The sequence below is a fragment of the Danio aesculapii genome, chromosome 5 (genome assembly GCF_903798145.1).
Source record: "Danio aesculapii chromosome 5, fDanAes4.1, whole genome shotgun sequence".
NCBI classification, from domain to species: Eukaryota; Metazoa; Chordata; class Actinopteri; order Cypriniformes; family Danionidae; genus Danio; species Danio aesculapii.
This window is the reverse complement of record NC_079439.1, coordinates 42397318-42664662: the sequence shown is the minus strand read 5'-3', so window position 1 is coordinate 42664662 and position 267345 is coordinate 42397318. Positions and strand designations below refer to the sequence as shown.

Here is a 267345-nt window from a genome sequence, read left to right as displayed (position 1 = left end):
TCATGTTAAACACTAAGTACTAAAAATACAAATTTGCGGTTGATTTTACCTTAATGGGATAGTTCATCCACAGATGAAAATTCTGTCATCATTTACTCACCCATAACTTATTCCAATGCTGTTTGACCTTATTGTGTTGAGCACACAAGTAGATATTTTGAAGATGGCTGGAAACCTGTAACCAGTAGTACAAATGCTATTTGTTTCTTCTCCCATGGAAGTCAAAGTTTACAGGTTTTCAGCTTTCTTCAAAATATTGTCTTTAGTTTTCGAAAAAGTAAAAAGTTTTGGAATCACTTAAGAGAGAGTAAATAGTGAGTAAATGTTCATTTTTGGGTGCTCTATCTCTTTAACGCCATTTGAGATCTTGACTTTTTGTTTTCGCAAAATCATTTAAGAATTTGATCTCAAACTGTGGTCCTTGGTGAGTCATAATATGCAAGTCAACAACTATCAAGACTGTGAGAGTCAACAAACCTCTGTTACAGGAAGCTTGTGCTCCTTACTGTCATGGATGCACTCCGTGGATTAAAGGTAGTGATCTTTTAAATGATGTTCAGTTTCTTGTTTATGCTGATCGCTTCACCCCACAACACTCCAATGTTATGTATAAATACTCACCGGCCACTATATTAGGTACACCTGTCCAACTGCTCGTTAACGCAAATTTCTAATTAGCCAATCACATGGCAGCAACTCAATGCATGTAGACATGGTCAAGATGATCTGCTGCAGTTCAAACCGAGCATCAGAATAGGGAAGAAAGGTGCCTTTGAACGTGGCATGGTTGTTAGTGCCAGTCGGGCTGGTTTGAGTATTTCAGAAACTGCTGATCTACTGGGATTTTCACGCACAATCATCTCAGAAAATAGTCAGAAAAAAAAAATATTCAGTGAGTGGCTACAAATCGCACAGGCCTACCAAAATTGGACAATAGAAGATTAGAAAAACGTTGCTTGGTCTGATGAGTCTCGATTTCTGTTGCGACATTCAGATGGTAGCGTTAGAATTTGGCGTTAAAAACATGAAAGCATGGATCCATCCTGCCTTGTATCAATCGTTCAGGCTGGTGGTGGTGGTGTAATGGTGTGGGGGATATTTTCTTGGCACACTTTGGGCCCATTAGTACCAATTGAGCATCGTGTCAACGCCACAGCCTACCTGAGTGTTGTTGCTGACCATGTCCATCCCTTTATGACCACAGAGTACTCATCTTCTGATGGCTACTTCCAGCAGGATAACGTGCCATGTCATCTCAGGCTGGTTTCTTGAACATGACAATGAGTTCACTGTCTTAAAATGGCCTTCACATTCACCAGATCTCAATCCAATAGAGCATTTTTGGGATGTGGTGGAAAGGGAGATTCGCAATATGGATGTGCAGCCGACAAATCTTCAACAACTGCATGATACTATCATGTCAATATTTCCAGTATCTTGTTGAATCTATGCCATGAAGGATTAAGGCAGTTCTGAAGTCAAAAGTGGGTCCAAACCCGGTACTAGTAGGGTGTACCTAATAAAGTGACCGGTGATTGTATGCCTGTGTATGGTTTTTTATGGTTCACCATTGCCTTGAACTCACCAGTGACCACAATTTCAGCTAAAAATCTTTAATGTTAAAAAATGTATTTTAAAAAGTCATCTACATTTTGCACAGTAAAAACGCTTTTAATGAGTAAATTAAAACCTTTTTTTAGGCCAACTGTGCTTTTAATTTTTGATCAGCCTGAGATTGCTGTCCACTCGAAAGGCAAATTGAACAACAAGTGTTCATTGAGCGATACGATATACACAACAACAAGACGGCCTTCAGTCTCATTATGTTCATATTAACTCATAATGAGATTGTGTGGAAACGGCAGATGGTCCTGAATTCCAAATAACAGCTGCTCAGAATTATATATTAGTAATTCATTTCCACAGTAAGACAAGAGGGGGGAAAACAAAGAGCGAGCAGTGGACTCGGCTGGACAAAGGTCAAAATCGCGCACTGCAAACGCAGGCAATTAAACTAATGATGCCAGGGGTGTGTGCAGCATTAAGCAGCTAAAATGGAGTAAAGATCGCTTCATTAAGACTCAAGAACCTGATGTAATTAGGAGTACGGCCAAGATTAGTGTCTGTCAATGGGTTTGCCTGGGATTTGCGGGTAATAGAGTTATCATTGGGGCTCAAGGAGTGTTACATTACACTTCGGAATAAACAAAAACAAATTAGCGGCGTCGTCCAATAATGGGTTATCTTGTCAGGGCCTGACAGAAATCCATGCCCTATAACACAGTGTTAATTTTATGCATCACTGACAAGCACCTCCACAATCAATGGAGGTACTATAAAGTCAGGGAGACCATCAATTCAAGTTCAGGACAGGTAGACGAGCGCTTTTGTGTGCTAAACCGATGTGTATTGGAACTAAAAGTATTGTTCATTAAATTCATGAGCTTTACTTTCAAAAACTTTTGTGATCGCCGACGTATTAAATGTCTCAATCCATATAATAATTACAGCATCAATCTGAAATAATTAGCATTGGACTACCTGAAACACTTACTAACTATATATCTTGTTTTAATTAAAGTTGTATTAAATTAAAGCTATAGAAACATTTCAATGGAAATTCAACAAAGATAGATATAAAACCAATAAGATCTTTAACGGTTCAGTAGTTTTGGCACATTACTCCAAATTATTGAATTCAGGTGTAAAAAAATCACTCAGACTGCTTCTACATACATTTCTATAAGAATGATCACTCTTGGGCGATGCAGTGGCGCAGTAGGTAGTGCTGTCGCCTCACAGCAAGAAGGTCGCTGGTTCGAGCCTCGACTGGGTCAGTTGGTGTTTCTGTGTGGAGTTTGCATGTTCTTCCTGCATTCACGTGGGTTTCCTCTGGGTGCTCCTGTTTCCCCCACAGTCTAAAGACATGCGGTACAGGTGAATTGGGTAAGCTAAATTGTGCGTAGTGTATGAGTGTGTGTGGATGTTTCCCAGATGGGTTGCAGCTGGAAGGGCATTCGCTGCATAAAACAAATGCTGGTTAAATTGGCGATTCATTCCACTGTGGCAACCCCAGATTAATAAAGGGACTAAGCCGACAAGAAAATGAATGAATGAATGATCACTCTCAGCAGCTCAGTTAAAGCATAGTACCTAGATGCATGAAAGTTCCTCAACACTTAATATTGTACGAACAACTGTTAGAAGTATTATAACAAAGCGGAAGCAATTAGGAACAACGGCAACTCAAACACAACATGATAGGCCACATAAAGTCACAGAGTGGTGTCAGCAGATGCTGAGGTGCACAGTGAACACAAGTCACAAACTTTCTGCAGAGTCAATGGCTACAACTTCATGTAGCCTACAGATTAACTCAAGAACAGGCATAGAGAGCTTCATATAATGGTTTTCCAAAGCTGAACAGCTTCATCCATGACACATAAAAAAAAGTGTAAAGTTTGGCTGAAAGAGATTATGGTGTGGTTCAGGTTAGGGCTGTGAGTGACTAGTGATGCCCAGTGAGAGACTAAATTTTGAATGATCAAGATTACACTGTAAAAATTATAATAATAATATTTCTTTACATTTTAATAGCACTTTTCTGGACACTCAAAGCGCTTTACACATTTTTGGGAGGAATCTCTTCACCCACCACCAGTGTGCAGCATCCACTTGGATGGTGCGACGGCAGCCATATTGCACCAGGCCGCAAACCACACACCAGCTGATTGGTGGTAAGGACGCAAACCCCTACTCTTTTTTTGAAGGACATCCTGGATTTTTTAACAATTACAGAGTCAGGACCTCGGTTTAACGTCTCATCCGAAAGATGGCGCACACTGACAGTATAGCGTCCCCTTCACTATACTGGGGCGTTAGGACCCACAAAGGCTGCAGGTTGAGTGCCCCTTGCTGGCCTCACTAACACCACTTCCGGCAGCAACCTAGCTTTCCCATGTGGGCTCCCATCTAGGTACTGAAAGGGCACAGCCCTGTTTAGCTTCAGTGGGCGACCATGTGAGAGCTGCAGAGAGCTAGCTGCCAGCAAAAAATATTGGAAAAATATGTAATTTAACTGTTAAAAATAAAGGGAAATGTCTAAATTTTACAGTAAATTGCCGTATTTTTTGTCAAACACCATTATTTTGAAGTTTTAACATCTACACAACATAACTTTGCATTGTGGATGAGAAAGTCACATGATGAATCAATGTTTATTATAAACAGTTTTTTCCACAAGCAGAGAAACACACGAATTTATAGAAGGTGCTCAGTGTCATTCACACAACTGCTAAACATCATCATGGGAACACACATAAAATGTAGATAATTCAATAAACAAACACACGTATTGCTTATATCAAATATGTAATCCAGAGAACCCAAAATAACTTTGAAGTGGTCTAAAATTTCTAGTGCTGTTCATTTCTTGTTAGTTGTTATAGTCATCGTTAGGAATGATTTCTGTTTTGACTGGGCTATAAGCTGTTAGCTGAGGTGGACTTTATTGATGTTTTTGATTATGATCAAAGTTTCAGACCAGACACATTACTATATTAAAGATATTTATTCATTCATTCATTTTCTTTCCAGCTTAGTCTCTTTATTAATCTGGGGTAGCCACAGCGGAATGAACCGCCAACTTATCCAGCATATGTTTTATGCAGCAAATGCCCTTCCAGCTACAACCCATCACTGGGAAACATCCATACACACTCATTCACTACGGACAATTTAGCCTACCCAATTCACCTATACCACATGTCTTTGGACTTGTGGGGGAAACCGGAGCACCGGAGTGAACACGGGGAGAACATGCAAACTCCACACAGAAACGCCAACTGACCCAGCTGAGGCTCGAACCAGTGACCTTTTTACTGTGAGGCAAACGTGCTACTCATTGTGCAGCCCTATATTAAAGATATATAATTCTCAAACCTTTTTGAACATAAAATAGGTCCAACATCGTCATTTAAAACTGCGTGAGTCAAACAGACATCCCCATTTAAAATGTGCAGTTACAGCAACAGACAACTAAACTGCAGTGTGTGTTTAATAAAAACATTATCATACTTTATTGTGGATGCTAAAAAAATTAAGAATAGTTATTTAGGTCACAGTTTACAATAAGGTATCATTAGTTAATGATAGGTAATGCATTTAAATAATTAATACTGATTAATACTGTTAACTAATACTGTAATAAGCCGTATAACAGTAAAATATTCATGTAATGTTACTATATTTCATATAAAAATTCAAGGGCCGGCATGGTGGCTCAGTGCTTAGTACTGTCGCCTCACAGCAAGAAGGTCGCTGGTTTGAGTCTCGGCTGAACCAGTTGGCATTTCTGTGTGGAGTTTGCATGTTCTCCCCGTGTTGGTGTAGGTTTCCTCTTGGTGCTCCGGTTTCCCCCACAGTCCAAAAACATGCGCTATAGGGCTTAAATTGGCCGTAGTGTATGACTGTGTATGGATGTTTGCCATTACTGGGTTGCAGCTGAAAGGGCGTTCGCTGTGTAAAACATATGCTGGATAAAATGGCGGTTCGTTCCACTGTGGCGACCCCGGATGAATAAAGAGACTAAGCTGAAGGAAAATAAATGAATACTGTAAAACTGTAATAATAATATTGCTCGTTGTTTGTTCATGTTAGTAAATACATAAAGTAATATTAACCAATGCATAGTTATTGTAAAGTGTTACCATTATCTGTATAGGGTATTTACTGTTTTTTCATGCAGACGTCCCTCTACTGACAGGCATTAAAGTGCTCATGTGTCCAAGGGGTCAGATTACTCTGCCTGAAGGGCTCATCTGCCTGCTTATTACCTGTTGTCTCATTTCATTTTAGCGTCGGCTGTTCCACCAAGAAATAACCTCAGTTTAATTATGGATATGATGATTTGTCATTCACACACAATGTTTATTATCAGGTGTAATTAACAATGATCTCCATGAAGTCTGCCTTATTATGAAATGTCAAAACTCAGCCGTCTAAGCAAAAAAAAAAGCCAGAACAATATGTTTTTGGTCTCTTTCCCTCATTTTACACCTTTATTTGCTGACCGATGACCCACTGATAAGCGAAACAACAACAAAGATGTGTTTTTTATGCTCTGCTGTGCTGGTGGCCATTGATTTGGTGGTGAACTTTAACCTCAGGATCAGATCCCACAGCAGAATCAGCTCACGGCTGTCAGAGATGATTAGCTCAGCTGATCTAACGCACAGGATTTGAGCTGTCAATACCAATTAGCAAGCACAGCATATAGCAGCGATGGTATCACATCTAGAATACTGATTAATTTCAATGCACATTATTTATATACATTGTGATTTCATAGAACAAAAAATGACTTGTATCATGTCTACACTGGAAGTCAGACGCACAACAAGACTAACGACTATTAAACCATTATTTCTACACTGGATTCCAGTCACAAATATCTGACAGTAAACAATAAACTATTTTCTTTTCTACCAATTTGGCCATTACTACAAATAAGGCCTTCTTGAGACATTTTATTTATTCCCCAAAACACAATCTGGTACTGTAAACATACTGTAACATTGACAAACAACATTTTTCTAAAAACGTTTTACAGACTACTCAGGTAGCAAAGAATTCTGGCCCAGATTTGGCATAAATCTGGCACAGCAGGCATTTATCTGGCACTGGCATACAGCATGTGGGCCAAACTTGGCCCTGGTTTGGCAGAGGTGGCACCGTCTTTAAGGTGGCAAACAATACTCGGGCCAAAAGTAAAATGTAGTATTTGGCCCAGATGTTAATACTTGATATGTGGGCCATGTAAGTTTGGCCTGTCCCGACCCACATTTAAAATACATTTTATTATTTTAAAATAAAGAAAAAAAATTCTACCAATTAGGTCACTTTGAGAAAAAAGCTCACTCATAGCAAGCCTAAAGTGCAATGATTTATGGGTTCAGTTAAGGGTTACTAACTCGGCTGAGACTTGGCCCAGATATGGTCCGTGATTGGCCCTTGTCTGGAAGCCAGATATGGTCCAGTCATGTGCCGTAATTCACTGCGGCATGTGGGCCAAGCAAAAGCTGATTGTGTGGGCCAAAGCTGGGTTAGAGATATTTTGCTATGTGGGTAGTAAAGGACATGGAGTTGAATTAAACTGGGGTCAACATGAGCACCATAGGGATACAGTATATATTGGCGGGCTAACCACAAGGCTATTGCTGCCAACATCAACTTCTCGTCCATACCACAAATAACAGGGCTGGAGCATTAGACCCTTTTCACAAGACAGTGATGACGCATTTCAGCAGTCTTCAGCATCTTAGTCAGTGGCAGAAAGAGTACTGAAAAATCATCCTCAAGTAAAAGTACCATTACTTGTTTAAAAATGTAGTGCAAGTTAAGTAAAAGTATCTGTTGTAAATATTACTTAAAGTATGAGTAAAAAGACCTTTCAAAAGTAGTGAGTAGTGAGTATTACCATTGGAAAAGCGGATGCATTTATCTGTAATTTATGGATGGGTGTAAACGTAACATTCTGTAGTGCATTTAGTTATTGCCCAGCAGGCACACAATGTCATAAGACGTTAATATTAGGTTAGATTTAGGTTGTAAGGTCAGGTGACCAAAATTCAATGTCTAGCCAGTGTCTAAGGACAACATTATTTTGATCTCCAATAACATCGCCAAATGGCGTTGATATTTGGTTGATTTTAGGTTGTGTTGGAAAGTGACCAAAATTCAATGTCGAGCCAACATCCTAAACCAACATGGTATTGATGTTAAATACTGACTTCTATTGGTCAGGTATGGCAACTAAAATGCAACATCTGATAGACGTCACAGTGGTAACGTCCACACAACATCAGGCTGTTAGACGTTGATATTTGAGGATTTTAGGTTGGATGTTGAACATTGACGTCAGCCTGACGTTCTGACGTCAATCCGATTTTTATTTACAAACAAAATGCAATGTCCCCACGACGTTGGGTTAAAATGTCAATCGGACGTCTTGTGCCTGCTGGGGGTTTAAGGCCATTTCGGTCATCATACAGTAAACATCCATCATCTTCCCCTCAGTGACATGCATTTAAACAGTTTCTGGGTCAATGCGTGTAAACATTTTGGACATCTTCTTGGACACTTTTATGTTAACTTTTATGTTATATTAAATCGCCCATATCTTGGGGTAGCTCATTATAATGTGATTTACCTCTTCACTTCTGTGTCTGATTTGATTGGACAGGAAACACAGGACTGACTTTTCTAATCTTCATAGACAAGAAAAAATATAGTGCCTGCAGGTTGAAGGAAAGTAGTGGAGTAAAAGTACCAATACTGCACTAAAAATGTTCTCAAGGGAAAGTAAAAGTACACATTTATAAAACTACTTAGTAAATTACAATTCTTGAGAAGTACTACTCAATTACTGTCATTTGAGTATTTGTCATTTGTTACTTTACACCACTGCTTACAGTCCACTTGAACCAGATGTTGTGAAGACTTTTATTTTAGTATGTTGTTCTTTCAACTGAAAAAGACTATTGAGTAGGGGGTGGGCTTTTTGCCCATCATTTCCTTATAGCAACATAATGGCAATGTGGTAAATATTGTCAATTTTGATTTCACACAGACTTCAAATGCTAAAACAACATTTTTTACAAGACTTGTACAGTTATAAATGCTTTGGATTATATCATCTTTGCATCAAATTACAAAATAAAAGGTTAACGCTTGTGCAAGTGTTTATAATGCAATTTCTAGATGAAGGACAGAAAATGTGTTTCTTCTGGCTGCTCTAAACAGTCTAACAAATTTTGAAAATAGTATTGTGGAGTTTCTCTTATGTTATTTCAGCAAGTCGGCATTTATATATTTATACAGAGTATATATATATATATATATATATATATATATATATATATATATATATACACACACAGTTAAAGTCAGAATTATTAACCCCCTTAGATTTTTTTTCTTCAAGGAAATTTTCACAGTATGTCTGATAATATTTTTTCTTCTGGAGGAAGTCTTATTTGTTTTATTTCGGCTAGAATAAAAGCAGTTTAAAAAATTTTAAATCCATTTTAAGCTCAAAATTTTTAGCTCCTTTAAGCTAATTATTTTTTCAATAGTCTACAGAACAAACCATCACTATACAACAACTTGCCTAATTACCCTAACCTGCCTAGTTAACCTAATTAACCTAGTTAAGCCTTTAAATGTCACTTTAAGCTGTATAGAAGTGTCTTGAAAAATATCTAGTAAAATATTATTTACTGTCATCATGGCAAAGATAAAATAAATCAGTTATTAAAACTATTATGTTTAGAAATGTGTTGAAGAAATCTTCTCTCCGTTAAACAGAAATTGGGGAAAAATATAAACAGGGGGGCTAATAATTCTGACTTCAACTGTATAAATAATCATTCTTTCATTTTCCTTCAGCTTAGTCCCTTATTTATCAGGGGTTGCCACAGTTGAACGAACCTCCAACTATTCCAGCATATGTTTTATGCAGCACCCATACACTCTTGAATTCACACACACGCTCATACACTATGGCCAATTTAGTTCATCCAGTTCACCGATAGTGCATGTCTTTGAACCCGGAGCACCCGGAGGAAACCCACACGAACACAGAACATATCTATACTCCCATTCACTGTTCTCTGAGTTTACCCAATATGACAACTTAAGTACATTTTTTGTTCTCTAAAACTAACTGATTATTTTGTAAAAAAAAAAAAAAAGCCTGAATATGCTGCCTCAATATGAATTTTGAAGAAATGTATAAAATGTCTACACTGAGCATGCAAAACCAGCAGTTTACATTTACATGATGTATTGCTTTAATTGGAAAATATTCAACCGTATAATCCTAAAACATGCATATTTATGATATCTGCCCTTAAGTTACTACTATGAAACTTAGGACTAAATTATGGACAAAGATGCCCCTTTAAGGAGACACAGTTGTACCCCTAAAGATACAATTTCTGTACCAATGTCTGAGACATTTAGAGTTTTGAGATTTTTGTATTTTATGTAGATTATTTTGCCTACTGCATTTAACTGAGATATATAGTTTAAATTATTCAACATTTTTTTCAAAGATTAAAAATGACATTAGTATTAATTAGCATTGGTTTGGGACTGCATTATGATTCATAACTAGAGTCTTTTAAAGGGATAGTTCACCCAAAAATAATTTATTGTGTCATCATTTACTCTTCCTTGACTTTTTCCAAACCAATTTGTATCTGTTATAAAAAGAAGATATTCTGAAGAATGTTGTCAGCAAATCAAATCACTACTTGCTTTAAATATGCCACACATGATTTGTTTTATACATTTGTAGTCTATTATTATTAGCCCCCCTTTTAATTATATTTTTTTAAATATTTCCCAAATTATGTTTAACCGAGCAAGGAAAATTTCACAGTATGTCTGATAGTATTTTTTCTGCTGGAGAAAGTCTTATTTGTTTTATTTTTATTTTAAAAGCTTTTTAAAATTAAAATTTTAAAATTAAAAGTTTTTAATTTTTGAAAAAAATTTTAAGGTCAAAATTATTAGCCCCTTGAAGCTATTTTTTTAGTCTACAGAACAAACTATCATTATACAATTACTTGCCTAATTACCCCAACCTGCCTAGTTAACCTAATTAACCTAGTTAAGCCTTTAAATGTCACTTTAAGCTGTATAGAAGTGTCTTGAAAAGTATCTAGTCAAATATTATTTACTGTTATTATGGCAAAGATAAAATAAATCAGTTATTAGAGATGACTTATTAAAACTATTATGTTTAGAAATGTGTTGGAAAAATCTTCTCTCCGTTAAACAGAAATTGCGGGAAAATATAAACAGGGGGCTAATAATTCTTCAACTGTATGTATATAAATATATATTAGCCTTTTACATATGAGTAGCATTATACCTTAAAGACAGAACGTTCCAGGGAGAGTGGTATTTTGTATCAGTATTTTGCTGATCCTGGATCAAATGGCTTTTGTCTTTCAGCAGGTTTGCTTCAGGGTGTGGTGAGATGAAGTCAGCAATGAAATTTATTGGGCTCCTCAAGGGCTCAAAGGGAGTGTCACTTCAAAAGCAACCTGAGAAGAACTATCCATTACCTGTGATAGACTAAATGCTTCCACCTTCCAGCAAAAACTTCATTAATAAAATAGTAACAACAAAATAAATGTATTAACAATAAAAAAATACCTATTTCGGATTGCATTTGTCTGCTTATCAGATCAGTTCTTTTTCAGATTTGTTTGTAAAACTTAATATCTTTGAGTCCAGGCTCTCTTTAATTAATTTTAATACATACCCATTCGAAACAGTGACGAACAAACAACCAAATTCAATTAAACAGACCTAAACAGATGCTTTTTCCTCATCCGACAGACCTTTTCAGCTTGGAGGACACTGATGGGATCTCTATCTATTTGTTTGTTGACATGGTGAGAATGGAGGAATGAAAGATAGTGGGGGAAGGGTCATGCATTCCTCTTATTAAGTAGGGGTTCGTCAGGCACTAATGCATTGTGATGGGATTATTTTCCTCAGGCAGTTATCTAGGTCACGCTTCATGACCAGCTTCATAAAATGACCCATGTGATGGTCAGGAACGTACTTCAAAAGCCATCAAAAATATTCTCATGTGAAAAGAAATGCTAGTTCTGCCACAAAACCACAGGTTGCCATAGGGATAAAAGCTATGGAAACTGGATATGTAGTCGATACGCAAATCATGTATTGATTACCATAGGCCTACAGATAATGGTCTATAATGGATTTAACTGACCAAACATTAACTCTGCCGACTAGCTTTATTAAAGTAAAACACTAGGTAGTATTTTTCCTAATCGTACTCCGTGGTCTGCTGTTCGTTTTTTCAATTAAATAAACCAAGGCAACGTTGATACATTCAGTTCATCGTCGATTTGCAGCTCAGCAATTTACCAAAACACTTCAGGGTTTACTGAGAAAGCCAGTCGCTGTTTAGAGTAGCTCAAACATTACCTTGAAACAAAAAGGAAAAATCTGTTGATGGTGTCAATGTGAGTATTTGTATGTGTAGGTCTGCTTTCCATTTTGCGTCATCAGGATTGTCACGCTTCACATCAGGAGCCAGTGACTATCACGCAGTTTCTGGATGCCAAATCAACAGAGATCCATCACTGAATAGCCTACTGGGCAATGTCGTTTTTGTCCGTCTGTTTGTCGTGAGACTAGGTGTTCGAATTCAACCAACCTAGCGCTGCACCTGCCTTTGTGAAGATAATATGAAACATTTAGAATGCAAATTCACCAAAACACACAAAGCAGAGCCAAAGCTATGTAGCACAATGATGAATGTGTTCCCACTAACATGCTGACATGCCAACAAACACAGCTGGCCCACGCTAGCCTTTTGCTTATTTTTCTGCTTTGCCTTACAAATGGAGTCCTGTGCAACATTGCTGTAGTACAAAAGAGTCTATTTAATGGTGGTTTTATTGCCAGTGCAGTGGGTTGACGTCAACAGAATGCATAATATCGCTCATTTAATAGACCCACAATAGTAAAGTGGATCATTCTGGTCCTGATTAGTCAACATAGCGTTCCATTCATAATGCGGACATCCAATCACTGCACAGCTCTTTATTTTTGTCCACTGCAAAGCATACAATAATTAAATAGCGCCTATTTTGCATTTTAAAAGGTCATATTTAGGTTTGGGGGGCCACCTACAACAGGCTGTTATGCATTTGAGGTCAAAAAACACTTCCATTGTCTTATAATATGTATTTATTTTTACCTAATTATCCCAACGACTCCCATATGATTTGTTCAGCGATTAATTTGTTCCCAAACCCCTTCTTTGCATAATCTGCGCTGATTGGTCCCATGACCCAGTCTGGTCGACTGGGTTCAGCACGAGACAGAGAGAAACCCACCATGGCTATGAAGTAGCACACAGAGTATGAAAGAGGCCAATGCAGGAATGCAATAAAGCATCGCAGTTAAACACCAGCATATTACTCTACTCTTAACGCCAACCCCAATTAATAACAATGACACACAATCATTATTAAACTATTGAACTATTTAGAAAATTGACCGAGCCGCGCGTCTGAGGAACAGCTGATGGTGGCCATACCAAAGGCTAACAGCAGAGGATCGCGAGTTCAGAAACGTATTTAAATCAGTAAAGCAAGAAGCACGCGTCACATTTTCAACGTGGATTTGGACGCAATATGTGAATAGCCAATTAAAGATTTAACCTGAGAGATACAGTACAAGCACTGCTCAATTATAGATAAGTGATTGCAAGCCGTGTGGACCGATTACAAGTTATAACACATAGTTAAATATATATTTTGCAAACTGCACAAAACGAGGCAACAATTTTAATCACATTTACATGTTATGATCTGGAGGAGGAAGAAACTGGTCCATATGAACTGTAACATTTACTGACAAAGTCCCAGTCAAAGTCTGACAAAGCCCCATATATAATAGTCTCTGCTGCTCCTTCCCTTAATAGAAAATGGCGAATCCCACGTTGCAGCGTGGGTTACTGTATCAAAAACTAGAAAAATGACAGGAACAAACACATCACTAGGTTGGCTTTACTGTGGTATTGTAAAAATTAACTTTAAACTTTTATTCCCCGAAGCCGAATCTCCATTGGTCAGTGATTGTCATCTTTAATCATGATCAATCCTGTGATCCCCGCGCTCCGCGTGTGTCTGAAGGGAAAGGCGCGTTCACATTTTACCAGATCCAGCACTACATATTTGGTGATGTACCATATCAACGTCGTCGCATTCAACCAAAAGATCCGAACCCAACACGATTAATTTATTCAACATTTGGTCGACTATTTTGTTAAAGAATTAATAGTTTTAATCAAGGTGCACTTTCAGATTTAAAGGGCACATAGGTTACCCCTTTTTTCATATTTAAGATAAGTCTTTTGTGTCCCCAGAATGTGTCTGTAAAGTTTCAGCTCAAAACACCCATCAGATTATTTATTATAGCTGTTTGAAGTGTCTATATTAGAGCTGGGAAAAAGGTTTTGCTGTTTTTTTTGTACTGGGCCTTTAAGGTTAGTCCTCCCCGCCCACCGTTCCCACGTGCCTGTCAGCAATCGCCGCCCTCGGCTGCCTCAGGAAGCAGATCTCACATAACGTGTGTGAGAAATACTACAGTAAGAACTTTAACAATCAGTATTTGATGCATTTTTTTGTGGATTTGCAACAATGTGTCACACACAATGTCATTACAAAGTTCACGCACACACACACACACACACACACACACACACACACACACACACAGCTCAGACACACACACACACACACACACACAGCTCAGACACGAAGACGCACACACACACAGACAGACAGAGAGAGAGAGAGAGAGAGAGAGCGCATTAAGCTTTGCATGATTGCAAGATTTTTATGTGACATGATACTGGTAATATGCACTGCTGTATGGATATCTGTTATGTTAATGTACAAAATAAACCTGATTTAACGTCCACAAACCGCGATTGAAGCATTTTCTTTTATAATTGTTCTGACACGCAGCTGTGGTGATAAAGCAAAGCTGAAGTAAATCGCTGTAATTCATACATGCTCTGTTTTAAAACATTTTAAACTTGTGAAACTCACTCTTGATCACATTTGATGATGATTGATGATCCTAGCGAACTGAACACACCTATTATTCTCGGCTGCTTTGCGCTCGTCCTGTCTTGATTATATGATTATACACGTGACTACCAGACATGTTAATGCGCGCAGCTGTCAATCAATATTGGTGGGCGGGGGGACCGCACTCCTACGTAAAGTTGCGGTCGATCTGAAAACAGCTCCAATTGGTCCACCGTTTTTTATGTTGTTAAAATTTGAAAAAAAAGGACTGGGTGTGTTTATTTCACCCAATATGACAGTTTATACACTATACTTACACACATTTCTGTCTAAACAGCTTGTAAAGTAGATTTTTTCACCATAGGTGCCCTTTAAACCTCAGCTGGATGTTTTCACTGCATGGAAGGTCATTTTCAAAAACCCATAATAGGGGTTCTTTAAAATGATCTTAAAATGATATTACTGGGTAGGTGTTTATTTACACTACAAACAGTAACTGGGACACAAGATGGCTCTGTTTGTATTTGTAAACATTTTCGAACAATCTGCTAATTGCTGTGTTTGACTGACCGGTCAGAGGGAGCTGAGAACAACTACACTTAAAGAATCATGAGCTGCATATAGATACTCTGCTAATAGAGTTTGTCATAGACTCAAGCGTCTTATATCATTGGTTTTCTTGGCACAAGTCGAACAACATAGCTGTCAATCTGCTATCAATATGTTTTTTAATGAAATTTTCTGCATCATTTTGAATTTTTTACACATACTTATGCAAACTATTCCTACCTTTTTTGCCTAACCAGGACGAAACCATTGCAGAAATAGATTCTCTGGAGTCTACATAGAAAAAAATATCAAAACAAATTTCAGAGCACAAATCGTTCAAAGTTGGTGGGGACACTTTCTCTGGTTTTAACAGGATAAGATATTTTTAAATAATTGAAATTCCAAACTCGAAAGTTGAAAAGAGTTCAGTCAGGTCATGTGTGAAATCACATAAACAACTGTAGCTCTACAACGTGTAGTCTGATTGTCTTGGAGCATGCAGAGACTTTGTCCAGTGTATCACCACTATCTCTGAGAGCATTAGGAATCTCAAAAAAGCATGGCACCCATCATTTCCCTACGGAATTGAAGCACCTAGCAGACAAGGGTATCTTGTTATCAGCACGAGGACTTTATGATTGTTTATGAGCGTCAAAAGTGGCTGATCTGTTCGGCAAAATATTTAATTGCGTGTCACTGCATCTCAAATGACTAAAACGATATAACTAAAGAAATCTCCACTGTGCTGAGCGAAAGCGCTTCTGAACAGCGCATCATCGATGATGTAAGCGTGCTCGGGGCCGAATGTCATGTGAGTGCGGGCTGTCAGGGGAGACGGAAGGGGGGACAAGCGTGCTTCGGCCCGGTTCAAGGCAACAGTACATAGTGTGAGTATGCCCTTAATTGTAAGCTTGACAAGTAATTTTGGAGAATTTGTTGTTAACCCATTCAAACAGAATGCCCAAGCATCCTGCCCAAGAGCCATTTCAAATATGGCTGCTGAGTGAAATGACTTTGGTAGTATCCTGCTCTACTTTCAGTTTTTGGCCAAGTGTATCCACAATTTTCAGTTTTGTTACAGAATTTTCAATTTAGCACATCCCTAAAATCTCCACAACATTTTATAAAACACAATTTAAAGTTTATTTTGAGAAATATGACACCAGATTACCTGTAATGTATTGACACAGTGCCACCTAGTGCTTAATTGGACATGAGGCTTCATCTCTTCAACACTTTATAGTATCATTCAGAATAAATTTGGAATTTTGACAACGATGACCTGAGGTTACCTGCACCATTTTGGCACAGTGCCACTTAGTGATTTAGAGATAAGAAAAATAGCCATTTTTGTGTATAAAGATCTTATAACACTTTAAAATCACCATAAAATGAAAATTGAGATTGTCCTTTCCGCCCTATTGTGATGTACATCCATAATACGGTTTTTGAAATGAGAAAATGGATCGTTTAAAGATGGCATTGCTAATAAAATAGAGGAAAATTTGAATGCCAATTTGCACTCAGTTCTGGAGGATTACTGTCCACCAGAATCCCCATCGGCATCCTCTGGTGTAGAATGTTTTCAGATGCAAGATAAAGACAAGTACTAGGCTGGGCAGAAATGAGATGTTCCCTGATAGCCCCTCCCTAAAGGCATTCCATGTGACCAGAAGTGAAGAAAAGCCATTCAAGGAGGGAGGGAAGCTTATAGTATTTGATAAAAGTTTATGACGGCAAATGAATTTTTACAAAATAATGAAGTACATGGTATAACGCATTTAATAAGTAACTGCTGCTTGCATGATGTTGTTATTTATGCAGAAGGCAAAGGAGACGTTTTTTTAAACTCTTGACATAGAGAAATTGACTTGGGACTTAATTCATCATGACTGCAATATAAATATTTATTCAATCATTTATTTTCAGATGCCCTTCCAGCCGCAATTCAGCAGTGAGAAACACCCATATACTCGAATTCACACACATACGCTACAGAAAATTTAGCTTAACCAATTCATCTATAGCGCATGTCTTTGTACTGTGGGGGGAAACCGGAGCACCTGGAGGAAACCCACGCCAACATGGGGAGAACATGCAAACTCCACACAGAAATGCCAACTGACCCAGCCAGGACTCATACCAGCGACCTTCTTGCTGTGAGGCGAGAGCCCCTTGATTATTTACATGAAATATAACATTACATGAATACTATATGAAATAGAAATCATTATCAAAGCGTATTTTGGTCAATAAAGATATAAATTTGAATATGGATGTTTTCCCAAACAAGTCAGTGTTGCTTTAATAAAATGATTAATACTTTTAAGGGATAATGTGAATCATTGCTAAAGGCATTTCACTTTGACTGTTATCACAATATAGTACTCCCACACAATGCTTAAATTAAGCACACCTCAAACCGTTAAAGTTTGTAATGGTAAAATAATTTACCGATGTTTTGGAAGTTTATAATCCATGAAGTCTACGCAATGTTTGTTTTGTTCAAAGTTTGTTTTGGTTATGTTTAAGCTTAACTGGCAGGATAAACAGATGTCTGAAAGGTATTAAGACACCCTTAATGCATCTGTTGTTAAACATAAGACACTTATCCATCTTATTGAGATGCAGTAATTCCTCAAGCAAGGTCTAAAATTTGTCTGATCTTGCCATAATGTATAGGTAATTTCATTCAAGCGTATTTATATACAGTTGACGTCAGAATTGTCAGCCCCCCTGTATTATTATCCCCCCTGTTTATTTTTTCCCCCGATTTCTGTTTTACGGGGAGATTTTTTTCAACACATTTCTAAACATAATAGCTTTTAATAACTCATCTCTAATAACTGATTTATTTTCTCTTTGCCATGATGACAGTAAATAATATTTGACTAGATATTTTTCAAGACACTTCTATACAGCTTAAAGTGACATTTAAAGACTTAACTAGGTTAATTAGGTTAACTAGGCAGGTTAGGGTAATTAGGCAAGTTAGTGTAAAACGATGGTTTGTTTGGTAGACTATCGAAAAAAAAATTAGCTAAAAGGGGCTAATAATTTTGACCTTAAAATTAAAAACTGCTTTTATTTTAGCCAAAAAAAAAAAAAAAAAGACTTTATCCAGAAGAAAAAATATTATCAGACATACTGTGAAAATTTCCTTGCTCTGTTAAACATCATTTGGGAAATATTTAAAAAAAGAAAAGAACTCAAAGGGGGGCTAATAATTCTGACTTCAAATATATATATCTGTGCCACCCTTTGTGCTTTACTTCAAAGTTTAATAAACATTTAGTACATTATAAATTTGGAAGGCATCTGATTAACCCATCACATAGAGAAAGGTCTTAGCGCACTGTAAAATAGTCCTGGTTGCCTTAACATTTTAAGCCGAATCAAATTAACCTTATGAGTCCATTGAAATTATATTGTGTTAAACTGACTTAAAACAGCATGCGTAACTTATAAAATTAAGTTGGAATATGAATAACTTAGTTTAATAAGCTACAATTAACTAAAAACATATGCTGTCATAACTAATTGATCATATAATTTTTTTACAGTGGGGTTACACTGATTTAAGGGCTTAAAATCAACTTTATCTTTTTCTAATCAATTACTGTGATATATTGGCACACTATCTGAGAGTATGAGGTAAACGTATTAAAGGTGTTATGCCTGAACTTGACTCCAAATTACAATTTACTGTTAGCCGTTGCCCACAGCATGTGGTGTACTTGACAGAATGACCAGAGCAACATTGGGCTCTTCGATTTTCCGTTTGAATAACAATGCTCTGAGAGACAGGTATTTGAAATGGAGGGTCCCAACAGACAAGCACTAAGCGGACTAACAAGCCACTCCAGCGCTCTGAAGCTCCACACGCTTCCACCGCACCTTTAACGGGACCAACTTTGATTTCAGCAGTAATTGGGGTCTTGTCTCTGTCTAGTACTGCCAATAACACGAGCTGGGGTTAATAAGAAGGCTAAGGTGTTTGCGCGCCTGCATGTGTGTTTTTCCTATGGCAGGTCTTTATGTGTCTGTATGTGTGAGTGTTTTCGTATATGGCAGGTTGCTCAAGTGGGAAAGGCTGGGTAATTAGATGCCATGGGCGCTTTACCTAGGTCACGGACTTCAGCACCCTTCGGCCTCTTCAATCACAAATATATAGGCGATAACCTTGTATTTGTCAAACAGCTTAGAGCAGAGTCATACACGCTGTCCATAAATCACGATTTAGATTTCTGATTTACTTCTAACTGAACACTTGTGCACGCCAGAGTGTCATTAGATGAACAAGGTAATGTGGAGAATTGTTTGGCTCCACAAACCGTTCACTGAGGCGTATGATTTATTATTAAAGGATCATTGTTGTATTTATGGTTTTCAGTTGGCCAACTATTTATTTTTCAAACTCATTTATATTAAATACAAAAATGGTTATATGTTTGAGCCGTCCTTAGATGGTAAAAACTGGAAATGAGCAAAACAGGCTTAATTGAAAGTTTAACAAAATGTAACTGAATTTGATCAGTATAGAGGTTAGAATCAGAATTGATTTAGTGGTAATGAGATATTAATAATAATAATTCCTTACATTTATATAGCACTTTTCTGGACACTATGCACTTTACACATTTTTGGTGAGATTGAGATTTTGGAATTTCCTTATCCACGAGTAGTGTGCAGCATCCACCTGGACACCAGGCATAAAACTGTATGACAACGTTTCAGATGACTGTTCTAGAGCCTACAGCTAATCAATCTGTCAGATTCTGGAGAGCATTACAGATCTAAAGAAAAATATATATGATAAATGATCTTAAATAAAACAAATACATTTATAGAGATGGTATATAAGTATATAATTTCACTCACATGGGTAATGGAGGCCACGTGAATGGTTTGTGAGCACAATTAAGTGCACACAGCATCCCATATCATCTGATAATTGTAAGAACTAATTCCAAAAAGCAACTGACTATGTAAAGTTACATAAAACAAAACAAAAATACGATGTATATGCTTAGTTCAGCGGCTAATCAGCCGGAATCAGCTGAGGTGAAGTGACGGCGACCAGCGAGACCTAGCTAACACTCAAGTGGCCACGCCCTTAATTATGCAGACTTAATATAACTTAATATAAATGAAATGGATGAAAAAATTCACCTCCCTCACAGTTGTCATGAAGGGTAATATTAGTTATATGAACCAAAATCGTTCTTAGTACCAGGCTATAAACACCTTTTCTTCTGCTGTAAATTTGTCAATTTTAACAGTGGGCTCAATAGAAATTTGCTCTATTATGGAGCCAGAACTAGGTGAATTTCGATCAACTGCTGTTTCAGTTACTTCCGTATTAGCTTCACGAGGGAGAGCGCGAGGTTGCCGGTTGGTTAAACCCCTACTGTTTTTCGAAAGACATCCTGGGATTTTTAACGACCACAGAGAGACAGGACCTCAGTTTAACGTCTCATCCGAAAGAGGGCACTCACTGAGCAGTATAGGGTCCCCTTCACTATACTGGGGCATTAGCACCCACAAAGACCACAGATTAAGCACCCCCTGCTGGTCTCACTAACACCAATTCCAGAAGCAACCTAGTTTTCCCATGAGGTCTCCCATCCAGGTACTGATCGGGCACAGCCCTGCTTAGCTTCAGTGGGCGACCACATAATAGTTGCAGTGATATATTGTATACAAGATATACTATCTATATATTGTTAGTTTCCCTTTATAGTGTGGATTTATTTTTATTCTGTTATTAACGTTTTAGTCTTTTTGTTGTGTTTTTGTTTGTATTGTTTATTTTTGTTATTTCTATTTTTAGTAGGTTTTATTTGAGTTTTAGCTAGAACATCATGTTAAAAGATTATTCACCTTCACCCAAAAATAAATTCCATCATCACTTACTCACATTCCACTTTTTTCCTGATCTGTTTAAGTTTCTTTCTTCAGTTGAGTAAGAAGATGCACAGAAGAAGATGTTTTGAAGAATGTTGGAAACTGGTGGCCATTGACTTCCATAGCATTTTTTTCTATTGTGAAAGTCAGTGGCTATACCAGCTAATGTCATTCATCAAACTCTCTGTTGGTTCAATAGAAAAAGAGAGGTTTGAAACCACTTGAGAGTGTGTAGATTGTGAGTAAATTTACTTTGTTTTGGGAATAATGCATTTAAAATATATATAAATAAGATATATTAGCAATGTCACAGCTAGGCCTGGTTCTCGACACTCACAGTCACCACAATCACCTTGCTCACAATCACCTGAATTCTGATTTCTGATTCTGGCTGGCCTTGTTACTTTACGAAAGACTACACTCTCCCTATGATCAGTGTTATTTACTCTATTCAAGTTTACGTACCTCTCTCGTCTCCTATGATCTACAGTGTTTGTGTCTCTCCTTCCTAGTGTGGTTACTCCTGGTCCGTCCTCTGGTTGTCATTAATTTCCCCGTGTTCATCTACCTGTGTGTCTGGCTTCCATATTTCCTCTGGTCCCTCCGATTTATCTGGTCATTCCAAATCAACCCTGCAATAGATCTCTGTTGAGCTTTGTTTACATTCTGCCATCCTGACAATAAACTGTTATCCTAATACATCTCTGGTTGAGTCTCCTTTTGTGACAGGCAACTTGCTGAAATAAAAATATTTGTTTTTATTCAACATTCTATTTCAGGTCAAGTTTATTTTAATTGTATGGGTTTAAATTTAGTTGGTATAATAATCCAAGGGGAAACTGATGATCACAAATGTTTTGAAAACTATTAATATTGTCAATACACTGGAATGCTATAATTATACGTAATACTTACATTACACATCCACTGGCTGGATCATACTGTCACAGACAGATTTAGAATGTCTGCAAAACATCGGATTGCAGTCAAAACTGTGGAGGTTGCAGTCACCAATGTGGAGGTCACAAACTCAAGCAGTCGCAGATGCAACATTTTCATATTTATCTTGTAGAATGAGCACCACAGTGATCCAGGCAGTATAACAGTCCTGTAGTGTGAAAGGTAAATGAAAATAAATATTTTTATTATTATTATTATTATTATATTTGAGATGTCATTTTTTAGTTGACATTTTGTAATGTGTGTTAATCACAAATTATTAGCCTGTCAAATTTAAATTATTTCAAAAATATTTCCCAACTGCTGTTTAACGGAGAGATTTAATTTATTTATTTATTTATTTTTACAACTTTCAATAATAATAACTTCTAATCTGTTAATCAGAATCCAAAATGTAAGCATTGGGTTAAACAGGTCTGATCAGGAATGAAAACCTCAGAGATAATCAGAACCTGGTTATGGTAGATTAGCTCTGAGCTCCATCTGCTGGACAATAGACTGCAACTGTCATCCTGAAAAACCTGCATGCTCAGTAGCCCAGTCAAAAAGACCAATCCTGTATATGTTTGTAAATATTTCACAAATAAACAAAACAAACCAAAAAACAAAGACCAATCCTTGTGAAATTCATATTCTTAAACATGATCATACCTAATATTTAAATACCTACTATCTAATTATGCACAATGTAGAGCAGAACTAAATTGATATGTTCTCACCATTTATGAACACTTAATTATGAGACAAAATTAATTTTCCATCATTTCACACCATTCCTTAATGTTTCTCAAAGTTTTGACTCCAAAACTCTACACTGTTTACAACATTTTAATGTCTTTCAGTTGTTAATTTCCATCATCTACAAAGACAATAGAAACAGTTGTTGACGTGTGGATTATAAAAGTGTTTTTATGATCATTAATTTTACATTTTTAATGTTGGCTTTGTCAAATTATAAAGCATTTTAGGTTCTCGAGGCCCCCTTGGAGCGACACAGTGGCGCTTGTGGGTAGCACTGTCACCTTACAGCAAGAAGGTCACAAATTCGAGCCCAGGCTGGGTCAGTTGGCATTTCTGTGTGGAGTTTTCATGTTCTCCCCGTGTTGATGTGGGTTTCCTCCAGGTGCTCTGGTGTTCCCCACAGTCCAAAGACATGCGGTATAATGGTGTGTGTATGGGTGTTTCCGATAAAAAAAATATATGCGTTTGTGTGGGTGTGAATGCCAGTGTGTATGGGTGTTTCCGCTGTGTAAAACATATGCTGGATAATTGGGCGGTTCATTCCTCTGTGGCAACCTCTTGTTAATAAAGAGACTAAAAGCTGAAAAAAAAGAATGAATGAGCCCCCTTTAGAATTTTGCTGCCCCCTGGTGGAGAACCACTAGCATAAACTAAATGGTCAAACTCCATTTGGCCACAGCTCTGCATAGTTTAGCGCCTCCAACCACCTCTCTAGTAGCCTTGAATACCTTGATTAGTTGGATAAGCTGTGTTTGATTAGAGTTGGAGCAAAACTGTGCAGATCTGCGAGCGACTCGAAGAATCGAGTTTGAGATCTATCTATGCTGTACAGCTTTTTTACTTCATCTCGTTTGCCTTGGTGCTAAAATGTTTGTTGGGATTATATTGGAGCTTACACGAGGACATATACTCAGAAAAACTGTTTCAAGACATTTCCAGTGGCGAAGGAGAGCGCAGAAATTACATGATGCAAAAAAAATCGCTTCCAATTTATGAGCAATATTTAGGATTAGTTTTCTATTGCAGGTGACACTGTCACCCAAAAAGCCTGATTAACAAACATTGCATTAAACAAAATGTGTATAAATAATTTCAATTGATTAAAAGGCTTTTACTTTTCGATGGCTGAATCTCCTCCGTGTCGAAAAACAATTATTACTTCGTTCACAGCGAACAATTCTGTGATTGTTTACTGAATAACGGACGCTACTCCCGAAATTTGGGTACGTTGATGGGAAAAGCAGATAAGAGAACCTCAGAAGAAAAAAATGCACAAATGAACGACGTGACCCCTTTAACCAGACCGTGTCACGTGACTCGACATCTCCGGACTGGCCAGGATGAGCGCAGCCAGAAAATGGCGGATATTGAGGAGTTACGGGTAGGCGAAAGTGCAATGATAGCTGGCTACTTCTTTGCGTCTTTCATATGCTGAAGGCATTTTGCAGTTGACGCTATGTTATGCTATTATGCCCGTCCGTTTGCTTTTCATGCGTTAGGTTTTTCATAGTTAAAAGAGAAACGCGAAATCACTCCGTTAGACGGGTTGTGTTTAGCCTGTTAGCCACCAACCCGCTACTCGTTTAGCTTTCGAGATGCTACACAAACATTGAAGATCAGCCACAAAATGCAACTGCTTTTATTGCCACCCTTCACTGCATGAAAGCGCTTTATTATAATGCCTGACTGAACTTGACGACTGTTCGCTTCAGGTAAAAAGTTTTTACGTTCTTCACTACTCGAATTGTTTTGGCTGGTCTTTTGTTAGCTAGCGTCCGACAGCAACTGACATTGTTTACATGTACACACAGGTGTTGTTTGATTTATTAGGAGTGTTTGCAAGGGTGAAATATGTTTAATCCAGCGTGTCCAAAGTCTCTTTGTGCGAGTAAATGAAATGGGACGTGCGTTTTGGTATAAGAATTACTAAGTAAACAATAAAAAATATACAACTGAGAATGTTGTTTACACGCTCTAAATTGTCGGCAGCCAACAAAACAAACTTTGTTTGCAATTTTTGAAACAATTTTTGTTTCGTATTTTCCTCAAGATAAGCACTTTAGTGGTGCGATGCATATATCTCCTTTCTGAAATTATATATATTCAGCACCAACCAGCGTTAGCCATGCCATAACAACGATATACTGTGTGTACTGGATACGTTAATGTTAGACACTTGCTGTTATATCTGTCATCACATGACTGACTGATTCATGCTGACCTGTGAAGTGTGCACATTTGTCCAGATTTACTGTAAGTCAAGTTTCCCGCCAGAAGTTCTGTTGATTTCTCTTGAGCTCAACGTGAACATCTGTGTTTTGTTCTTTGTCATGCTCTCGATGTTCATCTAATGGGTCTTGGAATTATTCTCAACATTTTAGATGCATTTCGGTCATTTGTTAAGGATTATTAAAGAAAAAAGGATTAACACGTAAGAACAATCAAGCATGGACCGTGTAAGGAAGGGTCAGTTGAGATTTTCTTATTTCTCTGGGGTTTCTGGAAGGGGGTGTTTTTGGGTGGGTTGTCACTTCACTTCACACACAATTCTTTAATTAATCTGGTTACTAATTAAATGACACTTTTTGGTTTAAAATCTGTCATAACAATGTTCCACAAGCTTATGCCATGTTGATTTTGATGCAGTGGTTTTTGTCTTGTTATAATTGTAAAACAAAAGTTGTAAAAGTACACAAAATGGCATAGAGGGTGGTTATACCTACTAACCTATGGCAAATGTATTCTTACTAATGTGTGGTGTTTCTTTTTTGCCTTGTCTGGATTTATTTTTCAGAATATGGTATCAAGTTTCCGTGTCTCAGAGCTCCAGGTACTGTTAGGTTTTGCTGGAAGGAATAAGAGCGGTCGCAAGCATGAACTTTTGCTGAGGGCTCTGCATCTACTGAGGAGTGGTTGTAGTTCTGCAGTGCAGATCAAAATCAAAGAACTGTATCGGCGGAGATATCCAAGGACATTTGAAGGCCTTCAAGATTTGGCGGCTCTGAAGTCAAGCATTAAATCCTACTTTCATCTGGACAGCAGTGCCACGGTTGTGAACTCAGATCTTCCTCTGCCAACCGGCCAGTCAGACGTCCTTCAGGAGCACCAGGAGAGCTGTGATTCACCTGTGTTTCATGAGTCAAAGCCCATGATGAACATGCAGCAGCCCACGCCACTAATGGCCCCCGTCCACCCCGATGTGCAGATGAAGTCCTTACCATTTTATGATGTTTTAGATGTCTTGATCAAACCATCAAGTCTAGGTAATTTTTTATGAGCTTTGTGAAATAAACAAGAACACCAAATAAAAAAAACAATCAATTCATTTACATTTTACCTTTAAAGTATAGCAGCAGACTTTAGTTTCAGTGATTTTTGCGATCATTGAAAAGTTTAGGGTCAGTGAGTTTTTTTTTTTTTTTAATACATTAAAAGTGATTGTAATTACGTTTACAATTAAGTGAGAAAATCACATTTTAAACAATTCTGTTCTTTTGAACAACTTAAAAAAACTCCACAAATATTAGCACAAGCTGATTTTAACATTAATGATAGTAAATAATACATACATATAAACTGATGCTTTTTTTTGCATCAAATCTGCTTATTTTTCTTATGAGACCGAAGTCCGCAGTAATGATGCTGAAAATTTAGCTTTGCAATTATGAGAATCAATTACATTTTTATAATGCACTGACTGCCCAGCTAAAAAAGTAAGTTAAGGAGTTGATGATTGCATCTTTTTCATGATTAAGACATTAGCATTATTGCAATATTGAGTCCAGTTGTGAATAATAAATCCTAAATGAATTGATCATTACTTGCATGAATCTGAAGATCTTTGTGATGTGCTGGATTATACTGGACAGAGTGGTTCTTCTCAGCGTCAGATAATAACCTGAAAGTGCCCTTTAACTTAGATTATGGCATATGTTCATTGTGGCTTTGTATTGACCACATTGCACAGTGTTTATTTCCGTCAAGAGTTGCATTATTTTTGGACAAAATCTTGTATGATAATGGGAGCATCTCCACTTTCGGACCATTGGTGTCCACTTTCTACTCACACAGTAGATCCACTCTGCATTTTATTTGTATTTTCTTGCTTAAATTCAGTAAGAGATTGTTTTTTCTTGCCAGGTGTTCAGTGTAGATTCAAAAATAATTGTGTAGGTTTTTTCTGTAATTTACAACTGTATTTGTTCTTTAATTTAAGACTGTACTGATTTGTATTTAAAGGTGCCCATGCTGTTCAGAGGTTTCATAATGAAAAGTACTTCATATTTGCTTTGACTCCACAACAAGTGAGGGAGGTTTGCATTTCTCGGTAAGAACTAAATTAATTTGTGTGATGTCAATAATGTGACTTCAGTCTTTTACAAATAGTTTGAATTGGATTTAAGGATCATTATCTTCTTCATAGGGATTTTCTTCCTGGTGGAAGAAGAGACTACATGGTTCAAATTCAACTTAGGTAAGAGTCATTTCAGTGTGCTGCTTTTTTAACTGTTTATCAAAATCAGCCACATGCACAAAGGTGTTGTCATCATAATGCCCATTATAAATTCCTGAAGTTGTTTTGTGTTTGGATTTTCAGGTTTTGTTTAGCTGAGACCAGCTGCCCACAAGAAGACAATTATCCAAACGGCCTGTGCATCAAAGTCAATGGGAAGCTGTTTCCCCTCCCTGTATGTAATACAGTTGTAATTAAGCTTGATTAAACTCACATGTTTAATGTTTTCCAAACCTAAATAGTTCTTGTAACTATGAATTGTTAGAAGAACACGAAAGCCCTTTGCAATTAGACTTATTTTGGTCCACATTTATCAGACTATTTTTTTTTATGGGACACACTGAATGTGTTGTTATTGTTGTTGAACACCTAGACGTAGTGCAACCTGATAGATGTCTTGGGAATTTTAAAGGACTTTAAATAAACCTATTTTTGTATTTAGTCAATATACAAACTGAATCTGAGAATATGGTGCCCTTTTACAAGGTCACTGAGAGATATTCAACAAATGAAGCCTTTTAATTGCATAAAAGTGTTATAATTCTCCCTCAGAATGGAAGATATTATCTGTGTTGGATGTATAAGTGTATGTTATATCCAGTGTTAATCAACACAGTTGTGCTGTTTTGTGATTTGAAAGATTGATAATTAGTTTTTGCAATATAAAGTTTATATTATAAATATATCAGAATATTTATTCAAAGTCATTTAAATATTAAAAACGGCATTTTAAATAATTGCTGATCTCATGATTATCACACAGGGCTATGCACCACCGCCTAAGAACGGTGTGGAGCAAAAAAGACCCGGCCGACCGCTGAACATCACGTCGCTGGTCAGATTGTCCTCCGCAGTACCCAACCAGATAGTAGTAACATGGGCTCCTGAAATTGGGAAGGTTTGTATAGGACTGTCCCTTCTGTTATTTCATCCACTGCTTTAGCCAGATCTGTTTGCTCAGCATTTGTTTGTACTTTCTCTGTTTTCTGCAGACATACTCCATGTCTGTTTACCTGGTCCGGCAGCTGACCTCCCCACTGTTATTGCAGAGATTAAGAATGAAGGGAATCAGAAACCCTGACCACTCCAGAGCATTGAGTAAGATCGCATTTCTCACCTTTGAGAAATTCTAAAAATAAAATCCAAGTTTGAATAGAAATATGACCATAATAATAAGTGTGGTGTTCGTTTATTTACGTTACTCCTCTATATACTTATACATCTATTCGATTAGTAATTATTCAAATTAAAGAATGAAATGACTTACTAAATCACCTCCTTTTTACACTTAAAACAGTTAAAGAAAAACTGACAGCAGACCCTGACAGTGAAATCGCCACAACTAGTTTACGAGTCTCACTCATGTGCCCTGTAAGTTCTGTATATAATTGATTTATTTTAAGCCTGCTGTTAAAAAATGTTACTTATTAATAAATCTTGTTTTATAGCTTGGAAAGATGCGCCTTACGGTACCCTGCCGAGCTGTCACCTGTTCTCATCTGCAGTGCTTTGATGCTGCTCTGTATTTACAAATGAATGAGAAAAAGCCCACCTGGATCTGTCCTGTCTGTGACAAAAAAGCCACATATGAGAGTCTGATTATAGATGGGTGAGATTTACTTTCGCTGCAGGTCGAATCACTCAAAATTCTTCAATTATTTGACCGTAATATTCATTTGTGTAACTTTTCCACTTGTCAGGCTCTTTATGGAAATACTCAATGACTGCACGGATGTTGATGAAATTCAGTTTCAGGAAGATGGGACTTGGTGTCCAATGAGACCAAAGAAGGAGACTTTGAAATTATCATCTCCATGCATCTCAAAAATTGATTGTATGTTTTATTGCTGTGTAAAAAGTGTGTCACCTCTGTTTGTGTTTAAGGTTTATTTGGTTTAAAAATATAGTTTCGTGTTATTTATGCATCTAAAAGTGGTTCATGACTTCTTAGGTTCTGTTCCAGTTCGACAAAGTGCAGTGGTGTCAGTCCCAGAAACCAGCAATCCAAAAAAAGCAGATGTAATCGATCTCACACTAGAGAGCTCGTCTGATGATGAAGAGGATGATCCTCCTCTGAAGAAGCGCTGTATATACATGTCAAAGGCTGAGGAGATGCACAGCAAAGGGTTTGTTTGCATTGATTTACTAAAATCAAATCAAATGACCAGACTACAATCTGATCAAATGTTTCTTTTACCGATATCTTAATTGGATATTTCACCCTAAAATGAAAGCATGGTTTACGAAAGTCAGTGGTTACCTGTTTCCACGATTTTTCAAAATAACTTATTTTGTGTTCAACAGAAAAGCGAAACTCTTAACAGGTTTGTGACAAAGTGAAGGGTGAGTGAATGATTACAGAATTTTCAGTTTTGGGTGAACTATCCCTTTAAGTGTTGGAGTTTTGTGGTTACATTTTGGAGAAGCCCAGAACTTTACACTAACTGCAAATTATTCATTGTGGTGGTGGGAAAACCTGAAATGCTAGCAAATGTTAAATAAATGTGATTTTATTGACCATTACAAGTCCTGTGAACAGTGTTGGGGGCAACGCATTATAAGTAACTTGAGTTACGTAATAATATTACTTTCTAACTAACGAGTAAAGTAACGCATTACTTTTAAAAATTAAGTAATAATATTTGAGTTACTTTTTAAAAAATGTAATGCGAGTTACTTTTTAGTTTAATTCGCTTTTAAAAAATAAATTGCTGAATTAAAATGAAGGTAGTCACAATGAATCCTGCACTCAATGAGAGAATGCAGGAACAGGCAGAAATGAAGATGACATTGCCTTACATTTCTGCAATGGCAGTATTCTCATTATTTTGAACACAATGAAAAAAGGAAAAGAGGAGTGTTTGAATGGACAGTGATTTTAATTTTAAAAAGACAAAAGTAGCAAACGCATTGCTTTAGGCTTTCATTAATCTGTAAATACTGCATGTAGAGCTTTGGGTCAGCAAGTTCTCAGAAGATAGCATTATCCTACATTAACTTTTTAATGTGTTTTATGAAGGTAAATGTAGGTTATACACTGTGTTGTTAATTGCAGAGCTCCTCTATTTAAAAAAAGAAGAAGAAAAAAAACCCTGCAAGTTCTGAAAGAGATCAAACCTCATCCAGGTCAGAAAAAAGTAACTTAAAAGTAATATTATGCATTACTTACCGTAAAAAAGTAAAGCAACTAGTTACTTTTTTGGGAAGTAACTCAATATTGTAATGCATTACTTTCTAAAGTAACTTTCCCCAACACTGACTGAACATATCAAATCTTTAAAAATGAAAGTATAGAATGTTCTGTTGTACTCTTAAGAGCCAGAATGACTAAAAGGACAGATGCAGCAGCTCATTTTCATAATGATCAGCACAGTGCAAATTAGCCTGCAAACAGAGCCAATGATAATCAGTCGTGAGTAATCCACTGACATTATGGATGCAAATTGTATCATTTTATGGATGTAAAATAGCATTGCAATTACCACACTTCAGCAAGCCTTAATAATTTGGTCGATTAATGTAATTGCTTACTTTACATAAATTTGCATTTAAAGGGGAAGGGGAAGTCTTTTTTATTAGTCCTATCAGCAGTATTTTTAGCACTACTTTAGCTGGTTTTCAGTTTATTAGTTGTTTGTTTTTTATTCTTTCTATTTTAGGGTTTTGACTTACCAGCCATCAACTGTTCGGGTGCCAAACGTCCAGACGCTGGACACCTCATACCTGACCTCCTCAATAGCGGACTACTCCGTTCCATTCCACCATTCATCCTTATCCTCTATTCCCACAGATATGCAGAGTACGCAATTATCCAAATTATCAAATACGCTTTTGTTTATGCTTTAGGTTCAACATGAATACTAACTTTAATCCCATTATACACCTCTTTCCCAAAGGTCTTGACTTATTTTCTCTGATTCAAGGGGATCCCCAGGTATGTTCTTAAAAAGCAATGCTGAGATTACATGCATTAGGACTTCACAGCTTTTTACCACTTGTTTTCTTTATGGTCTCTTCAGCAGCATTTCAGAGGGCCCATATTTTTAGACAGCCTCTCCAGCAGCCTTCAGAGTGCCACCACCAGCGCCAGTCTGGTTTCCTCATCGGCTCAGTACGAGACAGCAACCCACAGCAGCAGCTCGAGTCATGAGACGGGCGTAATCACTGGAGGATCTTCAGGTCTATCAGACATTATATCACTAGACTGAATGCTAGTGCAGCGTGATCGGCCAGTCACCAAACGAACTGCACTCAAGGCAAGTAAACCAAGCTAAGAACAATTCTACCTTTGAATATGGACCTCAAGAATCTTGTTTTACAAGGACTGCCATGAAGCTCTCGGAATGATGTGGCTTGGTCAGCAACAATGCTGTTTTTAGATTTCAAACCTGAATCAAGCGGTTATCTCCTGAATTGGGAAAACTGAGTTACACAATGACTTGGAGCGAGCAGAGCAAAATAAATTGCGTAAATGAGTGGACTGGAAAGCTCAGACACATTGAAAAGCTGCACTCTAGTCTCCGTCGCTCTTGTGTTGCGTCGACGGTTCTGCAGTTGAAACGGAAACAGGTTTTCAGCGGCAGCTCATTTTATGTTTCGTCTATTTCAGCAGTGCAATTATTTTTTTACAATAAAAAGCAATAAAAATGTTTGTTGTATTTTACGAGGTTCACTTGTCTGATATTACGGCTTTTTAACGTTTTTCATTTGTTTGTGGTTATTGTTTCCAGAGCCATCAGATTTGGAATCTAATTTTTTTATGAAAGTTGTTTTTGATACCTCGACACATCTAACATATTCACATTAGAAACTGTCATTTGTAGCTGACGTTTGTCTAATTTTATGGATTTTGGATGGGAAACAACTTGCAGCTACATGTGTAATAAAATCGAAGCAACAAAATCCTTCAATGTTTTGATATAGGAAATGAATAACACGATGCAAGCATATGTTTTGTCTTCAGTATCAGACTTTATTGCTAATGGCAATTTACCTAATAGACATGAGTTGATCTTATTGGATTGTGAACTGTACAGCAAACTGAAGGCATGTGAGTGGTTGTTTATTTCTTTTAGTTCCCCCATGTCATGTAGTAAAGATGCTCATATGATGGATGTAAAAAAAAACAACAACTAAAAATGTGCAGCAAATGTTGATACAGTGCTTTTATTGTCCTTTCCGATCAGGGCTGAAGTTTTTTTTTATGCGCATAGCTCTCCACTAATGATGGCACAGGCAGATCTGTTTAGACTCTTGAGTTCTTTGCCACAGTTCAAGATGATACATATACATCCTAAGACATGTAAACCAATACACAGTGATTAGAGCGCTATTTCATGTTCATCTGGAAAAATATATTTTAAAGTTGGCTTAGTAAGTCCAGATTGCTGTGTTGTATTGGCTTGAATTTATGGACACATCCACTTGTTTAACGTGCTCAGATTCTGTTTGCTGCTGATTTATTTATGTGCAGCTTTGAATATTTAAATTAAGCTCTATTGATAGATTTTTCTGTGTAAACATTATGCCGTACACTTCAGAGTCATCACGTTAACATTGTAAGGTTAATAGTTTAATTCACCATGTACAATCTGAAGGATTTTATAGTTTGTCCAAGAAGTTGTCCAGCGCTGGGATGCCTTCCTTCAGACCTTTGCGTTTACGGGTATCGGCCACAATTTGGCTTGGTTTGCTGTTTACGTCATAGGGGTCACCTGGCAAAATCTGCCAATGGTCGAACACGCACTGAGGGAAAGCCTGTCCGCCAGTGTTAGACCTCAGGTCTGCTGTGAAACCTGTACAGAAGCAAAGGCAAGGCACAAATGATAAATTTCAACAATATATTAATTCAAGTATGTCTAACGTTTGCCATTTCTCAAATATATGTGTGAATGCATTAATAATCCTTTTTATTGTTGTATACAGAAATGACCTTCTGCTGTTATTTTGATATAAAGCAAAGCTTGAAGCTGCTGTCATATGGGAAGAATTAACTCACCAAATGATTCATTTACAGGTAGATATGCCTTCACAACAAATATAGGTGTCCCGGCCACTTGAGACTCCTCAAACACATGGCCTCTTTTCCTGTTCAGAACACCATAGATGCCACCAACTACCTGCTCTGGGCACTGGTGAAGAAAAGAAACAAAATATTGTTGGCATCAAAAATGCACTCCTATTTTTCTGTTTGCTGGATCTGACATGTATACCTGAATCTCCACCAGGTAAATGGGTTCCATGAGCCTGGGCTGTGCTGTGAGCACTGAGGCATAGAGAACTCTGCGGGCTGTGGGAATGATCTGACCACCTCCTCTGTGGATGGCATCAGCATGGAGAGTCACATCATGAATGTCAAACCGGACTGCCCGCATGTTCTCTTCACAGAGTGCACCCTATTAAAGTAACGCAGTATAGTACCTCATTATCATGATCTAAACCATAGGAATGTTTAAGCAAAGAAAGAAACAGGCAACCTGGAATACTCACTTCTTTGGTTGCCCACTGGAAACCCGCCACTACGCTGTCCTTTATCTCATTCAGATACTGAACTCCTTTTGTAATATCCACAAGGATGTTAGGTCCTGTGCCATCTGGTCCGAAGCACCAAATCTTACGGGCCTCGGCCACTTCCCATTCGTATTTCTCAGCCAGGTAGCGAGCTCTCAGTTTGAGCTCCTGCCGAGCGCTCACATCACCCTTGTCGATATCCTCGGCCAAGCCATCTGACAAGGGCCGAGATTTCATGTACAGACGATTGTGCTTGTTGGGAGACTTGGACAAGCAAACCTGGTCTGATTCATCACTGACAGTTTCACGGTAGGACACCACTGGGTCTGATTTCTGCAATAAAATTCGGCTGTTAGTGTTGAAAAACAAAGTAAAACATATCTTTATAATGGTCTGTATTGCTTGCCATCCAAACTCTACCTTCAGAGGGATGCAGGCATGATCCTCCTCAAGGTCTTTTAGGCAAATCTCAAGATGAAGTTCACCAGCACCTGCCACAATGTGCTCACCAGACTCTTCAATGATACACTAGCAGAAATGGGAAACTGTTATTGGAAAGGTTGAATTTTGCTTATACAGTTTTATTACTCCGCTCAGATATTCACCTGAACCATGGGATCAGACTTAGCCAGGCGTTTGAGACCCTCCACTAACTTTGGCAGATCAGCTGGGTTCTTGGCCTCCACAGCAACTCTCACCACAGGACTAACGCTGAACTTCATAACACGCATGTTGTGAGAATTTTCAAAAGTGGTAATGGTGCCAGTCTTGACAAGAAACTGGTCAACCCCAACTAAACCAACGATGTTCCCACATGGCACATCTTCAATGGGCTCTACATAGCGACCCATCATCAGGATTGTTCTGCGGAGGACACAGTGAGAACATTGTGATCACGATCATCTGATCAACACACTGAGAATCATAGAAGATAAATTACATCTCTTATTGACCACAGCCGACCTTTGGATTGGCTTTAAATACAAGTCCTCCTTCTTCCCTGGTGTGAAGTTGGGACCCATAATGCGCACCTTCTGTCCTGTAGAAACTATGCCAGAGAAGACACGACCAAAGGCGTAGAATCTACCTTTGTCTGTGGTTGGAACCATCTTGGAGATGTACATCATAAGAGGAGCTTTAGGATCACAGTTCTTTATACCTGGAAAGTCAATGGAAGAATGTGAAAAAGATGACAAAGATGTCTCCAGCAGGGTTTGGCAAGTCGTTTAAAGAAATTATTAATTACAAATTACATAATTTAAAGTGTATTTAAATTACTTTTCTAATTACTTTATCTAAAATGTCATTGAATAGCTGGAAATCACTGTCACAATTAATGTAAAGGCAAAAGAAACAAAACTCTTAATTTAAATATGGCTGAAACAGTGCATTTTAGTTTCATTAAAAAGTATACTTAAGTTTAACTAGTACATGTTAGTGATGGAAAAAAGTATATTCATCATTGTCTAACATAATTAAAAATGCATATTATGCAGAAACAATATTTAATGATTAAAAAAATGTTTTAAATGTCTCATTAAAACCTCAACAACTATGAAACAAGTTCAGTGGATCGCCACAGGGGATTGCCAATTTAATATGTGCATTCAAAATAAATATTCATAAAGGCTTCAAAACTTCATGAAGCAGTGCTTTAAAAACAACTGTCCCTGTCAAAGTATTAACACCATATTTTGTACATACTGTACTATATTGTCATATTTTTACTCAGTTAATTGTTTCACAAGCATGTGCAATTGCCTTTATAAATGTAACCCTTTTTATTTGAAAATTAGAATTAATCTCTGAAACGTATTCATAAAACAAACGTAATACAATGTCTCCGCTTTTCTGAATTTATTTAAACAGAACTGTTGCATTTATGTACAGTATTTAAGGCAAGTATTTTATATTAAATGACCTAAAAGCAGAAAATAATCCCTTACTTTACTTTTTCAGTGATAACTTTTTTAATTTACAGTAACTAATTAGACCCAACAGTGACTATATTTACATGGACATCAGTAATCAGATTGTTTTGCTGTAATCTGAATAAGACAATAATATGATTAAGGTGTTTACACAAGTTCCTTACATGATCCTGTTTTACATGTTATAGCACATAATTTGATTAACGTCATTGTGTCACCATGCCATTCATGTTTCCTTCAGAGTTTCATGTAATTTCAGGTGTTCCATTTTTAATTTTTCAACTTTAAATGCAGTTTGGCACTTTCACTTTCATTCGGGAACATTTCGTTCATGCCCCCATGACAAACGAGATATTGGATGTGAGTATGACCTGCTGGAAGAGGAATTTTTATATACCAAATTTGATAGTGCACGCCATATGGGTAAAAAAAACCTCTGCATTTTGCGATGCAGCGGTCTGTGGTCCTTCACTGACTCGGTAGGCACAGAGAATAGTATCAAACAGCAGTGTGTGTATAGACTAACCTGTTGCAAAATGTGCCGAAAATCCTCCACGACGGAAAGAGTTTGATTGCGGTGTTTGCATGTCTGTACTGCACTTCATTAATGTGACTAAAATCGGCATACTCGCATGTCTTAATTCCAGTTCTGTTTAGTTCGATTATGACTTTAGTCGGATTAAGGTAATCAAAAATCACTGTTTACATTGTAGACTCTTAATCAGAGTATTGTATTAATCGTATTAAAATCTGATTGTTCATGATTAAACATACTCACTGGTCTCCAGGGTTAGTTTCAAAAACTTTACAGTGCGGAGACTCACCCATGGCGGCCTCATCATCTCCTGGACCCTCGTAAAGCAGTTCACAGCGATACCTTTGGGCAGTGACGGGAGAAGGAAGATGAATGGTGATCATCTGTAGCAAAGCATCACCTGCAGGCAACCAGCGGCGCATCACAGCCTGGAAGCATCAAAACAACAACGTGTTACCAACAGAAGTCATGTCTCAGGTGTTATTGTTCTGAGTTAATGTTTTAGTTTGTTTCACCTTGAGTAGAGGTTTTCCTTCCTTTTCTTTGTCCTCTGCATCAAGCTTCACTTCAAGTTTCTCAATTAGTTTCTGGGTTTCTTCTTTTTTGAAGTTCATAATGGCGTCAAAAACCTGTGGGTTAAGTTCATATTAGAGGATAACTGTAGCATGAGATGAGTGATATCTGAAGAACTGTCTGTAAACACAAACCTTAAAGATTGGATCCAAGACGAGCTGACAGAAAGTGCGAGGAAGCTTCTTGCCATCTGCATTATTAGCCGTTTTGCTGAATTTTCCACAAGAGGGATCAAAATACCTGAAAAATATGACTTAATTTATTTGATGTTCACAGCATTTACACTGGAAATCACATGTAATTTACATTCATCCAATGCTTCAATGTTTCTTTTACAACCCTTACTTATCTCCCCACAGCTTTTTCATCATCTCCTCCACTTTTTTAGCCCGTTCTGCTGGAGGAAGATCTCCTTTTTTCTTATCTCCTTTGGCAGCAAACTTGGCCACATACATTTCTGCAAACTGCTTTAGGGTAAAAGCCCAGCCGTGGAGCCCTGACCCAAATCCTACAGTCCCGATCACAGGATCCACCTAACCTCCCCCAAGAAAATAGTGAGAAACATATAAATAAAATGTTTAATGTATAAAGTTGTCTTGTCGGTCTTAAGTTCAACTGATTTGTTACCATAATGTTTCCCATTGGTCCATGCTCCCCTTCGCCATAGGTTGAGATAATGACGTTAACATTCTCCACAATCCTCTGGAAGGTTTGGAAAAGCTCATCGGGTTCCAGCTGCAGCTCGAGGAGAGCACGGTCCATCTTGTTCATCATCAGGACAGGCTTGATGCGCTCAGCAATGGCTTGCCTCAAGACAGTCTCGGTCTGCACACACACACCTGCAGAACAAGTCAGATTTCTCCATTTTTAAATTTGCTTTATTTTTATTTATTTATTTATTAATTCCCAGGTTCTCCTGGTTGCATTTCCTGAATTTTCATTGCCAATCTTAAGCCAGTTGCAATCATTTGTTTTTTTTTTTTTTTTGTTCAATTTGGAATTTCCCCTCATTCATGTAGTGGAGTGGCAGTGTGATGAAACTACCCACTCCAGTCCCTCACAACGGGGGGATTAGAGTGAGTACTCCAGTTTGGCCCCACCCTGATCCTTAAATTTGCCTTATTAGGACACATCTTTTATCTCAAGCCCTACATTTGTATAGTTGAGACAAGCACCAATATACTTGAAGCAACATTTTTTTTTATTTATTATGGTATAGTTCTCTTGTCATATACAATCATAAAACAATCCAATGTACAGTCATTCATCAGCTAAAGACTAAAGTGAATGGTGAAATTAACAAAAATCATTCAATACACTGTCTCCAAAAAATCCAAAAGTGGATTCCAGATATGCCAGGAATCATCAGATCTCTGATGTAAGTCACTCCTTTTATGTATTATTTGAAGTTTTTCAAAGTTTGAAACATCTTGTCAATGCAAATGTTCATAAAAATTTGCTATGACAGGTAAACGCCAACAATCGTGTATTGGTTAATGGTGATAATATATTAGTTACATGAGCACAAGGGCTCAAGCTTCATTTCTACTGCTCAGTCTGTAGAGAACATTCAGGAACAAAAACATCAACCCCGGAGAGCTGATTATATAGAAATAGAAATTTAATTCTATAAATAAATAAGAATTTCTTGGTCATTTATGGGTGGGAATTTCTTCAATGTACACTACCTGACAAAAGTCTTGTCGCCTATCCAAGTTTTAGGAACAGCAAATAATAACTTGACTTCTAGTTGATCATTTGGTATCAGAAGTGGTTTATATGAAAGTCAAAGGCCTCTAGATTACACTTATTTTACCAAAATAAAATATAATCATGCCTTGATTTTTAATGATTTAATTAGGACAGTAAGGTCTGACTTTGATTAGACAAAAGTCTTGTCACTTAACAGAAATAATGTCCAGTATAGAATATAAAGTCATGGTGCAGTGGAAAAAGAATTTATATTTTGTATGGCTCCCATGAGCTTGGAGGACTGCATCCATACATCTCTGCAATGACTCAAATAACTTATTAATAAAGTCATCTGGAATGGCAAAGAAAGTGTTCTTGCAGGACTCCCAGAGTTCATCAAGATTATTTTTTGGATTCATCTTCGATGCCTCTCATTTTACCCCAGACATTCTCAATAATGTTCATATCTGATGACTGGGCTGGCCAATCCTGGAGCACCTTGGCCTTCTTTGCTTTCAGGAACATTGAGGTGGAGGCTGAACTATGAGAAGGAGCGCTATCCTGCTGAAAAATTTGCCCTGTCTTGTGAATTGTAATGTAATGGGCAGCACAAATGTTTTGATTCCTCAGGCTGTTAATGTTGCTATCCACTCTGCAGATCTCTCACACGCCCCCATACTGATTGTAACCCCAAACCATGATTTTCACCAAAATTGACTGATGTCTGTGAGAATCTTGGGTCTATGTGGATTCCAATAGGTCTTCTGCAGTATTTGTGATGATTTGGGATGCAGTTCAACAGATGATTCATCAGAAAAATCTACCTTCTGCCACTTTTCCAAATGATCAACTAAAAGTCAAGTTATTATTTGTTGCTCTTACAACTGGGATTGACGACAAGACTTTTGTCAGGTAGTGTATTACAATTTATGACCTTTTTTGCTATTTAAACTATGTCTCCAAAAGAAAACTTCAGCAACATCTGTTTGAACAGAAACATTTCTCTGTTTATCTCACTTCAATTTTGTAGTCAACATAGGTATTCCTATACAAAATGGAATGGTCGAGCAGTCAAACTGACCAATTCTTTGTTGAAAACCTGATCAATCTTTTATGCACCTTTCTGTTACGTTGTTATTGTTATTTTACTAACTGCATGCTTAAGGTGAGCCTACTCACAAGAAAACACGGTTGTAAAGAAAATGATTTATTATTCAACCAAATAGTATAGTTAATCAATATTGGCAATATCAATTTGAGCATCTGTGTATCTATATAGTATTGCCACAGAATAAATCATGATATTATGCTGAATCACTGTACTATACTATCTTTTCTACCACCCTTCATGATCAGATGCTTTCTTAATTGCTTCATTCTTAATTAAAAGTTTCTTTTCATTGAAATGTTTATATATTCATCAAACTGCATCTTTCAGCAGTGTGGGTGGAATCGGGATGTTCGATAACAGTATACCACTACTCAGGTACATCAAACTTATTGAATGAATGTTATTTATTTAACTTGATTGATAAGATTGATTTCCTAAACTGAATTTGTCCTACCTGATACACAGTCCACCACGACAAGAGCCCCATCTGTAACTCTGAGAGCTGCTGTCACCTCAGAGGAGAAGTCAACGTGTCCCGGTGAGTCGATCAGGTTGATGAGGAAGCCAGAACCATCCTTACACTGCTTAATGAAGGCTGAGTCATTCTCGCTGAGCTCATAATACAGAGAAATGGCCCTGTGAGGGGAAACGCACATGCAGATGCTTTCATTGCTTGGGATCTTTTGTCGGATAGTATTTTTTCCCTCAAAGAAATTGATAAATTTGTTTAGCAAGGATGCATCAAGTTACAGTAAAGTCTACATTAAAAGAAGAAAAATCCTTAGAAATATGCAAAAGTTTCCACAATCTTAGCTGAGATAAATAAAAACTTATGAAATAAAAATAAATTAAATCTGAAATAACATTACAATGAAATATATCAATTCAACTAACAAATCCTGAACTTTTGAAGGATTCAGAATTCAGTAAATGTACTTTTTATTGGACATTTTGGGCATGTGTATTATATCAAAAGTGAAAAAGATGTCCCTTAATATTACATTTCATTCCAGATGACATGTCATTTCTGTAGAATACCTTTTTGTGACCTGAATATGTCTTTTTAAACAGGAATACCTACGTTGACTTGATGGTGATGCATCTCTCCTGTTCATCTTTTCTGGTGTCAGTGAATCTGGTCTCTCCTGCACGTGCAGAAGCTATAATGCCAGCTTTACACACCAGGGAATCAGTGAGAGTGGATTTGCCGTGGTCCACATGGGCGATCACAGACATGTTCCTGATGTTGGACTTTTTGTCCATGATCTCCCGAATCTGGTCAACCGTGAAGTTCACCTGAGGGACGAAGGCAAGTGTTGATTGTGGAGTAAATATGAGTGTGTTTGTGTGTGCGGGACAATGATGTCAAAACAAATTATGGAAACATAAAAAACTATGTGACAGTCCAACTAAGCTCATTTTTTATATAGTTATGGACAATACTTGAGCCAAATTAAATAAATTACAAATGTCATTTTGTAAAATATTAACAAAAGAATTTTGTATTTTACAATATTTTCCAGAAAATTAGAAATGCTCATAATAACAAATGGTGATTTGAAAATCGATTATAATATTAAATATGGACTTCCTAATCTTTCTGAAGCTAAAAAAATATTGGTATTGTGTTGTCTGAAACTAAATATAAAGATGTCAAAAAACAGGGCATGTTTTTGCTATTTTAGGTAAGAAACTTTAAATGTCATCAGTAGTTAACAGAATAAAATAAAATGGATGTTTTACTTAACCACGTTTATTTGAAACTTTTCAATTGGTCACTTAATTTCTTACATATTTATAGAATTTGTGTGGCTGTACGTGTAATTTATGTGCTGTAAATATAAACCAACCTATTTTTATTTTGCACTGTATGCATTGTACTACATAATAATAATATAAAGATAATGACAACACTAAAGTAATGCAGTAAATATTTATACACTAATGCCACAGAAAACACAAAGTAGAATAATTAAAGTTTAAAAATGAATAAAAATAGGCCTATTGAAATAATATTACAACTTATTATTTCAAAATAATAATAAAATAATGTGAAGCTGAGTCAAGCATTCCCCTTTATCCATGCCCTTTCTTTTAAAACTCGGGCTAATACGTTTAACTGCCTATTTCGTTGCATTGGAATTGTACAGCTTAAGATTGCTACCATTTCTACTATGTACTATGCTTTAAACCCTAACAGTAATAGCTGACTTCAGTGCTGTTTTCTGAATGTATATGTATCATAACTCATATTTTAAGAGTGTGCAGTGAAGCACTGCGTGTGCCATGAGTGCGCACTTTCTGTACTGCAGTCTCTTCAACTCAGGCGCTGCCCAAGAGATACACTCCGCCAATGACGCGCTTCTCAGGCCTGATTAAGAAGTGCTTAGTTGTCTGATCACTCAAAAACAACAACATTGCGGCCCCTTCACTTCAATAACTCTATTTGCACCCAGCATCCCTCCACAGTCATGGCTTTCTCGGTCTCTGCGCATGAAACTTTAATACGCGCACAGAACAGCACGGTGGGCGTGAACGCGCTATTTATAACGGGGCAACGTTATTCCAGTGTGCAGCCATAACCCTAAAATAACGTGGCTTACTTTCCCTTAAAAACAAAGATCGACCTAACCGCGTGTGGTTATTCGTTACATGTATTCGCAGTACAGCTGTCACACGACGAACTTAATGAAATCGCGACTAATCCGTTATAATCTGTTTTAGGATAAAATGACGTTTATTTCAACACGTCATTCTCGCCCCCTATTCTATAACGAGGCCGTTACATTAATTAAATGTAAGACAGACCATTCAAGTTCAATGTTCACCAGAATCTTCTTAAAGCAGGTTGTCGTTACGTCATAGACAGATGAATAAAATGAGATTACATAAACGACTGAAGACGTGCGTCCTAATGTACGAGCGTGTTTTAAAATAACATGTAAGACATTTTTTACGCTGCCTGGTGAAATGACACGGTCAAATAACGTACCATTTTGGCGAATGGCTCCCAAGTGTAGGACGGCCTCGCGCTGCGGTCGCTGCTCCTCTCCGGTGGAGGACTTGGGGGGGAAAGAGAGAGAAGATGACGTCGAGTCTGAGTTTATGCTGCGACAGTCTGACGGACAGCACTGCGGAGTCATGTGGAAGAGTCATATGGACCTGCGGGACCCTATTACTGGACAGACCGGTCCCAGTGTAGGGATTAATCAAAGATTAATTAATAAATTCTTAGTAATAATAAAGATAAGTAATTGTTCTCATTTTTGTTGCATTGGCACAACATCCCAAAATCCAATATAGACATTTTTTAAAAATATATTTAAGTGCTCTTTAGACGACTTTTTTATTTTTAAACATAATAGTTTTAATAAATCATTTCTAATAACTAATTTATTTTGACTTTGCAAAGATGACAGTACATGTTTTACTTATTTTGTACGATTTTATTCATCCTAAATTGTAATTTAAAGGCTTAACTAGGTTAACTAGGCAAGTTAGGTTTTTTAAGTCATTCATTGGACAACACTGGTTTGTTCTGTAGATCGGAAAAATCTTAAGAGAGCTAATAATATTGACCTTAAACTTTAGTCTTTTTTAAAAATATTTTTATATATTTTTACTATGGTAAATATGTCAATGTTTTGGTAAATATCACTAGTGAAAAGCATTAAAGTTTCACATATAAAATTTATTTATATATATATATATATATATATATATATATATATATATATATATATATATATATATATATATATATATATATATATATATATATATATATATATATATATATATATATATATAATTAGTACACCCCATCTTGAAAAAATCTATTGTTGCATTTGAACAAAACAAATTTATTAAACAGATATATTTATTAAAATAATATTTTACTCACCAAACATATTTAGAAATTGAAAGCGAATACTAATATTAGTTGTAATGAAATATTGGAATTTTTTTTATTACATAATAATTTTATAATAATTACACAATTTTATATATTTTTGTTTGTTTTAAATTTTGCTCTTTTTAAATTTGTTTTAAATATTTTTTCCTTACATTAATTTGGGTGTACTAATTTTGGACCGTTCTCAAGGTTTTTTGTTAGATTAGTTCCAAATTTGTCTCTCCACACCACCACCAGTGTGCAGCTTCCACTTGGATGATGCGACAGCAGCCACAGGACAACGGTGCCAGTGTGCTCACCACACATTAGATATTGGTGGAGTGGAGAGACAGTGATAGAGCCAATTCGGTAGATGGGTATGATTGGGAGGCCATGATGGGTAAGGGCCGATGGAGGGAATTTGGCCAGGACACTAAGGTTATACCCCTACTCTTTACGAATAGTGGATTTTTAATGACTGCAGGACCTAGGTTTAACGCCTCATCCGAAAGACTGCCCACTGACAGTATAGTGTCCCCTTCACTATACTGGGGCAATAGGACTCACACGGACCACTGACTTCTACCATATATATATATATTATGCATAGTATATTTATATGCATTTTGTGAGCCCACATGATAAAATCTAGTAAATATTATTTTTACATATATGTAGATATTTTAACAATTACATATAATATTTAAATATTTTAGTAAACTTTTTGAAGTAATCTGTTGTGGTAATTTTATATTTGCTGTGGTAATAAAGTAACTTTAGCAATATAAATAAATTAATAAATACTGTACATAGATTTATACAGCTATATATATATATATATATATATATATATATATATATATATATATATATATATATATATACATATATATATATATATATATATATATATATATATATATATATATATATATATATATATATATATATATATATATATATTATACTATAATACATCACAGTTTACTGTATTAAAAACGAATGTAAAATATACACTATATATGTACAAATGTATACTACAGTATTTATAATGTATTTTAACAGCAAATACATACTATAGTATGGTTCAAAAACATAATAACATTGACTATAAATTACTATAGCATTTTCATGTAAGAAATGCATGTGATGACCCCAGACCTCTGAACATAGTGGACAGTTTAATGCTTCCTTCCTGTAATTTATTTGATTATAATTTTTTATATTTAAAAAAAATGTATCGAGTATTTCAAGAGTCAGAACAAAACATATTTCATAACTCAATATGACTGATATTATGTTTTTGCATCCCGAACAGCAGATGGCGCTGTATGAACTATGTGTTCAGACTCACAGGAGGGAAAGTTCGAAACAGATCTTGTGGGTTGTGGACTGCTGTCAGCTACGAAGTATTCGGGGTCTGATTTTAAGGCTTCGACATGTCTGTTATTCCCTGTTTGGCTGATCGATGGAGTGAGGAGAACAACAACATAATTCTGGCTTGGAAGGTAACGATAAGTTAAACAAGGGTGTTTTAATCGTTTACTTGAAACTGTAAGTCCTCTCACAGAAATAATCATCTACAGAATTTCCGTTTCAGCAAAATGAACTGAGCCTTCAACCAAATCAGGACGTTCGTAAACGATGCTATTCAGAAAGCCACAAACTACTGCAGAAAACTCAAGGTAACGTTAACTTACTGTAGTACAGGATTTACGGTAGGGTGCTAGTCTGCACTTCATAACCATGTTGTGTTTACACAGGAATACCAGCAGCTACTGAACAACTGAAGCTCGAACTGACCGTTTCATACAACACATGTTTATTCGCACTTGGCTTCTCTAACCCAAGCGAGATGGAGGAGAGTCTGACCCGTAGTTTATTCAGAGGTAAATAAAGCAGCGTGGATTATTGCTCATTTACATGCCGTATTGTATGTTCCTAGCTGTGCTGTTCTGTTTGTGTGTAGCCTTAGAGGCTGCTGACTGTCCGGTGTCCAGCACTGAGCCAGTGAAGCTGTGGGAGGATGTTCTGCGCACTTTTGGCTGCTCTGTGTATTTGCCATATATCCACAAGCTCCTGCTGCTCCAGTGGATGCTGTGGCTCATGCAGGGCCAGCTAGAGAGAGTGCTTACTCTTCTGACACAGACTGACAGCAAGGTGTGTTCATTAACAAATCAGTTTAAGATTCATTAGATCCTCTTTGTAAGTTTGTGAAGAAAGAAACTTGTGAAATGTAACTTTCGATGTACTATATCTCTTTTCTTTAAAAATTAAACCGGAGACATCAAATTGTAAACTGACCTTAAAAGAGGAAAATCTAAAAGAATCTGAAAATGTAAAAAAATAAACATGGTTCTGTTTTTTATGTGTTTGAGTAATTGACATGAGGCTCTAGAGAGCTATGCGAACCTCTTATGCTTTCTGTGAATATCCTTTATATATATATATATATATATATATATATATATATATATATATATATATATATATATATATATATATATATATTACAGGTGGGCATAGATCAAATTTTTTAATCTAGATTAATTTCGAAATTAATCTAGATTAAATGGCTCATTTGAATTCTGCCGAAGGCATTCAAAATATGTGTGCTACCCAAATAATAAATCTTTGAGAACGGGATTCTCGAGCCAGATGGCGCATTAGACCAGGGGCTCATCTCCTATTTTCAAAATGCATAAACTGCTTGAGAAACTGTTCTACTATGATAATTGGGGATAAAAATAAATTATGTTCAATAAGATGTACTTGCGTTTACTAACTGTTTATTCAGTTAAACATGAATGTTGAACTGTAGGCCTACATAAGCTCCAAACAGCGATTCCATACTTGCTTTTGATGTACATACATACAGAAAATGCTGCTTCTCAATGCCAAGTTCACAGAGCCCTGATGGTGTGTCAAACATTGCATGTTTACTTGGGCAACAATACTTTAATACGATTTTAATATGATTAAAACAATACTCTGATTAAGAGTCTACCATGTAAACAGAGATTTTTGATTACCTTAATGCGACTAAAGTCATAACTGAACTAAACAGAAATGGAATTAAGACATGTGGAGTGCATATATTAGTGCCATTACTGAAGTAAACACTGCAATCCAACTATTACCGTCATGTAGGACTTTTCGCCATATTTTCCGACAAGATCCAAGACACAGGCGGCTGTCAGTAAAGGACCACACACACACAAAACACACACACGCACACACCTCAAAATGCGAAAGTTTTTTTCTTTCCATTCGGCGTGCGTTATTACATTCTATAACACTCTCACCAGTCCTTGCTCCTTATTTGCGTCTAATACATCAGTTTGTCACGGCGTATGAATGGAATGTTCATGAGTTAAAGTGAAACTGCCGAACTGCAGCTAAAGTCAGGCATCCTGCTGATTTGATTCAGAAGGGCACTTGTTTGTCAGACGGCTCACTGGTCAGGTATACATCCACGCTAAAATATCAAAGTGAAAGTCATCATAGCTTGCGTAGAATAGACCCAGGTACCAACCCAACTTTGAGAATAGATTAACAGCGATATTTTTTGCGTATGTATGTATGTATGTATGTATGTATGTATGTATGTATGTATGTATGTGTGTATGTATGTGTGTATGTATGTATGTATATATATGTGTATGTATGTATGTATGTGTGTATGTATGTATGTATATATATGTGTATGTATGTATGTATGTAAGTATATATATATATATATATATATATGTATGTATGTATGTATGTATATATATATATATATATATATATATATATATATGTATGTGTGTGTGTGTGTATATAGTCAATAGGCCTGTGACAGTAATCAATATTTGGACATATCGCACAACTCATGGACATGACCTTAATATATTTTAATGCAATAAATATCGCCTGTACATAAAAACCAATGTCAGCAACCTGCGCAGCCTGTCATCTTATCCAATCTCTAATGGAGGTGTCAGTATGGTTTAAAAAAACTATAATATTTATTACTATAAATTACAATTGTATATTTTCATGTGAGTGCCTAACAACTGAAAATAGATCTGGTAGAGCACTGGTGTCAAACTCAGTTTCTGGGCGGCTGCAGCTCTGCACACTTTAGTTCCAACCCTAATTAAACACACCTGATCGTACTAATTGAGTGCTTTAGAATTGTTTGATAGAAATAAACTCTGCAGGGCTGCCGCCCTCCAGGAATGAGTTTGACACCCCTGTGGTAGAGGATGTGGCTTGTTCAGTGTCCTGCGCCTCTGTGTTTAAAAGTCTAAATTGACTTGGGTGAACATGTGCAGTATATCGTACAACAATCTGATATCGTGACAGGCTTAATTGTCAAGCAACCTCCACTTCATTTTAGTGTTTAATGTAAATACTGTTGTTTTTAAGAATGTATATTTGAGTCTTTTGTTGCTGTCATTCTTGTGTCCTCTCAGAGAGAGTGTTCAGCACCTGTGAATCTACAGACAGAAACCCGAGACCTTGCTCTGAGACTGGAAGAAGACACCTCCCTAATGGTTGCCATGGCAGCAAAGGACCTCAAGGAACTTTTGCACATCTGCACTGTGATATGCCAAGGTTCAAAATGTCTAAACTAAGATATCAAATATTTTTTATTTGTTATCAACATTAATATGACCTCAATATCAACATTAATATGACCTCAATATAAATACACAGTGCAAATAAGATTGATTAAATGATTAAAGATTGTGAGAAGCAGTGTTGCTTTTTGTTTGTAGCTGCTTTGCCTTTTGAAATGTAATAAGTATTAGAGTAGCCATTAATCCAAAATATGTTCTTTTATGCTCTTTTAGGGGTGGAACAGATGAAGACAGAGAAATATTCTGAGGCCCTTGATGTATTTCAGGAGGCTAAAGGTCTCCCGAGTCCCAGAAGTCTCTTGGCACATATCCACAGTCTTACAGGCCAGACATTTGCTAAGCTGGTAAGAAGCTCTGTTCTGCAATCCCCAAACCGATGAACCTAGAACAAAATGTTGGACCAGCAGTTCCATTATCAATTCTGGTTTAGGTCTGATTAAGTTTGTTTGTTACATTAGAATAACCTTAAAATATGCCCACACGAGGAGTTTGACTTTGGTTTGAGAAATGGAAGGACACAAAATGGTGGAATTCATTTATTTTTGCTGCTTAAAATCCCATTTGTAAATGTACATACATTAAAGGACTGTGGTGATACAAAATCCATGGAAAAATAGGTTGATTTATCAAATGTAATTTCAAACTAACCTAAAAATGGAAGTTTAAAAAACAAGTATGCCAGATCACTTGTAATATCAATGATAGAAATACAGCAAAATCTTTTTATGTAGGCTAATTATATGAACATTTGGATCAATAATGCAATAATTGTCTTTCATGCATAAATATTCACCTTTAGTTAATGTAGTTAACATTTACATGTCTGGTGCTAATTTTCTGTGCAGCACAAATTTCTAAATGATGAGACGAACATCAACAGGTGTAGACAGATTCTGTCTGACAGAAAATATGATGTCCTGACCTAATATACTGAATCAGTTAACTCTCGTTTCCTTTTTTATTAATGTTGACATTAAAGACATCTGTTTCTGCTTGGTGTTTTTTATTGCTGTCATCGCTCACTGAAACGATTGTTTCAACCCCTATACTTGGTCATTACAACTACTACAGAATTATTTTAAGAGCATGTATGCGAATATTGCAGACTCTCTCTGTGTCCTGCTTGTGCTCAGTCACACTCCTCCGTGGCAATAATGGTGTGCAATCATCGGAATTTTGAAAAGTGGATAGCACACGCTCCGTTGTCCCCAGTGAAAACCCCCCTGGATGTGTGGCTGGTCAGAAATTTAGCAGAAGTTTCTTCTTAAAGGGATAGTTCACCCAAAAATTTAAATGTATTTACTTACTCTCAAGTGGTTCCAAACATTTATGTGTATCTTTTTTATGTTGAACCATTGATTTTATGGTAGCCCTTGACTTCCATAGTCACAAAAACACTGTTGAAGTCATGGATTACAGGTTTCCAGCTTTCTTCATAATATCTTCTTTTGTGTTCAACAAAAGAAAGTAAATCAAACAGGTTTGTGCAAGTGAGGGGTGAGTAAATGATGACAGAATTTTCTGTTTTTGGTGAACTATCCCTTTAAGTCCTGTATGTTTCTCACCAACTATGTTTCTTATATTCTTGCAGGATCAGCCCCATTGTGCTCTTCACTATTATAGGAAGGCTTTGGAGGTAGATTTTTCTTGCCTTGGTGCACTTTATCAAAGTGCTCTGGTGTTCAGACAGCTTGGTAATCCAAAGGCAGAAATGGAGGCCTTGCATCTTCTTTACTCAGTAAGTCATTGTGCGCATAATGACCATATAAAGTTTCAAGAGTGACAACCACATTAAAATACATGAATCCTCTGAATGATCATTATGTGGATGAAGAGAACACAAACCACTCCAGAAACGACTTTGATGCAGTGCTAATTAAAGTGGGTGCTTGATATCCAGTGTTTTTGACTATGTAATAGTACCTCAGCTAAAGATCAACAGTTTTAACCAAAGTGCTTGGTTTATGAATCAAATCATTTTGTAAAGTTTAATGGGCTGCTATTAAATGCACAATATGTAAAATTTATTTGAATTTAAATACCCCAAAAACACTAGAAGAGTGTTATATATTTAGTTGACTTGTGTATGTACATTATTTCACATTTTTAAACAATATTCAATTCCAGAAAATGACCATCAATTTTTTTTTCTGTTTGGTTTTATAGAAACACCAAAGACACTTGAATATGTTGTGTGCTTTATTAGACCCAGGGTTCCCACAGGTCATGAAGTTTCATGGAATTTTAATGGTCTATAGAAACTGAAAGTCATATATGAAGATTCATGCACATATTTTCATTAGCTACTTCTATCAATAATGACAAAACATTACTTGTCCTTTTTTTGTGTCAAGACTAAGTTTGAACAACTAAATGTAGAACGTAATAGGGCTCAGCTGACACTAGTTATGTTTCCATCCATAAATGCGAATGAACTTTATGCGCAAAACTGGATTATCACATAAAAGACGTGCGAATAAAGCAGCGTTTCCATCCAACGAGTCAAAGCGAACAAAACCATCACTTCCTGATTTTATCTGGTGCTAAATATAAACAGTAAACACGTAATTTGCTGCAGTAGGAGAAGCTGCGTCAGTCTTTTCTTCATCTAATAAATGACTTGTGCCTCAGAAGGCAATCCAGTGGCATTTGAAGGTGTCAGACGCGGAGCACTGATGCTCTTGATTCTGGAGGTCATTAATAATATAATAACACTAATACTTAAATGGTAAGGTGTTTTAGAATGAACAAAATAACAGTTCAGATGGTTTACAGTGTGCTCAGCCTGCTGGTTTGTCCATTCACACACATTTTTATCATCACATGATCTCTTATCACAAAATTACATGACCTTTTTTTATGCGCATACTGAAATTTGTGCAGTAAAAGTGTTTCCATCGTAGTTTATCCGCATCTTTTCTTATCAAATAAAAAGTTTATCCTACTCAGTTATGCGCATAAGTTTTTTATGCGCATTTTCAAAATGTATGTGCATCATGTTGTTTCCATCAACCGTTTTTTTTTGCGCATATCCAAAATGCGCATAAATAATTGGATGGAAACATAGCTATTGACACGCTTTGAAAAACGCTGATTTCATTTAAAGCAGTAAAAGGATTTTTATGTTCTTTCATAATTTTCCAGTGAAAGCATTTCCTGCATGCTTTGTAGTGTTAATTTAAAATGTCTTTGTGTAATAATACTGATCTGCTGCTTTGTTTATAGGCAGTCCAGCTACAGTCTGAGAAAGGTTTGTCCAGTTTTTCACTGGTCTCTCCGGCTATGTTGCTTGGTGGTGAACAGATGAGCTTCATTAGCAGAGTTCCTTCCCCCTCTTTGATTCTGCACACATTGGCTAACACATGTGTCCTCAATGGCAGGCAAGTCATCCCATTACAGGCACAAATGCTTGACTACATCAACAAATACGAATACAAACATTTTACATTGAAAATACAAAGTTTAGCAGAAGAGATACTTAAACAAAAAAGCAGTCTGCTGGAGATTATGTGGCTCAAATGAAGCGAATCATTCACATATTTTCTGGAAATGTTTAAAAATTCAGGCATTTTGGCAAAAAAAAAGTATAAATGTTTAGAGAATACATTCCATATCCCCATCGATTTTTCTTTCTCAACTCTATACTTAGGCCTTAAACATCCTATGTATGAAAAATCGGACAAAAAAGTGCTGAAAATTTACCTGATAGCTTGTAAAAAAGCCATAACCAAAAAATGGTTACAGCTTGAAATAGCTTGACTGGTTTGACATAATTTATGAAATCTATAAGATGGAGAGGCTAACAATGAACTGTCGTTTACAGACTGAGGAGTTTAATAAAACATGGAGAAAATGGGTAGAATATATTCTTCCATTAAGTTCAGATTTATTATAGAATCAATAGTCATAAAGATGTGATTTTTATTTTGTGTATTATTTTAGTAATGATAGAAAACATAACACAAAGATTGTAAGAAGAACAATACCTATTTAAAAAATAAACAAATAAATAGATATTTTACATTTAAGACCATAAAAGTACCATCCTGACAGTTTTATATGTACATAGTTTAGGTAAAAAAAAAAGAAAGAAAGAAAAGGTTAGACTGGATGCCACAATATGGTTTTAAAAAGTACACAATTGAATTGAAACTGGAAAGCAACAAATTAATTTTATCTGTTTTTTATTTGATGATTTACAAAACAATTATAAGTGTATTGTGTTTCTTGTTTCTTATAATGTGCAAGGGAATTTTTTTTGTATTTTATAATTTCATTTATTTCAGCAATTTTGAAAATCCGATGTTTGGTTGTTTTGTGAATACATTGTGGAAAACCCTATACTGTACATCCGTATGTAAATTTGGAAACTGCAATTAAAAAACTAAATGGGAAAAAAAGAAAATCCAAAGTTTATTTAGTTATTTGCAGAATGCTACTCATATTAGGCGTATTGTTGTCAATCAGTATTTCAGATGGTGTTGAGTGCTATCTTGATCTGTTGGCATCATTGCAGTCAGATGGAAAAAGTCTTGTAAGTACTGCATTTTTTTTAAGCATCAGATTCAGATGTAATGTATATAGTGATGTGATACAACTAGACCTGTCACAATAACTTTGGGTGTGTGATAAATATTAGAAGATTTTGGTAATAAACATAATTATGTATTCATTTGGAACATATTTATTTCACTGATCATAAAAAGATAATGTAACGTCACGGTGGCTCAGTGGGTAGCACGATCGCCTCTCAGCAAGAAGGTCGCTGGTTTGAGCCCCGGCTGGGTCAGTTGGAATTTCTGTGTGGCGTTTGCATGTTCTCCTAGTGATCGCGTGCATTTTCCCCAGGTGCTGTGCTTTCCGCCACAGTCCAAAGACATGCGCTATAGGTGAATTGAATAAGCTAAATTGGCCGTTGTGTATGTGTGTGGATGCTAGAGTGTGTTTGGGTGTTTTTCAGTGTTGGGTTGTGGCTGGAAGGGCATCCGCTGCGTAAAGCATATGTTGGATAAGTTGGCCCTTGAATGAATGAAAAAGATAATGTTAGGAAAAAATGTGTAATTTAATTCCTGTCAATATGTTAACCTGGACCACGAAGTCTTGTTGTAAAGATATATTTTGCCAATGCCAGTTTAGAATTGTCTTTTTTTTAATGCCAAACATTATTAGAAACCATATTTTAATCAGTAATGTGCGTTGAGAAGTATGGAGGAGCAGAAGTTCTGGTTAGAAATAAAACGAAGAATCAAATTATCAATTTAATAATTAAAGCATTAAAAAGTGTATAAATAAACCACCATTTAAATGGACAAATAAATGGACATAAATAAATGTGTTTATTTAAATTGTTTTTTAATTGTCATTTAATAAAGCAATTAAACAATTCATTTATAAGTCTTTTTTAAATATACCCAAAAAAATGTTTTTTTTTCAATAAATGTTTATTTAATTAATGTTTTAAAATGCTGATTAATCAATCAATAAAAACGTATATTTATAGATTCATTTAAATGCACAATTTAAATAGTTTTTTAAAAAGGTATTTGACAAATCCTTTTCTCTCTCTATTTGCCACTTGCTTTTCTTTTCCTTTTGCTACATGCTTTACTCGAGTTGAAAATAAATTGAGTTTAAAAATGCCATTGGGCAGTCCACACATGGGAGCAACTTTCGCCTCAAGCCGAGCTAAACCGTTTCTTGCTTGTAAATGAAATGTGCACTGTCATTGGACAGAGACAAAACCATAGATCATTTTAGCGGAAGTTTAAAGATCAGCGAAACAACTCAAACGTCAGGGCATTTTGTCATTATATATCACAGCCCCACACTGTCTGATGATGAAAAATTAACTCCTGGTCCTCCATAGAGAAGCACTTGTGGTAAAGGTGTGAAATCAGGAACCCTCAAGATTACAGATATTCAGACAGTTGTGTCTAGGCATGGGACGATACCGTTTTCAAGGTATACCGCGGTTTGGAAAAGTCAAGGTTTTAAAACAGTCAAAATGTTCTGTAATACCGTTCCTAAGGTATGTGTAAGATTTTTTTTATTTACATTTTTTTTGTTTTTTTAGTAGGACAGTATCTTTAGCAGAAAAAATATCCAAATGTGCTGTTTTAAATTGTACAGAAATCTGTTTTTGAAACAAATGAAGACAGCAGAAGTCAATGTTTCAATTGAATTATTTAGCCTGACATCTTTACTGCTCCAAAATATTATAAATCTTTCAAAAAATAAAATATATTGTTTTCAAAGGGGAAAAAAGTTGTTGTTTTTTTACCCAGACATTTAAAAAGAAGATATTTTAGAGCAGTGAGCACAATACTGTGATGCCGTGATATTTTTATCCAAGGTTATTATACTGTCAGAATCTTATACCAGCCCTTGCCTAGTTGTGTTCCAGCCAAAAATTGTTCTGTCCTAACAAACCATACATTAATGTAAAGCTTATCTATTTAACTTTGAGCTGATGTATACATCTCCATTTAAAAAAGACACTTATGACTTGCTTTGTTGTCTAGTGTCACATATTAACCCAATTCAGTTAATGCTAATCTAAGAACAAATCGCAGGCGGAGAACAAATGTAATGACACACACTCACACACACAATCAAAAATCTTTTAAGTTTCCATATAGTGGTTTTATTGTGATTTATACTGATTTGATTTTTATGTCTAAAATATACAATTAAATGAAAAACTTTTAAACTAAAAAGGAGAAATCAGCTGCAGAAGCTTTATTGGAAACTTTTAAATAATTTTATTGGATTGTTTTTGCCATTTTTACACTTTCACTGAAGCTGTGGGGTACTTTTGCACTAATTTATCCAAACATCATCAGCAAAAGGAGGTCTTCTTGTAACCTGTGTACCGTCTCTATCTGCTGTGTTTTTTTGGGGAGCTCTGCCTCTGCCACAGAGAGCAGATGATTGGCTGAAATTTTGGTCACAATCCTTCTTATATGTAATGAGAATGTGACATACAAAACTACAAATTATAAATATTCAGAAATAGTGTGGTAAGTCAATATAGTAATTATTGCAACTGACTCCGAAAGATCTGTTTGTGTTTCAGGTACCTACAGAAAATGGCACTTGTTTTCCCAGAATCCCAATGGTCTACCTTGAAGCAGGATTTGCTTTATTAAAAGCTCAAAGGTATAGCGATGCTCTAGTGGTCTGCGAGGAGGTCATCACAAGCACTCTGGACTTCATTCCCGAGAGGCTGCTTCTTGATGCTGCTGAAAAACAACATTTAGCTGACAGTGATGCTGTACTTGAAAACATGGACTTTGTGTTGTGGGCTGGTTCTGCCCGGCTCCTTCAAGCACAAGCTTACTGGAAACTGAAGGACACCAAAGAGGCTATTACACATTTTACAAGGTACAGTATAATAATATGAGCTAGCTGTCTCACCTAGTGTTTTTCTTATGCTCTCTTGTTCTTTCCATTCAGAGCGATCAATCAGCTGGTGAAAGTGTTTGTGAAACAGAAAGGCAAGTAATCTTTTGTCTTCTAGGCTGACATTTAGGCACTGTTTACATCTGGCACTAAGTCGATCCAATTACAAGTAGACAACGGGGGGAGAAAGTTTTGAGATTGTCCACTTTCAGCCCCATCCAGAGGTGGTTGAAAATGCATGAGATAGGATTGCTCTTGTAATGTAGAAAACAATTGAACAGTTGCTAAATGCTGCCTTCTCTCTGCCTGTTGAGCTCTTTCATAAACCGAGCAGCATATGCTGTTAAAGCACACTGGAGAGACAGATTTAAACTTTTTATAGTGTCACTATGATCTGATTACAAATAAATAGTGTATTTAAGAAAATATATATGAAAATAGTAGTTATAGAAGCAAACATGGATACAAACATGCAGCAAAAAGTCTGGTGCATTAAGACAGGAGTAGTGTGTCCTACTGGTGGTTGATCAAGCCTGCTCACCTGCGTGGAGCACACTCATGCATCATACCATTATGTGATGCATTGTATTTATGCTTTACTAAAAAGATAAGTCTTTAATCCAGTTTTGAGCTGAGGCAGTGTGTCTGAGCCTCGGACATTATCAGGAAGGCTATTCCAGAGTTTAGGAGCCATAAATGAGAAGGCTTGACCTCCTTTAGTAGACTTGTGTAGCGTAAAACCTTAGTAAAATGTGTAAAGTAGAATGTTCTCTTATCAGTCTGATTTAATATGTTTAAACAAGCCTAATGGTTAGGGAGTTTGAATGGAAAGGTTGTAGGTTCGATTCCTAGTCCTAGCAGCAATTGAAGTTGGGGGAGTGAATGAACTGTATTCTCTATCTTCGATACCCAGCTGTGGTGCCCTTGTGAACCTAACCCTTCATTGATCCATGGGAGCTGAAAGCAATAGCTGTCCACTGCTTCGTGTGTGCATCCATGCGTTCATGCTCTCACTTCTCACACTTGTGTGTGCACTTGGTGAGCAGAGAATTTTTAACATGGGTAACCCACTTCACATTTTTTACTGTAATTTTGAGGTTTTCTATAGGCTGTGGCTGCTTATTTCTTTGGCTTGACCAGTTCCTGGGGGTGGCACAGTGGCTCAGTGATTAGCATTATCGCCTCACAGCTAGAAGGTTGTTGGTTTGAGTCTCGACTGAGCCAGTTGGTGTTTCTGTGTGGAGTTTGTATGTTCTCCCCGTGTTCATGTTGATTTCCTCTGGGTGCTCTGGTTTCCCCCACAGTACAAAAAAGTATTAAAATGAAAATGCAGTGCAGGTGAATTTGAAGAACTAATTTGGCCGTAGTGTGTATGAGTGTGTGTGTAAATGTGAGAATGTTTGGGTGTTTCCTGGGTTGCTGTTGGAAAGGCATAAGCTGCTTAAAATATATGCCAGAGTTGTTGCTGGTTCATTCTGCTGTGTCGACCCTTGATAGATCAGGCACTAAGCTAATAGAAAATGAATGATCAATTCCTGATCCTTGCATAATAATTTTATTCAAAGACACTCAATAAATTTTTTTTTATGTTTTATATATATATATATATATATATATATATATATATATATATAACAGGAATGAATAGGGAGCAGAAAGAGAGGGGAGGGATCAGCAAAGGACTTTGAACGGGGACTCAAACTCTGGTCACCTTGAGCACCTGCTATATGTGAGCACACTTAACCACTAGGCTATTGGCACTGACAAAGAATCACAGTATATTTTCATTATTAATAAAGTCTGTTTAATTGATCTGCTACATTTAATACTTTTTTATACAGTGTGGAAATTGTGCTAGCTTTCACAGTTTTAGATTGATAAATCAGAGAAATGGCAGGTGTGAACAGTAATGTGGCTCTTTTGTCTACATGTGTTTTCGTAGATCTGATCACATCTTAATACCAGGTGTGAACAGATCCAATCTCTATCATCTAGTACTAGGATGTTAGAGAAAAAGCACACTTGCTGATTGATTATTTTTATCCTGAAGTCATCATTGGGTTTCTATTAATCACTATTATTTCTGTTCTATTAATTTTCATTCTGTTTAATCTTCTCAATCTTTTAGACTGGAAAGAAAACCATCTTGGAAACTCTACAGTGATGGTTGAAAAAGTGTCGACTCTGGAAACAGCAAAAGGACAAGCACTAGCTGGTAGAGGACTCTGCTTTCTGGAAAGAGGTCAGCTGAAGGAGGCTCTGAGAGATCTTCATCTCGGTCTGCAGATGTCTCCAGGTAGTCAGATGATGTGCTGTCATTACAGTCTGTGGGACTTGTTTGTTGTGCCTAGTTGGCTATGTTGCACAGTCCTTCTCAAATTTACATGTGGAATTGAATTTCACTAGGCTGCAAGAACACAGAGATGTGGCTCGCTGAGATCTTGTGGAGGCTTGAACGCAGAGAGGAAGCATCGGCACACTGGAGAGAAGCGCACAGTACTTCAGACAGACCCAAGTCAATGTAAGATATCTGACTATCAGTATCATTCTTGTGCAATGTTATATGTCACAGATATCTTTTGTGATATTAATTGTCATATTACATGAAATTCACACATCATTGGAATCTGATTGTAAGGGTATAATCAGTTATTAGCAATCTCTTGATTTACGTTTCAGAAACCTTCCGCTGTTTTTGCAAGCATGGGCAGAAGAAACCGCTTTTGACTTCAGTGACTTGAATAAGAAAATGGAGGAATACATTCAAGCCAAAAACGCAAAGACATAGGCAGATGCCAGAGAGGATGCTCTTCACTATTCCTGCTAAAATGCACATTGACACTTTTTTGCTGCATCCAAATGAACTGTTTTAATAGTGTACATTCTGTTTAGATGTAGCCTTGCAATATACCAGTAGTCCAGCTACTGTAGCTGAAGTGTCCTCCCTGGTAATATTAGAGAGACGTATTAATAAAAAAAGCAAGATTTCATGCTGCCACACAGATGCTGTTGCCATTTCATTCAGTCGTTACCTGTGAGGTTACATTACACTTGTTAGGATGAATGGCGTACAAGCTCGAGAGGATGCATCTATACTCCTTTGTATGTTTTGATGCTCTAATTCTTTGTATCATTTTTACTTGCAGAATAAGAAATTAAAGAACTTAAAGTCTCTGATTAGCATTTTTCTTTTGAAATTGATATGAAGCTTTGGTATTTTAGAGCATAATCTCAAAGAATTAAAATGGTTTGAAAGCTAAAACATTACATTTTAATGTCTGCTTTAAATAAGATTCACAGAAATGATTTTATAGACATACGAGCATTTAAAATAGGAGTAAAGTGTCGACTTGAATGTTTGAAATAAAGTTTGTGAAAATAAAATCTCAAAATACAGATGAAATAATGTGCCATCTTCATTCAGTGTAGCATTTTTTTTTTTTTTTTGTAGAAATAAATAAAAGTTAAAAACCCTGTCTGACCTGTACTGAATAAAATATCTGAAGGAATAAGTGATCATGGTAAACGTATTAGAATTTAATTGACTAAAAACATATTAGTAAAAATCGGTAAAAGTGGTTTGAAATATATTGGAAACTATATGATGGCAGGATTACAATGGATGTGTGATTTCTGAAAGTACTGTGATCATTTTATTGACTAATTCTTTTAAATTTAGATTTGCCTATTATAATTATTATATCTGACCGTTATATATATATATATATATATATATATATATATATATATATATATATATATATATATATATATATATATATGTATATATAAATATATATATATAAATAATTGTAAAAAAAATTATTATTGCTATTATTTTACTTTACCACTGAAAAAAAACGGCTTTACAAAAACATAACAGTTAGCTAATGTAGCCAACATTTTTATTGTGACAGTAATATAAGAAAGCCCTTCTCCAGATTTTCTCTGCATTACAGTTCATTTAAATTATTATTACGCAACATATTTTGGGAAACATATTTGGCGCTTCGTGTCTGTTGAGATTACCTAACTTTGGAAACACGGCCTTTTGGGCAATAGACTTGATGGCGTTTTGACACTTCTGCTCAACCGAGCAACAATTTAATCAGACCCTACGGAGCCAATCAAAAATGGACAATTCACAACGCAGCAGAAAATAAACCAATCGCAATAAACCGTCGAAGCCACCCGGACCAATATTATTTTAGCTCCTCCGCGATTGGCCAATCAGTCAGCGCAGGAAATCGCGACGTGTGCTCTGGTTGGCTCGTCATTCAATGGGCGAGGAAACTTTTTTCCCCGCAGAGTTGATGTTAGCAAGCTAATCCAGTGCAGAGGTAAAGAAAAAAAGCTAGTGTGAAGGTTGGAATCGGTCACTCAAGAGAGCTACTCATTTCCATCAACTATTTATATCTTTTTGCGGGAGAAGCAATATGGCTTCGGGTGGAGAGTAAGTACAATTTTAACGATGTGATATTTAGTGTGACGATAGTTGTTTTGTTTTCTGTTGAGTGGCAGTTAGCCCTGATGCTAAAAGACGAACGTTATCATGAACGGTGGTCGGTAAAAAAGAGCGAGTCTACCTGCCACAGGTTTATCATCCGATTGCACATGACAACTGATGGACCTAGTCGTTTTAAGATATTGACGTTCTCGTCGCTCGTTAAAACTTTTGCCGGAGTTTTAAAGAGACCAATTACCGTTCGTATGATCAGGTGTGTTTAGCATCTCGGCTAACTGGACTGAGTCATCTCCGCATATGATGAAGGCTTTCGGCCCACCGGCATCACCGGCGAATGTTCGGGAAAACAATCTTAACACAATTAAAAGACCGTTAATCCGCGTAATGATAAGTAAATACCTTTAAAACCCAATGGCAGCGAAACCGTCAATATTAAGGAACTTAAAGCTTCAAACCGGCTTTGTGTTAACGCATAACGTACAGCAGCGGGTCATAAATCCCGTGATTTGGGTATTTCGACCCTCATACCGAAAACTCTTTCTAAGGCGTGACATTTAAAACGTTAGTTGGTAAATGCACCAGACTGTAGCGCTTCTAGAGTCGCTAAAATGCTAGTATTACAGCGGTTTGAGTTTCACATGTCACATAAGCAGCATTTGCTGTGTCATTGGCCACTGGAGATGGCTAACTGCTGCTAGCGCTCACAGAACACTCTCTGTCTAGATTACAAACTATACATCCATCTACCCGAATAAAATTACATTTAAACCCGTTAACGTGACAACATCTAGAATCTCTGTAAGGGTTTTGGGTTTATAACGTTAGTTCAGTAGCCTGTAAAGATGTATACGGTGAGCTGTCTGTTAGCTAAGAAAGATGTTAGCCTATTTACACACGCGCTGTTGACCACAACCTATTGACGTCTGGCAACCGTTTTAGTTTCCTTTGTCCACAGTCTTTTCAGAGAGAAAAACGCTTTTTTTTAAAACCATGTACTACTTAAAAATGTATTCTGAGGGATCCTCTACGCTAAGGCCTTGCTTGCGACCACATCTCGGCCTAAATCTAGCAGATCATTTCAGCTTTCACTCCGGTGTTTTGTGGAAAGCTCTAGACTGTAGAGTAACTTGAGCTTGACAAACGTACACATGGGCAGAAGAGCACTTCTATCCATCGACTCTAATCCTTTCAGGACAGACACGATCATTTGTAATGTTTTCTCTCTACGTGATGCAAATGTCTTTCACTTTCGATGTAATTGATAGTGAAAGAAAATACCAGCTGTATCTCTGAAACCCCCCTGAGAAGTGTCAAACATGATTAAAAGCACAGTTTATCCGAAAAGTATTGTCGTATATTAAACTTGCTATTTGTATTCATTGTATGGTAAAAGTGTAAAGTAAATTGTCATGCTGTCAAAATTCCAACAAACTTCCAAGGACGACATTAAATTTAAGACAAAAAATGTCAAACTCTAACGAACCCTTCCCCTCCTTTAGCTATTAATTTTATTGAAGTACATACGGAGTATTCTGGAGTAACAAAATGCGACTTGGCTAATTTGAAAACTTTTCTCAGTTTGGGTTCAACATAAAGCAGTATTTAAAAACAACTCTGCTTTAAAACATTTTGTTTCTCTACACAGATCCAAAAACGATGATCTTTCCACTGCCATTCTGAAGCAGAAGAACAGGCCAAATAGGTTGATTGTTGATGAATCTATCAATGAAGACAACAGTGTTGTGTCTCTCTCTCAGGTACAGTTTTGGATTTCAAATGTATGAAAAAGGACACCAGTCCTTGTCTAAATGAATGTTTTTTTAACTTTATTAGCCAGTACTGTGAAAAGAAATGTGTTACTAGCCATTTGTCTTTGATTCATTGATGCTTAACCATGACAATAGAAAACATGAATAATAATAATGATATCGAGGTAAACCTTGTGTCTTATAGCTGGACGTCAGTGCACTGTTGGCTATTGTGAAGTTTATAGGTTAGGGTAATTATACACATTGAATGTCGTTTTCTCTCCTCTTTCAGGCAAAGATGGATGAGCTGCAGCTCTTTAGGGGTGACACAGTGCTGCTCAAGGGTAAGAAGAGAAGGGAGACTGTTTGCATCGTCCTGTCTGATGACACCTGCTCTGATGAGAAGGTTCGCATGAACAGGGTGGTCCGAAACAACCTCAGGGTGCGCCTTGGTGATGTAATCAGGTAATTTAGCTAATTATGCTCTGTGTTTGAAGAGTATCTTAAGTTTATTATTCTGATTTAAAATATTCTGGGTATTGGTTCAAGGTTGTTAGACTGACAGGGCTAATAATATTAGGTATTTTGAATAGCTGTACCGATCATGTATTTATTTATTTATTTTTATTTATTTTTTTTAATATATAATAGTATTCAGCCTTGTCCAGATGTCAAGTATGGAAAACGCATTCATGTTCTGCCAATTGATGACACTGTGGAGGGCATTACTGGCAACCTGTTTGAGGTCTATCTCAAGCCTTACTTCCTGGAGGCTTACAGGCCAATCCGTAAAGGTAAATAATGAGATGTTTTGTTTTTTTCACTTTAGGCTTACCTTTTGAGCTTTTTATAAATGTGTTATGTTTGCTACCTTCACAAATTAAGGTTATGCAACTAAAAGAAAATGTATTTAATGCTTTTAGCACACAAATTAAACAAGACTTTAACTTAAGAAAATAACATTCTTTTCTAATCCGCAAAGGATCCTGAGAAATATTTATTTCCAGTAATACATTAAGTAGCACGATATAGATAGCATTGTTAAATGTTTCAGCATCAAATCATTATATTAGCACTATTTCTGTAATGTTATGTAACGCCGAAGATTGGTGGAATGGCTGATGTAAATTTAAGCTTTATCATCATAGTTATAAATTAATTAAAAACGAAAAGGTTATTTTAGGTTGTAACATTACACAATGCTGCTTTATCCACTGTGTTTGACCTTCTGAATTCAGCCTTCTTGAGCGTTATATGCTTTTTACCACACATTTTGGATGGTGGTTTTTAACAAAATATGTATACTCCATTTTCTCCTTTTGTATGTTTTGAAATATCTGCTGATTTAAAGCAGAACTACTAAATTGTAATGCTTGGCATGAAGCGTAATTTGTCACTTGGTAGATTTGTATTCAGATATTTCAGGCATGTGAACTTGTTTGGTCAGCTGCATGTTTAGGGCCTGGTTAGGCTTTATGGTTTGTCAAAAAGAAAGCTGGCATTAACTTTTCTGTATTATTAGTATTTGTTCTGCTTTATTTTCACAGGTGATATTTTCCTTGTCAGAGGAGGCATGCGTGCCGTGGAGTTCAAAGTGGTGGAGACCGACCCCAGCCCTTACTGTATTGTGGCCCCAGACACAGTGATCCACTGTGAAGGAGAACCCATCAAAAGAGAGGTGAGTAAATTGACAAATGATTCCCGCTCTGTCATGGCTTGAAAGGGACTGCATGTGTGAAGGATGGATGCCGTGTGCATGATTGTATTCATTGTCTTGTTTGCAGGATGAGGAAGAGTCTCTGAATGAGGTGGGTTATGATGACATTGGAGGGGTGAGAAAACAGCTCGCCCAAATCAAAGAAATGGTGGAGCTTCCTCTGAGACACCCAGCTCTCTTCAAGGCTATTGGAGTGAAGGTAATTATCTGCAATCTGAAACTCGAACACATGAAATTGTTAGTTTGTAGTCTGAAGATGAAATCATCTCTTGTTCGCACAGCCTCCCCGTGGCATCCTGCTGTACGGACCTCCTGGAACTGGAAAGACCCTCATTGCTCGTGCTGTGGCAAATGAAACTGGAGCATTCTTCTTCCTCATCAATGGTGCGGATGACACCACCAATTCAAATGAATTTTAATGGCTCTTGATACTTGTGTGTTGATGTAATACTTTTTAATGTTCCCAGGCCCCGAGATAATGAGTAAACTGGCAGGTGAATCTGAGAGCAATTTGCGCAAAGCTTTTGAGGAAGCAGAGAAGAACGCACCAGCCATCATCTTTATTGATGAACTCGATGCTATTGCTCCCAAAAGAGAGAAGGTAAGGCTTTCCAGTACTCATTACTGTTCTCTATAACAACTTGCAGTATGGTAGTATTTAAAGGTTTTATTCATTTTGAATGTTTCAAATTTCAGATCTTATCTTTAACTAACTGAAATAGGATTTCAAACTTCAAAACTGAAAATTAAAGCTAACTTCTAGGGATACTATGATCAGGATATTTGCAGCTGATACAGAGTACCGATTCCTTGTCATGGTGATTGGTCGATACAGAGTACCGATTCTGATGCTTCAAGCTTTATAATGCATTAAGCACATTTTCCCATCTAAGTGTGATGCCCAAGTGCAGATTTCTCCTTACCTAAGTGAATAAATGAAGGCTGTTGCATATAATCCCTTAAATGTGTGTCTTAAAACTATTTACTGTGGACATGTCATGGTCAGAAGCAGCTTAAATAACAGAAAATAAGAAATAAAACAGATAAAAAAAAAAAAACTGGTAAGAAAAAGGACTAAGAAAGCAATTTAGAATTTTTTTTTGTCATGTTTTAGTAAACCATATTGTCAAAAACAGACTTTTCAGTAGGGGAGATCATTCTGCTAGCATCACAGCAGATCAAAACACTGGATATGCATTGGCTGCAACAAAGAAATCATCTCTTGCACGAGTCGTGCCAATAAACTGTAAAAACAGAGCCACCCCCCCACCCCACACACACATTTACCTCCTTGCATGTGGTAGGGCTGCTGATAAGCACACGTATGTATTCCTCTGCGTGTAAACCTGTAAACAAGCACATGTGGTCGGTTCATGAGATCGGCCAGATTTGGTAAGTACCGATAGAGTCATGAAATGTGATTATCGGGCCAATTGATCGGAGCATTCCTACTAAATAGATAAACTAGCTCAACGTGATTAGAACTACATTTTTAACTTTTGAAAAGTAAATTAGCCAAATGGGGAAAAAAAAACACTTGCCTACTCCTTCATAGAGCCTACTCATTCAATTTAATAAATATTTTATGAGTTACTGTAAATTTCTCCTCCCGTCCTGTCTTTCATCTCAGGGTGCTTTTAAGCTTTTTCATATTTTCTTTGCTTTACATCTGAACACTGTTGTTTATGCCAAAAATAAACCCATTTAAAATAATTCTGATCATTCGAAATGCTTGTCAGATTACACACAAATAGATCTGCTTTATTACCCTACTGCAGAGCAGTCTCTGATCGGGTTGTTTGACTATAACTGTTCTCTGGTTTCTCAGACTCACGGTGAGGTGGAGAGGCGCATTGTGTCTCAGCTGCTCACTCTAATGGACGGACTCAAGCAAAGAGCTCATGTTATCGTTATGGCGGCTACTAACAGACCCAACAGCATTGACCCAGCTCTCAGGCGATTCGGTGAGACCACTTTGTTCTATAAAGAGACTTGAACATTTACAGTTGCTATTCAGTTGATTTGAGTGAATGCACTTTAGAACAGCAAAAATGTAGATTTTTCTTGATTTCAGGGCGCTTTGACAGAGAGGTGGACATCGGCATTCCAGATGCAACCGGAAGACTTGAGATTCTTCAGATCCACACTAAAAACATGAAGCTTGCTGATGATGTTGATCTGGAGCAGGTGTGTTTGAAAGGATGTCAGAACGTTCAGTGCTCAGGGATGTTTCACTTTCAGTTAAACTGGGTCTCTTTAATCAGCCACTCACAGAAGCATCAGGGCCATTTAAATCTGTCACCTCAGAGTTTTGAGCCAAGTGGATTTTAAAATTTAAACACCCCCCCCCCCATATTAAACCTTTTTTTGTTTATCATATTTGCAGTTCATTTGCTGCTATTTTTTTTTTCTCTTCATCTTTTGTGTAAAGAGCCATTCATACTGCCAGAGACTTTTATTGTTGCTTCTTTCCAGTGGATGATGGTTTGGACACTAGTGGGCGTTCCCATTACCGGTTGCCTAGTTACATTTTGTAAAACATTTAGGGGGAGTTGGTACAGAAAGTGTTTGATGTCAACAAGGAACCAACGCATAAATTTAGCCACACATGCGCCCAAACTCTTGTCTGTCTTGGTTCACTAAACAATTCGGGCACAAATCAACCCAGCAAGAACCAGTGAGTACTTCTGGTGTAGGAGCAGCGGCTGAATGATGTACCATCACCCTACTTTAGCAGAATAATCATGTGACTTCACTCCCATTGGTAATCGCGTGTGAATGTCGCTTCACATTTGTGTACGGTAGAGCATTTCTGAACTTGTCACGCATCTCTCGTTGCTTCCCATGACCACATCCTACCACCAATGGTCACTGTCACTTGTTACTGGAAGTCGCCAGCTCTCATTTGAAATGAATGGGATTGTGCCACTTAATTTTTGTGCTGGTAAACTACAAAAACACGATTTTGTGAAAATGGGGATGGGATGTGCATGCCTATAGGATGTTTGGCCTATAGGTATGTGCACGTCCTTGACGGCCAAATCAGCAGTGGCATACTACAGCTTTGTGTATATATTTACAAAGCGACATTGCAAACTGCTGGCCTGCCATGCATAGTACATCTTTTAGTTGTTTTGTTGATATGTAAATGATTATTATTATATTTGACAATGTTCTTAGAAGGATCTGCTTAAAGGAGGAACTTTGATTTTTACTACATTTGTCATGTAAATTTATCCTTGGTCAACTTTAATAACTCTGATTTGGGGTGCCATCATTTTGGATAGTACCACCTAAAATATGAATGTATAGCTAACACTTTCTATTATTATTAATATTATTTTAATTAACTGTGTATAAATGTTCAATATTTGTGTACAGGTGGCTAATGAGACCCATGGTCATGTTGGTGCTGATCTGGCTGCCCTTTGCTCAGAGGCTGCCTTGCAAGCCATCCGTAAGAAAATGGACCTTATTGATTTGGAGGATGAGACCATTGACGCAGAGGTTATGAACTCCTTGGCTGTAACAATGGATGACTTTAGGGTAAGGGTGTCTATCTCAATTCTGACCATTAAAATATGAGAAAGTTGCACTGAGACACTTTATCGCTCACTTCCTAACAGTGGGCTCTTAGCCAGAGCAACCCATCTGCCCTCAGAGAGACTGTTGTGGAGGTGCCCAACATCACCTGGGAGGACATTGGTGGCCTTGATGACGTCAAGAGAGAGCTGCAGGAGCTGGTGCAGGTACTGAGCAGGATTTATTATTATTATTTTTTGTACAATGTGCACACAGCTGCGTTTACACCTTTGTTTTTTTTTTTTTCCCTCCCATTATCTTGTTTAGTACCCAGTGGAGCATCCAGACAAATTCCTCAAGTTTGGCATGACCCCATCCAAGGGTGTGCTGTTCTATGGACCACCAGGTTGTGGTAAAACCCTGCTGGCCAAGGCCATCGCCAATGAGTGCCAGGCCAACTTCATCTCAATCAAGGGCCCAGAACTGCTCACTATGTGGTTTGGAGAATCAGAGGCTAATGTCCGTGAAATCTTTGACAAGGTATGTCATAATATGTGTTATACCAGGCGGCTTTTAACTCTTTAAGATTCTGAATATGGTATGAAATAGTTTTTCAAAAGTTTCAAAAATGTCTAAATATTTAGTTTGTTAGCTTCTGTAAAGATGTGTAAATGAAAGAATTTCTGCAATTTGTCTTTGTGGTTCTCCAGGCTCGTCAGGCTGCTCCTTGTGTGCTCTTCTTTGATGAATTGGACTCCATTGCTAAGGCTCGTGGTGGAAACGTTGGTGACGGTGGCGGCGCAGCTGACAGAGTCATTAACCAGATCCTCACAGAAATGGATGGAATGTCCAGCAAGAAGAACGTCTTCATCATTGGGGCCACCAACAGACCAGACATCATTGACCCTGCCATCCTCAGGCCTGGACGATTGGACCAACTCATCTACATCCCACTGCCTGACGAGAAGTCTCGCATTGCCATTCTCAAAGCTAACCTCAGGAAGTCTCCCATCTCAAAGGTGATGTTGGATTGTTTGTTTTTGGGGTGGGCTTGATTTATTTGTCACTTAATTACATCATATTAAAATGTTTCGTCCTCTTATTTTTATTTATTTATTTTTTCCTCCCCCATGTAGGATGTGGACCTGGACTTCTTGGCCAAGATGACCAATGGCTTTTCAGGTGCTGACTTAACTGAGATCTGCCAGAGAGCCTGTAAACTGGCCATCCGTGAGTCCATTGAGAATGAGATCAGACGGGAACGTGAGAGGCAGACTAACCCTTCTGCAATGGTGAGCTTTTATGTGGTCTATTGCAGATAGATAGATAGATAGATAGATAGATAGATAGATAGATAGATAGATATTATTATTTTTGATTGAGCAAATTTCATAGTGCACTATGATGTTACTGTGACACTACAGTGTTTTGAATATCATCAAGGTTGCAGAGCTTTAACTGCCATGGATATTTAGATTTTCTAACATGACTATTGTGTATATTTAGGAGGTGGAAGAGGATGACCCAGTGCCTGAGATCAGGAAGGACCATTTCGAGGAGGCCATGCGCTTTGCTCGCCGATCCGTCAGTGATAATGACATCCGCAAATATGAGATGTTCGCACAGACCCTGCAACAAAGCAGAGGCTTTGGCAGTTTCAGGTGAGATCATAAATAGGGTTTAGTGACCGCTTTTGTGTTATGAAGGAAAATGTTTTGTTCTAGATCAAGGGTGTCCAAACTCTGTCCTGGAGGGCCAGTGTACCGCTGAGTTTAGCTCCAACTTGCTTCAACACTTGCCAAGAAGTTTTTAATATATCTAGTAAGAGCTTGATTAGCTGCTTCAAGTGTTTGATTATGGTTGGAGCTAAACTCTCTAGGACAGTTGGACACCATTGTTCTAGATTAGGGGTGCCCAAACTGGGGCTCCATCCGAAACTGCCTACTACTCGGTAGGTACTGAATTTGAATTTAACCGTGCTACTCTGCCGATAGGAAAGTACGTTATATACAGTATGAATGTGAGAAGTATGAATGGAATTCGGATGTACTACATCCATGTACCGCCATTTTGTCAAGGTCACGTGACCCACCTGCGTCAGTTGCGTCGCTTCTATCCCATTCATGAATTTTCTCGCGGGGCACCATGGAATAGTGCACCATGGGATAGGGAAGCGCACTTTAAAATCTCGCCGGAAGTAGTAAGTCATCCGGGTACTTCCCGCATACTGATTTTCAAATTCTATGATTTCGGACATACTACTCGGCTCGCATACTGATTTTAGCGTACTGTATAGTATGGAAGTATGCGATTTCGGATGCAGCCTTGGTCCAGGAGGACTGAGTTTGGACACCCTTGTTCAAGATGGACAAGGCTTTTGATAGGTGTTCTGTTTGTTTCTAAGATTTCCATTGTTCCATATGGTTTGTTTTACAGATTCCCATCCAGTAACCAAGGAGGAAGTGGACCAAGTCAGGGCTCATCTGGCGGTGGAGGCGGCAACGTCTTCAATGAGGACAACGATGATGATCTTTACGGATAAATGTGACAACGTTGCTGACCCTCACAGGCCACTCTTCATACAGGCCGCCATGTACAAAAGACAAAAAATAAAAAATTCCACATTTTTAGGACTGTGCTTTTTTTGTTTCTTATTATTTTCCGCTTCTCATGTCCATTCCCCCTGTTTTTTATTCGCCTCGTTCCCTTCCCGTCCACCCCCTTTTGTTGATAGAGAAAAGCATGTAGCTGCTTGTGTTTTGCTCTGGTTTGTGAAAGGATGATTTCTGAGAACTTTGATCTTAACATTCTGTGGGTGGGGGTGAATTTCAGTGAAAACCATACACAATAGTGATTTCATTAACTTTTCACAAGCTATACGAGCAGCTTTAGTGGTGGGGTTTATTGCTAGGCTGTTGGAAGGATTAAAAAAATACAAAAAAGAAAAAAATAATTGCTAATGACTTCATTTTTTTATGAATGTAGCATATAATGTATTACAAGTTTGAAAAATGTTAAATAAAATTCACGAAATGGACCTGCTGGTGTGAATGTCATTCTTTTTTTTATTTAAAAGGAATTGCACATACATTGCCTCCTGTTTTCTTTTGTGAGTTTTATATTTATTCATGCAAATACAACACATGTTTTGCCAGTTGCAAAAAAAAAAAGTATGGAGTCTCTATTGTAATGGCACAAATTATGGCTCAATTTTCAATATGGCTCATTGAAGGGAAAATGAGGGTGTTTTGCATCTCTCCAAATCTTCTGTCCGTCTTTCTGTGGGATTGCAATAAGATTTTTTTTAAGTCACAAACATTTCAATGGAGTAATAACTTTTTTTGTTTAGTAATGAATTACTCACTATTACAGTTGGAATGATAAACCTCTCATTCCTGTTGAAGGATTCTAAAAGCCTCATGTCTTCATCAGATAGTTTAAAATCAAACACCTGTGTGCAAAAGTGAGCCATTAATATATTAAATAATCATGATGCCAAATTCTTGTCACTTAACCAGTCACAAAGCACATACTCAAATCACACAAATGAGATTACATTACAGGGAAGGCTATTCTGTGAATATCGACCAACATCTCTTGGAGCATTTAATTTTAGGACAAATGAATCTATTACTAGATCCTCATTACTGTTTCTGTCCTCCAGGTGTCTCTGTGTGTCCTCTTGTATTGGCATTCTCAGTAGGTTGTAATTACTGGCCTTGCTTAAAAGGGATCTCCCAAAATGGAAAATTCTGTTGTTTACTCTTACTTTTTTTCAAACATTTATGAGTTTTTTTTTTTTTTTTGTTCTTCTTCTGTTAAACACAAAATAAGATATTTTAAAGATATTTCCCACTGTGGAAGTCAATGGTGGTGTCAGCTTTCCTCAAAATATCTTGTTTAACAGCAAATAAACACAAAAATCTTTGGAACCACTATAGGGAGCGTAAATAGGCCTGTATTATAATTGTTGAACTATCCTTTTAACACATCCAGGAATCATTAGCAGTGAGCAGTGGGGAGAGACTCATCAATCAGTGTTCAATAACCTGTAGAGGCACTGGAAATGAGCTGCGAGAGCTCAGGTGGATCTACATGAGCTGAAATGGTAAGTTATCATGATGAATATGAATGTTTTAAAAGCTGGAGGAAGTTTTTCTGAAGTTCTGTCTTTCCGTTGTTTGAGTCTGGTCTAGGCGGTTAAACAAAGAAGGTTTGAAAAAAGTCACACGACGCGAGCTCGTTGGCGCCATTTCAACGGTAGTTGAGCTTGACCTTCACGTCTTGTGGGCTTGATAGAGGACCGAGATGGTTGTTGACATGAGGTTCAGGTAAGGTTAGTGATGTCTGTAACTTTTGAACGTTTAAGATTGTGCTGGTGTTTCTGCTGGATTTATTGTGTTAATCATCATTTATCCGACTACCGTACTTTGGCCTATGCTGAATGTTTCACTGAGATTAGATGGACTGTTGGCAAGTTTACAGTTAAGGTGGGGTCATATTAATTGTAGGCTTAAGTGTAAATATTTAGTTTAAATCGTAGTCTATATTGTAAACAATTTAAAGACGAATCACGTGGCAGCACACGAGTCATTTTCAAAGAGGCAGCTTGTGTATATGGCCACAGTTCATATACATAAACACAAGCTGCATCTGTTGCACTCACTTAATTTTTTATTAATTCCTAAGCAGTCACTTTGATAACTTGTGCGAATGATGGAAGCCCGAAGAAAGCGTTGAAAGTGGCCAAATGTGACAGACCTTTTAAAATAACAAAACTTTATGCAAATATCAAGCCATAAAAAAGGGTTTGCTTCGAATTTTTAACATTTTTTTGACCGAATTTCCCCATAAGCTAGAGTTTTCTAAAGCTGCATCAAATCCAGTCACATCTTTAGTCTTATACATACATGACGTCTGCAGTTTAAGATGAGGAAGGAACTTGGACAGGGAAGAATCCAACTTACTTCAATGTTCTGTTTGATCCTTGATGGAGTGACACTTTTAGGGATGCAAACAACGCCTCTCTGAATGTGCCATCTGGGAGACAAAAACAAATCCAGAAGTTCATAATCAACATGTACTCAAGGATACATTAATAATAATATTTAAACTTTAAAGGTAAATGTGGGTCTATTCTTGGATGTGTACACAGATCTCACCTTATGATGACCTGCGCTGGGGTCTTGTTATAGCATTTGGCCATTCCAACCACCCTTGGATCATCCAGAAGTAAAGCTTCTTCAGGTGTAACCCATGGACGATCAGGAGAACCCAGAGGACTGTAGGCTGTTACTGTCAGCTTTCGACTCCAGCAGTGAGACACCAGCTCAGCCTGCACCAGGTATGGATGGCACTCCACCTGTAAATGATAAAGAAATATTTATTTATAAATTACTCATTTAAAAAATAGATGACGTAAAATGGCTAGAAAGAAATTAAAGAGATTTGCATGCAATATAACCACATAGATTAAGTCCGTATGCATGCCTTTCAAATGCTTTTTAATAACTGTCCATGGCAAATTAAAACAAGGGCAGTCCAGTCACTGTCTGCTTCATACCTGATTGACCACTGGCTTGTGTTTGGCAATGCTGAGAATGTCATCGATCTGTTTGGCGTTGAAGTTTGACAAGCCAATGGCTTTTGCCAGCCCTTGGTCAACCAACTTCTCCATGGCTGCCCAAGTGTCTCTGTAGTGAGTGTCATCATACTGAATAGTACCATCAGGATGCCTGGGCATCAGCTCATCCCCTCTCCTGGAAGCGTTGAAAACACTAGAGTTCACTAGAGTTGTCCATTTGTAAACGGATCATCAAAAACACATTAATTACTAGGTGCAAACAGTGTCCATATAAACCATTTATGTGATGAATGTGCTTTAAGATTAAATAATGCCCACCTTTTCCCCCTTAAATAACCAGTATAAGCTTATTAGCAATATTATATGTATATTCTTGAACCACAATAATACTCAAAGGCTTGGGGTTATTTAAATTAAAACATACTTTTATTTAACGAGGTGTATTCAGCTGACCAACAGTTACTGTAAATATTAAACTTTTTAAAAATATTCTAAACATTGAACTTGAGAAGTTGTATCACAAAACAATAAGCAATAGCTGTTTTCAGCATTGATAATAGTCAATATTTTCTCTGTACAAGTCAGCATATGCATATTTCTGAGCAGACGCATGTTTCTGATGAATCATGCTACACTAAAACTCAGCTTTAAATAATAGTAAATTACCAGTAAAAATTATTTATATATTATTACTATCATTATTAGCTATTAACTATTATTTAAAGCTATATACTAATATATATATATATATATATATATATATATATATATATATATATATATATATATATATATATATATATATATATAAATCTTGATTAATTTCACTGTAATCTTGGAATTAATCTAGATTAAAATGGCTCATTTGAATTCTGCTGAAGGCATTCAGAATATGTGTGCTACCCAAATCATTACGCCATCTTAATGCGAGCGCTTTAACGGACAGATACATGCACATTTGTGTCAGAGCGCGGTGTTTAGTGATTAATTATATTAACCCTTATTTGTGTAATTAACAAACAAGTTGGGAATCAAACAACATGTGAAAGAGAAACCATATGAGAGTCGCACTACTCTTAAAGTGACAGCGCTCTATAATCCTGCTGCCGACTGTTTTTATTATTTATCAAACAACAAAAGGACAAAATCACACACTGCTCTTGACTGAAGGACTTTTGTAGCTGTAGTAGTTTGTAGACTTTTCTTACAGCGAAGATGCTTAAAGCACAGTTTGTTTCATATTTTTATTCTATTGTATTTTATTTCCCCCCTTCCTTATTTACAGGGAGGAAAATAACTGTGCATATATACAGTTAAAGTCAGAATTATTAGCCCTCCTGAATTATTAGCGACCCTTTCCACCCAATTTCTGTTTAACGTAGAGAAGATTTTTCTCAACCCATTTTTAAACATAACAGATTTAATAACTCATTTCTAATAACTGATTTATTTCATCTTTGTTATGATGACAGTAAATAATATTTGACTAGATATTTTTCAAGATACTAGTATTCAGTTTAAAGTGACATTCAAAGGCTTAATAAGGGTAATTAGGCAAGTCATTGAATTACAGTAGTTTCTTCTGCAGACGATCAAAAAATATTGCTTAAGGGAGCTAATAATATTGACCTTAAAATAGGTTTCAAAATATTAAAAACTGCTTTTATTCTAGCCGAAATAAAACAAATAAGCCTTTCTCCAGAAGAAAAAATATTATAGGAAATACTGTGAAAAATTCCTGTTAAACATCATTTGGGAAATATATGCATGTATGTGTATATATATATATATATATATATATATATATATATATATATATATATATATATATATATATATATATATATATATATATATATATATATATATATATACACACACACTCCTTATTTGCGTCTAATACCCCAGTTTGCCACAGGGACATGAATGAAATGTTCATGTGTGAAGGTGAAACTGGCAAACTGCAGTTAAAGTCACCCAAAATTACAGGAAACTCTTACATGAATTACGTCACGTAAACACCCTAATTATGTTATTATCTATTAAGTCAAATAACTAGATTACTCATGTTTATGTGATCGTAGTCAGTAGTGTCTTCGAAGTACAGTAAGTGAAAGATCCAGAAGGGCATCCTGCTGATTTGATTCAGAAGGGCACTTTTTTCTCAGACGACTCACCGGTTGACTTTCATACACCGTCATTCATTTTAAAAAGCACCCAGTCCATTTTATTTGTATATGTTTTATTTTAACGCATAAACTCTGCAGGTACCTGATAGTTAGATGTGGAGCTTAAATTAATCAGATTCACTGTAGTGAACTGCATCCATTTCACAGAATACACACAGGTTCGAAGACTCGTTCTCGTCACCCACAGTGCAATTCAGCCAGGTATACATTCGCGCTAAAATATCAAGGTGAAAGTCATCATAGCTTGCATAGAATCGACCCAGCTCCCAACCCAACTTTGAGAATAGATTAACGGCGATTATTTTTTTAATCGCCCGATAAGAGTCTCTCGTTAATGAAGCACGTTAACGCCGATAACGACCCACCACTAATATATATATATATTGAGGGATGCAGAAGAGCATCTCTGAATGCACAACATGTCTAAACTTGAGGCAGATGAGCTACATCAGCAGAAGACCACACTGGGTGCCACTTCTGTCACCTAAGAACAGGAAACTGAGGCTACAATTCGCACAGGCTCACCAAAATTGGACAACAGAAGATTGGAAAAACGTTGCCTGGACTGAGGAGTCTCCATTTCTGCTGCGACATTTGAATGGTAGGATCAGAATTTGGTGTCAACAACAACAACAACAACCAAAATTTCTAAAGAATATTTCCAGTACCATGTTGAATCTACGCCACAAAGGATTAAGGCAGTTCTGAAGGCAAAAGGGGGTCGGTCCAACTCGGTACTAGTAAGGTGTACCTAATAAAGTGGCCTGTGAGTGTGTATGTATATGTGTATATGTATATATATGTATATATATATATATATATTAGGCATGTGACGATAACCGTTTAATATATATTATTTGTAAAAATGTTTGTGAAATTTGTAAAAGTTTATTACCCAATTACCCAATAACTAGCTCCTAAAGCACAACTCACCCAAAGGCCATTGGCCAGTGCATGAGGTAGAGGTCCAGATAACTCAGCCTCAGATCCGACAGAGAGCACCTGCAGGCCTTCTCCACGTCCGCTGGATGGTGCTTGGTGTTCCACAACTTGGAGGTCACAAAAATTTCTTCTCGTCTCAGAGACTATAGAGGCATAAAATGTGTGTGACACAAGTGTAAGATGCATTTAAGCTTATATTGGCTTTTAAGTGGTTCATACTGTACCTTTCCTTGTCCCAGTCGTTCAGTGAGAGCCTCTCCAACCTCTCGCTCGTTGCTGTAAGCTGCTGCACAGTCAATGTGTCTGTAGCCACAGTCTAAAGCTGCCAGTACAGCCTGCTTCACCTGCAGCCACACACAATCAATCCAGTTCACATGTGAAGATATGTTAACATTTCTTTAATTGTTGTACAGAGATGATCATTATTATTGTATGAGTCAGTATTTTATTTGTATCAGATGGTGTTTGGATTGTCTGTCATATAATGGGGTGGGAAGGGCTTCACACACACCTGTCCTGGAGCACTTTTCCACGTTCCTAAGCCCACCGTTGGCATCTGCTGACCCGTGGAGAGAGTGATTGTTGCTGTCATGGTTTATTAGTGCACGTTTCCTGTCCAAATGAAAAAAATAATAATAATTTACAGATGAGACAAAATACTATATTTACAGACTCAATAACACTATAGTTTAAAATTATAACAGTAACACTAATCATAATATATATATATAAAAGAGTTGCCAACTATAACAGCCATGGCACAAAGAAACAATGCTATTGGAAGCATTGATGGAAAGATTAATATTGGAGATTTACACAAAAAAATCTCGTTGGGAACTTTTTTTTGTACCAATTGATGAATGAAAGAAATTTAGCTTCAAAGAGCTTGCTTTTAATTCTGCAAATGGTAAACTCTAATGCGTTTGTTTTAAACAAAACATCAATACTTCTATGTGTGGACGCTAATATCGTTATTGTAGTTATCATTGTTGTGAATGGCGCTTTACTGTTACGGTCATTTCTGTGCTGATTACAAAAATTTGACTCACTAAAAAGTTATGCTAATAAATACATGATACTTTTTATGCCTTGAACTGACAATACAAGAACATCAGAACAAAGTTCAGGGAATCACAGCTGTCTGTGAAAAAGGTCAATAATATACAGTCATAAGAAAAAATATAATCACATACAAATACAAATAACATACCTATTATACCAAATAACAGACAGAAAGGGGAAAATTTAAATAATAATAATAATAATAAAACTATTATTAATATTAAAATAATAGCACAAAAATTACTAAATTAGACAAACAAAATTAAACAAATGAATGAAATTACAATGCCACTTAAACAAATGAGTTAAATTCTATTCTAAAATGAGCAAAGGATGGGTATTTATTTACAAATTTCTGTTTTAAATTGAAAAAATTACCACATTAGATTAAAAAAAATGATGATGTGTTCCAGGGGTTTATCTTTTGGGATATTATAATAAAAAAATAATGTCTTTTAGACTAAAGCAATTCACAGCATTGGCAGAATCGAGTACGTGAGAACTGAGTGACCAAAATAGCTTGGATGTTGGACAATCAAAAAACGTATGTACTAATGTCTCCTCTGCTTGTTTGCAGAAAGAACAAGAGCTGTGTCAATGTCCAAAAATATCGAAATACTAGAATTTACCTTGATAAATTTTACAGGAAATATTAAAATGTTAATGCAATTTTTTCCCAGGGAAAAGGTTCTATTCCAGTCTACATCCTCAACCAAGGACCTCCAGTAAAACTTTCCTCTAGAAGAAATTTTCCTTTTAAATAAAAAAAAAATGACGCACAAGCCTATTGTTACATTTCTAAACGAACAGACTAACACCTTCTGAAAGCAAAGGAGAATGAATATTCACTGATCTCTTTGGGTTAAATCTACAGTGACTTTTAACCTGGTGAACTAAACCGGGTGATATTGCTTTAACCACTTTATTAAATTCTTTAGGAGGAGCTGGGAAACTGGTATGTTACCAGTTGTTCATAGAAAGAATATTTCCAGCATCATTTAACAAGCAAAGGATACAATTATTATTACTTTGAAACCACATTTGGTCAAATAAGGATTTGTTTCTTATTGTAATATCTAGTTATTCCATAAGAAAATTGGTGGGGAGAAAAATTGTAAACATAACCAAGCTTCCAAGCAAGCAGACATTGCTGGTGAAATTTAGACAAAGCAAAATGTAGCTTAGAGGGAAGATAATTACATTCAAATACATGATGCTATTCATTCTATATTGTCATTTTTATTGTGTAAATTTTTGTAACAAAACAATTAGTGATTTAGAACAACTGATTTGCACAAACAATTAGTATGCCAGCTGGATAACTAAAAATAAAAAATAAAAAAACCATTAAACTACATTTATTCAATAAAATTTTAACTTAATAATATAACTTATTATATGCTTCTAGTTTAAAATGATCCAAATTTAAATCTTGTCATCATCAAACACAAAATAGTACTCAATACAGTACTCAAAATAACATATAGTCTACAAATAGTCTGATCATTAATCAATGCAGTGATATAGTTTTCCTCCTCCTTTCTGAATTTTTCACTCTGCTTTGAATTAAACTGATTATTTCAGTATTTTATTTGTAGATAAAAAAGAGCAACGCTAACATTTGAAAACCACAGAATAAATGATTTACTTTGCGACTTACCTCAGAAGACGCTTCAGTATGCAGAATCTGACAGACACAGAGCTTTTATACGCTAAGTTCAAAGTCTTTGTTTATTCATTCCCTCAAAAGGCTGACCAATAACCAGAAGTCATCCACAGATCTATCAGCTGAACATTTTATGATAAGAGCTTTCAGACCAACCTACTTTGACAAGTTTGCTTTTATTTTTGCATTTTCCCAAGCTAAGCAGCATTGGTGGAATTGCTGGCTGTCAGTGTGGCTTTGGGGGGAATGGAGTTAATGAAATGGCTTGGGTCAGGAAAAGGCATCTGCTTATACTGAATGTGTTCACAATGGAGCCACATATCAAAACAGTTTAGAGTGCGTCACATTCTCGCATGCTCAGGTTTAGCGCTCTCAGCTGTTACGGCCTTCCTGCTGGACAAATATAGAGCGAGCAAAATATTACTCTGTCTCACGACTGCTCCAAGTGTTGTGACCTGGCAGTGCTCAACTCGAGGTCCACTTCCCTTATGAGGTCAGGCAGACTACATGACTTTGTCACCTTACAGAGCTGAAAAAAACCCCTCAAGAACATTCTTGATTGTGGAGTCACTGGCAGCCCATAGTACCACTGGCTCACTTGTGAGGGCAATCCCGGAATAGCTGAAGAATATTGAGCATATTACATAATGTGTGTATTTTTAGAAATCACTGGAAATGTAGTAATGGAAAGTGATATATTTTTTTATTAAAAGATTTAACAGACCCAGTTTATGTTAAGTGACCTTATACGTACAGCATGTTTATTGTGTCATATTTGTTTTGCACAACACTAATAGTGCTATTTTGAGGTGAGATATGGGTAATGTTAAAGGGGTGGGCCACTATGATATCATATTTTAAACTTTAGTTGATGTGTAATGTAGCTGTGTGAACATTAACAACATCTCTGAATGTAAGACGCTCAAATTTCAATGCAAAGGGAGACATTGGATTTACATTCAGTCATTTAGCAGACGCTTTTATCCAAAGCGACTTACAAATGAGGACAAGGAAGCAATTTACACAACTATAAGAGCAGCAGTGAACAAGTGCTATAGACAAGTTTCAGGTGAGATCAGGATTTCGCTGAGTTAGCTTAGCAAACACAGCAAACCAACTTTGGGGACTACAAAAAAAAAAACATCCGGGTTAGTGAGATCATAAACACTTCAGATAACATGCATTTACGACGCGCATACACTCCGCGCAGCAAAGGGACGTGGCCAGAGGCGCTGTATTGTTATAGCCGAGAAAGCTAAAATACAGTCCAAACGCTGTTATTTCCACAGAGCTTCTTCTGTTTCTGTATTTGGGCTTCCAAAGAACACGACACAAAGAGAGAAGTGCTTACAGTTTAATCCTAAATATGCTCCAGAGAATTATAAAAAATATATAGCTAGCATTTGAGAAAGGGCAGCTTCCAGAATCTCTCCCAGTTCAGTGCTGGATTCAGCTAAAAACTCCTTTAAGAAGGAGCAGCTCCAATCATGATAGAAGAAGCTGTAGATTGTGAACCACAACCTGATTTATAACATGCACAGTTTCTAGCATTAACGGTATGTTGTAGCAAGAGCGTAAACAACGGGAAATGCATATTTAATGCATATTTATCTGTTAAACCCCTGTGAACACCTACAATCTTTAGCAGTACTGCAGTGTCTCTCTATGCAGACGCTTTCAGTGTCTCTCTATGTGACTGCTTTCCCTACATTCTACATCATAAATAACGAACTCGCAAAAGATATGAGAATGTTTTATATTACTTGGTTCAGCTGTGTCCGCTTCATTTTATGTCTAATTCAGGCTCACACTGATATGGCTACTCTGGCTGACAGTATTTACACAGTAGAGACAATGCTCGTGGATCATAGTGGAATGCAAAATTATGTGAACAGTCACTTCATATTTTGTCTTTTATTTAGCGGTTTGTGCTTCAGAGTTGTGTGATGTGACATGCTGCTCACTTACAAGTATGAAATGCAAATTTGCTGTAATTTGGCAGACCGTGCATTTAGACAGACATCTAGTCCATTCCAATGTTACACTACCCTTTAGAAGATTCAACATCTCACACAGAAAACAACATGCACAATATTTATAAGATGCACTTTAGGTTTTAGACCCAATGATAAAAAAAAATCACCAGAATTCCTTAGCATCAGTATTTGCTCGATTTACTTTTTTTAAATTCATGAATATGTATTATGTTATTTATCAGCGAGGGTCGCAAATCTCTTGAGTGCCATCAGGACGCAGTATTAGTGTGGCAACATTTCTGGAAGCACAAACAAAATTACATAAATATATTATTTAGTCAAGTGGAAGAAATGCCTAATGGCTGTTTTAAAAAGTTGAAAAGAAGAAGACGAAAAGTTCTGCCTTTCAAGGGGCATCTGAATCCAAAATATGAATGACAGTAAACTGAATATTGATGGTCATATTTGCCTCTAAATATCTGTGGTGGTTATAAACACTGTAAGTATAAAGTTTAAAAGATAGATGCCAATGTCAAACAACCCTGACAAAAATATGCAAGGGTGAAAAATAAATCAACTGTCATTTTCATGTGTCCATGGAAATCATAATGCACCAGTAACTAGTCCACTTTTTAGCTGTTTAACAGCTGGATCTCCTAAATCAATGATTCCTGTTAGAATTATTTGTAGTTTGCTCTAATTTTTATTGAAGTCTTGTAAAACATTTTTAAAGAGAAAATCATACTGTTGTCACAAAAAAGATTTAATATACTGTATTATTATTATTATTTATTTTATATTTTGAGTAAACTTTACTTCACTATTTTCAACAATAATATCTTTACTATTTTTTACTATATTTAATAAAAAACGTACCATTCCTCATTATTTTTAACATGGTGAAAACTTCAATGATGCGGTCAAAACGAGTTACCAGTTCACTGATTTACAGGAAATGATCCGTCAGTGCGAGTCTCCATTTAACATTTGGCTGATTGAAATTAATATTAAAAAACTACATTACCCATGATCCTGCAAAGAAATCTCCTCCTATCTTGTTAAGTTTTGATGTATGGAATACAGTTTCTGGGTACAAGCTGCTACTCATTTGAATTGAGTAAATATTCGTTTATGATCACTTTTATTCATATCACACATTAAAGTGAATTTTATATATGAGTAATATCACACGAGTAGCAGTGCGGTATGGCTGTATATCGGCACTGGTGGGAGGCGTGCGTTGGCACAAGGCCGCACCAGTGATGATATACAGCCATAATCACACTGTGACGATTGTCCCACCAGTGACGATATACAGCCATATCACACTGCTATGAGTGTGATATTGCATTTATACAACAGTTCGACAGCATAATCATGTATATAAACATGACGTCAGAACAGCAGAAACTGTTGCTACTTCACAAACATCATGTTAGAGCTAATATTTAAATGATTCTCTAGCATAATGTCTATAATTATGACAAAACAGGTGATTTTGCTCAAATTTTAAGATTATAAGGCTGAACAGCATGAAATGCCATCAATCTACAGAGATTTCCCAGTATTTCTCTGTTGCAATCGAGAAAAAGCCAGAGCAAAGCAAACACTACCAGTTTCTGTGGTGTAAATACAGCAATACCAAATTTGTCTCTGTCGCCATCTTGTGGTGGAACATCAACTGTCTTTGCTTTGCTCAGTATGACAGACTGATGATGCTAATGTGCTGTATCTCCAAAATTATGAATATTTAAAATAGATACTATCCTTTTAAATAAAAGGCTTAGTTGCAATCTAATCCACATACTCGCCTAAAAAAGAGTGATTCGAGAACTAGACAGAACTGTTATATAAAAAAAAATCATGGTGTACACAACAGTCTCTGGACTTGCTGCATCACAGACATCTGTATTTAAACAATTTATAAAAAAATGGATGTATATAATGGATATATATATATATATATATATATATATATATATATATATATATATATATATATATATATATATATATATATATATGTATATGTATGTATATGTATGTGTGTATATATATATATATATATATATATATATATATATATATATATATATATATATATATATATATATATATATATATATATATGTATATGTGTGTGTATGTATGTGTGTGTGTATGTATGTATGTATGTGTATGAATATGTACATACATATATATATATATATATATATATATATATATATATATATATATATATATATATATATATGCGATCGTAATGTTCGAAAGTAATACATTGCTTTATAAATGTTTATTAATAGCATTTGTTGAGTTACCCCATACAGTTTGATAGAGCGCTTGGAAACCCGGAAACCACTTTACGTGACATCACACTTAACATAACATAAGAGAATCACTATGATCAAATTGTAGTTATTTCCATTATTAAATTGAGTACATGTTTTTGCTTCAATTCAAATGTTGTAATATGATTACACCCTGTATCTTTTCTGGCTAGTTCAAAATTCTTTCACTAACAGAAGACAGAAAATAGTTGTGTGGTGCTTCTAGTGTGAGGTGGATGAGCTTTTTTCTGGATTAAATGGTGTCAGAATATTTCAGGGTCGGTTGCTGGTCTGCACATTTGCATGCACAGTATGAGCTCCATAGAAAACGAACTGGAACATCAGTGCTAATTTGTGATATCATGCAGTCAGTGGCAGATCCATTAGAGGAGTGCAGTGCAGTTAATGGAGCTGTCCTGTCTGACACAGATAATCAGAGCCGCCGAGGCACTCATAACCCATGAAAAGTTTTGCTTACTGATCACTGTGAAATTTCATTCTTTGTTGTCAGTACATCCATCAACAGGACATTCATACTGCTACTTCATGAAGAAATAATTGAATTAACTCATTCAGTTATTTTAGCTAGGGAAATCATGCTGTTTGAATATCTTGCAGGAAGTTGATTGAGTCAATTGGTGACTCAGCAGTGAATTTCAGAGGAGAGATGAAAATCATTTGTGGTGTGAGACATTTGTTAGATATATTTGCGTAATGAAAACAGTCTCCATTCATGTCACATGGACTTTACATAATAAACTAACATATTAAAGCTAAAGTTTTAGCCCCGAGAAACTTTTCTAATAATTATTTTAAAGGGGTCTTACAAGGTGACACCCTTACAGCTCATTACTCAATATGCGTCAGACTATATATATATATATATATATTATCTGGCAGTGTATTGTATGAGTGTTGAGCCAATTAATTTCCCTGTCAACTGTCAGCTAGTTACAATCTCAATGTTTAAAGCACACAAAAACACATAAATCTGCATGTCTCACCGTCTCTTGGGCATGGTCACAATGCACTGCTCTTATCAGTATATGTCTATTTTGTCATGAATTATTTAAATTTGGCATACGTTCCTTGACGAAAACTCAACTATATGGAGACATTTGCTGAAGTACAGCAACAGAAGCTAGAGACAGTAACTCCCTTTGAAGAGAGCTTTGTGCTTTGTTACATATTACAAGATTATTTTTCATGCCCAAATGGCAACTTTACACACAGAAGGAAATAAGTGCAAGTTAACAACTTCAAAAATAACTAGAATTACAACGTTAATCCAATGTTGATCTGATGTTTGAGACATGCAAACTTTGTGGGTTGGTTCAGTCTAACTGCATCTCTAGAAGCTAAAGGAGAAGCTAAATTTTCGTTTTATTTTATGAATCCAGCTTTGACATGCCATCCGTACAGCTGTCAGTGTACTATCCACAGTTCATTTAGTCTCAAACATTGTGAATGCTTATTTTGGTTTATTTCTTGTTCCTGTCAATCATTCATAAAAAAAATATAAACAGTTGAACAGACACCCTTACAAGCCAGACCCAATCTAAGTCACAGGAAACTAACACGACGTTTGTTTTCAGCATCGGTTTATCCTCCCACTGTGCAAAGGGAGCTGGATTTAATACTGTCTCGTACATAAGGACAGAAGTAATAAACATGGGACATTCAAATTCACAACAGAAGTGTCTGTCCGTTCAGAAGTCTCATGAGTACAATGCTATAACAATCCTAACATAGATCAGCACATCATAAAACAATTCGACACCAGTCATTAAAAAGGTTGTGTTGCTCCATACTTTCAGTTCATCACCAAATACAGTAATGATTAAATAAACGCCATAGTTATGTCTGAGAGATATACTGGATGGAACCCTGGAAAAGTGTTTATGTTATCATATATTATTGTTTTATATAGAAAATACTGTTACTCAAAGGCTGCCGTTACTGTAGAAAGACAGTACTTTATATTGAAAGGGAGGAGCTTTGTAGAAATCTAAACTAAAATACAAAGAACTATTGCAAATTATTCAACGTTGCACACATTTAAGTGTAAAATACAGTATTGTGAACCTGTTGTTGTAGTAAAAAGCTGTTTGATAAACAAATAATTTTCCTCATAAAAAAGTTTGAGAACTGTAGATATGCTTACTGAACAATGAAGATCTGTATTTAAAAAGTAAATAAATAAATCAGTTCTTAGTTTCAATCCTTCAACACTTCAATAAACATTAAGAAACATACGCTTTCATTCTCTTTCTTTTGCTTATATGAAGAAAAATGGCGTTTAATAATCTGAGATGGTCATGCTCCATTTTGGAGGATGTTCTCTTTTAAAGCATGGGCTGGTGGTGTGTATATTAAACAAAGACAAATCTGGATTTTTTTTTTGTCCTTTCAAGAGTTCACACTTAGCTGATGATTGATTATAAAGCGTGTTTGGCATGCTGTCCCGGGAGAGGGCCCTCAGCTCATAAGATCCTCGAGCCCGGGGCTCCCTCCCATTTGCAGTAGAGAGGGGACGTTGAGGTCATATAGGTCTTGAGAACTCTCTAACGTATTTATGGCTAATGGTAAATTTCCCTGTCAACTGTCAGCTAGTTACAATCTCAATGTTTAAAACACACAAAAACATAAATCTGCATGTTTCACTGTCTTTTGGGCATGGTCACAATGCACTGCTCTTATCTGTATATGTCCATTTTGTCAAGAATTATTTAAATTTGAGGTCATATAGGTCTTGAGAACTCTCCTGCTTATTTATGGCCAATGGTAAATTAGGGTTTGTTATGCAGAGGTCAATTCACCTATGTCGCATGTCTTTGCACGGTGGGAGGAAACTTGGGAACCCGGGAGAAACCCATGCGAGCACGGGGAGAACATATAAACTCCACACAGAAACGTCGACTGGCCATGTAAGGACTTGAACCAGTGACATTCTTGCTGTGAGGCAACAGTGCTAACCACTGGGCTGCCATGCTGTCCTATCAAGGAAAGAGAGGAGTTGGGGTGGAAGGGGGGATTCTTCAAGACGAAGATAATTGAGGTAAGAAACTGGTTATTTATAGTGAGTTATGAATCGATTGATTGGTGAATCATGTATTAGCTAATGCGGGACTAGCTGTGGTCAATCATAAGCATGTGATTCTCTCAAAATTTGTTTATAAATAAACTTCACTTAAATACCCAAGAATAATGTAATATATTGCAGTAACCACCATTCAATTTATGTTGCCTAAATCACAAATGATTTTACTTTTTCCAAGGAACACAAAAGGTATTTAGTAAAATGGTTCTTTTGTAATTCTCTGAAACCTTTTCCAGTTAGTTAAAAAAAGAAACTGCTAGCAAGGATGATTTTTCTGACCCAACTGTGAAATTTTGTGTACACATGACAAAGATGATGTAGGTCAATTTGTTTATTTATTTTTTTATCAGATACTTGTATAAAAAATAATTATCTGAAAAAACACCTGGACATTTTAGCATTAACTCATCATACGTTCCAAATTAACATCATAAGTTATGATCACAGAGAAGATGATTAGTTTTGAGTGAAATGTCCCTTTAATGATGGTTACTGCAATATATTATATTATTTTGGGGTATTTAAATGACAAAAAAATCCAGATTACTGTTTTAGTAATACCCTGGTCTTATGTAATTGCTAATGAGATAAAAGAGCTTGATGGGGCCACATTAAGGCACTCATTTTTTGTGACCTAAATCCCACCATCAAAGGTTTACTATAAATACAAGCACCCGGTACTCCAAAAACAACCAAAAAGCACCAGTAGATTGTTGAGACGGGGTCAGGGAGTGGAAATATAACAACTATTGTTACCAAATAGCTTTGCTGGTTTTAAGGAATCCTAAAAATCCTTTTCGTCTTACATACATCAACATTCAACATTATAGCTTATCGATTCTCAAAATGGAGAGAAATTTAACCTCTTACAAAATAACACAGATTCAAAGCCAGAACAAGTCCAAATCATCCACATCTTCATCATCCCAGCAAAAAATTCAACTTTCCTTCCTTTTAAAAAACACTTAAAAAAACATTTCATTTAAAAACGTTTTGCTTTCTTGTTACCTTTTATCTTCAGTGTGTTGAAAGAAGGAATAAAACCTCTTAGTAAAAATTTACATAAGGTTCCATTAGTTAATGTTAAAGTATTTTCTAATATGAACAGTATTTGTTACAGTATTTATTCATCTTTGTTAATGTTAGGTAATGAAAATATGTTCATTGTTAGTTTTTGATAATTCACAGTGCATTAACTCTGATTACACAACTGTTTGGAATACTCCATTCTGATTGGTCAGTCATGACATTCGAAGGTATGTTATTACGAGATAACAACCACTGAATGACACAGACTTGACTGGGAACTTCTGTCTGTCATGCCACTGATTTTGAATGTTTGGCCACATCTTGTGAATGAATAATATGTAAGTCCATTCAAACGGTTTCGTTTCTGTCATCTTTTGCGTTTTTGACTGTTTGGCACCATTTTGTAACTGAATAATGAGAAAGTTAGTGAATGCTCCATCAGCTCCATTAAGCTGGTTTTGTCTCTGTCAGCTTTACATTTAAAAAAGTTAATAAACTATTACAGTTCAGAATGCCACATGTTTTGTGGCAAGTAGCTGTGTAATAAGTCAACGTAACAAGCACAACTTTGAATTTTAATTATGAATTAGTAAATGTTGACCTGTACTTAATAAATGATGTACAAACATTTATTCTTAGTTCTTGTAAGCAAATACACATTAACTAACATTAACTAATGGAACCTTACTGTAAAGTGTGACCCTGGAAAATTTCTAAAAGTCTGGTCCAGGGTCAAGCCATAGACCTTGGGGTAACAAACTTTTTCAATGTCTTAAAAGAAAACAGCAATTCATGTGTTCTGAGATATTAAAAATAACTCAAAAGTGAACGTGTAACAAAATATCAAATGACCATCTAGTCCAGTGGTGTCCAAACTCGGTCCTGGAGGGCCGGTGTTTTGCAGATTTTAGCTCCAACTTGCCTCAACACAGCTGCAAGGATGTTTCTAGAAAGCTTAGTAAGAGCTTGATTAGCTAGCTTAGTTGTGTCTGACTGGGGTTGGAACTAAACTTTGCAGGACACCGGCCCTCCAGGACTGAGTTTGGACACCTCTGATCTAGTCCATATTTGTCCCTCTTTGAATTCAGCGTCTGTACTTTTGGGAGAAATATGTATGTGTGAGAATTGTAAGCATCCAGTGATCCACTGAGCTCCCTCTAAGACTGTGGAAGGTGCTGTTTGATGATCTCTCTGGACTGGGGTGGGATTCTGTCTGGGAAGCGCACCTGGAACTCCACTATCAAATCCCCGCGCTGGGATGGGTTTTTTGGGAAAGGCAGGCCTTCTCCACGCAGTCTCTTGATTGTGCCTGGTTTGATGATGTCATTGCAGGGCAATGTGATGGCTCGGTTGTCAATGGTGGGAATGTTCACTGTGCAGCCACACAACGCCTGTAAAATAAAGTGAAGTGAGTGAGTGCGGACGAGAGCTGTTGATGGCATTTCAACACTTAAGCACAAACTCTACATGGTGACATAGAGACCTAGTGTAAGATGCCACTATGATGTTACAGGCACAGAGAGCACATGTACAGTACATATAGCAATTATAAAGTCAGATAAAAGGGAAATGTGTACTTCATATATTACACTCAAATAAAATAAAAACTATCAGTAGTTTAGCACTAAAATAATGCTATAAATTAAGAAATGGCTTTCAGAAAAAAAATAAAAACAAGCTGTTACTGAAATCTTCTCCAAATCCTGAGAAGTGTACTGTCACCCACATAACAAAAAAGATCACCAGGACATCCCCTTAATTGCCTCTGTGCACTTTTCCTGTACGTCTTTATGTAGGGTACTTAAATGCCATGACACTGTGAATTCATTGGTGGGATGTACTGGGGACATTACTGGGACGTCTGCTGGAGGATGTACCATGGGTGTTTGCAGGACATTGGTGAAATGTCCAGAGGATGTACCACTGATGCTCATGTGACATTAGTCATGGATATTCATGGGACGTTCATAAAACATTGCGAGGCCCTATAGGAAACATTCTCTACAGGCCATTTTAACAGTAATAATGTCAGTCAGATAAGACAAAATTGACTGACCCAATGAATAAACAACAATAGTATACTTTAATAATACGTTTAACAACTTAAAAAAATCTTTGTTTATGTGTGTTGCATGTTATTTCTCCAGCTCTCCTGATTCAGTTGCTGTGTATACACACAGCTGTACTCAAAATAATAGCAGTGTGTTGTAAAAAGTGAGCAAAGTTTAAAATCCTTTTAATCTTTATTTCAATATGTGCAAATGTATTGGGAACATTAAACATTCTACTCTAATCAAAACATGAAGAAATAAATGGAATGGAAGAATTAAATTTATTATTTTACAGAAAGTGAATAAATCAAATATTGAGCTGTTAAAATGCTACAATTTTCTGTTAAGAAATAAAATATTGACTGTATTAGCTGAAAAATGCTTGAAGGTTTAGGTTTCATGTGAATCACTGAAATAGTATTTACTTGTAAAACCATGGTTTCTGAGATTTGCTTTACATCTGTGTTGCATCAAGTTGACCAACGTCTGGCACCTTTGAACAGGTCTGCCAGTCCAGGGCGATTACTAAACACCACAGGTCGTCTGTATATATATATATTGCGACAAGGGCTGTGTTTTTTTCTGCATGTGTGTGTTGCCTTTGTCTGGTTGTCAGTTGGTGACAAAAAACGAACCCCATTTAGAATGTGTTATGATTTAGGATTTTATATATCTATAACAGTTATATTTTATTGTCCACTGAAAATTGTAAGTTGAAATTGACAAAAATTGTGATTTGATCTTTAAATAGGCTCATATTTTCTTTTTACAATAATTAAAGTTATTCATTTTACAATTAATTAAAACCTATGTTTTTTTTTTAGCTATTTTTATTTGATTAGGGATTTCATTATAAGGAGAACCCCTCATTTTCAAAATAGAGTATGGGATGGTTTATGGTTATTTAAATTATTTTTCCCTTGTCTGAATTGTTAGTTCTAGGATTGAATTGGAATTTCTTTATTCTCCCCAAGAGGCAATTTGGTTCACAGAAATAGCCAACACGGATCATCACACAAATGAACATAAAGGGTAACAATAAACAATAAAGTTAATCATGATCAAGTAAAATGGTAATGGTTCTGATGATAATAGGTCAGGCAACTAGATTTTTCAACTGTTATAAAAATGGCAGATTAGGACTGTTATAGAGTGGACAAAATAAATGTCATTATAAAGTAGATGAAAGGCAGATACCCTCCGCTGACCAGTGGTAAACATTAATTATTAATATTTTCATTTTTCTTCGGACTAGTCCCATACTTAGTTGCCACATCGGAATGAACCACCAACTTATCCAGCATATGTTTTACGCAGCACATGCCCTTCCAGCTGCAACCCAGTACTGGGAAACTTCCATACACACTCATTCACACTCATACACTACGGCCAATTTAGCTTACTCGATTCACTTACATTGCATGTCTTTAGACTGGGGGAAACAGGAGCACCCGGAGAAAACCCACGCCAACACGGGGAGAACATGCAAACTCCACACAGAAACGGCAACGGGTCCAGCTGGGACTCGAACCAGCGACCTTCTTGTTGTGAGGCGAAGGTCCTAACCACTGAGCCACCGTTAATTATTAATATATCTCAAATTCCTTAACATATGTAAAAAACTTAGCAGATAAAACTACAACAAAAAAACAGACTTGTAAGATTTGAATTAAAAATGAATGCAGGAGCTGTAGAGTTTGTCTTGGCTTTTGCCAGTTTAGGCAATCATGAGGGGATGTCCGTGTGTGTGTGTTATGCTGCAGACGGGGTAGCTGAGTCCACAGAAAGCTAATTTTGGCCACTGCTCTCATTTCACGGGGCTAATGAAGCAACTGAAAAAATCAGCTGAGGACATAAATAATGAATCTGAAATCAGAAGTTGCCATGGATTAAAACAAAAACTGGTTTACGCAAGCAAACTAAAATTAGACCGCTTAAACAGATGGACACTTTTAAACTGTGGTAGAGACTGTTCAATACAAAATACACAAACTCTTAGTGTGTCGTTTAGGATAAAAGTGTCTGCTTAATTAAGTAAAAGTGTCTGTAAAAAAATATTTTATAACATTTATGTTTTGTTCTTATCTGCATTGCAGGCATTTAATGCTGCCTGCAAACACTATTCATGATTTGAGTGAAACCCTGGTGGCGTACTAGCTTTCTCAAAGTTATGGCATAAAATAATGAAAGACTATAACTTTTCTGATTCAAATAATAAAGCTAAACAAAGTTGCCATATTTTCCATTATGGATGCACACAAGAGATCCTTGGGAATTTAGCAAATAATAAAGAAAAACAAAGAAACTAAAGAGAGAGAGACACACACACACACACACACACACACACAGGTTGTGATGCTGAGGATGAAACCAAAGTCCCTTTAAGACAAGTCATTTCTCTCTGCAGCATCTTTGAAACGCTTCTCTGGCAGTATGCTTGGGTATTCTGTCTGAATGGGCATTCAGCAATGAAACATCAAATTCTCCAAAACGATTATATTACGTATTTGGAATCATAATAAAATGAAACAACAGCTGTCTCGTTAGTTTCATTTCTAAATGTTAGAATCAAACAAAATCAGCATATTTTGGTCTTGATGGCGAATCTCCTCCAGAAATGACAGCGACTGTTTGTTTACTAGTTTGTGGGCGTTTGAGTAGTTGCTGTCATGTGATGTGCATTTGACAGGACATACTGTACCTCGCGTTCGATTCCTACAGATTACGAAACCAGAAAACTTTGTTTTGGTATAGTTTGGTTGATTTAAAAGTCGAGATTTTAAGCTTTAAGTGGATATTCTTATGTCTGTGAAGCAAGTTTTTGCTTCTATTAAGATTCCAGTGTGTTTGTTGACCACGTGAACCATCATAAAAGCACACGTCTGGACTGAGCTTCTCCCCCGGAGAATCATCAGTCTATATTGATCGATGATTGGCTCCTGTACTATTAGGCGGAGCTTCATTTTCCATATTGACTGTTAGATTTACCCATTCAAAACTATTCTATAGTCTTTATTATACAGTATTCTATAGTCTTTGATGAAACATGCCAGAAAGATAAGCAGCCACATCAAATATAGTTGAAATTATATTTGAAATGTAATTGTCAAGCTCCCTGTCAAAGCTCTGCGTGTGCCTTGTAATTTCTGTGCAACCTTTAATCACTTCATCTTCAGTTAAATACCACTATGAGTATATTAAACAGGAAATGGATACATTTACAACTTTGAAGATTAAAGCTTAATATTCTGTAAAGAAAGGGCCTGCAGTTATCGCATGCGAGCTTGTGCTAGAAGAGCTTTTCGTGAACTTTCTATGATGTGAATACCAAGCACAAACATTGCCAGACCGCTCTGCTTAGCAGCTGCCTCAAGGGAAGAGAAAATGTGTTCGCAATGACATCAGCTCCTTCCTCCTGACAGCAGTGGTGTGGACGGGGGGAAGGGAGGCAGGGATTCATGGAAAGAAGGGAGTAGCCGATACTCTCACAAAACAGTTGACCATGAAAAGGTGCCAGGCATCTCCTCAGCTCTGGCTAGTGATGGTGTTTTCCAAACAGCAACAAGTCCAAAGCAACCCATGGTAATGTCAGAACCACTGTACAATTAAATTAAGAATGTTCCTGAACATAGACGGCTTAAAGGAGATTAAAAATAAAATGTTGTATCCCACAGCTAGGTGTAATCTGGATTTTTGCGCCAGTATGAAACTTGCAGAACTTTAGATGGCTATAGATTAATTAAAAAAGACTTAATTGGCCATAGTGTTTGTGTGTGTGTAAATGGGAGAATGTATGGATGTTTCCCAGCACTAGGTTGCAGCTGTATAATAACATATGCTGGATAAGTAGTTGGGTTATTCCGCTGTGGCGACCCCTGATGAATAAAGGGACCAACTGAAGGAAAATTAATGAACGAATAAGAAGTACTGTACATTCAAATATAGAAATAAAATGTAATTCCAAAGTATGACCGCTGGTTGTGTTTTATTAGGACTAAGTGTTTTTTAATAACCAGGTTTATTGTTAGATTATTATTATTGTAAATAAAAATTGTGATTGCTTTTTGTGGTCAAGCTAACTGTTGGAATACAATCAAATGTGTTAAAATGAATATTTTAATTCATAATTCTAGTTTATGTTATTGATTTATTTTAGATGCCTCTGAACAGAGAGTGTGAGGGACCACCAATAATCTAATGCAGGAAAGGAAATGAGAAAGATATTGAGCATTGCAGATGTCAGACTACAGATTAACACTAAAACAAAACAATACCAATATTGTTGTCTTTTTCTGCAAAATATCATTCAGTGTATGTATATGTTTGGGTAGAAATAAATATTCTTATTCTTACCTGTAAAACACCTAAAATAAAACGTAACCATGTTAAATTTTAATATAAGATTCCCACTTCCAAAAAGTCAAATAAGTAAAACCTAGAGGTTTGAAAGACTGTGGCAAAGTGTAAAACCTTAATTCCTGAATATGATCATTGATTTTAGGAAGGCTGCTAACACACAGGTGAGCACTTCCATTAAAAATCAGATTATGGAAAGTGTGCAATCATACAAATATCTTGGCACAATTATTGACTCTAAACTTTGCTTTGATGAGAATTGTGTAGCAGTGTGTAAAAAGGTGCACCAGCGATTATTTTGTTTGAAAAAGCTAAATCATTTCCATATTGACAAACACATGATGATTTTATTTTACTATGCTTTTCTTGAATCCGTTTCATCCTTTGCTTTGGTGTCATGGTTTGGGAATCTGTCAAGAACAAAAACTCACTAAATCAAATAGTAAAGTGGTCCAGTAAGCTGAATGGAGTGTCACTAGCTAATCTAGAGGCTGTGTACACCAGGCAGCTAAAGAGAATCACAAATTCAATTTTAAGTGACACTGCTCATCCTCTACACTCAGAGTTTCAGCTCCTTCCTTCTGGTTGCAGGTTTCTAGTATTAAGCTGTAGAACGAAACGATACAAAAATAGTTTTATACAAGCAGCCATTAGATATGTAAATAAGGCATAGACTAAAGCAGAGGTATTTCGGTGACCTGTCAATTTTAGATTGTTTTAAACATTAATTTGGGGGGGGGGGGGGGGGGGTGATTATTCATTTATACTTTATAAGTGTTTTTATGTTTATGTTTTATGTCTTAATGTTCATTTGTTGTTGCTACTGTGTGAGTTCCTTTGTGTGGCACTGTTGTGAGATGAGGACTCTTGACTGCAAACCAAATCTACCTTCGGGTATATATAAAGTAACCTAACCTAACCTAGTTTACTAGTATTTTCTGTACTGTGACCATTGTGAGCAAGGGATTTTATGGCTGACAGTATTTCTTGGTATAAACTATTGTTATGCTGTATGATATTTTAGTGGATTTCTTCTGTAAATGCTAAAAATGTATAATAGTTTATAACTGTATTACACTTTTTGGTGTTTAAAATCCAGTTTTTATATTTAGCCCATGAACAAAAGCACTCCAAACTACACATGGGATGATGACCGTTTTCAAGGTATATCACGGTTTGGAAAAGCCACGGTTTTAAAACTGCCAAAATTTTATGCTAAGGTAAATGTAAGATTTTTTATTTACTTTTTTTTTTATTAGTTTTTTAGGACTACAGTATCTCCAGCAAAAAAGATATCCAAAGATGGCATTTTGAATTGTAAAGAAAGTGTTTTTGTCACTAATGAAGACAGCAGAAATCAAAGATTCATTTGAAGGATTTAGCCTGACATGTTTACTGCTCCAAAATACTTTAAATGTTTTTCAAAACAAAATTTATTGTGTTCAAAGAGGAAAAAATGTTGTTTTTTACCCAGAAATTTAAAAAGAATATATTTTAGAGCAGTAATCACAACACCATGAAACCGTGACGTTTGTATCCAAGGTTATCACACCGTCAGAATCTGGCCCATGCCTACTCCAAAGGACTGACAACTGTTTTCTGCTATACTGTACATACAAGTTCAGCATGCTGTGTTGCATGTTCACCGAAGCATTCAGTAGTTTGGTGTTGATTTAAAGTGTTAGATATTAAGAAATAATCTGTTAAAAACAGCATTAGAGAATCATTAGAGAATATTTACCGCACATTGAGTGCCACTGCTGTACGGTAGTAGTTTAGAGCAATAATAGCATAAAACATGGAGCACATTTATTATTGTTTCATTAGCAGAGACGATGAGAGAATCAGTGTCTGTGCAACCTAAGAAACAGAGAAGCTTTATAGCCAAAAGACAGAAAGAAACAGCTATAAAGCACACACAAGGTAGAAATACTGGATGACAGAAAAAATCCTGAGTAGAAGTGTCTAAATTACTTCTTTTATGGGTAAATGAGTTATACCGTGGCGACGCAGTGGGTAGAGCTGTCGCCTCACAGCAAGATGGTCGCTGGTTGGAGCCTCGGCTGGGTCAGTTAGCGTTTCTGTGTGGAGTTTGCATGTTCTCTCTTTGTTCGCGTGGGTTTCCTCCGGGTGCTCCGGTTTCCCCCACAGTCCAAAGACATGCAGTACAGGTGAATTGGGAAGGCTAAGTTCTCCGTAGTGTAAGAGAGTGAGTGAGAGTGTGTGTAGATGTTTCCCAGAGATGGGTTGCGGCTGGAAGGGCATCTGCTGCATAAAAACGTGCTGGATAAGTTGGTGGGTCATCCCGCTGTGGCGACCCCGGATTAATAAAGGGACTAAGCCAAAAAGAAAATGAATGAATGAATTAGTTATACCGTTTCAAAACTGGTATCAGTGTAAAACATTGTTGATTCCACTGATCCACATCAACAGATGGCAGCACAGCATCAACACTAGAGGTGTTGGTATATAAAGTTCACAAAGAACAGCACAGGTAACATGGTAAAGTCTAGATAGGATACGCGTCCAGCCGGAAGTGCGATATGCACATCAGTATAGCAGCATTTTTATGACACTATATAAAAATAATTAATATTTTTACAGTGCTGTGATGGTTGGGTTCAGGCAGTGGCGTAGCGAATGGAGGGGGACCCTGCCTTAATTCTTGCAGGCGGGCCCATGCATTTTGCACTAAGCCACTGGGTTTAGGGTTTGGATAGGGTTAGACGTTAAAAAATACAATTTATTAGGTAATTTAATAGATAGCATAAATAATACTCGGTACAACTACTGTTTTTACGTTACTGTGACGGATGAGTTTAGGGTTGGGGTGGGCGTAGATGTTAATAAAATACAATAAATGGGAAATTTAATACATAATATAAATTATTTTCGTTAACTTCCGGCCGTAACCATATCTGATCTAGCAACAACCAGGTAACAGTTCTAAATATATATTGAATGCACCTTTTATGACAATATTTATTCTTTCATTCATGCATTTTTTTTTTGGCTTAGTCCCTTTATTAATCAGGGGTCGCCACAGCAGAATGAAACGCTAACTTTTCCAGCATGTTTTACACAGCGGATGCCCTTCCAGCCGCAACTCAACACTGGGAAACACCCATACACACTCATACACTACAGACAACTTAGATTACCCAATTTACCTATAGCACATGTCTTTGGACTGTTGGAGGAAACAGGAGCACACAGAGGAAACCCACACCAACACGAGGAGAACATGCAAACTGCAAAATGCCAACTGACTCAGCCAGTGCTCGAACCAGCGACCTTCTTGCTGTGAGGTGATTATGCTAACCACTGCGCCACGGTGCTGTCCTTCATGCTAATCTGATCAGAATAAAAAAATAAACTTTCTGATGTGAGACCACATATAGTGCAGTCTTGAATAATCCTGCATCATCACGCCACGTGGTCTGTGCTAACAGGGCTCTTTAGTACAGCCGATGAGTAATTACTAGGTAAATGGGTATGGAAATGAGCAGTAGACAGGGACCTTATAGCTGTCTTGCTCTTGAACAAACTCTGCTCATTACCAGCAGGCAATTACAGAAACTCTGAGCTCATTAAAGCAGGGCTTTGGGGTTCCACTAAGAGCATCTCTAAATGAAAAGTGATATTAAAATGAAGACAATGTTCCTCTGAGAACTGTCTAGATCTGTGCTAAATCGGTCCTATGAATGCATCCACAATAAACAGGCAGATGAAAATTCATGGGGCAAGTTGCCATCAGTATGCTTTAGATGATACCAGATGGCAAAACAGTTTGTGATGTTCACCAGGCCTTATCAAGTTTCATTCTGGGCATCTAATGAGCGAGACCTTTAAAAGTAAATCACTGCTCTGAAAACAACACAGAAGCTATTAGTAACTGTTGAAATGGACACATTTCTTTCTTGCAAATGATGTTTTAAATCCACGGTTTACACATTAAAAATGCCAAGACACAGCTAAAAGCAAAGTAACCTGTGCTGTAGAGCTGGATATCCTACAGACACACTGTTTGAAACAGCTGACAGTTCTAGCTGAGCTGTCGAGGTAAAAGCTGTCTAAGCTAGCAGAAAGACAAAGAAAGGTTTTCACTGTTAATGACAGTGGTGGTCTCAAACACACCACACTCACTCAAGACTGGCATTAGCTATTTCTGCTGATGCCAGTGTCACTACAAAGTATTAACTGACAGTGGTTTTCTGGGTCACTACACAAGCCGAAATATATGCAGTTGCTGTAGTTATTATCCTCAGTGGGTCAGCCCATGAAAATCCCATTAAATCAAGGCAACATCAATAATATATAAATGTTCCAGCTTTTGATGACTTGGGGCTGAATTTTGGGAGGTTCTTATTACATCTACGGGCAGCAGGGATGCTAAGAGCCATTGTAAACTCTTGAACTTTCATGATTAAAACACAACTATGATATACAGTTTACAGAAATCTGCGGTTGTTGTTTTTTTAACTGCTGATTATTTATTATTGACAAACAAGCAAACTATTAGTAGCAACAGTTTTATGGATGTAGGCGAATTAATATTCTCTGTTCCATGTGCAACTCGAAAAGTCACGCTTGGCTCAGTCACATGACAATTTATTAGCCCAGTTCAACTCTTCAAGGCGAGTTCAACTCACTTTCTCAAAGCAGGGACTCTGCTTTGGCGTATGACACCGCACTATGACATTCCTGTACTCTCACACTGAAGTGAGAGAGAGTAAATCAGCAATGATGTTGAGCATGAAGGTACTACACAGTCACCAAGCGCCATGTGTCCTATTCAGTCTTATAGATATGGTCGATATAGACCATGCTCAGGTATATTTACTCTCATTATATACATTAATAGGGCTGCACAATATATCGCTTCAGCACTGATATCGCAGTGTGCACATCTGCTACAGTTCAGAAGACATGAGATTTGTGGAGTCACTGCAGAGTTCAACCATAATGCAGTAATAGTTTATCATTTGCCGTCAGTTTTTTAGGCCTGTCACTGTGAACATTCAGGCACAAGAAATTGTACCGTTTGTAATAGGGCTGGGCAATTAATCGAAAAGTAACCGATTATAGGTTCTGAATGTCGATTTCGATCGAATTTTTCCAGGTTAATTTTTTCTATTACTCTCCCTACCGCGTGTGTTCACATAACCCCGCTCTGTTTACACTTCTGCGTCGAGCACAGCATAAGGTCTGGTGCAGCCTTCATGCAGTCGCATACCCCTAGCAGTGACTGATGCCGATGCTGACCTCTCAAAAAAATGTAACATGTGGCGACGATGCATATCACAAGCTCTGTGATTGGTAGGCTTGGTAGCATTGACGAATGTGGGCGGTGCAGAAAGGGCAAAAAATAATAAAAATAATCATTCATTAATTGTAATCGAGTTAAAATGTTCAATTAATCGAGATCTTGTTTTTAGGCCAAAATCACCCAGCCCTAGTTTGTAACTTTAATAAGCACTTAATTTATTGAATTATTTATACAATGAAAACCTTAGTGTTATTTTACATTTAATTATTCAATTTCTGTTGCAGAATACGGTTGGACTCCCCAGAAAACCATAAAGTACTGTTTTATGCACTTTTATCTGAGCTCTATTGTATTTATCTATGCTTTTATTTTAAATATTGTATTATGTGCACAATTCTCTCCATTACAAAATCATCACCATCAGTCTAATTTAATGAATTATTTCCAAATAAAGCTATTCAGGCTATCTGGTGGAATTGCATTCATATCGCTATATATTGCAGAAAAACGAAATTTCTCAATGTCATATTTTTTCAATATTGTGCAACCCTAATCTATACATATATAGTGCTCAACATAAATGTGTATCTCACAGATCTCTCATTTAAATGAATATATTCTATAGCAGAGGTCGCCAACCCTGTTCCTGGAGAGCTACCTTACTGCAGGATTCAGCTTCAACTCTGATCAAACAGTTTAGTATATTCCATGTCTTTGGACTGTGGGGAAAACTGGAGCACTCGGAGGAAACCCATGCAAACACGGGGAGAACATGCAAACTCCACAAAGCGACCTTCTAGCTGTGAGGTGATTATGCTACCCACTGTGCCATGTGACGCTCAGGACCCGAAGCAGCACTTGATAATTACAGACAGATCAAAGTTGCAACTAAAATCTGCATTAAGATAGCCCTCCAGGAACAGGGTTGGTGACCCCTGATCTATAGAATGCTTTACAATAAAATTAATACAATAAAAATAAATATTAATAAAAACAACATATTACTAAAACATAAATACACAGAAAAAAATCTATAGAAACAAATATAAAATTTAGTGGAAATTTTGTTGTTACAATACATACACACACACACACACACACACACACATACATATATATACACACATATATATATATATATATATATATATGAAATCTCATTTTATTTATTTATATTTATTTTTAAATATATAAAAATAAACCAAACTATTATTAAAATGGATATAACCATTTAATAAAACTGTTTTATTTAAACATACCAAAATACAATCACTATATATCTATTGATATATATATGCACATAATAATATGTTTTTTTAATGTTGCAGGGCAATAAAACCAGCAATGGTTGATGTGGTGGATAAGGCAGCTACATGTAGCATCTGTGCGGGTTAACAAGGTCACAGTACTTTTTTGGACTGTGGGGTTGATACCAAATGAAGCGCATTAATTTGCCCTGTAAGTTCATGTAAGTGAGGTCAAAGGGTGGTCCAGTGTTGAGACAGCAATAAACCTGTCTAATCTAAGTCTGGGTCTGTCTATTCTTGGGCTACAGAAGCCAACTGATAAAACAAGCCAGTCTGCTTTGACGGACAGTCAGGGACAGTCAAGGAAGAACATTTAATCAGCAATACAAAATAGCTGCTCATTTAATGAACCAAACAAAAACAGATTTAAGAACACATACCTCCTTAAGACCGATCTTGGTTGTGTAAATGATGTTGGAGCCATCCCTTCTGAAGAGTGGGTGCCCTTTGTCCTTGAGCACAAATGCAATATCAGCAGGAATGTTCTCAGGTGTCTCATCACCCTCTTTAGGGAAAGTGATCTTGGTCCCTTCCTTCCAACCTCTCTTGATGACAATGTTAAGGATCTTGTCCTCTGTCCTCATTGTCCTTCTGTCTGGGTTCAGGCGTCTGCGAGTGATTCGCATCCGCTTGGTACATCCATGGAATATCTCCTCTAGAGACACTTTGAGCTCATGCACCACTGGAGGGTCCTGTAATTTCTTCCGGCCACCATGAAGAGGCTCGTTACGATGCCTTCGACCTCCACCATGATGAAAACCATTGACACCGTTGAAACCAAAGTGGTTGAACGAACTGAAAGGATCATCATCTCCATCCATGTCAATGTCCATGTCATGGTCCCCATGGTCCGGAAAGCCATTAGTGTTTCCCCGTTGCCGACTAGAGCCAAAGAATATATCAAAAGGGTTGGAACCTCCAAAGAAAGAAGCAAATGTGGCATGTGGATCCCCATGAAAGGTATAGTGATATGTAGTCCCTTGTCCACTAGACGAGCCTGTGCCACCTGTTTTCAAACCTGAATGGAAATACACAATGGGGAACAATATATAAAGGATTTCTGCATATTATTCCAGTTAGAGACCTGCACTCCCACAAATTAACAGTAACGACTAAAAAAATAAAATAAAAACTATTTACGGACGAAGTTTAGGTCTGCATTTTTATTAGTTAATTGAGTTTATTTTTATTTATTTAGTTAAATATTGAAAATTGCCTAATTTTATTGTTTGAGAAATACATTAACTTATGTCCAGTGTTTGAATATTGCCAAAAGCAATGCACATGCGTTTCTGGTTGACCACTTTAGAAATCAGCGCTTATTATTATGTTTTTATTTAGCTGTAAATTACTAGCCTATTTCTAACTGTTTTGACTGTATTTCTGTGTTGTGAAAAGCTCATGTCCATGTTCATCTAATTAAACTAATGAATAATTAAACTAATAATAATAAACTAAGAATTGTTTATTTTTCTTTATATTCTGTATATATATATATATATATATATATATATATATATATATATATATATATATATATATATATATATATATATATATATATATATATATACACACATATATTATATATAATTATTAGTCAACCTTTGATTTTATTTTTTATTATATTTCCCAAATGACGTTTAACAGAGCAAGGACATTTTCACAGTATGTCTGGTTAAATTTCTTCTGGAGAAAGTCTTATTTGTTTTATTTTGGCTAGAATAAAAGCAGTTTTTAATTTTTTAAAACCCATTTTAAAGACAAAATTATTAGCCCCTTTAAGCTATATATTTTTTCGATAGTCTACAGAACAAACCATCATTATACAATAACTTGCCTAATTACCCTAACCTGCCTAGTTAACCTAATTAACCTAGTTAAGTCTTTAAATGTCACTTTAAGCTGTATAGAAGTGTCTTTTTACTAAATATTATCATCATTGTCATCATGGCAAAGATAAAATAAGTCAGTTATTAGAAATGAGTTATTAAAACTATTATGTTTAGAAATGTGTTGAAAAAATCTCTCCATTACAGAGAAATGGGAGAAAAAAAAAAAAGAAAAAAAAAAAAAAAAAAAAATATATATATATATATATATATATATATATATATATATATATATAATATATGTAATATATAGCAAGTTAAACACAACAGGGTTTTATGTTTACCTGCAGGCTTTTGTGGGTGGGAGTGGGACAAAACAGAGGCCTGAAAAAATAATATATATTTTAGCAGGAGTGGGACTAAATCTTGCAGGAGCAGTCGGGAGTGAGACTGAAAATCCATCCTGCAAAGGTCTCTAAATCCAGCTTCAGTGACAGTTACAGGTTATCAACCACTGTAGTGTTAAATAACAATATTACAAAATCCTTTAAAAATTATTTTAAATAACCTTTTGTTATTCACTATGAAAGACTGTTGGTGCCAGATTATAGACATCGCCATCTACAGATGTCTGGGAAAACTGGATTTTGTTCTCCAGTGACAATAAAACCTATAAGGCACATTTTATAAAAGTGTTAACCTTATGACTTTAAACTATTAGGTCTCATGTGTTAAGTATTTGAAATAGTATAAAATTACACTGTAAATCCCAATACTGTACGGTAAGGGAACTCGAACCATTTGACCATTTGAGGAAATAGACTGAACCATTTAAGTTTAAAACTTATATTTATGAGTACTGTGAACTTGCTCCATCTGATTTCATGAAACCACTTGAGCACTGTAAAACCAAATAAGTTAAGGGAACAACTATTTGAGCGACTAAATTTGAGTCACTACATTTTTTCTTCAAAGCAAGCAAGTACACTGACACTATACAGCTAGCATGCTTTAACCAGTTATTATAAATGATTACTAAATACTTTTAAGATCAATATTTTTACTGTGATACTATTGGGACATTCTATATGAAAGCATTACAGTTATTTAGAATATCCACAAAATTAATCCCTCTATAATTTGAAACTCTTGTTTGTTTGTAAATAAATGAATAATACTGAGATAGCACTGCAGACTTGACTTTACCATTGACTATATCACTATAATTGGCATCTGAGATAATAATCCTAAAGTACTGCTGGACACTTATCAAGTACTAGCCGTCTCCATGATGTAGCATGGAAAAGACTTTGTTGATTTAGTCTGCAACTGTTCACACATCAACATTCTGAGGTGTAAGACTTTCTCTCTTTCTTTTCTCCACCCCCTCTCTTTTTGGTTACAAAAAGGGCAAATTCAAACGGCTGAGAAAAGAACAGACACATTCTGCTAAACAAGCAGTCGTCTTTAGCAGATACACTCTCCAAAGCTTGCAGTCGTCCTCAGGAGATACATTCTGAGCATATACAAGCATATTTCAAGCTGATTTCATTTTGTGGTCTGGTTCTAAAAATATTTAGAAAAGAACATGTACAGTAGCTCAATTCCTGTTTGTGTGGAAGACCATAGCTTAACTGTCCTCTATGTTCTCTCAACTGTGTTTGGAGGTTTCCTGCGAAAATGCTGCTCTTCACAAAAATCAGGCAGGGTCAAGCAATCATGTCTTTTGTGCTTTTCAACCCCGTAGAAAAATATTAACACCCCCATGTTATTGTGGGTGATTGATGGCTTGTAACAAATGTACTTCATCTAACGGTCAGGACTTAAGCTGACTCATTCCAACTTCAAACCTTTAAACTGTTCAGTCTGCATTTATTAAATCATATCAGACATCTTATAAAACATGTCGTCTCTACAGTCTATGCAATTTGAATCATCTCCTGGGGCCAAAACAGCTAATGAGAGGATGGCTATTAAAGTGGGCCATTTGAGAATAACACGTCAACTATAAATTTGGTCAAAATATGAATATGAATCTCAGTGTGAAGCTGTTTTGATGCGAACCTAGTGGCTCTATTTACAAGCAATATGGAATGACAATGCATGCAAATAACTGATGCGAATTCTCTAGTCTAAAACATAAAGGAATTCCTTGCAAAAATTAGCAATAACATTATTGGAGGAGGAATTGGCAGGTGTACGCAGTGCAAAGATGCTTTATTTTGGCACCTAGCCTGGACTTGGCATATAAGTGGGATACTTAAAATCCTTTATTTCAACAAACAGTTTTTTTTTGGAACAGTGCCATGTTTATAGTCCTTGCATTTGTCAGAGAACACTCGTGCATCATCCTGCAGTGTGAGGGAGTTATTTTGATTGTTGGGGAAAAGCAGAGGTGGTAGAGCTGCACTGACAGTGTTTAAAGACAAGTGTTCCAGCCACGTGAGCCATGACAAACATCCTTTTAAGGACTGTACCGTCTGATGTAAACACAGAACTGAGCCTCGGCCCATGAAGCCTAGCTGACATTAACATCTGTAATGTTTCCTCATTAAAGATATGGTCGGACTAATGCACCATTTAGACTGTAAAAATATATGCAGGCCCTATATCACATTATTCATGCTATCACATTCACAGTTAAAATAAGTTACTGGCCAACTGACAATTAACACTTTTTCTAATAATCACCATTGCCAATTTGTACTTGCACTTGGCACCTGTCAAATGTTAATGTTACACCCGTATGTATGCAACACAAGTAAATGCAACCCATGTCAGTTTTCTGATTTGTAAAGCGCTGCATACTTCCACACTGTACATCTTTGCCACCACAAGCAGAGAGGGCTTTCATAAACTGAGTAAAATCCAGTCACTTCTAACTTTCTAAATGATTTAAATCTTTCTGAAAGCATTTACTATAGTATTGGTTTCCAAAGATCTGATAATGAGTCATAAAACTGATAAGGTGTGCAAATGTTTGATTGTGGTTCTTCTGTACATGTAACATACTCACCATCCTCTCCATACTGGTCATAGATAACTCTCTTTTTGGGATCACTCAGGACCTCGTAAGCTTCTGCTATTTCCTTAAACTTCTCTTCAGCATTGGGATCCTTGTTTTTGTCCGGATGGAATTTTAGGGCCATCTTCCTGTAGGCCTTTTTGATTTCATCCTCATTTGAGCCTGAAGGAATGCCAAGGATCTTATAGTAATCCTTCCCCATGGCTTAAATTTACAGATAGAGTCCTTCCAGAATCACCCCAAGCTCTCTGCAAAACAAAGATAAAAATAAGAAAGGTAAACAAATAATAAAACGCTCTGGTGGCGCAGTTGGTAGCGATGTCGCCTTACAGCAAGATGGTCGCTGGTTCGAGCCTAGGCTGGGTCAGTTGGCATTTCTGTGTGGAGTTTGCATGTTCTCCCCGTGTTCGCGTGGGTTTCCTCCGGGTGCTCCGGTTTCCCCCACAAGTCCAAAGACATGGTATAGGTGAACTGGGCAAGCTGTAGTGTGTATGAGAGTGAATGTGAATGAGAGTGTATGGGTGTTTCCCAGTGATGGGTTGCAGCTGGAAGGGTATCCGCTGTAAAAAACCTATGCTGGATAAGTTGGTGGTTCATTCCGCTGTGGTGACCCTTGAATACTAAATGGACTAAGCCAAAAAGAAAATGAATGAATGAATAAAACATCCTACTTCTGAAAGTGGTAAAAAGCAGAAAGCTCAAAATGTTTTAGACCTCATTTACACCTGTATTTAATGTTGTCCACTTTTAATTGGATCAACAAAATTCACCTTAACTCCAAGTGTAAAAAGGGCAACTGCAAAAACTATTTCACTAATTCGCACTGTTCAGCTCAAGTCTGTGTATGTTGCTCAATGATGAGACTAAGCTTGATGCTTGTTTTCTCTTCATCTCGAAGTGTTTTCATAAACAGAGCAGAATTATATATAAAAACATTTTGTTCAAAAAAAATATTTCACGACCAATTAAATAGTTATATATTACACTGTAAAATAGAATCTCTACCTATAAAAGTCCTGGCATGCTGACATGAAGAAAAGCAGCATTTCTGCTCATGCAATAACGCTTGTGGCGAGAGCTTCTGCTGCAATCAGTCACCCTTCACGATTTTCATTAAGACACACTCTAGACATAAATATCACACCGCAATATTATACAATCATGTATCTTATGGCGTCCAGTAAGTATTTCAGTGTTGCACGTCTTTGTGAACGGCATTGATAAACTGTATGTAAAGAAAGCACAGGAGCTCTTGATCATCTGAGCGTGTCGTTTGGGCGGCACTGCAGACACGACCGACAGAGAAACACTAACAAAGACTTTATGATCAGCACATCACATTCCCGGCAGGTTAGATTTACACGCATACATTTATAAACCGCCGAGATGCATTGAGACTGTTTGCTTATTTTAACGCATGTCCGTTAGACCGAAAACCGTCAAATAGTCTAAAATACAGCAACCCGTATATAGCTGATTTATTCGACAAATCACGAACAGATTCGCTTTAACTCACCGGTTACAATGTCTGCAGAACAATGATGCCGGTTTGCCGCATCCGAGAGGAAATCCTCATCGCTAAATCAAAACCTCTGAGGTCTCCCGGTATTCCTCTCCGGTATTTAATGATGTCATGATGACCACCAAGGAGAAGAATAACGGACGGCTGGTGGCTGAGTGAAATGTGACTGACGTCAGATAGACAAGCCTGAGCTTTTCATGAGTTTTTCGCATAAAGATAGACGCTGTATGATCAGCTGTAGGGACTACAGGCTCTCCGCAGCGTCTGGACACCAGGATGCGATTTAACAACATCCTTAAATTAGACGCGAGCGAAGATGATTTCAAAACCGGCTGTGTCTCAAAACATTTTCAGACACGCGCTTTTATAAAAGTGACAACTACCACAAATATGCTTATACCAGTTTATTATCTGACAGTAGGACAGTTATTGTATCAATATTCACTGTTAAAGTACTATCTACTGTTAAAGTAGAAACCGAAATGTATTACCTTTATAATAATTCTCGTTGCGCTATTATTGCTGTCAAATTCCGTCCGTCAAAACTAAAGCTTTTCAAAACAGAATGACCTTTAAATATCTTACAGCATATTTGACAAGTCCGTCAATCGCATTATATTGAGTTTCAGTAATATTTCTAAGGTATGGAGTTTAATAAAACAGAGCTTACCGTCTGAAAGTATCCCTCAGCTGTCTGCCGGTTAGAGCTGCATGACATTCTACTCCATTCATTTAACCACGCCTACAATTTGCATACGCTCCGCCCTGTACCCGACACGCATACTTCAAACAAGTGTCCATGTTCAGAGTCATAACTGCTTTGAAGAAGAAACCTTTTGTGTATTGGTGCTTTTAAATGATGCAATGTGTAAAATATATTTGACATTCTAGCCGATGTTTAGTTGTAACACATGCACTCAAATAAAAATGCTGGGTTGTAACCCAAATGTTGGGCCAAATAAGGACTTTTTTTACATTAAATGACATTTTTAAACTGTTGGGTTTGTCAATATCTGACCTAGCACTGGATGAATACAAGCCAGATTTTTTTTATAGTGTAGTTTATTTTGACAGCATAACAAAACCTACAGTATTTACTAATTGGCGTCTAGGCAAATATTGAGAAAAAAATGTGCAAAAATTCCATAAACATTTTGAAAATATCCAACTTTTAAACATTATAAAATTTTATTATAAAATTATAAAATAAAATTATAAAATATTTTTTTATTAACAGTTAAGTTCATTTAGTTTCGTTTTTCTCAAATTACTCCACCTTAGACTTTGGGCACATTGTCACATTTAACATTCTTTTGGGGTTTTTGAGACATAAACAAAACCCATCCACCAAGTATAACTGAAATTAGGTTTAAAAAGCAAACATTTTCCATAGTAAATGTTCTGAGTAAATAATAAAATAACCCATTTAACAGATTTATCCTCTTCAATTTAAATAGATCATTATATAAAATGTACAGCACTTATAATCCTCTCCTTACATCTACAAAGTACATGTACACTTTGTACATCAGTTATTCAAATCCAATTAAAAATATAATTATAATTAATAATAATTAAATAAAAACACACAATATCTCAAATTAAATCAAGGTTTTCCAATGATGCACGCATGTTTTATGATTTCAAAGTTGCCAACATCAGACATTTATGAAAATGCAATCAATTGGCCAATAAAGGGGCAGATGTCACTCTAAAGGACTCTCTGTCAGATACTGATACTAAGTACTAAGTATAAATCACCTAGCTACATTTGTTGAAAATTGGTTTGACATGTAAAAATGTGATCTGTCTGCTACTACAAATGACTTTTGTAATCATCTTGATTAGGCATGGGATGATAACTGTATTTAAGGTATACCGTGGTTTGTGAAAGTCTAGGCTTTAAAACCGCCAAATTTTTCTGCTATACCAGTGTTTCCCAACCCTGTTCCTGGAGGCACACCAACAGTACATATTTTGGATGTCTCCGTTATCTGACCCATTAACTTCAGGTTTTGGAGTCTCTTCTGATGTTATGATAAGTTGATTCAGGTGTGTTTGATTAGGGAGAGGTTGAAAATGTGGACTGTAGGTGTGCCTTCAAGAACAGGGTTGGGAAACACTGTGTTATACCATAGGATGCTATACCTAAGGTGTTAAAGAATTTTTATTTAATTTTTAGTTTTTTAGTACAACAGTATCTTCTGCAGAAAACTTCTCCAGATGGAATTTTAAATTGTAAAGAAATGAGTGTTTTTAAAACTAATGAAGACAGCAGAGGTCAATAATACATTTGAATTATTTAGCCTGATATGTTTACTGCTCCAAAATATTATAAATATTTCTGAAAATCAAATATATTGTGTTCAAAGAGGAAAAAGTTTTAGTTTTTTTACCCAGAAATTCAAAAAGAATATATTTTAGAGCAGTAATTGCAATACCGTGATATTTTTATCCAAGGTTATCATACCGTCAGAAACTTATACTGGCCCATGCCTAATCTTGATTGTTTAGTTTTGCTCTGTTTATCCCACTTCTCAAGATCCAGTGCTATACAATGTGGAATTAATTTGGCAAAATATAAACCCCATGAAGAGTCACACAAACTGATGTGTTAGTTTTCCCTACAATCCTTTGTTTGAAATATTTGCTTTTCTTCAGTATTTACATTTTACCGTGTTCAGAGTTGTGCTTTCAACCTTCAGTATCAAATGAAATTGTGCTTCTGAGAAGAGAAAAGTGCAACTATTATGATGAGAATGTGCTCATAGACTTGTGCACTCGTGTCTGTGTGTGCTCAATACAGCTGTCTGGTCCAGGATCAGCTCTTACATTAACACAGCAGGGAATGAGTGTGTATGTGAATGTATGCAGTCTCATTCCTCTAAGGTCACTCCACAGACTGCAGGCTTTCTACATTCAGCATCTCTTGTGTGCAGGCTCTATTCAGGAAGGCTGTTACATAAGTTTGCCTTGGATTTTCTTCTGTACTTTTGAACTGTTTAAATCTATTAGCTGCTTATCCTGCAGTTTTTTGAATGTTTCTAAAACGAGTTATTTAGTTTGAAATCAATCCATGTTACGCAATCCTCTGAGAGTCAAGCATAGATTTTGAAGGCAGGCAGCTTTTGCTTTTCATATTAGACGAGTTGTGTTATAGGCATTTCATTTTGTTAAAGGGTTAGTTCACTCAAAAATCTATACACTTGCTATTTATTCACCCTTATTTAATTCCAAAGGCATGTTCCCACAAAATATGATGACAATAACAATCAGAATCCACACTATTTGTCTGTCTATAATAAACACATTATAAATGCAGTTGTGTGCTCTGCCACTTTAAATATTCAAGCTCTTTAAAAAAGGATGGATTCCGATTGGCTGACAATGGTTATTTATATTGTCCTGCAGCTGAACCCAAAATCTCTGAATGTGATTCCAGTGATATTGTTCATCTGTGCCACTATTTGTTAGGTAAGGATCTGACTTCCAGGTGTCATTTGGGTTTAGGCACTTTAACCCATATGTCTTTTGGGTGAGATGTTAAACCGAGGTCCTGACTCTCTGTGGTCCTTAAAAATCCCATGGCACTTCTCGTAAAGAGTAAGGGTGAAACCCCGGTTTCCTGGCCAGATTCGCTCCTTCGGCCCTTACCCATCATCCCCATCCACCGAATTGGCTCTATCACTGTCTCCACTCCACCTATGTGTGGTGAGCGCACTGGCGACGTTGTGCTGTGGCTGCCGTTACATCATCCAAGTGAATGCTGCACACTGGTGGTGGTGTGGAAAGACCCTCCTCATGATTGTGAAGCTCTTTGGATGAATGGCCATACACGATAAATGCACATTGCAATACATTACATTATGTTCTGGACATGCCCAGCTTTATCCTCATTCTGGGGTTTATTATTTCCCCCTATTTCAGCTATTACTTCTATAGATATAGCACAATCACCTATTATTGGCCTGATGCCTGATCATTTTACATTATCCACTTTAACTTTGTGACCTTTCTTACTTTGCTAGACATGAAATTTGATTAAACTGGAAGAGCCCCCAGCTACCCTCGCATGTACGGCGGCTGAAAGAGGTTTTGTATTTCGTGAAACTAGAGAAGATTAGATACTCCCTTCAAAGACAAAACAGAACATTTGTTAACATTTGGAGGCCCTTTTTTATTATTTTTATCTTGTTAAAACTCTCCAGCTGGATCTAGACTGATCACCCTTGACAAGCTCTTGACATTAATAATACATCAGCTTGTAATCTTTCATTATTTGAATTGTAAAATTGAGATTGTTTCATAAATGTAGACATCTGCTCCTCATTTAGTTGTGTAATTGAGTTTTATTTGACTTTATTTTATTATTATTATCATTTATTTATTTGTAATTATTTTAAGGGTTGTTTGTTATGTTTGTAAAATGTAAAAATGGTAAATAAATCACACATAATAAAAAAATTATGATCTCATATACCTAGAAGGATTATTAAAACTAGTCATAGTTCTTGATCTTTGTGTGATTGGGCCTTTAATATCCGTCTACAGTGGGTTAGGGTTAGGGAAGTCAACAGTAAACAGAAGAGTTTATTCTTTTATAATGGATTAGATGTGTATTATTAGTGGAGTTTAGCATTAGCAGTTTTTGGGCTGAGCTCTTTATTTATCTAAAAATCAGAAAACATTTATATAAAAACAGCAAATTACAATGAAATAAAACTAATAAATACAGTGTTGTTTTACATTTGATGTCGAAAATAATGTAAATACTGTACAAACTATGCTCATTATGTCTAAATATGTAAATGAATGAATAATGTAAAACAATTTATGATTCTATTTACTAGACTATCCTATTTTCAAGTTCTATTTCACAGACACTGTAGGCTCAACAATTCTTTTGTTATTCTAACATGATCTGTTAACATGCAGATGAGTCACATTAAATGCAGTGTCATGCTGGATGCCATTTATTATATTTCTTGAGCGGTGTCATTACAAAGTCCCCACGTCTCATTTGTTTAAAGTTATCTCACATCTCTAAACAGACAGAAATAAAGTGTGAGCTGAAAGAGGTGGACTGTTGTCCATAAGTGCACCTGAATCATCAGCGCTGGAGTGTGGAGGAGAAATGTAATGATTGAGTGAATCAGAGCCTCCCACAGGTGACAACTTAAGTGCAGTGACTCTGCCATTTTACTTACAGCCATTAACTCCTTACATGCACAATCCGGAGCAAGTTAAAGAACTGCTTTGTTTTTAGAAACTGCAGGCAAAAACACAGTTTTTTCAGTCTAATGTAAGGAAAACATCCAATATACTGTATCTGTATTCTGAAGGCTTTTACAGAGAGGTATGTTCATAAATGACTAGGGGTTGTGACGAGACGCTTACTCCACGAGACGAGATGAGACACGAGATTGGGTTCATGAGGGGAGACAAAATTTTTATAATATTTTTTCACAATTTTTTAAAATAGTCTGTTTACATATAATTGAAAATATTAACAAAATATTCGCTAATATATGAATGAAAATAAATAAATAAATCACAAAATGTAAAACAATTTAGGCGCTTTAAAAAAAAGGTATTTTATTTCTATTTTAATCAATTATATGCCATAAAGGCATGCAAACACTGCAAAATATTTAGCTATAAACCATACTGACTGCCCTCGCACAAGAAATCAAACTCCTTTTCACAAATTGAGCTTAAAAAAATTTAATCTTTGTAATCTTTGATACTTAATTTTTTCATTAAAATTTCATTTTTTTATTGGACTTACTCTGAGGTCTTGGATGTGACATTGAAGTAAGGACTGATAGGAGGGAGTTGTTGTTTAATGTAATTTAATACCGCTCGCCGAATGCAGACAACATCTCCCGGACATGATAAAGGTGTGCTGGCTAATGATGATGTGACGAGTCTCAAGGAGTTAACTGTGTGTGTGTGTGTGTGTGTGTGCGCGCGCGCGCGCTTGGAGATGTGTGTATCTGTGGTACTTTACTGATTCAGTAAGCGTAGAGTATAGTGTCGAACAGCCGCTTGTGTGTATGTCCTGCCACAAATGCGGCTAAAAGTCTTTCACGATATTAATAGTTTGATTCAGGTCTTTACATGTCTGTACTGCACTTCAATATTGCGACTGAAATAGGAATAGTCCACATGTCTTAATTCCATTGTGTTTACGACGATTATGATTTTCAGCATATCTAAAGTGCTATTCCATGGCATGGTTATGAAAGCATGGTTAATGAGTGTGTGGCTGCAGTTGTAGCCTCTGTTGAACACGGCAGCCACTGAAATCCCGCTGAACACTCACCTGTCCAACTGAGTGACACGCGCAACTCCAAGGCCACCCTGGGTTGGGTTGCCAGGTGTGTGCAAAGCACCTGATTTGCAGTTCAAATCCAATCCTGCCTCCAATCTTCAGTGCTAATTTCACCCTCACGCTCCATCATAACATCACAACTCACGAGATAACTTTTCAACTTGACGAGAAATCTCGTCGCAATTTAATCTCGCAAAATCTCATCATACGAGATCTTGTCGCATCCCTAATAATTACATTGCATGGTTAAAGTTGCCAACAAAAGTTTAAGCCCTCTTGTGAAATTGTAATTAATTTAAAAACATTTTTTCAACACATTAGTTTTTATAACAAATACCTTTTTGCCATGATGACGGTACATCATATTTTACTAGTTAATTTTGCAAGATACTAGTATTCATCTTAAAGTACATTTAAAGGCTTAATTAGGTTAATTAGGAAAGACAGTGGACAACAGTTGTTTTGTTCTGTAATAATATCAATCTTAACGGGTTGTTTTTTAAAGGAGGGTTAATAATTTTGTCTTGAAATACACATTTTATTCTACAGCAAAAACTAAAAATTAAATTTTGTCTGGTTCACAATATTTTCCAAAATTTGAAGTGATGAAAAAACATACCTCAAATCCCCTCTGTAAAACCTTTAACTCTTATATGCATACCTGTCAAACCTCCCGTTTTAGCCAGAATTCTCCCGTATTTTACCATTCTATCCCACTATCATCATCAGTTGAAGTATTTTCCCATATTTTTAATCTTTCTATGAAAACTGGAAGTAGCATCAACATAGAGTTGATCCCAATTGTGATGGAATTACAAGAGCAAGAAAATGTACATCAAAATTATTTTTTAAAATGGCCGCATTCACTTCCTTTGCATTAAAGCTATGGGTGTGGTATCCTGCATTTTTTCCAACACATTTCTAAACATAGCAGTTTTAATAACTAATTTCTAATAACTGATTTATTTTCTCTTTGCCATGATGACAATAAATAATATTTGACTAGATATTTTTCAACACACTTCTATACAGCTTAAAGTGACATTTAAAGGCTAAACTAGGTTAATTAGGTTAACTAGGGAGGTTAGGGTAATTAGGCAAGTTATTGTAAAACGATGGTTTGTTCTGTAGACTATCGGGAAAAAAAGCTTAAAGTGGCTAATAATTTTGACCTTAAAATGGTTTTTAAAAATTAAAAACTGCTTTTATTCTAGCCGAAATAAAACAAATAAGACTTTCTACAGAAGAAAAAATATTATCAGACATACTGTGAACATTTCCTTGCTCTGTTAAACATAATTCGGAAATATTGAAAAAAGAAAGAAAAATTCAAAGGGGGGCTAATAATTCGGACTTTAACTGTATGTCACTTTATCCAAAGTTTAGATTTTCTTTTAAAATATTGTATGTAATCAATATGGGGGAAAAGGCAATAACTACAGATAATTATACCCTGTTCACCTGCAGTGTCTTTCCTTTACTGGTTGTAAATAGGGCTGCACAATATATCGTTTCAGCATCGATACTGCAATCTGATCATTCGCATAAGTCACATCACGAGTATACGCAATGTTGAGTCAGGATTATAATTGATCATTTTGCAAGAGTTTTTTAAAGGTCTGTGACTGTGTGAGGGTTTTAAAAGCATTCAGGCATAAGAAATAGTATCATTTGTAACTTAGAACATTCAAAAATGATTAATTTTATTGAATTGTTTATAAAAAAAAGAATATGCAGTATTCATTTACATTTGACTATTCAATTATTGTATTCGTAAATAATGTTAGAATCATTAGAAAACAATAAAATGCAGTTTATTTAATTTGTATCTTTTTCTTTTATTGAATTTCTCTATGCTTGTAGATTGTTTGTTATGTTTTACACATTCCCCTACAGAATCACCCCAATCAATCTAAAATGATCAATTATTTCCAGTTATTCAACTCATCTAGTGAAATCATTCTCATTTCGTAATATTTGTGACAGAATAAAAAAGTATCGCAATGTTAGATTTTTCCAATATCGTGCAGTGCTAGTTGTAATGGCACATGTGGGCATAACACAGATGCTGAATGAGGGAAGCTCAATCCTAATAGTTTGCTCAAGTTTCCAGTCCAGGACTTCCCTAAATGCGGCTCTACGTCAGAAACACCCCCAACCCCCACAGCTAGATGAGCGTCTCTGTGCCAGACTGTACCGTCCACCTCCTCAGCTCTCCTAAACCATTTTATAAACAAATAAATAAATAAAATCCCACTCACGCGTCTAACAGGAGGATTTCTCGTGGTGCAGGGGTGGTTAATACAAGTGTAGGCTCTCTTTTCCTAATAGCTGCTTCAATCTGGAAACATGAGCAACTCTAATGTAAAGCACATCGTTCAGTTGGTCAAACTGGAGCAAGAACACACTCTGCTCAGAGAAAAAGGCAAACTGTGGTTTAACAGCGGGTAACAGAACAAATTTCACACACAGAATGTACCTCAACATCAGACAGCATAATGGTAGCCATGACAACTGGACCAGAGCTAGACAGAACATCGATATCATATCTCCGTCTTCTGATTGCACTGACATCTGCCAATAGAGAGACTCAGAGATTATAGAGGACTGCCATAGATTATGTGCTCTGATGGAGATCTGCATTCACAAGCCATGCAGTTAATTAACTCTTAAAGCCACAGCTGCACACAAGTGTTGTACTTCATATAATTAATTAAAAAATGAATGACTTCATAATATAATACATATTACAATGTAATAAAATAAAGATACAGTTGAAGACTTAAATTATCAGCCCTCCTCTAAAATTTGTGTTCTTTTTAAATATTTTCCCAAGTGATGTTTACAAAGAAAGGAATGTTTAGTGTTTTTTTTTTGTTAACTATTAGTTTTTGCTGCAGAATGTCTTGTTTCTTTTAATTTGGCTGGAATTTAAAAAGAAAAACTGCTATGGTCAAAATTATTAGCCCCCTTAATATTTAGTTTTATTGGCTTAAGAACAGTCCATTGACAACAATTAACCTAGTGAGGCCTTTAAAGAGCCCCTATTATGCTTTATAAAAGGTCATATTTTGGTTTTGGGGTCTCCAACAACAGGCTGATATGCATGCAGGGTCAAAAAACTTTAAATTTTTAATTTTTCTACTTTTAATATACATTTATTTTTACCTAATTATCCCAGCGACTCCCATATGATTTGTTCAGCGATTCATTTGTTCCCAAACCAATCCTTTGCTTGAGGCCAATCTTTCAGTGATCATCATCTTCGTGTCATAATCAATCCCATGATCCATTGCACTCCGCTAGAGTCCGAAGGGAAAGGCGCGTTCATGTTTTACTGGATCCGGCCATTCATATTTGGTATTGTTTCGTGTCGACGTTGATACGAACAGGCAAAAAATCTAGACGGACGCCGAATCATTTAAACGACTCTGAGTCAAATCTTTTGTTAAAAAAAATCTATATTTTTAATCAAGGTGCACTTTCAGATTTAAACCTCAGCTGGATGTTTTCATTCACTTAGAGCTGTGTTACACACTGCATGGAAGGTCATTTTCAAAAACACATAACAGGGGCTCTTTAAATGCACTTTAGGTTGAATACAAATATCTTGCACAATATCTAGTAAAATATGATGTATTGTCATCAAGGCTAAAATAAAAGATATTAATCATTAGAAATTGGCTATTAAAACTATTATGTTCAAAATGTTAAAAAAAAATTCAACGTAATAAATCAAGTTCTATTTAGATATTTAGTTGCGGGACTTTTTATTTGAAAGAAATACAGGATGAGGGTTGGATAATATCTATCAGCTAGTTCAGATTCTTATTCAGAAATACAAGAAAAGTATGACTAAAACAATTTCTAAATTATCCAGAGCAATAGGTAATACTAGAGGGCTCTCAACAGACTATGTAAGATTAAAAAGGGAAAAGGAAGTAAGCATCATTTTGAATCAAGTCCATTAGGTGAAAATATGTGCTGTCCCACATACCTTAACAAGCTCAAGAACGTGGCATGAGTTTTGTTGGATGTCGATTTTTTTATTACACCAAGAATTAAATCATTAAAATTGGGGACTCCTCATCCTTGCTGGAGGAAATGTGGGGTAGAAAAGGCACATTATGTGCAAATATTCTGGCAGTGCTCAAGAATTAATAGTTTTTGGTAAACTGTACACATGATCTTCATATTCCTACTGTTGATCATTTAGTGTACTTTATCTAGGGGATATTCCTATTAAACTTTAAAACAAGGATAGATATCTATTTAAGATATTATTGGCAACAAATAAAAAAAGAAAACCAGGAAATGGTATAAAGAAGACCCACCAACTAAAGACAAATGGTTCAAAATAATAGCAGAAGTTGAGAAAATGAAAAAAGAATCACACGCATTTCAATTACAAAAACAGATCTTTGAAAAGAAATAGAGTAAATGGCTGGCCTTCTCCACAATGACTATATAATTATCCATGATTAACTTTTACATAATTCTAGAGGTTATGGATTGAGAGAATATGATTGGCAACCTTTTATTTCATATTTCATTTATTCTCTTGACTAGGTTAATGTTTATTATATATATATATATATATATATACAGTTGAAGTAAGAATTATTAGCCCCCCTGAATTATTAGCCCCCTTTTTATTTTGTTTCCCCAATTTCTGTTTAACATAGAGCAAACTTTTTTTCAGCACATTACTCAACATAATAGTTTTAATAACTCATTTCTAATAACTGATTTATTTTGATTATTAAATAATATTTGACTTGATATTTTTCAAGACACTTCTATACAGATTAAAGTAACATTTACATTTAGTCATTTATCCAAAGCGACTACATTTAAAGGCTTAACTAGGTTAATTAGGTTAACTAGGCAGGTTAGCGTAATTAGACAAGTTATTGTGTAATGATGGTTTATTCTGTAGACTATCGAAAAAAGATATAGCTTAAAGGGGCTAATAATTTTGACCTGAAAGTGGCTTTGAAGAAAAAATATTATCAGGCAAACTGAAAATTTCCTTGCTCTGTTGAACATATTTTGGGAAATATAAAAAAAAAAAGAAAAAAAAAATTTAACGGGGGCTAATCATTCTGTATATATATATATATATATATATATATATATATTATAATTATATATATATATATATAAATAATACAGCTGTGACAGAATGATTATTATTATAAATTATTATAATGTGTATAATTATAAAGCTGTGCATAATTATTTATAAATATTATAACAAAATTTTATAACAAGAGTTTGTTCTATAAAAAGATGTAAACTCTTCTATAAAAAAAATGTCTGCAAAATACAGAAGATTGATTCCTGAAATGAATGCATATCATCACTCACAGATATATGTGGGCTGCAGATTAGCATAGCGTCTCTAAGCATGATTCAGCTGAAAACATAACAAACATCCCTGCCATTATCAGATCTACAATAAGAACGCAAACACAATCCTGCCTGTTTCCTTGGTGACAAATGTACCTGAAACATGTCTGCATCAGAACTTCAGAAAGGAGCCGCTGACACAACTGGCATTAACTCTAGCACTGGTATTTTCCAGCTGTAAGTGTTCAGTGTGGGCAGCAGAATATCTCAAAACACATTCACAGAAGCAGCACATTCTGTTTCTCTGAGGCTAATGCGTCTGCTCAAATAGCAAACGCTGATGAAGACCCCCGATTTAGCTCATACATCGAATCAAGTCACCACATGCATATGCTATTACCTCCTTCAAAAGCACCACTTACTAAGTCAGTTTACTGTAGAATTAACACCAAGATATGCCGTCTCTAATATTAGCTTCGTCATCTGATAATATCTATACTGTTCCAGACTCTATAGTGTAGCGGATGTGCCATAAAAGCCAGTGGAAACTGTGAGTGGTGTTGTCATTCTCAGTCATGGCTGAGGCTCTGTTAAAACAGCTCAATGACTCACTGAGCTCCACTGCTTTTCCAACACTCGCAAACTTTCTTCCGGCACACTCAGAGGATCATCAGAAGGAATCAAGTCTAGATAAAGAGGATCGTGAATCCACATAACAGTGATTTCTCTTAATAAGGCTCGTCAGAGTTAATCATGGAAACATGGCTGCTCAAGTCGACTGATATATTAAAAGAGATCCATCACTAACAACTGGCAGTTAATCCTCATAAGTCATGGGTTTCATTAGTGCTGTATTGCAGATAGGATCTGCCGTGTAAGTGCAATGCACAGTCAGTTTTCAGCACAGGATTTATTGTTTCTATAATATACAAGGCTGTTTACTGAAGCCAATCATCTTTGATGTCTCCCATATAAAAGCTCAATGTCTACAGCTGAAGGCAAAATGATCGGCTCTCCTGTGAAACCTTTATTCTTTTTTCAAATATTTCCCATGTGATGTTTAACAGAGCAAGGAACTTCTCACAGTATTTCTCATTATGTTTTTTCTTCTGGAGAAAGTCTTATTTCTTTCTAAAAGGCAGTTTTTAACCTGTTTTTAACCTAAAAGTCTGTTTTTAACAGCAGAAAGAAAATAATTGTCCTGAAATATCTTATTTTTTATAAAAAAAATTTAAATGACCCTAATATCAAAAACATTTTATTATTTTCACGAAGGCTGTGCACATTTTGGGTACAATCATTGTCTTGGGGGTCAATTCTGACCTGCAACCACAAAACCACCACAAAAACTACAGACTCACACATGCACACTCCAGCTCTCATGGCCACCCGCCTCAAACATCATGCATTTCATTGTCTGCAATAGCATACTCGTGATTTGAGTAGATTCTTGTTTGGAGTAACTAAGTATGCCATATGTTTAAGAACAGCCCATGCATCTTAGACTCCTGTAAGAAACAGTAAGTCATCCAGATACTTTTTGCCTACTCTATTAATTACTGTGATTTGTTTTTTAATCTTTGTATATTGTGACTACTAAACTAACTTAGACTTGTCATGCGAGTCACCTTAAATACAGGTATCTGCTAAATTAATAAATGTAAAGCGGCTTCTGTCATGCTGGAATTCAGCTTTGCAGTCACATAAATATATTACATTTTGAAATACACTCACCGGCCACTTTATTAGGTACACCTGTCCAACTGCTTGTTAATGCAAATTTCTAATCACCAATCACATGGCAGCACCTGAATGCATTTAGGCATGTAGACATGGTCAAGACGATCTGCTGCAGTTCAAACCGAGCATCAGAATGGGGAAGAAAGGTGATTTAAGTGACTTTGAATGTGTCATGGTTGTTGGTGCCAGATGAGCTGGTCTGAGTATTTCAGAAACTGATGATCTACTGGGATTTTCAACGCAATCTTACGGCAATTCAAAACTTTTTTGATTTAATGGCTAATTTGTATGAATTCGTATGATCTAATTCATACAATTTAGTATGATTTGCTCATCACCCAATGACGGTTGGGTTTAGGGGCATGGTTGGGTGCCACGCCTCCTTTTTTTAATCTTACATGTTCATACAACTGAACTTTAGCACTAAACTGACAAAACGTAAAATACTTACGTTTTCTTGTGAGATCAGGCTGGGATTTTCACGCACAACCATCCCTACGGTTTACAGAGAATGGTCCAAAAAAGAGAAAATATCCAGTGAGCGGCAGTTCTGTGGGCACAAATGCCTTGTTTATGCCAGAGATCAGAGGAGAATGGCCAGACTGGTTCCAGCTGATAGAAAGGCAACGGTAACTCAAATAACCACTCATTACAACCGAGGTATGCAGAAGAGCATCTCTGATTGCACAACATGTCCAACCTTGAGGCAGATGAGCTACAGCAGCAGAAGACCACACCGGGTGCCACTTCTGTCTTCTGATGGCTACTTCCAGCAGGATAAGACACCATTTCATAAAATATGAATCATCTCAGACTGGTTTCTTGAACATGACAATGAGTTCACTGTACTCAAATGGCCTCCACAGTCACCAGAGCTCAATCCAATAGAGCACCTTTGGGATGTGGTGGAACGAGAGATTCGCATCATGGATGTGCAGCTGACAAATCTGCAACAACTGCGTGATGCTATCATGTCAAAATGGACCAAAATCCCTGAGGAATATTTCCAGTACCTTGTTGAATCTATGCCGCAAAGGATTAAGACAGTTCTGAAGGCAAAAGGGGGTCCAACCCAGTACATAATAAAGTGGCCCGTGATTGTATATTTACATAGACAGCAGCTATTTGAAACTGTAATTATATTATAAAAATTAAAATGATAAAAAATCTAACTCATCCCAAAAGTCTGAATGATAGTGTAAAATGTCCATAATAATTAAGTTGAATAACAGCTAGTTGTTGTGCAGTAATGTGTTGCGCTGTAGCTGACCTGGGGTACTGACCTTCCTAGATCAAGGACGAGTTGAGATTTTAAGTCATCATTAATATCCAAGTTGTTTTGCTGTAAGGCTGCTGAACACAGCTACAGCTCTGCTAAGGAGAAATAAATAAAGAAAGAAATATAATGTGGTATGTAATTAAATGTGGTAGACTGTGGGAGAAGCATCAGAAATCCAGCTGGCACTGCATTAGATTCAAGCTTCACAAGTTGATGGCACATGGTTAGATCACCATAAGCTGCTATCTGTTTGTATCAACATGTTTTTGAGGACAAAACATCAGTGGCTTACAGCAAACTTCAGATGTTACATGTGAACACTAGTGCCAACCTATAGGGAGCTGATGCAGAACACGCGGCGTATGCATATTTTATTCTCTTCTGTTTACTTTTGGAAATTTGTGCTGCACATTTACTATTTCCAGATCCTCCAGGGTGTCTTTCTGGCTCAGATGTGACAGAATGTAAAAGTGTCTGAACGTAAGAAAAGACACCAGCGTGCCACAGCTCAGCCTCCCATCTGCCGTCTGGTGCCCTGATAACAGTCCCTCTGTACCAGCTATTAACGAGGATGAGATCGCCATAGCAACCGCCATATCCTGGCCAGTCAATTCTTTCTTACACTTTTACAGCCTCAGAAGGGTGGACGTTCATTCACTCCAAGATAACTGTAAAGATCTGTCCACACCAACGCACAATTCATTCGTGCATTAGGAACACACTTGTTTTGCTGTCTGCAGTTTAAATACATGGGTTCTTCTTAAATGTGCAAAACTTAATAAAATTCTATTATAAAAACTCATTTTATAACTAACAGCAGCATAGCAGATGGACATGCACTGTGGTTTGATTTAATGACCAATTAAAATACTATAATCCATTGAATCTATGCTTCACTTAAAGATAGCACATAAAGAAAGCCTGGGTATACCTAGACATAGTCATACCTAGGCAAAGTTCTATGTATGGAAATGGTCATACCGTGAGCCTCAGACACCATTGTTTCCTCATTCTCATGTAAATTACACAAGTGTAAAACTCTGGTGGCTAAAATGTCAATCAGAACACAAAGCAGACTGTTGCGTGATTCACAGGGCACACCCTCAGAAATTTGGATTAGGGCTGCACAATATATTGTTTCAGCATTGATATGGCAATGTGATCATTCGAAAGTCACATTGCAAGATGCTTCTGATGTCCTGTTGACTGTATTATGATTTTAGAAGCATTCAAGTGTAAAAAAAATTCTACTACCATTTGTAACTTTAATGATGATTAGTTTTATTGAATTATTTGTATTTTTATTATTCAATTACTTCACCTGAATACTGTTATACTGTTAGAAATGATAAGACACTATTTATTGCAATTGTATCTTTTCTTTATTGTATTTATTTCATGATTTTTAAATTAGATTTTATGCAGATGTGTTCCCCTACAAAATCAAATCATTTGGTGGAATTGTATTTATATTGCAATATATATTTGCAGGATGACAAAATATCGCAATGCTCAATCTTTTCAATATCGTGCAGCCCTAATTTGGATTAACTTTAGGTCAGGTTCTGTGCCATTTGTCACCTTAAAACTATACTTATTTCAGAAAACAAGATTTTAATCCAGTCTGGAATAGCATACTTCATCAACAATTCCCATTTACACCTGTATTGAGTGCTGGCCGCAAAACTTTCACAAGGAGGTCACAGACTCGCACACATTTCATTTGATTTTAGGTATTATTGAGCTTGATTATCATTGACATGACAAATAATATGACACAGAAGAGCAAACATGGCACAAAGGGGAAAACACATTTTAAGGCAAGTCATGTTCTATACAACATTATCTCATTGTACATTTTATACAAGTGTCCAGGTTTTCCAACAGTTGTGCTTGTTTAGAAGCAGTTTTATAGTATTTGACATTAGTGCTGTTTAACGATTAATCCAGAATAATCGCATAGCAAAACAAAATGTTTACATAATATGCTTATTACTGTATATTTATTATGCATATATAAATGCACACACATGCATGCATATACTTATATATTCACATATATAAATATTTATATATAATTTTGTTAGGTACTATACAGATATATGCATATACATAGATGTGTGTATTGATATATGCATAATTATTCAAAGGACAAAAAATTATGTAAACACAAACTTATTTTGTATGCAATTAGTTGCGATTAATCATTTAACAGCACTAATTCTCATTAAACTCAACCAGATGACAATGTGGACGATAATATGCACATGATGCTAATTTAATTTTGCGATTAGATGATGGTTTATGAGGACTGGGCAGGATCTAAGCAATTACGATAACAATGTGTTATTTTGAAAACCAGTAAATGGTGTGATATGAGAATGTATAAAAGCATGCAGTAAATCCTCCAATGTGCTGATCTCAAGCCAATAAAAATAGAACCAAATATGGAAATACCATGCTGGTGATTGTACCGCAGAAATAGATTTACTCCCATTCAATTTACTTTTAATTCTAAAAATATTTCAATGCATCAAAACAAAAATAGCAGCAGTCACATTCTCATTTGCCTACATAATCTACGAAAGGAATGTGTGATGGCAAAACTGTGAACATTCTTTAAGAGAGCAATTCTGTATTTAAAATCTAAGTGCACTTATCAGGCAGAGCACACGCTGAAGCAGTTCACCTTACTTGGATCCTTTTGGCCACCTCCATACAAATAATAATAATCGTAAAAAGAAATTGCCACCACGAAGGATGAGCCTCTCAAACATTATTTCTTCACTCTGAAATGATGTCCAGTCATTATTGTTTATTTTGCACTAGCTCATAAAGGAATGTACTTTTTAAAAAGCACATCATAAAAACATTTATTTAAATCATATTTAGTATAAATATTAGTATATTTCTACTAAATTACACTGCAAAAATGCTTTTCTTACTTAGAGTAGTACAAATATCTAAAAATCCCTAAATTAAGAAGCATTTAAGACAAATAAGATAATTTCCAATGGCGAAAGTCAAATATTCTTTGATCAAAATCAATATTATTTCACTTACTCCTTTTAGATTATTTAACACTTTATAACTACACACTATGAATCATCTATTAAGCACTAGCAAATAATGAATTCATCATCTGTTAAGATTAACTCTACATTAATAGATGTTAGTAAGCAGTTTATAACTGCAGATACAGATGCTCTATTCCTGACTTATAACTACATTTATAATGTGCTTAATAATTGTACTTTCATACTTTGTTACTGATTAGTTTTTCATGACTAAATTAAGTACTGCATTATTTACAAATCATTTGTATTTAAGAGTAGTTTTTTTTAAATCATTAAGAATGAGTTAGTAAATAATTATAAACTATTCAAATCAACATATACATATTACAAATTTAGACATACATATACATATATATATATATATATATATATATATATATATATATATATATATATATATATATATATATATATATATATATATATATATATATATATATATATATATATATATATATATATACATATATATATATATACATATATATATATATATATATATATATATATACATATATATGTTGATATACACATACATACATATACACATACATACATATACACACACACACAGTATATATATACACACACATATATATATATATATATATATATATATATATATATATATATATATATATATATATATATATATATATATATATATATATATATATAAAATTATTATTATCATTCAGGCATATACTAATAGTTAATTTGAGTGTTAATAAATGCTTTATTAAGTCAACTTCTAAATGAGGACTATTTATGTTTTGTAAATCCCTTATAAATGACAATTAAAGGCTCAGTATAAAATGAACAATACATCTTTGCAATCCTGTTTAAAAAGTAAAATTACTGTAATGTTTAAACATTGTAGAACAACAGGAGTGTCAAAGCACTACATAAAGTTGGATAAAACAACAATATAATAATTTAACTATATATTATGATACAACATTTCAATGTTATTTAGCGATGTTTAAACTGTACAGTCATTTATTTTAGTTAAGTATTTTTTGATTATTTTAGTATTTTTCATTTAATACAGTTTCATTTGTGCATCTTCAAATGAATACAGTCATTTATTTTCTTTTACCTGTTTAGAATATAACTGAGCCTTTAATTGTCATTTATAAGGGATTTATAAAGTATAAATAGTCCTCACTTTAGATTAGGCCACAAAACTGGATGTGTTAAGTTAATAAAGCACTTATTAACACAGAAACTGTTAGTACATGCCTGAATAATAAGATAAATAAACTATTCAAATGAATATTTATATATCATTTACTTATGCATTCTGAATGATCTAAAACAGCACCAACTAAGCTTAAATAACTGGTTTATAAATAATGCAAAACCCAATTACTAATGAAAAAATAATAATTATTGTACTAAAGTACAATTATTAAGCACATTATAAATGTAGTTATAAGTCAGCAATAGAGCATTTGTATCTGCAGTTATGAACTGCTTACTAACGTCTATTAATGTAGAGTTAATCTTAAATAATGAATTCACTATTTGCTGATGCTTAATAGATGATTCATAGTGTGTAGTCATTATAAAGTGTCACCCAATTTATTTGAGATATTTGGGCTAGAAACAAAACAAAAACACAAAGTAAGAAAAGCATTTTTTGTAGTGTAGTGCAAGTTGAGCAGAATCTCTTTTAAGGTGTAAACACCACTCAAGAGCGATTGTGATTCGGTGGATTATCATCAGCCGTTATATCCAGCATCAAGCTCTAAAACATCCTCATATGTGCATTATAAAATCCTCACCTCTCCAAAATAAATGATGTAAATGACCACAATATTATTATGAGACCCTCAACTGTGTAAATTCTGCTCTGATATTTCTTCCCACAACAATTATAAGGTCTTAAAGCACATAAATGCTTCATCAGAGAAAACTGGACTGGTTTTGAATTAAAAAAGAAAGAAAAAAAGATCACTGCCCCAGTCTCTAAAACCATGATTTTAACACGTACCTCCCTAATCTGTCTTCTTCCAGAAAACGAAAGCTTAAATCTAACTGCATTGCTCCTCAAGAGGTCTCCATAATCGTGTTATCTGCAGTCAGAGCTGTCCTTCAGGAATCTCCCAGGTCTTCACAGCAGCGGGACGACTGACTGGACTCTTATAGTGAGCTTCTGGCTAACGGATGATGTCCAGGTAATGAAGGTCAGTGTAGAGTGCATTGACCAGCAGAGTGAGAAGAGTGTTGGCGTCTCGCAGACAGTGATTCGGGTACTTGATGAACTGACAGGCCTGGTTCACAGACACATGCAGCTCTGAATACTGCTTATTACTGGCCATCGTCTCCAGTGCAGACAAGGCCTGAAGACAGAGAGCAAACAATCAACAATAAATATTCATAAAAATACAAAACAATTAAATAAATAAATTCTAATCTGTAGAAATGACATTTCCCATTGAACAACATAAATCTAAAACTTTGTATTACCTTCATATATTCCCCTTCAACACCCTGGTTCCTTCTGTAATCATGATTTGTTGTTCTATTATCATTAGAGATGGGAAGTAACGATGTACAAATACTTCGTTACGGTACTTAAGTCGATTTTTCTGGTATCGGTACTTCACTATTTTTTTCTGACAACTTTTTACTTTTACTCCTTACATATTTACACAAATATCTGTACTTTCTACTCCTTACATTTTTAAACAAGACTCGTTACTTTTGTTTTCATGTTTGGTGTCACGGTCTATATTATTGTTTTGTCTTTGCTTTCATTGAATGCCTTTTTGATTGAGTAAATCTATTTTTTCATTGCACCTGCATGCAAATGTGCTGCTCTTTTAACCCATGTTGATCACACATGTACACAGGCTAGTTTATGAAGCTTACCACAAGAAAGGCAAGAATGACTAAAGAGGAAGAGATAGAGGAAGTCGGCCATGTAAAATGACTGAAGCTGCCCGGCTTACACCAGGTACTACTCAGCAGCGTTGAGTTGATCGGACCGCAAGTAAATTAGCCACATCCCTGTTCAAATGTCTGTCTTTTGTCCACTTCCAACCATGATTTACTATACAGGTTTCTCTGATCTTTCAATCTAATACCACAATTTATTTTTAGCATCATATGCTTTTTTGTCAATATCTAGAACTAAACAAGTTAAATCATTATAAATGCTGTATGCATTGAGATTTATTTCTTTTTATTTTCAATGAGTTCCTGTTTCCTAATACAGAATTTATACTGTTTTACTGTTGTCTTCATTTAAATGAGTAGAACAAATATTTTCCATCAAAATTATTCACACTGGGTGATTTATGAATAAAATTATAATGAAAAGCATCAGAAATTAATCACATGCAAAAAGTTTGAGGCTGTTATTGCGCCTGTTTATGTTGTTGCATAGAATAAATGTATGAACAGCATTAATGACTAGATCCATGAAAGAAAATATCCACAATACTCAGAAAGACTGAACACATGTAATATTTTGATTTTAGTTTTGAAGATGAAGCAGCTTTAGCTGAATGCCCAAAATAGTAAAACATATCAAGTATTTATTATAGCAATTAAAAGCAAATGTTTTGGACAAAATTAAGTGTTAATTGAAGACGTTTATTATTTGTAAAGATATAGGCCTCAATTTTTTCTAGAGTGGACATTAATGACAGTTGCTGTTGTTGATCTAAAAGCAGCAAAACTACATGCGGAACGCTGCGAGGTTGTGTTCGGGTGATTCACAGATTTTTGAGCAGTGTTGTTTTGCAATATTGCAGTGTGTGTGATGTTGCTTGGCTACTTTTTGCTGAAAATCAGCAATTTTTACATCAAAATCAGAAATGAATGTTATTTTGTATAAATGTATTGATTTACTGTGAGGTCTAGTTGCCAGTGTCAAACTCAAACAGGAAGTAGTAATGAATACTTTTTCTTAAGTATAATTTTGAGGGTGTACTTCTTTACTTTTACTTGGGTACAAATGTGTGGTCAGTACTTCAATTTTTACCATTTAGTCATTTTAAACATGAGTATCTGTACTTCTACTTGAGTAAAGGTGTACTTTTGCCCTCTCTGATTATCATCAAGCAGTAACTCTAATTTCTAATCTAATTTAAATGGTAATAGTAAAGATAGATAAATTTGAAAAAAAAAAGTTAAATATGTGGATTAACTGCATTTAGCCACATTAAACAATCAACATTTTTTGCTTTGCAAACTATTTTACAATAAATCTACTTTGAGGAAATCTCAATATTATAATCTACAAAAGAGAGAAGTCATCAGGAAACATATGTTTCTATACTGCGTCAGAACGTTTTATATTATGTTGCACTATATACACAATAAATTGATTTAGGCCCAATCCCAATTCTATTTTTGTACTCTATCCCCTTCCCCTTGGCCCTTAAAACCGAGTGTGAAGGAGAAGGGCTTAAAAATTGACCCCTAAGAAATGTGACAGCACTACAACACCAGCACACGTCATCACACTCTCTTGCTTCATATGAGATCAGACGATCGTGACTGCTGTAGTTATTCCAGTTGTGTTAGTTTTGATATTTATCTTCAGGAAATCACTGATATGATATCATGTTATCATAATGATGATATAATGTGGCAATAATATCGTAACTGTACTGTGCATTTACACTGTGGCCATATTCATCTATGTAAACACAAGAAAAACAACACTAACATTACAGCAGACACTGTAAAAAGCTCATTCCCTGTCACTTTTGGGACAGGGTATTGGAGTGTCATCGAGTGTCAGAATGTTATGGGACTGTTATTATTATTATTATTGTGGATTATAGATTGCGAAATTTTGTGGTTTTATTTTAATGTTTTTTTTAAGCATGACCATAAAACACAAACGCAGTAATGAATATATTAAAACATGTGCTTGTTTGTTGTAGAAATTCATAATAATGACAAAAAAAAATACTAATTTGTGCATCTCCTTACTTCCAGGTGCAGCAATCCTGCTGTTGTGGCAGGTGTATTCTGGGAAATTTTCTTACCCCTTGGTTTCAAATGTGGTCTTGAAAAATCTCTGTTCGAAGGGCTATCTACACCTTCCCCTTAGCCCTACGCTTTCAAGCTAAAGAGAATTGGGACACCCCTACCCCTTCATGGGAACGCGCAAAACGAGGGGTAGGGGTAAGGGGAAGGGCTAAGGGGTAGAATTGGAATTGGGCCTTAGTTTTTGGTCTAAAGCGGTTTGTGAATGTCTCACCTGCTGGGCTTTAGCTGAGAGCTGCAGCTCTGTCCCGGGATGAAGACGCAACTGATTCTCTGAGGGCACCTGAACCAGCAGAAAGGCTGACATGCTGCGCGCCACAACCCGAAACCTCAAACAACACAAGAGCAGACACTGTGAGGCACACTTTTCACACAATTCACCTGTCATGCATTTGAACTGAGACTAGCTGTCATCTTTTACTTGCTACCTGGATCCAAAACCAAAATGAAGCAGTTTTCCACCTGTCAAACTTTTCTCACCTGTTAGAAAGTGGTGATTTCCTCCCGAGGCCAATGGCTCCCAAGATGCCGGAGTTCAGTCTTTCCTCTCCGAGTTGAACGAGACGGTTCTGAAACGCCATTAAGGTGAGAATGAGAATGTCCAGTGAGCAGGCATCCTCTTGGTCCACTTGAATTTGCAGAAGCTCCAAGAATTTATGCCACCATAAAAACAGCTTGGCCTCATCAGCTGGACCACTGTGGGAACACACGACAGACACACTTTCAGCACAGTATAGATCTCAGAGCTAAACCTGGTTGTGTTCACAATTGAAAAAGTTCATAATTGAGTAGGATAAACTTTTTATTCAACAAAAGATGCGCATAAACACCAATGGAAACACTTTTACCAAACAAATTCCAGTATGTGTGTTAAAAAGGTCATGTGATTTTGTGATAAGAGATCATGTGATGATAAATGTGTGTGAATGCAGTGTTTCCTCTTGGATTTTTTCCAGCTGTGGCGGCAGGCCTTTTTTACAGATCTACCAACTACCTGTGGCGTTATTTCAATGACAAATGTCGTGAGCGCAGTATTAGAAGTCGAGATTGCATTTATGTAATAGCCTACGAGCTTCTTGCACGCCCCCTCAAATACAAGCCGCTTTAAGAGCGCGCAGATCTTCTTGTGCTCTCAAATAAACGCTGCTGAAGTGCGATTTAGTGCGTTTATGTAACGAGTATGTCTCCAGCATTTATTAGATTTGCTAGGAATATTTATGAATGCCTCCGGTATTAATGCGTCCTGAAATAAAGTAAAACGGCTGTACGTCGTGTTTGCTGGACTCACGCATCACGCACCTTTCACAGTCAGCCAGTCAGTCAGTTAGCACTTAACCTTTAAGGGTTAAACAAATGATGCACAGCACTACTACGGTTACAGAAAAGTTTGCGCTGTTATAATTCACTTACCTTTTTAATACATTTTGGTGCGATTATAACCCGCTATTAAAAAATCATATGTTTTAAATGAGAAGCTGTAATGTAGCCGTGGCGGGATAAATCTTGACGTGGCGGCCCGCCATGGAAGAATAAATGTAGCGGAAACCATTGAATGAATAAACCAGCAGGCTGAGCACATTGTAAAACATCTGAAATGTTGTTTTGGTTATTCTAAAGCACCTGAACCATTTCAGTATTAGTATATTATTAATTACCTCCAGAATAATCAAGAGCATCTGTGCTCCACATCTCACGCCTTCAAACATCAGCACGTGTTCATTGCGTGTCGGCATTGTCTTCTGAGACGCAAGTCAATTATTAAATAAAGAAAAGATTCACACAGCTTCTCCCTCCTCAATAAACTACATTTTTACTGCTGATATTTGGCAGCAGTTAATCAGGAAGTGACGATTTTGTTCTCTTTGACTCGTTGGATGGAAACGCTGCTTTATTCGTGTCACTTATATGCGATATTCCAGATTTGGATGGAAACATAGCTACCGATAAATGTGACGTTGTTTGATAAAAATAACACTAAAATCGTCAGTAGGAATGATTCACTATATCATTCATGCCAGTGACTTGTTTAAAACAGCTGATTCATTCAGAACTGAAGCAAAAAATTGTGAATGAGTAACATTGCAGTCTTCAGGTTTTTAATTTAAACATGTGAAGGAATACCATCCCGCTGTATATGATAAAGCATATTTTACCTGGGGAAGACCTGACTGATCCACGTATTGAGCAGCATTAAGGTTTTCTTCTCATTGAGGAGGGTTTGCTCCAGGTTCAGCCTCTGGAGGATGTAGACGTACAGCGTGAGGAAGCTGCCCAGACTAAGGCTTTCCTGAATGAAGTCCTCAACAGTCAGTTCGGGAACCTGAAGAGACACTAGGATGGGCCCCCATCCAGAGTACTGATCCACACATCCTCCTGAAAGGAACACACAGCTCTATCAGACACCAAAACTCACTGCACATATTGTAATCATGCAACTGTTTTGATCCAGGCCCTATGTTAGCATTCACAGTTCTAACATTGTGATTAGGGAGAGGAATAATTCCTAAAGGCTTACACAGACAGACCATTTAAAACCTCTGACTAAACCCAGAACCCGTATGAGCTATTATTACCGTCAGTGAAGTAGGAGAGAATACAGGCCTCGGTGGTGCGTGTCATGTGACGCACTGAAGCCAGGCATCTGCACGCAGCCGTTAGCAGAGGCAGAAGCAGAGGCCCTCGAGCCCGCTTCTCCACCCAGCAGTGCAGTTTATTGCCCAGTCCCTCTGCTGTGGAGATGCCGGCTTCATTCAGCAGAGTCAGCATCTCTGCAAACAGACTGCAGGTGGCCATGTGTCGCTGCTGGAGGTCCGTCTCTAACAGAGGGAGGAAACACATTAGGAATGGTTCAGTCAAAATAAACAGAGATATAAGTACAGCCTTGTTAATTCTGTTCTGAAATAACATGTGAATTAGCTGAGGAGCATTTAAAAACATTTAATGAGTTTAACCCCTTAGCTGCAAGTGTATCATATACCATTAAATGGCAGTTGATGATATCTGTTCTTTTGAATTGTCAAAGCAGCTTGGTAAAAAATGATAATAATGTGAAATGTATTCTGATGGATTATGTGACTATGTTTGCCATCGCAAGAATAAACTACAGTTTAAAATACACTCAACGGCCACTTTATTAGGTACACCTATCCAACTGCTTAACGCAAATTTCTTATCAGCCAATAACATGGCAGCAACACAATGCATTTAGCCATGAAGACATGGTCAAGACAATCTGCTGCAGTTCAAAGCGAGCATAACAATGGTTGTTGGTGCTAGATGGGCTGGTCTGAGTATTTCAGAAACTGCTGGTCTACTAGGATTGTCAAGCACAACCATCTCTAGGGTTTACACAGAATGGCTCGATAAAAAGAAAATATCCAGCAGCAGTTCTGGGCGTGCAAATGCCTTGTTGATGCTAGAGGTTAGAGGAGAATGGCCAGACTGGTTCAAGCTATGAAATGCAACAGTCACTCAAATAACCACTCGTTACAACCGAGGTATGCAGAAGAGCATCTCTGGATGCACAACACTCGAACCTTGAGACGGATGGGCTACAGCAGCAGAAGACCACACCAGGTGTCACTTCTGTCAGCTAAGAAAAGGAAACTGAGGCTACAATTCGCACCGGCTCACCAAAATTGGACAACAGAAGATTAGAAAAATGTTGCCTGGTCTGATGAGTCTCCATTTCTGCTGCGACATTCACATGGTAACGTCAGAATTTGGCATCAACAACATGAAAGAATGGATCCATCCTGCCTTGTATGAACAGTTCAGGCTGGTGGTGGTGGTGTAATAGTGTGGGGGATATTTTCTTGGCACACTTTGGGCCCATTAGTACCAATTAACCATCGTGTCAACGCCACAGCCTAACTGAGTATATTTGCTGACAATGTCCATCCCTTTATGACCAGTGTACCCATCTTCTGATGGCTACTTCCAGCAGGATAACGCACCATGTGATTAAGCGTGAATCATCTCAGACTGGTTTCTTGAACATGACAATAAGTTCACTGTACTCAAATGGCCTCCACAGTCACCAGATCTCATCCCATAGAGCACCTTTAAGATATGGTGGAGCGGGAGATTTGCATCATAGATGTGAAGCCGACAATCTGCAGCAACTGTGTGATGCTATCATGTCAACATGGACCAAAATCTCTAAGGAATATTTCCAGTGCCTTGTTGAATCTACGCCATAAAGGATCAAGGCAGTTCTGAAGGCAAAAGAGGGTCCAACCCGGTACTAGTAAGGTGTGCCTAATAAAGAGGCCGGTGAGTGTATATTAAAACAGTTGTTCAAAATGATAATGATATTGCACAGTATTCCTTCAAATTTAAAAAACTAATTAAAACAAAAATAAATAATGCCAAACTTAGGAAAAAACTAAATAAATGTTTTAGTCACTAATTTAATACACAATTTTGTAAACTTTGGCAAAATCTGAACCAAGAATTTACAATTTTAAATACCACATATTCTGCAGTGTTTTGGAAGACAGTTAAGAAATAAACATTTATATTTTGTGAAGTTTCTGATTAAAATCCATTAAACATTAGTATAAATCAAGTATAAATTTAATATGCAATTAATATCACTGAATATATTACAGCTAATTCAGAAATGTAAAAAAAAAAAAAAGATTTCAGCTGATGAAAATATGAGTGTTCAAACAATTCTGGCCATGTTGATCATATAAACACAGAGAGTTCTCTAGCATGCCAAAGAAAATTGATCAGGTGCACTTTAGTTTTTGTGAAAAGTAATGCGTCTAGATCTGTGTCTGAATTTTTTCATTTATTCTGCTTTCCCTACTCTTGCCCATGCCTTTGTCATCACCATGGTAACTGATGTGCTGGGCACTAAATAAACAAAATGACCTGACTTTTTCCACCCTCTAAATGACTTCACAAAACCACCAAAAGTGTGTGCAGTGTGAACACAGACTAGGTCTTGCTGAAGCAAACAGCTGCTTTTATCCCTTTAATATCCACTGCTACACACAACTACTAATTATGCTTCTGCAATAACCTTGAATCGTCTGCTGCTGACAAGAAAATGAAAATGAAATAGCAATGACACATTGTCCTCACCAGGAGGGTTGAAAATGACAATATTCTCCAGTAATTTCTCCATTTCTGTCTCCAGCGATGCCAGACTGATGTTCCCATTTTGATCTAGCGAGGTCAGGAATTGCACCATGAGGTGAAGGAAAGCTTGGCACTTTAGAGTCATGTCCTAACAGACACAAAGACGACATATGCTGTTAAATGTAGTTTGCTCATGTAAACTGCAGATGTGCATCTAACAGTGTGTCCTCTAACCTTGTGATGCAACACTTGTGTGGTCGGCTCAAATCCAGCAGCCATTCTGAGCAATCTGATGACCTGCTGTGAAGAAGTGTCGTGACTGAGAACGATGGACGCTGGGTAATGTGTGCTAACGTAGCGCATGACATTTTGATACGAAGAAAAATCCACCAGATTCCAAGGCAGAGAAGCTGACTGGTCCAGCAGACTGAGAGCAGAGGACTCCTGAAGAAATAAAGCAGGACAGATTAATCTCAGACAGGTTAACCACTCTTGATGGTTATGGTAAACAGGTGGCCACTCACAGGTTTACTGAGATCCTCCTTGGCCAGAAACACCATGAGGTGGAGTACGGAGACCACCATTGTGTGAGTTGAGGGGTTCAGCTGGGGGCTGAGAGAGTCACTCAATACACTGACCCAGTTCACCTCGCACAGCAGCTCTCCCATGAAAACAAAACAGCTCTTCGGGCTTCCCCTCTCCACCTGCAAAGCATAACATTAAAAGTCTGTGAGGAAAACAAACTGATCGGCATCCTTCTCTGTTGACATCAGTTTGACAGCTTCGGTCAAAATATCTTTAAAGGTGCTGTTTGTATGTTTTTGACTCTTCTAAAGCATAAAAATACCATAATACAGGGTTCATACAGCCATGGAAAACCTGGAAAAGTCACGGAATTTTGACATGGCATTTTCCAGACCTGGAAAAGTTTTGGAAAACCAGAAAAGCCCATAAAGTTTTGGAAAAGTCAGGGAAATTAGTTTAACAAATATCTGTGTCCTTGAATTAGGAGTGCACCATATTGGAAAAATCTGACATTAGCATATTTTGTACTTCTGTGATGTATATTGCGATGTAAATATAATTTCACCAGATGATTTAGCAGGTTTATTTGGATTGATTGGGGGGATTATGTAGAGGTGTGAATCTCTAATTATATATAAAAAATTAATTACAAGCATAGATGAATAAAATACAGTAAATATAAAAGTGAATTATAGTTTTCAGGTATTCACTATTCTGGTACAGATATTGAATAATCAACACTGCATAGTCTTTATTGTATATTATTTAATCTTTATTAAAGTTACAAAATATGTCTTGAGGCCGGATGTTTTAAACTCTGAAATATTGAAATGTTTACACAGTCACAGGCCTTAAAGGAACAGTTCGCTCAAAGTTTAAAATGGACTCACTGATTACTCACCCTTCACTTGTTTCAATAGTATAGGAGTTGTTAAATTACATTCTTTTTGTGTTCTATTTAAAAAGTGAAGTGTAGGTAATGAAAATGGTAAGTAATTTTTGGGTGATCTCCTTAAAAATGAATGCAGATGATACATTTTAATCCATTGACTAAACTCTATATTAAACTATAATCTCAATTTAACATTACATATTCTGTGATGTGACTATTGCGAATGATGCATTGCGATATCAATGCTGAAACGATATATTGTGCAGCCCTAACTTGAATATAGGTTGGTTGTCTTTACTTCTTTTCTGTCCTTAGCCAAAAATGCTTTCACAATATTAGTGCTGTTTAAGTATTATCAACATCAATTTTACATCAATATAAAAACTAATTTAAACAACATAGATTGTTGAGTGTTTTATGATATGCTGTAATAAATTTGAACATGCATTGTTTTTCTTATTATTTACCATGTATACGCAGACATTACATGAATCAATAGGTCATGAAAATTTACTTGAAAGTTCTGGAAAAGTCATGGAATTTTAGTAGTAAAAACGTGTATGAACCCTGATAATATGTTTGCAGATATTTCAGAAAGATGATAAGTGAACATTCTTGTGTATCTGAAAAATATTAATAATATCTGAAGTCAGATAATCTGCTTCGAAAATGTGTGTTACGTGCTGAAACGCTGTCTTTGTTTGTTTGGTTCTTTTAACCCGCCCAATGCCACTTTAGCCAATTATATTTCAGCTCCCTGGGTTGCCTTGGTGGAAAACAGCGTATTTCATTCATTCAGTCATGAAGGCTCTCAAAGCATACGTCCGAGACCGAAATGCAACCTCCGGTGGACAGTAGCAGACTCTGAAATGAGACCCTGATTCAGAGTTCCACATGAGGTTATTAATTAGCAAATGATATAAATATTACTAATGTGAACAATAGGTGAGCAGATTATATTGTAACCACGTGTCCTAACAAACACGCTACGTGATGAGATACGCAGTGATGAATTTGGCTGTTTGCACCAGATGAAACACGACAGAAATTAAATACGGTCATTCAGAAGCACAGAATAGTAACTCAAACTAAATGGTAAGGTTTTTAATCTAATTTATACAAATTAAACCTCTTTAACATTACATGTAGATGCTGAATCACTGATATGTGTTGGTTTTGAGTTACAGCTCTGAAGTTCAATTTCAAACGACTTATTTTATTTTCAAGATCTGAGGTGAACTATCTGCTGCTGCTTTCAGTAGTATAGCAATAAATGTCATGTAAAATGGCGTTCAAACTCCATTATTAGCATTTAACACTGAATAAAGCACATGATCATAGTCAGTTTTCTGTTGTTCAGCTGTGAGAAATAGAAGCCGCTGCATTTATTTAGAACAAGACTTAAATCAGCCTTTAGGCTCGATAGTCAGGCTCGCTCCTGTTGATGTTGGCAATCTGGCAACCTGTGCTTGTGTGTGTTTTGAACCAGGCGTGTAATACCTAGTTCAACCACTGTGTGTCAAACTAACATACTGCACCTTTAACCTCGACCCTCTATTGGTTAGCTGGCTACAAGTGAATAATGTGCAAAAGAAAGCCCTGCCACCTACTCAATATTCCACTTCAGTACATCAACATACTGAAATGAATGTCTTAGCAACTTACGGTTCACAGACTTTAAACAATTTACTGACAATTCAAATGAATAAATATTTAAATGTGCTAAAATATATTACAGTAGATGTCATTATTTTATTACAGTTTCAGGTTAGCAGGTCCCTAAAAAGTATAACCATGGGATAACCCTAAACCAAACCTTCGTCTTATAGCAAGTATTTAATCTACTAAAATACGCTAACAACATAATAACGCTTAAAATATGCTAGCATTGTGCTAAAACATGTAAAAAAAAACAAAAAAAAACAAGCTAGCATCAAATCATTCTAAATAATTTTATGTTAGAGGTATGTTACCACATGTTAGAAATATACTAAATCATTCATTCTATTAAAAATATATATATATTCAACATTTAAGTGGCTTTCTCAACAAAAAAAACAAAAAAACACCAACATATCCCAACAAACTTTATGGTCTAGATCAGAGATGCCCAAAGTAGGACCCGCGGGCCAACGTTGGCCCATGATAACCTTTGATTTGGCCCACCATAACATCTAAAAAGAGAGGGAGAATGTTGGGAAGGTGGTCGTGGCAAATGCCTTTGACAGAGATTGTTATTTTTATTTTTACGTAACTTTACGTTTCATTGTTTTATTGCTGAACCAACCAAAAAAATATATATAACTGAAATGATGTATCAATTAAATGTTGTAAATGAATCAGACTTTTAAAATGTAAAAACTGCCACTTGAAAATGAAGGCAAAGACAGGAGCATGTCAACTAGTGTCAGCATTGAACTCCATTGTGTTATAAATGGGACTGTTAATGTTTTTACTGTAATAAGTTCATAATAAATGTAAAAAATATATATATATACTGCATTCGTTAACATGATTTAAAGCAACATTTTCTAGTTATTTTTAAATATTTGGGAATAAATTAGGAAATTACCTATGACAAATTGAATGTAATATGGTGTGTATTCAGTTTGCTATATATTCGGCCCACATCCCTTAATCAAGTTTGGTTTTTGGCCCTTTATAAGAAAAGGTTTGGGCACCCCTGGTCTAGTTTGTAATAATAGTTCACAAAATTACTGTTTTTTTTTTCTATATTTTTGATCAGTAACCTTTTGATGAATATAAGAGACTTTCAAAAAAACAAATGTCCCTGCTAAACAAAAACAAAAGAAAGCATCACAGAAGTTCTATTGGTTTAAAAAATAATAATACAATTAAACCATTAACTTTCAACCATTAAAACTAATACATCTGAATGTCTTGTGTGTTTTGGAATGTACTATTTCAAGCCATTACATCCTAACAAATTCTATGATGGTTTCTATATTTGCTTTTTTAATGCAGGATTAAGAACCTCCAAGAAAGTTTGGAATAGAGTATATTAATATATATCTTTAGATCCTCAAGCAAATATTTGATTAACATGATACACTTGATTTAGAGATATTGTTAGTCTCTTACATTGAAAAATTGGTTCATTAGTGTCTGATCTGGATGCAGGTCCTTCCATGGCAAACGGCTGTACTCAGTGTGGTAGGTGTACAGCAGATACTCTGGCATTTTAGGAGAAGTGCAGGTCTCACAGTAATGCATGAGATGAAGCCACAGAGCTCCTCTTTGTCCTGGCAACAAGCGATCTGCACCAAAAATATGATAAGACAGATAACACGCATTCTGAACTAAATATTTATTTCAGCGTGTAAAAAATGTAAAATCAGTGAGAAAATGTCTGAATGACTCATCGCATTAGCATGTCGGCTTGTTCCCCCGAGTGTGTTTACCTTTGAATTTCTCATGTAAAGTCTCCGTCAAGCGTGTATATAAGCTCACTAAGCTCGCTGCAACTGCGGCGTCTGATTCAAGCCATGGAGAACAGCGAGGATGACTGTGACACACACACACACACAAGAGAGTTGTTACTCATCACTTCTGTCATCATCAGTGCTATAATAACCAAAGCACTGAGTCACATCAAAGCATACCTAATGTTGTCAGTGTCAAGCACTAAAACCCACGGCTCAAAGAGTTTGGCCATTTTTCTATGCAGGTTCTCCAGAGCTGCATTAAAGAGAATTTAAAGGTACAGAATCAAAGGTTATATATACAGTTGCTATGCATTACTGATACATTCACCACTGGTCAAAAATATGGGGTTGGTCAAATTTTTACAAATATTTCAGGAATGCATATTTATGTACCAAAAACAGTAACATTGAGGAAAAACACATGATTTGAGTATAAAGTATAAAAATGTAATTTATTCTTATAATAGCATATATCTAATCTAATACATTATTATATTCCAATCTTTAGTGTTTCACCCTCAAATCATTATAAAGCTTTCTTTCTTTTCTAAAAGAAACCTAAAAGAAAATAGTCTGAAAACAGCTGAAAACCCAGAACCACTGATTTCCAAAGAGTGGAGGAACCACGACGTCAATTTGTATTCAAGAACCCAGAAGCAAGTTAGCATTTAAAGAGTTCCAGTTCCCTCTGGGATTTCAGTTAAATCGCTTAAAGTTTGTGGTTACCACAAACTCAAGATACTTTCATGTTTTATTCTACAACATGAAACACATCGGTTACACACCACTTTAGATTTTTTTTAAATTGGTTACGCTTCTTTTAAAAGACGATTGCTATCAAGTTGCTAAGTGGACTACAGGCGATGTCGGAGACATTATATGTCATCGAGCTTCACTGTCTGAAACGCAGCCCGCTTTAAATTACAGCTTATGTTGGGCAATTGAATTTGTCTGTTATTTGGTTATATTGGTATTTTCATAAATAGTATTTTATAGTTTTTAGTATTTTTCTAATGGGGCATTCATATTGTGTGTAGCCTTCACTTAAACTTGAATTGAACTTGTAGAGATCGTCATGACACACTCATTTGTTGATCATTCATTTAATAAAGCTATTTTATGAAGATACTGCTTACCATTGTGCAGTCTGTCTCTTTCCTGCTTTCAGTAATACAAATGTGAGAATAAATTAGTATTTTTACGTGATCGTTTTACTTTAACATACATCTAATGATTTTTTTTGTCGTTTTCTTTCTATTTGAACACATTTAACTCCATCATAACTGCAATATTTATGCTCATGTTAAAAAATATATAGCATATGTGAATTTAATGGCTGCTTTTCACTGTACTTCGTAAAAAAAAAAAAAGATATTGAATGTTCTCTATCCATGGAGGGCCTTAAAGGCATTTCACTTAGGTAACTAGGCAGTATGTGTGTGATAAACTTATTTTAAAAAATGTCTTATGATAATAATAATAGGCACATTTATAAAATATACAGTACGTGTTTTAAAACTTTTAAACAACCGTAAAGCAAAACAAATGCATTTTCCACAGGAAAACCATCCAAAAGGCACGTAGGTCTACATACAGATATGTTTTTTACATATTAGTTTATAACATATAGCGTGGATTAAAATATAATAAAACAAGAGACTAATCTTTGTCAAAATAAGCTTGAAAAGTTGTCAGTAGCAGGATGGTAATGACATTACAGGCGAGTGTCCTGAAGACGCTGTAGTCCGTTTTTAGCCTAATGTTAGCTTTTCAATTCTTACATTTTCATTTAGGACCCAAAAGTGCTAAAAGATGTATTTTCATGTGAGGATTATGCTGTTGAACAAACGTGGAAGTGTAATGAACAGTGTTTGAAAAGCCTATGGGGATTTTATCGAGGGAACCAGTTTTAAGCTAGCAGCCGATTGGCCTATAAGGTGACGTCAAATACTCTTATACTGTAAGTCAATGGTTACAGATTTCCAGCTTTCTTCAAAATATCTTCTTTTGTGTTCTACAGAAGAGCAAAACTCAAACAAGTTTGTGACAAGTGAAGAATTAGAAATTGATGATGGATGAACTATCCCTTTATCCAGAATACATTTGAATATATTCTTACTGAATATCTTATTGACCTCAAACTTTCATGTATTGTACATTTAGTTGCTATGTAATAAATAGTTGCCATGTAAAAAAACTGTGTAATAAATATTTGCACCTTTGAGCAGTCTTGTACTTCCTACAGGTTCTTTGCTGCAATGGTTTAATTCCAGATCAATGATGTAGGTAATCAGATCTTCCCAAAACACCTTGACTTCCTCGATGTACGGCCCCCATTTTGAGAGGAGACCAAAGCTCCTGAAGTCCCCGTTAGACAGTCGGAGCTTCAGAAAGTACTTTGAGAGCCACTCAATTGTTTCATCAACCTAAAACAAAACAAGGTAATTACAAAACAATCTGCTTTTAATTTTTAAGAATGTGAAATTAAAATTGTGTTTAATGTTACCTGTTGTGGAGAGAGGAGCATGGAGCGGGGGGATTTGTTTGTCTTATTCTTAGTTTGAGCAGAACAGCCCAGCGCTTTCAGTGACGTTTTCCAACAGTCTGGACTGAGAAGCTGATCAGAAGAGCCTGCAGGAATCAATTGAGTTCATTTTAAGAACAAACTGTGTTTTTTAAAATGATTTCAAGCACACTAATGCTTTGAACAATGGTCCTCAGGTTTTTTTATTCACTCCTTAAATATTGCTGTCCTCATTGTGGACAGCGATATTTAAAATGGCCACCATGCAGACACAGATTAAAATAAGGGATATAAATATTTATGTTCACATTAGAAATATTTTAAAGACCTCTGCAGGGATAGCCTCTAGTGCAGGGGTGGGCAAACTCGGTCCTGGAGGGCCGGTGTCCTGCATAGTTTAGCTTCAACTCTAATCAAACACACCTGAACATGCTAATCAGTGTCTCCAAGATCACTAATTATCTATAAGCAGGTGTGTTTGATCAGAGCTGGAGCTAAACTGGGCAGGACACCGGCCCTCCAGGACCGAGTTTGCCCACCCCTGGTCTAGTGCAACTGTGCTTCAGGCGTCCAGAATTCGAATCCTGGCTTACAGACCCTTGACCAATCCAATCTCTTTTATCTTGCCAACTTCGCTTCCCGTCTACCTAATATCTTATCAAAACAAAAGCAAAAAATAAATAAAAATCTTAAAATAAACTTACACCTAAAAGATAAAACAAGTTTGTGTTTGTTATTTATAATTTGAACACTTTAAAGATTTTTTTTTTAAATCAACAATGGCAAAAATATCAATCAAATTATGCAAAAAAATAAGACATTTGCAGTTTTTTTTTGTTATTTTACATCATTTTATGTCATCTTAAAGCCCCCTTAAAAATTTGTTCAGGCCCTATTGGCTCTGAGGCCCAACTAACTAACTAATTATGACTGAAACATACCACTAACACAAGTACATATACTTTTATGGATTTATTTTATTCAAGTAAACATTTTTATTTGTTGTCTAAAGCAGAGATTGGCAAGTTTCATCCTGGAGGGCCACTGTCCTGCAGAAATTTGCCTGAACAAACTGATCAAGTTATTCAAGATCACTAGAAAGCTACAGGCAGGCATGTTTGATTAGAGTTGAAGCTAAACTCTGCAGGACAGTGGCCCTCCAGGATAGAAGTTGCCCATCCCTGTTCTAAAGCAACGGTTCTCCCTGAAAACAGCATAGGTGCATCCTAAATCACATACTTATGCACTATTCTACGCCATTTTGTAGTATAAATAGTGTAAGTAGTGCATTTACACTGAAAAATCTAAAAATAATAAGTGCACTTTAATTACCCGGATGATGCACTTATTCAACTGGTAAAATGAAGTGTGGAATGTTGGACACTTCATGCACTCAACGGCCGCTGGTTTGCTCATGTAGCTGAAGAGGAGGAGCTTTCGGTGATCATGTTGGATTATTGGATTGTTACTTTATTTTGGATTGTGGAAGCAAAATTGTCCTACGAGTGATTATACCGGCTCCCGATGGTGAATGCAGTTATACTCATAGCAGGTATTATTTGGTACTTTGGTCAAAGGTCATCAGAGCCACGGTTTGAATTTCCACTTAGTAAAAAAAAAACAGTGCTCCGACACTGGGACGACACTACATACACATACTGTGCTTTTGAGTGTGTAATTGCATAAGTACATAGTGCATAAGTGCGAAGTGTATAGTGTGCCATTTGGGACGCAGCTCATGTTTTGCATGTTTCCAAACACACCTGATTCAACTCATCAGCACTCCAGGTCCTGAAATGTTGGTGTGACACAAAGGAGACATGCAAAACATGCAGTCCCAGGGAGCTCCAGGAACATGCTTGAGAACTACTGGTCTAAAGGGTTTCATTCTGATAATTGATCACAAAACTACTCAAATAGAATTGTCTGAGTCGAAGAATGGAAAGGAAAGACATACTCTGCATGAGGAGACGGAGGAAGTCGCTGTAGTGGTCAGGAAACTGGTAGAGCAGCAGTTCAGTCCAGTGCTTGCAGAAGATGTTGAATGGCATGAGGACTTCAGGCTCGGGCTCTAGCCCACATGTGCAGAGAGCCTGATGGATGATGGTCATCAGTCGACTACGCTCAGAGAACGGAGGCTGTGTCATCGACAGCCACTGAAACAAGTCAAACTGCAAACACACAGCAGACTATTCAGTTCCACTTCCCAATGGGAAAATCAGCAAACAAAATGTACAAATCAAAAGTTGCGGCTGAAATCGCATACTATATGAGTAGATGCCACATTTGAATTTGTAAGAAAAGAAAGTTCTATGTAGTATGAATGAGTCAATTCACTAAAAACGAATCCCTAAATTCTCTCACGTGGGCTCATGGGATTATAAAGTGTCCATTGGATGCAGAAGTACATACTGTTTTTCGAATACTATGAATTTGAACATAATTCTCGACTCTCATACTGTTTTTCATATACTAAATATTGTAAGTATTTCGGACCCGCCGTCAAAGAGCCTCAGGAAGGATAAGTTGGAACCTATGAATAGAATAATATTGCAACTGGAAAACATGACACCAGTTAACCAGTTAAACTTACACCGTTGCAGGACATCAATCTAAGTCTAACACTCAAGAATGTTTTTATGGTCAAAATGTGGCCACGTTTTATGAGTCCAAACATGGAAGCAAATGATCAGACTTTGAAAATTTCCAAAACATACTTTTTTTCAGTGGATGAACATGCATGAATTAATTGTTCACCAAAATAATGGCAATGTGCGATAGCAAAATAAACACAAAAAATATAGCTGGAGTAAATACCTGTGCATTTAGAAATTCTCCGAACCGTTAACGATTTTCCGCATACAGCGGAGTATGACGGCACCACTTTATATAATTATGAAAAAAAATCTTCTCCAAACATGACTTTTAGCCTTGCAAAATAGTTTTTATCACATAATCAGAGTATATACGGGAATCAGAGCGTGAAATTCAATACCTTTTAAGGCTCTTTCCATACATTTTAAGACCTTTAGGTTTCAACCGGAAACACTCGCGAGATTTAACAGTAATGTTAATAATCTTACAGTATATTTACTAAATATTAATGTAAGAAACTAATTTAAAACTAAAACATTATTCATATACTGAATAAAAATCTATTAAATCTAGCCAGGACAGCAGGTTGGTGCCTATAGAACTGCAAAAATAATGGTGTTGCCTTGGTTGTAAACAAAGCAGCATGATGTCAAATCTAGCAGGACTTTATTGATTTCATAAAATACACAGCATCCTTATAGTCGCAGATTAAACTTTAGCATGCAACCATACACTACATAATCAAAAACTATATAAAATATAATAGCATTTAAGACTTAATACTTTTTAAGGGCCTTAATTTCTTTTCATTGATTTATCAACTTTTAATACTTTTTAAGACCCCACGAACACCCTGATAATGCTTTTAAATGCAACCTGTGTGACAGACTTTTACAACACCATTCAATAAACGCAAATGACCTTCGTGAGGAGCATGAATATGACATCACCGCTGTCGATGTGGAGGGTGTTGACCACCTCCTCATACAGAGAGACCAGTTCTGAGGGAGAGGCGTTCGGGGTAAAGTATGGCGACAACAGGTTACACAGACGTCTGTTGAGCAGGATAGTCTTCAGCATGTGTTTACACTCTGATTGGACGTCCCGAATGAAGACCTGCAGTCAAAAATGTACTTTATATGATCTGTATTAAAAGCAACAGGTAAGAGGTGAGCGTTCAAAGCATAAACAGTTATTCGCTATAATTTACTATTTAAATTAAATATTCCATGTAGAAAAAAGCTAATTAAATTAAAAATGTTGTAAAAAATTGTGAAACTGGGATTAAAATAATGCACTGAAAAGAATTTGTCCTGAACACTGGGGTAGAAGGGATACCTGGCCGAGGATCTCAATGCAGGACGTGAAGAACTGGCGGGTTGGTGGATGTCTCTGCGTGTCCTCACACACAAACGACACTATCTGATAGAAAGCCGTGATGCCCACCTTCAGTACACCAGGGGATGGATTTAGCTTGAAAACATTAACCAAGGCCCTAAAAAAGAAGATGTGACCTTTACATTGAGTGAATGGAGCTCAGATAACATAACTGAATGAGAGTGTACTGACGTGATGAAGTTCTCAGTGTGAACGGCCGCCTCAGCCAGACTCTGAGGAGGAGCTTTGATTCCATCAGCCTGCAGCTGTTTAATGTCACTCTTCAGAGACTGGATCTGATTCTGAACCGGCTCCAGTTTGTGCATACTTGAGTACTGAAACACACAATGACAGAGGTGTAGGAGGTTTTTGGAGGTAATAATACTTAATTGGTAATAATATTAATAAATAAAGAAGACGTGAACTATTTAGAGAGAGATAGAAGGAAAAACTAATTCATGACTAACAAATTTTTATATTCTCAATTTTTATTTTAACGCCATGTCTATGCCAGACACAAGCAGTAAGACTTGTGAAGAAAATGAAAACATTATAATCAGCAACTCTGTCTTCTCTGGATATGACACAATGCAAGTGACAAACCACTGACAGTAAACTCATTCTGCTTTTGATATACTAAGCCTGACACTAAAGATTTGCAACAGGCAAACATCTACTATAGACTAGCTCTTCTAGCTCTGCTGATTTCCTACCTTTTTTCCAGGAGAACCCCCCCTTTTAATATTCAAAATGCTTAACAACCTCATACTCATTGAAATAAAAACATTATAAGGATAGTTTACCCAAAATTGAAGATTCTGCCATCATTTACCTTTGACTTGTTCCAAAATAGTTTGAGGTTTTTTGCTAGCTGACTTTGCCTAGGCAATTGCCTCGCTGCCTTATCATGCAAAGGTAGCTGCTTTTCTGCACAACGGCATCTCGTAAAACTGATTTCAGACAGACGTCGAGTATAATGATTTAATCATGTAAAACCAAATAGAGGGAACTTTGGTGATAACTCACGGTATATCTTCTTGGTAGGAATGCCTTTAAAAGTGTAAAACATTAGTCAAAAAATATATATGCTCATGCTGCTTTTGAAAATCAATCAGAAAAAGAAAATTCTGGAGACAGACAGGAAGTGAAGCAGAATTTGAATTCAGACATGCCTTGATGTCTTTTCACAAACAAAAATTTTAAAGAGCTAACTAATTTCCTTTAGGGTTTTTACTATACCGCATGTCTTTGGACTGTGGGGGAAACCGGAGCACCCAGACAAAACCCAAGTGAACGCAGGGAGAATATGCAAACTCCACACAGACATGCCACTTGGGACTCCAACCAGCAATCTTCTTGCTGTGAGGTGACAGTGCTAATCACTGACGCACCCATTATAATTGAAAATAAATTTTCCATTCTTTTTTTTTTTTTGCAGTTTAGTCCCGTTGTTAATCTGGGGTCGCCACAGCGGAATAAACCACCATCTTATCCAGGATATGTTTTATGCAGCGGATGCCCTTCCAGCTGCAACCCATCAACAGGAAACACACATACAGTCAACCCAATTCACCTATACCGCATGTCTTTGGACTGTGGGGGAAACCGGAGCACCCGCAGGTAATCCACGCGAACACTAGGAGAACATGCAAACTCCACACAGAAATGTCAACTGACCCAGCCGAGGCTCCAACCAACAACCTTCTTGCTGTGAGGCGATTGTGCTACCCACTGCACCACCGTGACGCCCAGTAAATTTTCCAATAAACCAACATTTATTTGGCTCCTGAAAATGACTATAATCTACATGATATAAAAGATTTTAAAAGCACATTTCAAAACTTTTCAAAACACAGGTATTTGTTCACCTTAACAGTGATATGTGCCGGACCTTGGCAGGGCTGTCCACTTTTACCACGGCACTCCAACTGCATTGACAGCTGGTCTTCCCGGTTTATGTAGAGCTGTGGCAACACCTCCAACAGTTCATTGTCTAGAGCGACCTGCTGAGTTTCCCGGACCGTTGCCAACCTATGAAGAGCACACGATTGTGATTTACACCAACATTAAGCACATACTCTACAGAGATACAGATATAGTTTATCACTGAGCAATTTAATAGCGTCACAACAGACTTACTTAACTTACACTAAGTAAATCTGGATATCCCTTTATCAACCAATACATAATTCAAAAGGAGACAGCGCATATGACTTAAAAATAAAATACTTATGCACTCTTCTGCATAATTGTGCAGAGTAAATAGTGTAGGTAGTGCATTCGCACTGAAATGTCTAAAAAAATAAGAATAAGTGCACTTTGAAGTTGTTTTAGGAACTAATTTGCCAAAATTAGGCAAGTTTTACATTAAAACAAGCAAAATAATCTGCCAGCGGGGTAAGCAAATGAATCTTGATTTTCCTTTTGACATAAGATTATTCTGCTTACCCTATTGACAGATTTTTTTGCTTGTTTTAAGGTAAAACTCTCTTAATTTTGGCATATTACTTCTTAAAGCATGACACTATTCTTTGATGGTCTAAAAATGCTTGCTGTTTTAAGAATTCTTTGATATTTGGACAAGAAACAAGACAAAAAACCTAAGAAAGAAAAGCCTTTTTGCAGTGCAGACGATGCACTTATTCAACTGATAAACATTCATTCATTCATTTTTATCCGCTTTTCCGGGGCCGGGTTGCAGGGGCAGCAGTCTAGGGAGAGTTCTCAGAGGAGAATTCCCTCTCCCCAGACACTTCCTCCAGCTCCTCCGGGGGGGTCCTTAGGCGTTTCCAGGCCAGCCGTGAGACATAGTCCCTCCAGCCTGTCCTGGGTCTTCCCCAAGGCCTCCGGGAACACCTCCTGAACATGCCTGGAACACCTCCCTAGGTAGGCGTCCAGGAGGCATCCGAAAAAGATGCCCAAGCAAGGAAGGGTGCCTGGGGTAAGGACTTTCCTTCAACCTGGAGATGGCAAACCACCTTTTTCCGGTGCAGCACCATGGCCTCGGTAAACAATTGATAAATAGAAGAGTAAAATGTTTAACACTTCATGCAATCAAAAGATACAGCTTTGGAAGGGTAGGAGCTTTTGAGCGCTGAGGTTGGATGACTTTATTTTAGATTGTGCAAGCAACATTCTCCCACGTAATCGATTATATCACCTGAATGTTTTAAACGTCAACAGGGAAGTGGTTTGGATTTCCATTCAGTAAAAAACTTTACTGTTTCATTTGGCATGACTCTAAACTCATGCAATCCACGGTTGAGTGTATAAGTAGTGTAACATTGTACAGTGTGTCATTTGGAATGCAACTAGCAAGTGCTGATGTACTGAATCTTACTTGGCTTGATGCTGGAGCTTAGTGAGGTCTTCTTGAATTAAGGTGGTGGAGACTTTCTCATCGGACAAACTCGCAGTGGGAATATCAGGCACTGGAGCTTTCATGGGCACTGGCAGCAGCGGCCCCTGAGGAGCATCATGCTTTCTCAGGTGAGTGAGAATACGCTCCCTTGCTGCAAAACAACAGTTGAGAAACATGTTATTGGTGCCAAACGTAACATCTGTTGTGCAATGAATCATTACGAATTGCTTTGATGTTAGTTCTGAATATTAAACACCAAAAAATTTACATGTTTTTATTATTCAAAACTATAAATTGAACAAGACAAAAGTGTTTTGGTGACATAATGCAGCCCCTGAATTGCCAATGTTTTAATTCATGCATGCTTTAATTAAATATGCCTGAAGCTGTTATGAAATCAGACATCAGAAAGCGAGTTATATATCTATAGTGGGGCTCAGTACCAGCCAGAGGATTGATGAAGTCGGTAAAGATGGAGGAGCTGCTGTTCTGTGAGACTGCAGGTTCACTCTTGACCTTTGACCACAGATCGAGCACTTCCTGCAGCTCGTGCTGGACTCGCTCAATGTCCACATGCTCCATCCACACCTCCTAAAGATGGAGTCACACACGGATTTACTGTCAGTTCGTATTTCATTAGGTTTTGTGTGAAAAACATCTGAAAGTGTATATAAAATATATATAAATAAAATAAATACTTACAAAAAACTTTTCCATTTATTAATGTGTTATGTTAAAAGAAAACGTAGATGAGATCTGCAAATTGCTTATAGTTGATATACGTCATCACAGGAATAAATTAGATTTTAAAAGCATCTTACTGTCTCTATTTACAACTTTTTTGAAAAAGAAATCCACCCTGGATGAGCACATGATCTCTTTCAGAAACACTTATAATAACACTTATGCACTTAAAATAAATCGTTTAAAATAATCTTACTCTCCCCAAACTTGTGATTCTACAATTTGTTAAATATGGAGAGACTGACAAGGCTCATTTGAGAAGGTTATTTAAAATAATATTCTCCTCAGAGCCGGGAATGGACTTTTGTCCACTGTAGTGGACATTATATTTGAGTGCATTTCTCCGAGACATCAATTGTCACATTTTTACATCTACATATCATGTACAGTGCACATTCAGGGCTTTTCAAAAATACCAAATGTTAGGAAATTCACTTTGAACACTTTCTTTGTAGGAATAAGTTCATTATTCCTATAAAACATTGTGCCAATTATTACTCCCATTATTACACATCTAAACGCAAATTAGATACAGTGTACTGATACACTATATGAAATGGGAAAACCCTTGTATATCCATTTTACACAAAGCAAATTGGTACATCAACATGTTCTGGTATATCTTTCATAACAGTTTAATCTTTAAGCCAAACATTGGTGGTTAATAACAATATTACATTGTTTTTGCTCTAAACAGATCTAAAATACTAAATCCACAAAACATTCTTTCCTGAATCTCAGGAGAATGTTATTTATAAACATTACAGGATGGGATGGGATTTTAACTTTGCCATCTGAACTCAAACATTTGCAATGTGCTGGAACTCCAGCAAAGCCTTACCTGCTGGCGCTGCATAATTTTGGCCAGGCGATGGGTGTCATACTGCTTTGGCAAAGAGGGCAAGTAAATTTCCTGCTTCTGAAGGTTTTCGTCATCCAACCACAGTGCAAACACAGTGAAGAGCCTGAACAATAAGATTTGGGACATTAAATATAATGCATCTGGATGAATGATAAAAGTTCTATTTACTAATAACATCAAATCTTAAATGGTCAAGCAGTTTGATTTTTAATTTGAGTTAAAGAAACAGATGTATTAACAGCTTGCTAATAGTACTACATGTTTCATCCTGATGTTTAACTTCATCACTTAATCAGGGTTTCTGCAGGCTTCAGCAAGTTAAATTTGAGACTTTTAAAGACATTTTAAGACCACTATGAATGAAAATGTACACTCATACAGGGCTGATCGCTAAGGAGTTTTTCGAATAGCTCATAACTTTTTAAAATAAATTTAATAAACTTAATGATACAATAATAATAATAATTTAATAATAAAAAACTTTTTTAAATAAAACAAAAATGTAATATTGTGTCAAAACAGGCAAGCTCTAGTTGTATGCATACACTTTTTTTTTCAACATAACCCGTCTTTAAAGAAAAAGAAAAGAAAAATGTTTTAAATGATGTAAAAACTATAATTAATAAACTAAATGTGTGCATTGTAAGGAAAATAACTCAATCATTATGGTAAACAGAGTTAAAAATTTCATTCTTAAACAAAAAATTACAAGTTTTATTGAGATGAATTTTTGGTGATTGGTTGTGTGTTGGCCAGATTGGGTAGCTATACATGAACAAAGGAAAATTAAGACCTGTTTAAAAATAGATTTAAGATCTACAACACAATATTTCAGTAAATTTAAGACTTTTTTTTAGATTTAAGACATTATGACCTCACTTTTTAAGACCCCACGGATACCCTGCTAATTTAACAGGACCCTCAACTAAACAGTAAACAGAAGAACAGATGCAGAAAGGAGTAAACTTTAGAAATTACCGCACTATCTCAGTGTGCAGGTCAGGAGAGGTCATATACTGTGTGATGGGCGTCCCGGGAGTCAGCAGACCATCACTGGAATCCCCACTAGCGCAGGGCACTTTCAGAGCCTTGCTGGCGGCATGGTGAAAATCAGACACTTCGACCAGCCGCTGTCTGAGGCTCTTCAGCAAGGACAGATGGGCCGCACTATGGAAATAACGCCTGCCAATACAACCTTTCACCTCCAGCCTGATGGTGTCAAATATTAAAGGCTTATCATCATCATCCATAATTAAACCAAACATTGTACTCCAGATTCACAAGTAAATGACTCTAAAGAAACAAAACAAAATGTACAGTCTGCTGGTCATTAGTGCAAAGTTACCCCTCAGTGACTGATCAGGACCCTGACACAGAGCATTTATCTAGTTTCCATTCAAAAATATATATAAATTAATGATATGAGCTGAGAATAATTCCTTATGTTTAAAAAAAATGCAACAAAAGTATTCCGGACAGCTATCTTATAAAAACAAATCTATATTTTGTATGGACAAATAACCTTATAAAACTGCATCTGTAACATAGTTTAACATATAAAGACAAAAGAGAAGTAATATTAGTCAAAGAGCTGGAACATCAGCCTTATCAGAGTCATTAGCACTGTTGCACAAAAGCGTAAAATCTGGTGAAACGAACTGAGTGAAATCCTCAATGAGAAAGGAGGACAAAAGGCATGTGAGGGGGAGGAAGGAAAAAAGAAGGAAAAGTGAACAGTGTACACATCTTTACTTGACAGTACAGCATGTACTTTAAATAAAACAAGGATTGTTTAACAACTGCACTGAAGTGAATTAGAATTCCATGAAGGGTACATATAAAGTTTGGCAATCTTGCTAAGTATCAGCCATAAAGAAATCTGATATACGGCAATATATGAAAATCACATACACTGTATGTCATACAAATTAATACAAAAAAAAAAAAGTCATATATACAACATATATTATAAAATATTGCAAAAGTGCCTGTTTACATTTTTTGGTTTATTTTAAGTACACTTTAGTTTAAGTGCCAATTCCAACTATAAATTATAAACTACTGACTCATTACCTGCCAATTAAAATATTAGTTGTTTATTAGTACTTAAAAAGTAAGATTTTATTCTACATGCCTAATCCTATCCAATACCTAAACCCAACTACTACCTTACTAACCTAAAAAGCAGCTAATTAGTTATATTAGTACATTATTAATTAGTTATAATTAGTTAATTGAGCTGAAAATCTTAGTTTATGGTTTATTAATAGTGATATTCATCAACAATTTTACAATTAGAATTACAAACATGTACATGTACATTAACTACCAATTTTATAAATACAGTTTAAGTCAAAACTATTAGACCTCCTGTGAAATTATAACAATTTTTAAATGTTCCCTAGTGCTGCTTAATGTTGAAAATAACTTTTAAAAAGATTTAAACATAATAGTTTTACAGTTAACTACTTTCCAATATTTTATTAAGACTTTGAAATGATGACAGTAAATAATATTTTACTCATTAAGTCATTATTATTTAGCTTAAAGTGCAATTTAAATGTTTAACTAGGAGTTTTAGGGCAACACGGTGGCTCAGTGGTTACCACTGTCGCCTCACAGCAAGGTCACTGGTTCGAGTCCCAGCCGGGTCAGTTGGCATTTCTGTGCGGAATTTGCATGTTCACCCCATGGGTTTCCTCCGGGTGCTCTGGTTTCAGCTTCAGTCCAAAGACATGTCCTATAGGTGAATTGAATAAACAAAATTGGCTGTAGTGTATGTGTGCGAATGTGTATGGGTGTTTCCCAGAGTTGGGCTGCAGCTGGAGGGGCAAACGTTGCATAAAACATATGTTTCATGCATGAAAGTTGGCGTTCATTCTGCTGTGGTGAACCCTGATGAATAAAGGGACTAAGGCAAAGTAAAATGAATGAACTAGGAGTTTTTGATTTATTAGGTAAGTTAGGTTAAATGGGCAAGTTAAATGGACAATGGTGGATGGTTCTGTAGACAACTGAGAAAAAAAGCTTAAGTAATTAATAATATTGACCTTAAAATTGCTTTGAAAAAATTCAAAACAGTCACTGAGGAAAATATTTTAAAAAGAATAAAAATTTCACAGGAGGGGAAATAATTATGCCTTCAACTGTATGTTGATATATGGCCATATATACGGTTTCTGTATGGGCAGCTATTAAAAATCCCAAGCCAAACAGGTAACATTTATCTTATGGACAGATTGTCTCTCTGTTTAACGCACCCAAACTCTGGTCCAGGTTGACGGAGGTAAAGCTGGAAGAATTTCTGCCACACCAAAGGCAGGATTGGATGATCCGCAGGAGTGGCTAAAGCTTGTTGAGCCCAACGATAGATCATCAGCCTCTGCAGGGATGGGACAACCTGAAGCTTGAGGCGCACCTGGGCTTTCTGACAAAATGATCAATAAAGAGGCTAATGAATTTGCATGTCTGTTACATCAATATATGTAAAATTAAAAGGCACCCTTCTATTATCTTTACAGTCATACATGATTCATAGTTATATAGCTTTTTAAAATCTTTAAACTTCTTAAATACTTAATTTAAAAAGTCACCAATTAGACCTTCTAATCCAAAGATGGCTAAATTAGGGTCCACAGGCCAAAGTTGACCCTTTGTAACTTTTGATTTGGTCTGCCATCCCCACATACTGTCATTTGATCCACAGAGACATTGTAGAAGACATCGGTGCACAGATCAAGGCAAAAGCAGCTCGACTAATGTGTTAGACATTGAAATCCATATTATATAGTTATAGAGTTACAGATGGAGTTGTTTATGTTTTTATTGTAATAAAGTTATTATAAAATGTAAAAATATAAATAATGCATTAGTTAATATTATTAAAGTACTTTTGTTCCTTTTATTTTTAAATATTGTGAAATAAATGAGGAAATTACCCATAGCAAATTTAAGGTAATACAGTTTGTTACTGTATATTTACCTTTGGGATTTTGGCCCTTCATAAGAAAAAGTTTGGGCACCTCTGCTCTAACTATTATGTAGTGTGACATTGGACATGTTATGAGAGAAGAAAATATTTATCCTCTTCTTAATATTGTCTTGCAAATTGGACATATGCAAAAATAAATAAAAATTCATGTTTTTCTTCAACCACCTTGGCTCTTTAGAGGCGTAAAAACAAAAGGATGAATGCATTGTTCTGGCAAGTTAGTAAGAAACTGAAATATTTAGACAATTAAACAACAATAAAGGTATAGTTCTCCCAAAAATAAACCTAAAAGATGATATTTTGAAGATTGTTGGAAACCTGTAACCATTCATATCCATAACAGGAAGAAAAACAAACACTATGGAAGTCAATGGTTACCAGTTTCCATCTTTTTTTCCAATTATCGTGTTTTGTGTTCAACAGAAGAAAGAAAGCCAATGATGACTTTACTGACTGAGCAGAAGCAACGTGTACCTTTAAAGCCTGATCTGGTGTACACGCAGGGTTTGAAAGCAGCTCATGCTCCACACAGCGTCGCAGCTGAGAGTCTTCCTCAAACATTGTCTCCATGTTTAAGACCAACCAAGCAAACCACACCTTAAAATAAAAGCATGAAGCACGTGAAGCCTTAAATCAAGATGTACTGTAAAAGTAATAACCTGCACATACTGTACCTCTCCTGTGAGAGAACTGCCCTCAATAAAAGATGGAGTAACATTTCCTGCCACTATCCAGCCCATAATAGATGAGAGCAAACCTTTGTCTCCGTGGTAACCTAAGGCACTCTAAAAGGCAAATCCAACAAAAAACAAACATTTTTAAGACATTAGCTTTTAAGTCTGAATCAATTAAATCCATGTTTACGTCTTATTAAATAACCTTGTGCTGCTGGTAGAGGATTTTCTGGAGACATTCCTCTTGTTGGTGAAGAAATGCGGAACGGCACAAGTGGTCCAAAAGAAAGAGAACAGCTCTATCTCGATGCCAGAGGTTCTGTTCAGTCAAAACCTGAAGCCAGAACTCAAAAACAGCGACTGCACCAACGCGTCCATTCCTGGAGCTCTCCAAAACATGAGCCTGAAGCACAAGAAGATCATCATCATATGATCCTATAAAACTTTTATTGTATTTTTATCTATACACGAGTGTTTGGAAAGATTTGTTTTTTAAAAGGAGTTTATACTTACTAAGCCCAAACATTTGAATAATGTTACTTAATAGGGTATATGTACAGCTAGAGTTTCTTTCCACACTGATAGATTTCCGGTGAACGGTTAATGTTCCTTTTTCAATTTTATATGGTTCCTTTGAAAGCATCAATGTTGTAATGCAATTAAAATTTAATCAGTTAAATAGACTTCAACGTTCATTTAGTTGTTCAAGCGTAAAACAAGATGTAAAGCCGTTTACACGCACGCACCCATCAGGATCAGCAGGCGAGTGCAGAAACGCCATTGAAAATACTGGAGTAAAATAAATGTTCATATTTTAAAGACATGACGCGAGAAAATGTAATTGAATGCAGTGCTTTTTGTACATTCTGAGACCCACGTTATATCGTATATCAATGAGGCAGTGAAGATCAATGATTTTTAATGAAAATAGACGTTAAACACACTGACTTTATAATGGCATACAGTTCACCAGAAGTGCTTGTTACTGAAAAATTAAAAGTCCTTCTGCATATTTCTGCTTATATCCTATAGGCCATTTATTTTCAAACATACATTCTTACATGCTAATTTGGCGTACAACGTTGAAAATTCTGTGATTATTTATAGGCCCTTTATTAGTTAACTCAGTACAGTTAGGTAAAATTTTCTAACATCAGTTAATTTAACTTAAGTCAATGTAATGACAACTATAAAAGCATTTAATAATCTTAGGTAACATTAATTTCTTTAGTTAACACATATTAATGCGTCTAACAATCATTTTACTAAATGGAGTTAACAACTAGTAAAATTCAGTTTGATTCTCTTATTAATGTATACATATAACATATGCATTAACTAATGTTTATTAATAAGATTTTTCTGCAAATGGTTACCTATTCTAATTTCCTTATGCAATTTAACTTGTTTTCAACATTTATTTAGTCTGAACATGTACATACAGTAAAGAAATACACTCCCTTTTGTTATTATACCTGCTAAAGATTTTTATTTATTTATTTTTTTTGCAGTTAAGGTCAATATCATAATAATAATGTATATCGTGACAAAAGCTTTAGCAAATAATTAGAACAAGAAAATGTGATACTGGCAGAAGCCTATTTTGGATAAAGAAAAAAATTGAGGAACAATTGTTGTACATGGGAAAACCTACCTGGATCACACTGTTTATCAGTTTGATGTTCTCACATGTAGCGGTGCCAATCAGATGCTGGGCCACTTTCTGTGTGACCTGCTGGGTTACGCCCTGAGTGCCACTATCCAGCTGTAAAAACAGCTGGACACAGCTCAGAAACCTGATTAATATTAGAATAAATGCATAGAGGTTGATTAAATAAAAACAACACTATAATTCATTATTATCTCTTATGAACACAATTTAAAAAAATTAAAGACAGCAATTAGCCAGTTTAAGTGCTAACAATGAACTAAGCGGGCCATTAGTCGCAGCAGCCAAATCCCAGCACCACCTAAAAAAAAAAAAAATCACCTCCATATACAGTTGAAGGCAAAATTATTAGCCTTCCAGTGAAATTAGTTTTTAATAGAGCAAGGAATTTGTTCACAGTATTTCCTATATTTTTCCTTTAGGGAAAGTCTTATATCTTTTAGTTTGACAGGAATTTAATTTAAAAATTAAGGCAATTATTACACCTTTAAGGAACATATACAAATATACATATAAATAAATATATATTTTAGATTGGCTACAGAACAAATCACCACTGTTTTTCAATGACTTACCTAGTTAAACTAATCATCCCAGTTAAGCCTTTTAATTGCACTTTAAGCTGAATGCTAGTATCTTGCAAAATATCTAGTAAAATATTATGGACTTTCCTCAAGGCAAAGAAAAAAAGAAATGAGTTATTAGAAATGATTATGTTTAAATGTGGCCACGCAGTGGCACAGTAGGTAGTGCTATCACCTCACAGCCTTGGCTGGGTCAGTTGGCGTTTCTGTGTGGAGTTTGCATGTTCTCCCTGCGTTCACGTGGGTTTCCCCCAGGTGCTCCGGTTTCCCCCACAGTCCAAAGACATGCGGTACAGGTGAATTGAGTAGGCAAAATTTTCCGTAGGGTATGAGTGTGAATGAGTGTGTGTGGATGTTTCCCAGAGATGGGTTGCAGCTGGAAGGGCATCTGCTGCATAAAACATGTGCTGGATAAGTTGGCGGTTCATTCCGCTGTGGCGACCCCGCATTAATAAAGGGACTAAATGAAAATAAATGAATGAATGAATGTCTAAACGTGTTGAAAAAAATATTCCCTATGTTAAACAGCACTTGGAAATTTTTGGAAAAAGTAAAATTTTGCCTTCAACTATAACTTCACACACCTTAAACCTTCAAATTCATGGTATTTATGAATTTGCAGATGCAGAAATCTGATATCAACAGATGCACAAGGACGAAGGATGAACTATGAAATAAATACGCTGCTTTAAACATATAAGCTTTTTTTTTTAGCAGCATTTAGCATTTTCTTAAGCATAAAGTGTATTTATTATGCCATTTGTTAGTAGCTGTCACTAACCCTGCCCTTTGTATGCTGGCCTTACAGTGGTAACATGACTAAGCATGAATAGATTCACAAATGTTACTCACTGTTCATTCTTGAGCAGGTAGAACTGGCAGTTGTAGACCACAGGAAGAATGTTCTCCAGTATATGCACGGCAGCTTTCAGATGACGAGACTGAACCAGAGTCTTCAGCAGAGATATTCCTTCACTGCAAAACTTCTCCAAACTGTCAAAACACAAAACACTGAAAATGAATTCATGTTCCTGGATTTAGTTTGCTGATGATGAGTCAGCCAGTTTAAGGTGGTTACATTTCATCTGTTAGAATCAAAAGAGGATTTCTTTCAAACCTGTGCCCGATGGTGGTCATCTTGAGAGCCAGAAAACAGCCAATGGGGATGCTGGCCTTGACCGCTTTGAACACTGGGTGCATGATGGGAGAATCTGTGATCTCTGGCACACTGGGGGCGCTGGAGGATGGAAGCGGGCACCAGGCATCCTGTGGACTTTTTTCCTTGGCGTGAAGCTTTAGCCTCAAAACCAAATCCCAAGCCCACTGATTAAAGGAGGATTCTGGAGTCTGGCCAAGCCGCACCACATTAGCCAGGTAAGACACCTGCAGAGATCATTAATCGCTGTAAGTATCATATAAAAGGACGCAAATGATGCAAAATCAACTTTTGGAAGGTGTTTTGACAGAACTGTGTGTAGGTATAGTGTGTCCACTGTCATACTGGAGTGAAATAAACACAACTATTCTCTGTTTAAATTTAATGACGTTAAAATAGAATCCAAATCCCAGATGATTTTGAGGCCCATCACAACATGACGTAGGAGTGGGGTTTCCCATAGTAACATGTATAAACATGTCCACAGAACAGGATTTGCACAAAAACTGTGATTAAAAGATCTGTCTGTTGTAGAAGATTGTAGATAATTTTCACATTTCAAAACACACACGCAATCAGAACATGTGCTGATCAATAATAGTTATCATGAACAGGTGGTGTGTGATTTTTTTTGTAAGCTGATAACAGATACAGCACAGAATTCTGATGCGAAGTAGACAATATTCTTTGACAGAAATGGTTAATTATCCACTACATGGTTTCTGCTACATTCATTCTTCCATAGCGGGGCGCCACACCAAAATTCATTCCTGCCACGGCTACATTACAGCTTCTCATTTAAAACTTTAAGTTGTTACTTTTTTTTTGTAATAGTGGGTTATAATCGCACCAAAACATATAAAAATGTAAGTGAATTATAACAGAGCAAACTTTTCAGTAATCATAGTTGTGCTGTTTGTTAATTGTTTAACCCTTTAAGGGTACATGCTGTTTGACTGACTGACTGACTGACAGGGCTGCGTGACACATGAGGCCAGCAAACACGACTTCGCTTTCAGTTAAGATGAAAACAGTTTTCAGAATTGTACTTCATTTATAGATAAAGGTCTATGGTTCTGCATACAATGACTTCATCTTGCTGGAGTTTCTAGCCGTTTCACTTTACTTCAGGAAACATCAATGCCGCTCTGTAGGTCTATTGGAGACATTCATAAATACTCCTCGCAAATCGAATAAATGTTGGAGACATACTTGTTACATAGATGCACTAAATTACACTTCAGCAGCGTTTACTTGAGATTGCACAAGAAAATCTGCACTTGAGCAGCGTATATTTGAGGGTGTGCAAGAATTTTTGTGCACGAAGAGGAAATCAGTGTGCAAGCAAAGAGATTAGCGTGCTTGTATTACATGAATGTGATCTCAACTTGTAATACTGCGCTCACGACATTTGTCATTGAAATAATGCCATATGTAGTTGGAAGATCCGTGTAAAAGGCCTGCCACCGCAGCTTGAAAAAAAAAAACTCTAGAGAAAACACTGCACTATAGACTCTTTCACATGATGTCACGTGGTGTCTGGTTTCATTTCACGCAGTGTATCATTACTTCCGCCAACACAGAAATCCCCATAGAGAACTCACCCAATCAGCTGTATATTTACTACAGATGCAGTTAGATGATGACTACGACTGTTTTTTGTTGTTTGCATTTAAAGAGAGACATCTGACATCTAAAAAAAAAAAAAAAAAACTTACAGATCAACCAGATTTCAGCTTGAACCAAGAAAATGGGACTTTAAACAGAGTCTATTGCTTTGTTTTGCGTCTTTACTGCATTTGACATTGGTATTTATTTGTCAGTATTTGTCAAATAAAGATTTCCGATGTTTACACGAGTGCTGAACATTTTTTTTATGTTAGACTTATTAATTTTTGTGTCCTGAAGAATAAGAAATAAATAAAACTGTGGGTGTTTTACGATGGTTGTATACAGAGGACAGCTGATTTACAAACACATTCATATTATTCACATTCTACTGCTCGGTTCTCTGCCATTTTTTCTATATAGGTCTTTTATTTATTAACATAAAACATTTATATGTATTTAATATTCAAATTAAATGAAACAGAATAACAATGTTGTTTGTGACTCTTAATAATCAAACAAAATTATTATAAAAATTTAGAATTGCAAAAATAACACCAAGAAGACTGCATCTGAATTCAGTACTATTAGATTATGAATTTATTTGTAGCATTATTAATTAAAAAGTAGTACAGATATCAAATTAAATCCACCCAAAAGGTGGCGGTATGACATGATTAATTCATTCAAATGGAGAAACTGAACAAAACTTTAATAGATCACTAAATAATAATTGATGAAATTTTGCATTTGCATGGATTGCATTTATAGATGACGTATCAGGTACTATGAGAAGATTTAATAAAACAATTTTTTACTCATGCTGGAACCTTTACATATTACAGATAATATAAATTTATATTCAGAGCAGCATTAAAGTAAAAAAATCCTTTATTGAGAAAATAAACTTAATCAATAAGTAAAAGGTTGCAAACATATACTTTCTTGATAATCAATAGCTTATTCCTATTCTTAATAACTCAAAAATTATTTTCAAACTCAGAAAGCAGTTCAGTATTGAAAGAGAAACATTTGGACACATGCCCAATACCAATAACGGTCTTAAATCAGATCGTGCAATGTTAATTTTTTTTATTTGTAAATTTTCCAGAGAAGTCTCCCATTCATTCAAAGGTACACTGCGTTGCCGATAGGGGGAAGTGAAGTGACGTCATTGTGAAATGGGATTATTGTGATTGATTAAACTGTTGGCTATTAACTGCAAACTAGACCTTTTTACATAGGCTGAAATGGTAAAACTAAATACAAAACATGCGTCTTGATTAAAGTATAATGTGCAAAAGATTTTTTTTTTGATTTACTAAAGTAATAATGCATATTTGACATAAGACAACAAAGATATGTTTAACCAATATATATATGTCTCTTAATGTAGTTAGTTAAATCATGTTAATTTCTGCCCCTCTATTCATTTATAATCAATGTTTATTAAGAGGCAGGGTATGTCACAGTCATATGTGAAGTATACCTGCTTGATGCCTTCTGAGAGGATGCCACCATATGGTTTATCCGTTAGATATTTTTGATATGCCTCAATCACCAACAAGGCAACTTCACTGTGCAGAGGTGCAGGTAAAATTAGGCAACCATTCTGTGGATGAAAAGAAGAGTTCCTTTCAGTGCTTAAAGCAGAACACACATATTTGAGGTGATAAATTAGCGATTCAAACTCACTGGCTGAAATCCCCAGTTGAGGCCCTCTAGTATGATGCAGGCTAATCTGTTCTCCACAGCAGTCAGACTGAAGTTCATCAGCCAGTCTCTGATCAGCCCTACCTCCTCCTGAGCTGGCATCCACAAGTGCAGGGGCAACTCTTTGAACAGGTACAATGATACCTGCAGAGATAATTAGCAAATATGCAAACCAACAAACCCACATCATAACCCAAATACACTGAATGAACATTCATGTTGATGTTCTTCATCTCAGACTACTCGAGTTCTACAGAGATCATTAAAGGGATACTTCACACAAAAATGAACCTTTTCTCACTCTCAGGTGGTTTCCAAACTGACTTTCTTTGTTTTGTTGTACACAAAAGATATTTTGAAGAAAGCTGAAAACCTGTAATCATTGACTTCCATAGTATGAAAAACAAATACTATGAAAGTCAATGATTACGAGACTCTTCAAAGTAACTTAATTTGTGTTCAACAGAAGAAACTATTTGAAACAAGCAAAGGGTAAGTAAATGATAATCACACAGTGGCTCAGTGGTTAGCAATGTTGCATCACAGCAAGAAGGTTGCTGGTTTGAGCTTCGGCTGGGTCAGTTGGCGTGTTCGTGTGGGCTTCCTCCGGGTGCTCCGGTTTCCCCCCACAGACCAAAGACATGCACTATAGGTGAATTATATAAACTAAATTAGCCGTAGTATATGTGAATGAGTGTCCATTGATGTTTGCCAGTACTGGGTAGCAGCTGGAAGGGCATCCGCTGTGTAAAACATATGCTGGATAAGTTGCCGGTTCATTCTGCTGTGGCGACCCCTGATGAATGAAGCGACTAAGCCGAAGGAAATTGAATGACTGATCTATCCCTTTAATGAAATGTAACCTTTGAGCTTGTTTGGTGGACTGAAGTACATAATGTATTTGCTCACCATGCCCACTCTCTCTATGGTCTCTCTTAGTCTCTCCAGCAACACAGAGATGATGTGAGGATGGGCAGCTGCTATCGCTGCCAGCAACTCCCGCCCAACTTTAGAGAAGATCTCACGGGTGGTGACACTCACATAGGAAACCTTGAGGGAAAGATTAATCAGACATTTATTGCATATATAAATATATATATATATATATATATATATATATATATATATATATATATATATATATATATATATATATATATATATATATATATATATATATATAGTATCTTTCTGTGATCAGGTTTTTTTGAAAATTTTTTAAAACACCTCATATATCTCTAGCACTATGTTCCTGACAAACTCAGGGTCTACATCGGTGCGTCTTGGTTGAGCCATGTGCGCAAACGTTGTCAACAGGCAGATCCCATCTGAACTATTGATCTCAGACAGCCAGAGCTGAAACTTCTCCTGATGACTTGATTCTGAAACATAAACACAGCTGGGGTTTTTTTTGGTCTTACCAGGAGATACCAGCACCTGTTAAAGTGGGTGGGACACCTGATAATCATGCAAATAAATACACTGCAACAACTATGAAATTTCGCAAGGAACTTTTTGGCATCCACTAGAGGGGGCAATTTAATAAATCTCTCAACTAATTGGGTGACTGTTACTTGTTGCTAAAGTTACAGAAGATTTGCTTACAATTGATTTTAAGCAAAAACAACTGAAAAAAAATAGAAAAATTAATTTATAATACTACAATATAAGCAACAATAAAATTATTAAAAAGAAAAAAAGGTTTCTGTCTTAATCAAACTTCAGAGAGTAGAAGAACTCACATTTTGGCTAATTTATGGAAATTACCTGCATCAAAATGTTCATGTTTATTGACAGTGCAAGATGATTTTAGGGCTAGGTTAGAAGTTTCAGATTGGCATGATGTTCGTTCAGAAACATGTTTATCCATAACATTAAATTTTTTTTTCAGTTTATATCTTTAGTGCAGTATGAAGCAAGCAGATATATTTGTTCATTTTAATTTGTTTCTTCTAACTAATATTTAATATTATAGAAAAAAATAAATATGAGATATATTACAATTCTACAAGATTAGATTCTACAGGAATATAGCTGTGTCAATCTCTAAAAATGGTTTAGGGTAAAAATAGCTATTTTTGAGCAAAATATAATTTTATTAACAAATTTTAATTGATATTTTCACTTCAATAACGTTTAATGCTTTAATTTGTTCGTTTTTTGTTTGCTTATTGCCACATCATCAACTTATAGCTATTAGATGACAAGATCAATATAGATATTTTTCAATACTACAGATAGCAGTTTTGTCAATACTACAGATTTGAGTCATAAAGGTTGGGAAACGTTTTCTTGTATTTTTCCCAGGATCAGATGCATGTTTCCTCTCACCTCTGAGCCTCTGGATACAGTCCTCAGCACTCAGGCTACAGCTGAGCTTCTCCAGACCATCTGTCTCTGCACACTGCATAATGTAGAAGATCTTCCACAGCATGGAGCTGGACAACGTCCCATACGGCATCTCAGACATGAACAGCCATATGCCTAGTCTGCTCACCAACAGGGAAAAAGTTAAACAAACACAGTATGAGGAAGAAATGCACATGATAAACCACTGCTTTCAATAAAACCTTTATTGACTACAAAGGAAACAGAAAAATAGAGGGAATTGGACCAAAGATTTAGGTCAGATTTTAACTTTCTTTCCTCAGAATAATCTTATACCTCTTGGCCTTGAGCACATGTAGCACCGCCCTCAGGAAGAGATGGTCGAACTCCACCTGCAGCTTCTCCATTGAAAAGGACTGCTCCTGTACGGTGGTTCTGCTCACACCGGTCAGGCTGATGTACTGCGCCCAGTGGTCACTCACATAGCAGAGCGTCATCCTAGAATGAGAACACATGAACAAATAGTCAGTTCTGATTACATCCTTTAAAGGCCTAATCTGTAAAAGTAATTGATGCTAGATTTAATTATATTTAGTTATTATTACAGTAAATTAAAGGAGTAGCTCAGCCAAAAGTGAACATTTCCTGTATATTTACTCAGCCTCAGGCCATGTTCATTTTAGAGTGAACTATCCCTTTAAGAACCAATTACATATTTAATATTAACACATTTAACCAAACTTCAGTCATGCTACAATCAATCATGGTCTATATATTAGCTCTAAAAACTTTTGATGGCACTGAGGTACAGCATCTGGCTTCAAAAATGAAAACTAGTTAACCCTTGTGTGCTGTGGGGGATGTTTTCATTCACTCTAGGGTGATTTTGAGTCTTAATTTGGCCTAACTTTCTCTGCGTTTCATCAAATGAAGTGATTTTTGGTGAGAAATCTTGACACATATGTTGGGAAAATGCTTTGAAAATATTAAGTATAACTATATAAACTAAATTTTAATGAGATCTTTTGATTGCAAAGTCATGACACCATATAATCATGCTTTCTTGATTGTTGGTGGTTTTGCCTGTTTGAATAAGGTAAAATGTTTAATTTTCACAATTTGATCATCAGTTGCACTGCAAAAAGTTTAGTTTCTGGCTTTCATATGGAGTTATTTAGAGTATAGTGTGTGTGTGTGTGTGTGTGTGTGTGTGTGTGTGTGTGTGTGTGTGTGTGTGTATATGTATATATATATATATATATATATATATATATATATATATATATATATATATATATATATATATATATATATATATATATATATATATATATACATATATGCGCGCGTGTGAGAGACATTGATATTTCTGATAAATCAAAATAGGCAGTAAGTAAACACAGTAAGTGTATGTTTGCACACACACTATAATTTGCTGTTTCACTTCATAGAACTCCATATAAAGACCAGAAACCTTGCACATGCCTATATAAAGGGTTAATCACGTCAACTGATGATCAACAGTAAAAATTACTCATTTTAATTCTTCTCCACAGGGAAAACTACCAACAATCAAGAAGGCATGAATATATGGTGTCATGACTTTGCAATCAAAAAATGTTGTTATAATGGAAGTCAATGGGGCAAAAACGACAACTAACATTACACAAGGGTAATAATGTTGGAGACTAGGACACAAACTCTGTTTAAACCTAAATTAAAGATATCTCATTAGACAATTGTGGACTTACTGATATTAACAGTCCTACACTGCAACTAGTACAAATATATAGTTGTGTATTTCTGCCATATGCATATTAATTGTACAGCATCACCTTACATCAAAGTACGTCTTGATTGTAACGTTGAAAACATTTCCTGTACAGCTGTACATCTAATATTTAACCGAAACTGATTATCAATAGCTAGTCTGGGTTATTTAAAATGGGCATAGTATGAAATGAACACAAACCGAATCATGTGACCAATCCTCTTCACAAACTGCCGATAGCGTGCTCTGTTGTAGGTTTGCAAGCCGACTGCTAGCAGCTCAACTAGCGAAGAGGCAAACGCAAATATCTTCATCATCTTTTGACTTGTGGTGGCTTGAGGCTGATAGTCTCCTATTAGACAGAGTGACATTTAACAAGCCAATTTTTGAGAACTACCATAAAATGTCAACTTTAATATACATGTAATGATCGAAGGACTTGTAAATAATAAAGCAAATACATGCAATAAGCTTTTTGTTTTTGTCATTTGTGTTGTATGGTCAGAAATCACAAATAAGAATGCTTGAATACTATGCAATGTAGTGGCTTAACATTGCATGTCTGCGTCAGCTCGCTTTTGGGACATGAAGACAGCCTCACCTTTAGAGCAGATGCCCAGTAAATGTTTGAAGAGCTCATCAAAGGGAAACTGAGAGAACAGAGACACCAGATCATCCTCAGATAGCAGCATCCAGCTCGTTTCTGGGTCTTCGTCCTGAGGGAGTTCACAACGAGTGTTACAGCAGAGCAGACATCACATGGGAGAAGTGTGTAAATTCATAACAAGCAGCATAACACGCACAACAAAGGATCTGTTGTTGGAGACATAGCAGACAAAAAAATACGAACACTTTCGGTTTGAGATGACAATCAAAGAGTAACTAATGGCTTAAAATAGTAGGCTGTGAAATCAAATGTTGACACGATAACCAAATATGCAAACACCAAATACAATTGATAACCAAATATATAACAGATTCTGGCCAAACCACTGGCAAAAAAGCTTTTCATTTTATAAAGCAGAACAACAAAGTTCAGACAATCGATAAAGCTTAGTTTACACTTGGTATTATAAGATGCATTTTTGTCTGTTCCTAAGCAAACAATACCTCGGTGAAGTCGGCGCCCCATAAAAATAAATAATCCCAAAACTATGCCATTCGTTTGTGCTGATTTGTGCCACATAAACGAATGTTTGAGCTGGTTTGGGGTCTGAGATTTAAACAGAATTTTTTTTATTGTGTGACGTTACTTTCCACACCATGTTGCTCTAATAACTAGAGGTGTAACAGACCACAATTGGTCCATGATTCGTACAGCTCACAACCCACGGTTTCAAAACACACGTGACCCACGGATTAATACATTTTTTTTTACTGCTAAATTAATCCAGAATTTCCAACGATTGCACAGAGATCACCTCTCACTTCATTCAAATAACATGTACTGTATGAAAGCATTTAGGATTTCCTGTAAAATATAATGATGACGGAAGATGTTGTGGTGGGTTATTTGGGATGTGGTGGGGTATTTTCATTAAAGGTGTTTTTTGTCACCACTTGTTTAGCCTGCATTAATGCATTCAGTGTAAGCTGCACGATTATTCATTAATTAGATATGGATCTCAACACCCACACAACATAAATTATAAATGATAGTGATTGATTTGAATGTTTATTAATCTGAAAACACAAAAATCAAAAAAGAGATTCAGTCTTAATTCTTTTGAGTCAGTTATGAAGTTACAAACAGTCAAATAACACTGTTATTAAGTACCGGGATAACAGTTTATAGTTTAGATGTAACCACTGATGTCTTAAATTAAGATTAAAATCACCATCATCTGCATTTAAAGACGCACAAACAAGAAATTTTTAGTCAACGATTACATTATTTAACCAACCAGACATCAAAAATATGCCACTGAATAATTTTTTAAAAATGAGACATCTAGCAATGAAACATGAAGTTTTATGAGTGAATAACGGAATCATTTATTGAAAATGAGACTAAAAATAAGTATGGCTCGTACAAATTATAATGTTAGATTTATACATTTAGCTTTATCAGCAACAGTAGTAGTAACAGTCAATTTCACAGTACTAAACAATATAATACATACTAATTTTAACTCTTCTCCACAGGGAAAACTACCAACAATCAAGAAGGCATGAATATATGGTGTCATGACTTTGCAATCAAAAAATGTTGTTATATTGGAAGTCAATGTGGAAAAAACGACTACTAACATTACATATAACCATACAAAAGGGTAATAATGTTGGTGGCTAGGTTTAACCTAAATTAAAGATATACCTCGTTAGACAATTGTGGACTTACTAATTCTAACAGTGCTGCACTAGAACTAGTACAAATATATTAAAAGTTGTGTATTTTTGCCATATGCATATTATTTGTACAGCATCACCTTACATCAAAATACGTCCTGATTGTAACATTGAAAACATTTCCAGTAAAGCTGCTTTAAAACACAGCATTATAATAATTATCTAATATTTAACCTGAATATCAACAGCTGTATTGTACGTGTATTAGCAGCTGGACACAGGACATTTTAAAGCACTGATAGGGCTGAGCATTGATGTCAGTTTGATGTCAAGATGGACCTCCTCACCTCTTCTCCACCTTCATCCACTAGAGTCCAGTTCCCAGATGCAGGTCCTGTTAGGCTGTTGTTGCCCTTTGCATCACTGGGCTTCATATGTCCCAGGAAGTCTGGACGGTGCCTGCATGTCAAACACACATATTCAACAAAATAAAGAGCAAAAATCCAAATTTTCTTTGCATCCAGTTTGCACTTGTAGATGAGCATTCAGTAGACCACCGGCTCATTTTTCCAGTTAAGCTAATATTTACCTTGCTGGAGACATAAGGATAGCAAGGGCCTGCATGAAATGATACACTCCAGATGGGTTATCCAATACTTTGATCTATTAAAAGAGAGCAGATGCAATGCTATTATAAGCACGGGTGTAAAGTAATGAATTACAAACACTCAAATTACTGTGAGAAGTTTTTCTCAGGAAAAAAGTTTTTCTCAGGTATTGTAATTTACTAACTAGGTTTAAAAATGTGTACTTGTAATGTGTTATATTGGTGGTGTTTTTGCATTGTTTTCAGCCAACCTGCAGTCACTACTTTAACTTTTTTTTGTACTGTGATTGGACAAGTAAAATAAGCAGTCCTGTGATTGCCATCTAATTAAATTGCACATAGAAAAATCTCATCCGACAGACACACCTCAGGACACAGATGCTTTATAAATGCAGCAAATTTGTAATTTGTAGTCTATGAATGCTAAATAACTCATTAAAGAACATCCAAATTTTCACAGTGTGACACGCACTACTGACTATCCTTGTGCAGTTTTAAAAAGCCTTTCAATACACTCAATACTTTTAGTATTTAGAACAGATACTGTTTACTTTACTTGGCTTGTTTTACTTGATTTTTCAGCACTCTTTCTACCAATGAACATAAGACAAGTGGATATTTGATAATTATGTGCATATATACACATCATATATACACAGTGTGTGTGTGTGTGTGTATATATATATATATATATATATATATATATATATATATATATATATATATATATATATACACACACACACACTGTGTATATATGATGTGTATATATGCACATAATTATCAAATATCCACTTGTCTTATGTTCATTGGTATATATATATATATATATATATATATATATATATATATATATATATATATATATATATATATATATATATATATATATATATATATATAGTGTATATATATCCTGGTAACTAAAATACATGAAATAGTACCATATTTCAGTAACCCATTCTATATATTACACACGACTCAATATCTAATATCTATCTAGTAATTACTTTTGATTTCTTTGTATTTATGGATTACTTTGTTACTAACATCTGCTAAAAAATTTTAAGTCTACAGTACCTTAGACATAGGTTTTCTGAGAAAAATTATGACATGTTCAATATTTATTTTCGCGCTGTATACATTTTTTATGTCCCTGTTAACATTTTCTACAGGTCAATTCCAGGGCTTTGCTCCAGTACCTGTAGGAACGGCACAGCCCATTTCCCTACACCTGCCGGGCAGCAGAGCAGGTGGTTTAGGATGAACAGATGATCTCCTGTAGAACCGACCTGATGCAGCACAGACACCTAGATGGAGAAAAGCAGATCTTTTTACCAATGAAGTCTTACCTACACAGAAATCCAAGTATATTAATATTGCCAGCTTAGCATGAATTATAAAACTTTAGGTACACCATCATTAAGAATATAAAAAGATTTCATAGATGCTTATCCCTCATAATATTTAAAATATTACAAAAACTGAGGCGACTTCTACTATGTTCTTTAATCATAACCTCATGTTATTTAGACTTTGACGTTATTTGCAGTCTATTATTAGGTGTTTTAGGTGTTTTGAGATATTTACCAGCCTCTGAAGCCAGAGATGGATGTCAGCCTGAAACTGAGAATCATCTAGGACTCGTCGGGTGAAGATGAACAACACACTGATGCTTTCCTTCAGCGGCTGCAAGGACGAGGGCTGAGACTTTGGACTCACTAAGACATTCAATACAAAAATCAATAGACAGCATGACATTCAAAACCACAGGCAGAACTACTTTCATGAGCACAATCATTTTTCAGTGGTCAGTTTGACTGGACAAATATAATATAAAAGAAAGAGAGTTGTTAGTTCTGGTCAATCAGTCTTTGGATAAAAGTGTCAGCCACACAAACAAATGCTGAGCCTGATTTCAAAGGCTGCATCCTCCAGATATTACATTTATTAGGCTACATACATCATTTAGGTTGGATAACAATCACTTTTATTATGGTACCTGCACTTAAATTAGACATTATGTATGCAACAAACATGCCTTTCACAGTGTGCAGTCTTCAAAATGAAACAAGTCTAAAACTCAATGGGTACTCATATGAATAGGAGTCCTAAAATGTTTTCCCACATTTGTCAGAGATGGATGGCTTCTCAAAACAAACATTAAAGAGCTAGTTCACCCAAAATGAACATTTACACACAGTTTACTCTTCCTCAAGTGGTTATAAACCTATATGGGCTCCTTTTCTTATGTTAAATACAAAAGAAGACAATCAAAGAAAGCTGAAAACCACTGAATTCCATAGTATGAAAAACAAATACTACGGAGGTCAATGGTTACAGGTTTCCAACATTCTTCAAATAATCTTTTTTTGTGTGTGTTCAACAGAAGAAAGAACCTTAGGTTAGGACGTAAATTATGACAAAATTTGAATTTTTGGGTGAACTATCCCTTGTGAAAGTATTTTTGACAGACAAGACATGGTACTCCTTAACAAACAAACTTGACCAATAATTTGTGGCTCATGTACAGACTCGACTTATCAGTGTGAACTTGCCTGCGCTTGTATCTTGCACAGCCACATTCTTGGTGGTGGGGTTACTGCTGAGCAAGCGGTAGAGATAAGACTCCACTTGCAGACGGGACAGGATGGAGGTGTATGAGTGCAGAGCCACTGTCTGATGAAGGATTTCCGCTTTAGCAGAAAACAGGTGCTTCAGCTCAGCTAATGCGGCCTCGTTCAGTGTTACCTGCTGGTAGCAGTGGTAGCCATACACCTTACTCTGGTCTGCACATACACCCTGTAAAGCAAACAGGTGTGCTTGAGAATAAGAAAATAGACCAATGCAGTCAGTGTATTTTTATGGTGAAGTCATAACATCACTTAAACAAACATCTGGAAATAGTTATGACTCAGATAGCAAACAGGATGCAAAATTGGAAGTAGAACTAAAATTAATGGACATTACAAAAAACCTATTAAGCTCTGAATAAACCAAAATTACCACGTTTTGTATGTTTACAAGGAAATATATTTAGACAGGAAAACATTTTAGGTTTGATAAACGATATACTAATATTGGACACTGTTTTTCCTCAACTTGACTACTGTCAGATGATATTGACTTGCATCAGTAAAAAGCTCCAGTTAGTACAAAATAAAGCATTAAGAATAATCATTCTGTGTTTGTATGGTACAAATATGAAATATTAACAGCATGCATTCAGAGCTTAAATGTCAATGGATAGAAGACAAAATGGTGGCTGCAATAATGTTTTCAACATGGGAAGTTTCACATTTAAAAACTCCAATAGAGCAGCATAATCAATAGCAATCTAATGTCCATCTACATTAACATGATTCTAGATGGGTAACTTTCTTAAATGTAGTGCTTTTAGGGCAACAAAAATCATGGAATTTCTCACTACTATCATTACTTAGAATAACTAGGCAAAAATAAAACAAAAATCTGTGAATTCTGTGTTCATAAGCGGCTGATTTGTAGAAAAAAAATGTAGGAAATTAAGGTTTACTTTTTTCAGCGTATATACAGGAATCAGAGAGTGAAATTCAATACCTTTTTTAAAGGGGTGGTCCAGAATGTAATTTTAAGGCTTGGTTGTGTTTATAAGATGCAAAGCAATGTGTGCTCATGTTTCACTTGAAGGAAATCACGTTATTTTTCCAAAAATCTTACTTTGATTATATACAGCTACTCAGCTAACATGAACACGACTGTCATATTTATTAGTTCCTCTGAAAGGCCCGCCCTCAAGTGACTCTGATTGGTCATGTGTCATAATGTGCTGCGATCGCAGATCAGCTCCATGTCACGCCCGTACAAGCATGCGCTTTTTGTGCAAACAGTCAGTCAACCTTATGCCAGCTCTCTATGTGTATGTGTGTGTGAATTTTCTGTAGACGCGTGTAACACGAGAAGTGCATGTGCGCGAGACCGATGTTTCTTTTTCTTTTTCTCTGATGCTCGGATTAAGTTATTTTCTGTAATATACATTGACGCTGTTGACAGAAGAATGAAGCACAAGATGTGGGATGCGACCTGTGTGAACCCTGATTTATTTTTCTGCTGCTACACGAGTTAGGCGAGCTCTCCTGTATTTTTTTAACTCAACGTGTTACTTGACGTCTTTCACATATATTCGGAATATGCATGTGTAAGTAATATGAATCGTTCACATATATTTTGTGAGTTCATTATCTGAGATGTAGATCGCGGAAAAAGCTGCCTATAGAGAGACACGCACGCGCTGGTGAAGTGTGTGTGTGTGTGTCCGTGTTTACAGCAGTTTGACTGATAAATATGAATTTGAAGATGAATTGTTAGTGGTGCCAAACAGCATTTCCCGTTTTTTACGTCTTTGCTACAACATACCGTTAAGGCTGGACACTGTACATGTCGTGATCAATTTTCACAAATAAAAACTCACAGGCTACAGCTTCTGCTTGTTGGAGCTGCTCCTCCTTTGAGGAGATTTTAACCGAATCCAGCACTGAACTGGGAGTTTTGTCAAATCATGCTTGCTATGCATCTTATTTTTCTCTGGAACATAATTAATATTGAACTGTAAGCACTTCTGTCATTGTGTCGTGTCATTTGGAAGCCCAAACACAGAAACAGACGAAGTTCTGTGGAAATAGCAGCATTTGGATGCCATTTCAGCTCCCTCTGCTGTAACATTACAGCGCCTCTGGCCACGCCCCTTAGCTGCGCAGCGTGTGTGTGCGGTAAAAGTACGTTTGTGATCTCACTGGCCCGGAAGTATTTTTTGTAGTCTCTAAAATTTGTTAATTGTAGGCTTTGCTAAGCTAACTCAGTAAAATCCAAAGTCTCGCTTTGCATTGAACTTTGAGCATCTTACATTCAGAGATACTGTTTATGTTCACACAGCTATATTACACATCAACTAAAGTTTAAAATATGATATGATAGTGGACCACCCCTTTAAGACTCTTTTCATACATTTTAAGACCTTTTAACAACACTGGCGAAAGCTTAACTTGCAGTAAATTTTACTAAATATTAATGTAAGAAATTAATCCAAAACTAAAACATCATTCATCTACTGAATAAAAATCTATAAAATTTAGCTAATTCAGCAGGTTGGCGCCTATAAAGCTGCAGAAATTATGGTGTTGCCTTGGTTTCTGCAGTAAACAAAGCAGCTTGATGTCAAATCTAGCAGGATTTACTAAACAGCATCCTGATATTATCCTGATACAGCTGAAAATGTTATACCATTTAATGGAGCCTCTAATTTTTGTGGCTTCAGTCATTGTTGGGGTACTCTTAAATCTGGAAGCATTAACAACTTGTATCAAAATATATATCGTTATCATTCAATATGGGAAATAATTATCGAGATTGCATTTTTGCCATATCGCCCAGCCTTACTTGATTTTTACTAGTTCAGCTTTTTTATTGTTATTATTTTTTATTTCTCTAAATAACAACCCATCCTCTTGAGATCCACATGAATCCTTCCAAAGCGTTAGGTATATATGAATTATATAAAAAATCTACACTTTTATTCATTGTTTAAGTAATCTGTAGTGCATTAGTAATGCTAGCTTGACATGTCATGCCAATATAGTTCTATTGAACTGAATTGAATTGACAGACAGATAACATGACTGACCTGTAACGAAAGCCTTTCATCCTTGAAGCTCCACAGGCGATTCTGCACATTTTTGCAGTCCGAGTTGGCAGCCTGCAGTTCAGTCTGGGCTTGCGTCAACTGCTTCCGGCACCTCCAGTAGCTCAGCAGCAGCTCATACAGCTCGTGTCCTTCTTGATGAGCCAGACTCTGGAACTCTGCTTCATGCAACTCAACGTTTTCCAGCCAGGAACCGGGCTCCCACATGCGCAGCTGCTCGCTAGTGAAGGGCTTCACAGACTGGCAGGTCCTGGGCAGCTCTGGGTAAAGCCTCACTCTGGGTCTTTCCACATCCGCAACCTCCACTGGAACCAAGCTGGGCGGAGAGGACTCCTGGTTAGCCAGAGTCAAAACAGCCGGAGCTACTAGTCTCTCAGAAGCTGCAGGCATTAAAGAGTCATCTAACAGTCCATAGGAGATAGAGTATGAATCCTCTGAGAGCTGAGGCTGAGAAATGGAAGCCGGTATAGAAGGATATATAGAAGGGACACTAAATGGCTCAAGTTTAGCACTGAGGGGTTTGGGATCATTTTGGCTGGATGGAGAAAGCACTGATGCTTGGTCCAGCCGAGGTGCAGCATCTTGTGATGGCAATTCATGCTCTTTGTCTTCATGGCACGTCGATTTCTGTACTACTTTAGGCTTCTCGCATAAGAGAATTTGCTGTTGCTTATTTTCAGCTTTGTCATGATGATCTAGTGAAGTCTGAGAGGCAGCTGCGTTGAGGTCAGGAGGCACATGAGGGAGGCTGAGCGGCACATCAGTGAACTCAGGCTCATTAACTGCACTTGAAGATCCCGAGGGCTGTCTGACACTCTCTGACTGCCTCTCCTTTTTGACCTGTAAATTAAGCATTTTTATATAGAGAATTTACATTAAATGCAAACCTACAGACTGATAAGATGAGCTAATAGATGGGTTTTCACCTGTGGCTTCCCACTGGATTTGGACTTTGCCTTTTTGGGTCTCACAGCCTCCATCTCCACACATGAAACCACATGATCTTTATGAAATCACTCCATTCCTGGAGATCCACACAGGACCCTGCGACACACAAGTCATGACAATTAAAAAAAAAGAGCTGTGCAGTTTAAAGGGACAGTTCACCCAGAAATGAAGACTTATTCTGCATTATTTATGGTCTTGCCCTCATATGTCTTTTCAGCCATCTATGGCTTTTGTTTTGGTCACAAGACAAAGTGAAATCCCTCAAATTCTCAGTTACCTTTTACTTTCAAGTGGAAAGAACAGGCATTGAAACGGAAAGGTGACTGAGACTGTCAGCCCTACCAACATTCAGCAAAAGCCCTTGTTTCAGTTGACAGATGGACAGAATAACACAGACAAGCAGACAGACAGACAGACAGTTAGATAGATAGATAGATAGATAGATAGATAGATAGATAGATAGATAGATAGATAGACAGACAGACAGACAGACAGACAGACAGATAGATGGACGGAGAGATAATCAGACAGACAGACAGACAGATAGATAGATAGATAATCTGATGGATAATCTGACAGACAGACAGACAGATAGATAATCAGACAGACAGACAGTTAGATATAGATAGATAGATAGATAGATAGATAGATAGATAGATAGATAGATAGATAGATAGATAGATAGATAGATAGATAGATAGATAGATAGATAGATAGATAGATAGATAGATAGATAGATAGACAGACAGACAGACAGATAGATGGATGGAAGGATAGATAATCAGACAGACAGACAGACAGACAGACAGACAGATAGATAGATAATCTGACAGACAGACAGTTAGATAGACAGACAGACAGACAGACAGACAGACAGACAGACAGATAGATATTCTGATAGATAATCTGACAGACAGACAGACAGACAGACAAACAGACAGATAGATAGATAGATAGATAGATAGATAGATAGATAGATAGATAGATAGATAATCAGACAGACAGTTAGACAGTTAGATAGATAGATAGATAGATAGATAGATAGATAGATAGATAGATAGATAGATAGATAGATAGACAGACAGACAGACAGACAGACAGACAGATGGACGGAGAGATAGATAATCAGACAGACAGACAGATAGATAGACAAACAGTCAGATCAACAGACCGTTAAATAAACAGAAAAATATGATAAACAGACTGAAAGACATATGCTTAGATAGACAAACAAAATGATACATAAACAGACAGACAGATAGATAAAAGACTGAAAGTGACAGACAGGTGGGTAAACAGAAAGACAGACAGACATGGTTTGTTCTCTGAAAAAAAAGACATGGGTTTGCAAAACGAGAATAAGTCACACAAAACAACCATATTTATACGACACAACAATCGTCTAATTTACGTTACAGAAGAACTGATAATGAAAACAACATCGGAGAAACAGAGCGGAAATTGAAGCGGTAAGTTTCCTTTCCACAACACAAATCAGCATCGCAAACAAACGAAAAGAACGGACACATCTTAATTCATAAACTCGTTGTTAGCTCCACGAATTGGAAACGATATTCAGTTAAAAGAAACGTTACAGTAGGGAGAAGCGGCTCAAACATTACCTCTGGTAACATTTGTTTACTGATTCACATTACGCTCTCCAAACAAAGCGACCTCAAAATCATCTCATATGAAAAAAAAAAAAAACAGAACTCACCTAATTAATACAGTGCGCTACTCCTCTTATAAACAACAGCTGACAGTCAGCTATAAAGCTTTAGCGAAGCTGTCAGCTCTGGGGTTTGTTTTGTTCCTGGACGCTATCGCAATACACGAGTTACGTGTCTTTCCGCCCTTCAACGGCAAGCGGAAAGGAACAAAAGGCGAACGTTCAATGAGTCACGGTGACAACTTAGGTAAATGTTACGTTATATGTTACAAAAATGTTACAAAATAACAAACACACAAAACTGATTCTGAAAGCTCACATAGCAATTTAAAGGAAAATGTTTCCATATTTAAAACTTTAACATGTCAAGTTTGAAGGAAACATATTTAAAACATGCATATTCAGGTAAACCAGGGTTGTCAAATGCAAACTTGGTATGGGCCACACTGAGTGTTGTGAATAAAGTCAGGGGCCGTACATGCACATTTAAAAAAAATTTTTTTTTGGAGAAAATAAAAGTGTATTAACAACTGTATAACATTTCTTACACTTCATTAAACCACATTTATCAAAATAGCAAGGTTTTACATTTAATTTTAATTAGGGCAACATTTGTGTCACAGCAGCTTTTATCTCTATCAAAACATGAAGGTCTCTAACCAATACAAGGATAAAACAGTACAGTAGGCTAGCATAGAGCAGTAGTCTACTTTAAAAACAATTTCATATTCAGAAAAACGGATAAATCAAAAAGCCAACTGATATACCACACTGTAACAAGCAACAGATGGCTTCTGATATTGTATTATTAAACTTATTCTTTTAGCTTAAAAAAGGCAACCTGATCATGAAATGATCCATGCCAACTGTCGATGCCTACAACTGAACTTGTGGATTTCAGAGGAAAAAGCAATATATTTGTTAGTGGGCTATTATAGATAAATGGTAAGAAATTGTTTTATTTCCATTATTTAGCTTCAAAGGACACTTGTAATATATGAATTAATTCTGTTTCCCACCATGGTTGATATTGTCTGTCCATTTTGTGTTTTTTGCCGTTGTGCTAGTCCTAGAAATATTTCACCTTGTTTACATTTAGCGTAACGGTATGCAAACGGATAAATTAGAGAGCAGGGTGAAGCGCAACAGCAGCAACTGTGTCTCAATATTGTAATAGTCACAGACCTAATATTTAAAGCAAGCGCGGGCCACCTGAACTTCATTACCAAAACTTGTTGTTGGGCCTGATTACATTTTTAGACAGGCCGCATTTGGCCCGTGGGCCTCGTAATTGACACATGTGAGGTAAACAAACAAAAATCTCCAGAATTTTCCATTTTTTTATGTGGTCAAAAAAAGAAATCAGACAACCAACTCAACTTGCAGATTTAGATGTTTTATTAATCAATTTTATATACAAACAAGTGAAAACCGTTAACAGGCAGGCCTGAGATCATTTCTTCATGAAAGAGCGTGATCCTCAGCCCCAGAAGGAAGCGGTCTCCAGACTGCTCTTGATGTTGTTCTGGTTCTCTCTCCTCTCTTTGGTCACCAGGTTGGCTTCACCCTTCTGCAAGCGTCTTCTCTGAGCCGCTTTCTGCTGTTTGGTCAGCTGTCTCTTCACCTTCTGCCTGATCACCTCCTGCATTAGGAACCATCCAAGACATTGCTTCAATACAAAAGTCTAAGCAGTGCTAACTTATTTTCTTCCCAGGAACTTCCTGTCTATATATGCATACCAAAGAATAATCACGAATCATGCTATTGTGAATGAGGCAACAACCCTTTAACCAAATTAATGAATTCTGATGTATTGTACTCACTGGTGGAATTGTAGAGCAACTGGCCACACTTCCCATGCTCATTTCACTGGTTGTTCTTCTCCTGTGATCATTCTCAAGGCTCACTTGGTCTCTGTGGGATTGCATGAATCATTTTAATAGGATGTTTTTTATTTATATATAAATATGACACTGAAGTCTCTGTCTTAATGAGTGGCTGTGAGTGCCAGATTCATTAAAAAACAAAGCAATAGACCGACTCAAATGATTATTTGTAAAACAGATTAAATTATAAAAGAAACACTGCTAGAAAATGCACAAATATTCTACTCTGCCGTAACTTACAACCACATTCATTTGTTTAAAAAAAATTGTGTCTAAAATAGGGCTGCACGATTAATCGAAAGAAGATCACGATCTCGATTCGACCCTACACACGATCCTAATTCAGCTTTTCTACGATTCAGCCAATTATATTTTCAATGTCAGGGGAGAAGAAAAGGCAGCAGCACAAGTCATCACAGCAACATTGACACCTTCAAATGGCGTTAAAAGCGTCACATACTGTATTTATAAAGTATAATTCACCCAAAAATGTCATTTCTGTCTTCATGTAATGCTGTATTCAGGGTCGTGAAATCGCACGTGAGTTGACGCACTGTTTTACTGCCGACAACGCGGCGCGCGTGCCTGTCAAAGACGCCTACTTTAGTGAACACAACCTGCATATGCTGTGAATAGCAGGTAATAAAGTTGTAAATAACGTTCAGTTTGTTGCACAGAGCGATCGTTTGAGGCTTGTGAGGGAGGTTTTATTAGCATGTATGTGTGCTTTTCCTCACAGTGACAGCAGCCATGAGCCGCACTGGGAAATGAAAGTGAAACCTGTGCGCACATCATTTAAATGATCATAATGCATTTTAGAGTTATGATTACGACAAACATTGGATGTGTTTATTTTTCATAGCGAACACAAAGTGTTGTGCATGAAAATAAATGTTTACTGTGTCAATAAAACAACCCTAGCCTATATATAATGGAAAATAATGGTCTAATAATGTTGTCAATGACAGATGACAAGCAAATGTCTTAAACATGATAAATCAACTTCAGAAGTATGAATAGTTATGATCTGATGTCATCATTTTACTGTGAATTAACAAACGGCATATTGAAAGTCTGTTCAAGTCCACCATAATACAAAATTTAGCATTTCAAGCAACAGTAGACCAACACATAGGCCTAATATTATTATTGTTGTTTTACCATATGTTTGAGAATTAACAATAATAATAGGCTAATCATATTAACCTTTATTTTACATTTACAGAATCGTGAGAAAGAATTGTGATCTTGATTAAGCTAAAAAAATCGTGATTCACATTTTTGCCAGAATTGTGAAGCCCTAGTCTAAAATGCAACTCACTCAATATTAATTTGTTTGCTGAACCATGGTATAGAAATGATCACTTTGCAATCATGCTCAAACAGCACTTCTTGCTTGAGAATGTTTACTTTACTGAACCAAAAGGATATTTGTTTGCTTTCATACGTTTTTTTATAAGGACATTTTGACTATCTCCCTATAGGCTTCATTACACAGTGACTGACACAGTGAAGGTTTTAGGGGTTCCACTCTTTTAGCCAAATGTCAACTTCCCTGAATTATCCCTGACTTTAGTGAAAAAGCTGACCTTCTATGGTCTATAATAATAATCTTAAAAACAAGGAGCTGTTGTGCTTTCACAACATTAAAATAGCATTATGAGAGCAACAATGGTAATTTACCTCAGAGCACCCAGACTAACACTCTCTTTGAAGTGGTCATTGTGTAACTAAAGCTCTAGAATTAATAATAACTAAAAAGGTAACATAGACACATGCCAATATTCAATACATCATAATAACGAACATGTACAATATTGATATCATGGGTACTTATGGGCAAATACCATGAATTATTATTTATTATTTCAACTTTTAGAGTGCCTTTTAAGAATATTCAGATCGTTTATTAGCAGTGGTTGTTCATCACAGCAACACATGCTTGAACACTTAAGCCATTTATTTTACATTATTATGTTTATTTTACATATATTTTTATTACATTTAATATAACATTTTTGTGTTAATCTGTCCCACAATATTAACCATTTTTGTGACCATTTATGGGCCTTTTGTTTATTAACTCTGTACATGAAGGTTCCATTTGTTAACAGATAAGTAACTAAAGTAAATGTCATGACAATGTTACTTTCTTAAATATTATAATGCATCAAGGCATGATGTTTCTATTAAAGGAGTTAATAGCAAATAGAATTATTTTTCTTTTTTAATAACTTTGAGGTGTGAATAAAAATGATACACAGTAAACCTCAAACTCTGTTAACAACACAAATTATGATAATCAGATCTGAGCTTTCAAGTAAAGAAACCAGCCATCATTATTCAAATAAATACTGCAACATTACAAACTGAGAAGTTGGATGACTATATTACCGCCCATGCTAAAAACATCTTTCAGATTGGGAGCTAGTGGCTGGGAAAAGAAACTAAAAAGCCACTCTGGCAACATCCTTGCACCTTTTTTTATTTACAATCTCTTCACTGCTGCTATACGGCACTCATTTTCCCGTGTGTTGTTATTCTGACCTGAAGTGACAAGCGCGTGCTTTATGTTTGTCTGAGGTAATTAGCCAGCCAATATTACTGAAATATGTATATTCTATACAAAGTGTGAGGCAGATTGGTTAGTTCTAGTGCTTGCGGCATCTGGAAAAGTTCCGATGTTTTTCAACTAGGTGTTGTACCTGGAAAACGCACGTGTGTTACGTGCGCGCCGCTTGCACACCATGTGCACGTCCAATGGAAATGACAAACTGACACCCTAAGCTTATTGGCATTGCTTCCCGAATCCAAGGTGCACACTCAGCAGCCACATTTTAATAAAACTATAGCCTTCATACTGAAACTACATAAGTTTTTTTTTTATATCAGCGGTGTTCGGTCAATAAATACAGATATCGATTTTATCGCCCAGCCCTAGATACAACACTAAAAAAATGCACCACATTATCTCAACAATGCTTACCTGAACGGTCTGAACTCTTTGTTGCATGCAGACAGGTCAACCAAATCAGGACACTCATCCTCCACCTCATCCCTGCCCAAATCTTCCGAAATGCCAGAAACCATTTCTGTCTGAAGATCCTCTGAGGGGACGTCCTGCTCACATTGTGCTCCCTCAAGCTCCTCTGTGTTGTTCTCTTCCGATAAAGTCTCCGCACTCATTTTTAGCCCTTCCAGCTCAAGCATGGCATGTTTAAACTCCTCCATGTTGATGGTGTCTTCTGCAGCTGCCTGATGTGTGTCGTCAGTTGACTCTGGGCTTTCATCGTCTTCATCTTCATCTCCATCACCCTCAGGACCTTCAGGGTGGAGCAAACGGTCATCCTGCTGCAGCTCTTTTGTGTAGCCACTAGCTGAGATCTCCATATCCAGTAAACATGCCCTTCTGTATAGAGGAAATGTGACTTTGTTCAGCCTCTGAAGTAGGACAACATTATAGTAACGCGTGCTATTAGAAAAACATTACCTGATATCTTTGAAGGTTGGATAGAGTTCGCTTTCATAGTTGAATCTTTTTATGAAGAAATCTCGAATACACTTGACATCACGATCAAAGTACCTTTTAGGAAACAGAACATTTATTACAGTGCTGCATGTGTTCTTTATTAAATAATAATCAGTCTGATATGTGAACAGATATTCACCATTCTGCATTTAGATGTGAGGTGGAGACCATCTGAGGGAAGTCGATCATTGTGACGTGATCATGGTCGTCAAGCATTAGGTTAAATTCATTGAAGTCTCCATGGATCAGGCCATGATTGGCCAGTTTGACTATTAGCTCCATGATTTCACTGTACAGTGCAGCAGGATCTTGAATCTCTCGAACCTGACACCTGTGTGGAGAATACAGCAATATTCCATTATTATTATAAAATCATAAATGAGTGCATGTGACGAACAACCATATAAGCCCCCAAAAAAAAAATTAGATAACCACGTCACATTAATTGTATGTGTGAACTTTGTATACAAGAACAGTTACAAGATATTTTTTGCGTGACCAAAAGTCTGCATTTTAAACTGCATTGAAATAGCTTCACGCTTATGTCCACTAAGAAGAATGTAGATGCCACTTGCTGTCATGTCCACTTCGTACATTAAAAGGCAAATCCTCACAAAAAAAAAGGACTGCCGACAGGAACAAATCAAAGGGCAGAGTAAGGAAGGTTTAGAGGGATGCTGGGAAACCATATTTGAATCAAAGAGAAGAACAAAAACCAGGGAAAAATCCACCAAAAAAGGTGAGTGGAAGACCCGTATTTGTGATGTGATCACTCTCTGTGAACGCACTGAGGAGCGCTAAACAGCAAATAAAAGTTAATCAAAATAAACCACACACCCTATATAATAAAGCTGTATCAATGAATATTTACCACCAGTCCTGTGTAAACTACAGCAAACAGAGTTTGTTTGTTTATATATTTATTTAAGTAGCGAGATGGCGAAGCGCAAGAACAGTTTAAATTAGTTTTTACACAGGTGAACTGCACCCAATTTTCTAAACAAACGGGAATATTTAGCTATGATGTATGTCTGCATTGAATGTATTTATTGTTATTGCTAATAACTGATTGTTATTGCCTGTACTGTAAGGGGCGATCACACCGAACGCGCTATTACGTTCCAAAAACGCGAGGCGCACCACACAAGAAAAAAAGCACGGTGCGATTTGTGAAGTCATACAGCTCCGGATAACTCAAAACAGCAACCACTAGTCTCTCCTCCATCTTAAAAAACCTCTGTAGTAACAACACAAACATTGCCATCACCTCAACATAAACCCCGCCTCTGCTTTTATTTGATTGGAGAATGAAAAAGCCGCGATTGGACGCAGAGTTGACTGTTTTCAATGGAGCAATGGCAAAAAACGGAAGGCGCCGCAGGCGGTTAAAATGTGAGGCACACAGGGCGGCATGAGCAGCATGCGAAACGCTCGCGGTCGTTTGTAAATCATTCAAAAAAGGTGCCTCTCAATGAAAAAAAAAAAAAAAAAAAAAAAGCATGTTCGGTGTGATGGGCCCCTAAGAAGGTCTATGTACAGTATTGTACATTTTTCATTCTGTATTCTCTGTTTTTAAATAATAATAATAAACTTGAAAGTAATGCTTAATATTAACCTGAAGTTTCTATTGCTGCATTAAAACTAAGATAAAGGAATCAGATTTTTAGTGGTTTAAAGTGATATGATGAATTGGAGTTACACTGTTATTCCACACTAACTGGACGTATACTGTTCTTCCACATTTGAGAAATAGAAGTCTCAATAACTTTTTATTTTAATACTGACAAGGAAAATTCAATTCTCCTTAGAATTTGGAAGCTTCTGTTGTCTATTTTCAAGTAAAATAAAAATATATAATGTTCAATCCAAATGAAAAAAACATATAACTCAAAATTTGAAAATATGAACTAACATGGTTCTCTGTCTCAAGGCCTCAAATAATGAATAAACAATATTTCTGATTAAATGACTATTAATGATCATGCCATAAAAGTATATATTTATGTTAACAGAAGTCTATATTCTATATATCTTAAGCAAAGTGCAGGTAAACTCACAGCGGGTAACCGTTAATGAGCTCCATCACCACTGCGTGTCTGTTGTAGTCCACTGGCTTTGGAACAGGAAACCCTCGATCATATAAAGCCTGTTGAAAGACAATGAATCATAAAATAATCCTAACAACAGCCTAAATAACAAGCCAGAATTTCGATGTATTACCTTCATGTATGCAAACTCTTTCATGGCAGAGAGCCGAGACAGATACAGCCAGGACATATTGTTTCTGTGCTTGTGATAATCTCTCTTATTCTTCAAGTTTCTGAAGGACGTCCTGCCCAGTCTATGAAGTTTCAGAGCAAACTGCTGCTCCTCCGCATTAGCAACAATGTAAATATCTGAAAATAAAAGTATGTGTCTCTAACTCTGAAGTATCCTTTTAATAAAAGAATCATGTAAATGTTTCCTTTATGTAAAAAAAAAAGTGCCGACCTGACTCTTTGCCAACTCCCATCTGGTTTCCAACTGATAAAATCACATCTCTGGATGAAAGCGTCTTCAGTGCCAGGTAATCATATCCACCGTAATTCAGCCGGTAGCCCTGCACAGCTAGAGAGAAAACAGTCAGAATCTGCAAAGACGCACACACTACTGAACGATATTATCAATCCTGAAGCATTTACTTTTGCTGCGCTCATAGGCCAGAAGTTTGTGTTTGACCAGCTCTCGCAAAACCTTGTTGCATCCTCCATGTTTGAGGCTGGCAATGGACGCAATCAGACTTACTGGCACAATTTCATGATTCTTCATGCCCATTTCCACCTGCACATCACAAAATAAAAATAATATTAGTAAAAGAAAATTACACCTATACAGCAGTCAACATTTGAAGTGGATCAAAACCTTTGAAAGGTGCCCCTAACCTCTTTAACGACACCGATTGTAGTCTTTTGGCAATTTTAAAAAACCTTGATCATCTTCAAATGTTGACTACTGTACACACACACACACACACACACACACACACACACACACATATATATATATATTTGAGTATTTTTAAAGCACTGTAAAATACAAGCCTAAACAAAAACATAGAAATGGTTTCAATATTTTAGTAAAAGTTATTTCATGGCAAGATTGACATTTGCATGGAATTAATTATATATATATATATATATATATATATATATATATATATATATATATATATATATATATATATATATATATATATATATATATATATACATACAAACATACACATACATACATACAAACACACACTCTATCACCGGCCACTTAATTAAGTACAACCGTCCAACTGCTTGTTAGCGCAAATTTCTAATCAGCCAATCACATGGCAGCAACTCAATGCATTTAGGCATGTAGACATGGTCCAGACGATCTGCTGCAGTTCAAACTGAGCATCAAAATGGGGAAGAAAGGTGACTTAAGTTACTTTGAACATGGCATGGTTGTTGGTGCCAGATGGGATGGTCTGAGTATTTCAGAAACAGCTGATCTACTGGGATTTTTACGCACAACCATCTCTAGGGTTTACAGAGAATGGTCCAAAAAAGACAAAATATCCATTGAGTGGTAGTTCTGTGAGCACAAATGCCTTGATGTCAGAGGAGCATGGCCAGACTGGTTCGAGCTGATAGAAAAAACAACAGTAACTCAAATAACCACTCATTACAACTGAGGTATGTGGAAGAGCATCTCTGAACGCACAACATGTCCAACCTTGAGGCAGATGGGCTACAGTCGCAGATCACACCAGATCTCATTGCTGTCAGCTAAGAACAGAAAACTGAGGCTACAATTCACACAAGCTCACCAAAATTGGACAATAGAAGATTTGAGAAACGCTGCCTGGTCTGATGAGTTTGGATTTCTGCTGCAATATTCTGATGGTAGGAGCAGAATTTGGCGTCAACAACATGAAAGCATGGATCCATCCTACCTTGTAACGATGGTTCAGGCTGCTGGTTTAATGGTGTGGGGGATATTTTCTTGGGCCCATTAGTACAAATTGAGCATCATGTCAACGTCACAGCCTACCCGAGTATTGTTGCTGACCATGTCCATCCCTTTATGCCCACAGTGTACCCATCTTCTGATGGCTACTTCCAGCAGGATAACGCACCATGTCATAAAGCTTGAATCATCTCAGACTGGTTTCTTGAACATGACAATGAGTTCGGTGTATTCAAATGGCCTCCACAGTCACCAGATCTCAATCCAATAGAGCACCTTTGGGATGTGGTGGAATGGGAGATTCACATTATGGATGTGAAGCCGACAAATCTGCAGCAACTATGTGATGCCATCATGTCAATATGAAGCAAATATTTTTCAAAGGAATATTTCCAGTGTCTTGTCGAATCTATACGAAGGATTAAGGCAGTTTCGAAGGCAAAAGGGGGTAATTCGGAACTAGTAATGTGTACCTAATAAAGTGGCCGGTGTGTACATTTACACTGTATATAAATACATACATGTAGAGAAACGCACAAGGTGCCATGTTGTCAGACATTTATATACAACTTCAGACAAAAAAAAACAATGTTTTGACTCAAGAAAAATTACAATTTATATATAAACAGTGAACGTATAGTCTGAAACAAATCTGTATACACATTGATCAACTTACATTATAATTGACAATTTATCAAAGACAACGAAACTGCACTGATAAAACGGCCACGAGGTTGATTTTGGTGCAAAAAGACTGCGAGTTAGTCGAAAAGTTGTTGGATGAAAAGTCTAGTAAACAAATAGACGGTTTCATGAAATAGATACATACCGCTGTCAGGACCCTAAAATCATCTCTAGACAGATACCTCAGGATTACCACGTTTAATTTGCCCATACTGGCACAGCCGTTGTTTCCTGAATTTAAAGTTTTTCTTTTTTGCCAATTTTTACCAGGAGAAAATTATTTCCAGCCCTTCCACATGTTTAAACCGGAAGTGCGCAGAGTTCTGACGTCTGCATTAGTGAAGGCGACGAGCTCAGCACTTCTCCTGGCGGCCCGGAGCAGAAGTACACGCGACACCTTTCCCACACACTTGCAAAAATAGGTACATTACCAACATTTAAAAGTCAAGTACACACATTAGACCTGGGCACGTGAGAGCACAAAAATACACAGAATAGGCCAATAAAGTCACAGAATAAAACAGTCAAGGCATGTAAAGTTTTTAAAACTTTTTTTAATGTTTTTAATTTTTTTAATTCATTTATATTATCTACAAAGTAAAAGTTATTTTAACTTAACAGTTCTTATAACGGTCAAGTCTAATGGGGTTTTGCCATCAGATTAAATTAATAAATAATTTATCTGCATTGTTTTTTTCTTTGTTTTTTTGCCGAACATCATCTTTATTGGAAGTTTCTTGTGTTTAGTTTGGTTAGAAGAACCATCTCTCGTTGTTGTTGTTGTTGTTGTTGATTTACCCCATGGTCTTGAGCACAGCTTATAGCAGCAGCATTTAACAGTAACGTTAATACTGTCAATATAAGGAAGAATTATCTTTAACTTAGAAGGTGCAGACAAAACGTTCCAGTTATTTATGCACAGTTTTCTCACTCATCTGGGCTTTTTGTTATTGTTAGGACCCCGCTGCAAGAGTTCTAGTGTCACTGAAACATGTGAAAAATGATTCCTCGTTAAAACTCTTGTTTTCTTTTCTTTAAAAAAAAAAAGCCACGGTTCACCACATCTTTGCCTGTTAGTGTTTCTGAATCACTGGTGTTGGGTTGCAGTAGAGCAGCATGACTGAGGTTCTGGTGGCCTCATTTAGGGGGTGTTTGGAGAAAGAAAGGTGATGTTTGGGTTGGCTCTGCGAGGATCAGGCGACCCTCCACTCCTGTTCTCTGATCTTCATCCTCTACAGCTGCTGCTGATGGTGAGCTTGCACTGAACAAATACACAGATCGATCATTATGCATTTGATAAAACAGAAAAAAAGCCTTCAAACAAACTACAGAAATTCACAGCAGTAGTCCACAATGGCTCATATTTCTGCATGTTTTCGGGCCTGCACAAAATACAAATAACAGCATAGGAGTTTGACTCTGCATTATATTATACCTTGGAATAAAATATATATAAAAAAGATAACCACTAACGTTTTCGAAAGCACTAGGAAAGCTGTAACTAACTGAAATACATTGTATGAAGAAAGTTTTACATATATGGAAGCCTACAGGATTTTGTCTGGTGTTTTGTATGATACGTTCATCACGTTTACTGCTTAATGACCATTTTTTATTAAGATTTGCACTGACAGATATTTGGACAAAATTGGCTATTTGCAGTGTTTTTCAGCCAATGATGAACTTCCTGTAAAGCTTAATGTGACTATATTTTCAATTTCATAAGGTTCCTTTTACAGCATTGATGTTGTAATGTAATTCAAATATAATTAGTTAAATAGACTTAAGCATCCATTGGGTTGTTAAAGCATGAAAAAAGACAAAATACCATTTAAACGCAGGTGCCGTTATTAGCGGCAGGCTAGCGCAGAAACTCAGTTAAAATAAATTAACACATTTTAAAGAAAATAGCTATATTTTAACACAATATTGTATGTTGTTGCTCTTTGATTGTGATCTATAAGCTGTTAAAAGCATTATATTTAATATAATATACTTTTTCTAGTTTGAATTCAGTTCGTGAAGATGAGCTGAGGTCTTACCCGGGGTGAGTGCGGAGTAGAAGTGTGTGCCTGAGGACACTGGGATGGGGTTGAGGGTGCCCTGTGGCAGCGAAGGCTGAGGGCCTGCAGGAGCTTGAGTGGCCATCAACATCATAGTGGGGGGGTGTGAAGGATTGCCATGATGAGGGGGCACCATCCCTGACTGCATGTGGGCCTTCAAGAGACAGCACCAAAGACATTTCTTTAGTTTTTCTATCCACTGCTTTACTACTGTATGCCCCATGATATGTTGCTTGAATTATGTTTAACATATAGATGTAAACAATTAGTGAAGCGTTTATAAATAATTGGGTCCAATGACGTGTCATCATTATTATTATTCTGTCTGTGTGTCGTTTTTCTCACAATTCATACACTAAATATTAAAAGGCAGCTTAGAGTATCCCTCATTTCCATGGAGTGGTATGGTTTAGCACAGTACAGTACAAAACGGTTTGGTACACATCACCCTGATAAGGTTTGCGAAACCCTTATTGGGCAGGTGTGGTGTATGCAAGAAAATATAGATCAACATCATTCTCACTCAAGGAAGCAATCCATATGGGTCATTCATTTATCGTGTCTTTAGCACATTCAAGTAGCCCTGCCTGTCACAATAATCAATATATTGACTTATCTCACAACACATGGACATGACCTCAATCATTTTTGGTGATGCAATATATATCGCCCATACATAAAAACCAGCTATAGCAACATTATAGCTGATTGCGCAACATCTCTATCTCTATTGGAGGTGTCAGTGTCAGTATGGTTAAAAAAAAACTACAGTATTTACTATAAATAATATAGTATTTTTCATGTGGGTGTCTGTCTGACAACTGAAAATAGATCTGGTAGCAGATATCGCAGCCTGTTACTTTCTACCTTGCACTTGTCTGTTAAACTTTATTATTTTTTATTTGTTTAGGATATGCGTTTTCACATTCTAATTCTGATGTCTCATTAAATTGTTAAAATAACTAATAAAACATTCCTAAGAATAAAATACTGTGTGTTCTCTGGAGGAGTGTACTTGCATTCTGATGATATAATATTGTCATCCAGGTATTATATAATGAGTGGATGTCATGGAGAAATATATCGTAACAGGCCTACACTCATGTTCATTATTTTAAAAGGTAGATGTGCGATAAGTATCTCTTCCAAAAGAGAGACGAAGTGATGCTTTCCGTACGTTTAGATACAACATTTGACCAGTTCTGTAAACAACAGAGGACATACAGAAGATCACTTTCTTGCTTCCCAACATGTGGTTATTTGTCTCAGAAAGTGACTACTGCACTTTCATTACTAATTGTATTATTAGTGTATTGTTTCACCTGTGTATCAATTGTCTGTAAACTAATAGCGTTTAGCAGCTAGTCTAGCTCCACCCTTGGTACTCTGTTGTTGTGCCATATACCCTTACCAAAAAACTGGTATACTACTTTTTGCCACTTCTGACAGAGGAAATGAAAATAAACGAGTAGCTGTACTGTACCGCTCTGTGAAAACGTGCCATTATTAGAATTTACTGTTTGATTTCAGATGACCACAAATGACACCAAAAGCTTGAGACTTTCCACAGAAATCAGGCAAGTGATTAGCCGAGGACAAAAAAGAAGGAAGAAAAAAAAAAAGGATGTAAATAATATATATACAGTTGTAATCAGAATTATTAGCCCCCATTAATTTTTCCCCCCAATTTCTGTTTAACAGAGAGAAGATTTTTTTCAACACATTACTCAACATAATAGTTTTAATAACTCATCTCTAATAACTAATTATAATAGATAATTATTTTATCTTTGCCATGATGACAGTAAATAATATTTGACTAGATATTTTTCAAGACACTTCTATACAGCTTAACGTGACATTTAAAGGCTTAACTAGGTCAATTAGGTTAACTAGGCAGGTTTGTGTAATAAGGCAAGTAATTGTATAATGATGGTTAAAAAAAAAAAAAAAAAAAAAAAAAAAAAAAAAAAAATAATAATAATAATATATATATATATAGCTTAAAGGGGCTAAGAATTTTGACCTTAAAATGGTTTTTAAAAAATTAAAAACTGCTTTTATTCTAGCCGAAATAAAACAAATAAGACTTTCTCCAGAAGAAAAAATATTATCAGACATACTGTGATAATATCCTTGCTCTGTTAAACATCATTTGGGAAATATTAAAAAAAGAAAAAATTCAAAAGGGGGCTAATAAATCTAATTTCAACTATATGTATGTGTATATATATATATATATATATATGTGTGTGTGTGTGTGTGTGTGTGTGTATGTGTGCGTGCGTGCGTGTTTAAATAATAATAGAAATAAATCTATAATTATAATCTATAATTCAAAAAATATATAAATAAAATTCTTTATATAAATATTTGTTATTGGCCACACAATTTAAGTTTAATTTTTTGTTTTATCAGTTTAAATGTTTAGCAGTTTAATAGTCAACTAAATAGGTTTATGATTGTACCTCAATGTCTGGACAGATCCACACCGCCGCTACATAGTGCCACTAACTCGGTTAGATCCCTTGTGACTAAAGAGTATAATTTTTCATGTAATTTAGTCGACTCTTTATTCCACGTGATAAATAAACTACTAGTCAGTCAACAATTTGAACTGTAAAAATATTAAGTCCACTTAAATTGAGCAGCCTAATATGCTTTAACATTCCACCCTGAAAAATAATTCATGCATTGCTAAAAAGAGTTGATCACTTTCACTTTCCTTCAGCGTAGTCCCTTCTATTTTATAGGTTTAATCAATTATAAAATATTTTTTAGGAAGTGGTATCATCATCTAAACATTTTCATGACAATTTAAGGTGTTACATTTCAGGTGCTAAAAGCTGTAGCACTGAATGAATGAAGACATCAGGACAGATGACTTGCAGAGGATAACAAAAGTGCATCCTGGCCTTATTTATAATGTACATAGAGCGCACGTGGTCGTGACATGCAAATGTGAGCGCGTAAAAAGTGCACAGCTGCGCACGCATTTAAAGCGCATTCAAACCTTATCATCTGAAGTGATTTGTTTCAGTTTTTTTAATAGAAGTTTCCCAAATCAGAAGTGCAACCCAAAATTTGGAAAATTAAATCCTCAAAGTGTGGGAAAAGGTGGACATAATCTTGGATTCAGTACTGAAAAGCACTCACCTGCTGCACATGAGCCATATGGTTAGGGTTGTACCCATGCTGCGGGTGGATATAGACGGCCTGCTGTGCGGAGGGGAAGCTGGCCTGAGGGGACTGTGGGTTTGGGCCGGGGGTCATGGAGGGCGGGGTGGGTGCCAGAGCGGAGTACATCTGCTGCTGCTGTGGGTTGCCTAGGTGGATGGCCTGAGCTGCAGCAGCCGCTGCCGCCTGGTGCTGGGGATGCTGAACGGGGCTGGGGGCCGGGTGACTGCCTCCGTGCTGGGTACCCTGCTGCGGCTGTCCTGTCGGGGTGGCAGAGGGCTGAGGGTGCTGTGGATGAGGATGCAGGGTGGAGCTCGGGTGGGGAAACTGCTGAGGAATGGGGGTCGGTGACACTGAAACACACAAGTTCAAAAGCTTATAACGCATGATAAAACTGTCTAAAATAAATCCAATAAATGTGAGTGTTAATAAATACAAATAAACTAAAGTCACCTGTAGAAAAGGCATTCGTTGCATTTGTCACAAATTAGTGTGTACACTTTATTTATATGTATGTAGAATTATTAGGGCTGATTTTTTTTAATGCAGCACGTGTTTTTTGTTTGACCCATGCAGTCAGTAAAGGATGCAACACGAGTTGGAAATGATATAGAATGAAAACAAATGGTAAGATCATAAACATGATGATGTCTTATGGCCCTGTCTACAAGAAAAAAAGTGATCTGCTTTTACTATCATTGAGAATTAAGTTCTCACCACATTCGCTTGATACCAAAAGTTTAAAATATCACTAGGTGGTGAACCATACAGCAGACGCAGACATCTTTTCTCACCCTAACAGACCACACTACAGTAGATGGTTTGCAGAGACAAATTCATCAAGCAATAAAACACAACATAACTGCATGTTAGTAGCTAAACGGCATGTAAAAATGTCACAACACATTACTTGTTACCTCAGAAAAGCCATTAAATGTCCATAAGCTACAGAAGGGTGTTTTTGCTAAATATATATATATATATATATACACCTGAAACAATGTTCACTTAACATCATTTTTTTTGGTTATTTAAAAAAATGAAATCAAAACATTAAGTTAAATACAATTTGGGTTATTTAAAAATTAATATATAGCTGATAACAAATGTCATTATATCTTATTTAGTAAATGATGTTTTTGCTTTTATTTATTAAATAATGTATTTTCTATTTGGGCTTCTATTTGAATTTATATTCAGGCAACCAAAAACTGAAGAGTGTCTGTCTGAAGCGCTACCAGGATTTTAGAAATTTTGTGAGCCCTGTAACAGATCAACTAATTTTACATAGCGTGCGAGGCTCATTAGAAAGGCCAACATTAACTGCTGTAGAACGGAGTTATTCATAGAAAAGAAAGGCAATACATAGTAGTGACACTGTATGTGGGCTTGTTGGGCTTAGTCATTGTGCTGGGGAAGTTCTTACCATACATAGTATGCGTCTGCTCACCATACTGAGTGGTGGAAGAAGAGACTAGGCTGGGCTGAGCGTGAGCAGGAGGGGTGATCATCCTCGCACTGCCCTGAATCACTGGACTGAACACATGCTGAGCCTGAACACATTAAGCCAACATCCTATTAATGATCATCATCACTTTTCTTGTTTACAAATATCTTCTGTTCAAATCATTTCATTTATTTTGTAGGCAGATATAACAATTTAGTGCAAATAAACGGAATATTTGGAAAGCATATGATCAGGAATTTATTAACTGGAAAATATCTGCAAGATAAAAAATATTGAGTTTCTTCATATTGTGTACAGCTGCTGTCAAACAAAATAGGAATACATAAACATCTGCATCACTTGTGGACATTGTGGAGAAAATAGACCTGCATTAGAGACAGGTGAACACGTCATCTACATTTCCTCTAACATTATAGTGAAAAATGCTAATCATGGCAGTCTATCTTTAATAACAAAAATGTCTCTCAAAATATTACACAGTCAATTACTTTAAGTGATACACTTTACCCACAAAAGAACTTTAATTGCATGCAAACTATCCAAATAAGCTACAATGACGTTTTAAGCAAAGAATACAAAATTACAAAAGAATTTTATAAAAACTTCCCTCGGTTGTTTGTTTACGTTGATATACTATCTTCTTTAGCATTTCTTTATTCAATTCCTTTGTCAAATATAATAAAACAAACATCAGAGAGTAAGGTGAAATAAAAATATAGTGAAACGTAGACAGGATATAAAACTAAATTAAATTTAAGCCAAAAAGAAAAACAATTCGATCAAATCAAATCATGCAGTACTGTTTTCAGAATATTCAAAACAGGGTTCCAGATTTTATTAAATAATTCACCCCTTCTTCTCAAAGAATATGTGATCTAACAAGCAAACGTCTGAGAACCACAGTCCAATTAGCAAGTCATTATCTAATGACTTCCACTGATGCAAAATAAATTTATGCGCAAAACAGAAATATCACATAAGACGTGCAAATAAAGCAGCGTTTCTATCCAAAAGCGTTACTTCCTGATTAACTGGCGGCAAATATCAACAGTAAAAATGGAATTTACTGCTGTAGGAAAAGCTGCGTGAATCTTTTCTTTATTTAATAAATGACTTGCGCCGCAGAGGTCAATGCCGACATGCAATGAACGCGTGGTGGTGTTTAAGGGCGTGAGACGCGGAGCACAGACGCACTTGATTCTAGAGGTGATTAATAATATAATAACACTAATACTGAAACGGTTCAGGTGTTTTAGAATGACAAAAACAACAGTTCAGATGTTTTATAATGTGCTCAGCCTGCTGGTTTATTCATTCACACACATTTTTATCATCACATGATCTCTTATAACAAAATCACTGTAAAATAACTTTAATGTGCATACTGGAATTTGTTCAGTAAAAGTGTTTCCATCGTTGTTTATGCGCATAGCTTTTCTAATCGAATAAAATGTTTATCCTACTCAGTTATGCGCATATGTTTTTTATGCTCATTTTGCGCATCTTAGCGTTTCCATTAACTGTTTTTAAGTACATATCCAAAATGCGCATAAAAAGAGGTGGATGGAAACATAGAGGTGGGTAGTAATGAGTTTACTTCGTTACATTTACTTGAGTAAAATTATTGGTAACGTGTACTTAACGAGTACATTTAAATATGTGTACTTTTACTCATGTAAATTATTAGAGAAAAATCATTACTCTTACTTCACTACATTTCGTGGCGTTCCTTCGTTACTGTCAAATGATAATAAGTATGATCCATATGTTATGTGGGGTTCGTGTGGTTGAAAAGACCCACCCCTCAATGACAAAGGTCCAAAATTTGTCCCATGAGCTCATTTGTCTTATTTTGACTGCTATGCCTTTGCCATCATAAATAGTGAAATTAATCCATTGAAAAAGGCTTTAAGACCAAGCAAAATCTTATATTAAAATTTATTTAAAAACTAATTTGGCTATTTTTGTTATCCATGAATTTTCAATCTAGAAAAATTGTGAAGCTCTTTTATTATTATTATGTTTTAATTTTTTATTTTTTAAATAGCCAAATTCTGACTGAGGTAAGTTTAATGTTCTGGCCAGTTTGTTAGGCTACAGGCTTCAATAGGCTACAGTTTTTAATTTAAAACTTTAACAGACTGCTATTTTTTTCTCCGCTGTCGCCACTGGCTTGCATGTTTCGGGATCTATAGAGCTGCGCATCGTTGGATTTGCTCTTCAGTATTTGGACTCTCAGTAGTGATTATTAAACCACACTGAACTGAGCTCAACTGAACTGAACTTAAACACTACAAACTGAACTACACTGTTCCTATTTACTGTGACCTTTTATGTGAAGCTGCTTTGACACAATCTACATTGTATAAGCGCTATACAAATAAAGGTGAATTGAATTGAATTGAATAATGATTTATGATGTAATAAATTTGTATTTAAAAAAACCTTTAAAAGTATTTTTTTATTTTTTTTCATTCTAAATCTTTAGGAAATATTTTGGTACCATAAATGTGTCATTATGATGACGATCTAACAAGCTAATCCAACTAAAATAGTGCTTAAAATATCCTTAAAATACAGTGTTTAAATCTCATTCATTGTAAATGAGGCAAATAACTGCAAAAAGGTTCACATTTTGAGAAAAAGACCCCTTATACCAGTCCTGCTATTAGATTTTGAATACTCTACCCACCTCCGAACATAGCTAGTGTTAGACTTCCATTTAAAAGCAATGCACTTTTAGATATATGCAGCAACATTTCAGTAAGCGTAATAGGATGATTATGTTGGAGATTAGAGTTGGTAAAATTGCCCAATAAACATACATCTGGAACAAAAAAAAATCAATTCAATGAATCTGTAATACGCTACTGCCTACAAATACCCAAAACACTTTCTCTTTAGGACACAACCATGTAAAATGCAAAATTTCTTCTGCATTTTAACATCGTTTCACTTGAAGACGGTCAAAGGATGCTTTTATAATCACCTTATTAAAGACATGTCCAAAACTGCACTCTCCAAGTAGATACTGTATGCTGTTTGACCAGTTGTGGACATGACATTCTGTAGTCTGAATCAGTGTAACATGAGACAAATCTGCTAGAGTAAGGAAACAGACACTTTTTTGTGTTCATTTTCCATTTTTTTTTTTTTTAATCACTGTACCTGGGACTGGTAGTGGGGCATCTGCTGTACCAGAGGTTGACTAGCAAACTGCTGTGGGCTACAGGTGAAGTACTGAGCAGAGTAAGCTGGATTTGGTGCCACAATAGGTGGCCCGGCAGGTGTAGCTGAATGCATCATTGTAGACGTGCCAGGCGGGTGATGCTGGTCTGGTCTCTGCTGTGGCATGTTCTGAACTGTAAGCAGATACAGTAATATAAGGGAGAAAGACATGGGCATAATCTCATCCGATATCATTACAATCAGAAGTCAGATCATAAATGGAGAAAAAGAACATTTCCTTTTGCGTATATACCATTTCTTAAAGCAACAGCTTATGCAAAATCTAAATTTACAGTTAAAATTTGTTCAACCAATAATACAAATTCTGTCATCGTTTACTGACCCTTTATTTGTTTCAGATCTTCCTGAGACACAGAAGATATTTTGAAAAATGTAGGAAATCCTGTAAATATCTACTATGTGTGTCAACAGAAGCTTTATTAGAAACTAATAAAGGTTTGGAACCACTTGAGGCAGTGTAAATGCCTCCATTGCTAGTCCAATGCTCACCCGTTTTTGAGATAAAAAAATAAACATACAAACAAGTACAAATCAATAGCCATAGCCATGGTAATACACTGAGGCCTTGTAAAGTGAAATGATCAGTCTGTGTTGGAAATTTAACATTATTTATAATGTTATTAGCTTTAATCCACAGCCTGGGCAAACAGTTGTCACTGCGCACACAAGTGTAGAAAGCTAGAGCTTCTGGACGCTGCCATGTCTGCAAACACACTTCATACTAGTTGCCACATCTTGGACAATCCCAAGCAAGAACATTTTGGCTAAAATGTGGATTGTTTTATAATCTTTCGTCACCTCATGCGTGATTATGTGCTTATTAGAGGTGTGTGATATGAGCTAAAATTCATATCACAATATTTTCCACGGTTCAGACAATATTATTTATATATTATATTGTTATCATATCACAGTCAGTGATCGAAATAAAGGCGTTATTGAAAAATACTGTTTCTAACGGAGTTACTGTTTACAGTAACAAGTAATCAAACAAATTGCTGTTTCCCACGTTACAGTAGCATCACCATTACTGGCAATAAAATGTAGCATTATATATTTGCTGTACTTTATTTGTTGTAACTGAACATCCGAGTAGGCTGTCTCTCATCTACCTGCTATGCTGTGTGTTGCGGAGGGAGTTGGGCACATAATGTTGATGACTGGTGTGTGTGTTTGTTCGGGGGTGAGACAACCACATAACAGATTATGAATGGCTAAGAACACAGGCGATAATGTGAGTTTCGCTTTAAACGGAAGAGACATAGAAACTACATCAAAGCTAAACTAAAACTATTTTAATAGTGTTCTGACGAAAAAAAAAAAACTAGTTAATCATGCCGTATTGTGACGAACAACATTTTAATATCATCAGCTTGCCGTGCCCCGTAGGGTAAGGCGAAATTCTGAGAGAGAGTGCATAAGCGAAAGTGCTTTACTACAATTATACAAAGATGAATGAATGAACATTAGAAGGCTTGTTGAAAGACATGCACTGAAATCGATCACATCGCACATCTTATCGCTGAATCAGATTCAACAACAGAAATATGCAACTGTTAATTGAATAAAATTAAGCTAGAGTTTATACCAAACAATTATATCTAAACCTTTCACATCAGAGAGGGAAAAAAAAAACAAATTGCCGTAAAAGCTGAGTGATGAAGACACTATGCGTAAACAATACTCAGAAGTCTTTATGTTTGTTACCTCAAATTACAAACATATCTGGCAATTTTTCCCTTAAAAATAGTAAACTGACTAAAGGTGCCTCTGCGGGGTGGCGCTGTATAAATTTATAATTTATAATCTGTATATCCAGCATTTTGCATTCTGTCAAGCTGGAGTCGTTGCTCAGTGAAAAAAAATTTCAAGCAGTTCTTTATCCAATTAAAAATTAAATTTTATTTCAGTTTAATATTATTTGTTTTATTTTTCAAGTAATTTATTTTAAGCTCAAAACATAGTTAAATATAAACATTTTAGATTAAGAGTTCAACTACGAAATATTTGTTTTAACCAATGTAAAATTTTAAAGTTACTCGCACAGTAATGACCTGGCCCACACTATAGCCAGGTGCATCATGGGTAATGGTTTATTTTAGTTGAAATACATGGCTTGTTTTGTTATAAACTTTGTGCGTTTATGTTTAAGTTAGTTTCTGTGATTTAGGCCCAATATTTAATTTATTTATAAAATACTGGCCATCACCATCAACGAGGGTAGTGTGTAAAAGCACCCCGGTGGTGTGGTCCGATTAACGGCTGTTGATGTTCTGAGCTCAGAATAAAAAGGTTAACTGACAGTGCTGCATCCTCCGTGCTTATTTTGCCAGATTGTTGACAACAGAGACGCTCAGGATTGTGCAGTGTATGGGACACGAGTGTTCTCCTCACTAACGTGCTGTTAAGCGTAAAGTTATGTGCCATAAATGCTAGCACCGTGCTACCAGTTTAGATTAAACAGTTGTTAGGTTATAGTAGCTCCAGTACTTGCGCACAGCAATCATTACAATATGCTTTGTACTTCCATGTTCTTAATATTTTTTAAAGCAAAAAAATTATTTTTCTTTGGCTCAAGTGAACAAATTTGGATGTGAAACCATAACCTTTTTCATGGAAATTGTTGTTTGATTAAAGCTATATCTTCTTGTTTGGAGCAAAAAGAGAATTTAAATTAATTGACTTTCTTCAACAAGACAAATATGCTTTGTTCCAGGTTATATCAAATTGTTCTCATGAAGATAGAAAATATTAAGGCAAATTATTCATTTTCATTGGGTCAAGTGATAAAATTTAGATGTGACCCATTACCCAGTTTTTTTTATTGGATAAATTAAAGCTTTTGTTTCAGTGTAGGTATACCCCGATTTTCAGTGCATCAATGATAAATGGCAAAATAGAATTTGTAATAAATTATTTCATCAGTACAGCACAATCAATACTGTGGCACAACTTAATACTCAAGTTTATACTAGTATATTGCCCACCTCTAGCACTTACACATGCATTAGTGAGCATGAGCTTCCAGGCTCTTGATATAGTTATGTGTATGCCGAAAACTGTTTGCACAGGCTGTGGGTTAAATCTAATAATATTGTAATTTGCACAGACTGATCAATTTGCTTCATAAGACCTCGGTGTCATGGGCATTAATTTGGACTTGTTGCCACTGTATGTTTACTTTTAATCTCAAAAACAGACTTGCATTATATGAATCAATAAGGACCACAGATTAAGCAACAAATCTTCTTTAAATGTCCTACTGAAGTCACCAAAATCTTGAATAGCCTGTGAGTGAGTAAACTAACTGTAAAAATGAATTTTTTGGATGAACTAATCGCATTACTGCAAATAACATACAAAAAACAGTTTACATTGACTCTATAAAGAAGCACACAATGACTAGAGCAGAGGCAAAAACAGCCTCAAGCGACATTTGAAAGCAGCTCTAAGAAGCATTCTCACCTTTACCTGATCTGTAGGACTTGGTCTGGCTCATGGTCATATGAGGAACCTGAACATGGTACATGGCTGGAGGCTAAAGGACGAGGAGCAGAGCTTGAGATGTAGAACTACATCGGAGTTCTGAGTTTATGCTTAGATCACAGTTTTAAAAAACACTTGCTGAATGCATCTTAAGATAATCATATTCCCCTGAACACCACAATTAAATTTAGTGCTTTTCTAATCATAAAGTCAAAGATGTTTTCTGCACTTTTTATTGTTACGAATCAATATGTTCAACCCCACATTTTTAAGTTTCCCAAAAGACAGTATTTTTCAGATGTGCCAAGACAGTAACTATGGCAGATGGGGTTGTTAAAAGCAATTCAAATACACAAATCAATACATTGATTGCAAAATACTGACATAAACCCACACAATTTTCAGCCTTTTTTCAGTTCTGGTCAAGGGTTCATGCAAAAAAAGCTTCGATGCTCTTACAGAACATAAAATAAGAAATATGTTAAAACAATCGATTACTAATTTTGCTAAATAAAAATCTTAGTTAATACTGGCAAATCTTAGATGACGATAAGCTAATGTAAAATGAGTTTAACGACAACATTAAGACAAATATAATTATAATAAAAACTGGGCAAATCAAAAATTGCTGGTCAGTTAATGCAGACAAAAATCTCATACACGTTTTCAGTAGTAAAAAAAGAAGCTTAGAATTGCACAAACCTTCCAGATAATGCTTTTCTAATGGAGAGAGAGGAAAGAGGGAAAAGAAACAAAAAGAACCAATCTTTAGTGTGATTGTCATTGGCTTTTTTCCTAAAATAAGATTTGTTTTCTAGAAAATGTGCAAGTGACTAAAGATGAATCAAAATATTTTAGGAGATGCTACAAATAAAATGAAAGACTGTTGCTTTTGGGGTTTTGCATTTACTGAAATGCATCTTTCCACTCTACACCACATTATATTACACATTTATTTGGATAAGTACATGAATTAGTTTGAGAGCATGCTACAAGTCAAATCATCATGTTCTGAGCCTTAAGGTCTGCTCATGCCAAGTTCACATTTTTAGTATAGCATAATAAATATCAACCAATGCACTTTGATTAATCTTAAAACATGTAATAAGATTTATAGTTTGTGTTTGAATAAAATATCATTTTTGTTTGAATCTGTAATCTACAGATGACATTTCTTTCTGATTCAAGTGTCATTTAGGTGCTATGTCTTCAGACATGTTTATATTGATTTTTAGACAACACGTTCTAACTAAAGATGTGCTGAAAAAAATCTGTTTGGTGAAATGATCACGATTTTCAAAATGGAAAATATTGTTATTATAATATTGAGTGAAATGACAATTGTTCAGAAAAACAAATGACTTCATTTGTTCACGATTTTCAAAATTGCAAACAAATGAACTCAGTGTTTATTTAGACCAATTGTCATTTTACTCTAAATGACAATGTTTTTTATTTGAAATTAGTAAGAAATGTCATCACCTTTACAGAATAAAACAAACAAAGCCATTTTACTCAAACGCTTATTAATAAATCAAGCAAATAAAAAAAACAAGATCACAGTAGGCACAGTGATGTTAGATACATAAAAATCTAATCATATATAATTTTAACACGACTATTTAATATGACTTCTTGTAATATACTTAATGTAATAAATGCATTATAAAGCTTAAAGCATCAGAATCGGTACTCTATACTGGTCGATCCCCATGACATTTACATTTACATTTAGTCATTTAGCAGACGCTTTTATCCAAAGTGACTTACAACTGAGGACAAGGAAGCAATTTACACAACTATAAGAGCAGCAGTGAACAAGTGCTATAGACAAGTTTCAGGTGTGTAAAGTCTAAGAAGCAAAGCATTAGTAAAGTTTTTTTTTTTTTGACAAGGAATCAGTACTCGTATCAGCTGCAAAAATCTTAATTGGAGCTTCCCTAATAGTAAGTTTAATATAAACTTTGATACACTTAAGCATATGATAAATATCCCTATAAAAATAAGGAAGGAATGATCTCAAAACACAGCCTGGGGTGTGCATATTAATGATCCCATGTACAACATATCAGTCTGTGTTTTGGCTGACGAGTACCTGATGACACAGCAGCTTGTCAGATCTTTATGACATGGAACGTGACCAAAAGTACATAAAAATCTTAAGGGGGTAACTCCATGAGTCACGCATCAGTCTGCTTAGTGTTCCGATGGGCCTGCTTTTCACCAGGGTTTTACAGTCATGTAATTTACAAGAGATTGGGGAAACAATGGTGTCTGAGGCTCACGATGTGGCCATTTCCATTTACTAATCTCTTATTATTAGACTATAACTAGCTATACCCAGATTTTCAGTGCATCACTGAAAAAATAACAAAATTAGAATTTGTGAATGACCATTTCAACAGTACAGTAAAATTAATATTGTGGCATAACATAACACTCAAGTTCATACTAGTAGGCTATATGCTCACCTCTTGTTTTTTTGACCAATTGTTTTTTACTCTAAATGACGATGTTTTTTATTTGAAATTTGTTTGAAATGTTATCACATTTACAGAATAAAACAAACAAAAAAGCCATTTTACTCAATCAAGCAAATTCAGAAAAAAACAAGAATCTTCAAGTGCTCTCTTAATTTTATTATCTCGTAGCGCCATTTAAACCAGACTTGGCATGAACAATCCTTTCCTGGCCCTTCTCACAGAATTAAATTGAAATCTAATCAATCAAGTGCAGGGTTCACATGCAAATGCAGCTGACAAATGAAGGTAAAGAAGGAAGGGATGGTGGAAGAAAGAACGCAGTGACAACATCAATGATCTTGGCACATGAATGAAAACTAAAACATGTCTTTGATGTTTGGGGAAAGATGTGGGCTTCCATGCACAGAGCAAATGAGATCAGACAGAGACGGTCATACAGCAGTGCTCACCTGAACGCCAGGACTGACCGGTGTCAGCGGGTACATCTGGAACATGGTCTGGCCGTAGACCGCAGGAGGCTGCTGTACAACGATGGAAGGGCTGGGTTGACCCTGAGGCCGGGTCAGAGTCGGGGTTGTTGCTGGTTTGGGCTGAAAGAAAAAAAAAAAAAAAAAAAAAAAAAGAAAAAAAAAAAAAAAGAAAGACGGGTAAGTGAACACTCTAAAGGTATACAGAATTACCTTAGATAGAAACCTTATTACACAGTGCCCTCCACTAATATTGGTACCCTTAGTAAATATGAGCAAAGGCTGTGGAAAAATGTCTTTATTGTTTACCGTTTTAAAAAAATAGTATTAAAAAGTATGATTTTATTGAGAAAAAAATATATAAAAAAATATACAACAATCTTTTAGACAATTATTAATAATATTATGAATACATATTTAAAGGGTTAGTACCCTAAACCACACATCATGTTATTAATTACCCTCATGTCATTTAAAACCCCTGAAACCTTTGTTTGTCTTTGCAACACAAATAAAGTTATTGTAGGAGAAATCTAAGAGCTGCCTCATCCTGCATAGACAATAATTCATTGAATTTATTCAAATATTAGAAAGGTCCCAAAAATGCTTCCTCAAAACAGACCATATGCCTTCAGTGGTTTAATAGCAATATTATCAAGCTATGAGAATACTTTTGTGTGCACGATAAACAAAAATAACATTAATCAAAGTTTCTTCTTTCAGTGTCAGTAAAGGATGCAGGTTCATGTCTTTGCCATGCCTGATGAAGGATACTGACCTGACCTAGGATGCGCCTGTGTTTTGCTTTATTTTTTAGACAAAGTTGCGCACAGATATCTGGGGGTTATTCATCGCTGTACAGTGGTCATGAACGCAACAAGTGCCAGTGAAAAGAAGAAACTGTTAAAGTTGTTATTTTAATGTATGCACAAAAGTATTTTTAAAGCTTGATAATATTCTGAATGAACCACGGAAGCCATATGGTCTCTTTTGAGGATGTTTTTGAGTATATTTCTGGACTTTGAACGAGCTGAGAAACTTCTTCTATGAAGGTTAAGGAACTCTCAGATATCATCTAATATATGTTACTTTGTATTTTCAAGACAAACTAAGAAAAAAAATGCTGTGACAATTGAGGAAGCATACTGAAATGATGGCAAGGCATTTGTGTGTTAAAAAATAGTGTTGTCACGATACTGAATTTCAGTACCAATCGGTTACAGGTGACTTCAGTATTTCTCTCTAACATTTGAGCGCTGTTGAGTGCATTCTTATAGTGCTTTTACACTTGGTTCAAATGCCTGGACCGAACCCAAGTTTGATTGTCCCCCCTAGCCACCTTCTTGGCTGGTTTGTGCTCAACCGTCTTTTTTCCTTCTGAACCCCGGTACACTTGCGTCATTAAGCTGCTGTTTTGTATACAGCTGTTGCAAGGTGACGGCCACGAAAGCAAAAATCGCCAAAATCGATATGTCCACATATCATGGTCATTCTGCTTTTACTGGATCTTTTGCTTTTGTTGCCAAAACCACAATACAGAGAGCCACTTGCATCTATCTGCCACAAAAAACAAACATTAAAAATGTTCAGAACATCACGCGATGTCTGCTGAAATCGTTTTTGGTGGAGACAAGCAGACATTATCAATATTTGCACTGGGTCAGTCCCGCTTGACACCAAGGTAGGTGATACACAGACATACACACACACGAATGAACGCTATAAAACTAAAGTTTGTTGTGCAGTTGGGCGGTTCACTTCCATTGTTTGGTACGATTGCTTTCATATCAGAAGTGAACCATACTAGAGTTCACACAAACCGTACCCCAGACCAACTCTTTCAAGCGGACTCACGGGTGCACACCCAAGTTCAGAAGACAAGTTCACACTAGCTAAACGTACCGTACTTTGACATCAAACGAACCCGGGTGCGGACCAAAAGTGCTAGTATGAAAGCACCCTTAAACCCTGCTGATTTGCCATTGTGTTTACACGCTCAACAGAAATAACTGTGATTGGCCGTGAAGCTCATCAGTTACAGACACAGATATAGGGACACTGGATCGGTTTAAAGCAGCGAAGATCAGTCAACTCATCAGTGGATCCCTCATATGTCAGCTCATAAACAGACCCAGCTGATCTTCGTGGCTTTAAACAGCTCCAGTGTCTTTATCTGTGTTTGCACTCTGTAAACAGCGGTGAAGAACAGTGAACTAATGACCTTCACAGCCAATCACAGTCATTTCTGTTCAGCACATGTACACAATGACAAATCAGCACTGTTTAAGAACATGCTCAACAGTGCTTATATGTTAGCAGGAAATTTAGTAAAATTTCAGTAACGATTGATAGAGAAATTCAGTATTGTGACAACACTAGTTGAAATCAAAGCCAAAGACGGTCCAACAAAATAATAAGAGTGGAATAAAGATATATAAGAAATTCCAGTCAACTGTAAGTGTTATGAATCAGTCTGGAAGTGGATGTGTGTATATCTAGTCTAAAATCACTGTTAGAAGCATGGTTTGAGTGAGTAAATAACGGTCAAAAATCACAGCAAGAGAATTAGAAGTTTGTTGGGTCTGCAAGTCTTCAAAACTACAATTGGATGTTACCTACATTGAAACAGATTGTTTAAAGTCTAGTCTTTAAAAAACTACTAGCAAATTCAAGTTTATTTGTTTTAAATAATAATAAAAAATCTAAAGGTTTCCATGTCTACTTTGCTCATATTTACCAAGGGTGCCAATAGTAGTGAAGGGCACTGTATTTTGTCTCAGAAAAAGTATGTTCATTACTGGTAAATTTAGAGCTACCAATTACACCACTGATTTACTTACAGGGGAGCAAAAAACTCTTGGGTTGAACTCCTTGGCATTGGGATTGAGAGTTGATTTTCTCACACTCCTAAAAAGTGCACAAACAATAAACCAACATTTAATTCACAATACAACAAAACATTTAAAAAAGAAATGAATAAATGTGTTACAATTCAATTGTTTTAGCTTCACATATCTGGGTATGTATCATACCGATGAGAAAGACTACTAAAAAAGTGCCCTGCTTTACTTTTAACAAAATCAATTAATCGATTTGACAGGCAATTCTAACACTGATTCACAACGATAAGGCTACTCTTTCTCATTTGTCTTGTGCTGACTCACTCTGCTACAGGGTCGTTCTTGTCCTCCTTCTCATCCTTATCTTTTGTCACAGCATTGGCCAGAGGTGAGGTGGTCTGCACGCCCTGGGATGTCACGTCAGGCCCTCGCTTCTGCTCTGGGACAGCAGAGGAAGGAGAGAGCGAAGGGGTGCCCGATTTACTACCTGCTGAGGTGACGCTCACAGGGCTGGAGGTTTCTTCACTAATGCTGGACTCCGTAGAAGCTTTGAGTCCTGACGAATCTACTGAACTCTTCTCAGCTGCTTGATCCTTTGGCTTTTCTCCGAGGTCCCGCAGAGGTTTGGTCGCCATAGTCTCAAAACCTGGATCTGGATTTGAGCTAGGCTGCAACTACAAAAAGACGCAGCGCTAGAGTGAATGGAAGCTTCTTATGAAACAACAATGCTGATGAGACAGAACACTTACCCTAAAAGCTGCACTAAATTTCTTTAAATTATCTATTTGTTTTCTGTGATCTGAAGCCATGCTGGGAGACCCTACAATAAAAAAAGAGAAAGAATAAATTGTAAAAAGCACATTAGTAACAAAAAATAAATAAATAATCAATTTCCACAATTAATTCGATAAATAAAGCTTTTTTCAGTGCCTTTAACTGATGAATTGTTTGTAAACCTTTAAGACTCCTGTATCCGAAGAATACCTGTACATTATTTACCCATGAAGCTCCTTTTGTTTGTTTTGGATGTTATTCAAAATTGCATTTGGAAAAAGAAATGGTGATGCACTAAAGAATACACTTCCAGTAAGGTGAGGTAATTGCAATCTTCATTTTTTTTTCTCAGCGCCTCATATAGACCTTTTTTTGTTACTGCATCTTCCGGTAGGATGCTGAGAACTTCCATTTACAGCGTGTCTAAATCGGCTAATCTTGATCAGAAAATGGTTGTCAATACCGTTTTAAGTGGTTTAGGGAGTGTTTTTGTGATCCACAACTTTGATTTTAAAAGGTGCATGTTAAAGCTGTTATACTTCTGTCAGATTCGGTTCAAACGTGAGAGAAAAACAATTCTCCTAGTTCAGTGTCTACTATCAGATCAGATGCTCAAATACAGCATCAGTGTTCCCGACCTGTCAGCTGTTATACTGTGCTCAGCAGCTCTTCAATGTGCACACACATGCAATAGATCACTGCATTATAAAGCAAACCATATTACTGGCATGAAACTTAGCAGGTATGTAACGGAGCCATGCATAACTCCAAAAAATAAAAGTATGTTACTGATATTCTGCTGGCTGATTTGCATGTTGATTTTAATCGGGAGCCGTTCAGGTTTCATTTAATTTGTTTGTATTGTATAGCATTTACCACTATATGTGCTTTTCTGTCATTTCAAAATGCTACTTGTCACTTTAGCGATGACACTGCTTCATTTAAATGGCACATGATGCCGTCTGATGGTAATAGTAAATAACTCATAAAATCTTGTTTTTTATTCCTATCAGACCGCAATATTTAAATGATCAGTCCAGGAGGTGGTGCTGATCGACAACAGTATTAGTTCAAAGATGTTAAAAGTAAAATAGATTAAAACTATCGTTTTAAAGCTGTCTGAATGTGACTGTTTATGAGCATCAAGCTTATGCGACCGGAAGTTCTTAGCATCCTCCTTACGCATACATGCAAAGCATAATGGGTAATTTTGCGTTCTATGAAAAAGATTTATAGGGCTGGGCCGATATACAATATTATATCAAATCGCGGTAACATTTATGTCAATAACAATAAGCTCTAGACTTTTTCTTTACTCTATATACTGATCTAAGAGCCAGTCATAAAGCAAAAATGTGGAACAATTGGAATTTAAAAGTGTCTTGATATTGCCCTACTTTAAGGAGAGTCTGGGAAGGGCTCTTTTACTTCCTTTTTTACCGAATTCATCTTATTTCCAATTTCACTGCATGTAACAGTGTTGTGACCAAAAAAAATCATCATATTTGAGGTGTATCAAATTTTCTGCCACCGAAAATTTGGACCCTAAAATTTTGTGGCATCAGTCATTGTTGGGTTACTCTTTTCAATCTGGAAGCATTAACAACTCGTATCGAAATATGTATCGTTATCATTCAATATTGAATATAATTATCAAGATTGCATTTTTGCCATATCGACCAGCCCTAGCCTCATATCAATTCTTTTATCGTTATATATTTTTAAATCGTGTCTATTAATCTCTTACATTCAACCCAAACCATCAGATGTAAATGCTTTGCTTTTTGCACATATCTTTCAGAAGAAAAGCATGTTTCTGATATTTCGGTATTATATGATATGAATCAAATTGTCAGGCAAGTGAAAATTCATGCATCTAGTATTTAAGTTTGATTTAATGGCCAAACAGCAATATGAATTTCACTGATATTGTTTTAAATTTATTTCAGAAAAATTATATATCCCAGTAGTTATAGTTATCTCAATAATATTGTATTTCATTTTAACATGTTATTATCCCAATAATATAGTTATCCCAATAATATGGTTACATTTTCATTATATTAAAATATGACAACACTCCATCTGAAGCATGCGCCACCTACACTTGTTTTGCGGTTTGTGCATGATTTATAAGACGAACAGAAAAAAGTCATTTCTCAGTCTATCTGCATTTTCAGTGTCAGCAATTTTGCAGAAGAAAATGAATTCTTAGAAGCCAAATCCCTAATTCAAACTGACAACCTGCAGTTTCTGCTTTCTACTTGCTTTATGTCAACACAGCAAAATCGAATGCAGCACAAAAAAACAGCTTTAGCAAAAGCTTCAAAATTCAGATTAGAAGCTGCTGGCAATGGATGATAAATAGCATGACATCTCCACAGGTACACACCCTTGCCGATGGATCGAGCGTTGCCTGCAGAAGCTTCAATAGGCTTAACATTCTCCTTGTTGGCATTGGGAGAATTCTGCCTTGTCTCTAGTACTCTTGATTCTTTGGCTATAAAAGAAACACAAGCTGAAAAATTAGGCTGTTGTAAGCCATGGTACAGATGAAACAAACAGGCATTAAAATGCCTCATATGACAGTGCCCAGCAGACCCTTTGAAGATTAAAAATTATATCAGTTTCTCAGTATATATGGACAATAGATAATGGTACAGTTTTACAGGACTGTGGTAACACTTTACAATAAGGTTGTATAGGTTAATGCCATTTCATGCATTTACTAACATGAAGAAATTACATTTATTATAGTATTTGTTCATGTTTGTTAACATTTGTTCATGAAAATACAGTTGTACATTGTTAGTTCATGCTAACTCAGAGTGCATTAACTAATATTGACAAGCATAAATTTGGATGTTGATAATGCATTAACAAATAGTAAACTATGATTAATGCTGTACAAGTATTGTTCAAGTAAATGCTGTACAAGTATTGTTCATGTTAGTAAATACATTAACTAATGAAACCTTATTGTAAAGGGTGACCAGGACTGTTTTATTAAAATGTTATGCTTATTAAAGTAAGTGTTTTCAATCTAATATCTTTATGATTTGAATTCAAATATGATACAATACAAAAATAATTATAAACCTACAAAAGTTTACTAAATACAACATTGTGCATGGCCTTATTGATTTTTCTGGTTTATTGAAGATTAAATTTTTATATTTTCTCCTAACATATTTATTAGGTTCACTCATTTTTGCACAATGATCTAAAGTCATTTTGTTCCAGTTTTGGTTGTGACTCATCTAATGCAAAACCAATAAACCTGATTAGCACAAGAACCTCATTATATCCCGTAGAAAGCACCAATTTAAAATGAGTGCTTTTTTTCTGAGAAATCTCTTAGGGTGTACTCATTAATGCTGTGCACTGTACGGGAGTTGCATCCTAACCCTCTTCTATTGGAGATGCTTCCAAGTTGGTGGCCGGGTTGGCAGCTGTGGGTGACGTCGCTGTCGTTGAAGCGGTCACCGAGTCGACTGGCACTGTACCAGCCTGAGGGGAAGACAAGCAGGAGGGGCTCGGAGCTCCACCGCCAATGCTATTCTGTCGAGGAGAACGAGGTCTGTGCGCTAAGAGAAAGCGGAAAAAATGACTCAGCATTAGAGTCTTTCTGATTCAAGCTGAAATCTTGGTTGTAGTATTTTTGTTTATAGCCATATCAGCTTCTTTGTCTATTACATGAAATATACATTTGACAACAATTTCAAAAACAAAATTAATAGAAATTCAGCAATGATTCTTAAAACGTACTTTGGTTAAAAACTGTACGTTTTGAGCCGTCCATGTATATATATATATATATAGGGCTGGGTAATTTCACCTAAAATCTAAATCTCAGTTTATTGAACATTTTAACTCGATTATGATTAATGAACGATTTTAATTTAAATAGTACACTGACAAGTTTTGCACAGTAAATATGTTCACATATTACAAGTGAGAGATTTCTGAATGAAAGTTGTATTACTTGATTTTAAAATAATGAAAGGAAATTCACACTATCTATGATTATTTATTAAACATCAATGTTGAACAACTGGTATTAAAACACACATTGCCTAAAAATCAACAGTCACTCTTATTAAAAGGTGAAAATAAATAACTTGCACTTTTTGAAACAAAAGAAAAAATGAAATAATAATTTTGAGTCAATCAATCTTAAAATAATGACTTCTTTTGTTTTACAAAATCAGTATGAATGATTCATAAACTGGATAGGGGGTTTGTTTCCCAAAAGTGTTGTTAGCAAACTGCTTGGTTAAATTAGTCTGAACTGTAAAGACATGGGCTTTTACAAATTGTACTGGCCGTAAACTCAGCGAATCTTTTGTGCTGTATGCATCTCCAAAGAGGATTATCATGGGTGAAGTAATCACTAGATCAGTGCATTTATTAAACAAAACTATTGTATAACTTTGCTTATATCTTATAAAATTGCTTTATTATTTGTTTATTGTGTTTGAATTCATTTTGATGCTTGGAAAGCAGTATGGAACAGCACAGAATCCCACTCATTTGCGTTACTTGCATCACAATAAATTGTAAAACTATTACATTAAAAAAAATTCAGTTTAAAAACTGAAAGTCAAAAATAATACAAAGGTTATTTATACACAGACTGATATATTTCAAGTGTTTATTTCTTTTCATATTGATGATTATGGCTTGCTGCTAATGGAAACCCAAAATTCAGTTTCTAAGAAAATTAGAACATTCCTTAATTCAGTGTTTCCCAACCCTGTTCCTGAAGGCACACCAACAGTACACATTTTCAACCTCTCCCTAATCAACCACACCTGAATCATCTTATCATAACATCAGAAGAGACTCCAACACCTGAAGTTAATGGGTCAGAAAAGGGAGACATCCAAAATATGTACTGTTGGTGTGCCTCCAGGAACAGGGTTGGGAAACACTGCCTTAATTCATTACTTAAAGAAACATTTTTTGTTGTGCTGGTTAAAAGTCTCTTCACATTCCTATAGTACTGATTAAAGTAAATCATCGAAATGTATTTATATCTATTTTTATATTCTGGGTAAGCCATAAGACTAAAAAATTTGGTCCAATTTTTATAAAGAATTATGAAATTTCCTAATTGCTGAATGACAATCTAGGGTTATAAGGTTGCTTTTGGTCATCTATTCAGCAGGGAGGGACGTGCACTTTCAATGCTATTAATGCGTGTTAGCATTTTCACAATCTCCTACTGCACCTTTAAGACCAATAAAATAAGGATTTTTAACAGAAATTTTGGGCTACTGAAAGTATGAACATGTACAGCGCTCAATACTTTGTTGGGACTCGGAAGTACTCAAACAATGTGATGTGCCATGGAGGCAATCAGTTTGTGGCACTATAAAAGGCCTCTGACAGCGGCCTACAGCATAGTTTTCATTTTCTGAGAAACAGAATTTTAGGTTTTCATTAGCAGTAGGTCACAATTATCAAAATGAGAAAAAAAACACAGTCTGTGTGTAACGAATCTAAATAATAGGACTATATGAGTTTCACTTTTTGAATTTTTTTTTAACGAAATTCAACATTTCAATGATATCTTAATTTATTGAGATGTACAGCTTAAGTACTTTAAAGTATTCTAAAGTATTTAGATTAAGTTACTGAACCAGAGTAATCAAACTAAATATACAGATTACTTTTTAAAGTAATTTTAAAAGTAACCTTCCCAGCTATGTGAATATAAATAAATTTTAGGGGTCTAACAGTATTTGTATTCATCCTGAATCATTACAGTACAGGGGTATGGTTCGGTTCATGCACTCCCACAATGAATAGAGTCAGTCCAGATCTACAGTCACTGGAATTTAGGCAGAAAAGACAACAGCAGGGCAGCAACAGCAGTCTGAAAAGTAAGATGAAGCACCCAAAGATGGTCTGCCAAGTTGCTGTTGTCACGTCAACTCGGTACATAGAAGCTCGCAACGATTGCCCCACCTTTGAGTTCTTCTGATTGGTCCACTACTGTAGAACTGACATTAATGAACGCCGCTGTGTTTCAAAAGCTGAAAAATCTTTTTACTAAGGATTAGGGTCAGGGCGTTTCAAAAGCTGTTTTATCTCGCCACAACATCTAAAAATACGGTATGTGTGAGGTGCTACAGAAAAACCCAACTGTATAATAGTCAAGCATGTCTGTTATTTTTCATTATTATGTTTATTTTGTACTTTTTCATTAGTAGTTTTTAGCTCTGCAGGTGAGTGTGACAAAATATTTCTGCCTGTTTAAAATAAACCAAAAAAGCAAGCATTGGGTACTTGTTATTATTGCCATTGTACCAAACCAGCATCGAACCTTGACCCCAAAACCAACATAACTTGTAGCCGCAGCAATAACATTCTGTGTGATTCTTCGCTATTCAGTAAATGTCCATGCACATGGACATTTCTAATTATGTACACACCCACTGTACATATACATTTGTAATTATGTTTATCTGCACACTTCTGATTACTAATAGCATCCTGTACATATATTCATTTATTGTAAATCTCTGTTCATAGCTAATACAACCTGTATATAATGTTCATAGTACATCCATCTGTAAATATTACCATAGTTTTTCCATAACTGCACTTTATAACTTATACCTGTATCCTGCACTTGCTGCTATTGCACTGCTGGTTAGACCTAAACTGCATTTCGTTGCCTTGTACTTGTACATGTGTATTGACAATAAAGCTGAATCTAATCTAATCTAAAAGTCAGTATGATCTGAAATTTGGAGAGCAGATTTATATTCTCGGCTTACCTCCACTGACGACAGAAGACCAGGTTCCCCCAGAAGGGCTGTTGCGAGTAGGAGGGGGAGCTGAAACCTCCACCGATGCACCTTGGGACATATAATCAGATGGAGGCGGCCCACCACCCCGACAAGAGGCCACTCTATGAGGTCTAGGAGTTCGTTGTGACTTGGGAGACATTCTTGGAGGACCTGCGGTCACAAACAGAGCGTGATGAGAAAGAAACAAGCACCCTTTAGGCCAGGGGTGGGCAAACTCGGTCCTGGAGGGCCGGTGTCCTGCACAGTTTAGCTCCAACTCTGATCAAACACACCTACTTATAGATAATTAGTGATCTTGGAGACACTGATTAGCATGTTCAGGTGTATTTGATCTGAGTTTAAGCTAAACTATGCAGGACACCGGCCCTCCAGGACCGAGTTTGCCCACCCCTGCTTTAGGCCATTTCTCAGCACTGCGTTGCGTGTAGCTCTCTCCAAAAGCAGACGCTGTGTATATGACATTCAAATATTTATGTGACATTCAAATATGACAAAAAGACTGAGGGGGAAACAAGACTAGAATGACTAAAACAAATCCACTCATTGCTATCATCTAATAGCAGTTTGTGGTTTGAATATGAATTGAATAACATTTAATGTGTGCTACCAAAATATGCTGTATTTTTAATCAAATATGAGAAAGTCATTTACTACGGTCACTTCATTGTGCCTAGAGAACTGTACATGACATATTAAGGAAAAATTAATGACTTCATATGGATACGTTGTTCCTTCATAGTTAAAATGGGGATACACTTTACATTTGTGTTTTAATTTAGTTAAGCCACAGCCCTAATTTAACAAAAAACAATGAAACAAATTAATAACATGGCCAATAACATTGGCCAAACTAAAGGCAACATGAGGCAACAAAAACAGTAAATTTTGGCCTTGTTTTAACTGAAAAAGAAAGAAAAAAATAATAATGAATTAGTAAACGGCCTCTTTTTAAATAAAACTAGGTAAGAAATTAAAAACAAAATGGAATTACAACTAAAAAGGCAGTAAAAACTTGCTGTTGTCAACAAATGAAAAGAGGAAATCTCTCATTGGTCTTGGCTGAATAACTTTCATAGCTTTAATGACAAATTAATTTGTAATTAATACACTAAAGAATATGCAGTGATTATTTTTTTACATTTGACTATTTCTGCATGCTGTACTTCAATGCATCTCTTAAAAAGATGCTAAATTACATTACATTTACTATATACAACTTTTAGTTTTGTTATATGGCATTAGAAACTGATGCAGCAACCAAATTAAAATGAAAATTAGTATAATATGACCGATTATGTGAAATTTTGCCATATGTCATGCGCAGGGCTCTGTACATAAAAAAATTAATGGAATAGAATGTTAATTTTAGCCAATCCACCTTAACCCCATGTGAACTGAAGAGGCTGTGAAAGTTTTACATTGGTTACACTTACAATTAGGTTCCAATACTTAATGTTAAAGCATTTACTTACATAAACAAACAATGAACAATCCATTTATTATTTTAGTATTGAAATCATCTTTGTTATCATTGGTTTATGAATATAAAACCCTTCATTTGTAATTCTTGTTACCTCACAGTGCATTAACTAATGCTAACAGGCACAACTTTTGGAGTTTAACAACGGATTAGTAAATGTTTACCTATGATTAATAAAAGCTGTTCCTGTATTGTTCATTTTTAGTTCATGCAGATAAATACATTAACTAATGGAACCATACTGTGAGGAGAGACCTTCTCATTTTATGAATGAGAACACAATAGGTGCATCCAAAATAGCGTACTCGTGTAGGCACTATATTTGAGTACTCCCCAACCCAAAAGTATGTACTATAGAGCAGTGGTTCCCAAAGTGGGGGTCGGTACGCCGAGGGTTTGCAAGACAATGAAGGGGGGGGTCACTTGGCGATTTCCAAAAATCAAATTCATTTTAATAAACTATTAAAATGACCATATTTTATTCATAACCCACTAAAGAACAAAATAGTAGTTAATAGTAACATTGTTAACAATAATAAACATTAAAAACCATATGCAAATAAAAATCAGCCATCAGTCTGCAACCTCTGCAGTGATTATGTTTATTAAAGACACAGCATCAGATGCAGCCCATTGATTTTATGGCATCAGGTTAAACTTTCTGACACCTTTACGGCACTTACATACATTAAAAATAAATACAGACCACAACTGAACATGGAGGATGGTCTCAGAGTGGTGTTCTCCAAAATGAAACGATGAATAGACTTGGGCCTGTTGATATGTCTGCGCAGTTGTGTGCAAGGTTTATATATTTATAACCATCACAGAAATTATTGGGGTTCACGAGCCACTGGCATTGGTATTTTGGGGGACACGGGCTGAAAAGCTTGGGAACACCTGCTATAGAGTATGATTGTGAGTAGTATGAATTAAATTCATTTCAGACTTACTACATCCACCATGTTGTCATTATCCCATGATCTACCCACGCTAATTGCATGGCTTCAATTCCATTCATAAATCATCTCCTGTAGCATCATGGGATGGTAAAGTAGCCTATAACCTCATAGGTTAGTATAAAAACAAAAAAAACAGTTGCATACTGTTTTTGTCCACTGGATGCGGAAGTACTGTAGCAGGTCACTCATGTACATCTTGCCTCTTTTTAAAAAAAAATTTTTAATACTATGAATTCAGACATACTACTTAGCTCACATACTGTTTTTCACATACCGGAGGTGCTTCCCAAATTGCAGACATTTGCACTATTCTACGCCATTTGTAGTATAAATCGTGTAAGTAGTGCGTTCACACTGAATCACTTTGATTACCCGGATGATGCACTTATTCAATCATTAAAATTAAGTGTGGAACATTCGACACTTCACGCACTCAACGACCCTAGCTTTGCTCATGTAGCGGAAGAGGCGGAGCTTTCGGGCGCTCATGTTGGATTACCTTATTTTGTATTGTGAAAGCAGAATTCGCCTACGAGAGTGATTATAGCGCCTCCCAATGGTGAATGCAGTTATACTCATGACAGGTATTATTTGGTAGTTTGGTCATTTATTTAGTTGATTTGGCAACAGTCAAAAGGTTTGAATTTCCGCTTAGTAAAAAAACCATTAGTGTTCCATTTGAACGGCACTTCATACACACTGTATACTATGCTGTTGAGTATGTAAGTGCATAAGTACATAGTGTGCCATTTGGGACGCAGCTTATATATCCGGGAAGTATGCAATTTTGGATGCACCTAAAGTCAATCCAATGTCAGATGAGGACAGAAACACTTGGGCATTGTCACTGGTGCCCCACAGCAAAAACACAATGCCAACACACCGCAGAGAACGAGTGAGTGAAAAGTGCCCCAAATTCACTTCAATCATGCACATAAAGATGGATAGCATTAGAAAAACCAAACGAGAGGAGTGAGTCGTTTTATTGAACACCAGGAAAACCCCACAGCTGTTAGTGGCAGCCTTAATTCAGCCAGTTGGATTGCAAAACGTGAACCTGAGCAGTGGTGCCACAAACAAAATGGCTGCTCTTCGGTACCTTCTGAGGACAGGCGTTTTGGCATGTTGGACAAAGGCCCTGAAGTGCCATGAGCAGAGGGGTGAGACAGGGGCCGCGAGGGCCTGGATGGGGGTCTGGAGGGAGGCCGGGTGGGCGTTGCTGCCCGGGGCGGGAGAGAGTTGGTGGGGCCTGACTGGTAACGGGATGGAGGGCGAGAGGAGGGAGATGGGCAGCGCGATGGCCAAGGGTGTGCACCTGATAGAGATGAAATGAGGCGAAGTGAGAGGAAAGAAAAACTACATTTTACAGACAGAGAGAAAGGGAGGAGAAACAAATGAGTTTAACCGGAATAAATAAAAGTTTAACAGTTTGAAGAGTTGGGAAAACTTTGAAAGCCTTGTAGAATAAGGTTAGACTGGATGAATGACACTAGCGAGAGGGAAAAGTCCAGAAAAGGCAACAGAAGGTCACTGAGAAAAAAGCAGCATGAGAAGACACCAGAGAACATGAATGAAATGTAACAAAATCACACGTTAAGATTTCTTTGGTTAATTCTGAGGCAGTGAAACAGAAAACAACGGGAAACAGGACTTCAAAGAAAGAACATTTGGAAAGATCAATCAGATTCTCTTGGAACAGCAGCAGTCTTGGCCTGCATTACTCCCTTGCCCAAATCCTTTTATCATGAAAGGGCTGAAAGCCAGAGAGATGATTTGATAGATTGACTGTTAGTGAAGGAGAGAACAATGGATTAAAAGATACCAATAGAAAACCAAGGGAATAGATTTTTTTTCTTGATTGAATTTTCAATTTGAAATGGACATTTTCCTGAGTCCTGTTTTACGGAATGATATCATTAAAAGGGACACCAAGGAAAACTCTGAAACGTCTTTTAAAGACTCAACATGAGATAATCAGCACATTGTTGGACGTGCAACGCTTGTAAACATCACTAATCTTCATGTCTTTAAAACTTATTAAAAACGTTTTTTTGACCAAACTAAGGGGGATAGTTTACCCAAAAATGAACATTTTCTCACTGTTTACTCACCCTCAAGTGGTTCTAAACCTTTATAAGTTTCCTTTTTTTCTATTAAACACAAAAGAAGATATTTTGAAGCAAACTGAGAGCCTATAACCATTGACAACCATAGTATTTATTTTTCCTACTATGGAAATCAATAGTTCAAACAGGTTTTAAACAAATAAAAATGAGTAAATGATGACAGAATTTTCATTTTAGGTGAACTATCCCTTAATTCATAAACAAAAAATTAAAGTCACAAATCATCTTGTACCTCCATTGACCACACGCTGATCCATCGTGTTGTAGTCGTGAGGTCCGGATCTGGGTGCGGGTGGCCCAGGGCTACATTGAACCATTCTGGGTGAGACTTGACGACCAGCTCCCCATGACATCCCCGCTTCTCTGTTCCTCTGACTAGGAGGAATGTATTTGTTCTCCCTGTTGATGTAACCAAAGTAAGAAAGACTAATTGAGTAATACTCTTTAAACTGAATTCAGTTATGACAAAAAGAAAAATGAAAGTGGAAACTAACTAACTGAAGTCAAAGTAGTTGGAAATTTATACAGAAGTTCTAGTGCAAAGACATCCACTGTGTAATGTCAGTGACGTACATCTCATGTATGAAAAAGGGTCATACAAAAGTCACACCAAGACACATTTTTGTTGGTTTATGCTGTGAATGTGTTACCAGCTTAAAACCATTCATTCACTCAATATCCTTTGGCTTAGTCCCTTATTTAACAGTGGTCACCACAGTGGAATATAGTCATGGGACGATAACCGTTTTCTAGGTTTACCGTGGTTTACAAAAGTCAAGGTTTTAAAACCACCAAATTTTCTGTTATACTGTTCCTACGGTATTTGTAAGATTTTTTTTCTACTTTTTTGTTTGTTTTTTTGGACAACAGTATCTCCAGCAGAAAAGATATCCAAAGATGCCCTTTTAAATTTAAATTGTTTACTACTCGACTGACAGAAAAGTATGTATAAATGTGAGTAGTATGAATGGAGTTCGGACGTATTACATATTACATTTTATCATGATCACGCAACACACCCGCTTCACACACATTCATGAATTCTTGCAGTGCATCATGGGATACCGTAGCCTTCATTAGATGCACACTTCAGAATCACGGCAGAAGTACTAGGTCATCTGGATACTTCTCGCCTACTGCTTTTCGATTTCCATGAATTTGGACATGCTACACAGCTCGCAAGCTGTTTTTAGCATACTCTATAGTATGGAAATATACAATTTCGGACGCAGCCATTGTGTTCAAAGTGGAAAAAAATTTCTTGTTTTTTACCCAGACATTTAAAAAGAATATTTGTTAGATAAATAATCATAATACCTTAAAACCATGATATTTTTATCCAAGGTTATCATACCGGTAGAATCTTAGACTGGCCCATGCCTAGTAGAATGAACCGCCAACTATTTAGAATGTATTTTTATGTAGCAGAATCCTTTCCAGCCATAACCAAGTACTGGAAAACACCCATACACACTCATTCACACACTCATACACTACGGCCAATTTTGTTTACCCAATTCACCTATAGAGCATGTCCTTGGACTGTGAGGGGAAACTGGAGAACCTGGAGGAAACCCATGCAAACATGGGGAGAACATACAAACTCCACACAGAAATGCCAAATGACCCAGCCAGGGCTCCAATCAGCGGCCTTCTTGCTGTGAGACGACTGTATACCCATTGAGGCCCCGTTTACACTAATACGTTTTAGAATAAAAACTATTCAGGTCCACACTGGCGTTTCACCTAGCGTTTCTGAAAAGATCTCCGTCCCCACTACACCACTGAAAAGGCACATCATGTGACCCCCACACACTCTGGCATGCGCTGCAGCGTATGGGCACGATTGAGCTCCAGGCAGTCAGCGGATGCTTTGAGCATACCTCTCCAGGTGAGAGCAAAGCACGTCGGACAGTTCATTAAGGATCTACCACTGGATGTCATCTTACTAAAGTTGTTAAATGTAATATTTAATTCATCTTGTCTCTATTTGATGACTCTTTTGGATCTATTACTTGTTCTCAGGTAACATATTTTGGCTAAATGCGAAGATAAGTTAGGCTAATGTATTAATGTATGTAACCACGTACACTGATTCTGGACATTTAACTGATTGCTTGCATTTATTTCCTATATTGTATAAACTTATTGTATTATTGATTTCCATTATTGATTATTAAAACTGATATTCAGCAAAAACAGAGGGCATGTTTCATAATTTTTAAATGGAAACGAAAGGAGGCAGTTATGTTAAAGGCTCTGTTTTGTTATAAATATACATACAGTGAAGATGACGATCATATAAATATGTCGCTACATGACGCCTCAACATTTTTGGTGTCTGTTAAGTTGTTTATATCAAAATAAAAATAGGCAGTTCCTTATGTCATGTCTTCATTTTATTGTTAAGATTTTGAAACAACGTAGCCTGCAGGGTGATCGAATGAGGTTATAAAGTACACTGTTCCCTTTGAAGATATACTCGACGTGTCCTCGCGAGTTTGTTTTCTATATAAAACTTGCGAAGTCTGAACTTACAAGGAAAGGATGCTAGACTGAACTTTGTGCAATTAATATTGAGGAAAAAGTCTGCAGCCACAATTTCAGATGTCTCTGTTTTCCCCCCATCCACACTGACACGGAGCAGCAGTGTTTTAAAACAAAAATGGCCTCTTCAGCATTTTCAAAATGCTCCGTTTATGGGGCTCGAAAACTTTGGGGTAGTGTGGACGGAAGGCGTAACTGTAGCAAAGCTTATAAAAACTAAAAAAACTAATATGTTTAAAACTAAAACGTATTAGTGTAAAAGGGGCCTAAGCCATCGTGCCACCTCAGCTTAAATGTTGGAGAAATATCTTACACCGAAATAAAATCCTGTTAGCACAGATTTAAGTAAGTGTAAATTTGCTTAGCCATGGTAAATGTGATAGCACAAGATACTTGTCACGACTGCTCAATAAGAGTGGTAGGAGACCAAAAAAAAAAAGTTCTTTGGAACTCATTTGTAGGGGTTGGACAATGAAACGAACACTGGCCAATTTAGTGTTGGAGGTTTCATGGCTAAATATGTGGGCAATATTTATTTATTGCACATTCCACCAGTAAAAACAGAGCGTGAAGGTTTAATTGGAGTAATATCACAGTTTTGCTTAAATTATTGCAATGCACACAACATTATGTGTGACAGAGTTCAAGAGGACAATTGCTGGTGAGCATCTTGCTGGTGCATCTGTGAACAAGACAGCAAGTCTTTGTGATGCATCAAGAGCCACAGTATTAGGGTAATGTCAGCATACCATGAACAAGGACAAACCACATCCAACAGAAGTAACTGTGGATGCAAGAGGAAGCCATCTAAAAGGGACACCTGGGTGCTAACCCGGTATGTATCCAAAAAACAAAACCACAGCTGACCAACTCACTGCAGAATTAAATGTGCACCTCAACTCTCCTGTTTCCACCAAAACGGTTTACCGTAAGCTCCATGGGGTCAATATATATGGCTGGGCTGCTATAGCCAAACCTTTGGTCACTTGTGCCAATGCCAAAGTATGGCATCAGTGATTATACTTACTATGAATTGCTCTTCAGGACAAATATGTAGTCTGGAACAATCTTTTATAAGGCTTTTGAGTTAATATAAAACAAGTTTTTCGTGATTTTAGTATAATTAGCAATATGACAAAACCATCATGATTCCCTTTTGATTTATTCAATATCAAAACCCATTGTATGCAAATAAAGCTGTATAACAAATTCTGCTGTGTTAGTAACTTGAGGCTTCACCTGTTGAGGCTGTGAAGCTCCCTCTCTCCACGGACCACAGCAGTGTATTTCTCTTCTTCTGAGCGGTCGTCGTTCTCCAGTGCCACACGAGCTTTGTAGGTGGCACTGGCTTCAATCTCCTCTGCCAGCTGTGATGCACGAGCCTCACGCTTGAGGAACTCCTCAGAGTTGTCCCGCTCCAAAGGAACCCTGGGGAAAAAAAAGAAACTGAGACCAAGAAACAGTGCAAATAGTTTCTGAAGTAACTTACAGCACATATGGAGGGACTTACGTGTATGAGGACAAGCTGCTGTCATACGTGGACTTTATGCCGTATGTCTCCTCATTGTATTTAAACATCTCATCAGGATCCCATCCATTTGACTGAGGGAGACAGTTTCAAATATATGGATACAGTTTTGCATTAAACCTGCTTTACTGCACTAAAATCTCTGCAAAACACTATGTCAACCTTCACTTTTTTTCTTTTTTTTTTTAAATAATCTAATTTTACAAGAGTTGAACAGTTGGGTTTTGCTATTTTTCAATCCATTTAGGTGATTTCCGGGTCTAGCAGGAGGACTTTTAGCTTAGCTTAGATCATTGATTTAGATTAGACTGTTAGCATCTTGCTCAAAAATGATCAAAGAGCTTTGATAATATTCAAATTTAAAGTTAGACTCTTCTCTAGTTACATTGAGTACCTGCACATGCTCCCGTTGCAAGCAGATGGTCACACTGGAAGTTACCTAACTAAGAACTATTTTCAGGCACTGTGTAAGATCATGTTTTTGCTGCAGTCATGGAGAGACATTTCTTGATTATTACACCAGAATGAGAGTATAGTTCCTACATATCAGGTTAGAAAACAGAATCTTTTTTATTTTCCATCAGTCTTAATACACAATGTAACTACAGTAGAGTCAAGCTTTTATTATCTCAAATCTTTGATAATTTTTTGAGGGAGATGCTAATGGTCTAATCTGATTCAATGATTTATGCTAAGCTAAGCTAAAATTGCTCCCACCAAACCTGTTGACTGGCTGAATGGATTAAGAAAAATAGTAAAACTCAACTGATTATTTCTAGGAGAGTTGTAAAATGACTTTAATTGCTTTAAATGACTAAAAATACTGGAAATATTGTCCAGTTCCTGTATTCCATTATGTCAAGACTAATTAGTTTAACGGCTTACCAGATCAGTGTCAAGAGATTCCATACTGCCTGAGATGTGCTGCTCCCCTCCATCCCAGGGCTCCAAATCCTTCTCTTTGTGCTCTCCATTTACACGGGCACTTACTGCACTGTCTGTGAAGTTATCTTCACCACACATACCAACAAACAACAAGCAACAGCATTCATTTAATTTGCACCATGGTGATGCAAAAGAAAACAAACACTCAAGCTTTAGAAAGGGACATAAAAACATAGACATGAAGATGTCCTGGGGGCATTATGAAGTGAAAAACAGGTGATGATTTTTAAGTGCACACAAATCGTGGTGAAAAGGCAAGTCTCTTAAATATGAGCAACAATATTGTATCTGGAGTCATTGCATTACAAACTACTCAAAGGCCATGTTCTCAGAATAACAAATTAATTTGACTGTATTCCTTTTCAGTTTACTATTTGAGTTTAAGCTCTAGTACAAATACTAGTCCAAACAAGACAAAATAAATAAATGGATACTTTATAGGTTAGTTCAGCACACCACAATATTTCAACTACAAGGATGGTCCCATTTTCCACTATATGGCACATTTTCACAGGTGCAATCCAGCAATAGGAATCCATACAATTTCACATAATTGAAAAGGTTTTGTGGATTAGGTACACTCACTAGCATCCTTAAGTTAAGTGGAAACTACATTAACCTTCGCTCCTTTTGATTTTGATTGTAATTTAATAACATGCTTGTTTTGTAAAGCTGCTTGAGAACAATGATTATTGTGAACGGAGTATCGCTTTATTTTAAATGGATAGTTCATTAAAAAATGTATTTACTCACTGTTCACTCACCCTAAAGTGGAAAGTAAAATGAATAAATGAATGTATGTATTATTTATACAATGATGACCATGTTTCTTTATGCTTGCTCAATTTCTGTACTTGAATATAGTTAGACTCCCCAAAAAACCATCAAGCGCAGTTTATTTATTTACTTTTGCTTCTAATTTATTATATTTTCTGCAGATTCACTGCATAGAAAAAGACTTGATCATCCCAGTCGATCTAAATTAATCAAGTCTTTATAAATACAGCTATTTAAATCATCTGGGGAAATAATATTCATATTGCAGCAAAACAAAATATCACAATGTCGATTTTTCCAATATCATGCAGCCCTTGTTACAAGTGTCCAGCTTTTTTCAAATGATCTTCTTTGTGTTCACAAAGAGAAAAAAACTCATGTTTAAAACAATAAAGGGCGAGTAAAAAAAAATGACATTTTCGGTTAGCCTATCCCTTTTTTCAAGCATTTTTGTTCCATGTGTTCCATGTACTTATTTTAGTAACTACAATTAATTACGCATAATTACATGTAACAAATCCAAAACCAAACCCTAACCATAAAGTAAGAACATGTAGTTAGTTAGCATTACTCAGCAGTTAAATTAATAGTTGCAGTGGAACATGGACACATTTAAATAAAGGAGTAACCTAAACCTGAATTCAATTGAAATTAAGTTGAATCAATAGAAGCCGAAATATTTTCATTTAGATTCAAGCATATGCAAGAAAAAAAGAACACAAGATATTAGGGCTGCACAATATATCATTTCAGCAGCGATATCGCAATCTGATCATTTGCTATAGTCACACCGCAAGCATACGCAATGTTGAGTCTGGATTATAATTGATAATTTTGCTTTTTTGAGGCCTGTAACTGTGTGAGGGTTTTAAACGCATTCTGGCATAAGAAACTGTACCATTTATAACTTGAAAAATCAATAATGATTAATTTATTGAACTGTTTATAAAATGAAGGCTGCAATATTATTTTATACACTTGATTATTCAATTACTATAAACAATAAAAAGCTGTTTATTTAATTAGTTTCTATCTATTAATTATCGAATTTATCTATGCTTGTAGATTGTTTATTATATTTTACAACTCCCCTACAGAATCACCCCAATCTAAAACTCATAAATTCTTTCCAAATAATTATTCTCAACTAGTGAAATTGTATTTGCAATCTACATCACAGAATTGTAAAAATTGCAATGTTAGATTTTTCCAATATCGTGCCGCCCTACAAGATATTGCAAATTTGTTCCACATTTTTTGTTAAAGTTCAAACTTGATGAAATCCAAGCTGAGAAATCATAACACAAGAAGGAAAGAGACCAAGAAATTACTGGCACATCACCTTGTAGCTGAATTATAAGTATGAAAACTTTAAATATGCAGAATTGTTGAACTGCAATAAAGTGAGGAGACTGCATAATTGAAATACTGGATGCGTTATGTTTAATCAGGTTGTTGTAAAATAGCACTACAGAGTGTTATGTCATATTACAACCACTGCAGCATCCTTAGAAGTTTTCTGCATCCAAAGTCTGTGAGGTGGCTTAACACTACAAATTAAACTTGATTAAATAAACAGGAACACTAATTACAAAGTGAGGTACCTGAGAACATGACCTTGGCTGGGAAAATGAAAGGATACGAGTCAAAAAACTCTCAAGAGGAAACACAGTAATACAAAAGAATTAAGAAAGAATCGATGTATGGATTTATTACACAATCTCCAGCCTCACACCATGCACTTCAATCAGTAGTTTGTGATTTAAGTAAAAGTAGATTGTGAAAAATATAAATGTGTTTCAGACTTGAAATCCTGTTGTATGAAAAAGTAGTTCACAGAATAATTTGGCTTATTTACTAGTGTTAAACTGCTCTTGCACAGAACTGAATATCATTTATCTTAATTTCAATAAATACATTTTTACAAGGGAAAAGGAAAAAAGCATGCTTGCAGATGGAACAAAACTAAATCACAACCTGGAGAATTTATGATCGGACAAAAAATATATATATACATGTAAATAAAGCAATTTTGTGGTGTTCATAAAGTGAAACAGCCCTCTAATATAACATCATTGGGTTCATGATGTCATGACAGAATGTTAGATTAGCTACTTGCAGGCAGTTATGAGCAGTTCCAGTACTTGTGTGATGCTTGTTTGACTTCGGTTTTGGGGATGGTGAACAGCATTTCATTTTTATACAAACTGAATGATTTTTTTGTATCTGAACCAATTTACAGCAACAAAAATCTAGTAACTTTCCTCATGTGAAGTACTGTAGAACACAAAATTGGCCTGTGAAATGGGCATTTTAGGTAAAAAGTGGTTACAGCTGCTTTGCTAGGACTTATTGCAGGAACACAATAATGTAGTCAAATCAAACAATCACACAGTTGTAAATTATTTAAAGGTGCCATAGATTCATTGTTAAAATCGCTTTATGATAAACAGCAGCTATCCTTTCAATCCTACCAAAAATTTTTATGCTCATTTAGAACCACAAGAATTACTCCTAGAAGAATTACTCCAAGAATTAAAAGCCCTGTTTTAATATTAATGAGATTTGCACTGACACTCGTCACCTCACTCTCTCTCTCTCTCTCTCACACACACACACACACACACACACACACACACACACACACACAAAGTGTGCTGTACTCTGAAATACATGTGCAAAATAATTATACTTCAGTTGTCAAAAAATATTTGACTGGATGCCTTGTCAAATGACAATAGTTTCAACTGAACTGGAGAAGAGGTTCACGTTAGGAGCGAGTCAGCTATCTGTCCATAATTGCTTCTGAGTTGTGGAAGAAATATAGGCTAACTTATAATTCTACTCGAACAAAGGGACTTGCATTAAACATTTATTCAGCAGCGTAACGTGCATCATTGCAAACGTAAATGTGTGTATTGTCTTATAAGAGGAATACTCTGCAAAAATACTAGGGCTGGGCAATTAATCGAAAAGTAATTGAAATCGACATTCAGAACCCATAATCAGGTCAATTTTTTCAATTACTTTCCCTACCACGTGTGAAGTCAAATGACCCTGCGCTGTTAAGGTCGATGTATACTTCTGCGTCAAACGCATGAGTGTGGTCCAATGCAGCCTTCGCGCAGTCACATACCCGCACAGCTCTCAAAAACTGTAGTTGCACGTTTGCACTACATTGAAGATGATTGGAGGCTGCGCCAGAGTTGCCTTGAGACAGCGTATTTTCCTTTACAATAAAATTATTATTTACATTAAAATGTTTGTTTACAGAACATTCAAGAAATGTACTGTAAAATTATTATTTACAGGATATACTGTACAAGAGCCGTTTAATTTAGAAAACATAGTGCTTATTTTCTACTTTTAATATTAAAAACATTAAAATCAATTAATTTATTAATTTTGCTTCCAAAAGTGCACGTTCTTTATTTGAACTTTTTCACAAGAAAAAAAAATTGACTGTTGGTTTTAGGCAATGTGTGCTTTAATTTCAGTTGTTGATGTTCAATAAATAATCACAGATAGCAGATAATGTGTTTTTCAATTATTTTTAAAATGTACAATTTTAAAAAAATTTCCTTCAATTATTTTTAAAATCAAGTAATGCCCCCTTCATTCAGAAATCTCTCACTTATAATATGATAGCATATTTACTGTACAAAACTTAGTGAACTATGAGGGCAAAAAAATAGTTTATTAATCGTAATGGAGTTAAAATGTTCAATTAATCGAAATGTTGATTTCAGGCCAAATCACCCAGCCCTACACAATGCACACGATAAACCTAAAAATAAATAATTAAATGCAGTTCCGGGGGTGGTGAATATATTTAAAATCTGTCTTTCCCATTTTTAGCATTCTGAATGAGATGTGAAAGATTGTATTAACATTTTAACATCTCAGATAAACTTAAAAATGTAAGGAAAAAAATATGCATTGTTGTAATATTAGTAGGAAACATTGTGGCCAATCAAACGCAACCTGAAGCGTGCATATTAATAATCCTGTGTCAATCATCAGAGTCTGTATTTTGTTCAGACTGGCCCATTTTTCACCAGGATTACATGAGAATGAGGAAACAATGGTACTCACAGTATGTCATTTCTATGTATTAAGCTCTTATTATTCATTTATGATTATAGACCATTTTGAGGTTCTAAAGTATGTCCTGTTTTACTTTTTTAATTTCCATAGCTTCATATTCTTATATACATATTGATAAATGATGTTATGATATCTGTTTTAACATTGAGTTATGATTAAACTTTCTCTAATTACAGTTATAAAATAGTTTGATAACAAGCAGGAAACGTTCATGGGCCAATGGCATCACCACATTGAAATGGTCTATAGGTATATCTATATATTCAGTCTATGGCACCTTTAAAACAACTGTTCTTATCGCAATCTATGTTGGCTTGATGACGCAGTTAAAGCACATAAGAGTTTATGCCAACTGCTGCATCTGTGAGGATAATACTAAACTAACATCATATGGCTTGAGGACTGCATCAGTGTTGTGTTAGTCAAATTAGTACAATTATTTCAAGACTGACCCAGTATGACCCACTGATCAAGTAACATTAGATTACAGTAAACAACAAAAGCAATTCTGCGTGGAAAATGTCTTCAAGTCATGCATTATTCATCTACTCAAAGTATGTTACAAGGAACTAAATGATTTTGCACAAAAACACACTGGAAATAGGAAAGGATGAGTTCCATTACCTGCGTCTGATGAGACTACGTCCATTTAAGAGGAAAGAGACAGAATAAAGAAAAGGTCAGTTGGGAAAGTCATTGACCAGATTCAACTAATGCATTTTTAGCACCTACAACAGTGATAGAGACAGGCTGACGATGTTTGGGTTGTTTTAAAGAAGCAGCAAAGACATTTATAATACATAATATACAATTGAAGTCAGAATTATTAGCCCCCCTGAATTATTAGCCCCCCTGTTTATTTTTTTCCCCAAATTTCTGTTTAACGGAGAGATTTTTTTCAGCACATTTCTAAACATAATAGTTTTAATAACTCATTTCTAATAACTGATTTATTTTATCTTTGTCATGATGACAGAAATTAATATTTAACTAGATATTTTTCAGGACATTTCTATACAGCTTAAAGTGACATTTAAAGGCTTAACTGGATTAATTAGGTTAACTTAGCAAGTTAGGGTAATTAGGCAAGTCATTGTATAATGATGGTTTGTTCTGTAGACTATCAAAAATATATAGCTTAAAGGGGCTAATAATTTTGACCTTAAAATGTTTTTTTAAAAAAATAAAAAAAACTGCTTTTATTCTAACCAAAATAAAACAAATAAGAGTTTCTCCAGAAGAAAAAATATCATCAGACATACTGTGAAAATTTCTATGCTCTGTTAAACATCATTTGGGAAATATTTAAGAAAGAAAATAAAATTCAAAGGGGGGCTAATAATTCTGACTTCAACTGCATGTACACACTTTAAATTTAAAGCTAAAAGCCAATGCCATTTTCACCAAAAGGATAAAAACACTAGATTTCATGCCTTATGATGAACATACTGCTTCAAATCATTGGCATTCATGTCTGACACTGCACAGCTACCACACAGGAGTATGCTGGTATGATCATTTCTTAAGTTCATTTTGTACTGTTGATAGCAGGATGTAGTAGCATTATAAATATTTCATAACGAGTGATTTACAATGGCTTTGATCTATCAAAATGCCATCTCCTCTCCAAAAAACACACGAGAGATTCTTATCAGATGAACATCTTATTCTGCAGTAAACAAAACATAATTGCAGCCAGGTCTCCAGCAGGAACTGTCCAAAATGACGTTTATAATGGTCTGCACTTACACAGCAAGGCTCACAGTTCTGATTGTGTTACACTGCCCAAATTTACATGCACATTAGCAATTTACTTGATGCTTTTGTTTTAGCCTTTTTCCTCCAAAAGCTTACATCTTAAGAATGTCCTTCCATATGTGGTCATTAGGAATAAGTTGATATGCTTTTTCTTATCCAGCTATTCTACTTTAGCATTACTGGAGAAGGTCACATGAGTTACTGTCTTGCATTTTCCAACTTCTGCGCAACATTTTCATGAAATAAGTCATTTCAGTTTTGCTTGATGTAAACATGGATTTAAGTTAAGCCTCAGGTGTATCACAAACTTATTAGTCAGCGAGAGATTTAAGAAAATGTAAATATCACAAATTAAATCAGAATACAGATAAATGAATTAGCTTTTTAGTGTATTTGATGTAATCAATGGTGATCTCTTTGTGCATTTACAGATATAACAACACTCTTACTGTAGTTATTTATTCCTTGATGGCCAAATATTTGATATGTATCAAGTTTAGAACCAAAATGCAAGTCAAAACGCAAATATGTAATTTAATACATTTGCTTGCATGCTTGTAACCAAATGCAGTGAATACTGGCAAAACAAAATCTGAACTGGTTGACAGTGTAAATACAGACACGGTTGCATTGCATTGAGTTTAAACGGTTTTGTCGGATATAAGATCTATTTGACTAAGGCTTAGAAACAAATAGCAGAACTCCGCACCCATTCATCAGCGATAGCCTGTAATTATAAAAACTAGTCTGAATGGTTAAACACAAAATTAAATTCTGTCATCAGTTACTCACCTTTATATAAGACATTCATTCATTTTTATAACAATTAACAAATAATGAAACCTGTTAGATTTCCTGCCTCTCCATTTAAAGTCTTTTCAGCCAAGGCTTAAATGATTCATAACATATGAAAAGAGATACAGACAAGTCAAGTGATGAACTGCTTAATCCAAAAATGCTGAAGTTGTTTAATCCAAGAAACGGTGGCCCAGTAGTGTACAACGCAACGTCATTTCAAAAAAGCAAGTTCACAACACAACAAAAAATCTACCGACCACTAGGGGCAGTGTTGGCAGCAAAACACCAATTATCTCGAGGAGCCACAAGGAATAACAAATATATTATTCATAATCCATTTAGAAAAAAAAAACATCAATATTATCTTAGCATACTAGTCAATTCCCTGAACTTAAAGGAACTCACCCATATTTTACCAATCTACCCTGCTACCATCCATTTTCATTATTTTCCAGTCTCTCCCATAATTTTATATGATTATCAGGTGCTGCTTAATGATGAACAGACGCTGTTCCATAAGCAGCATTTATGTGCATTTAAGTGATCTGAGGAGCAGCTAGAATGGACACATGCTGAGCTCAGACTGCATGATTTTAGCTCAGATTTTTGGCGACAAATGCCTGAAGTCACAGGCCAATCGGTGCTCATTCACGTGAGAACAATCACACAGTGTGAACTATCAAAGATGGAATCTGAGAGAATCACCAATGAGTTGACGACGCCCGTCAGATATTAGGTATGCTAAATATCTGGAGCTGCTGACGATTCAAATCATGCCATGTGAAATGTGTTCCGACTGAAAATACCATTGGCGATAACCTACAGCCATTAAGAGAGCAGCATCCACTAGTATGGGTATCTGCAGGCCAGCCTGATGTTGGCGGAGAAGGTAAAAGGGCTTCTTTTCGGTCTATTTGGATTAAAACCTAGTGTAAATTTGGCAGGAGCATGTGTCTGTTTGACATTTCATCTGAGCAATACCACAACCGGGTCGAAACAGAAAAAAAGTGGAGGAGAAATCGCTAATTTCCTTCAAAAACCAGGTAAGCAAAATAAGCACATTTTCTACCCCTCTAAAGGCTTCCTTCTCATTATGTAATTAATGACAAATGATATACTAAGTGACCTTGCGTTGTTTCCATGTCATTTCTTACATGTGTTTGGTTGTGAGATGTAGTTTGCAGACTGAGACGAAGTTATCGCTGATTCTTCCTATTTTGAAGTGATGCAGAGTGAAAACATTTGTGATGCAACTACTTTGAGAACTCAGCATTAGGCTTGCTTAAACACAGATGTTAAGATGTCTATATTAGCGTGTTTTATATTAAACACAGCTAATCATGCCTTAAATAAGCATATATGCATTTTGCCTTAAAGTACCACCTCTGTTGTATAATGTTAATCAAACATGCTTGAAAAAGAAAGTGTTTTTTTATTTTAATAGGTTGAATTGTTTAATTAAATTGCGGCTTTTTTGTATTTTAGTTATTCCAAAATATTGAAAAGTGATGGCTGCAGAATAGAACAGTAAAAAAACAGGACATTCCAAAGAGAAGTTCAAAGGTTGACTGGTATGTTGATATAATATTTACTAAATATATTATTAACATTACCCAGCATATTAAAACGTTCAGTAAAACACATGGCTCGTTTCAGAATCAAAAACGCATACTAAGATCAGTCGCAATTACATTCAAATCGTTCAAAATGATCCATCAATTAGAGTTATAAGAGTTCCAGCTTATGAATGAGTTATGTGAATACTAATGTTCAAGAAACCTAAAATCTTATGTATTTCTTGAATTTAGGAAATACAAACAAGAGGGGAAAAAATGATAAAAGAAACAAGTAAACATGCAATAGACGATTTTAATTTATTTAAAAAATTTTTGAATGAATAGTCAACGGGATGACATTGATAAACAGAATGCATCATTTCAGATCAACAGACACTGCCTCTAGTGGTAGGCAGCATTTCCGTTGTGGTTTAATGTTGGTGTGTTATAAGCTTCTTGAAAGGGGTCTGGCTGCAGTGCAATCTGAACTGCATCCAATGCTTTTTAATGGGCTCACCTAACCCCCACCCCTCACAGTGACGTCACTAGCTCCATTGAGTGCATTGTGTCTGACATTGCATCGCTGAGAAATGCAATCTCAGCTTGCATCATTAAGGCTGCAATCCAGATACTATTGACCTTCTTTGCATTTTTAATGTCGTTGTGTTACGATCTTATGTTTGCTTTTCATTGCAATGTGCACTAATGGGCCACCATTCCAAGGGGTTCTGAAAAGACAATCGCTTTGTTCTTTTGTTCTAGTTTCTATTCACATACACACACTGATCAGCAAACACAGATGCACCAGGAAAAACCTGGTTCTTGCAAAATAAAAATCAAATGTACTATATGACACAAATGAGTAAGCCTCATCGACTCTCATGCATCAAGTTTTGTATATACATAAATGATTATTTGATTAAAGCCTAAATTAAAGCTGCAGCATGTATCTATTAAATCTGTGTTGTATCACAATGAATCCATCTTTAAAACTAAGTGGTATTCTAAATCAGTATGATGAGTCTTTAATAAACGTTTATACCGGGACTATTATAAGTCGATACTGCTGTGGAGTAGTCCAGTACCTGACTCATCATAAACAAAGAGAGAGAAGTAAGTCTGGCTTTTTTTTCCATTAACCACCAGAGCACCAAAGATTACATACCGTAGTGTTAAATCTCCTTATCGTACAAAGCAAGCATGTCTCTTTAGAACATATGGATTAAAAAGCTCCATTCATAAGGATTTATTATTAAAGGTCTGCATTTTGGTTGAATAAACTTTTAAATGGAGCCACAGAAATCTCTGAAATTTAATTAAACACCTCATGGGTTTTGAACAACATAAGGGTGAGCACATGAGGAGAGAAGGTTCATTTAGAGGGAACTAACCCTTTAACTAAGCCTAAAGCATATTTAAAATGACATTTGGATGTACTACATCTGGCATCTTGGTATAGGTTGCTTTCAATAACACAGTTCTGGTGACAAGCGAAATTCAGATGGAGGGCAGAAAGGAAAAAACTGAATGGGAGACACAGAAAAGTCCATACTTTTTTTGAGTTATACCATATTTCAAAAGAGAAAATAACCACATATGTTGGGCATTATCCTTATATTATGAAGACGGCCGAGTTTTCTAAAGCTAAAATATATTTGCTGTCATCAAGGCAGTAGATACTGTATAAGCTATAACGTTACATGGAAAAAATACTATAGTAAATACTGTAGTGTTTGGAGGCATACTCGATAATTAATTGAATTAAACTGTTGTAGTAATTATATTGTTACTGTGGTACAACACAACTGTAGTAATAAACAAATTATTCAATAGGCTTCAGTTTTCTATGATATAATTATACACAGTCACAATGCACCACAGTTTACACTATTGTTACCGAAGCGCTCCACAATAATAACCGTCTAGTTTTGTTGCAAGGGTTGCATTTCTTTTTTGTTCTGAAGATGAACTTTATCAACAACCAACATTCACTGCTGTTGCGCAAATAGACATTAACATCATGGTTGTTTATTCCACAGAATCGCCAGTAAAGACATGGATTATTGCAAAACAAGACAGAGATTTCATTGCAGCAATTACATGGCAGGGTATGCTATTCATATTCTCCTGGATTTTGCATAAGTGTGGTAGTGTTTGTATCTGATTAACATATTTATGCACATAGCAAGGCCTGTATATAATCTTTATTGGTGCCGTCAAAAGAATTATCACATTCAAAAAAAAGTATGTCCACAAGGATGTATTGAATGAATATTTATTACATGTCACCTTTTCTTCCGTTTTTCAGCCAGTTTCTTGAACTTTCCCCCCTTTATGAGCTAAAACTTTGGGAAGTCCATAAAGCTGTCTGGCATTTATTATTTTGGACGATTTAAACAATGATAAACAACAGAAAACAGAAACATTTTGATGTTCTGATAGCAATTCCTATGTAGAAGAACCACTTCCTGCCCTCCATCTGAATTTTACGCATAATCAATGACGTCATGTGAAAACTAACTATATAAAGAACCTACAAGCCTCTTTTTTGTTTCTTCACTTCCATTCATAAATCCTCTCCCATGGTTTCATGGGATGCTAAAGTGTCCATCAAAATGCACACTTCTGAATCTCAGCAGACACAGCAGGTTATCAGAGTACTTCTCCTTTGCTTTATGAATACTATGAATTCTGACATACTATTCAGCTATAACAGGAAGGTGTGCCATTTTTAGATGCCGCAAATTTGTCTGAATATTCAAAATGGCCATCATGGATTCTAAAAGTTATAGATGTTACACTGAAATAAACACATAAAAATAAAGAAGACACTGAACTGATCTTTTTAAACCCTGGAAATCATGGGAGTTATAACTACTGTGTAGTATATTATAGGATTATTTTATCTGAAATAAAGTAATAATAGTAAGATGCTCACAGAAAATGAATTGCACAAGAAAAAAAATATTCTGTTGTTTGTTCTCATTTATTGGCTAATACGATACATGGTGTAATGTTTAAAGTTTTATATAAGCCTTTGAATAAATTTAGGCACTTGTGATATTAGTGAATGGATCATCTTCCTCTGCAATTGGCAGATTACTTGCATTGGCAATTAGTATAACACCTTTTACATATACTACATCTACATTGTAACTTCACAGAGCTCAAACCTGTAAAACACTCATTAAAGTAGCAGGAATATTTATTTGACAGAAGGTCTCACCTTTCTTGGCATAGTTGAGGTCCACATCTTTGAAATGAACTACCACTACATCTGAGGACTTGAAGATGATGCTCTCTACAATATCCTCACGGCGAGGACCTGCATTAGGTTCTACACTCTTCCTGTGTGCAGCATCCAAGACAATATCACACTGCAAATGAAGAGCCCATGACAATAAAAAAATGGACATACGTCACATATGTCCATTCTACAATTACATTTTAGTCACGCTTAACGGTGACAGAAGTGCTTAACATCAGCAATACAAAGTTGTATCCTTACCTCTGGGCCATACGTTTTAAAAACCCCTTCATAGACCAGGCCATTTTTTACTTTAAGTTCACATTTGGTTCCCTGTTGAGTGGTGGACCAGAATACGAAATTTTAGTAGGAGTGTATCTGTTGTACTTTAGTAAAACTGATTTAAAAAAGAAAATAATTACAGCTGTGCATTTGTACTTACCACAACTGAGGTCAAAACATGAACCATCCTCATGTTTGCATAAACTCCATTGAAGGCCACCTAAAAAAGAACAATCAACAAGATATATATATATATATTTATATTTATATATTTATTTTATTTATTTATTTATTTTTTTAATTGGCTGAGCAGCTTTCAATGTCCTGATACAGTGCTCAGCATATATGAGTACACACACTCCTCACAAATCTATCTTTTAAATTCATATTTTTATTAGGAACCAATACAATATTATATTTGTGTGATTAGTCAGTACTGAAGCCGAATCTGGAGCTTATCTGACAACATAACTTACAATAACCGTCCAAAAACTAGTACACCCAAATTTATATGTTATACACTTCAAAAAATGCTGGGTTCCATGCAATGGAAGAACAATTTAATTAGATTAACAACTTTTTACATCTTTAAGTAGACTAAACTTAAAACATTTAACTTGTCCCCAAAAAAATCTCTAAATTTGTGTTGATTCAGCTTAATGTAAATAAGTAGTTTGAATGAGCAGCAACATTTTTTGAGTGTAGGAAATTAAATTTAAAAAAAAAAAAAAAAAAAAAAAGAGGAAAAAAAAAAATCAAGAAGCAAAAAATTGAAACATTTAGTTGAAATTTTGTAGGTTGTCACTTTGTTTTGCAATATTTTGCTTGAATTTAATTGTATTATCTTTCAATTTCTAAATATGTTTGGTGACTAAAATATTATTTTATAAATATACCTGTTTATTAAATCTGACCAAAATACCTATATTCACTGAGAAATGGAGAAAATAAAAACTTCAAAATGGGGTTACAAAATGATGCTGAGCTCTTACATATACACATAAACACATATACATATATATGGGTCTCACGGTTCGGTTAAGATTATCATGTCATCGATTCGGTTTAATTCAATATTTCGGTGCATGACAATGCATTGAAGATCTTTCCATACACAGTGTTGTATTTTGGTGGGTGGCTATAACAAGCTGTCTGTATAAATACACACACCCACACTTGGACACACAGCACCACACTGTCTCTCATTCACACACATACACAAACATAGACAGCACCAAATAAACACACACGCGCACTCACACTAACACTCTCACGCACGCGCGCGATATTGCATGAAATCTGGTCAGGTTCCGTGACAATGCACAGGTACAGCCGCGGAAAATGCATACATCCGAGTGGGGGAAAAGGGGAGTAAAAGTCACGCTAGCAGCCGAGAGGAAAAGTCACGCCAGCAGGTGAAATGGGCCACAGTGAGAGAGAGAGAGAAATGGAGTACTTTCATTCCATCAATCGCAGAGAAATAGGGGCTTCTGCTGTAAGTGCCAGTGAAAGACTTTCCAGAAAACACACACACAGTGAAATTATAAAGTAGTTGGCGCCTGTAGTGTTGTAGATAACCGCGCTCGCCTCCCTTGCGACAAAGCGCATATGAGATAAATGACGTCAGTACATAATAACCGGTTATGATTAATACTGAACCGATACCGAATTGTCCGCGTCTGCATGGCGGTGCACTGAAGAAACAATTAATTTTGACAACCCTAATATATATATATATATATATATATATATATATATACACATACATATATACACATACATATATATATATATACACATACATATATATACATATATACACACACATGTGAATCAATTTAATAAATTAACATTCTGAATAAATTGATGAAAGAAAAGCGGAAACTCACTGCAGTAGAGGGTCCTTTGGCATTGTTGCGTCCTCTGTTGGGAGGAGAGAAAACAGCATGATTGAGAAGTTTCATAACAGCTGAACTATAATCACATGCACACACAGAAAATGTTTGACATGCTGTATACGCAGTTTAAAAAGAGAAAAAAAAACGTTACACACTCTTACGAACACAAATTCAAGTAATTCCAGTGGAGTTATCGATTGCACATGTACTGGCAAATACTCAAAGCAGCAATGAAAAGGGAGTGACAAATAATCATATGCTTCATGCAATTCATTGTGCAAAGAAGCGCTTATGAAGTTCAGACAACAGACTCCAAACAGAAAATCTGCATTTTACTGAAAGTACATGACTCATATGCACTAACAGCAATATACATGCAAGTATGAGAGATTCTGAATTGTAAAGCTTTCAATGTGTTGGACAAAATTCCAACAAGATCTCTAATGTTCAGCAAAATGAGTTCAGTGCTCAAAGATTGGGTACAAACGATCAACATCTAGTCCATTAAAATACATTAGTAGGATAAAAGCTGTGAATGACAATTATTTTTCAACAGCCAGGCTGCGAATCAAATGCTGCATAACAAGCTGTGTAAGGCTTCACTGCACCACTCAACATTCCCACATTTTTGTTCCAGTCATATTTCTCTTGTTGTTTCGTGTAAACATTTTTCACCATGCAGTGCATCTATGTGATGCCAATTCTCAGCTGTTGGATTAAACGTTTCCACTGTTCATTTCTTCATTCATGACAGCTCAACACAAACCACGACAATAACATGCAAGTATCAAACCTCTACACAACATACTTACGCAAACGTCATTTAGCAAGGACAGACTTACGCATGCAACCTCTTGTTAACGTCAAGGTTGACAGTGCTGCTCTCCGACTTTCCACTCTACTAAGCGCTTGTCCTCGTGAGCGCGCGCGCCGCCCCTCATCGGAAATGCACGCGACTGACAGATAGTTCCAACATGAAGGATCAATCGAAAAGTAACGGGAAACACGCAGTTTAGCCCTAGTGGCCCTCAGTTAACGGAATGCAAGAAACACAAATAGGACGCTGAGTTCATGTCATTGTCAATAGTCAAACAGAGAGCTAACATGTGACATCTCATAATGGATGATGAATTCCCAAAACATGGATTCAGGGGCACCTCAGAAGAGTTTACAAATCAGCTGACAGGAAGATAAAAGCATAACAATTAAGTTGGGTATCTGTAGCAAACAATCCATATTTTTGGTTTGGACTGACACAAATCAGAAGCAATTGGTAAAACGAAGTAGAACAAATGTGACCTCTCGATTACTTTATGAGCAATAAACCTGAATGATGTTAATCAACAAAACACTTTAAATCCTGTTAAATTTGACAGATTACGGGCAGTGTGAGCAAATAAATGTTTGCTAGTTAGCAGGCTAACAACACTCGCTTCTATGCCCACTGTAATGTCCTGACTCTCAGATCATTTCTTTGTAAGTCACTAAAATGTCGAACACGTTCAATCCTTTAACAGATTCCGAAACGATACAAATGCATCTGTCCTGGGAAAAGCTGGCACAGCCGTATTCCACCGGCAAAGACACACAATTCATCCTGAACGTGACCAGCACCACAGCAGACAACCCGCCCCTCTCAAAATATCCACGAACATGTTGTCCGCTATCAGCTGTTATGTTATAACCGCAGTGGTTTGCGTCCATTAACCTGTGAATCCCTGTCCTGTGAACTTGGCCTATATCGGCCTACTTGCGCTCAATCCCGATCACTGCAACTCCACAACCTGCGTTTTTAAACTACGACACTAACGTAGTGCAGGCATGCCGCATTCCCGTGTAGGTTCACGCTCGTCGGTCCATCCGAATTAAAAGCCCGTTATGCAGATTGGTCACCCACCTGCCCATGTTCTGGCGTCCGACGCCTCCTCCTGCTCCCCCGGTACCGGAGGCCGCAGCGGCTCCGCTGTTGCTTCCGCCGGGTTTGCGATTACCACCGGCCTGCGGCTTCATGGACATGATGATCCCATAAACGACAGCTTGAGCAGAGTTGTCTGACTGTTTGGAAAAAAAAAACGTTTGACGCCGCGGACGAGAGCGGAAAATGCTATTTGACGTGTTAGCTGACAGTTGATCTAGTGACAGCCAACGTGTAAAACTGCTCCTCCAGTTACTCGAGTCTCCACTAACGCTGCCTGCTACTTCAGCTAGCTCTGCTGATTAATTCCTCCTAAACAGAGACAATTCAGCCCGTTTTAAAAGCGAAGCGCGGACGATCCATATGTTTTAGATGTCTACAAAAATACCAACCCGGTAATTTCGCTATTTTGTTATTTTTAGTGCGGTATTTTCAGTGTTATACACAGTTCACGCGGGGCTTCAGCACTGACCGATAGACCTAAACAGTCTGAAAAGCCACAAAAAGTGGCGGAAGGATATATACACATCCCAGGAATGTGTGTACTCCTTTTGATGGTTTTATTGATTCCGAAAAGAAATGCTCGTCAGTAATTGTTGTAAATATTCTGAGAACATAATATACTATTTAGATAATATTAGAAATGGATGAATGTTAGTTTTGAGGAAAGATGCGCATATGTCGAGCGCACTATTTTCAGAAGATGCACTGATCACTTTGTGCGTCTGTGCTTTGACGCTAGACCAGGTGACTGGTGGTAAAATATATACAGTTAAATTCTTCAAGCTCTATTTAGCCTAGTTGTTCTGATAGTTTTATTTCTTTGAGTTGATGTTTTACCCTGTAATGTAATTAATCTACTCTTTTTTACACTCTCCTTTGAGATTTTAAGTGTTTAAGTGTTATCCTCATTTAACCCTTGATCTAAATATGCATCATCTAAACAATGTTTTTTTCCATTGAATAATTTTTATCTTCATGTATGTTCTGGTTTATTTTTAGGTGATATAAAATATTCGATTAACTTGAAATTAAATGAATAGTTCATCCAAAAAAAATTTATTTACTCAATATTCACTCACCCTCATTTGATTTTAAAGAAAGCTAGAAACCTGTAACCATTGACTTCAATAGTAGAAAAAACAATGGAAGTCATGGGTTACAGGTTTCCAGCTTTATTCAAAATATATTTTGCATGTGGACTAGTTTTTACATCCCAGTACTTGGAAACTTGTCATCGTTGGGACCTAAATAATGTAAACAAGTAAATAAGTAAAATTGCTTATAAATCGTACATAATGAAGTTTTGATAATGTAAAAATGCAGATTGTTTTGTATAGGCTTGTAGCCAGGGGCGGTTCAGCTGGTTTGAAAGACCCACCCCCACTGAAAAAGTTCAGAATCTATCCCTATATGAGCTCATTTGTTCCATTTTTGACAGTATGCCATCATAAATTGTGAAAATAACTGACAGAAGAAGGCTTTAAGATAAAATAAAAATTTATTTTTCATATTTCTTTATTCAAAGTTTTTTTATTTAAAATTCTTATCTCTGTGTCACGGTGGCGCAGTGGGTAGCACGATTACCTCACAGCAAGAAGGTCCCTGGTTCGAGCCTCGGCTGGGTCAGTTGGCATTTCTGTGCGGAGTTTGCATGTTCTACCCTTGTTGACGTGGGTTTCCTCCAGGTGCTCCGGTTTCCCCCACAATCCAAATACATACGATATAGGTGAATTGAATTAACTAAATTGGCCGTAGTGTATGTGTGTGAATGAAAGAGTGTACGGGTGTTTCCCAGTGATGGGTTGCAGCTGGAAGGGCATCCGTTGCATAAAACATGTGCTTGAAAAGTTAGTGGTTCATTCCGCTGTGGCGAACCCTGATTAATAAAGGGACTAAGCCGAAAAGAAAATGAATGAATTCTTATCTCAAAGCATTCTTAATAAAAAAAACATTATTAATAAAACTGTAATAACTCACGGTCTAAATGCACATGGTAAAATAGTACATTAAGCATTTCTGACAAAATTGTAGGAAATATTTTTGTTCCATCAAAACGTGTAATTATGATGACCATCCGACAAGCTAATCCAACAATGATAGTGCTTGAAAATGTCACTAAAATGCATTATTTGAACCTCACAATTTAATATCAATAGTCTCCCATTTAATAGTCTGGCTAAGGGCCTGTGAATTTGTTTAACAAAATTCTTTTATTTAACAAGGGAGCATTAATGCTGTTCTTTTTAATTATCAAATCATTAATGACAAATGAATATGTATCAGTTTCCTTAAACAATATTAAGCAGCACAGTCAACATTGACCTCACAAGTTTCTTGTAGGCGTTTCCTCTGAAATCAGTGGCTAAATAACATAAAAAAAAATAAAATCAGAAAATCAGTTCAAATAGTCCATCATTAATTAGCTAATAATGTTTATGGCAAGATCTAAAAAATGCAATGTAGAAATTGTTTTGTGTGATCCCATTATAGACTAAAAAATCTTATGAATCCGATGCTCTCAGGGGTAACGTCTAGATAGGATTCAGCTGCGGATACGCACATTGATATAGATAGCATCATTTTTGTGATGCTGTATAACAATAGTTAATATTTTTACAGTACTGTGAAGGTTGGGTTTAGGGTTGGGTGAGATTAGACTTTAATAAAGTATTATTTACTGGGTTATTTAATAAATAGCATAAATAATACTCGGTACAACTACTGTTTTTACATTACTGTGACGGTTTTGTTTAGGGTTGGAGACGCTAAAAATACAGTTATTGGGAAATTTAATAAATAATATAAATAATTCTCGTCAACTTCTCGTCAACAACCGCTCTCAGGCTGTTGTTTACCCTCACGTGACCGTATCTTAGCAACGTGATGCGTGGGAAGTTACACAGGACACATAAACGACAACTGCGTCGTTTCGTTTGTGCGAGACATTTGTGTTTGTACGATTAAAAGTATCGTTACACGTGTATTTGCGTATTACTCAATTAAGACAGTTTTAAACAAATCTTTGGCATAGGGGTGTTTCGATTGCACGGAGACTAGACTGGCTGACTGGCTCAGAGTCTGGCTTTTGCTTTTACAACTCATAATGTCAACAGAAAACGGAAAGTCTACACCGTCAAACAGGCCAGATTCAGAAGCTGATGACATAGAGGAGCCGAAAAGCACAGTAAATATTCAGATGAAGAAAGAATCACACGATGAAGATGAAGCAGCAGGAGAGGTTGAAAAAAGAAGTGAACCACCCAGTGAACAAGAGGATACTGCTGATTCACAAGTTTACACAGCCACATCATTGCCTACCATTCCCAAAGAGACCAGAAACAAAACTCACCCGCTGGTAAAGCAATCATCTGATAAATGTATCATTTTAAATACTTGCATTAATTAGCCCAAACAACTAATGTGGATTGTTATGTCCATATTAATGTATATTCAAAAACTATAAAAAATTCAGATATCACAATGACAAACATTGCTCAGTAGATTAGAATACCTAAAAAATATTAATTTGCTCCTAAAGTTAGAAGCATTGTTTACAAATGAATTTACCTGAGGTTTACATGGTCATTCTGTATTGTGAATATTTAAAGCTAATCAACAAGATACATACTATAATGTTTTAAAAATGAATATCTAAAGAAAAAAATAGGAAGAATCAATAAATTATGAATAATAATATGACAATGTGTGAATAATATGTAATGAAATAAAAATATTTTAAAACAAATAACGTTACTCTAATTACAAGTGCTCAATTTTTGGATAATGATTATATCCGTATTAACGTTACGTGTAATCAGTTCTTTTTCAGCAACAGTGACAACACGTCACATTCTATGCACAAAAGTGTAATAATATAATAATAAGTTTCTTAAGGAGCTTACTAAAGAAAGAAAAGTCTTGTAAATTAGCATTTTCAAACTGTCAAAAAGTAAATAAGTCACTTTAATGTTATATCTACTATTCAACTTATTCTGCAATGTGGAAGTAATCTATTTTCTTATATTGTTTTAGGACTTTCAGTTTATTAGCTTTGAGGGAAATGACTAGGAATAACAAACGAGAGTAAACATTCAAGCTACTTGATCTTCAATCAAGTGCATTTATGACTGTACATAAAAATCTAAATAACATAATAAGAAAATGTCAGTTTGGAACATCAAGAGGTGTTTTTTTATGGTTAAAAATCAATGGAAGTGAATAAGAAAAAGTTTTGAGTCAAAATAGTTCCAATGGCTGCACCCGCTTTCACATAGTCAATACTCTAGTTTCTTTTTTCAACCTGTATCTAAAACTTAGTCCTTCACACTTCCAGGTCCTTGATTGGGCTTATGGCATCAACTCAACCCTACCTGTTTTCAGCCTGCAGGATAAAGACCGGCTTGTCATCATCTATGCTTGTGCTCACGTTGCTGTCATTTATGATCACACTTCTAAATCTCAGTACCTGTTACAAGTAAGAGGCTTGTATTGTTTCAAACTTAAATGACTTACAAAATTAAATGTAATGCCTAACATCATATTGCAAACATGCTGATTTTGTGCTGCTTGGTGTCTACAGGGCCACTGCAGTCCAATCACATCTCTGTGTACAAGTGAAGACAGACGTTGGCTCGTGACTGCTGACATGGGCCAAGAGAGTCTTGTTATCATATGGGATGGTTATACAGGGTAAATCTGACCCCATATTTTATTCATTATGCTTTTGTAAATCTCCCCTCACAACTGACCATAAAGACTTGATGGTCTTATGCATTGTGCAAAACAGATTTTTTTCATATCCAAGTGAAATGGATTAATAATTATAAAAAAAATGAAGTACTAAACTTTTCACTTGTTGTTAGTCAGCTTTATATGTGCTGGTAGTGAACTGAGAGAAATGGGTAGAGTTTAAGCATACTAAATGAATCGAAAATTGAGAAATAGCGTATATACATGGACGAACTGTTCACCTGTTCACATCGTTTCACCTGTTCATTAACACAAATAATGAATTAGCCAGCTACATGGATATGTTACACATGGTCAAGATGATCTGATGAAGTTCAAACTAAGGATCTGAATTTGGAGGGCTGTGACCTAAGTGAAATTAGAAAGTGGCCTGGATGTTGGTACTAGATGTACAGGTCTAAGTATTTCAGAAAGTGCTGATATCTACTGGGGTTTTCACACAGAACCTAGATTTAGATACAGAGGATGGTCCAAAAAAAGAGAAAATGCCTTGTTGATGCTAGAGGTCAAAGTAGAAAGGTCAGACTGGTTTGAGCTTATAGAGAAGCAACAGTAACTAAGACAGCCTCTTGTTTCTAAAAGAAGAGCCTTTCTGAATACACAAAATGTCAAAGCTTGAATCAGATAGACTATAGCAGCAAAAGAGCACACACTCTTGTCAACCAAAAACAGAAAACTGAGGCTACAGTTTGCATGAATTCACCAAAACTAGAAAACAGAAGATTGATAAAAGATTACCTTAACAGTCTCGATATCTGTTGTGACATTCATATTTTCAGAAATTGACATAAACAGTATGACCATGCATTGGATCAGCTGTACGGCTGCTGATGGAGCAATGATGTGAGAAAAACCTTCTTACCACATCTTAATTGATTATTGCTGTTGACCATGTCTAGTCCTTTATGACCATAGTGTGAAGGCTACTTCCAGCAGGAAAACGCAAAACTCCAATCATCTCTGGTTTCTCGAACATGACATTGAGCCCATTACACTGAAATATCCTCCACATTCTCCAGATCTCAGTACAATAGAGCACCTTTGGGATGGGTTGGAATGTGAAATTTGCTATATGGATGTGTAGTCAACAATGGTGCAGCAACTGTGTGATACTGTAATGTTTATATAGAGTAAAATTTCTGAGGAATGCATCTAAAAACTTGATGACATGATGAATTAAGGCAGTTTTAATGGCAAATTGGCTTTTACCATGGAATTAGCAAAGTGTACATGATAAATTGCCAAATAAGTATACATAACAAACATTCACAATGTACAGGGTAAAAAATAATTTCATTGCATCTTGTAGGATTCCTGTGAAGACATTGTTTGATTGTCATCCAGAGGGTGGAGTTGCTGCCTTGGCACTGTCAAAAGATTCAAAATATCTTGTGACTGTTGGTGCTGGACCAGTACAGGTCTGGTTTGCTTCTATATCATATTTTTACATACCCTATAAATGGATAAAATGAAATGTTCTTAAACGATTAGTTCAGTGTAGAAAATTATGTTAATTATTACTCACTCTCATGTTGTTACAATCCCAGAAGATATTTTATATGAAAACTCCCTCACCCTCCATATGCAGCAATGGTCCCTAGATGTTCAAAAAGGAACTAAAAACATACATTACATGACCAAAAACATTGGCAAAACCCTCCTTGTCACTCCAGTAGTTTAACTTTAATCATACTAAGTCACTTTTGTGTGGCAAAAAAATTGTAAATTCTACTTTGTTTGCTTATATCTTATCTCCTGCATCAGGTCAGGATGCGCATGTACTATGGACAGAACAATGTATTGCCATTGAAGTTAGCAGCGCAACACTCAAGCAACATGTTGCCTGTAGTAAACGGCACCCTAATCTGATGAGGATGACATTGGTGAACAAAGTTGTTTTTAGAGTTTATATGACACACAAAAGAGTTCTTGGAGTTTCTTATGATTACAGTTGAACCACTAAGTCACATGGAAGGTTTTGATAAGGATTTTGGTTCCTTTTGTGGACTTTCAATGCCACAGGACCATTGCTGTCTTTAGAGGATGAGATAGATCTCAGATTTCATAAAAATATCTTAATTTGTGAAGGACTAAAGAGCTTGAAATTATTAGGATGAGTAATTAATAACATCATTTTTTATTTTTTGAGTGACATTAAAGATATTAAATCACAGACTAATATAACTGGCAACAAATACACTTTGTTTCTATATCAGCGAGTGTGTATTTGGAACTGGACAGATGAAAGCGAAAAGCCAGCATGTCAAATTGACCTCAACCCAAAATACGGTTGCCAGGTATGCTGTAAAAGTATGAATACTGGTTATCAATCAAAATTTGATGTATCCATCATCAAATAAACTCTCAATGTTTTCCCAGAAACAAATACTTTTCAATACCTCTGACAGCACACAGCTGGTCAGCAACAGCAGCTCTCAGGTTCTCTTCTACAACTGGGTATGGATTATTTATCTGTCTATGTCTATCTGTCTTACTGATTTACAGTTGTAGTTGTATTTGCTTATAACAAGGAATTCTGTTATCAGGAAAGGGGACATCTGCAATACTCTGCACCTGAAGTTACTGATAAGGTTGGCAGAAAACACTTTTATCAGGATTAACTTTTTGTGTTGATGCTGTGATAGTATTCTGCTCTGCTTTTAGCATTGACTTCTTGCAAATCTCTCCCCATCCAGACCTTCAATGCAGTGATAGGTTCTCTGAGCCAGTCCGTCTTCCACTACGATGGCGTGCAGGCTTTTACAGCCACCTCAGATGGGAATATAATTCTCTGGGACAAGCAAACGGAGTCTGTCTCTCGTCAACCCATAGTGAGGAATGCCAATAAAACTAGTTTCTCTGCAGAAGGAAGCAATCACTGTATTGACTCTGATTGACAGGTATATACAGTATAACACATAGAGACAGTATATAGTGTGATCAGTATATATAAATCCTGATAATCTAATGGTACAATATTGCCTTTTTTACATTTGTTTTCTGTCAAGTTTTATAGTAACAGGCGATGTGAATGGACACATCAAATTCTACGATGGAAATCTCAAGCTTGTCAACTTGTACAATGAGCTTTAGCTTGGATCCCATCAGATCCATCTCCTTTTCTAAAGAAAGGCCCTCCAATAGCAGCCTGGAATATCCAAAGACTGCACGCTGGATGCCAAGCCATTTGTCATGAGGTGAGTGTGAGGGACTCTGAAAGATCTTAGATATATTATGGCAAATGTGTCATAAGAAAATAGTATTTTAAAAAGCGAATATTTTATGTGTAGAGTTAAGAATGTATACGAATGACTGTTTTGATATTTAGAAAGAAACATTCTTTCACTGAATTTAGTTTGTCTAAAGATGTTTCCAACATGTTTTTGAGACATACCTCAGGAGTAAGTGTGAAGTACATTTCAAGCCATCAGTTATAATCTAAACTGCTAATAAGAGTGCAGTACATAGACTGGATGTACCCATCCTTAAAACAAAGTACATCTATATATTAAATCTTAGTCAGAGTTGTATTGCTGTATTGTAATTTACTCACCCCCATGTTGTTCCAAACCTCTTTGACTTTCAATTGGCGAATAGAAAAATTTTATTTTGAAGAATGTTGGTAACCACCAGTTTTAGTGAACGTTGACCACCATTTGTTAAGAAAGAAAAAGTATCCAACACAAAAATACATGGATACAGTATACTAGTTTGGAATGAGGGTGAGAAAATTATTATTTCCTTTTAAAGTATTTCTCTTATGCCTTTGCATCTTTTTATATCACCCTTTTTATACTTTCTTCAGGCAGGGATAAAGAGGTGTCATTATTCAACTCTACAGGGCAATAAAACTCTTTCTCTCCTTCTATTTACAGAAATGTTGTCCTCTCTACAACTCATGCAACTGTAGTACATGTAAACACACAGACAAATGTTCCTAAGAGCCTTCTGCGGGAACATGCAGAACCTCTGCAAGCAGTTGCCTGCCATCCTAAACAACCATTGGTAGCTATGGGCAGCCACAGCGGCACCATTAAGGTATGGGATTATGAGCATAAAGAGGCCGTCTGCAGCAGAGTCTTCCTGTCCCACAAACAGATCCAGTGCATTACCTATGATCCACAAGGTGAACATTTCATTGTTGTATTAACATATTTTAGATGTCAGTTTATAATTTTTAGGTTTATTAACATATTTTAGATGTCATTTGTTTGCTGTTAATTTGCCCTTCCTCCGTCCATCCAAGATGTAGTTGACTTTTTTAATCAGTGGAACAATAAATTACACTTTAGCTAAAACTGTTGTCCTTGGTGATTTATAACATGCAAGTCCATTAACTTAAAAAAAACATCAACAGGCAAACAAAAATTACAGAGTTCCTATTAAATGAGATGATTGGTCTGTGTGAGGATTATGTGAAGGGAAGCTGACAACAGAGGTGCGGATCCAAATGCAGGGTTTATTAGGAGAATGGCCAGGCAAGCAACAGTCAACACAGGAACAAACAGATGTACAAGGGCAATCCAGAGTCGTGGTCAATACACAGGCGAATGGTCAGTAGAGGCAGGAAGCAGACAACGTAAACAAACAAACAAGGTGAGGGTCAAAACACGGCAAAGCAAGGCAAGAGAAACACGTCGTAATGTTCACAGTTACAGAAAACAAGACTCAGCATCTTGTGTGTGTGTGTCTGTGCTGCTTTAAAATTCTAGTGTAATCAGTTCTGAACAACTTCAGCTGTTTGTGTTAGTGGAAGTGGAAACTGGAACAGGTGTGAGTGTGTGGTGCATGACAGGATTTATAGTCCATATGGTGACAGAATTGTAGTCCTAAGTGAAAGTGAATTGATTCCTAGGGATCTACAAGCCTGGATTGCTGGTGATTGTGACAGAACCCACCCTCTAGTAGTGGATTCTCAGATGCTCCAAACAGGCCAGGAGGGAGGTGGAGCGGAGGTAGGAACAGGAGAAGAGATGGAGGGCCAGGTCTGTGCAGCGGAAAACCGGAACAGTTGTGAGTGTGTGGTGCATGACAGGATTTGTAGTCCATATGGTGACAGATTTGTAGAGTGAAAGTGAATGCTTCCCAGCAATCTTGCTGATGATTCTGACAGTAAGACACTGAACATTATTAAGAGCATGGGTAGTAGTTTAGTTTTGTCTGTGGTTTTGATGCTTAAAGTGTTGGTAGATGTTGCCTTTCATTTTTATGAATCACCAAGTTTAAAATAAAATCTTCCTTAATCTTTCTTTGAAAAGAAAAAGTCACCTGCATCTTGGAAGATCTTTTTGGGTCAATTATCTATCATTTCATGTTACCTGATTAAAAACATGTTTTACACTAGTAAATGTTTGAATGAAAGAGATCTTCAAATGTGTTTAAAGATATATGCATGTTTGTAAATTTGGCCTGTTCTAGGTTTTTACCTGGCAGTTGGTTTTGCTAGCGGGGCTTTGCAGATTGTTGATGCCTGTACACTTTACAATGATGGTAAAGAATGTTTACAGTTCACTCAGGACAGCATTCTCATCTAACCTTCTCTCAGGACTCACGCTATCTGGCTGCTGCGGTTAGTGAGAGTTGCTTTTTTTATTTAGTTAATTTGTACAGCACGTTTCAGCATAAATGTTTTGTGAACTGGTCACATTGTGAAATAATTTGAAATGAAGGAACTCAAATGTGACAGTTTGGGGTGAAGAAAGTAATCGATTTAAGTGAAGAAAGTAGTCGATTAAAAATAACAAACAAATAAACAATGTGAACGCAGTGGGTGTGTGTCCTGAATGAATTATTGGACTTTTAGGTCTTCTAGATATGAAATAAAAAGACAATCAATGTAAGTGTAGATCAGACTGCATGTAAAAATGAAGTGCTATACAACTTCAGCTTACTCTCTTCTTTATCAGGGCTTATTACTGCAAAATCTGCTCCTGTCGATCTGGACAAAGTGTTATATGTGTGTTTTAAACTCATGCACACGAAATACACACATTCAAGCATACACATATCTTGAAAATGCACTACTTTGTTCAAAAATTTGATAAACTGTTTAAACAAATAAAAATATTTGAAGTATTTTTGATATATTTTGTGGTGATAAAATATGAACACATGAAGATAGAATAAAAAAAAATGTTTTTGTTTAAATGCTGAGGCTTGCGTCTTTATTAAAATATAATATATGGTCATATTCATAGTAGAAAGCATTTATAGGGGCATCAAATTTAGATAAAATCATCAAAAATTCTGAAACTTTTTAATAAAACACTGGCTAGAAAAGATTTTTTTTTTTTAAAAATTGAGAACAACGACAGAGTTCCAGATTTCAGGAGCAATTTTTAAAAAATATTTCCTATTTGTAATTCTCTTATTCCAGGACACAGGAAAAAGCTGTGACGTTGTTATGTCTATGTGAAGAGGGGACTCAGGAGATATGGAAAGTACCAGGGCAGACACCACTCACATTATAAACCCATCCAGGACCTGCTGTTTGGAGTAGATTTAGATAGCAATCAGCCTCGACTGCTCTCTCTTGGCATGGATCGCAGGCTGGTGAGTACATGTGTTTCTATATTATTCATTTACATTTATTCATTTAGCAGATGCTTTTATCCAAAGTGACTTACAAATGAGGATAAAAGGAGCAGCAATATATAGATGCCATGACTAAATCTAAGTTAGTTCAGCAGTTTGTTATTCGGTTTGACTTGCTGAACTGTGTTAGACTAATAGTATCTATCTTGTCTGCTCTGAACAGGTGGAGTATGATCTGCAGAGCAGTGGTGAAAACGAGTTGTTGATTTTGAGTTGCGATCGGATCGAGCAGAGCGCTTTGCCCACATGCATGGTGTGGTATCCTCCTCTGACGCCCGAAAACTTTCTTCTTACAGCCTCCAACCTTTATAAGATGAAGCTCTTCAATGCGACCTCTAAAATGTGCAGGTTTGTAGTTTATAACAAACAGCAATCTGGCTGATTCAATTATTAGATATTAAAATTAACCAAAAGCCAAAAAGTTCTCTTTAAATGTGATTTTTATAGAAGGAAAAATTTATAGAAATTGTTACACAAGCCTAAAATTGGATAATAGAATGGGATTTCAAGGACATTTTATTAAAATGGCCTCCTTTTGATGCAAAAGGGTAATCAGTTAATTCCCTTAAGATAAGCATCTCTGTTATGACTATGGACAAAGGAACTGAAGATTCATCTAAAGTGTGTTTGTCTTCCTCCTTAAAAGAGGGGAAATGACTTCACTGGTAGTGATGACTCAATGTTTACTCAAAGATCAGTGGATTCTCACATCACTGGAAGGCCATTTATGGTGTTTACGTACAGTTGTAATATTTATTATCCAATTATGTGTCACTTTGAAGTATCCTTTGAAGGCAGCCTGGTGCTCAACCAATAAGATTCGAGAACACAAACTAAATGATGTACCATACAATAGTAGACTATTCACAAGTGTTTGTACATTTCAACGAGCATGACTGAATGTTTAAAGTTTTTTTCCACTTCTTTATGCTGTTTAAAGGATAGTCCACTCAAAAATACATATCTTTTATCATTTACTTACTCTCATGCCAGTGCAGATGTATATAACTTCATGAACACATACAACCTTTTTTTAGAAAAATAATCCAGTAATAACCGAGATGAGAATCTTCATTTCTGAAAGGAGGAACTGTTCACAGATTCCCATTAGATGTAGAGAACTAGAGATTCATTCTTAAATTTTGAAAAAAACTGATCTTAGACAATCTGCTGCACAGAAAAACACTCTCTGCGCCCTCTTATGGCTCTCCAGTGAAAAAGATGGTCATCCTACCTGCATCCAAAGATGGCGACTGTAATTCCCGCTACATGGCTTATATAACAGAAGATAAGGTATAACGATTTCCAGGCATTATTAACAAACTGTCCATTTCATAATCATGTTTCTGTTTTAAACTTATATAACCTGATCTCTAGTCTTGGTACTGATCAATTTGTGTTACCATCAGGTATTGTGCAACATTTACTACGATTTAATGATTTGAGTTTCTCTTTTAACTTCTGGTTTCTCTCCTCGTAGGTTGGCATTCAGATTCTGCCTCTGGATGGAAATCCTCACAAGTCCTTTGTAATGATCTGTCACTCAACAGGTGTCTCCACTCTTGCTTGCTCATATGACGGTAGATATGTTTTCACTGCTGGAAGAAAAGACTGCACTGTCTTTTCATGGGAGCTCAATTTGCTGTGAGTTTGGATAGCATATGTCTCATACAAAAATCAATTAACCACTCAAATGAAGTAACCATTGCAATAATTAAGCTGCAGTCATACTGGATTTTCTCCCCATAGACTTCCAATCATAGGTACGTGAATACATCAGACCAGAAACGCAAGCTTGTGCGACAAGTTTCGCAGTTCGCTGCATTGCAAAGTTCAAGTTTGGTGAACTCTGATCTGCGAAATCACATCACTTGACTGCGTGAGACGAATCGAGGCTCAAAATATGACCTCTCTGGACAGAATTTTTTAATATAAAGCAATCGCTTGCTTTTTTAAATGTCTGATCATCTTGTTTAATCCCTCCCCTTATTCTATCAAACTCTAGTGTGACCGCGGCATATTGTGCATGAACTTGAACTTGTTTAGGATCATTTTGATACCTACTTAATTTGAACTACATATAACTATGTCTTATTTTTTTCATAATTCATGCAGATCATTGGAGGCATCTGCTGTTCTAGGAGGAAAAGGCATGTTGCCCTTCTATGATCTACTGGAGGGAGGAAGAGATGGTCTGCTATTTAAGGTCTGAGATCTCATACTGTAATGTTTTTTTTTTATTATCCTATTTTCAATATGTACATACATATTTTAGCAGTGGTATTTGAAGTTTAGGCGTTTTAACCATAATTGATATTGGTCCACTGCATTTTACCTAATACATGAGTGAAAAGTGAGCGCACACACAAAAATAGACCCTGTGAGCACACAACCAGGGGTGCGTTTCCCAAACAACAACGTAACTCGTGGTTGAATTACTATAGTACGATGCATCGTTTGGGAAAAGAACGATGTAGTGAGGAGTGTTTCCCAAAACCCATAGTTTCTCTTGTCGCAGATCCATTGTTTAAACCATGTTAGTTATAACATAAAACACCCAAAATGATGCCCTAAACGCGGTGGAGTAACAACTTCTTTAGAGAACAACCCCATAATTTCTTTGTGCAAATTATATTGTTTTACATGCACACGCATTTTAAAAAAAATCCAATAGGCTATTAGTTTTGATAAAAACATGCACTCACTTTCCATATTAATAGAAATATATGTAAATGGCATATATAGGGTCTATGTTTTCTTTACAAATATTATAAATAATATTCCATAGTCTATTCTAAATTAACATAAAATCACTTATAAAGGCTAACACGTATTCAAATATCATAAATAAATAAATAAATAAATGAAGCTATTTATTAAAAAATGAAATTTCATATTTATAATTTATTCGGAAATGAAAAAATTATACTTTAATAATACTATTAATGATGGCGATTATTATAAAGTAGGATATTGTTTTTTTTTTTTTTTTGAAAAGTCTACTTTTACCATTTGACTTGCAAATAACTGCAGAAATGTTCTAACCAACAGGCCCATGTCATATACAGTACAGATACTTAATGAATAAGCTATCACAAATTTAAACGATTAAAGTATGCTTTGTTTTTTGTTTTCACAAGCTTTGGAGACGTAACAAATTCTGCTTTTAAATAATTGGTCACCTATAGCTTTCGTCATGAGATACGGCTGTGTTCAAAATGACATCAGTGTTTTCTAAGTGCACTGCGAAGGGAGCACAATTATCAACATGAAGATCTCTAAAACTGAACTTTAAAAATGCTTTAAAAAACAAATAACACCTAAGAGAGTGTTGCTTTAAAAAAATCATTTCAGGTTTAAATGTTAGAATGTTCTAAATGAATAGGGGATAGGAGGGATAACTGGGAATAGCACACAGCCAGGAACAATGTTTCTAACTACAGCTCCAGAGGTGTAGTTGCAAAGATAGATGTTTGCGAATGTTCGTTGGACTGATGGATTTGGGAAATTCCAAATCAATTAACTATGTTTGTAACGGCACAACTTGTGACATTAGTTGGCAAACAATGGTTTTCAGAAACGCATCCCAGAGCAGTGGGCAGACATTGCTTTCACAATTGCAATTATGGTACGGTGCCTTGTGCAATGGCAGCTCAGCTGGGTATAAAAGACCCACTTCCTCACCTTAATTTTTGCTGGTATTGAAAATCAAACCTGTAACATTTGATTAAGTCAAACTCTCTATCCATTAGACCACAGCTGCCCATATAACATTTTTTAGATACTGACAAGAAATCCACCATGATGATGTGGTTACTATACAAATAGTATAAAGAAAGCAACATGAATCAAAGCAGATTGTCTGTGTCACAGGTAGACTCACTTACAAACGCACAGATAACAGGAATTGTCAAAAACAACACGCACTGGCACATCAAAACCACAACCATGACAAGGAGATGTGACATTACAATACCATACAAAGAACTAAACAAACTCAGAAGTATAAATACACAGAACATGATTGAACTGAATACATACAAGGGTGTGACACAGGTGGAACTAATGGACATACAGCAGGGAAACAGAATGAGGCTGCGGTCACACTGGGCTTTTCCTCCCATAGACTTCCATTCATACGCACGCAAATGCGTCAGAGCGGAAACACAGGGTCATGCGTTAAGTTTTGCAGTTCGCTGCGGTGCAAAGTTCAAGCTTGGTGAACTCTGACCTGCGAAATCGCATCAGTTGACTGCGTGAGACCAATCGAGGATCAAAATAGGACCTCTCTGGATAGAAATTTAAAACATGGAGCAATCGCTGGCTTTTTTAATTGTCTAATCATCTTGTTTAATCTTGCCCCTTTTCGCAGCGCCATACGACAGAATTTCGCACCCACAAAGCCAGGTGTCACCGTAGCTTAAAGGAATCACATGACATAAACAGAAGCACATGGAACACAACACATGGAGAATCACATGACATAAACAATCACATGAACACAACACAGACACTGTGACACAATGTAACACACTACCCTAAAACAGTGCATTAAATAATTCAATTGTAACTTAAAGCACTCAAATGTACAATTGATTATTAAACTAGGGAACAGAATTATTTAAACAAAATCTCATGAAAATCAACATGAAGAGCCAATGAGGGTATTTTTGTGCATGTCAATTTATGATGAATTTCTTGAATGGCCGTTCTTACAAGAAATGACTGTTCTGTTAAAGCTTTGCCTGTATTTAGTAAGTGAAATGACGAATTTACTGTAATGTTTTAATTTTATACTGTGCTGTTTTACAATGCTCCCTCAACATATTACTAGGCCCAAATCTGTGCATTTGTTAAATAGTAAATATTTGTTCTTTAGGAGATGGAGGAATATTTTTACTACTGTCAGCTACAGGGTCAAAACCTTGACTCTATGGAAACCCGGCTTGTGTCCACACGCATCCCTCTTGTTGATGTGCCCTTCTTAATGCGAGCCCTTGGCTTCTATCCCACAGAGCAAGAGGTACAAGCACTGTTGCAGTCACCAGTTGACTCTACAATACAGGTCTGTCATCAACAGGTGGACTAGCACTCAATCTTTTGTCAACTCACTTTTTGTTTTGTTGAAGCTGGAAGACATGCAAAATGAGGTGAAGTTCAGCCGCTATGCTGAGACCAGAAATTATGTGACAGACATCGATCTGGAGGAGTTCATTAGGCTGTATGTCAACCACAGACCTGCCTCTGGCATTTCCAGGCAGGAGCTGTGCAATGCCTTCCAGGTGCTTGGAAAGCCAGACGAGGAGGGCAGGTATAATATTGACAGAGATGAACTGCTTGAGCTACTGCAGGCTAGAGGTAAGGATGTTTTTACATGTTTTTATTTTAAATTTTTAAAGATTTTAATTAACAGAGAAAGATTTTTGGTTACAGCATTTAAGAGGCTGTGCAATTTGGAACAAAATACACTTATATACACTACCTGACAAAAGTCGTGTCGTTGATCCCAGTTGTAAGTGCAGCAAATAATAACTTGACTTCTAGTTGATCATTTGGAAAAGTGGTTGATTTTGGTAGTGGTAGACTTTTTGTTAAATCATCTGTTGAACTGCATCCCAATCATCAAAATACTGCAGAAAACTTATTGGAACCCGCATGGACCCAAGATTCTCACAGACTTCAGTCAAGTTTGAAGAAAAAATCATGGTTTGGGATTACATTCAGTATGGGGTCGTGCGAGAGATCTGCAGAGTGGTTGGCAGCATCAACAGCCTGAGGTATCAAGACATTTGTGCCGCCCATTACATCACAAACCACAGGAGAGGGCAAATTCTTCAGCAGGATAGTGCTTTTTCTGAAAGCAAAGAAGCTCAAAGTGCTCCAGGATTGGCCAGCTCAGTCACCAGAGATGAACATTATTGAGCATGTCTGGGGTAAGATGAAGGAGGAGGCATTGAAGATGCAGTTGTCCAAGCTCATGGGAGTCATACACAATATTAACTCTTTTTCCACTGCACCATGACTTTATATTCTATACTGTACATTATTTCTGTTAAGTGACAAGTCTTTTGTCTAAGCAAAGTCAAACCTTACTGTCCTAATTAAATCATTAAAAATCAAGGCTTGATCATATTATATTTTGGTAAATTAAGTGTAATTTAAAGGCCTTTGCCTTTCATTATAGCCACTTCTGATACCAAATGATTAACAAGAAGTCAAGGTATTATTTGTTGTTCCTAAAACTTTGATAGGCGACAAGACTTTTTTCAGCTAATGCAAGTCTCAAAGGACAAGCATGACAACAGCATCTTCTTGTTGCATATCTAATGGTACCCTTCCTGTAGGATTTTTGTAATGATATACCATAGATCAGGGGTGCCCAAACTCGGTCCTGGAGGGCCGGTGTCCTGCAGAGTGTAGCTCCAACTTCCTTCAACATATCTGCCTGGAAGTTTCTAGTGTACCTAGAAAGAGATTGATTTTAATTGAAGAGAGTGTGTTTAATTGAAGTTGAAACTAAAATATGCAGAACACTGACCCTTCCAGGACCTAGTTTGGGCACCCCTGCCATAGATCAACCAATTTCATTAGAACGTTCTTAGAAAACACTTTTTTGTCTTATATTAAGACTTTTATATAATATAAAGAACATTTAAGAGTTTACGCAATGGATGTCACAAATGTATAAATGCTGCTATATTCTCAGTAAGAAAGTATAAGTAAGCTAAGTAAGTAAGAGTTTTTGATTTAAACATGTTGATAGTTCTGCTGCAGTGCATAGATTTAAAAAAAAAAAAAACAAGTGATTAATATTGTTAATTTCAGGCGAACATATGACTGAAGATGACTTGGCTGAATGCTTTACAACTCTTTTAGCTGCTAGTCCAGATGGAGGCAATTGCACAGGTAGGGATAACTCCTGAAAACCACTATACTCAGGGCCGAATTTGAGTAGATGTACAGTTGAGGTCAGAATTATTAGCCCCCCTTTGAATTATTATTTTTTTTTAATATTTCCCAAATTATGTTTAAAAGTGCAAGAAAATTTTCACAGTATGTCTGATCATATTTTTTCTAAGTCTTATTTATTTTATTTCGGCTAGAATAAAAGCAGTTTTATTTTTTTATGAACCATTGTAAGGTAAAAATTATTAGCCCCTTTTTTTTCCCGATAGTCTACAGAAAAAACCATCATTATACAATAACTTGACTAATTACCCTAACCTGCCTAGTTAACCTAATTAACCAAGTTAAGCCTTTAAATGTCACTTTAAGCTGTATAGAAGTGTCTTGAAAAATATCTAGTCAAATATTATTTACTGTCATCATGGCAAAGATAAATTAAATCAGTTATTAGAAATAAGTTATTAAAACTATTATGTTTAGAAATGTGTTGAGAAAATCTTTCCGTTAAACGGAAATTGAGGAAAAAAATAAAAAGGGGGGCTAATAATTCAGGGGGCTAATAATTCTGACTTCCACTGTAGATTTGGGTGGATTTCCAAACTCTCTATAAGATAACAAGAGTATAAAACAAAGTGTGTAGTACTACACTGTGTAGCATTACTGAAAAACCATGATAGTAACCTTTTTCTCCACACCGAAATCTCAATTTGCTGAAAGTGATTTGTTTTGTGTATTATTAAAATACGATAAATAAAATAAATTATTAAAATTATGAAGTCAGAAAGTTACTTCTTGACTTTCTCAGTTTGTGTGAATTAGGCATGGAATGATAACCTGTTTCAAGGCTTACAGCGGTTTGTAAAAGTCAAGGTTTTAATACTGCTAAAATGTTCTATTATACCGTTCCCAAGGTTTTTATAATGTATTTTTATGTGCTGTAAAGAAATGAGTGTTTTTGAAACTAATGAAGAGAGCAGAAGTCAATGCTTTATTTTAACTATTTAGCCTGACATGTTTACTGCTCCAAAACATTGCAAATGTTTCTTAAAATAAAATAAATTGTGTTCAATGGGGATCTTTTTACCCAGGCTGTTAAAGAAACACATTCAGACTTTCAGAAAGCAGTTACTTTGCTAATGTTACAGAATAGCAAAGTTCTAATCATTGTAATGCTGTGTTATAAATAAGTACTATAAAATAATTTTTGGTATATTGCAACATAAAGGAACAGTAAGGACTTTTTATGACCCTGAAATCGAAGAGGATGGTTGTGCTATTTGACAGTTGTTTGCATTTCTTCTCAGTGATCTATGGCTCTGTGTTGTAGCTGATCTGAACGCGTGTGAAAATACCACATTTAATAATGTTTGTAATTCTAACTCACCTCATAACCTCAGTCAATTGTTTTAAAATAAATTGTTCTATGAGACGATTCCACAGTTATGCGTTTATTATTTTTGCAATTAAATCCTCTCCTTTTTTGATTTTCAGTGTATTTTCTTTGTGCTGTAGTTGTAGATTATGCATGAGAGCACCTTCTGGCCTTCGTCAGAGATATACAGATCATAGAGACGTGTTTGCCTGACAAGATGTGCATGAGAATTGCAGCTTTTGCCTAATTAATCATGATCTCAATTTCATTTCAAATAATCTCACTTTTGCCTACATGACACTGATGGCTGTTAAATATTTGACATGCTCAATATCTGGACTGGTGATTCAAAATCATGCCGTGTAGATGAATTCTGACTAAAAAACACATAAGTGATATGTTTCCCACTACATGTTTTCTATTAAACCAAACCAAGGGTGATCAAGGGTGTTTGAAATAACTAGCATGGCAACACAGGACACAGTCCTTGTCAATAAAATCGACAATTTCTTTGGACTTGATTATTCTTTGAAGAGTTTACTTAAAAACACTGTGAAAAAGCGACACAGGCACTCAGTGGTTAGCACTGTCGCCTAACAGCAAGAAGGTCGCTAGTTCGAGTCCTGGCTGGGTCAGTTGACTTTTCTGTATGGAGTTTGCATGTTCCCTCCATGTTCACGTGGGTTTCCTCCAGGTGCGCTGGTTTCCTGCATACTTCAAAGACATGCAGTATAAGTGAATTGAATAAACTAAATTGGCCATAGTGTATGAGTGAATGAGAGTGTATGGGTGTTTCCTAGTACTGGGTTGCATCTGGAAGGACATCAGCTGTGTAAAACATATGCTGGGTAAGTGGGTGATTCATTCCGCTGTGATGACCCCAGGTTAATAAAGAGACTAAGCTGAAGGAAAATAAATGAATGAATGAATGGATGGATGAATGAATGAACACAAAATAAAATCGTACATGTTGTGCCTTTAAATTGTGGGTCAATTTTGGGATAAATCATCTGGATGTGAATCATGTGAATGTGCACATTAGTGTCATTAGTCTTTGCAGATGTTATATGTGATTGCATTATTAGCAATTTAAAAGACTATTTGGCTAAAATGCATTATGATTTTCAAAATGTATCAATGTTTTAATCTCAACTACTCTCTTTCCCTATTCAGAGTCTCTGTTGGAAAGTGTGCTTCCAGCTGAAATCACCATGGACGCATTTGCCTCAGATATATTGGGCTTTTCTGTCGCCACCCAGGAGCTCCATCAAGAACACGGACAGGAGTCATAATATATTTAAATTTCCTTGCTTACGTTCATACGTTATCAATAAGTAATGTATTTAAAACAGATAGTCTGTTATTGTGTGGTTACCGAGCTGTTGTATTATATTTTAGCGTTTATTACGTTCGCAGAGAGAGAGATAAAATCATACGAAAATAAACCATCTCGTTTGTCAACATGCTGTCGATTGAAGTCTCCATTTTTTATAGATACATTTATAAAGCGTGTGTTGATGTCGTGGTGATAGTTTCGATTCGCTCGTCTAGCTCAGCAATCTGATAAAATATCGTTTTCTTTGCTCTGTTCGCCAACAAAGGAGCGAAACGCGTACCCGCATTGACCGTGTCTCTCATGCTTCGAGGGCATTTGGCTTCAGCGCAGGCGCACAAACCCCGCCTCTCTCCTGTGCTGTGTGCATTCGCATTGTGTCTAAACAGGCAGCGAGCAAAAAGATATTTTACCAACAGCAGTAATGTCGGGCAGGTCGGTTCGAGCGGAGACGCGGAGCAGGGCGAAAGATGACATCAAGCGGGTTATGGCTGCAATTGAAAAAGTGCGGAAATGGTAAGAGAGAGCGTCTATCGGTTAACGAACAGCACAGACAGCCTGTGGGGGAGGAGAGACACCGAGAAACAATGAAATGAAAGCGAAGAGAGCGTTTATTCCACTCCAATTTCACTCAGATGTGCCGTTTCTGCGATTCTGCGCGCGGCTGCTCCTTTGTCGGCTGTCTGAAAACATAGTTTGGGAAAATGTAGATCGCATTTTTTCTTCCATTAAATTTTTATGTGGGTTGAACCTAGAAGCCATTTCGTTGCAGTCACATGAAGGCTTTGCTGTTAGAGCCTGTAATGCCGGCTGAATAGTAACCGAACGGGCTGACATGAGGAAATTAGAGTGAACCGTCCGTACCGAACAGAAAGTGCCGGTGAACGGCCGTTTGACTCGTTCATCTCATGTTGAAAGTGAGAGAGTCGCGCTTTGAGCGGCGGCGCGTGAGGAGAGTTTGATCCACGCGCGGGGTTTTAAACTCAGCGCGGAGCCGCAGTTTCACGTACACTTTTTTTTACACTTCAAGAAACTGCTGGGGATTTCGTTGAAACTGAAGTTTAACTTGAACTAATGGGTTTTCAAACTCTACAAATTAATTGTTAGACTAACTATAATTACCAAAACAATATTTATACTATAAAAGTATACATTTTAAATAAGAAACAACCGTGTTTTTGTGGCAACCTGCGATTAAAAGTGCACACATCTGTAAGCTGGTGAACGGCACTATTATTAGTATTATTTATTTTTATGATAATAACAATTATCTTCTATTGATATCTATGATTTGTTCAATTGCATATTCAGGAAATGTATCTTGCCTAAATAAAGGCTCATCTGAGATTCCTTATGCCTATAAATGTAAGTGTTTTAGTGGTTTATCCTGTGTTAAACTCATTTGCCTGGCGTTTCCTTTGTCTTTGATATCTTACAATAACATGCATCTCCAGGGAGAAGAAATGGGTGACTGTTGGCGACACGTCACTGCGAATCTACAAGTGGGTACCAGTGACGGAGCCCAAGTCAGATGATGTAAGTGACATTTAATCGCCATAATGCACAGCCGTTGCAGATCTGATAACCTAATTATTATTGTCACATTATGGACCACATAACCAATAATTCATTTGAAAGTTGGAAAATATGGTAAGGTAAAAAATGCCACTAAATACTTTTTAAATGAGTAATTCTATCATTCGTTTTTTTTTTATTTAGTAAAGGTAAATTACTAGTGGCTTTCGTTGCGGGGGAAACAAAGAAATGTTTCAGTTGTAGCATCACACACCCCAGTATTATTGTGGTTAACTAAAATTAAATTAATATTTATTTGAAATTAAATAAGTGAACTCAAAATGATTTGTATTTAAAACTATATCTTTTACATTTTTATTTAGCGTTTCATTTTTTTTGCCTTGATTGCAAACCATGTTTACATTTATGCCACACAGAAGAACAAAAACAAGAAGAAAGGCAAAGATGACAAGTATGGCTCTGAGGTCACGACCCCTGAGAACAGCTCCTCTCCTGGAATGATGGATATGCATGGTAAAACTGTACACTTAACTCATCTCAAAATGTTTTACCTTTTCAAATTAGTATTACATCTAGTAGTCTGTAAAACAAATTATGGGAGATTTACAAATGGTGTTTTTTGTAATTCTTAAACAGTTGGTCTAATATGCATGACTAAGATTTTGCAGTGTTACCTTTATTTTTATTACATTACAAAACCATTATTATTATATTATTATTAATGATGGCAGCTTTGAATGTGCCATTTTTCCTCTTAACCAATAGAGGGGGTTGATGAAACATTTTTACACTATGAACTGGTTTGCTATTCTCATCCAGTCTGTAACTATCCATTAACAGTTACGAATGCATAGACATTTTTCGAGTATGAACATTTTTTGTTTCTGTTTTACACCTACAGATGACAACAGTAACCAGAGCTCGATTGCGGACTCTTCCCCATTGAAGCAGGAGACCAGCAACAACACTAGTCCAGCACCTGAGCCCATGGCCGCTTCTCAGAATGACAGCAGTGACTTGAAAAATGACCAGTATCCTTCCAAACAGCCTTCATCTGGTCTGGATCATAAGAGTGGTTTGTGCATTAAATCCTCTAGAGGCTGACTATCCACTTGTCTGTGTTTTTGGTTTGTTTGTTTTATGAAACCTTGTCATTATTTTCAGAACAAAACCACTGCTCATCGGAGTCTATAACAAGCAAAAGGGACAGCAAGTCACAGGGGGATTCAGAAAGCTTTTTAGACTCTTCCAAATCGGCCCAGGTACATGCATACAGCATCACTTGCATGCTTATACATAAATCAACAGTTTTAAAATGGTAAGATTTTAAAATATTTTAAAAAGACATCTATTATGCTCTATGAGGCCTTTGATCCCAAATACAGCAAAAGAGTTATGTTGTGAATTGTTATATTTCATTAATCATATTTCATTTAATAGAACAAAGTGAACTGTACTCCTTATTCTAAAGCTAGTGATGTGATGTTGTGAACCAAGGCTTCGAAGCAAGTATCAAAAAAAATATACATCTCGCAGTGAAGCAATGTACTGGACTTAAATTCATTTAGGCCATAATCACATGATCAGTGACGTCTGAAGCTTTATTTTCACCTATACCCACATGACTGCTTCGAATTTTGAATTTTCATCCTCGTGGGTTAGGAAAGTGTATAGCGAGAGACGAGGTGTCGATTACTTACATTTCTACTGCTTCAAAGCACTGCGCCGGCCCCACGCACCAACTAAAATATAATAGTAATTTATAGTAAAAGCTTTGAACCATATTAAAGTGTATTAGTGTATTATTTACAATTATTTTTAAAGAAGGCCACTGCATATTGTAGTATAGTGTGTAACTGAGGGCAGCTGGCGAGCGCATCACAAAAGCCTCACTCCCATAGCCTCCTCGGAGCATTCGCCTCCCGTGCAAGAATCACCGGTTCGATCCCTGCTAAGAACAAGTGTGTGGGTGTAGCACCGATTGAAATATGATAAACATAAATACTTTTGAATACCTTGGATTTTACTACAGTCATCTGTGGTGTAATGTAACATACTGTATATTAAAAAAACTACAGTAATTTATTTATATTACCATTTTTCTATTACTACATGAATGAGTTGGTCAGCTGTGAACGTTTGACATTTTTAAGTCTTAAGTGGAGTCTTAAAATGCTAATTTGTTGCTGAGATGCATTAATTGTCAACGTTGGGTATCAAGTTAAAACATTCAAAAATGTTTCCTTATATCACTTGTTGGTTGTATTTTGAATCAAATAAATGAAGCCTTGTTGAGCTGCAAAAATATTTACCATTCTAAAAATCTGTTAATATATGATAAAGAATGCAGTGGAAAATAACTTGCAAATCCTTGTTTGAGCCGTATCATTTTAGAATGTCATGTGAGACTCAAACTAGGGGGGCGTTCTCACTAGGTACAGTTGCTTGAATCGTGCCGTAGTGCGCTTGTCCCCCCTCCTCTCTCCCCCTACGACCTGCACTCACATTGCATTTTTTACTTTCAAAGCCAGAGCACGCTTTCGTCATTGATGATGCGACTGTTCAGTTTAACAGGAAGAGAAGCGTTCTCGCTTAGCACAGTGAAGATCGCTTTGGTTATAATCGTTTTGTATTCTTTTTAGTCATTTGCGATTGCAGTGACGCACAGTCAAATATTTTGCTGAACAGATCCACAAGTTTTGGTGCTCATTATCATAAAAGTCTTTGTGCTGCACGTATTAGGAGGTTTGGTGAAGGTGCAGCTGACATGCAGAGAGGGGTTTGCGTCTTAAATTATGACAGTTCGCGTTCATTAAAAAGTAAGAATGATTAATAAATCCATATGAAACAGTCCCTTAAAAGTGACGTCATGTCTTCAGTTTCGGGTCAGTTTGCACTCACACTACAAGTGTACTGAACCAAAGTCGAACCGCGTTCTGGCACTCCTCTTACAACCGGGCCAGGGCCAGTCAACTGAACCGCGCTTGGGCCTGATTCAGAGCACTCACACTTGTCAATCGAACCGGGAAACCCGCCTGGGCACGGTTCAGATAGCCTAGTGTGAGTCCACCCTAATAGGTTTTAGATAGAAATTGAAATAAACAGAAATCCTGTGTTTTTGTCCTCTAAAGCCTTTTTTGTTTGCTTGATTGAAGGAATTGGAAGATGGTGCCCCTCCAAGCAAAAAGGGAAAATCGACTCTTCCTCTGAAGAAAGTTAACTGTCCTGACAGCCGTCAAGCATTTGCGATCCCAGTCTCTTATCCCGAAACACACAACATAAAGGAGTTTCTTCTTCAGTTCTAGACTCTTCCCTACTACCATATGTTCACTTTAATCCAGAAAACCTGTCTCTTGCGGTCATTTTCAGTGTAGAGGGTATATTTGGATCGTTGTACGAGTAAAGGTAATGAATCAAGCTGTGAGATATTGTACTGACCCCAAAACGACTCTTGTTACCCTGCAATCGCTATGTGCTATTTCTTTTGCCAAGATCAGTATTGTCAATTGAAATGGCACTAGTACTGCCATAGTTTTTCCAAATTGGCACTGACATCAACTGCCATTTGCAATTTAAAAACGTATATATCACTCACCTTTTCTTGTTCACTCAGGAAGGTCAACACACTGTTTTTTTTTTGTTTCTAAATCACGCTGAAAATAACTGATCTCTGCTGCTGTAGTTTAGTGAGATTTCACCATAAGTAGCTAAATATGAAAAAATACTGCAAATGGTACTAGTCACAAGTTATTCAAGTTCTCCTGTGAAGACCATAGCTTGTAGAATAGGCCTTGCTTGGTTGAGTGTTTTTGTGTTACTGAGAAGAGGATTGTTTTTCTTTTCTTTTTTGACTGTCTACACATTTTTTCCAAAAGTGCCCACATTTTTGTTTCGTATATTATATATATATATAGAAAATATAATAATTTGCAAGTAAGCCGCAACTGTTCATTTAACAAATTTAAACTGTGCTTTCGAATCAAGCTTTGAAATGCTGGTTGCCATTTCAACAGCACTACAACCTTCCAGCTTTCACAAGGGATACAACAACTGCATAATTTTGATACATCAAATTCACAAATTACTGTTTCTTTTAGCAGCAACTGTACTGACTGCATGTGTCGTCGTCCAAGGAAACACGTGACAATGATTAGATTGTAACACAGGCAGGTTTTGGTAGACAGCTGTGCGAATACCTCATACTCAGTCCAGCAGTGCTGGAATGTAAACACTAAGTATGACTTTCTCAAAATTACTCTGTTACGTATGCTTGAAAAATAAAGTGTATATATTTATACGATTAAGTTTTTGCTACCCTTATGTTTTTGCCACAGTATTTCGCCAAACTATTGCCTTCTGTTGTTCAATCTCTGAAACCTTAGCGAAATGTATTCATTGGGACCATATTGTTTTGTTTTGTTTTTCCCAGTCTATAATAGAAATGTCTTGTACAGAAGTATGGTTGTGTCTAACCTATTTATTCCACATGTAGTTTATTGGTTTTCTAAAAAAACAAACAAAAAAACAAATAAAATAAATATTCCTTTCAATGTTGTCGCAAGTGCATTCTGTTGGCAAATATCAAACATGAAACACTTCACATTATCTGGTATTAAGACTAATAAATCATAACATGAAGACAAACAAAGAGATGTATAGTTTAAATGAAATAACACAGTATTGTCTGAATGTGCCAAAACACCACAAGGATTAATTGAAGAACCCTACCCTAAACAGATGCCCACAACCCTGTGAAAAGTGCTGTTGTGTTAGAACAACCAAAGTGGCCCACAGCAATACCTTAGATAATGCTAAAAATCAAAACATCATTCAGTT

General features: G+C 36.2%; 11 protein-coding genes across 25 annotated transcripts; 5 read left to right on the top strand and 6 right to left on the bottom strand.

The window, feature by feature from the left end:
- Positions 1-24125: 24125 nt before the first annotated feature.
- pias2 (protein inhibitor of activated STAT, 2) lies at positions 24126-31984 on the top strand. 5 transcript variants are annotated; one of them, XM_056458257.1, is made up of 15 exons: positions 24142-24520; positions 25190-25274; positions 25603-26071; positions 27048-27135; positions 27232-27282; positions 27406-27496; positions 28085-28219; positions 28314-28419; positions 28619-28692; positions 28770-28930; positions 29022-29155; positions 29273-29447; positions 30981-31120; positions 31218-31255; positions 31341-31984. In XM_056458257.1, exons 3-15 carry the CDS (start codon positions 25606-25608, stop codon positions 31527-31529), a joined length of 1848 nt encoding a protein of 615 aa, XP_056314232.1. In that variant the 5' UTR covers positions 24142-24520; positions 25190-25274; positions 25603-25605; the 3' UTR covers positions 31530-31984. The 5 variants fall into 5 exon arrangements, with proteins under 5 accessions (XP_056314230.1, XP_056314229.1, XP_056314232.1 ...); XM_056458258.1 differs by having other exon boundaries at positions 24143-24189; XM_056458255.1 differs by lacking the exon at positions 25190-25274 and having other exon boundaries at positions 24126-24189; positions 31344-31984.
- Positions 31985-32270: 286 nt separating this feature from the next.
- Positions 32271-42775, bottom strand: eef2l2 (eukaryotic translation elongation factor 2, like 2). The gene is made up of 15 exons (XM_056458253.1): positions 42666-42775; positions 40755-40969; positions 40128-40309; positions 37498-37709; positions 37216-37403; positions 37005-37110; positions 36813-36926; positions 36587-36725; positions 34795-34990; positions 34437-34695; positions 34252-34359; positions 33811-34164; positions 33534-33716; positions 33320-33452; positions 32271-33116 (listed from the first exon to the last, which is right to left on the bottom strand). Exons 1-15 carry the CDS (start codon positions 42666-42668, stop codon positions 32923-32925), a joined length of 2586 nt encoding a protein of 861 aa, XP_056314228.1. The 5' UTR covers positions 42669-42775; the 3' UTR covers positions 32271-32922.
- A 2153-nt stretch (positions 42776-44928) lies between these two features.
- On the top strand, positions 44929-58462 carry fancg (FA complementation group G). The gene is made up of 14 exons (XM_056458252.1): positions 44929-45076; positions 45169-45253; positions 45332-45457; positions 45538-45728; positions 48029-48170; positions 48410-48540; positions 49788-49934; positions 51422-51576; positions 52664-52730; positions 55272-55579; positions 55652-55692; positions 57726-57893; positions 58004-58118; positions 58277-58462. The coding sequence occupies exons 1-14, from the start codon at positions 45008-45010 to the stop codon at positions 58383-58385; spliced, it is 1854 nt and encodes a 617-aa protein (XP_056314227.1). The 5' UTR covers positions 44929-45007; the 3' UTR covers positions 58386-58462.
- A 1435-nt stretch (positions 58463-59897) lies between these two features.
- vcp (valosin containing protein) lies at positions 59898-70086 on the top strand. The gene is made up of 17 exons (XM_056458251.1): positions 59898-60050; positions 61708-61819; positions 62103-62275; positions 62462-62604; positions 63358-63488; positions 63595-63726; positions 63809-63911; positions 63995-64128; positions 65356-65491; positions 65602-65714; positions 66909-67073; positions 67154-67276; positions 67377-67589; positions 67760-68068; positions 68186-68341; positions 68556-68710; positions 69486-70086. The coding sequence occupies exons 1-17, from the start codon at positions 60034-60036 to the stop codon at positions 69589-69591; spliced, it is 2421 nt and encodes an 806-aa protein (XP_056314226.1). The 5' UTR covers positions 59898-60033; the 3' UTR covers positions 69592-70086.
- A 128-nt stretch (positions 70087-70214) lies between these two features.
- Positions 70215-78563, bottom strand: akr1a1a (aldo-keto reductase family 1, member A1a (aldehyde reductase)). Its single transcript, XM_056456986.1, has 9 exons — positions 78487-78563; positions 76276-76376; positions 75989-76108; positions 75756-75907; positions 72613-72808; positions 72212-72411; positions 72017-72089; positions 70414-70500; positions 70215-70328 (listed from the first exon to the last, which is right to left on the bottom strand). Exons 2-9 carry the CDS (start codon positions 76354-76356, stop codon positions 70263-70265), a joined length of 975 nt encoding a protein of 324 aa, XP_056312961.1. The 5' UTR covers positions 76357-76376; positions 78487-78563; the 3' UTR covers positions 70215-70262.
- Positions 78564-84257: 5694 nt separating this feature from the next.
- On the bottom strand, positions 84258-107026 carry dnajb5 (DnaJ heat shock protein family (Hsp40) member B5). 2 transcript variants are annotated; one of them, XM_056458249.1, is made up of 4 exons: positions 106960-107026; positions 104759-105015; positions 100291-100928; positions 84258-88318 (listed from the first exon to the last, which is right to left on the bottom strand). In XM_056458249.1, exons 2-4 carry the CDS (start codon positions 104967-104969, stop codon positions 88085-88087), a joined length of 1083 nt encoding a protein of 360 aa, XP_056314224.1. In that variant the 5' UTR covers positions 104970-105015; positions 106960-107026; the 3' UTR covers positions 84258-88084. The 2 variants fall into 2 exon arrangements, with proteins under 2 accessions (XP_056314224.1, XP_056314225.1); XM_056458250.1 differs by lacking the exon at positions 106960-107026 and adding an exon at positions 106284-106468.
- Positions 107027-125598: 18572 nt separating this feature from the next.
- Positions 125599-175574, bottom strand: epg5 (ectopic P-granules autophagy protein 5 homolog (C. elegans)). The gene is made up of 44 exons (XM_056458248.1): positions 175492-175574; positions 174548-175405; positions 171443-171690; positions 170479-170605; positions 170091-170198; positions 168871-168944; positions 168629-168740; positions 166594-166708; positions 166194-166344; positions 164558-164719; positions 164225-164382; positions 163121-163275; positions 162803-162943; positions 161876-162037; positions 161670-161792; positions 158534-158799; positions 158269-158409; positions 156818-156959; positions 155369-155566; positions 155164-155274; positions 154964-155086; positions 153759-153925; positions 151477-151707; positions 150478-150601; positions 149336-149483; positions 148872-149043; positions 147400-147562; positions 145724-145866; positions 145493-145649; positions 145076-145270; positions 143517-143730; positions 141542-141666; positions 141254-141461; positions 139213-139288; positions 139012-139115; positions 138692-138867; positions 134697-134876; positions 134407-134616; positions 134176-134320; positions 131655-131897; positions 131235-131454; positions 129562-129777; positions 129296-129410; positions 125599-126416 (listed from the first exon to the last, which is right to left on the bottom strand). The coding sequence occupies exons 1-44, from the start codon at positions 175543-175545 to the stop codon at positions 126234-126236; spliced, it is 7644 nt and encodes a 2547-aa protein (XP_056314223.1). The 5' UTR covers positions 175546-175574; the 3' UTR covers positions 125599-126233.
- A 2988-nt stretch (positions 175575-178562) lies between these two features.
- riok2 (RIO kinase 2 (yeast)) lies at positions 178563-187587 on the bottom strand. Its single transcript, XM_056458246.1, has 10 exons — positions 187408-187587; positions 185279-185417; positions 185088-185204; positions 184818-184993; positions 184655-184743; positions 182737-182928; positions 182559-182651; positions 182055-182477; positions 179006-179096; positions 178563-178824 (listed from the first exon to the last, which is right to left on the bottom strand). Exons 1-10 carry the CDS (start codon positions 187471-187473, stop codon positions 178663-178665), a joined length of 1548 nt encoding a protein of 515 aa, XP_056314221.1. The 5' UTR covers positions 187474-187587; the 3' UTR covers positions 178563-178662.
- A 713-nt stretch (positions 187588-188300) lies between these two features.
- On the bottom strand, positions 188301-240505 carry atxn2 (ataxin 2). 10 transcript variants are annotated; one of them, XM_056458235.1, is made up of 25 exons: positions 239999-240505; positions 238093-238126; positions 236364-236423; positions 236183-236254; positions 235901-236051; positions 229187-229201; positions 223619-223743; positions 222716-222807; positions 222445-222633; positions 218891-219057; positions 217632-217847; positions 214058-214240; positions 210677-210856; positions 209662-209769; positions 207245-207315; positions 206820-207169; positions 206496-206562; positions 203638-203778; positions 201408-201425; positions 200685-200757; positions 197139-197332; positions 193929-194055; positions 192482-192855; positions 189305-189479; positions 188301-188523 (listed from the first exon to the last, which is right to left on the bottom strand). In XM_056458235.1, the coding sequence occupies exons 1-25, from the start codon at positions 240115-240117 to the stop codon at positions 188495-188497; spliced, it is 3330 nt and encodes a 1109-aa protein (XP_056314210.1). In that variant the 5' UTR covers positions 240118-240505; the 3' UTR covers positions 188301-188494. The 10 variants fall into 10 exon arrangements, with proteins under 10 accessions (XP_056314210.1, XP_056314216.1, XP_056314211.1 ...); XM_056458241.1 differs by having other exon boundaries at positions 193953-194055; XM_056458236.1 differs by having other exon boundaries at positions 200691-200757.
- Positions 240506-243067: 2562 nt separating this feature from the next.
- Positions 243068-260940, top strand: LOC130229434 (cilia- and flagella-associated protein 251-like). Its single transcript, XM_056458232.1, is given in 25 exon segments — positions 243068-243374; positions 244353-244493; positions 244599-244708; positions 246078-246186; positions 246985-247065; positions 247148-247225; positions 247300-247359; positions 247465-247608; positions 247610-247668; positions 247777-247855; positions 247857-247916; positions 247919-247965; positions 248644-248894; positions 250187-250291; positions 250294-250337; positions 251145-251166; positions 251169-251320; positions 251526-251710; positions 252541-252655; positions 252843-253006; positions 253478-253568; positions 256242-256385; positions 256492-256720; positions 258188-258268; positions 260814-260940. Coding segments are annotated over 25 exon segments (2922 nt in total). The 5' UTR covers positions 243068-243122; the 3' UTR covers positions 260933-260940.
- A 361-nt stretch (positions 260941-261301) lies between these two features.
- On the top strand, positions 261302-265819 carry LOC130229436 (B-cell CLL/lymphoma 7 protein family member A-like). The gene is given in 7 exon segments (XM_056458233.1): positions 261302-261489; positions 262428-262509; positions 262926-263022; positions 263411-263584; positions 263674-263771; positions 265665-265701; positions 265704-265819. Coding segments are annotated over 7 exon segments (606 nt in total). The 5' UTR covers positions 261302-261397; the 3' UTR covers positions 265730-265819.
- The last annotated feature ends 1526 nt before the right edge of the window (positions 265820-267345 follow it).

Excerpts from the sequence above, each read along its gene's own strand:
- pias2 (XM_056458254.1), top strand. The coding sequence starts at position 24,166 with ATGGCGGATATTGAGGAGTTACGG. Across the intron at positions 26,072-27,047 it reads GATCAAACCATCAAGTCTAG|GTGCCCATGCTGTTCAGAGG; the intron begins GTAATTTTTTAT and ends TTGTATTTAAAG. Across the intron at positions 28,420-28,618 it reads TGACCACTCCAGAGCATTGA|TTAAAGAAAAACTGACAGCA; the intron begins GTAAGATCGCAT and ends CACTTAAAACAG.
- eef2l2 (XM_056458253.1), bottom strand. Across the intron at positions 34,360-34,436 it reads AGTCTGATCCCATGGTTCAG|TGTATCATTGAAGAGTCTGG; the intron begins GTGAATATCTGA and ends CATTTCTGCTAG. Across the intron at positions 33,717-33,810 it reads TCCAGTGGGCAACCAAAGAA|GGTGCACTCTGTGAAGAGAA; the intron begins GTGAGTATTCCA and ends TTACTTTAATAG.
- fancg (XM_056458252.1), top strand. The coding sequence starts at position 45,008 with ATGTCTGTTATTCCCTGTTTGGCTGATCGATGGAGTGAGGAGAACAAC. Across the intron at positions 45,077-45,168 it reads ACATAATTCTGGCTTGGAAG|CAAAATGAACTGAGCCTTCA; the intron begins GTAACGATAAGT and ends TTTCCGTTTCAG. Across the intron at positions 55,693-57,725 it reads AGTGTTTGTGAAACAGAAAG|ACTGGAAAGAAAACCATCTT; the intron begins GCAAGTAATCTT and ends TCAATCTTTTAG.
- vcp (XM_056458251.1), top strand. Across the intron at positions 65,492-65,601 it reads CCCAGCTCTCAGGCGATTCG|GGCGCTTTGACAGAGAGGTG; the intron begins GTGAGACCACTT and ends TCTTGATTTCAG. Across the intron at positions 67,590-67,759 it reads TCCGTGAAATCTTTGACAAG|GCTCGTCAGGCTGCTCCTTG; the intron begins GTATGTCATAAT and ends GTGGTTCTCCAG.
- akr1a1a (XM_056456986.1), bottom strand. The coding sequence starts at position 76,356 with ATGACAGCAACAATCACTCTCTCCACGGGTCAGCAGATGCCAACGGTG. Across the intron at positions 72,412-72,612 it reads ACAAGCCAGTGGTCAATCAG|GTGGAGTGCCATCCATACCT; the intron begins GTATGAAGCAGA and ends TATCATTTACAG. Across the intron at positions 72,090-72,211 it reads CCAGCGCAGGTCATCATAAG|ATGGCACATTCAGAGAGGCG; the intron begins GTGAGATCTGTG and ends TTTGTCTCCCAG.
- dnajb5 (XM_056458249.1), bottom strand. The coding sequence starts at position 104,969 with ATGGGGAAGGATTACTATAAGATCCTTGGCATTCCTTCAGGCTCAAAT. Across the intron at positions 100,929-104,758 it reads TGACCAGTATGGAGAGGATG|GTTTGAAAACAGGTGGCACA; the intron begins GTGAGTATGTTA and ends ATTTCCATTCAG. Across the intron at positions 88,319-100,290 it reads CCAAGATCGGTCTTAAGGAG|GCGTTGTGTGGCTGCACAGT; the intron begins GTATGTGTTCTT and ends TTTATTTTACAG.
- epg5 (XM_056458248.1), bottom strand. The coding sequence starts at position 175,545 with ATGGAGGCTGTGAGACCCAAAAAGGCAAAGTCCAAATCCAGTGGGAAG. Across the intron at positions 153,926-154,963 it reads CACCAGATCAGGCTTTAAAG|AAAGCCCAGGTGCGCCTCAA; the intron begins GTACACGTTGCT and ends TCATTTTGTCAG. Across the intron at positions 134,877-138,691 it reads TAATGAACCAATTTTTCAAT|GTGGAGAGGGGAAGCCCGAA; the intron begins GTAAGAGACTAA and ends TATGCTTTGCAG.
- riok2 (XM_056458246.1), bottom strand. The coding sequence starts at position 187,473 with ATGGGCAAATTAAACGTGGTAATCCTGAGGTATCTGTCTAGAGATGAT. Across the intron at positions 184,994-185,087 it reads GGGAGTTGGCAAAGAGTCAG|ATATTTACATTGTTGCTAAT; the intron begins GTCGGCACTTTT and ends TTTTATTTTCAG. Across the intron at positions 182,652-182,736 it reads TCACATCTAAATGCAGAATG|GTACTTTGATCGTGATGTCA; the intron begins GTGAATATCTGT and ends GTTTCCTAAAAG.
- atxn2 (XM_056458235.1), bottom strand. The coding sequence starts at position 240,117 with ATGTCCATGAAGCCGCAGGCCGGTGGTAATCGCAAACCCGGCGGAAGC. Across the intron at positions 222,808-223,618 it reads AATCTCTTGACACTGATCTG|TCAAATGGATGGGATCCTGA; the intron begins GTAAGCCGTTAA and ends TGTCTCCCTCAG. Across the intron at positions 207,170-207,244 it reads AATTTAGTGCAGCTTTTAGG|TTGCAGCCTAGCTCAAATCC; the intron begins GTAAGTGTTCTG and ends GTCTTTTTGTAG.